Source organism: Hakea prostrata, chromosome 10 (genome assembly GCF_041222555.1).
Source record: "Hakea prostrata isolate BN-2017 chromosome 10, UWA_Hpros_2, whole genome shotgun sequence".
NCBI lineage: Eukaryota > Viridiplantae > Streptophyta > Magnoliopsida > Proteales > Proteaceae > Hakea > Hakea prostrata.
In genome coordinates this window covers 2,365,595-2,632,372 of record NC_142609.1, presented here as the reverse complement: position 1 = coordinate 2,632,372, position 266,778 = coordinate 2,365,595, and the positions used below count along the sequence as shown (strand labels likewise).

At 37.8% G+C, this 266,778-nt stretch overlaps 13 protein-coding genes, 2 long non-coding RNA genes and 4 pseudogenes across 27 annotated transcripts; 11 read left to right on the top strand and 8 right to left on the bottom strand.

The window, feature by feature from the left end:
* Window positions 1–8,359: 8,359 nt before the first annotated feature.
* Window positions 8,360–8,934, bottom strand: LOC149001452 (uncharacterized; annotated as a pseudogene).
* A 3,244-nt stretch (window positions 8,935–12,178) lies between these two features.
* Window positions 12,179–28,140, top strand: LOC149001451 (nuclear poly(A) polymerase 1-like). 2 transcript variants are annotated; one of them, XM_089136284.1, is made up of 13 exons: window positions 12,179–12,272; window positions 12,411–13,124; window positions 13,207–13,284; window positions 13,387–13,494; window positions 20,073–20,135; window positions 20,245–20,406; window positions 21,135–21,248; window positions 21,336–21,398; window positions 21,515–21,844; window positions 25,217–25,381; window positions 25,470–26,450; window positions 27,159–27,232; window positions 27,334–28,140. In XM_089136284.1, exons 2-13 carry the CDS (start codon window positions 13,008–13,010, stop codon window positions 27,377–27,379), a joined length of 2,301 nt encoding a protein of 766 aa, XP_088992410.1. In that variant the 5' UTR covers window positions 12,179–12,272; window positions 12,411–13,007; the 3' UTR covers window positions 27,380–28,140. The 2 variants fall into 2 exon arrangements, with proteins under 2 accessions (XP_088992410.1, XP_088992409.1); XM_089136283.1 differs by having other exon boundaries at window positions 12,179–12,320.
* Window positions 28,141–29,667: 1,527 nt separating this feature from the next.
* LOC149001450 (putative pentatricopeptide repeat-containing protein At3g11460, mitochondrial) lies at window positions 29,668–33,154 on the top strand. The gene is given in 4 exon segments (XM_089137823.1): window positions 29,668–32,334; window position 32,420; window positions 32,784–32,979; window positions 32,982–33,154. Coding segments are annotated over 4 exon segments (2,823 nt in total). The 5' UTR covers window positions 29,668–29,836; the 3' UTR covers window positions 33,110–33,154.
* Window positions 33,127–36,420, bottom strand: LOC149001449 (uncharacterized). Its single transcript, XM_089137822.1, has 3 exons — window positions 35,946–36,420; window positions 34,337–34,566; window positions 33,127–33,959 (listed from the first exon to the last, which is right to left on the bottom strand). The coding sequence occupies exons 1-3, from the start codon at window positions 36,265–36,267 to the stop codon at window positions 33,681–33,683; spliced, it is 831 nt and encodes a 276-aa protein (XP_088993948.1). The 5' UTR covers window positions 36,268–36,420; the 3' UTR covers window positions 33,127–33,680.
* Window positions 36,421–39,841: 3,421 nt separating this feature from the next.
* LOC149001448 (uncharacterized) lies at window positions 39,842–43,687 on the bottom strand (annotated as a pseudogene). Its single transcript, XR_016170255.1, has 3 exons — window positions 43,237–43,687; window positions 41,308–41,537; window positions 39,842–40,402 (listed from the first exon to the last, which is right to left on the bottom strand). The product of XR_016170255.1 is annotated as an uncharacterized LOC149001448 (transcript).
* A 2,937-nt stretch (window positions 43,688–46,624) lies between these two features.
* LOC149001447 (uncharacterized) lies at window positions 46,625–51,966 on the bottom strand. The gene is made up of 3 exons (XM_089138410.1): window positions 51,518–51,966; window positions 47,827–48,056; window positions 46,625–46,915 (listed from the first exon to the last, which is right to left on the bottom strand). Exons 1-3 carry the CDS (start codon window positions 51,879–51,881, stop codon window positions 46,637–46,639), a joined length of 873 nt encoding a protein of 290 aa, XP_088994536.1. The 5' UTR covers window positions 51,882–51,966; the 3' UTR covers window positions 46,625–46,636.
* A 6,365-nt stretch (window positions 51,967–58,331) lies between these two features.
* On the top strand, window positions 58,332–59,193 carry LOC149001446 (uncharacterized). Its single transcript, XM_089138468.1, has one exon. The coding sequence runs from the start codon at window positions 58,387–58,389 to the stop codon at window positions 58,909–58,911; it is 525 nt and encodes a 174-aa protein (XP_088994594.1). The 5' UTR covers window positions 58,332–58,386; the 3' UTR covers window positions 58,912–59,193.
* Window positions 59,194–73,274: 14,081 nt separating this feature from the next.
* LOC149001445 (Protein kinase superfamily protein) lies at window positions 73,275–78,866 on the top strand. 2 transcript variants are annotated; one of them, XM_089137781.1, is made up of 8 exons: window positions 73,275–73,569; window positions 74,399–74,880; window positions 75,545–75,710; window positions 75,802–75,852; window positions 75,972–76,154; window positions 76,285–76,381; window positions 76,557–77,305; window positions 77,415–78,866. In XM_089137781.1, exons 2-8 carry the CDS (start codon window positions 74,417–74,419, stop codon window positions 77,772–77,774), a joined length of 2,070 nt encoding a protein of 689 aa, XP_088993907.1. In that variant the 5' UTR covers window positions 73,275–73,569; window positions 74,399–74,416; the 3' UTR covers window positions 77,775–78,866. The 2 variants fall into 2 exon arrangements, with proteins under 2 accessions (XP_088993907.1, XP_088993906.1); XM_089137780.1 differs by having other exon boundaries at window positions 77,412–78,866.
* A 4,772-nt stretch (window positions 78,867–83,638) lies between these two features.
* LOC149001444 (protein EMSY-LIKE 3-like) lies at window positions 83,639–100,264 on the top strand (annotated as a pseudogene). The gene is made up of 10 exons (XR_016170136.1): window positions 83,639–84,031; window positions 91,448–91,653; window positions 91,752–91,861; window positions 91,955–92,204; window positions 92,294–92,515; window positions 92,596–92,664; window positions 98,943–99,187; window positions 99,267–99,335; window positions 99,414–99,477; window positions 100,047–100,264. The product of XR_016170136.1 is annotated as a protein EMSY-LIKE 3-like (transcript).
* A 9,473-nt stretch (window positions 100,265–109,737) lies between these two features.
* Window positions 109,738–114,251, bottom strand: LOC149001443 (uncharacterized). Its single transcript, XM_089138362.1, has 3 exons — window positions 113,780–114,251; window positions 112,848–113,586; window positions 109,738–111,290 (listed from the first exon to the last, which is right to left on the bottom strand). Exons 1-3 carry the CDS (start codon window positions 114,112–114,114, stop codon window positions 110,163–110,165), a joined length of 2,202 nt encoding a protein of 733 aa, XP_088994488.1. The 5' UTR covers window positions 114,115–114,251; the 3' UTR covers window positions 109,738–110,162.
* A 22,987-nt stretch (window positions 114,252–137,238) lies between these two features.
* FY (Transducin/WD40 repeat-like superfamily protein) lies at window positions 137,239–181,629 on the bottom strand. 2 transcript variants are annotated; one of them, XM_089136804.1, is made up of 19 exons: window positions 181,382–181,629; window positions 178,556–178,767; window positions 175,395–175,486; window positions 174,427–174,495; window positions 173,367–173,471; window positions 172,836–172,931; window positions 172,659–172,741; window positions 172,480–172,551; window positions 172,289–172,386; window positions 158,243–158,302; window positions 158,088–158,148; window positions 157,924–158,011; window positions 157,169–157,232; window positions 149,738–149,816; window positions 148,996–149,085; window positions 148,259–148,347; window positions 147,585–148,117; window positions 147,246–147,485; window positions 137,239–138,181 (listed from the first exon to the last, which is right to left on the bottom strand). In XM_089136804.1, the coding sequence occupies exons 2-19, from the start codon at window positions 178,716–178,718 to the stop codon at window positions 138,089–138,091; spliced, it is 2,175 nt and encodes a 724-aa protein (XP_088992930.1). In that variant the 5' UTR covers window positions 178,719–178,767; window positions 181,382–181,629; the 3' UTR covers window positions 137,239–138,088. The 2 variants fall into 2 exon arrangements, with proteins under 2 accessions (XP_088992930.1, XP_088992929.1); XM_089136803.1 differs by having other exon boundaries at window positions 137,240–138,181; window positions 181,372–181,629.
* A 4,400-nt stretch (window positions 181,630–186,029) lies between these two features.
* Window positions 186,030–189,880, top strand: LOC149001441 (Nse4, component of Smc5/6 DNA repair complex). The gene is made up of 8 exons (XM_089137228.1): window positions 186,030–186,405; window positions 186,654–186,787; window positions 186,935–187,015; window positions 187,374–187,623; window positions 187,723–187,813; window positions 188,436–188,649; window positions 188,740–188,831; window positions 188,929–189,880. Exons 2-8 carry the CDS (start codon window positions 186,664–186,666, stop codon window positions 189,181–189,183), a joined length of 1,107 nt encoding a protein of 368 aa, XP_088993354.1. The 5' UTR covers window positions 186,030–186,405; window positions 186,654–186,663; the 3' UTR covers window positions 189,184–189,880.
* A 656-nt stretch (window positions 189,881–190,536) lies between these two features.
* LOC149001440 (enoyl-[acyl-carrier-protein] reductase [NADH] 1, chloroplastic-like) lies at window positions 190,537–202,129 on the bottom strand. Its single transcript, XM_089136944.1, has 13 exons — window positions 201,916–202,129; window positions 201,339–201,652; window positions 195,716–195,825; window positions 195,555–195,610; window positions 195,373–195,457; window positions 195,231–195,278; window positions 193,399–193,473; window positions 193,208–193,319; window positions 193,057–193,108; window positions 192,908–192,959; window positions 192,767–192,824; window positions 191,279–191,377; window positions 190,537–191,203 (listed from the first exon to the last, which is right to left on the bottom strand). Exons 2-13 carry the CDS (start codon window positions 201,613–201,615, stop codon window positions 191,052–191,054), a joined length of 1,176 nt encoding a protein of 391 aa, XP_088993070.1. The 5' UTR covers window positions 201,616–201,652; window positions 201,916–202,129; the 3' UTR covers window positions 190,537–191,051.
* A 12,167-nt stretch (window positions 202,130–214,296) lies between these two features.
* On the top strand, window positions 214,297–217,848 carry LOC149001439 (protein NRT1/ PTR FAMILY 7.1-like). Its single transcript, XM_089137261.1, has 6 exons — window positions 214,297–214,374; window positions 214,542–214,592; window positions 215,248–215,401; window positions 215,503–215,720; window positions 215,814–216,361; window positions 216,570–217,848. Exons 2-6 carry the CDS (start codon window positions 214,554–214,556, stop codon window positions 217,432–217,434), a joined length of 1,824 nt encoding a protein of 607 aa, XP_088993387.1. The 5' UTR covers window positions 214,297–214,374; window positions 214,542–214,553; the 3' UTR covers window positions 217,435–217,848.
* A 2,563-nt stretch (window positions 217,849–220,411) lies between these two features.
* BSM (Mitochondrial transcription termination factor family protein) lies at window positions 220,412–228,133 on the top strand. Of its 4 annotated transcripts, none has more exons than XM_089137583.1 (6): window positions 220,412–223,287; window positions 225,640–225,773; window positions 225,883–225,949; window positions 226,910–226,961; window positions 227,094–227,155; window positions 227,231–228,133. In XM_089137583.1, exon 1 carries the CDS (start codon window positions 220,892–220,894, stop codon window positions 222,476–222,478), a length of 1,587 nt encoding a protein of 528 aa, XP_088993709.1. In that variant the 5' UTR covers window positions 220,412–220,891; the 3' UTR covers window positions 222,479–223,287; window positions 225,640–225,773; window positions 225,883–225,949; window positions 226,910–226,961; window positions 227,094–227,155; window positions 227,231–228,133. The 4 variants fall into 4 exon arrangements, with proteins under 4 accessions (XP_088993709.1, XP_088993708.1, XP_088993707.1 ...); XM_089137582.1 differs by having other exon boundaries at window positions 225,485–225,773; XM_089137581.1 differs by having other exon boundaries at window positions 220,412–225,773; window positions 227,231–227,294; window positions 227,493–228,133.
* Window positions 228,134–228,171: 38 nt separating this feature from the next.
* On the top strand, window positions 228,172–231,614 carry LOC149001437 (uncharacterized). Of its 3 annotated transcripts, none has more exons than XR_016170436.1 (4): window positions 228,172–229,034; window positions 229,122–229,216; window positions 230,269–230,285; window positions 230,388–231,614. It is a non-coding gene; the product is annotated as an uncharacterized LOC149001437 (long non-coding RNA). The 3 variants fall into 3 exon arrangements; XR_016170435.1 differs by having other exon boundaries at window positions 229,122–230,285; window positions 230,388–230,453; window positions 230,532–231,614; XR_016170434.1 differs by having other exon boundaries at window positions 229,122–230,285.
* A 588-nt stretch (window positions 231,615–232,202) lies between these two features.
* LOC149001436 (nudix hydrolase 18, mitochondrial-like) lies at window positions 232,203–233,525 on the bottom strand (annotated as a pseudogene). The gene is made up of 5 exons (XR_016170384.1): window positions 233,262–233,525; window positions 232,933–233,061; window positions 232,707–232,806; window positions 232,473–232,595; window positions 232,203–232,361 (listed from the first exon to the last, which is right to left on the bottom strand). The product of XR_016170384.1 is annotated as a nudix hydrolase 18, mitochondrial-like (transcript).
* A 2,902-nt stretch (window positions 233,526–236,427) lies between these two features.
* Window positions 236,428–246,139, top strand: LOC149001435 (KH domain-containing protein / zinc finger (CCCH type) family protein). Its single transcript, XM_089136899.1, has 3 exons — window positions 236,428–236,812; window positions 237,968–238,022; window positions 244,856–246,139. Exons 1-3 carry the CDS (start codon window positions 236,731–236,733, stop codon window positions 245,619–245,621), a joined length of 903 nt encoding a protein of 300 aa, XP_088993025.1. The 5' UTR covers window positions 236,428–236,730; the 3' UTR covers window positions 245,622–246,139.
* An 11,874-nt stretch (window positions 246,140–258,013) lies between these two features.
* LOC149001434 (uncharacterized) lies at window positions 258,014–260,787 on the top strand. Of its 2 annotated transcripts, XR_016170098.1 has the most exons (5): window positions 258,014–258,190; window positions 258,308–259,223; window positions 259,340–259,461; window positions 259,605–259,784; window positions 259,919–260,786. It is a non-coding gene; the product is annotated as an uncharacterized LOC149001434 (long non-coding RNA). The 2 variants fall into 2 exon arrangements; XR_016170097.1 differs by having other exon boundaries at window positions 258,015–258,190; window positions 259,605–260,787.
* Window positions 260,788–266,778: the final 5,991 nt, after the last annotated feature.

The following is a 266,778-nucleotide window of genomic DNA, read 5'->3' as shown; positions in this document are numbered from 1 at the left end:
CTAAAATTTATTTGTAGTACAACTCAAACTTGTATGATGCATAATGGTTAAATAATTAAAAGTAAATGCACCTTAGACTTGTTGCCTTAAAAGAAAATTATTATTTTTTTCCTGGATACTTTGGATAGAATATATCATATGTAGATATATAAATGTAAGAACTTTCTTGTTCTCGTCTTCTTGAGGACACATAACTGAGGGGACCAACTAGACATAGTACTTTTAATTTAAAAAATGAAGATAAAGTATTTATATGATTGATTTTGTCCATTCAAAATGACCTTTAGGGTGTTGAAAGAGTGTCGTAAGAGTGTCGAAAGAGCAACTATATGCTTCATGTGGTTAGATATAAATGCTTAGTTGTCCATTTTAATAATATTCATATATTTAATAATTTTTAATTAATTATTAACTTTGGATAATCCAAAATAGGAAGCCATGAAATAGCTTGCACTGAAGTCTTATTTCTAGAAACGAAACTCTAAGATTCATGTGATTCATGAGTTTGAACTTATCTTCATATATTTGATTTGCATTTTAGAGTGATAAGAATTTAGTCTGATAAAATATTTTCATTATGAATGAATTGAATTGGGGATGAGAACCATTTTGTTGTAATAAAGTAAATTTAAGACCCATATGTGAGGAAGGGAAAAAAATTATCATTTGTTGTGAAATAATTGCAATTATGTAATTATATTATTGTTTTTCATTTCTTATACATGCATATTATTGTTGAACAATGATAATTTGTGAAATATAATATTAAAAATTAACTCTAGAAATAATATTTCAATATTTCATATAAAATAGGTGATTTTCAACGTAACTCAAAAGCTAAGAATTCAATTAATTTGTCAATTGATACACAATGATATTTTAGCCAAAAAATATTAATTTTTATGAGGCTTTTTATAAAAATGTTAAAAACAACAAAAGAGAATCTAAGGGATTTTTCTTAGAAGGAAATAAAGACAATGAACTAAGAAATCATATACCACCATTGTACATTTATTATATGTTGTGTTAAATCATTTTCAGCTTTTTTAAATTAAAAATAAAAATAAAGAACTTTTTAGAAACCAATTTACCAACAAAAATTATTGTTAATAACCATTTGTGTTGTTGCATTGAATAGTTTTGACTTTTGAAAATAAGACAACTATAGGAGAAAAAAATTACAATATTGTTGTAACTATCATTTGATATACTACGATTTTTAGTATATTAATTATATCCATCCATAGTTAATTAAAGGAAGCGGATTGTTATTTGACCACAGTTTTATTTGCAACAACAATAATTAGTCTTATTGTAACTAAATAGAGTTTATCTATCAATAGTTTTAGAGGAAGTAGATAGTGTTGGTGGAAGACCGATCTTCCTCGTACTGGTTCAGGTTCACTTCAACAGGTTCTCCTGAAATCAAAAGGGAGGTGAGAGTGGGCCGCCTCTTGAGATGGGAAGTCACCTCCAATGATTAAGTCAGTCGTTGAAGAAGAAACTGTAAATCACTCCTAGAGAAATAAATACTCAAGGAGGATGCAAGAGAATAATAGAGATAATGTTCTTGGTAGATATGAAGGATAATAATGGCTGGAGAACCTGCTTTTACATGTATAACCGCCCTTCTTTTATGACGAACCTTCAACCCTGGTGGCCTCAAGATACGCTTCAGTTCTATGATGGAAAATGAACGGTCGAGATGGCTTCTGGATACGAATGACATTGTAGGTTGGTTGGCACAATCCTCAGGACAGCTGTTGGTTCCGCATGTGAATCAGGGAATCAACTTGAGTTTGACCCTGATGTGACATTGTTCCTCGGTAGAGGAGACAAAAGAGAGGTTCATAGTACTCGAGAAGCATCAGAGCGAATGAGAAGATTCCAAGAGGCCCTAGGCATTTAATGGGATTCAGGAAATTTATTGCTGAAATAAACGATGAGGGATAACATTTGGGAGAGGATACTCCAAATCTCCCATCCAGCGCTAATTCGGCTGAAAAGCAATCGTGCGTCAGTAGCTGTCATCGAGCTCGCCGCTCCCTGCCCTTTCTGCGGCCATCTGTTCTGAGAAGCACCATTGCCTGGACTTTGCCTGCAGATCTTGCTCACATCGGTTCTAGAGTCTTTGGTCTGACTCAGCAAGTTTGTTCCAGTTCAACAGTTTGTGCCGAGTTGTCCATAACAAATAGTTACTTGAAGACAGTTTTATCTACAACCATAATAGGTTTTATGCAACTCACAAAACGAGATTAACTATCCAATCATCTCTACTTAAGTGGAATTAATAAATGATTTCCTTTCTTCTTCTTCTTATTTTTATTTTATTTTAATTTATTTAATTGTTATTATTATTTTTATTTTTTTGAGTCACTTAAATGGGAAGATTGAAGTGGGGATTGTGATAAGGTCAGATGAGGATATTCCTCTTTTGGCAATATCTTCCCAATGCCATTTGTGGAGATCATTGAAGGTGAAACATTAGCTATATTGGGAGGAATCCAATGTGCTATATAGTTGGGCTTATCTGATGTGATGATAGAAGCTAACAATGGGGAGCTTGTGGCAATCCTTAATGGTGCGACAAAGCCTATTCCCTTGAGTATCCAAGCCATCGTCTTTGATATCAAGTTTCTATTCTCTAAGTTTACAACAAGTTCATTTTCTTTTGTTCCTAGAGAGGCCAATGTATGGCCGATACTCTAGCAAAGATGGCTTTGTCGATCCCGAGCTCGACAACGTGGCCTCATAGCACTTTTTGGTTGGACAACCCTTCTTGCGTCCCCACATGTCTTTCTCGGGTTGTTGAATTAAATAGTTTTTTACAAATAAAAAAATAAAAAAATAAAAAAAATAAAAAGAAGAAGAAGAAGAAGAAGAAGAAAAAAAGAAAAAGGAAAGAAAGAAGAAAGAAATGTCTTACTATCTCTATGTAGGAGGCTTCTATCGTCGTGCTAGAAGCACATCAATAATATTGAAACAAAATTTTTTCATGCGCCACTTAAGTGGCAAAAAATTACTTGCTGTCCACACTGGCCTTTTTCATAAATTACAAGTTACCCACTATTATATTTTGATCATTCAACCGTTAACTTTTCAAATTTTAAATGTTGTAATACAAAAATATCCTCACCCATTCAAATTACATCATTGCCCCTATAAGCCACTTCCCTCTCTTCTCTCGTGAATAATTGTCATTGCCTCCTCTGACTCCAGCTACCGGAATCCATCAACATCCACAGCTGCAAGTATTGAACATCGAATCAAACTTTAGATGGGCGATCATAGCAAACTGGAGTTGACCATCGAAATTAAACCAGCCAAGAGTTTTTAAGTAACGGGAAGGAGTGATGCAAACATGGTACGTGATATCATATTTTGGCATAAAAAAAGGTGAGACCCAAACTCGTAGAGGACCTTCTAGACCCTGCTACGTGCTCCGTAACCTTAAAAGCTAACATTATTAAACTAGAGAAGCCATTGTATAAATTAAACAAGTGACAGAAGCAGGTGAAAAGATTTTTCCTTCTAAGTTCAATCCTAATATATCGATGATGGCAAAGAGTTTTTTGGGAGACCCCTTCAGGCATTTCCTCTGGAGCCCTCCAATCTTTCGCTAGTGGTCTGGATCACTAGCCCTGATGGATTGGCTAGAAAATCCCAAATACTCACATCTACAAGATGAATGTTCCAAGTACCTTCCAATTTCTTCTAGTTCTCTTTAATTTATGCTAATTTACATTGTGGGTTTTTATGGGTTGTGTCTAATTTGATTGAATTTCGATGGTGTCTATTCAAGTAGGACTTGGGAAAGATGACATAAAGGTCCAGGTAAAAGATGAGAATGTAATGCAAATTAGAGAAGAGTGCACGAAAAAGGAGTCAGTTGGGAAAGGGATTCACATCCTCTGTAATTCCCTTCCCTACAATTCCTCCCTCATAGGATTGTGCCATGTGGCATTTAAGTAATCCAAAGGTTACCCAACAAACTAGAGTTTAAATAAAATTCAAATTTATGGGTGGGTTTAAATAAAATTCAAATTTATTTTAAATTAGATAACCGTTGGATTATTTGAATGCCACATGGCACAATCTTATGAGGGAATTACAGGGAATTGTAGGGAAGGGAATTACAGAGGATGTGAATCCGTTGGGAAAGATGTAGTTTGGCACATTGTTGATAAAGGGACTTCCAAGGGAGAATTCGCTCGAAAAATTGTGTTGTTGGAGGATGTGAAGGTTGACCAAATTAAAGCTTAGGTAGAAAATGGTGTTCTTACTATTGTCATTCCCAAAGATGCAACTCCAAAACCATCCAAAGTTCATCGTATTAACATTCCCAACAAGATTTGGAGATGAATTTTTGAAATAAAATGAAACCTTACTTATAATACTTCATAACAACATGAACTATAGGTCTAGATCTCTAGTGTGAAGAGAGCAATGGAGATGGGCTCTTCTACTAAGCTTCTTGAAGCTGATGGACTTGAAAGAAGAGTAGCCCAAATCACATAACGAGGAAGAAGAAGAGGACTTCTAGGTGTTCAATATTTGCAGTGATAGATGGTGACAGATTCCAGTAACTGACATTAGAGAAGGAAAACGATGTTTGCGAGGTTGAGGTGGAGATGTTGTGCACAATTACTCACGAGAGGAAAGAGAGACTATGGGAGGGAAGTAAATTATAGGGGCAATAATATAATTTGAATGGGTGAGGGTATTTTAATTTTTTCCACTTAAGTGGTAGTCAAAGATTTTGGCCCAACTTAAAAGAACAACATGAAAAAACCCTATTAAATTAAAAGTTTATTACTTTATCATTTACTCAAATTATTAAAATTTAAGTACATAAAATAATTAATCATAGACAACCCCACTCTCCTCTCATACGAGTATGCAATTTTTTTTTTTTTAGTTATCAAAATGAAAAGTAAAAGGAGAGTTTTTTCGTGATCCACGACAACAAATAACTCCCATCATCAATGATGATGACTGAATTATATATATATATTTGATTTATTTATGAATATATGGGTTTTGACCTCTATTGCATGGGGCACATCTTGATATAAATATGAAATGGTCAAATAGCATGGTTAGATTATATCATTTTACCTCCTAAAATATCAAAATGGACTTACTCATCTAGTATTTTAATACTATTTATTAATATTGATCAATCAACTATTAAAGAGTTCGAATTTTCTTGGAGTGAATGGTGAAACCTTATCATATATTTAAATGATTATGAAACTATTTCCCTAAAGGTGTTTAGAGATGCACATAAGCTAACTGAATGGACCTCAATTCTCAACCCAACCCCCACCCCGCCAACGACCAATTCCAGAAAATGTGCTATTGATTATCTCAACCTTTTGGCTCAATTGGCAAACCAATGCTCCATATATGAAATCAAGTGTTTGAATCTCCTTAAGGTCTGGGATGTAACCTTGTAGTATATTTAAAACTAGTCCTAAGGGAGCAATTGAAGCACACATAAATCGATCCAAAATAATAAAAGTCACGAGCTACCTCATTTTCTGTGTTTATTTTTTGGAGCAAGGTGAGAATATTATATTATATAATATATAATATATGGGAGAAGTTATGATCTAAAGAAGCGCTTTCCCTGCGCTTCTTCACAAATAAGTCTATGGAGATTCAAGAGGAGGCATGATACATCTAATCTTGACTTCTAATTACACGAAACCAATCTCACTAGCATATATGCACATTGGTTTGTTTCGCAAGTTTGATGGAAGAACAATAGCAAATAGTGTTTCAAGTATTAGCACTCTTTTGAAGGCATTAGATCACTCATTGTCTTTCTTCAACCAGATTTCCTTCAACAAAATTTATAGTCGTCAATGCTGTGTCATACTCTTTAGCTAGAAGAATGTTGTTATTAGCAAGCAAAACAATATGATTAATTAATTATAGATTTATGATCTATGTAATCAAGATTTTCAGTGTTTCATTGCTTATCTATTCAACAAAATTTTGGCTTAGCAAATAACAAGTATTGTCAACCTCTCATTTGTTTTTAAACCACAAATAATATAAAGATAGGTCAAGCTACATTGTCCATAAATAGTTTTGTATTTTAGTGGAAAACTAAAAAATCTTATACAGTCTATGTACTTGTATTCTATATTATTGTGTTAAATGATTTTGAGCTTTTTAAAAATCATTTAAAAAAAAATTTTAAATAACCATTTTATCAAAAAAAAAATAATAATAAAAAATATTTGTTGCATTAAATAGTTTTAACTTTTGAGGATAAGACAAGTATAAAAAAAATTATAATATTGTTGTAACTATTATTAGATATAATATATCTATCCATAGTTTTAGAGGAAATAGAGTGTTACTTGAACATAATTTTAACTGCAACAAGAATACCTTTTATCCTAACTAGATAAAATGGGATTAGGTATCCAATCATCTTTACTTAAGTGGAATTAAGAATGATTCTTTTCTTTTCTTTTTCTTTTTCCCATTATATATAGTTTTTTTTTTTTTTTTTTGGTCATCATGAGTAACCCAGTCATAGGGATTGGGGACCAGTAATATTTGGGGAGGCGAAGGAAAATGTGAAAGGATAGATGATTGAACCTAAGACTTCCTTAGTTTAATTATCTCTATATAGGAAGTTACAATCATAATATTAGAAGCACATCAATAATATTGAAGCAAGTGACTTACTACTTTACCATGTATTCAAATTATTAAATTTTCTTTACAAAAAAAAAAATATTAAATTTTAAGATAAAATAAATGAGTCTTTTTAGAATAACATCAAATAATTATTCATGGACACCCCCTCTCTCCTTTTCTCATATGAAAATGCAAGTGGTTTTTTGTTTTTTTTTTTTTTTTTTTTTGAGTGGAGAGGGTAAGAATATGAACATGCATTTGTCAACCTATGAGTAATATTAAAATAAAAAAATCAATTATCAAAATGAAGTTCTCCATGACCCATGACAACTAGTTACTCCATCATTGATGATGCCACGTATGACTGAATTATATATATATATTTTATTTTGAGTAAAGACATGGGTTTTGACTCTCATCTTGATATAAATATTGATTGGTTAAATTAGCTATATTATACCATTTTATCTCTCAAAATATCGATGTGAGCTTACTCTATTGAAAGGATGTTAATTTGCAACTCGACCTGTTAAAACCGAGTCGTTATAGCCAAATCGGCCCAAACTTAACCTTATGGGCTGTGTTTGTGCTAAAGGGGCAAAGGTCGAACCGTTTTGGGTTAATTCAAGCTAACCCATGTATAGTCTGTTAGCCCGAACAGAGTGGTCAAAATTAGCCTGTTAGTGAAGTGGTACCTCTTTAATTTAACTCTATATTTTAGACTTAAAAGTTACTTAACTTTTTTCCCCCTGTTTTCATCAATCTAATTTCTCCCTCAACAATGCAATTATTTCCATCAAAATAATTTATTCCATCAATCTAATTTCTTATTTCCTTCTTCCATTATCTCTTTCTTATATTCCCTATTTTAATTCAAAGGGAAAAGAAAAAAGAAAAGAAATATGAAAATCAATAAATCGATAGCCATGGAGCAACTTTTATTGTTGATTTATTAGCCCAAATAAAAACTGAATTGAAACCATTATTTTGCAAATGGGCTATGTTTGGGCTTCATGTTTTTCAATCTGAAACTACTAACCCAAACCAAAACTGCCCCAAACTGCATCTTTGACACTACTACTTTTCTGATGCATTTATTAATATTTATTAAATATTTAAGAGTTTGAATTTTTCTGTAAGCCAATGGTGAAACCTTACCATATATTTAAATGATTATAAAGCTACGTCCCTAGTGGTGTATTAGAGGTGTACATAGTATAGGCTAGAGGAAGCTCCATTCCCCACCTGCCCCACCCCTTCACCCCCCCCCAAAAAAAAAGAAGAAGAAAAGATCAAATGTCATCATCGACCACAGTTGATACTAACAACCAATTCCCAAATCGTGCTATGGATAACTTCCACCGCTTGGCTTAATTGACAAAGTCAAGAGTTTGAATCTCTTTAAAGTCAGGGGTGTAACCTCGTTGTATATTTAAAACTACTTATAAGGGTGTAACTGAGGTATGCGTAAATCAATGCAAAAGAAGAAAAAAACCCATAAGCTATCCTCTTTTTTGTATTTATTTTTAGGAGCAAGGTGATAATATTATATTATATAGTATATAATATACATGAGAAGTTACAATCTAAAGAAATCCCTTCCCTGTGCTTTTTCGCAAATAGGTCTATGAAGCATATATTGCTGACACAAGGCGATATTTCGACCTATCGCTGGGGGGCGACACGACACCCCCCAGCATCACCGACAGAACCATAAGTCGGCGAATTTCTTGGCGATATATCTCTGACATCGACTTTTTTGATTTTTTCTCTGCCCATGAACCAAGGAGCCAAGCTGGAGGAGATTCCCATTACCTTCAGTATTATTAGGGCTTTCTCCTATGCGAAAGGACTCTACAGGAGGAGGAAGAGGGTCTCTGCAGAAGGAGAAAGAAGTGAAAGAGGAGGAGCGACCATGAACCTCATAGGGGCCATCAAGAACAGTAGTCGGAGAGAGATTGTGGCTGCGTTGCTGAACAATTTGCTGTTAAAAGCAGAAGAATCCGCCATTTGCAGCCGTGGTGGGAGCTCCAAGCATCTGGCAGTAACTATGGCAGCAGCGTTGTGAAGGGGCTTGCCTGGTTCTTCTTCCCAGCAGAAAGGAACAGAAGCACGAGCTCAGAGTGGTGCAGTTAACATGCCTGTTGGTGCAGAAGGCTCAGATGACTGGTGGGGAATTCTTGAGAACAAAGAGAGCTTTGGTGGCGTTGTGGATCTTGTGTTTAACCTTTCTTCCTCCCTTGTTTCTGCTTCTGTTTGGGATTTGGTTCCCATGTTTCTTTACCACTACAACTACTACTCTTGAAGCTGTCTCTACTCTGCTCTGCTACTACTGGGATTTGGTTCTCATGTTTCGTCCGACATGTCAACTGAAGTCGCCATGTCGGTGGTGTCGCCGGCCACCGACATGGCGACATCAATTGACCTGTCGGACCTTGCTATGAAGATTCATAGGGAGGCATGATACTTCTAATCTCAACTCCTGATTGCACGGAATCTATCTCAGTAGCATGTTCGCACGTTCGTTGGTTTAGCAAACTTGATGGAAGAATAATAGCAAATAGGGTTTTAAGTAACCATCACTTTGTTTTGTTTTTTTTTTTTGGTAGGACCATCACTTTGTTATATGAAATGATTTTGATTTGTTAATTTTTCGCTATAAAATTTCTAAGCATGTATAGTCCATTCAAGGGAGGATGTAGAAGCACATCTCATGACTTTTTTTTTTTTTTTTTTAATCTTAGATGCTTAATGGAAGGTCACGGGAATATTCTTATGGCATTGCACCACCACCAACCATAAGATTAACAAAATTTTATTTTCCTATTTTGTTTAAAACTTTATAGATTTACACTTCTTTTACACATTTTTAATTAGAATCTTCTCTTTTATGACTGGAATATCCAAAAATAGTGGTAATACACATAGACGAACCTCGTGTTTTCCCTTTTTTTTAAATCCTTTCATCCGTTAAAAATATAAATAAATCACAGTATTATTAAGCTCTCTCAGCAAAATTTATCTGCAACCGGATATCCAAAAAGAGTGTTGAGCATCGTTAAAGACATTAAATCATTCATGTCTTTTTTCAGCCGGATTTCCCTCAACAAAATTCCCAGAGTTGTCAATGCCGTGGCATACTCTTTAGCTAGAATAACGCTGTTCTTAGCAAGCAGGACAATATAGCTGATTAGCTTCCACTTCCTATATCTATGATCTATGTAATCAAGACTTCCAGTGTTTGCTTTGCTTATATATTCAACAAAAATTTGGATTAGCCAAAAACAAGTATGCTCTCTTTTGTTTTTAAACCATAAATAATATAAAAAGAAGTCCTACCGTCCGTACATGGTTTTGTATCTTAGTGGAGATATATAGAGAAAGCAATATATTAAATATCTTGTAAGAGATGGTGTCGAATAATCTAAATATTGGATCAAGAATTTCAATTTTTGAGAAGTATCATGATTAGCCAACAAGGAGGGTTTCAATTTATTCAAATGAACGATTTGAAAACCTATTGATTCCAACAACCGACCGCATAATTGCTCATTCAAACCTTTCAATTCATAAATGTGGATTTCGGACCTATGAATGGAGTTATTCCCGAAACTCATAAGAAAAAGAGAAGTGACTTTGACAAATTTTCTTTGTTGATAACCTCAGACCAATCAATCGAATATTGATGAATACATAATCAATCGAAAACTACTTAAAAACAGTGTCAAATAATCTAAGTCTTGGGAAGGACGACAACGTGCAATTTCATTAAAATACATTCTAAGAATCTAACAATGAATACCAAATCCAACCTAAGGTTTTGGAACAAAACAAAATATGTAACTCACTTCTATTGTGTTATGTATCTCATTACTCTTTCTACAAAAAAAAAAAAAAAAAAACTCACTACTAATGGTTATGAGTTGACCTTCTCATATTTATTTGAGGAAGAGTTGACAAGAGAAATGGATGGAAACATGAAAGTACTCACATGTGCCAACACTTCTAGATAGAAAACTAGCTTGTATTAAATAGAAAAATAAATCTATCTGTTTAATGCTTAATGATGAATTTATCTATAAACAAGTCCTTCCACAAGTTTTGACTTTCACAAAAAAACACTTTGTTCTACCAAAAAAACAAAAGACAACCCACTTTTGTTTCATAAATTATTGACTTGGCTGTCATATTTAATATGAAAAATATTAATAATGATTCAAAGGGATTCATCTTTTTTAAAATACAAAATATGAAGAAAACAGTCCATTAATTCACGATTTATCTTTTTAGTCAAACAATACTTTAAACCTTGAATCTACCAAGTCTGAATTTTTTTTTTGTCCAATAGAAGATTTATATTGGATACTCCAAGGAGACGCCCTTGAAGCCAACAAAGTTATGGTCCAACATGAACAAAGATGGACAGTTCCACTAGACCCTAGATAAGTTAAAAGTTTTAGCCCCACGAGCTATATAGATATTACAATCTCTACTAACAAAGCTTCCATACCTAAGGCTAGAGGATAGTGTAGCTGGATTAGGTTGTGCTCCCCTCAAATTCTTCCACCAAATGTTTAGGAGGGGGTTTACTTTTAGTCAACTTTATTCGGCCAATGATGGTTGTATGTCCACGATATGGACATGGGTTCGCTCATGTCTAACATCAGTCTTAGTCTATATAGGCTCTGCGGCTACACAAATAGGCCTGGATTACGAATCCATTTGATTATGATTTCCTTTGCAGTTAGTCAGGTGAATTGGTGGGCTCATTCAAATGTAGGGATTTTTTCTTCTTTAAATTTTATAAAAACTACATTAAAAGAAGGGAAATTTTCAGTGCAACCCTTGAGTTACCCCCCTAAAAATAATGCCACGTAATTACCCAACTTAACAGGTAGAAGATTGTGCTCTCCTCAAACTTTTCCATCACATTTTTAAAGGTAAGACTAGCCTCTAGTCCACATTGTAGTGGGCTCCCTTTTTAGATGTGATGGGCAAAGGGTTGTGTTTCACTCACACCCCTGCACCACACATTTTGGAGGGAGACTCTAGGAGGGGATCCACTACAATATGGACTAAAAGTGAGCCCGTCTCTTAAATATGTTGTGGAGAGGTGTGGAGAGAGTACAATCCTCTACTTGATAAATTAGATACCTCTGACACTGATTTTAGGGGATAATTTTGGGGTGGCATTGAAAATTTTCATAAAGAAGAAATTCGATACATTTGAATGGGCCCATCAATTCAGCCGATAGCAAAGAAAATGAAAATCAAACTGATTCGTAGTATGGGCCTATTTGCGTAGCCGTAGAGCCTATATATACTGAGGCCCATATTAGATATGATTGAGCCCATGTCCAATGCATCCACAGTTGGGCCCATCACAGGTTGGACCCAACTAATGTTTATTCTAGGTCATCTGTAAGACTCGCGCTGGTGCAGGGATAGACAGCCTGGTAGCAATGTTCTATATAAAGAAAACACCACCGGCCACGAAGGGATTACACTCGCACTCGAGTTGCCGGTAATTGTGGTGGGAAGGTCGGGTTAGGTTCTCCAACAATGCTCGCCGATCGTAATATCTCACAGAATCGATCAAAGAAAGATTAAAGGTGAGAAAGAACTTTGGTTTCATCGCGATTTTCGAACTCAATTTCAGGGTACGATTGTTCAAGCCTTTAATCCTTTCTTCTTTGATTTACTCTCTTTTCGCGTTCTTAATTGTTTGAGTTTCTTTTTATGATTTCTAGGGTTTTCCGATTTTGCGCCTGAAGAAAATTCAAAGGCCGAAGAACAATCCCGCAAATCAACTGAAGGAGAAATACTGCATCTTTTGTGCTTGAGAGTTAAATATGAACTGCAAGATTGAAGATTTATAACATTGTTTTGGTCGCAGTTGCTCCATCTCTTCGACTAGGGTTAGGTTAGGGTTTAGTTTTTGAGATATGAAAGCGTCGATGGCGTTGTATTGCTTTCTATGATCATCATATCATCATATTAAAGGGAAAAGGAAGGGGCTTTTTTTTCAATTTTACCTTCTTAGTTTGCGTTATGTGTTATGGAATTGTAGTTGTAGCTGCGGGCTTGGCTCGAATTGAATGAATAATTTTCGGATAAATGTGAAAATAGGAACTCAACAGCTGTGTAATTGTGTTATTAACAGTTATTATTTTTAATTTTTTTATTTTTATCATTCTCTTACTCCCCCCTTCTCCTTACTTCTTAAAATCCATTGTTCTTGAAACTGGAAATAGAGGGGAAGATTGTAAGACGTTGATCATCAATCAATCCGCCCCATAATATAAACATATACTGATAACGCAAAAACCGTACCCAAAAAGGGTTTGATGGGGAGCCCGGGGTTAAGCAACCGGAGTAACGGGCAGCACCTTGGTGTTACAGAACCAATATCATTGGGCGGACCAACTGAATTCGATGTGATCAAGACCCGTGAGCTTGAAAAGGTTGGTATTGTGTGAAGGTCGTCGTCCTTAATTGTTGGAGCTAATTTTGTATAATTCATAGACTGAAAGTTTGAATTTTCAGTTCCTTGAGGATGCTGGTCTGTACGAGAGTCAGGAAGAGGCCATCTCTAGGGAGGAAGTACTTGGGCGATTGGACCAGGTGGGTTTGATTGTTGATGTGTTGATTCTTAATTGTCATGCTGATTATATGATCATGATCATACTGCCATTACATTACTTAATTGATTGCAAAATCTTACAGATTGTGAAGAAATGGATAAAAACAGTCAGCCGAGCTAAAGGTTTCAATGAACAGCTGGTCCAAGAAGCAAATGCCAAAATATTCACGTTTGGTTCATACCGTCTGGGGGTATGCATATTTTCTTTGCTTTAATTCTCACTACATCAGTCTTAGTTGCTTGTCTGGGGGAAGCAGGAATATTATTTTACAACCCTAAAAAGAAGTTCCTTGAGAAGAATTCTAGTGTTGTGTATGTACAATTTTATGTTAGAGGAGACTGGTCATGTGCAGTTTTTTGTGCGCCTGGTTTAAGGTGGCTACTGTTTCAGTTTGATGAGGTTTTATTCATTTTGGTAAACCTTCTTTCAGCAAATCAGTGTCTGAGAGTATATCCTATTGCCATTGATATGCTAGGCATGCTGTTTTTGCTCTTTGGTTTCCTGCATTAAGGATATTAACTATGTCAGTGTGGAACCATGACACTGTAGATTGAAAAGCTTCCCTTCAGTTAAGCAAGGGTGCTATGAGGACCTTCTCGAATCTCTCTTGTTAGTTAAAATCCTTTTGACATGTATATGAGTAATTCCTACTGGTTGGTTAACAAATTTTTTCAAGGATCTTCCCAATGTAGGCTGACTGTTACGATTTTTACTCCAGGGTCCAGGTGGCCACTTAAATATCTCATAGCTCTTATTTCTTAAAGTATTTATTTCGTTAGAGGGTATATGTTCATGCTAGTACTAGGGTGGTAAACCATAAAGCAAGAAGGTATGGTTGGGAAACCAAGTTGCTTTATGTGTCCTGTTGGGGCAAATTTCTGAAGTGAGCTTTTTTGAAGTTTAATGTTTGTAGTTTCATCGTGTTGCTAAGTTCACCTTTTGAAGTTTAGTGTTGTTCGTAGTTTCAGTGTATTGCTTATGTTGGGTCATTTCTATTTAATTTTTGAACAAGATTTGTTCATCAAAGTTGTAGCCTTTTGTGTTAGCTCCAATCTTCAACTTAAATCACCCAAAAAAGAGTTTTAAGTTGAGAGGTATCTTCATTTTGCTAACAGAGTGTGAATATGTCTTGTCAACCTCTTTATAGTTGAGTTGTGCTCATTCTCCTATCCTTTTCTTAAGTAGCCTATAATAGGTTACCTCAAGAAGTTTGTGAGAAAAGCAAGGGCGTAGAAAGACTAAGGTCTTTATAACAATCTGAGAACAAGGGAAGGGGAAGAAGCTATCTATAAGATGGCAGAAGTAAGGGAAAGGAAGATTAGATATCTCCACCCTAGCAGAGCCCCAAGCTGACCTATGGAATGCAATTTGCCACCCTGACACGCCCTCAGGTTGAAAATGCTGGCCCAGTTCCTGATGTAGCCCTAGATTAAGTTGCATCAACTAGGGCTAGTCTACAGGATCTCAATTCAAAAGGTAAGAGTTTTAGGGTGGTAGTTTGTTGGGGGTACACAGAACATAAGTAAGAGGTTGGATGGGGATGAAACTTGGAGAGAACCTGGGGAATGACATATGGGGAATTGGTCTTGATGCTAAAGTTTGGGACGGTTTTGATGTTTAGATTGGGGTAGATATTTGAATTTTGGGTTTTCTGAAGTTACAACCTTGGATTTTGAATGGTAATTTGATGTGTTCTATTGATTGGAGGAAGGGGATGATATGTGTAGGCTATGGGATGGACTTTCAATGGATTCTAACAGTTAATTTGTATTAGAGATAGGTTTTCATGGCTAAGGTTTAGGAAAAACGAAAATAGAAAAGAGAAATTAGGGTTTGTGGAATTTAGAGGACTATAAAGAATCTTGGGATGGGTGGTTTAACTTACTGCTGATTTGAAGAATGAGTGGCATGCTTGAAGAAGACCTCAGTCTTGTAGGAATTTCCAGCAATAAGATGGAGAATAAATTGCATACGAGAGAGAAAAAGAGGAAAAAAAGAGTTTTTTTTTTTTGGGGGGGGGGGGGGGGGGGGGAGTTTCTATGTCATTGTACCTCACCTACAGCAGTAAATAAAACTCAAAATTCAATTCATCAATCCATGGTTCAGTTGCGCAATTACGTCTATACTTGTAGCCACATCGGATGACTTGGTTTCAAACTCAAAAGTAGGATTCAAAATTAGAAACTAACTTATAGATAAATTCCTATGCGGGAAAGGCCTAACCCGATACTTAATCTAATGGGTTCCATAAACTTACTATGAAACTGACAGTAAAGGAAATAGACTGACAATAAGACTCAACCAGAGTAACAAAGTGTATTCCTTTTTTGTACTTTCTACCCATATTATAGGCCTGTAAACTTGGCCAATATAAATTAAACCCATAGAATCAAATGCGAAATACATATCTCATCCAATTCTATACTATAACTAAGGAAAGAAACCAAATTTGGTGATGGATCTACATCAGACTCTGTCCAGGCACAGGGTGGGTGGAGGACATTGGGGCTAAACTTATGCTCTAATTGGTATATGTTCAAAGGTCATTTACTGGCTTTCCCTTCTCTTTTTCCTTCCTCACATTTGGGTATACATCATCATTTTATGTTTCAATTTCTGATTTTGATGCTTACTTGGTTGATTGTTATATTTCAATGGGTTATGCCTACTTTCAATGTAATTGAAGTGGAATATTCAATGTTGTAGGAATATCATTTTTTTAAGGCTCCTCCTTGGTGTAATGATAAGGTTGCTGCATTGCGACTAAGTAGTCATGGGTTCGAGTCTAGAATAGTTTCTGCGGAAGCGAGGGTAAGGCTGTATACAGCATGACCCTCCGCACACCCTGTGGGAGCCTTGTACATTGGGAACTACTTATGTGGATGTTTCGAGCTTAAAGAGGTCATATTCCCAGATGAGAACTTCATGTAGGCTTTATTCAAGACTTATCTCATGCTTCGTCAGTAGATCCAAAAGGTAGCCTCTTCCTTCTAGGGTTCTAAAGAGAGGTGTAAGGAAAGGAAAACTGAAATATGACCTGAATCGTGGAGCTCTGATACAAAATTGGATTTTAGGAGATGATTTTGAGAAAGAGAGAAGGAAGAAGATGAGAGAAGAAGAATACTAAGATGAGGAAGAAGAAAGGAATTGTAGTCTTAACTCTCTCCCATATATTTGTTCTCCTAACTTGATGCCAAATTACATTTTTTCCCCATGCTAACATTAGGTAGGAAGGACAAGTTAAAGGGAAAAGAAATACATTACAGCAACTTTTAATGGCATGTTCCTTAAATACCTTTATCAGTTCTAATAGAATAGGACATCGGTAGAGCCCCTTTTTGTTTCTGCATTTGCTACCATGTGACAGTCAAAGATAGGAGGAACACATCGGTCTAAGAGAAGACAAGGTGAAGAACTAGAACTTATTTATGCATGACGAATGTGCCAACCGTGAGCCTATGGACTTTTTTTCTTTTAAATATTTTAGAGATAGAGAGTACAAGAGGGATGCTTGTGTATTGACATGATACCATATATGACAATATGCCATTGAAAATACTAGTCTGTGGCTTGGATGATTACACCTCTTCATGGCACCAATTTTCGAACATATATACAGAGAATTATGCCGAAGTAAAAGAACCTCTAAGGAGGATGAAAGTAAACAAGGCACAAGGTCCTAATGGAATCTTAATAGAAGTACAGAAGAGATTAGGAACCTATGGACTAGCTTGGTTGAGTGAGTTGTTTGATAAGATTATGAGCACAAGGAAAATGCCAAATTGGATGGAGGAGAAACATTGTGGTCCCAATTTATAATAACAAAGGAGGTATTCAGAATTGTAATAATTGAGGCATAAAACTGGTGAGTCATAATATGAAATTATGGGAGAGAGTAAGTGAAACCCATTTGAGACAAGAAATCACTGTTATGGAGAACCAATTTGGTTTTATGCTGGGATGATCTTGAAGCTATTCACCTTGTTAGGAGACTTATGAAAAGGTATAGAGAGTTAAGGAAGATCTTCAAATGGTTCTTATTGACCTAGAAAAAGCTTATGGTAGAGTCCCTAGAGCATTAAGTTTGCCAATACTAGAGAAAAGAATGTTGCAACTAGATATGTAGACATAGTTAGAGTTATATATGATGGCTCAGTGAAAAGTGTAAGAACAATGAGGGGAGGTGAGTTCCCGATTAAGTTGGGTTACATCAATGATAAGCTTTAAGCCCATATGTATTTGCACTCATAATGAATGATTGAACCAAAGACATTCAAGATGAGGTTCCTTGGTGGTGTATCCTTTTTGCTGATGGTATTGTTTTAGTAGATGAGATACAAGTAGGGACTAATACCAAGTTAGAATCGTGGAGAGCATCTTTGGAATTGGAAGTCTTTAAACTAAGTGATGTGAACTAGGATTTAGGGTTTAATTGATTGGAGCAAGCCCTAGGTGTAGGTCCTCCCTCAGATCCTCTTCAAGTGAATCAGCAGCAATCTAGGGTTTATAGTACCCTACAGTTGAGGGAATTTGGGTTGGCTAGGGGGTTCTGGGGTTGGGAATGGTGTAGGGTTAGGTACGGCTAGTTTTAGAGGCAAGGTTGTGAAATCCAAGTCTAATCTTTTGCAGTAATTTTAATAGCAGAACTAAATTCCAAGTCTAGGGTTTAGAAAATTAGGGTTTCTTTTATAGAGTTTCTAGGGAATGAACTACGGTTAGGGTTAGGTTCGAGTGTCAAGTAGGGCTTAGGGAAGATGATCTTAAAAGGAAATAGGTTTTGGATGAAGGGTTTGAAAGTTATGGTTAAAATTATGGTTAGGGCTTCTAGGGTTTTTGGAAATTTAGTGCAGCAAAGCAATTTAGGTTTAGACTAGCTTTTGGTTGGTTCAATTGGGCTGAAACTAAGAGGGAAGGTCACTAGGGTTGGGGGGATCAGGCTCCTAAAGTTTGGGATAGATCTAACGGTTAGATTGCCGTAGGTCTGAACTTGAATTTTAGGTCTTAGAAAAAGTCCGGAAATTCCTGAAAAATTTCAGAAAATGGAAAAGAGGGTGATATGGAATTAGGGTTATGTTTTAGGGTTTTTGGGAATGGGGGAAAGCTGCGGATGAGGGAGGAAGAAGATAGAGGTGGGGTTTGGCTGTACTTACTTTGAAAAGAAGAGGGGAACCTTGAAGAACATTAAACTGCAGAATTTTATGCGCAAACACAGCCGCAAGTTCCCTCCTAGGGAATCCATGACCCCAAATTGCTCCTTTAATTCCCAAATTTTATTCATCAAACATAATCTGAATTTTTACAAGCTAGAGAGGCTTATTTATGCCTTTAGAAGGAACTCACACTATGACTAAACTTTAGAAAATAAATCAAACTAGGATTCCTACTTTTGACTAAAGACTCATACTCATAAAAGGACTTTACACTAAAAGGATCCAAATTGAAAAATAAAAGTAGATATGGAATCCTTGTAGAAAGTAGACTGTAACTAGGGAAATCCTTACTACTTGGGAATCCCAACCTAACTAGGATTCTTCAATAACTTGACCGAAACAAAGTTAAATTAAAAAACAAATGTAGTTCTGGGATCATGCTAACATACTAGATCCAACTAAAGGAATCTTTCTCTAATTTGGACCCCTAACTAGTCTAGGACTCTTTCATAACTTAACAACCAAGGGCTCAATTAAAAAATAAAAGTAGATCTAAACTCCTACCAGGACTCTACATTAAACTAGGTCAGATTGGGTTTGACTAGGGGACCCAAAATGACCAAATTACCCTTATGTTGGGAAAAAAAATCTTTGGGTTGTTGATAGGGTTGACCTACCTAGTAACCTCCTTAGGCCTTCTTTGGGTGGTCCTGTATCCGATTCACATCGCTAAGTGCAATGAAGATGGCATATCTGGTTTATAGCTTTTGTTGTGATTTGGTAGATGATGAGGTGGTGAAACTTGAAGATTATGAGATTTCACAAAACGATTATTTTAGGTATTTTAGCTCAATTATGTCATAAATAAAAAAGTTGATATAGAGGATGATGTTTCACAGAGATTTAAAATAGGGTGGATGAAGTGGAGAGGTGCATCTAGGGTCTTGTGTAATCAACGTAGTCTCTTAAAGCTTAAAGGAAAATTCTTGGGACCATTGTACGACCAACTATGGTGTATGGTGTGTGGTGCAGAGTGTTGGGCTGTTAAAAAGCGTTAGTAGATAAACTTAGTGAAACATAAATGAGGATATTAAAATGGATGAATGGAAAAATAAGGACTAGGCAAGGAATGATCATATTAGAGCTTGTTTGGGAGTAGCTGCAATTATAAGCTAAGAGAAAATTGATTGTGGCATGGCCACAATCAATAGAGGCCTTTAATCCAACTCGAAGGAATTAGAAAAACTGGGGGCTGACCTAAGATAACCTTAGAAGTGGTGAGAAATGATATGTATAGCTTAGGTCTTGTATCTAGCATGACCTCAATTAGAGCTAATTGGAAGGCAAGGATCCATGTAACAGACCCCATTTAGTTGGAACAAGACTTGGTGGTGGTGGTGGTGGTGGTGTTTTTTTGTCTTTAATCAGCAACTCTTAACACTGTTTTTTTAATAAAATGTCTTCCTCCACATTCTTTATGCTTAAAAGGTAGATGTTGAAACTTCTTTCCTCAGTACTTGAGTAATAAGAGATGATCTCATTGTGGTTGTGCTTTTCTCTTTTGGAACTTATATTCTGTTATTTCTTATCATGGTGAACATTGTGTTATTGGATTTAGGTGCATGGCCCTGGTGCAGATATAGACACATTGTGTGTGGGTCCAAGACATGCATCAAGAGAAGTGAGATCAGCTCTTTACTTGACTTGATGTATTGACAATTTGGTTTCATGTACAATAGTTTTTCTTAAAAATTATTGGTGGGCTTATTTACTCCTTAATTGAACTGCAGGAGGATTTCTTCATTGAACTTCATAAAATGCTGGCTGAAATGCCTGAAGTTACAGAATTACACCCTGTCCCTGATGCTCATGTCCCTGTGATGAAATTTAAATTCGATGGGGTTTCTATAGATCTTCTTTATGCAAAGCTTTCACTTTGGGTCATCCCTGAGGTAACTTCCATGACAGAAACTTTTTGTAGCACTAAAACATTAAATCTGTAACACTCCCCTCCTTTGGGAAGGAAATAAGAAGAAGTTATGGGTAATGTGTTCAATTAGGCAATTTGCATCTTCATCGACGCCTGCTTTAATGGTTTTCAGATATTTAGTGCTTTTTCTATATTTATACAAATGAATCAACTCTTTTGGCTTATCAGAGGGTTGATTATTTGTGTAATTTGTTATCTGTCGCGTAATTGGGAGCTCCTAAAACTAAATGTTCTGTAGCCATTGGCATGGTTGTTGCAGGTCTAACCCTGTGATCTCAAAATTTTAGTTTGTGCCAAACCTTGACTTTCTTTGGTTATTCAGGGTTGTAATCCTTTTTGTATTTTCACTTGATTTTACTGGCCATGGCTCCCCTCTCCCCTGCATAGACTGAAAATGTGGGACTCATCATGCCTTCTAGTGATACTAAAAATAAATATAGTGAATTTGTTTTTGTTCTATGTTTTGAGTATGGCTGCTAGATTTTTCTAGTTGAGCTTGTTGGGTTGACCCTTCCTTGCATGTGTGGTACTATTTTGTTCTCTCACATGGAAATGTGGGTATATGCTGGTACTAATCGTTAGTTATTGTCGTCACCTTCTTTTTTCCCATGTCCAACCCAGATGAAAAATATTATTCTTGATCTGTGTTAATTTGGTGAATCTGTTCTCCAACACGTTCTTCTGTTGCAGGACTTGGATATTTCACAAGATATGGTACTGCAGAATGCAGATGAGCAGACGGTTCGTAGTCTGAATGGATGCAGAGTTACTGACCAAATTTTACGATTGGTGCCAAATATTCAGGTTTTCCTATTTATTTCTAAACTTTAATTTCGCATGTTTGAGCTGTTGATTTCAATTTGTTCTTATTTGCTGATGGACTCAATGCAGAATTTTCGTACGACTTTGAGATGCATGAGATTCTGGGCAAAAAGGCGGGGTGTTTATTCGAATGTAGGCAGTCTTTTAATGATAAATATAGGGTTATGATGTATTTTTACTGTTTGCAATTTCAGGTATGAGTTTTGTTTTATTTTAGCTTACGCTTTTCTATTTTTCTTTAATGTTAGGTGGCTGGATTTCTTGGTGGTATAAACTGGGCATTGCTGGCTGCTCGAATTTGCCAGCTATACCCAAATGCACTACCCAGTATGTTGGTATCACGGTTCTTCAGGGTTTATACCCAATGGCGATGGCCAAATCCAGTCATGCTATGTGCTATTGAAGAAGGACCTCTGGGGTTACCTATTTGGGATCCAAGAAGAAATCCTCGGGATAGACCTCATATGATGCCCATAATAACTCCTGCATACCCATGCATGAACTCTAGCTATAATGTTTCATCAAGCACATTGCGTGTGATGACAGAGGAGTTCCAGAGAGGAAACGAAATATGTGAGGTACAAACAGCAAATCTTCCAACTTTGTGGTATTAGTTTGTTCCATGAGTATTATGGCTGTCATTTAGTTTATGTTGACAGCTTTATGCTGATAAATTGAAGTAGAAGAGGGTTTGTTTGGCACACCCAAGGTGAATAGGGGTCAAAACCTTGTACCATTTTTTAGGGTGAATAAGTCCTTGTTATGTTTGGTCTATGTAGATTTAGAAATGTCTACTATAATAGAATGGTTGGGATATTCAGTAATCGATGTACCCTTAGGGTCAAAACCTTGTACCATTTTTTAGGGTGAATAAGACCTTGTTATGTTTGGTCTATGTAGATTTAGAAATGTCTACTATAATAGAATGGTTGGGATATTTAGTAATCGATGTACCCTCTATATAGAAAATAATGAGCAGATTATGCATCTGCATTCTGTTTGGGAATGGTTTGGTGGTCCATATACTGTTGTTCGCATCAAAGTGATCAGGGCTGCAAGGCATGGTATTGGAGAGGGTAAAAAACCAAAGCGGGACCAGCTAGATGATCAAGCTGTTGGATGCAAGGTTAACTATGGTCAGATTGGTTTTTTTTTTTTGGGTATTATATTTGTACTTTTTCCTATTTATTTGTCTAAGTTAGAATAGTTATTGTTCCCTTTTATTAGGGGATGGGGGTTGACAAGTTGGTGGAATTCTACTTTTTGGTGTATCAACATATGGTGCATCTTGAGTTCAACTCTCTTAGTTAGAAGAGTTATTGTTCCCATTTTTTTTTGGGGATGGGGGTTGACAAGTTGGTGGAAATCCACTTTTTGGTGTATCAAGATATGGTGCATGTGGAGTTTAACTCTTATGACTTTTGCTGTTACCAGAGCTCGTTATGCTACAAGCTTTTACTTGGTCCCGTAGTTGCTTCTTCCTAGGAAAACAAGAACGTAGTTACTCTTAACAATATAACTTGGACATAAGAACAAACTCACTATGGGATCTTGTCGTGTAGTGGGGCCGATTACGTGGGTCCTTGCCTTCCAATCAGATCTATTTGAGGCCATACTAGATAGAAGGCCTAGACCATGCATATCCTTTCTCACCACTTCTCGTAAATGTTATCTTAGATCTGCCCTTAGCTCTTCTAGTTCCGTTAATTCGGATTAAATCTCTTATCCTTATAGCGGCAATGGACTCCGTTGAACATGGTCGTGCCACCTCAATTGACTTTCTCTTAACTTATTATTATCGGAGCTATGCCTAGACCAACTCTAATATGATCATTCATTATCTTATCCTTCCTAGTTTCACCACTCATCCATCTTAACATCCTCATTTCGGCTACACTGAGTTTATCTGTATAGTTCTTTTTAACAACCAACACTCTACGCCATATATCATAGTTGGTCAATGGACCTATAGAATTTTCCTTGGAGCTTTAAAGGAATATGTCGATCACACAAGACCTTGGACATACCTGTCCGCTTCATCTTAACCTATTTTGGTTCTTTGGTAAACATCATCCTTTATGTTACCTTATTTAGTTATGACTGAACCAAGGTACCTAGAATAGTCACTTTGTGGAATCTTCTAGTCATCAAGTGTTACTACTTTATCATTGGTCCGGTCACGACCAAAGTTACATGGTAGATATTCCGTATTAGTTCTACTCTTTTAAAGCCTTTTGATTCCAAAGTTGCTCACCACGATTCTGACTTAGTAATTTGTTATTAGTCCCTACTTGTGTCTCATCTACCAAAACAATATCATCAGCAAAAAGCATACACCAAGGAACCTCATTTAGTAAAGTGAGAAATTTTAATAAAAAAAAGTAGATTTGTGAGGGATCATCAGACTCTAGTTGTTCGATTACAAGATGAGTCATTGCATTTGGTGTTCATGGAACTTCTTGGCACAATGTTCGTAAAATCATTTCTTAATTGGTAAATCATATTAGGTAATCCATGTTGAGCAAAATATATTTGGTGGACCTCATATTTGAAAATTTGACATTTTGTGTACCTTATATTAGCAAAATTCATTTGATGTACCTTATGTTAGCTTAGTTCTTCAAGCTGAAATTAGTCCCAAGGTTTGCCTATATTTACCTGTCACTGGACAACACCTTCACCTTTAGTTTCACTTCCACCAATACTTCCTGCAACTCACGAGTACCACCGCCAGCCCAGTTGGCTTCAGCAGCCTGTCTTTGCCCTGTAATCCCTCCCCACCTTCCTCTGTTTTTCATTCCAATCCCCTCTGACCCTGTTCCACTCCCTCTTGAAACTGAATAATGTTGTATTTTAACGTGAAGCAGCATGATCCACTGTAACAGAATGTATACAAAACAGAAGGAATGAACTATAAGAATGACAAAAATATACTAAAAACGAAATCCATTTAAAATTAGTACCAGCCAAATCAAGCTTTGATCTTCCCCAACATGATCTCAATGTTGAAAGGAGAGAAATTAAGAATCGAAACCCTGATGTGCAATTCGTAAAGACAGGGAATAGGATGCAAACCGGGAAGTGTTACCATTTAGAAGAGTTCTTTAATGCTGATATAGAGGATTCTGCATGGAAGAACAGTAGAGGCGTCCCATGCATGACTTTCTCTTTGTTCCTTTCTTTAGTCACCTCCATATCTCCAAATAATTCTATCCACAAACTCTCCACGAATAGTGCAGCCCTTTATCCAACCTTAATGTGAATATTAGCCATGCGGCTCCATGAGATCATTACCAATTGGAAGGCATAGACTCTTGAATGCAGAGAGAATTATCTATAGGTTTCTGAAGTGGGAGAAATCAGGAGGCCCAGATGGAATATGTGGGATCTGCTGTGTGGTCAGGCAAGTGAAACTTTAGCAAGGAAACTGACCTAGAACCAACTCCATTCAATCAAAGGCTATTACTCCGAGAGTTCTTAGAACTGCAGGTCACTCCAGTCCAGTTCCGCAAACAGGTGCCAAAAACTTCAGATTTGAGTTATCAGGGCTGAAGGACTCAGGCCCAGCTTTGTGGAGGACATCATTGTTGGGGTCCTGGTAAAGTCACCTGCCTCATTGTTGACCTGCTCACAATGCTATGACCACATGCACCCATATTTGTGTGTGTGTGTGTGTGAGGTGCTTTGATTATTTTGATGTGTCCCAAAACTGTCCTACATATCACTTAGTCTGCTTCGATTGCCTGGTACCTATCCATATTGATGGTATTAAATGAATAGCTATACGACAGCATGTGAAGTTAATATAAGAATGAACTTGATCAAGTATTCAAGTCATGCTGCAGTCTAGGTAATATGAATATCAGGATTGAGAACTTTCTTCATGCCGCAACCTGAATATTTCAAACATATGGTCATCCATGAACCTGACCTTGATTAAATTCCTGCAGGCAATGGAGCAAAACAAAGCTGACTGGAATACTCTCTTTGAGCCTTACCCATTTTTTGAAGTGTATAAGAATTACTTGCAGATTGATATCACTGCTGAAAATGATGATGACCTTAGGAAATGGAAAGGTTGGGTAGAATCTCGACTTCGCCAGCTTACATTGAAGGTAAAAAATTTGATTTGCTGTATTATTTCCTTGTATATATCTCATGCGTCTGTTTTGATTTTATATTTACTGTTCATGTACTCCTCAGATTGAGAGACATACATTTGGTATGCTTCAATGTCACCCACATCCAAATGATTTTTCAGACAAATCCAGACAATTCCACTGTAGTTACTTTATGGGCCTGCAACGGAAACAAGGTATGCCTGCAAATGAAGGAAAACAATTTGATATAAGGGCAACCGTTGAGGAATTCAAACACAATGTTAGCATGTATACATTGTGGAAACCAGGAATGGATATTCATGTATCTCATATTAGACGCAAGAACATTCCTCTTTTTGTGTTTCCTGGTGGAGTTCGGACATGCCGCCCTGCAAACATAGCTGGGGAGGCTAGGGTGGTTAGGAAACTAAAATCTGATTCTGCTGAAAAATCATGTGGAAGTGCACTAGGTGTTGTAGATGCAGCAGATGACAGGAAGAGAAAATTAGATGATGATAATAACCCAAGGAATGCAAAGTCTTTGTCTCCAATTCAAGCCAGTGGGAGAGACACTGAGATGTCTGGAAGTTGTAGCCTGCCTATTATTAGACCGTCTGCCTCCACCACTGGTACTTCATGCTCCATGACAGGAAGCAGTATGAATGTGGATGCTTTAGAGGGAGGAAAACAGGAACAACTTGAAGCTGATTCACGCTGCAACTCATCAAATGCAGAATGCGTCTCTCAGATGCCTTCTCATAATGGTGGGGAAGCAGACAGATCTGTAGGATGCAGCCCGCCTATTAGACCCCCTTCTTCTGCCGCTGATGGTTTATCATGCTCTAAAGAGGCAGAAAAGCTTGCCATTGAGAAGATTTCTGGTCCAGCAGTTGCCCGACAGGATTTTCCAGAAGAGCTTGATGAGCTTGAAGATGAGTTTAATTCAATGGATCGAGCAAAAACCTTTGGAGCCGGCGCAATAGGCAGCACCGATGATTCCTTGACAAGAAAGGAAGGAGTAGCAGTGAGTGGTATAGTGTCAACGAAGAGCCCCATCCAGAATGGTGGCTCAGAAGAGCTTGAGGTTTGTTTTGCTTACTTGTCTTCCCTTCCACCACACTCCAACCAACTCCCCCCCCCCCCCCCCCAACCCACAAACAAACAAACAAAAAAACAGAAAATAAACTTCTTATATGCATTGTCAATATATGTGCGGTGTTGAGATATGTTAGATGATAGAAAATTTACTGCCATGAACGATGGGAGTGAAAAACGCTAAAAAGGAGAAAAAGGGACCCAGATCTTTGTTTCTTTTCTTTTTAGTGATGATAGTTGCAATAAAAGTTTCTTTAACAAGCAGGAGAGGTCATTTATATATAATGAATAAATGAAAAATAAGGGTGAGGGGAAGATCTATAGCTTATATGTATTGGCATCTTCCATACCAAGCCAATAGGTGCATGGGAGGGAGACCTCGGGATTCATATATAGGGGGTGCCCACGTAGTGAGGTAGGAAAATGTCAAAGAATGTGAAGGAGAGCAACCGTAAGAAAGCATTACCTCTGGCAGTGTGTACATCATTTCCAAAAAATACAGTATGAAGTGAGACTTTGACTTGGCCATAGAATATGAGGTGTACTTGGCCATATAGTGAGACATTTGTAGTTGCTTGGTTGATGACACATGAAAGGTGGTTCTCTTTCACATGAAACATTTGGAAACAGTTCAAAATTTATTTCATTTGGCTTCAGCAGTAATTCTGATGAATCTTTGCCTTTATTTGTTTTGAAGCTTGCTGAGCTGGGTACTCCATTTGTTAACACGCTGCCTGCTGCTTCCGTGACGCAAAGGAAGCCTCTTATCAGGTACTTTTTAAATTTTTCTGCAACATGGATTAGTATAGATATCTCATTTTACATAAACTATCATCTATTTGGTTTGTTTATGTGTATGTATTTGTTTGCAGGTTGAGCTTGAGTTCTTTGGCAAAAGCTTCGGGCAATAGCTCCTGAACGCATATTTCAAGTTGAGAGAAGTTTGGGCCTATCAACTCGCATTGCGCCCATTTCTTACTTTTCTATCGTCTACAATAAACATGTAGAAGACTCTATCCGGCTTAGTTCAGTTGTGCTGCTTGTACTTCGTAGTGTTTGATATAACAATCAAAAGACAGTTGAAGCATGATGGATGACCAAGTGAATGCTCAAATCTGTTGTAATGAGGTGCTTCTTATGCATGAGTTTGTGATAGTTATTGAGTATTGTGTTTGCTGTGTAAATTTCCTAGCATTTCAATCGGATGTTGGAATGTATTCTTATTCCCAATTAGTTAACATTGGACCAAATGTGAACCAAGGTTTCTTTGAAAAAATGGAATCCGGTTGGTTGAATCATCCTGATCTAGATGCTAACCTTCTATTATTATTTCTGATTCTGGATTATTTCATTGCGTTTAGTTCCAGGGTTTTTGGGATTCAGGGGCTGATTCTAAGGTTTTAGGGATCAGATTGTGGGTTTTAGATTTGCCCATTTGGGGAGACCTGGTTCTAAAGTTTTCAGGATTGATTCGCGTTTGAATTGGACAGGAAGAAAATCAATGCTGATACCAATTGGACTTGCTGATCCTGGGTTTAAGAGCTTCAGTGTTATCAAATGGATGGTCAATTTCAGTTCTGTCATCCTAAAGGTGTAATTTTAGTTTGGAATGTTTTCCTCGCACCTATTACCTTGGGTTATGATGAGTGGCATTGGGGAGAATTTTCAGAATTTTGTTCTAAAGAGGGGAATAATAATAAGTTGCAGGTTTTCCTTCGCCTAGTTGAAGCTTTACTCTTTCCACTGAAGCTGTTGCAGTGACATTGTGCATTGTACACTTTAAAATAGAATTAACCAATTATGTGAGCCTAGCAAACATGCATGTACATACCTTGCGGGTAGGGGTGTAAACGGATCGGATTCGGATCGGATAGGGTAATCCGCTCCTATTTATCGGCGGTTCGGATAAATCCTACGGATTCGGCTTATCAGCCGGATTCGGTGATACGGTGTTATTTTCTTGAATTCAATGGCGAGATTACGGTTCGCCTTATCTCTTCTTTTTTGTGGTGGTTTCTATAGTTTACTTTGTGTTTTTTAATAAAAATTGAATACTCCTTTTCAGTAAAAATATATAAAATAAGAAAACATCCGCGGGGTTCCCTATTAGTATGGGGGGGGGGCTGCGGCCGGTGGGGGGGGGGGGGTGGGGGCGGGGGGTTGGGTTTTTTTTTTTCCCCCCCTCTTTGCGGGCCCCCCTTTTATTAATGTTTTTTGGTGGAGTTGAGGTTCATTCGGGCCAGCTTGTGCGCTCCTCGACTGCATTTTAGGGGAGATGCCTCGACGAAAATCAAACCCACAATCTCTTCACTAAGAAGCGTGAGTCTTATCGTTAAAGCAACTCTACATTGGTTGTGTGCACGCCTTATCGATCATATGTGTAAGAAAAAAAAATCATTCATTAAATATTTTTAGTATTAAATAAAATAAAAATACTTTTCATTAATTATATAGATTGGGCCTGAATCATGGGTTTGGCTCCTCTCAATAGATGATATTTCTAAATGAGTGCCCAATGAATAATCAGAGATTGTTTTGAGAATACGCCTTAAGGATCAATGGTTAACGATGGTGCTTGGGGGGGGTTTTCTAAAAAAGGGGAAAATGAGGTCCCCTTTTTTTGTAACCGTTGCGGAAAGGGGTAATGAGATTGATCGTGGGTTCACAAGAAGCTCAGCGAACTCTTGAAATAGCTGAAGCTAACTTAAGTTGAGCCGAAGGAAAAAAACAAACAATTGAGGCGAATTTAACTCTCAGACGGACTAGCTACTTGGTGCGTCCAAATAATTAAAAGAATTTACATGCAAATATTTTTGTCTTAGAGTGCTCATTGAATTCATTTTAGCATTTGGATTAAAAATTCTACACAGTTAAACCCTATAATTCATTAGGAGAGCCCCTCCAAGGAGAGGAGCTGGACCCTGGATCATGTCCTTGCCTGTACAAGAACATTTGAGACACTGAATCAATTATATGAGGAGATTGAAATATTTTGCCCACTGGGCAGAAGGGGTAAAGCTTCACACCACATCCAATAAAGTGCAGAGGGGATATAAGTATATAACTCCACATCCATCTCAGCCTGTGATTGGTTGTTAGAATATAATGGATTCCTTATGGTTGGATTCTAGAATGTCTCAGAATTATTATCTCATACGAGTTCTGCTTACCCCATCTTTGAAGATCACTCGGGTGGCCGAAAGACCGACACCTCATAGTATAATGTCAAGAGTTCATATCCGTTTGAAAACTTGAAATATTTAAATTATTTATAAAAACTATCCCAAATCAAACGGCTTCTACATACATCTTCAGTGAAGTGGCTATTTCAGCTTTGCGTTTCCCCGCTAAATTAAAACTATCTCTATTCTCTCAATGGAGTTATCTACGTTGGGTGTTCCTCAGAAGATTCTTATCTCACCTTCCTCCAGGACTCGAACCAAAGAACAGAAATCTTGGAATTCAATAATTGGAAACCATGCCAAGCTGAGAAACGACCGAGCAGTGCTCTCTTCGTATACCCAAATGGAAGCATCAGGGTTTCCGCTTGATGCTTCCGTTTTACCGCTCGTCCTCAAGTCCTGTACCCGGCTAAAAGATGTCGAAAAAGGAAGAAAGATCCATTCAGATATTCAAGCCATGGGTTTATCTGAAGATGTTCGAGTTCGAACTGCCCTTGTAGATTTTTACTGCAAATGTGGTTTTCTTGAAGAAGCTCTTCATCTGTTCGAAGAAGCGCCGAACAGAGACACAGTTCTTTGGAATGCTATGATTAGTGGGTATGTGGGAAATTCCCAGTACAAAGAGGCTGTTTTGCTGTTTGCAAGGATGCAGAGTGAGAATCTGAGACCCAGTTCGGTTACTTTAGTGAGTCTGCTGTTGGCTTGCGGAGAGCTTCTGGAGTTGAGATCAGGACAGGAGATACACTGTTATTGTTTGAGGAGAGGATTGTTTGATTCAGAATCTCATTTGGGTACTGCTTTGATCGGTTTTTACTCAAGATTTAATGTGAGGGTATCACGTCTTGTGTTTGATTTGATGATAGGTAGGAACACTGTAACATGGAATGCTATGATTTCCGGGTATGTAGACAAGGAAGATTCCTTTGAGGCACATAGACTTTTTAAATCAATGCTACAAGAGGAGATCAGTCTGGATTCCGTAACAATGTTGGTTATGGTCCAGTCCTGTGCGAGCAAAGGGTTCACTGAATTGGGGAAGCAAATCCACCAGCTTACCATTAAAAATGGGTTTTCTTCTGATACATTCATAATGAATGCTTTGATTGTTATGTATGTTAAGAATGGGAGCCTAGAATCTACACATAAGCTGTTTGAGAACATTCCCAATACCAAAAGAGATGTTGCTTTATGGAATGCTATGCTATCTGCCTTTAAAGAGTGTGGATCCATCGATGAAGCTTTCCGATTGTTTGCTAGAATGAGATCAGAAGGCATTCGAGAGAACACACCAACAATTGCAATTCTATTTTCAGCTTGTGCTGATTCAGATACTGGATTGGAGGAGGGAAAAATCCTGCATGCTTATGTAATCAAAAGTGGGATGGAGATGGATTCCTCTCTTGGAAATGCTATCATGGGAATGTACATTGACCTAGAATGTACACACTCTGCCCAAAAGGTTTTTAATCAATTGAATAGTAAGAATGTAGTGTCCTGGAACACCTTAATTCTGGGATTAGCTCAGAACAAAGTGACGGATCAGGCCTGGTATCAGTTCAGACAGATGAGAGAATCCTGTATCAGACCCAACTCTTTCACAATGGTTGCTGTTCTTGCTGCTTGCCGAGGTATGAGTTATTTGAACGTCGGCCGGTCTATCCATGGTTATATAATTAGACATGGATTTGAAGTTCACTCATCATTAAGCACTGCACTTGTTGGTATGTATATGAGCTGCGGGGATGAAGCGAAGGGTAGACAAATTTTTGACAGCTTCCCTAACAAAGATTTGATATCATGGAATGCCTTAATTTCCAGTTACATTCAGAACAACCAGCCCGACAAAGCTGTGCTACTTTTCCAGCAAATGATCTTGGAAGTGGAACCAGATCAAGTCACAATTGTAAATATCCTCACATCTTGTACTCGTTTGGCCAATCTACCTCAAGGCCAATCACTACATGCATACATCATAAGAAAGGGTTTTGAAAGGGATTTTGACCTCTCTTTGGGGAATGCTCTTGTGACACTGTATGCACGCTGTGGAATGATGCACAAAGCTGAAATGGTCTTTAGAAGCTTACCAAGAAGAGATATTGTCTCCTGGAATGCCATGATTGCAGGATATGGTGTCCATGGGAATGGAGAAGAAGCCCTCCTTGCTTTCTGTCGAATGCTAGAAGATGGTCTGAGACCCACAAATGTAACATTTGTTTATGTTTTATCTGCTTGCAGCCACTCAGGTTTGATAGAAGAGGGTTGGCAGTATTTCCATTCCATGGCCAAGGATTATGATATAACCCCAGATGTTGTTCACTATGGTTGCATGGTTGATCTGCTCGGACGAGGGGGTCACTTAGTGGAAGCCAAGAATTTCATTGATTCCATGCCCATTCAACCAGATGCATCTGTGTGGAGAGCACTGCTCAGTGCTTGTCGCATTTACTCAGACATTGAAATGGCCAAAACCATCTTTGAGAAGCTTGTAGAGTTAGAACCCATGAATGCTGGAAACTATGTATTGTTATCTAATATATACGCTGGAGCAGGTCTTTGGGTTGAGGTCAGGAAGTTGAGAACTCAGCTCAACGAAAAGGGTATAGCAAAGCCCCCAGGAAATAGTTGGATTGTTATCAGAAACCAATCACACTATTTTGCTGCTGGAGACAGATCACACCCACAATGCGATAAGTGATAAGGATTGGAACTATTCGACCACTTTGAGGGGGTCACCTCCAGAGAAACAGATAGGGAAGAAAGAAGACTGAGAACAAAGAGTAGTAAATTGTATATTTCCTCAAGGTTTCCCTTAACAACATTTATAGCCCAATTCCAGTACATCCTAATTGGTAATATTCCTCTCTGATATTCCTTACCGAACTCTTTTCCTAACAATGTAACCTCATCTAATGGATCATACAATTCATACTTTATCTAATGGTCCACACAAGTCACACATAATCTGCTAGGGCAACAGGCCTCCTCCGCTGCCTCTGTGGTCTTGCAATGTCACGCTTAGTTGCTGTTGGTATGACACCTTCATCGTTTGAATCCTGCGTGTTTGCAACAGATGCAGTGTGATCCGGTTCGGGCGGTTCAGGAGTGATCTGGGTGACGACCCCTTGGTTCGTATCAAGAAGATATATACAAAATTGAGTCATTTGGCGGATTCAATCTCTGAAATTGGTTATGTTCCTGACCAACGTTGGGTACTTCATGATTTAGAGGACCAGGAAAAAGAGATTAAACTCTTGAGCCACAGTGAGAAGCTAGCAGTTGCTTTTGGATTACTGAACAAAAATGCTGCACACACAATCTTAATCACCAAACACCTCAGATTTGCGGCGATTGCCATACATTCTGCAAGTTCATTTCTAAATTTGTTCAGAGGGAAATAATTATCTGGGACGCGAGTTGGTTCCCTCATTTCTCCGATGGTGTTTGCTCATGCAAGGACTATTGGTGAAGCCATGTTCATAGCAAATAGATGATTTTTCAGTTAAGGAGGGCCATGCAACTTGAGTACTCGCAGCATGAGGATACTCAATGCAATGATTGACAGACTTTGTCAAGAGCTTTGGATTGCTCCATCACTTGTTAACCTGGAGCATGAGGAAAATGAAGAGATATGTTTCAGTTCTTTTGAAAGCTTTGAACGCTTCTTTCTGGAACAGCCTTACTCCATTGAAGGTCTAATATTCAAATAAATTCGAATGAAGGACTAATGATCTCGACATGATCTAGACCAGAGGGTGCATCACATAATGTAAAACAGGGCAGTCGCTTGAATTATTGATTTGCTCAAGGCATGTCCAAATCTACAGTGTTATATTCCCTTTCCGGGTAGAATTTTGAATACAGAGTTCCCTCAGACAACCCAAAGTAACCCAAAAAAAAAAAAAAAAAAAAAAGGAAGAATGTATCTACAGACATCAGTATTACTCAAGAGTGACCCAAAACACAGTTAATGTGAAGGTTCACCACTTATTCTGTAATGCCACTTACACCTTTATAGATAATGTTAACAGAAATCAAGATCAAAGGGAAGAATAGAGGGGGAAGCCTGGGAGTGTGGAACCTGACTCAACTATGAACACATTGCCCGACACATATTCTGAAGAATCATGTATCAAGTACCGGACAAGTGATGTCAATGCTGGATCTGAAGTACCATGTTCCCTTAGAGGGATGATTCGCATTGCCACCTTTTTGAGCCAGTCTTTTTGCATAAGTTTCTCTGTTATCTCAGATTTGAACAATCCTGGCGATATGGAGTTTACTCTGATCTTATGCACCCCCAGCTCTAAGGCCATAACCTGTCATACCCAAAAGGAACAATTCATTTGAGTGCTGCATTGAAGGAATAAATATAATGGAAGACATCTGAAGCATTTTAATTTTAAACAATCAATATGTGACGAATATAAGATATCACTCAGGTGCCAGTGGATACTCAGAGTTTGCATGTGTCTGAAGAACAATCGGGTTTTGAAGCCATCTTTTGTTCTCTAAATGCCAATCTTTTCACAAATTTTCAGAATCAATATGGATTGATTGCCAAGAATGGGATTCCAAAAAGTGCAGTCATGTGCATTTGGAACAACAATCAGTAACCAAAGATTTCATTGAGATATTAAAAATACAATAGACACCCAAATATTACCTTTTGCTAATGGTTTAATAATAGTATTACCTTGGTCAAGGTGTTTAGACCAGACTTTGAAGTAGAATAGGCAGCAGCCCCAGGTAATACACCACGGTTAAGACCAGCAACAGATGAAATATTTGTAACCGATCCGTTCAGATTGGCATCACGCATACGTCTGCAGACACACTTAGTAACTAGCCAGGATCCTGTTAAGTTAGTCCTCATGGTACTGTCCCATTCCTCTTCAGGCAAATCTAGTGAGGAATGCACATTACCTAAAACACATAAAGCAATGAAATTAAAATCAAGTTGTTGCCTCACTTGAGGTAAGTAACTTGAGAGAGAAAAGAAGCCTCACAATCAGCAAATGCTATATGTTATCCACGAGAGATGATTTAAACGATAGAAATGGGACTATTAGGTTCATTCTGTAAAGAAAATTTTGACTTTTGGTCATTTTAAGTTGCTCATTACAACTTGCACAGCCATGCTTCTCTTTATAGGAAAAGAAATTTCCCTTCCCTATTTCCAAATAGGACTTATAAAACAAAACAGAAAATTATGCTACTTCATGATGAGGGAGCTGAGTATAAACTCCAAGGAACTACATTCGAAACTTGTGGTGGTACATTTGTAGATTTTCACTCTCCTGTCATATGCAGCCAACCACACTGTTCCACCCCCCCCCCCCCCCCCCCCCACCAAAAAAAAAAAAAAAAAAAAAAGAATACCAAGAGATAGAGGAAAGGAAAAGAGTTTCAATTTGTAGCCCAGTTGTTGAAATCCTCTCCTCCAAAAACAAAATCAGGAAGGCACACAGGGGACCAGAGCAATATTTACCTTCAGTCAGGCCAAGTTTTTGGTTAAGCATATTGAGTGCAGGGCAAGACCAATGGTTGCAGTGCACCAATCCAGTACCTAGCATCGTGATTCATCTGGGTTTGTGTTGAACAAAACCATGAAGTAAAGTTCAGGTTGAGGCAAATGTTGACAAACAAACATTGGCTAGGTATCATAACACCATTGAACCCTTTTAATATCTGCATATTGGAATGCATGCTGGCAGGTGAATCTTGTTAATACATCATAAGCAAGTGCAAGCCAACAGCTTGCGCGGAATAAATTTTCCCATTAACTTTATAGAGGGAGAAGTTTGTTAATACTGGAAAAAAGATATCTGAAGCCCAATTATTTGAACCATACTAGTTTGCTTCCCTGAATCATTTTTCACTTTTATACAGTAAATAATTTCCTTTGGAAAAACAGACAATGTCTCTTGTAGTCTGATTCATCATTTTATACCCATCACCATGCAAATTCAAATAAAATTCTAAGGTCAAAGGGAAGGGATTCAAGGAAACATTTTCACAGACTGGTTTAACTGACCATGAGAATAACAAGAATGGAGTTTCTTCATGCAACTGATGGAAGGATTTGAAACTGAAGACATCATATGCCAGAAGGTTTCCACACAAACAGAGTCCAGAGGGTATTTTTCCTACGCAGCATATACCTCTTTTGGGGAATATCCTCTGCTTAGAGATAAAGATACAGGAATTGATCAGGTTGCATAGGGGGCAAACCCTACACTCATTCCCAGCCTCACAGACAACACATTCTATCCACTGCGCAGATGAAGTGAGAAATTGATTACCTCTAACTCCAGCATTGTTAACCAAGGCATCAATCCGACCGAACGCGTCCCACGCTTTCTGAACAGACGCATCGATTTCAGGTCCCTTGGCGCTCACATCGAGCTCAACAGCAACCGCTATGTTAGGACTAGATTGATTGATTTGGTTACACAGAGCAACTAATCTGTCTCTCCTACGAGCAGCGGCGACGATGTTGCAACCAGCCTTAGCCAGATCCAAGCAGAAATCAAGACCAAGACCAGAAGAAGCCCCGGTCACCATTACTACTTTTCCGTCTAATCGATGCCATGGCTCTAGATGCTTCTGAGTTTCTTCCGCCATTTAAATTGGTTCTTTCTTTGTTCAACAGAAATTATAGTAGTAACTTCCAAGGATTTCCGGGGCATGAAGGTAGTGACTCTTCTCCTCTGGTTTCGGTGACAGAGAGAGATGACGCCAAGTAAGAACCAGAAAGAGTGGCAAGAAAAATGCACTTCAAACGGTTCCGTTTTAGTGGACCATAAGCTGATGGATCCTTTTTTTTTTTTTTTGGTAATTCTTCTTTGGAAGACGGGAGCAACACACTGGGCTAACCCGCGAGTCAAGGAACCAGGGATGGGTGGCCAACGCCCCCGGGGCGCGGGGCCGGGAACATGAAACTACAACCCAGGACACCCACGGATAGTCCGCAACCTCCTGCTCACGGCTGTTGGCATACCCCATTATGGAATTTAGGTTCCGCCGCCGCGAGTCACCTCCCGGCCAATATAAGCCTCCCAGCAGCCCCGCAACGTCAGGGGGGGCGCCAACTCCGATGGATCCTTAAGTGCAATAAATTAGGTGTGGGTCTCTCAAGCAATTAACACTCTTGATGGATCCTTAAATGCAATAAATTTGGTGTGGGTCTCAAGCAATTAACACTCTTGATGGATCCTTAAATGCAATAAATTAGGTGTGGGTCTCTCAAGCAATTAAACTCTTGGGCCCTTGGCCACCGATTTTTATTTGCAGCAACAAGATTCAACCACGTCATCAAACGGTCCAAATTAAAAATTCAAGAATATTATAAACTTTGGGTTAATGATCAAACCTCGTATATGAAGTTCCCCTAAGGAAGTAAATCGTGGTGCGCGCAAGCTGGCTCGGATGAACATCAGTTCCCAAAAAAAAAAAAAAAAACTCCCAATAAACTTTGGGTTAATAATCAAACCTTGTAAGACGTGAATCAAGCCTAAACCGTGTGTTGACTCAACCATATTTATATGGATATGTATTAATTAATATAAATAATTCTATATGACGTGGGTCGTGGGTCATAGGCCTTGATCCGGAAGACTTATTTTATCATGGGTTATATTCCGAAAAAGTATATTGCTGGGTGAAAACGTGGAGATGCCATTAGAGATGCACTTTCTTTTAGGGAGGTCAACTAGATAGGTATTTTCCTGAAAGGAGTTGAATTGAATAAGTACCCTCACAAAGAGAGGTGGCCTTATTCTTTCACCCACAGCCTTTGGGATTTTATATAAACCTATTTTGTCAATGTAAGGTTGGTAGAGTGGTAAGATACATAATTTTCAGTGGAAAGGTCATGGGTTCGAGGATGTAATTGAGGTGTATGCAAGCTGGCCTAGATGAATCTCAAAAAATAAAATAAAATAATAAAATAATAATAAATGCACTCACAGTAAATGTTCTTTTCTGTAAATGCTATCTCGTTGATGTTGTTCTCTCTTGCTAAGGACGATATCAACTTTAAGAAGTTCTACAGACTATAATTTTTTTCTTTCTTTTTTCCTTTATTCAATAAAAAACTCCATTTTCTCCAAAAATACAACTTTATAATTTACATTTTAGGATTTTAAATTTATAAATTTACAAACTCAAGTCCCTGATGATATTGCAATGGAGTTCACGTTGATAACTCGGAAAGGTTGTCCCTTCTAACCCCTCTGAAGAACTCACCAAGTTGGGACTCCAGTTCAGAGCCACAGAGGGTGTAAAGGAGTCGGCTGGAGAGGGTTAGCCTACAACCACCAATCCAGAGGAAGAAATTCTCAAAAGGGGTGCACAGCAGAAGAACGATGGTGCATGGTCTCTGGCCAGAAGGGTTCGCTTCTTGTTGTAATCTTGGAAGTGTTGGATGCTCTTCTCTACTACCATTTGAAGCTTTTCTGCTACTCAGTAAATCTGTGACCATGTTAAGGCAACATGTGAATTATGCTAAGTAAAAAGCAGAGATTAACGGCCTGTTTGGTTACATGAATCAGAGATTTGAAATCTTTGGATTGTGTGAATTCTTAGATTCATGAAATCTAGAGATTCATTCACCTTTTTACACTAAAAATGTAAATTTGTTGAAATCTCTGGATTCACAAATGGGAGATCTATACCTGTTTGGTTATGTGAATTCTTAGATTCATGAAATCTAGAGATCCATTCACCTTTTTACACTAAAAACGTAAATCTGTAGATTTATGAGTATGGGTTAGGCAAAAAAAAAAAAAAAAAAAGATTAATGAGTATGGGGTGAAGAGATTTCACCCTACTATAAAAGTCCTAAACATTTGAACCATAATTATATAGATATATTTTTAGGATGAATCTACAGATTTCATTCGAAAGACTCAGGCTAACCAAACAGTTAATTTTTGAATCGTGACTCCATAAATTTGAAATCTATAGAATTGAAATCTACAGACTCAAATAACCAAACAGGCCAGTAATGTAATAACTTTAAGTGAAAAACCCAGTTGTGGGACCCGTTCAGCCTAAATGTGAATTATACCAAATGACAATTTTACCCTTATAATATATCTTTTCTTATTCTTTTAAACCTGGGTCCTGAACATAATATTGAGTTGACCAAGATTGATTATGGTCGTTGATTTTGTCTAAGAAAAGGAATTTTGCTATCTAAATGACTAGAACGAGTTTTTTTGGGCCAAATCTAGAACGAGTTTGTTCATGCAAATGTAGGATTTCCATCTTTCCTGAAGACTGGATGGTAATTTATTTGAAAAAAAAAAGGATTTTACTTTGAAATTGAACACATATTAAAAATCCAACCTCAAGAGCTTTCACCACAAAATGAAAAAGAAAAAAAATTAAGTTAAGGGCCACACTATCTTTGACTTTATTGTTTGTTTTCCTCTTATTTATTTAGCATAATTATTTTTTGATAGAATATTTATTTAGAATGTCAAGCTCTGTAATTAAATTGCCTTGAAATCTTTGAAGTAATTACACAAGTGTGCACTCAAAGACCTGCTTCTACATATACTTCCCCTCTCTGTTTTTGTTTTCAAAATCGAATCCATCTTCTTTCATGGGTTTACAAGCTATTGTTGCTGTTAGTTTTAGTTCTTCTCTTGCTCTTTCTTGAAGAATCAGACATTCCCAATTTAGGATGCAACAAATTTGCCAAAAATTGATTTTCTCACCTTCCTATCAAGGGTAACAAGGATGCCCTTGAAGAAAGAGAATAAATAAACTTCAGTAGTTGTGAATAACCAAAACCCACTTTCAAGAACAAATCCCCTAGAAAACTAGGGTTCTAGACAGTGAAAATTTTAGGGAAAAATCAGATTTTTTGTTTTTCTTAGTTCTTAATCAGTAAACATGACTAGTTGCAATATGAAAATCACGAAAGATCAGTATAGTCGCTGACTTTTGATGGGAATTCTTAATCTCCTCATTCTCGACAGAACGCCCGAAACACAGAACAATGGAAAATAGATCATCTTTTTTTTCTTCTTTTGTTTGTAAAATGAAGAAGACGAATGACAATATTTATTAATCGGGATTTATTGCATTAAGTTTCTTTCCACTAAGGGCAACATAATAAAATTATAGAAAATTAAAGGTAAGTGGTTAAGGATTATACTGTAAAATCACAGGGCGTTAAGGGAAATTTAGAAATCAAGAATTTTCTAACCATGACTTAACTAACGGGAGTGTACCATTGTGCCATTTTTAAAGACATTTTGGGGTATCTGCCAATTTGATATATTCTTGAAGTTTGTAATTTTTGCTATTGATTTTAAGATGTACATGAATTTTTTTCAAATTTTAATTATCATCCAATGATACTTGTCTCATTAACTTCTTTATATTAGAGAATGTTGAAAACTCTTTATATAAAGATCTAAGTGTTAAGAGATCAAAAGAAATTCCAAATTTCATTGTGAGAGTGTTCCTACAGGGAAGAGAAAATGGGGGAACCAGGAAGTGTAGTTCCTGAGTCAACGATGAATACGTTGCCAGAAACATAGCCTGAAGAGTCATGGATCAGAAAACGAATTAGTGAAGTCAAAGCTGGATCAATGGTGCCAAGTTTTCTTAGAGGAAGAATCTTCATAGCCACATTGTTGAGCCATTCTTTCTGCATGAGTCCTGAAGTAATCTCCGACTTGAACAACCCAGGTGCTATTGAGTTCACTCTTATGTTGAGTGGCCCCAATTCTAGGGCCATTACCTGTAGAAACAAAACATTTCTTCCTTCACTCTACCAGATCTAGAAGACATTCAAATAAAGTTGAAAGACACTCAAAAGCATTTGAAGCCTTTATCTGTTCATACTAGAATTGCAAACCTTTCTTAAGAAACTTGAAAAAATGAAAATAAAATTTTTACTGATTTTAGTTTCAAAATAGGTATTTTTGGTTTCCTACATAAACGCAATGGGATATTTGAAGTTGGTCACCAAGGAAGCATAAGGTCTTGAATTTGACTCCTCATACACTTTAGGTTACTCGCAGCACTCTGGATCACCTCCGTCGGGGAGAGCACATACTACTCCTGTGATGCTTCCTCACCACACAAATAGGTCTTGGGACCACATCTGTCAAAATAGGTATTTTCGGTTTCCGGAGGATGTTCAAAATTGGTACGGGACGATCACCAAGGAAGCATAAGTCCTGAATTGACTCTCCATACACTTGAGGTCACTCCGAGCACTCTAGATCACCTCTCTGATGAGTACATATTGCTCCCGTGACAAGTATGTGTAGGACCCACATCTGAATACTAATAAAATAATTCAGAAGTAGAATCTTCAGTAGATCCCACATGAGACCCACCCCTAATGTGTGGTGGAGAGATGTCGGGGAGTAGTATGTGCTCCCCCCGACAGAGAGGTGATCCAGACTCCACTTCCAGGAAGATGTTTTGTGTTCTACACTACTTACTATAAAAGTTGAATTGTATTTAGAATAATCTCATTGATCAATCCTAGTATGATTCAATCGATATAAATCCAGGATCAAGATTGCCAAAAGCTTGAAACCAGTATTATGATGATCAACATTAAACTTCTTCTCTTTGGCTATCTATAGGAAATAATTTATGTTGAATGCATGATAAAATAGGATTGAGATGTACCTTGGTCATGGCATTTATACCAGCCTTTGAGGCAACATAGGCAATAGCCCCGGGTAGCTCCCCACGTTGGGTTCCAGCAATAGATGTGATGAATATAACTGAACCTTTCAAACCATTTTCATGGATGCGACAACAAACAGACTTTGTTACTAGCCAAGAACCTGTTAGGTTGGTTTTCACAGTAGTGTTCCATTCCTCTTCAGACAAACTTATAGGAGATTTCACTGTACCTATTACACGTATAAAATGGAAAATTGAATGTTAAGCACATCACAAAAACATTTACCTGGAAAGTAAAATATCATCTTTCTTGTAACATCTTTTGAAGTTTCATTTTACCATCAGAGAGGAAAAATGTTTGAGTTAAAATTTGATATATGGGAAGTAATTGGGTAGTCTACAAAATATGGACCATATGTGCCCAATCACATGGTAAGTATAAAATGTTGGGTTTGGGTGTCTTGTATTATGTGAGTCCATGTAATTATAGTTTTGGTTGTATTTGTAATTGAAAACAGGATTTGAATCAATTACTAGTACTGTTTTAAAATTGTAATTATATTGGGATTATGATTTTAAGTTTTTCCTATAAATAGTCTATTTGGAATAACCTAAAAAAACAAGAGAAGTAAATGATAACACTTTGTAGGTATAAGATAAGTGTGAGGTTTTCTGAAATAGTGAAACTTTTTTTTTGTGGATATAGGCAGAATTTTGCCGAGCCACGTTAAATCATTCTTGTGTATTTTGCTTGTGGTTATTCTCTGTTCGTGGTTGTGCATCTGTTATCCCTAACAATAAGATCATTAGCATCAACAACGTTTTGTCATACATTTGATAAATTTTAAATATTTTCAGTTAACTTTTGGATTTTTTTTTAACGTGACTAAGATGTCAATACTTCTATAATTTACTACTAAAAAATAAAAAAATAAGAAAATCTATAATTTATTTTTTTAATTTTTGTTTTATTATAGAAAATATTTATTATAAATTTTAAGGGGTGGCTTAGTTGGTAAAAAACTAGTAACTTCAAGTAAAGATCGTGGTCCGAATCTCCTTGGGGCAAAAGGTTTAGTCCTACCTATTATATAATACTCTATCCTCTATATATAAAATCACTTGTATTAATTATAAATATAATAAAATAAAATTTTTATACAGTCAAGCAGAGTGGATGAAAAGAAATTAAATTTGTTATAAAATTTGAATGACAAAGAATATCAAAGCCAATGCATAAAAAGATAAAGCGAAAGAAAGTTGACAACCATTACAAAGAGGGAGAGAAGAAAATCGACAAATAGGGAAAAAGAGACGAGGAAAGCTTCTACAATTTATTTGGTAATAATACAACTCCCATAATTAATAAACTATGACATTTGAACTTTACAAGGTGAGTGATAACTAAAGTAGAATGTCAAAACTTGGATTTCTTCCCTATTTAGGTCACAAGTAACATAAAACTTGAGTCAACGGTTCAAGGAGGCTCGTTGAAGTTTCAATATCAAATAGGTAGGTCCCATCTTCCCTTAAATATTATTTTAAAAAAAGTCTAAAACGTGTGTACTGTGTGGTAAATTTCACATTAGCTCCTTAATTGCTTCTATGGAAGTATGGCCTGAGAAAATCATGTAGAATAATATAGCACGTGTTAAAATCATCTCCCCCAAGCAAACCATAACTGATACCTTCTACAGGTATCGGATCCGATCCCGTAATGACTGACATAAAATCGGATCGGTTATCTCTCCGAACCGCCTCGACAAACGAGGCAGATCTAGCAGTAATCAACCGATTACGAGAAACAGTAGAACAGTTTAAGCTTCGAATTTCGAAGTTTTGAACCCCAAATTCGTACCAAATCAATCGGAAATTCTCAAGACAAACAGAGAGAAGAAGAAGAAGACAGAAGAAGAAGAAGTTCTGTACCTCTAACTCCGGCAGTGTTAACCAAGGCGTCGATACGGCCAAACAAATTCCAAGCAATCTGCACAGAAGCATCGATCACAGGTCCTGTAGCGCTCAGGTCGAGTTCCACTGCAACAGCTTGGTTTCCATTAAAGGAAGACGATGAAGATGAAGGATTGAAACTTGCGATTTTTAGTTAATTTCGTCACAGAGAGACGTTAATCGATCCTTTCTACGAGCAGCGGCGATGATTTTGCAACCTGTCATGGCGAGATTCAAGCAGAACTCTCTTCCTATCCCTGATGATGCTCCTGTTACCATCACTACTTTTCCATCTAATCCATTCCATGGCTCCAGAATTCTCTCTCTTCCTTCTCCCATTGCTTCCTTCTTCGATGCAAAACCCTATCAAGCGCAAGCCAGAGAGAAGATGGCACCAAGCAAAACGTTCTTGGTCGTTTCTTACAAATAAGACCAGTGAGGATCTTCTAACAACGAAACTTCAATAACTCCCACTGTTTTGGCCAAAAAAAAATAATAATCCCCCACCAAAGTTGGGATAATGATATTCTTTTTGATTATATAGGCCTTCTAAGGGTCCTGTTTGATTACATGAGCCTGAGAGATTTCAAATATCTAGAAATTTCAAATCTATGGAGTTATAATTTATAAAAGTATACTTTGGTTGTGGAATGAAATTTGTGGATTCATCCTAAAAAACTATTTGATCGACGTGATTTTTGTGAATGTGCAAATGTATAGCTTTTCTGAAATCTCTGGATTTCACCCCTTACCCATAAATCTACAGTTCACGTTTTTAGTGTAAAAATGTGAATCTCTAGATTTCATGAATCTAGAGATTTTTACAACCAAACGGGTATAATTCTCAGATTCATGAATCCAGAGATTTGAAATCTCTAGATTCATGTAACCAAACAGGCCCTAAAGAAATCTGAGCATGCATGAATCGTGTGAAAAAAGATTAATAAGTGTGAGAGAGTGATAGCTGGATTAGCTGGACTAGGAGTCCAGCTGTTTTCTATTTAGATTTGTTTATAAATAGGATGTACATATACTTTAAGAAATATCAATCAATATTAGTTTCTTTATTTTTTGGTCAACCATCAATATTAGTTTTTATGTGTTCACGTGGTATCAGTTAAGCTTTTTGGCTGATGCTACCTTGATCCTGGTATTTTGCTATTTAGGTTCTTTGACTTTTGGGTTCTGTTTGGCTTTTGCATGTTTCCAGCCTAGTTTTTTGGCTTTTTGTGAAAGCTAGCTTGCTTTCTTTCCACGTTTTTTTATTCTACTTTTTAGTTTTTTTGGTGTTTTTCCGCCTAGTTTCTTGATTTCTTGTGAAGTTATCTTGCTTTCTATCCATGTTTCTTCGATACTGCTTTTTGAAATTTTACGGTCTGCAGCTTTTGGTTTTTTGAGCTGTTCTTGCTCTGTGTTGATGGCGATGAGTTCGACTACACCTGCGCTGGTGGCCTTCAATGCAAATCCTTCTCTGTCGTTGAAACTGACTTCCACAAACTATCTTCTTTGGCGAGCTCAACTTTTGCCTTTCTTGCGAGGTCATAACCTATTAGGTTATGTTGAGTCGTTGACGGATCGATTTCTTGTCCACCCTCAACTGCTCCGTCTGGATCTGAAGGTTCTGAAGGAAATACTGGTTCTAGTGGTGGTTTCTCGGCTGATCTTTGGCATCGACAGGATCAATTGATCCTTGGATGGATCGTATCCTCTCTTTCTGAAACCGCCTTGCCTCATGTGGTTTCGGCTCAGACTTTGCGAGAAGCTTGGCAATCACTTGCTAAAGTGTTCTCCTCTGCATCCAGATCTCGTATCCTTCATTTAAAGAATCGTCTGTTTCGTCTTCAACGAGGATCTTCTACAATCAGTGAATTTCTTCTTGAAGTTCAAACTATTGCTGACACTCTTGCTGTAGTTGATAATCCAGTGGCGGATGAGGATCTTGTCTTGGCAACTCTACGAGGTCTCGGTGAGGAGTATGGTGATTTTTCGACTTCTATTGAACTACGAGCAGATTCAGTTGGTTTTGAAGATCTTGCAGGTCTTCTGTTAACGCATGAATTGAATCTTGCTTCTGTTAATTCTAATTCTGCTCATGTTCTTACTGCAAATCTTGCAACGCATGGAGGATCTCATCATTTCTCTCGCTCTGGATCTGGCTGTTCTGGTCGTGCTCCTTCTTGGAATCGCACCAATTCTGGTGGTGTCAGGGGTTATTCAAATCGCGGCCGATCTCGTGGCCGTAATTTTGGTTTTTCTACTGATAGAAATTATGGATCTCAGAATAACAGAGTTGTGTCTCATTCAGATGGTAGTTTTGGTAGAAAATTTTCTACTAATCGTAGAAATGAACATTCACAGTCTAATTGCTCTGTTGCTCGTTCCTTCATGGGTGAAACTCGTCTTCAGTGCCAGCTTTGTGAACATAAATCATCGAACTGTCCACAACGATTCAATCATGCCTTCGTTGGTAATTTTCTTTCTTCTTCTGCACTTGGAACGTTTGCTCTGTTCTCTGATAAGTGTCTTTGGATACTGGATAATCTGCAGATATTTCTAATTTGGCTATATGTGAGCCTTATCTGCAGATATTTCTTTATCTGTTCTCTAATTTGCCAAATTTTGATTTCCTCACCTTCCTATTAAGGGTAACAAGGATGCCCTTGAAGAAAGAGAATAAATAAACTTCAGTAGTTGTGAATAACCAAAACCCATTTTCAAGATCAAATCCCCTAGAAAACTAGGGTTCTAGACAGTGAAAATTTTAGGGAAAAATCAGATTTTTTGTTTTTCTTAGTTCTTAACCAGAAAATGACTAGTTGCAATATGAAAATCATGAAAGGCCAGTATAGTCGCTGACTTTTGATGGGAATTCTTATTCTCCTTATTCTCCACAGAACGCCTGAGACACAGAACAATGGAAAATAAATGATCTTTTTTTTCTTCTTTTGTTTGTAAAAGGAAGAAGGCAAATGACAATATTTATTAATCGGGATTTATTGCATTAAGTTTCTTTCCACTAAAGGCAACATAATAAAATTATATTGCCTTTAAAGGTAAGTGGTTAAGGGTCATACTGTAAAGTCACAAGGCGTTATGGGAAATTTAGAAATTAAGAATTTTCTAACCATGACTTAACTAACGGGAGTGTACCATTGTTCCATTTTAAGAGACATTTTGGGATATGTGCCAATTTGATATATTTGTGTAATTTTTGCCATTGATTTTAAGATGTACATGAAATTTTCTCAAATTTTAATTATCATGAAATTTGATACTTGTCTCATTAACTTCTTTATATTAGAGAATGTTGAAAACTCTTTATAAAAATCTAAGTATTAAGAGATCAAAAGAAATTCCAAATTCCAATGTGAGAGTGATACTACAGGGAAGAGAAAATGGGGAAACCGGGAAGTGTGTTTCCTGAGTCAACAATGAATACGTTACCAGAAACATAACCTGAGGAGTCATGGATCAGAAAACGAATTAGTGAAGTCAAAGCTGGATCAATGGTGCCAAATTTTCTTAGGGGAAGAGTCTTCAAAGCAACATTGTTGAGCCATTCTCTCTGCATAAGTCCTTCTGTAATCTCCGACTTGAACAACCCAGGTGCTATTGAGTTCACTCTTATGTTGAGTGGCCCCAATTCTATAGCCATGACCTGCAGAAACAAAACATTTCTTCCTTTCACTCTACCAAATTTAGAAGACATTCAAATAAAGTTGAAAGACACTCAAAGCATTTGAAGCCTTTATCTGTTCAGACTAGAATTGCAAACCTTTCTTAAGAAAGTTGATAAATTGATAATAAATTTTACTGAATTTAGTTTTCAAATTAGGTATTTGTGGTTTCCTACATAAACCCAAGGGGATATATTTAGGACGATCACCAATGAAGCATAAGATTTTTGAATTTGACTCCTCATACACTTTAGGTTACTCGCAGCACTCTAGATCACCTCCTATCAAGAAAGCACATACGGCTTCGGTGATGCTTCATCACCACATAATAGGTGTGGGGTCCACATTTGTCAAAATAGGTATTCTTAGTTTCCTATATAAACCCAATGGGATGTTTAGAATTGGTAAAGGACAATCACCAATGAAGCATATGTCCTAAAGTTGACTCCCCATACACTTGAGGTCACTCCCAGCACTCTAGATCACCTCTTCGACGAGTACATATTGCTCCCGTGCCGAGTATGTGCAGGACCCACATCTGAATACTAATAAAATAATTTAAATGTGAAATCTCCAGTAGATCCCACATGAGACTCACCCCTATTGTGTGGTGGAGAGATGTCCGGGGAGTAGTATGTGCTCCCCCGACAGAGAGGTGATCCAAACTCCACTCCCAAGAAGATGTTTTGTGTTCTTCACTACTTGCGATAAAAGTTGAATTGTACTTAGAATAATCTCATTCAATCCTAGTATGATTCAATCGATATAAATCTAGGATCAAGATTGCCAAAAGCTTGAAACCTGTATTATGATCAACATAAACTTCTTCTCTTTGGCTATCTATAGGAAATAATTTATGGTGAATGCATGATGAAATAGGATTGAGATGTACCTTGGTCATGGCATTTATACCAGCCTTTGAGGCAACATAGGCAATACCCCCGGGTAGCTCCCCACGTTGGGTTCCAGCAATAGATGTGATGAATATAACTGAACCTTTCAAACCATTTTCATGGATGTGACGACAGACAGACTTTGTTACTAGCCAAGAACCTGTTAGGTTGGTTTTCACCGTACTGTTCCATTCCTCTTCAGACAAACTTATAGGAGATTTCACTGTACCTATTACACATATAAAATGGAAAATTGAATGTTAAGCACATCACAAAAACATTTACCTGGAAACTAAAATATCATCATGTATATATTTTCTTGTATCATCTTTCGAAGTTTCATTTTACCATCAGAAAGAAAAAATGTTGTGAGTTAAAAGTTGATGTATGGGACGTAGTTGGGTAGTCTACAAAATTTGGACTATATGTGCCCAATCACATGTAGGTATAAGTGTTAGATTTGGGTGTTTGTACGTGGGCCAGAATATAGTTTAGTTGATTGTAATTGAAACAAATTTGGTCAATTACTGTATTGTGTAAAATTGTAATTATATTGGGATTATGATTTGGTTTCTCATAAATAGTCTGCGATACCTAAAAGCAATCAATGATAATCTGGGTTAAGATGTGTGGGTTTTCGTGCTTTTTTCTCTTTGTGGCGGCTCGCTCTTTAAATCTCTTTGTTTTGCTTGTGGTTCTCTTTGTGGCTCGTTCCGTCAATAAGATCATTAGCATCAACCGTGTTTTGTCCTACATTTGTTAAATTTTAAATATTTTCAGTTAACTTTTGGATTTTCTTTTTAATGTGACTAAGATACATGTCAATACTTCTATAATTTACTACTAACAAAATAAAAAAAAATAAGAAAATCTATAATTTACTTTTTTTTTATTTATTTTGTTATAGAAAATATTTATTATAAATTTCAAGGGGTGGCTCAATTGGTAAGAAACTAGCAACTCTAGGTAAAGATCATGGTCTGAGTCTCGTTGGACAAAAGGTTTAATTAGCCTACGTATTATGTAATAATACTCTATCCTCTATATATGGGTAATTTTCATCGGACCCCGAGGTTTGGTCGTCATTTTTAGTCCAAAACGAACTTTGCATCGCCTCCCCTCTGTAGAAAAAGTCAATTTAAGGACAAATTATCACTTTAATGACAAATTTACCCTTTTTTTTAATTTAAAAAAAACATAGGAAATAAAAATGAAAAAAATTTGTTAATATTCATTTGTGATTCTCGAAATCCGGTTCTTGCTTGGCGCCCCAGCAACCGTCTAGACATCACCTTTGTGTTTCTTCATTCAACTCATTTACTTTGAATCCCTAGCTTAGCTCTCTTGTTTCACGGGCTACTTTGGAAAACTCGGTAAGTAGAAACAAGATTCAAGGATTTGAAAAAGGGAAAAAACCCTAGTTTTGAAAGAAAAAAATTATCTACCATTGCGAAAGCTTGATGGAGAGTTAGATATGAGAAACCATGGCTAAAGTCGAAGATGTTGTGAAGCAATCATTGGGGATTTGGGAGAGCTGTGGATGTGCCATTAACCGTCATGGAACCAATAGGGGACTCGTGGCTATGGAAATATAGAACGAAACACTTCTCTTCGTCTTCGACCCGTTGTGGTTCTGACCTTCCCGGTTCATGGCGCGATGAGACAATCTAACGTCCGCGATAGAGTGTGAGATAAGACTAGAAGACAATCGAAACTTCCGACGATAGGTGTGATTCCTGGTCGAGGGTTAGCTTCGTGGCGACTTCGCGCGGGTTCAAGGGCTGATGTTTCGATCTTAAACAACTCTTTTGATTTCGAATGCTAACAATCGTATTTCTCCGGGTTCAGTTTGATTTGATTTGATTTTTTTCTTCATGTTTTGTTTAAATTAAAAAAAAAAAACGGAATAAGGGCATTTGTCATAGAGTGATAATTTGTCCTTAAATTGACTTTTTCTATAGTACAGAGGAGGCAGATGCAAAGTTTCAGTTTTTTTGGACTAAAAATGACATAGACCAAACCTGGTGGATGGAGGAATTACCCCTATATATTAATCACCTGTTTTTGCAAATTAATAAATAATTTTTATACTGTCGGGTGGAAGAATATAGAGCAATGTATAAAGTAAGCGGAAGAAAGTTGATAACCATTACAAGGAGGGAGAGAAGAAAATCGACAAATAGGGAAAAGAGACGAGGAAGAAAACTTCTACAATTTATTTGGTAATAAAACAACTCCCATAATTAATAAAATATGACATTTGAACTTTACAAGGTGAGTGATAACTAAAGTAGAATGTCAAAACCTGCCTCAGAAAACACTAAATTTAGGTAAGTCTTATCTTTAACTAATTCTGTTTTGTTCTTGTGGTTGGATTGTGAGGTGTCTCTAACATAATTTTATTAAATTTTAGAAGAAAAAATGTTTTTTATTCAAAAGAAGAAAAATGTTATTCGATAGTGTGATTGTTTTTTAATATGAAAACACCTAACTTTACTACCTATTTCTAAAGAAACAAAAATTTCATTCACATTGATGTCTTTACAGCGCTAAACATGCTCTCATTAGCCCTTATAGTGGTGCATGCATTAAGCAAACCAAGCAGAAATGTCTTTATCTTTTTTTTTTGTCGTTCTAGCAAAAACCAATGAACCATTATAATGGATACCAAAAAGAATCAGTGAGATTCATGCCGGATTACCATTATATAATATATATAATAGTAGACATCAATTCAACTCTTTGCCAAACCCCCCACCCCTTAAAAAACAAGAGAATTTCATGGACACTCTAAGATAATTAATAAAATATATGCACAACTGAAAACTATATCAAATTCAAAGTTATTCTTTTCTGTCAGAATCAATAGTCGATTAGAAACATTTTAGGGCATCATTGTAATTTTGACATAGTTTTGAAGTCCTTGTATTTCTTACCAATTATCTTGGGTTGTTCATGGAAAAAAAACCCGTCAAATATATAAAAGAAAATCTCAATCTCCACTTTGTCGTAAGTCTTACAGTTATGTTTACCAAAAAAAATTTCCACACTTACAAGACGGTCTTCAAAATCAGTTCAACTTCAGTGCCGCACAGCACTATGATGCCAACGATCGAGAAATCAGTTCAACTTCAGTGTTGCGCAGCACTATGCTACCATAGTAACACATGTTGTGCATTTAATGCACAACATTCAGGTCTTACTCCTTCAAAATATAAGAAAAACATCTGCTAACTCGGATTTCTTCCCTATTCAGGTCGAAAGTAACATAAAACTTGAGTCAACGGTTCGAGGAGTCTTGTTGAAGTCTCAATATTAAATAGGTAGGTCCAGCCACCATCTTCCCTTAAATATTATTGAAAAAAAAAAGTCTAAGAACGTGTGGACTGTGTAGTAATTTCACATTAGCTCCCTAATTGCATCTATGCAATTATGGCCTGACAAAATCATCCATAACTGATACCTTTTACAGGTATCGGATCCGATCCCGTAATGACCGATAAAAAATCGGGTCGGTTATCTCTCCGAACCGCCTCGACAAACTAGGCAGGTATAGCAGTAATCAACTGATTACGAGAAACAACAGAACAGTTTAAGCTTCGAATTTCGAAGTTTTGAACCCCAAATTCGTACCAAATCAATCGGAAATTCTCAAGAAAACAGAGAGAAGAAGAAGAAGAAGTTCTTTACCTCTAACTCCGGCAGTGTTAACCAATGCGTCGATACGGCCAAACAAATTCCAAGCAATCTGCACGGAAGCATCGATCAAAGGTCCTGCAGCGCTCAGGTCGAGCTCTACCGCAACGGCTTGGTTTCCATTAAAGGAAGACGATGAAGATGAAGATGAATCTGAAACTTGCGATTTTTGGTTAATTTCGTCGCAGAGAGATGTTAATCGATCTTTTCTACGAGCAGCGGCGATGATTTTGCAACCTGTCATGGCGAGATTCAAGCAGAACTCTCTTCCTATCCCTGATGATGCTCCTGTTACCATCACTACCTTTCCATCTAATCCATTCCATGGCTCCAGAATTCTCTCTCTTCCTTCTCCCATTGCTTCCTTCTTTGATTCAAAACCCTATCAAGCGCAAGCCAGAGAGCGAAGATGGCACCAAGCAAAACGTTCTTGGTCGTTTCTTATAAATAAGACCAGTGAGGCTCTCTGACAACGAAACTTCAATAAACCCCCACTGTTTTGGCAAAAAAATAAAAGACGAACAATTTGGAATTAATGATATTTTTTTGACCATTTAGGTCTTTTAAAGAAATCTCGCCAATCGAAACCGTTTTCATGGAAGCATGCATGACTCATGTGAGCAAAGCTTAGGTGGCGTTCCCCCCCCCCCCCCCCCCGAATCATGAGTCCAACAAAACCTCGTGTTTGGTTTAATATTATCGAATGAGCTGATTCCCAAATCACCCGGAATCCCTTTTAGCCTAATGATCCCACCCCTCTTGGGTGGTTTCCCCTCCCTCCCGTGGTTTTTGGGCTCCTCCTATTTTCGGTTTTGTCGGTTCTCTTTGTCCGGGTCTTCTTCGTCCGGCTCCTTTCCCCCTCTCCTTGCTCCTCCGTTTTGCTTCCTTCGTTTTCTTCTTCTTCCCTTTCTCCGTTGCCTCGTTTGTGGCTTTGTTCCTCCTCGTTGAGCTCTTGCTTCGGTTGCGTTCTTCTTCTTCTTCTCCTCTTCCGCTCTCCTTGTGCTCCTCGTTGGGTGTCGCGTTCGTGTCGAGCTTCTTCTTCCCCATCTCGGCGCTGTCTGCTCTTCTTCTTGTTCGGCGCGTCCTGCTTCCCTGCCCCGCGTCTCGTTTTGCCGCTCGTTGTCTTTTTCTTTGGCTTTCCTTTGTCCGTCGTGTTGGGCCTTCCGCGGATCTCTGTATCCCTTCGTATCCGGGTTTGTTTACTCTTTCTTTCGTTTCATCCTTTTCACATCTCCATCCGCTTCTGTCGTGGTCTTGCTTCTTCGTTTCTTGTTCTTTTTCTTCGATTCGTCTATTTCGGTTATCGTTTCGTGGTTGTTTTCTCTTATTTTCGTAGCGCTCTTGGTTGTTGTCTGTTTGTTTTTGTTTTTGTTTTTGGTTGTGGTTGTTGGTTCGGTCTTTTGTTTTGTGAGTTTGCTGTTCTTTTCTTTGTGTGTTTGGGTTTGGTTGGTCTCTTGCGTCGCCTGTTTTGGCTTGTTTTGTTGGGGGGGACGTGTCTTAAGATAGTTCTGCCCCCCTGGTGTGGTGGGGTTCGATCGGTTTGGTCGGATCTGTTTTGGGAGGCTGAGTGCATTGGGGGGCGGTTTCGATCGATTGACCTTAGATGGAGTTGCGGCTTTGGGAGGTGATTATCGTTCTAGCCGGGCTTTGGGGTCGTGGGGGGCTGGTGTGTGTGGAGGAGTGGGTGGGCTGTTTGTGCTGTTGCTGTCTGGTGGGATGGGGTCGTTTGGCTGCGGGTTTGGTGGAGTGGGTTGGGTGTGGAGTATCTGGCCTGTTGTGTGGCTCGGGGGTGGGGTTTTGTGAGAGGAGGGAGTGGCTGTGTTGTTCTCTGCTTTAACTCCCCGTTGGGGGCCCTCTGGTTTTGGTCTTGCTTTCTGGCGTTGTTGTTCCTGAGAGCGTGGTGTTTCATTCAGTTTGCTTGTGTGGTTTTCATTCCTTTCTTTTTGTGTGTGCGTGTTGTTCCGGCCTAGGTGTGTCTACATGCGGTGTTATGCTTGTGGTTTTCAATTCCTTTTGTCTTTCCTGGTGTGTGTGTGCTGTGTGCCGCTGTGTTTGTTCCGGGCGCGGTTGATTCATACATGCATTGTTCCGCTCTGGTTTGTGTGTGCTGTCTTCGTTCTGGGATCTGATTTGTTGCGTTTGGTTCCCTTTGAGCTTTCTCTTTATCCCTGTGTGGAGGTGGTGGTGTCTGTCCCGCTCTGTTGTGTTGGGAGGTGGGCCTTTATCTTTGTTTTCACACTGGCTGGCTTCCGATCGTTCCCTCTCTGTGTCTTTTGATCTTTGTCCCCTTTTTGCCTCATAACTCTGGTTTTGGTCTTTATCCATCGTTGTGATTTTCTCTTGTTGCGTTGGTTAGCATGCCGGGTGGTGGTTTTTTCAGCTCGTCCTGTGTGTGTGCTCCCCCCCCCCCCCGCCGCGCGTTGTTGTGGGTGTTTTTTCGTTGCTCTTGGCCCTTCCCGTTTTTGTTGCTGTTTTTCTTTTTTGCGGTCGCTTGTGTCATCTTGTTGGTTGTCTTTATTTGTGGTTGCGTTGTTTGCCTGGCCTCTTGCCTTCTGCCGTGGGTGTTGGTTGGTTTGAGTGCGTTCTCTTGCCTTTTGGGTGTGCTTGGTGCTTTCTCTGTCCGTGTTCTTCTGTTTGTTGTTGTTGTTGTTTGTTTTTGTGCGGCCTTTTTCTTTGGGTTTCGTTGTTCCTTCTTGCGTGGCGGTGGTTTTGGGGTTGGCCTTGTGTCTTGTGTGTTTTGGCGGTTGCTGTGGGTTCGTTGTTCGTTTTGCCCTTGGTTCGTCTCCCCTTGGTGGGGTCTGTTTGTGTTTGTTTGCTTGGTTTGATTGCTTGTTTCTCCTTGTTTCCTAGACTCTTGTGTGTCCCTTTTGTTCGCGGTGGCTGGTTCTTCCTGTGCTTGGGCCCCCTTTCCTTTTGCCTGTCTTGTGCGCTTGTTTTTCCCTTGGAGATTTCGGTTGCTCTTCCTGGTTTTTTTGTGTAGCTCTTGTTTTGGTTCTTTCCATTCTTGGGTCTGTGTGGTGGGTCCGTTCCACTCATTCACTCTTTTCGATTCGTTCTCTTTAATTGGTGTTTGTTTTGTCTGGGTATGCCTTTTGTGCTGCTTTCTACTATCTGTTTATGCTTCCTTTTTTATCCGTTTTCTCGTTGGGTTTCCGGTAGCCATCTTTCTTTCTTTGTTGTTGTGCTTGGTTGTTTTGCTTGTTTGTGGTTGCCGCCTTTTTGCCGGGTCTCCTTACTGTGCATCACTTTCACCACTTACTACCCATGGGTTCGCTTGGTGCTCGTTACTTGTTCGTTGGGTTGGACTTCTGGGTTCTATTTTTGTTTAATTCGATATTTAATCTTGACCGATTGTCTTAATTTTCTGGTTGTGTTTGTTTTGCATTATTGTTTGTTTTTGGTTAATCTTCCGTTCCTTTCTCGGGGTCCTGCTTTCGCGTTCCTTTCTCGGGTCCTGCTTTCGTGTTCCTTCTCGGGTCCTGCTTTCGCGTTCCTTTCGATCGGTCCCCGTTTTTTGTTGACTCTCCCTCTTCCCGCTCTGTTCCCTAGCTGATTCTGAACCCATTCACGTTGCGGACCAACGCCCCTTAATGAGTTCCACCAACGCATTCTTTGTCTTTTTCTTTTCAAATAAATATTTATTATATCTGAGTGCTCAGCTGGCAAAAAATCAACGCTCTTTGAATTAAGATCCCTGCCTTTCGTTAGGCATTTGTCTGATATCCAGCTGCTAGATGCCTTGGAATCAATCTAGTTTACAAGTAGTGCATGCAGTTGCTGGATTCCCAGACAAATACCCTACTCGGACGCACACTGAGGGTTTGGATCCTAACTCCTCATAGTTAAGAATTCGTATTTCCTGACGATAGGAGTAAAGTTCTGTATAGTTAAATTAAATATAAAAATTATCCCCATTTTCCTAGGTTAGTGCTGCTAACATGATAGTGCCTGGTGCCCAGGATTTCATTAATCTTAGTTGCTCAAAACATCATATGCACATATAACTAAATGATAAAAAATCAGTTTTTCTTTGAAATGAATCGAACCATGTTTTGAGTGGTTGGGATTTAATGAAATTTACATTGCGTGTATCCAACGTTGGACGCCACAAGTACCAACAGTGACTGGCTTAGCAAAATCCCTAAAATGTAGTCAGTATACATGCCTGCAATATGTAATAACCTCATTGATTTCATGAGCTACAAGCCTACACCTAAACAATTACATTTATAGATTAGTTGTAAGGGTTGGTTCATTTGATAAAGACTAACAACTCATACATTTGTTAAAAAAAAAAAAAAAACTAAAAAAAAAAAAAAAAAAATTTATTTTTTTTTTTTTTAAAAAAAAAAAATTTTTTTTTTTTTTTTTAATTTTTTTTTGGGAAAAACCCCCACCCCCGTTCTGGGCCCCCCCCCTTTTAAAATTTCTTGGCGGAGGAAACCAGGATCTTTCCTGTTAGTTTCGAGGTATATTCTAAGGAGTTTCAAGTTCAACACATGAATTTGAGGAAGAAGGCTCGAGGCCCAGCCCAATTTCATCAATTTACTGGGCCCACGTTGTCAAAATTGGACCTTCAAGCCCAACAAATCCGTCTTCATTTCAGAGCCCACACCTCCAAGTATGTGGCTGATTCAAGGGATTTTTATTTGCAGCAGCGGTTGCAGTCTGCGGCCGAGGATCAGGATTGCGCCATGTGTTTGAAAAATCATTCAACCATATCAAATCAATTAACGGGGGTATAATTATAAATATAACGTTTTGTTTTTACATTTAAGGATTTTATCTTTTTACAAATTTACAAAATAAAGTCCTGAGTTATCCGATCCCAAACACCTTTTCTTCAAGAATCAACGATTCACCCATACCCATTCGCTATCTCAGATTAAACCTCATTTTCTCTGAGAATCAACGGATTGAATACTCATTCCCTAGTGGAGCTCATGTTGTACTTTTTTACTTCAATCTCAAATTTCTACTTTAAGTAGAAGAGAATCGAAAGATGTATAGCCTTTGAAACAAAACCGAGTTACAGCTATTCAAGTAGTGATGGGGCTTCAGATGATTGTGTAGAGAAAACAAATTTAAGCTCACATTTAAGGGGTTCCGAAGTTTTATCTACTAGATCTCATCTCGAGGGTTTTCTCACGGTCGCCATTTAATTGGTGTTTTCTACCGGCAATCTGCATCGACCACGCTAGGTCTTGTATCTTTCATCCAAGTTTACCGAGGGTTTCCATTAGGAGTGTAAATAGACCGGATTTGGATCGGATAGTGGTAATACCAAATCCACATCTTACTATATTCCGACGGATTCAGATAATATTCTATTGATTTTCGGACTAATTCAGTCAGATTCAGATGATAATTAGATAGTCATTTTCTTAAGTAGATTCTGCAAAATGGGTATGAATACATATTGAATACAAGTTTTTGACTACCTGTTTACATTTTTATCATTTTATTTGTGAGGATTAGATTTGAAATTTAAGAATTTAACAATTTTGGTTGGTAATTATTTTAGTAGTAAATCTAAAAAAAATCACATATAATAGGTAAAAAATTTATAAAATAAGAAAAATAAATCTAAATAAGTAACTTAATCGGATAATCTTATCAGACGGATAACAATCGGTAAGAAAGGGGTATACCATATCGGTATCCTATTAGTGATCGGACGGATTCAAATACCCCTAAACGGATGCGGATGCGAATGCAAATTCGGAAGTGAATTTCAATTATCCATTTACACCCCTAGTTTCCATGGATCGGTGTGAGTTTCTTTGGGTTCCAATATCAATTCTTCCTCAGAGGAGCCTATGAGGGTATAAAAAAGTAAAATAAAAAATATACTAAATAAATAAAAAAAAATAAAAAATTTGTATTTACACTTAAATTTTCACGTTTTGATTTACAACCGTTGGATCTCTTATTGTGCACATGGCAATATCATAATCGTAAATTAACCAACCGAAATCCGTATTTCAAGTACTTGGGATCGGCATTAACCCGGTCAAAATTGGACTCGGATCAACCGTCGGAACTCATATAAATTGTAGCTTAAAATCCGGCTTATAAGTTTTCATCAATAAACTCGTTTGGTTGCATGAGCCGGAGATTTCAAATATCTAGAGATTTCAAATCTATGATTTCAAGTCTATGGAGTTATTTATAAATTGATGTTTGTGTGTGAAATTGTAGTTTTCTAAATTTTTGTCGCGTGTTTTGGTGATGTATGTTTTTGAAACTCGGATTTCACCCCTTACCCATAAATCTCTGATTCACGTTGGTAAATGTGAATTTCTAGATTTCATGAATCTGAGTTTTTACAACCACGTTTTTATGAATCCAGATTTGAAATCTCTAGATTCATGTAATCAAACAGGCCCTTGGTGATCTTCTTGTAAGAAATACGTTTTGTTGATTTTCTTCTATTTTTCTGACTGAAAAAAAAAAGGAAAGTGGTCAAAATCAGGGATTGAAAAGGAACCGGGGTGATCCATATGAGTTTCACAGAATCGGTCGGAATCAGGGTCAAGTGGATCCGATCCCAACTAGAATAGGGCGATTCACTGATCTTATTTCGATTATTTGAACAAAAAGGAGACATTGGGATTGTCATTTTAAGAAGAAAGCTTTCCAGAAGTCAAAAACCAATGAGGCCACAATAGTGATTGAGCCAAGAACCAAGGGTAATTTAGTAATCTGGCGCTTTCTTAGAGTCATATGAACAAGAAAAGACAACTTTAGCAGAACTGATATAATGTTCAAATGAAAAATAGTTGGCCCATCCCATCTGAAACCTCTCCAGTTTCTCTCCAATTTTCTTACTCAGAACCCACCATAGCCCAAATCAGAACTCCATGAAAATCAAAACTATAGTTCAGTTTCACTTCCTCAGATATGCTTGCAGATTTGCAAATGCAGTAACTAAAGCCAAGTCCAAGCTCAAGGAAATCCTGAAGGATTACAGACCTCATTACTACATTGAGAGCATCAGCAAGAGCATAATGAACAAGAAGTTCAAGAAGCAGAAGAAGCTGTTTGGTTCAATTAGAACACACTACAACTGGTGTTCTTCACATGTGAGACCCATGCCTATTTCAGAGCCTTCTACTGATGGGTTCAATGCTGGACATGACTACTATGATTCTTCATGGAACTCAACCTTCCCTGAATGTGAAGATGAAGTGGAATCTCAACTCTCAGGTTACCTCCATTGGCTTGAAGAGAAAAAACCAGACAGTTCAGCAGTTTCAGCTGATATAGAGGTGGAGGAGATAGATCGACTTGCTGCGAAGTTTATCGCGAATTGCCATGAGATGTTTAGGTTGGAGAAGCAAGAATCTTACAGGAGATACCATGAAATGATGGCTAGAAGTGTGTAAGTGTGTGAGAGCCATACTCTGTTTCTTCTTGTGTCCCATTGATGCATAGTTTCAGAAATTGGTTTGGTTGTGTTTGATAGGGTTGGGTTTTTCTTCTTTTCCTGTTACCTTTTCCTTTGATGGGTTTTGAAGAAACTGTAATTGTTCTGCAGAAATTACTCAGTTTCAGAGTGGACTGGATGAATTAGCTTCCGTACCCTTCTTCATTCTTCTTTTGTCTTCTGTGTTTCTTCAGATCTTAAGCCAAAGTGACTCTGAACATCATGGTTGCTTACAAATAAATTTTGGTTGTATGATGGTTTCCTTATTTTCTCCCACTAATCATTTTCCATGGCCTTACACATTAAGCTTTTAGACTCTCTCAGGATTTTGATTCTCTGCTGTCACTGCTGCTGACAAATGAGATCATGCCACATAAACAGCAACTAGAATACATCCAATGGTTATATTTTTTTTCGCATAATCTATATGAGCATAGGATCAAAATCCCCCCCCAATCTCTCTCTCTCATTGAACATGAGGTGGTTAGTTCAGTCACAAAATTTGTGATATGAAATTCAAATTCAAAAGTGAAAAAGGGGAAATCTTCAAATCAAGCAAGCTTGACAAGGCACATGAAACCTGCAAATAAAACAACAGTGTACAACAGATGAAGTCACAGATGCAATCAAGACATACATTCTCCAATTTCATGCATGGATAAGAGCAACTGCTCCTTCATGTCACCATGAGATGCATTTTAGGTCATTCAAATCACTCTACATCCACACCATATCATGTTACTGTTAGAGTGTGTGTAAGATAATTTTAGTCTTTTGCTATTAGGGTAGTATCTGTTCTTCTTCTACATAGTGAAAATCATCTCTACCATGAATTTAATCTTCGGATAAACCACATAAATCTTGTCTCTATATCTTTGAGCAACTTTACTAACAGAGACTCACTTAGAAATCCCACTCTTCACTTTTCCCCCAAAATTAGGTAACAATCTTTAATTAATATGAAAGTAAGATGTGTTAATCATCAAAGATTAGGCTAATTCCTTTGCAAGGAAGGCAGATCCAATGCAATCTGATCTGAAAATCTAGTTAATCTAGTTGTGGATGTTAGACCAGTCAATTATTCTTTATGGGGTGTTTTATATATAGACTGTAAAAAGGAGAGACACTAAAGAAACCTCTTTCATCTCTCCCAGAGTTTTTCTTGTTTTCTCCTTTATTCCCAACTTCTTTTGCTGCTTTTGTTGGAGATAAATGAAGCTTTATAAGAGAGCACTTGGGCTCCTTTGGTTTCTTTGATACCAATTTATGACTACTTTAATATAAAGTGAGTAAACAGAAGTTTCGTGGGATTTTATTCTTACCAAGATGAGTTAACTGCTTGGGCCCTTGCTGTGGCTTTAATTTAAAAGTTACATTTCAACAGAGATGTATATCTTTGGCATCTTAAGATTTGAGTTTGGATGGAACCTGTAAATTTACACAATACGAATATAGAGCTTTTATAAGTTAGAGAATCTTCTTTTCTTTTTTTTTTTTTTTGGGGGTTATGAACTTAGAGAATCATCTGCTTCTTTATATAGGTATTTAGACTATAACTGTAGCCAGAGGCACCCAAGGCTGTTTACAAGACAAGATTACAAAGAAACACAATGGAGAAGAGGAGAGAGTGTGAGAAAGGTTGGACAAGAGGGGAGTAAGGAGAGCAAGGTAGGGAGACTCGAGGGGGTTTCGAAGTCTTGAATGTTGATGTTCCAATTGAAGCGGTAGTTGGGGTGGGGGGGGGACGGGTTCCGAATTTGGAAGTCTCTGGAATCTAAGTCCGGATCATCTCCCTGACGGGAATGCTCCCCCGACCACTATTGACTACAAATTATAATGGGGCCCACAGGATTAGGGTAATGGAGTTTTTTTTTTAAAGGTTTTATTACTTTTTACCTGTAGGTCCCACATAGTTTGAGGTTGCAAAGCCGTTAGGAGAGCACTCAATCAAGGGAGATGATCCACGCTCTTGGAATCCATGGATCATCTATTTCTTTGGAGCTAATGGAACAATGGTTGATGACATCCTTGGTTCTTGCATGATTTTGAGTGGACAATGACTGCATGATGGAATCAATTTAATATATTTAACACTTAACACAAACGAGGAATGAGTGGGGTTTCCCACAAGCAATGATCCCACTTCAAATATGAGTAATTTGATTATTTGATGTAGAGGGTTATAAGGAATAAACATGACAACCTCAATGTTGCTTTAACGATGCAAAAATACATTTGAAAATGTCAATTTTTGAATTCAGATCCTCTATCTATCTGGAGAGGAAAATTTTCAATCCACATGATTAGATTATTGAGACATGTCCAATCTCAATGCTAGATCTTTTTTTTTTTTAAGTAAATTAACTAAAATCTTACTTTGGAATTAAACACGTGTCAAGAATCCAACTATGTGGATTAAAAAAAATTCTTCTCGATGTATGTAAATGATCCAGATTCAAAAATCAGTATTTCCACTTGTGCTCTGCATGAAAAGGGTGATTGTTGGGATTCCAAATGAAAGTAACGACCCCAGCACATTGTATCTGAATAACAATTTTGGGTGAACCAATCTCACATTCAAATTCAACCCTTTTTTGTTTTTTGGGTAGAATTCAAATTCAACTTTCCGTGCTTCTCTTTTAAAAGGTTCATTACTAACACTGGGGACGTTAGAAAGTTATTTGGGAATGGTTGGAACTTGGAAGATTGGAAGATCGGATTCTTTTGACAGTTGGAGGCCCCAATTAGGCCCAAATATCCAAAACCTGAAGTTGGGCCTAGTGACCCTCCTCTCTGTTTGTTTATATACATTTGACCCAAGTAGGGCTCACACAGAGAGGCCCACTTTGGGTAAAGAAAGACTGAATTTCGACCACATATATATAAATTAATAGAAAGACTGAACTTTTTTTTTAGTTTTTTTATGTATGGTCCTTTTAATGGACCACAAATTAATATTGGCTCCCCGTTGGTCCAACCAAATTAACACCGTTAGCTGCTATTAAGTATATTCAAAACCAGAATTCAATATTGGGGGAGACCAAAGAATGGATCACATATTGTGTGAGCCCTTATAAGACCCATTGGAGATCACACCTATGAATTATTTTATTATATTAAGAAATAGACCCATATATATTTGATAAAAATAAGTAAATTATTGATATATATATATATATATATATATATATATATATATATATATATATATATATATATATATATATATATATAATATATATGATATATATATTTTTTTAATTTCAACAAGATATAGGTAAATTAAAGCATCAATTAAAAAAATACAATAAAAAATTAGTTACAAACCATTTTTTTTAGAATAACAAAAAATATGAAAAAAAACAATAAATAAATTGATAAGAATAAATAGGAAAAAAGAAACTGAAGAGAATAAATATGAACAAAAGAGGAGAAATGAGATATGAGAGAATAAATAGGGATTGAGGAGTTAATTTCTAATTATAAATAACATTTTGAATATTTAATAAGAGTGGAGAAATGAGATATAAGAAAATAAATAGGGATTGAGGAGTTATTCTATATTTAGAAATGATATTTTGAATATTTAATAAGATTTTTTTCAAACATTTCCTTCAACCCACGAGATAGAAAAAAATATATATGAGAGAAAATAGAGAAAGGGGAGAATAAATAGGGATTAAAGAGTTAGTTTTTAACTGTAGATGACATTTATATTCATTATTTAGTTGGCCCTTAAAATTTGATTCAGCAACACATTGGAAGGGACCAGACTACGTGATATTTCGACAAGCAGATCAACAGAACTCACGAGATAAAACCAAAAAAAGCAAATCGAAGAACTCACGGGTCAAAGCATCCTTGGTATTTAATAACATCCTTCAAGGAAGAATTTCGTATAAAAAAAAAAAAACATCCTTCAAGGAAGAAACAAAACCATAAGGTAGTTCAACTATGTTTCATAGGCCAAAACAATCTAACAATGAAAAAAAAACTCTAACTTCGTCTTACCGTCCTTGGGGGAAGAACCTGGATTTGCAGAATTCAAAATTAGAAACAACTCAACCAAATCGAGATATAGAACAGCAATTTCGCTCACCATTTTCGCAGAAAACCCTTGTGCAGATGAAAACCCTGAAAACCTTACGCCTCCGCAGAGTATGGAGGAGGGTTCATGAGATATGTTTATGATTTATAGAATATGATGCGATAATCTAATCTAAACCGTCCGATGGATTAGACACTGGATCGGTGAAAATCCCATGAGGCTAAGACCGTCATTTGAAGCTGTAACCAGGTGAGGTGGAGTCCGGATCATCTCTCGGACCGCTATTAACTACAAATTACAAGGGGCCCACAGGATTAGAGTGATGAAATTTTTTAAAATATATTATTTTTTACTTTGTGGGCTCCACATAGTTTGTGGTTGTAAAGCTTTCAGGGAGAGCACAAAGTGCTCCTCATAAGGGGAGATGATCCATACTCACTCGGGGGACTCACTTTCCGCTAGGGGTGTGATCTGATCGGATCATCTCCCAATGGCTATTGACCACAAATTACAAGGAGACCACAGGATTAGAGTGATGGAATTTTTTAAAATGTATTATTTTTTTACTTGTGGACTCTACATAGTTTGTGGTTGTAAAGCTGTCGGAAGAGCACAAGTTGCTCCTCGTAAGTGGAGATGATCCATACTCACTCGGAGGACTCACTTTCCACTAGGGGTGTAACCTGGTCAGGTCAATCCACACCCAATCCTATCTTAGGGAACCTAAATCTTATCCAAGCTAGTTTAGAGATTTTTTTTTTTTCTTTTTTTGGGTAAGATAGTTAGAGACTTAGGCTGCGTTTGTTTGCAAATGTGGGGTGGGAAAAAAGGGGTGGGAAAAAAAACATTTGGGTCCCACATGTAGTGGGGTGAGGGAGAAGAAAAGGAAAGGAAAGGGTTTTGAGGAAAAGTGATGGGGTGGGTCCCACTTTTTACTTTTCCCAACTTTCCCACAAAATCCCACCAAATATATGGGGTTCTAAAATAGCATGGGTGGGAAAGTTGAACTGCCATATCAGCAGACAAGGTTCCTTGATTCAAGGAACCTTGTCTCCCACTTTCCCACCCCAAGCAACCAAACACTCTACCATTTTAGGATTTAAAGGAAAAGTAAGAAATTTACACATTTTTCAAGAATTTTCTCACCCCACCTTTATTCCAGCAAACAAACGCAGCCTTAGAGTTTGAGAACTCCAAAACCCAGACCTACGCGTAAGGGTTCTTCTAAGTTGAATCCACCCTGATGTACCCTGATAAGATCGGCCGATTGGGTTAGCTCTAATTTTTATTTTTAACTCTTAAGTAAAACAAAATATTTGACCCAAATTATCTTTAATTATTAAAACCCCAACATACCTTTTTTTTATTTTATCAAACCACTAAAAAAACACCTGATATCAAAATGCAATTTCAATACTGAATTATCAAAAGAGTATGTTGGGCTTTTAATAATTAAAGATAATTTTAACTATGGTGTTTTGATTTTTAACAATTATTTTAATTGATGGTTATTTAGTATTTAACTGCTAGGGTGATTACAATAATTTAGGGTTTAAACAAAAAAAATATTTTTAGCCAAGGGTAGTTTGGGATGTTAGAAAATATTTAACGGTAAAAGTTAAATTTAATCGATAAAGTTAACAGAGGGGGGTGTCTGATATATTTGCTAGGCAAGAGGGGAGGTAAGTGATATTATCCAAGTAAGAGGGAGTGTAAGTGTTATTTGTCCAGCTAAGAGGGGAGGTAAATGATATTTATCATTTTTTTATATTACTTTTTAAAAAAATTATCCGATTACGATATTTCATAGTTTATTAAGAAAATATATCTTACGAATTATCAAAATTCCTATCTCAAATCATAATCTATTATTATTTTAAAAAATATAGAATAAATAAAAAAATGATTAAATAATAAATAAAAGGAAATGAAATTGTTAAATTATTATTATAATTATTTATTTATTTTTGAGATAGAAGGAATGGAATAAAATTTGAGATTTTTTTTCAAGACAACTAATCTATCAAAAATAGTTTGAAATAACTTCTAATCATACTATCGTATTACTATATAAAAACAAAAAAAAAACTTGAAACAATTGTGGTATGTTTTTAGGTGGATCAAAATGCCCATTTGAATAGACATATACCCATTCACAAACAATATACCTTTCCCTTAATAAGAGCAAAGCACTTTTCTCAAACGACATACCCCCCTTTATAGACATATACCCGTTCACAAACAATATACCACTCCCTTAATAAGAACAAAGCACTTTTCTCAAACAACATACCCCTGAATAGACATATAACCGTTTACAAACAATATATCCCTCCCCTAAATAACATGCATCTATTCACAAATAACACACCCTTCCCCTAGTAAGAACAAAGCACTCCCTTGAGCGACATACCCCATGAATAGACATGTACCCATTCACAAACAACATACGCCTCACCTTATCAAAAATACCCCATTGAATAGACATGTATCCGTTCACAAACAACATATGTCTCCCCTAATCAAAATAAAGCACTCCCCCAAGCAACATATCTCCCCATGAATAGATATGTACCGGTTCACAAACAACACACCCCTCCCCATTTTTCCAAGCGACATACCCCTCACCATGGAACCATGCAATATTTTTTAGTAAAACCATTGTGATATTTTATATAAAAAGTATGTCATTTTCAAAATCCTACTGTTAGTTTCTTATAAAAAAAATTGCCAAAGTATTACTTGTTTTGTTAGATATTTGGCATTAAACACCATGGTAATTGAGTTAACATAGTTTTCATGGTTGAATTAAAATATATATTTTGCAAAAAGCTCACATTTCTAAACTAACTACAACCTCATTGAAACCGTTTGATAAATGAAACCCCCTCCCCCAAAAAAATTAACAAATAAAGAAAAATTCATTAATTGAGTCAAAATTATCTTAACGTAAATTAATTTTCTCATACTAAACAAGAATTTCTATCATAAAATGAAAATATAGTAGAATTGAAGATTATTTGAGCCGAACTATACATTACCATTAAAAATTAATATTCGATAATCTTTAACCTAATCAAATTATAAATAAAAAGCCCACGTGCAACTGCACATGCGTATTTTACTAGTTAAACATAAAAAGTGAAACTCAAATCAGAAATGAGATAAATCCATAAAACCTAAATTAAAAGAAATGAAAAATTATAAAGGGCAGTAACAATTTGTGAGGAAAAAGAAACAAAGACAAGAAAATTAATAGACAAAATATGACAATTGAATAAAAATAAGGGATACAATAGTCAAAGAAAACATAATGCCTTCCGCAAGGGTCAAACCCAATACCTCTCCACTGAGAAGTATAGATTTTTACCACTCAACCAACCCTGCATTGGCAACCTATGAGATTTTTACTAAGATTTGTTGTTTTTACGAACCGAATAACCCTACAATTGTAAGACTGGATTTTTCTCATTACTTACAATTTGACATAAATCGAGACAAGTTTAAAACATGAGGATATGAACCTCACAACATCTAAAAAGGACTACTCAACTTCCCCCAATGAGAAATGTTGTCAATTTAAACTTTGGGATTGAAAGGGTCATCATATCAACTAAAAACTTAGTTTTGATTTTCAAAATCTATTATGTTGTAAGATTTAAGATTTTCTTTGTGTTGATACGATTTCAACTTAAACCAAATCGGGTTGATTTGATTTCATTTTAAAATCATAAAATTTGTTAACGTTTGAATTACGTGTACACATATTATATATTTCACGGAATTTACACTTAATCTTACCAACTAGAATATTTTATGTATTACATCCCAACCCTCTTTTGACACTCATTTCCATGATATGTTAATAAATCGACATCCCTTTGTAATTTCCAAATTTTATTGAGATGCAAAAGCGCCAAACTCAAGATAGATGGGGTTAAGCACACCCAGACACTCATTTCCATGATATTTTAATAAATCGATATCCAATTATAATTTCCAACTTTTATTGGGATGCAAAAGTGCCCATTTCAAGTTAAATGGAGTTAGGCACACACAACCCTATAAGCTTGATGTTGTTTATAACATTTTTGTATTTGGTAAGAATGTAATGTTTTATTGGGATGTAAAAGTGCCCAATTCAAGTTAAATGGAGTTAAGCACACCCAAACCTATAAGCTTCATGTTGTTTATAAGATTTTTGTTTTTGGAAAGAATGTTGTTGCCGGGATTTTTTTGTTTCCATCATTATCAAACCAATCACAAGGATTGGAGCCATAAGCTCAGGAGATGAGAGGGAGGGGGAGGGGGGGGAGGGGGGGGGAAGGGCAATGTGTGAAGGGATGGAGGTTCAAACACAATATCTCATTGGACTTACAGTTACTACATAAAAAGCTACCATCACTGTGACCGGGGGTGTCAACAGTGCAATTTGTTGTGGTTTCGATTAGGGCTTAACAATTTCAGGTTGAAAAATACCAAGTCCAAACACTGTCTAGTTGCAAAATAATGGTTCTTGATTTGGTTTCTATTTTGTGGGGTTTGGGTTTGGGTTCGGGTTGGGGCAGTTTGAGACCATTGCCAACCCATTATCAAAGCAGGATGTTGTTATTCATTCTCAATAATAGATTTTGAGAAGAAAATAGAGAGCATTCGAAGCAAAAAGTATTTTTATGGCATTGTGTGCAAGTTAAACTTGAAATATATTAGACCTGAGCTCAAAATTGAACTTATGAATGTTTCATAAATGTAGATACTATTGAATAGAAAATTATATTTCCAAAATTATATCTCAACAGAAAGCTAAGGCCTTTAAAAAAAAAACAATGAATTTAGTAGAACTAGTCCATTAAAACTTCTCCAAAACTATATCTAATAGAATTAACGAGCTAACAGACCGGACACAGGTTGGCTTGAGTAAGCCCAAACCGTTCAGACTTTGCCCCTTATTCCAAACATGACCCATTAAGATTCGATTTGAGCCGGTTCAAACTATAATGTGTGGTTTGATTCAATTTGAACAGTTCGGATTGCAAATTGATACCCCTAGTTGTGCTAGAAACACATCCACAGTCATTTGAATAAACGATCCAAAAGTTTTCGACCCACACAAGATTGACAAAAGTGTAACAACAATATTTTCATGTTGATTTGGGTTCAGGTGGCCTTTTACCTCTAACAACAAGTCATCTATTGATTCTTCAATATCAATCGATTTAGACTTCAACTTAGTTTTACAAAAGCTTCACCTTCATCATGCATAAATCACCTAGGTTTGGATCAATAAATAGTGCATATTGCCCTATGATGAAGACTCGCTTCCATTATAGCTTCGGTAGTTTTCCTTAACCAAGTCATTGCCTATGAGTCGTCACGTCATTCTTCAAATAAAGTGAGGGAGAGAGAGGGAGGCATGCCCACCTTGGCTATAGGGTAGCTCTGCCTTGCTTATGTTGAATTGTGTTTTTGGTGATGATACTTGGATCCACATTGTTTGCAGGCACGAGGACATGAACTAAACCAAGGTTTACATACAAATTTTAAAATTTAAATCATTTTTCACACTTGCCATGCCATCTTTACTCAATTGAAAGATGACCAACACATCCATATAACCGTGTTGACGTCTTGAACCCATAATTCCTACTATGCCATTAACCAATTGTCTATTATTATCATGCAGACCCATAATAATTTTAATAATTAATTTGATGGACGCACCACTCAACAATTTATCTAAATGCTCGATATATATATATATATATATATATATATATATATATATATATTATATATATATATATATATATATATATATATATATACTAGCAAACTTACACACGTGCAAATGCACGTGACCATGTATGAAGGATTAAGAGAGTGAGATATTGAAAATTATTTTGTAAGATATCTTAATATGCAATAAAATAAAATAAAAGCAACCACAGTGGAAACGATAATTTTCTAAGGAAATGGCATGCATCATATTAAAGAAAAGCTCGTGCCTTCTATAATCTCTACACTTCATTTTAATTGAATATTGGGAATACCATTTTTAAATTCAATATCCTAGCTAAAAATGTAGGACATATTGTGACATGTTTTTTTCTATCTCTAAATAATTAACAAAGTGAATAAAAGTAAGAATAATCCACCACAACATAAATCACAAAACCTCGCTTGCATGTGGGCGACATGCATGAGCGTCATCTTATCCCCGTATCCATTCACCGTCCCAACTCTCATCATCGTCATCCTCGGAGAGTTGTGTTTAGCTGTTAACAATCCAAATGAACTTTAGTCAATCAGAATTTGTGAGAGAGTAACTCTTATTGTGTGTTGTGGGGCTTTACCAAGTAATTTCTTCGCTAGGAGACTCAGTGCTTTTTCTTCATTTGATCTCTCATTCAACAAGTATTACATCAAGCACCAATAGTTTCGTTAATAAAATAATGCTCCTTAAAACTACATGAAATGAACCTTGGATAGATGATAAATACCAGAATCATAAGCAAAATACTATATAAAGTTCTCCCTTTTTCCTCTTCCAATAAATAATCTTCATTTTTGGAAAGAATGCAAACAACCAAGATTTACATTAAATATTAGAGATCTCAAATGTACATAATAGATCAGCCCATATAAATTCGAGATGATTAGAAGAGGCTTTTGCAAATTAATTCATAAAATGCTATTGAAGCATCAACTTATTGGATACCTTCTTGATCCATTGAATAGCACTTTCATCCAGGCCTTTTGAGAACATTCTATTAAGCTTGAGAGGGAGATATATATATATTATATAATAAGGAAAAAAGAAGCCAAGAAACTGCATTTGATATAACCCAACAATGAACTCATGGTGGTCCTTTTTCATCCTTAGCACCACGTATGAATGATCCAAGAGAAGAGGGCTTAGACTCAATACCCCATGCAACTCGAAAATGGTTTTTACTTAGTAAAACCTGCTTTTTGAGTGTGTTTCGTATTCTAAGAAAATATCAATATAGCAAGGATGAATTTTACAAATCAAAATATTCGTTTTTTCCCCCATATTAGCTAATTTTCTCAAATAAATACATGCTACTTGTAATGATCTCAGACCAATATAACATATAAAAGTGTAAATTATGTATTTCTAAATGAATACGCTCTTTGAGTGTGTGTTCTGAAATTGACTTAGTGTTATATGACACAAATTAACTAATAGTCTTGCATTTTCTCCCAAGACAGGCTAACACATTTTCTCCTGCATTTGTACTTGTACATTCCTATGTATAATAAAAAATTGTGAGTCCTTGATCTTGAGAACAGAGAAAACAAAAGAAATATCCTTAGGTTTATTAGTGGACCAAGGGCGGGAGGGCAACCTGCAGTCCGCATCAAGATCCCCAATAGCGAATCCATCTTGCGCTTCTTCGGGCTAGTTGCTCCCAACTAAGAATCGGTGAAATCAAAATTAGATATTGATTATTCATAGATGATGGAAGAATTTTATTCTATAAAGAAAAATTAACCACACCTTAAGCTAATCATTGGATTGGAAGTGTTATAAAGGGTAAAAGCAAAAAACACCTGCAAGTGGCAACAAACTATAATTGCAGAGCCATAATAGAATGAAAATATCACTGCTGCAACATAATGTGGCAAAATAACCTGGCCAACACACATACCTTCCTATTAATCTTCTCTCTCCCATTTTCCGTAACACGAAGGCAGGGATCAATTGTTGGCCTTTTTACAGAAACTTGGAAAAAAGAAGAAGGTGCTTTTTTAGTTCCCCTGCATGGACTTGGTAGCATAGAACAAACAAGCAGCTGCATAATTTATTTCACATAATTGAAGCTGTCATTGACATGAAAAGAAAAGAAGATAATATTAACAGAAGCAACAACACTAATAAGTTCATACAAGGTATAGAAAGTACATAAATTGTTCATAAAAATGGCTCAACCACAAAAGAAAGTTCCATAATTTGAAGATTGTTCCTTTCTACTATAACACGAAAGAAAAAAAATAATGAAGACACCCAACAAAAGATGGGTTTCTGGAAAAGGTAAAAATAGCTATCAACTCGAAAATCTTGGGAATCATATAATAACAAGAGCTACTAACTCTAGCAACAACTCTACCCATATAACATAACCCAAGTTCACACTAAAAAATGAGAAGCGAAAAGAAAAACTTGAAAGTTTTTTATGTTCTAGATAGAACTATAACAAACCTCTAATCTATCTAGAAACTGCTTCTCGTTGGTCTTCAACATCACTGGAAGAGGAAAGAATACCCCTCTCTCCACACACAAACTGCGCCTAGGTTTTATCCTTTTCTCCAAACCATACGAGAAATAGTGCTGAAAATCCTTCAATTAATTCAAATCTCTTCCCATCTCAACCATTAAGTAATTAAATTTTGACTCGAAATTGCCTCTTCGGTTTATGACTCTTCGGAGATCAGAACCCTTCACATTGGCTTTTCTGAGGAGGAATGTGAAGACAGGGATGATATCTGAAACCTTGGAATTCAATATCTTTGGGCACATCACACAAATTCAACTAAACTCTACAGTAGTGAAACCCATTGAGCTCATGAAATCGACTGTGGATTTGATGTCGTCAAGAGACGAAGAAACGATTGGTGGATAGTCGTCGCAAGGGAGAAGAGGTCGATGCCCATGGACTCCAAGTAGAGAATTTTATCTCGGAACTAAGAGTTGGATTCGGTGTTGGATTGGATTTCGGGGATAAAGAAGGGAATTGGGAATTTAGAGAGAGTGCTGATTTAGAGAGAGATTCGAGAGAGTTGGAGGGGTGAGGGATCTAGAGAGCCAGCTTTGAGAGAGATTGAGAGCAGATTCAAAGAGAGTTCGAGAGGGAGAGGGATAGGCGTAGAGTTGAGAGAGATTGAAAGAGGTCACGGAGAATCGGAATTAAAATTAAGGATAAATTCATAATAATTCATGATACAATGTCCAAATTATCCTTGTAAAAATAACTAACGAAATAACAAATAGTCCAACATTATTGGTATTTAGGAAAATTCTAAGGACGCAAATGCGAAAGTTTGCAAAGGTAGGTCGTGTTTTTATTATGTAGTATGATATATATATATATATATATATATATATATATATATATATATATATATATATATATATTACGTGTGAATTCTTTTAGTAGATCATAAATTATTATTGGATCTTTTTAATATAATATATTACATGTGAATCCCAAACATGCCTAACACCATTAGGCATTAGTTGCCCTTAAAAATATCTAAATTTCAAATGTGAAGGGACCAAAGTGTCCCTCAAATTATTTAATACATTGTGTTAATATATGGTTTTAAAAAGAGATGATTGGTCACTAAGCCTTGATTATTTAAAAAATATATACATTAAAAAAAAGAAAAATATATAATAACATAATATACTATATTGTACTAAGAGACCACACATAAAAAATTAAAATTTTTTTTTAAAGAGCAAATTGCATTGGCACCCCAAAATGGAAGCCTTAAAGCATTGAAAATAAACAATGACTTAACTGCTTTTAATGATAAATATATTCAATAAAAATCCTCTTTTGGGGTCTCTGTACTTTTTAAATATAGAGTAAATTGCATTGGCACCCCAAAATGGAAGTCTAAAAGCATTGACCCCCCCCCCCACTTTATGTTTAAAATACAAATAGACCCTAAAATTGGATTTTCATTGAATGTATTTGTCCAATTTGTCAGTGAAAACTGTTCATACACTATTTAATATAGGAAATTGAAAGAAAATAAATAGTAATTTAACTATTTTCAATGGCAAATTTGACAAATACATTGAATGAAAATCCAATTTTAGGGTCTCTGTATTTTTTAAACATAAAGTGGGGTTTCAGTGCTTTAAAGCCTCCATTTTAGGGTGCTGGTGTAATTTGCTCTTAAATATAAAGTGGGTATCAATGCTTTAAAACCTCTATTTGGGGTGCCAGTGCAATTTGCTCTTTTTTATGATGCCATCTTATCGGGCTGGTTCTGGTTTATCCAACCCAACCGGACAAAAACCGGTCAAACCATATTATTCTTTTTGTGGGGCCAGATTATTGGTGGGTGCTAAGTGCTAACCCTTTGATTTTAGACCTAATAAATAAATAAAAAACAAAAAACAAATAAAAAAGGTAAAGACACGGTGATAGCGGGAACGACACGCATAGCCCATGTGAACTGTGAACCGTGATTGTAAAACCTGGCTTCTTGCTGCGTTCCTTGCTTTCTTACCTTTCCTCGCCACACTATAAATATTCGTGCTCGCCATTTCCTGGTTGCTGCTCCTGTTTAATCTTTCTTTCTCTCTCTGCTCTCTTGTGAAATCCCTCCCTTATCCTCGGCGTCTTCTTCCTTCTCCGCCACAAAGCTACGAATCTGAAACTGAATCAAGACCGGAAAAGATAAGCTTTTTGAATCATATAAAAATTTTCAGATCTTATCTTTGCACCTAGAATCTGTACTGCAATGGCGTCTCTTTAGCTTGTCGTTGGCTTATCTCGTACTTACGGATCTATCGGAATCGGAAGTTTATAGGTACTGATTGTATTTTATTTTCTCCTTTTCTTGGAAATCATTGTCATCAAAATTTTTCATCTAGGTTTCGGTCCTAGTAGTTCATTGATCATTCTTACTTTTCTTGTTTGGAAAGTGCTTTACAATTCATTGATCTTATAGATTGTGGAAATTTGCATCATCTGGTATGGATTTTTTTCCTAGCTTGATCGTGTAGATCACTGGGAATAATGATTACTTTTTCGCATCTGTTAATATTTTCTATTGCCAATTTTCCTGATACTTATGCTCTTAAACAAAGACTTAGATGCATTTTTGTCGTGCTCATTTCTGAACTTGAAAGGTTCGTTATGTATTATAGATCTGTGAGTGGATGATTAATTAATTTATTCTTGATGTGGAGCTTTGAAGAAACCTGATCCTATTGGGAGCTGGCTCTCGGTTCTTTAAATATAGGATCGGTTTTTAATTGCTTTCCAGTTTTGTAAAAATAGCATTTTCTTCCAATTTGCATGGATGAAGGAATTTTGTCACAAGATCCATGATTGTGGACAGAAGCAGATTCCGGTATGTCTTTGAGATTTAATATGTACATACATAATAGGATGCAATGATGTGTACATGGTGGTATTAAGCAACAATATTTATCTAAGAAAAAGCTAGTTAGAAATTCTGAAAGAAAGATATTTTTTGTCCATTCTGGATATTGTACATTGGAGAGCTTCGACACATTAAGCAACAGAGTTCTAATCTCTACATCATGCATTATAGAGCTTCTAATGTTCTTTTCAGCTTTTGTCTTGGTTGTGTTAAATAATGGGGGTATTTCATTGATTTGACCACAATGCAGGCTTTGTCTATTTTTATCATGTGGAGGTTTAAGCCATTTGCACACAAGGAGCAGAATGGATTAGAAGGACGTACAATTGATATTGCTAATGTAAAGGTTCAAGTCCGGAATGTTATTGCTGAAGGAGGATTCTCTTGTGTTTACCTTGCTCGAGATGTTCTTCATGCTTCCAAGCAGTATGCTTTGAAGCACATCATATGTAATGATGAGGAATCCTTGGAGCTGGTGAGGAAGGAGATCTCAGTGATGATATCACTGAAAGGTCATCCAAATGTTGTTTCTCTGCATGCTCATACAATATTGGATATGGGACGAACAAAAGAAGCTCTTCTTGTGATGGAATTTTGTGAGAAATCTTTGGTTAATGTGCTAGAGAATAGAGGAGCAGGGTACTTTGAGGAGAAGCAGATTCTTTCAATTTTCAGGGATGTGTGTAATGCTGTATTTGCAATGCACTGCCAGTCCCCACCTATTGCCCACAGGTAATGAAGCTCTTTCTCTCTCTTTCTCTCTCTGAAAAACAAATTAATAGAAAAAAGAAAAAAGTTGGTGCCAGGGCACAAGGGTCTTGCATTTAGTAATGTCTGAATAGTGTCTATGTCTCTAAAATTAACATTTGTAATTAGTAAATAACAGGGAAAGGCTGGGTATGCTAGTCGTGTATCTCTCCCATAAAGATACCATAAATATATAATATAATTTCCTCCCTGGCATCTGATGATTTGTCAAGTTTATCTTTGGTTTGGCAACGGTGAAGGTTTGTATGTTATTTATGATAAAGCATACCTGTTACATCTTATGTTTTCTGAGACCAAAGTGTTTTGGTCTGGCTGTCGGGGACTTTATAGGCCTAGCCTTAATTTGGACTTTCTCCAATGCATTGGTTCACCTAGATGCCGTGATGATTGTGGCTTCCATCCCTTGATGGAGGTATACTGGGAAGATTTCAAGATATGTCTAAATCCACTGTGTTTTGATCTTCTTGTGACTTTTTCGTTCATTTTAAATATGGTATTATGTCATTGAACTGAAAAGTTAGAAGGTTCACAAAAACAGTCAAATTGCTGGCTCTTCCTTTTTGTTACCTTGAGCTGCTTACGGAGTGTCTTGTATTAAAGTGGTGTTTCTCCTTGTTGCATTCTTCAGAGACTTGAAAGCTGAGAATCTCCTTTTGGGGTCTGATGGAATGTGGAAACTATGTGATTTTGGAAGCATTTCAACCAATCATAAGCGATTTGAAAGGCCAGAAGAAATGGGAATAGAAGAAGACAACATCAGGAAGCACACAACACCAGCCTATAGGGCTCCTGAGGTTGGAAGATTAATTATTCTGCTTTAATGACTTCATATGATCCATGTGATGAAAATGGTCACTTTTGTCTTGTCTTTTTGCTTAATCTCAGATGTGGGATTTGTTCCGTAGAGAAGTTATAAGTGAGAAGGTTGACATTTGGGTAAGTTGAATGGGCTGCTGTTCTGCTAACAATGTATCTGTTGGCAGTTAAACCTTCTTCAGCTCTTGTAAATGGACTTTTGACACATTGGAAGCTAAAGGTACTTGACCTTTTTGCAGGCACTTGGCTGCCTACTTTTCCGGATCTGCTACTTCAAATCTGCATTTGATGGAGAGTCAAAGCTGCAAGTTTTGAATGGAAACTACCGCATCCCGCAATCACCAAAATACACTTCATCCATTACGGACCTTATAAGAGACATGCTTCAAGAATCTCCAGATGCACGACCAGACATCACGCAGGCAAGGTCTTTGCTTGATTGGACATTCATCTCCATGAATCTAGGTTAGTTTTAGATTGTTGGTCTCTGGTAGTCTTAGATACTAAAGAAATTGCACTGCTTGCTGATACTGAGGTTCATCCTTGTGACAGGTTTGGTTTCGTGTTAATGAGCAATTACCTATAGAGCTTCAGAAGCCATTACCAGATGCAGCTCCAGATACACACCCACAAACTGGTCACAGTGATGGTGAGGAAATTTTCTTAAGATCAGCAGAGATATAAATGTGGAAATATTACTTAATATTTTCTTTTGGTAGCTATTGATGTTGGAATATAACTTTCAAGTTGTAATTACATTTTGCAGTAACTTTTTATTCTTATTATTTATTAAATGTAGTAATGATACTTCCTATAACTTTCAGCAAGCATGGGAAATGCTGGAAACAGAACTCCTCCAAGGCCTCATCGGAGCCCTCCATCTCCACCTTTATCCAGAGAGCAAGTACAGAATGTAGCACCACCATCTCTCACATCCAAAGCAGGTGGAGCTGGAGGACAATTGGGTGCCTTCTGGTCTACCCAACATGCTAACGACTCACCAACTGTGGAGGACAAGAGAAGGCCCATCTCTAATGAAGAGACATCTAAACAAAGCACATCTTTCCGACGAAGTCCAGAAAATCAGCGTCGTTCTGAGAACAATAGCCCTTTGAAAGAACAAAATGTCCGATCACGGGCCTCGAGGAATATGGATGAACATTCTGTCAAGAGGCTTGATGAAGGTCCTTCTAAAGACTTTGAAATTAGGTTCGATGATGCGGATCATGGTTCTGGGAGAACACGAAAATCGGAGTCGTCAAATGAAACATTCAACACCTTTGTAGCTGAATTTGATACTGGAAAGCTCAACTCTGCAAATAATAGCAAGAAATCAGAGAAAGAAGAAGAGTTAGAGGCTGAAGTGGATAAGTTGAAAGATCAGCTGAAGCAAGCCAATATTGAAAAGGCTGAAATAATGTCCAAATATGAAAAGCTAACTGCGATTTGTCGTTCTCAGCGGCAAGAGATCCAGGAATTAAAGCAAGCTGTGGCTGCTGGAACACCATCACCTGGCAGAGGTGCTCCAAAGAACCAAACTTCTCCTGGAAGTTCGCGGTCTTCCACTCCTCAGGTACTTTCTGTTAATTCATTCTATATATCTTTTACTTTGTTTTCTGGTTGAACCATTAGTTTTGTATGTCCTAAGAGTTGCTGTGATTTGTGAATTTTTGTCACAGCAGAGCGAGAAGGTTGAAGGTACTGTGTGGGAACTCCAGCAAGGGATGGCTGCCAATAGTTCGCCAAATGCAGACTCCAAGTCATGGCAACCCTTCGCTGAGTCCAAGCCTCCTCAGGCTTTGCAGAAGAAAAACAACCCCAGATCCGTTCGGACAGGAAATGGCAATGAGAAAAATCAGGCTTCTCCTACTGGTCCGAGCTCTCAGGCTTGGGGATTTGAAACTGAGAGTTTCAAAGCAGTCCCCACCAGTTCACAGATTTCCAGAACTGCTGGTTCAGGGAGTAGCTCCCAGCGTTTTGGTGACTCGAAGAGTGCAGCAAGTAAGAAGGCTGCCCAACCTGCTGGGTGGGCAGGTTTCTGATGATCAAAGTTTTGTGAAAATTTTCGGAGGTATATTATAACTACCTCCAACCTTCCATTTGGTTAGAAATGTTGCAAGATTGTTTTGTCTCCTCTTTTGCCTCTTCTGGTTTAATTTATAGCAGAAAGGAGGAAATATTATGATTACTTCGTCAGCCTTGTCTCTTGATCTGGATGCTCCTCTGTTCCAGATCCCAGAACGAGGGGAAAAAGGGAAGATTTAACATTCTGTGATGTCTTTGGTCTTGGGTACCAAATAGCAGGCAACTAGTGTACAGTTTCTCACTGTACCACTTGTTGGAGAAAATATAATTATGGTTTTTGTATATTGACACTGAATTCTTGCTTTTTCCGTTTGGATTTCTTTCTATGTGCTCGTTTGGTGTTAAATTTGCTGTTTGATAGCTTCCCCCCCAACCACACCCTTCTTGTTATCATTTCTGTTCCTGTGATGTTTTTCCCTGGTCTTTGGTCACTATAGTAGTATTAACAGGAGTTCTGCATCTAGGTATTTGTAAATCATACCTGTTTGATGGTGCCTGCTGCTTGCTTCTTTCATTTTCTCTGAATTTTGATTAAGTTATCTAGGTAATTTCATATAATTCAAAGAGTAGTTTTAAATTTTAAAAAATAATGATGTTTTAACTACTTTTAATAATAGAATGTATCCAATGAATGTCATGGGTGCCAAGCGATTTGCTCATTTTATTTGAAGTAAAATTTTGAATCACCAATTTAACAAATCCTCACCATAAGGAAATTTTTTTGCAAATCGCTCTACCTCATCTCATATTACAAGATTCCAATAGAAAATCTTTCTAAGGCACTAATTATCACTTCAAGTGCTAATTGTCATTCCACATATATTGTCAAAGGATATTGATTTATTTAATGCTTGTGCATTGGTTAAACTGGAGGTAGGAATTGTAAATAGACGGTCCTGATTCTGCCATGTGTCTAGAAAGAAATGGACAGCGTAAAATTAAATGATGAGGATTTAGTAAACAACTCTATTCAGTGCTGAAATTACCTTCCTAGCCAAGGAGTCTAATTTCCATTGGAATTATAAAAAAAAAAAAAAAAACATGTAAGGAAATTTTTATTTTTTTGGATAAACAACACTTTATTTATTGAACTAAAGAAAATACAGACACAACTGCATGAAAACACAATGTTTGAACCGAACAAAGAAGCGGAAAGTGACTAAACTGTCGTACATGCAATAGACATGGTCATCCAGACTAAGGGTTGGGTCATGCCCAAAAAGGATCACGCCCTTAAAACATAAGTTGTAGCAACTACAACACCAAATAAACATCAATTTCCACAAAGAGGGGCAAAATACACGCCACAAAGGGCGGAGCGAAGGGTCAAACTCATCTATGATGAGATGAGGGATACAAATGGCCATACCAAGGGTCCAACTCATCTATGATGAGGGATCTCCAATTCCAATTCCAATTCCCAAATAAAAAATTATGGTTTTAAGCATGCAATGTCAAATGAACATTCCCAAATTAAGAAGATCTTCCTTGATTTGCTATATCAAAAAACAAGAATAAAACATAAACAGGAAATTAACAAAAAAAAAATGCTAGCAGGATCTCATATTCATCACATCAAACATAAATTTCTAAAAATAAAAAAATAAATAAAAAAAATAAATAAAATAATAAAATAAAAAAAGAGAGAGAATTAAAACTTGAGCAAGAGAATGCTAATGTTTACCACCAAGAAGGAAGATTAGTTGAAGAGTCATAGACAGGAGAGAGCGTGATGGGAGTCAACTACAGACCCATCTTAGGCCAAGGGTAAACCCAAGGGTCTCATTTTATAATTTTAGTGTAAAATAAAAATTCATATTTACAACTAAATCGCCGTCATTTGATTTTACAACGTTTGATTTCTTTCTTAATACATGACATGGTTTGGACAGTTGGCTGTAGGCTGCAGCATCTACAGTAAATAAAATTCCACATGTTGAAGGTTTCACCAGCAAAATTAATACAAATCTATAGAAGGTGTTAGTCAATTAGTGGCCCAATTGCCTCAGCAAGTTGATGAAGATGATGAAGAGACGAAGAAAGACCAAGATGTAGATGAAGACAACAAAGAGAACCAATATCCCTTCTCGTATGTAGTCTTTTTTTTTTTTTTTTTGAGTAAACAGTACTTCATTCAAAGAACTAAAAAAAGTACAACCACAACTGCATGAGTACACAAGGTTCGGACAGAACCAAGGAGCGGCAAATGACCAAAATGTCGTACATGCAATAGACAGAGCCAGCCAGGGTAAGGGTTGGGTCAAACCCAAAATGGATTACGTCCACAAAACCCTTAGAACAAAGACACCAGAAAATCATCAACACCCACAAAGGGGGACTTACATACACCCACATAGGGGGACAAACATACACCCACAAAGGGGGACATATAAAATGCCTCAAGGGCGGACAAAAAACTCCTACAGTTGTGGCGATGGTAGCAACGAAAGTGAGGAGAAGGTTCGAACCTCCCATCCGGCTCTGCCGTATAGGCGTATCTGTCAAGCTCGACTCAGATAAGAACTTGTACCTAGAGTTGGAGTTGTTTTGCGTATGTACCAAAGAAACGCTGCAACCAAAGGAGCTGTTATGTGAAAAAAATAAAAAAAAAATAAAAAAATAAAAAAAGCAAAAGCAAAGTACTGCAACCAAAACAACAAAACAAACAAATAGGACTAAGGGGAAACCCTAGATCTGGTTATTGAAGCCAAGACGGGAAAGATAGAAACAACGAGCAAAAGAAAAAGAAAAAAAGAAAAGAAGGTGAGTAGTGGAGGTAGGGAACCAGAAAAATAAAATGAAACACCAGATTTGTGGAGACCGGATCTGGTGTGCGTCGGCAAGATCTGGTGGAGAGACAAAGATGAACGGGAGAGGAGAAGCAGGAGAGATGGAGTGGCGGGATGGGATAGCAGGGAGAGGCGGAAGGGAGGCGAGGCGGGATGGGAGAGAAAACACCGGAGAAGACATGAGAGCTAGAGAAGGCATGAGAAGAAACGGGAGAGAGAGAGAAACGAAAGGAGAGGAAGAGAGAAACCAGAGACGATGGGAAGAGGAAGCGATGGAGAAGAGGAGGCGGAGAGACTACAGAGGCGAGTCTCTCCGCCTCAAACTGAGATGAGGAGATGGTCGGTCAGAGCTGGAGGAGACGGGTTGCCATTTGTAGAGGAGGTGGTATTCTCATTAAGGTATAGGATAGTTGAAACTTCTCGTATGTAGTCCTACTTGCCAAAGTGTTCGTGATTCACTTCTGTCCCACTTGTTGCTACTTCTCTAATGTCAATGAGAGGAGACAGCCTCCATTTCACACCCTCATCACACTCCCTCTGGCTCGGATCTGCCATCTAATGATCAAGTTGAAGATGAATCCTTCTCTCTTGATGAGGAAGACTAAAGAAAAGCTAGATCACTAAGAAGAGTTGGTGTTAGTAGGGAAGGTCCTCGACGGGAGGCCCTTTTGGCATTAGGCGATGATGGAGGGCCTAGTCAAGGCTTGGTAGTACATATTTCTCGAGAAGACAATGTTTCTGCTGATTTGTTAGCTAGAGGGGCCCGTTGTTTGGGTATGTCTAAAGTTTGGTGGCTGCAACCACCAAGGGGGCTTGCTCATTTGTATATTGTTCCTGCTGGGAGGATATCCCCATATTTGTTTATTTGAATGAAGTTTTCTATGTTCGGCCAAAAAAAAAAAAAAATGATTGTAAAGGATTTGTTCTTTACACATCGCATCAAAAGAGAAATACTAGTGAAGTTTCTCTTTAGGCCAAGAAAAAAGTAGACATACACTGGAATAAACTCAACCACTACAAAAACTTTGTGTTGTGGTTGCTTGAAATAGACTCACGTATGCATGGGATAGAACTAAGGGTGTCAATTTGCAGCCCGAATCGTTAGAACCGAACTGCACTTGCTCGTTATAGCCTGAACCTTAATGGGCTGTGTTTGGATTGAGGGTGGCAAAGCCCACACCAACCCGAACCCAAATCGCAACCCGTTATATAGTTTAACATTAAATATTGTTTGAATCGTCATATTATCACTAAATAGTTGGTATAGAGTATCAGAAAAATTGAGCATGGTGCATCATTGCTATTATTGCTTTCTGTTATTTGTTGCGTTGGAGTGTATGCGGGAGAGAAGTGAAACTCCTCTTAGTAATTTTTCTTCCCTTCTTTCGCCATTTCTCAAATTTTAGAAAACCCAAAGAAGTAAGGCGAATCTCGATTGCGGTCTTGAAGAAAGGTTTTCTCGTCGTTTTTTCTTGTTCTTCGCCATGGAGCGAAGGTTGATTAATATAATTCTTTTGGGAGAAAATGGAGTCGGGAAGACGTGCTTAATGAATCGGTATCTTTGATTCGAAATGAAATGAGATTTGCAAGAACACGTTCTTTGAAAACGAATGCCAACGGTTGATTCATAGATAGGAGTTATCTTCAACTTCAAGGAAACCATAAAAAATGGCAGAAGCAGAAATTGCATCTTATCTAATGTTTTGATTATAGTAGCGCCTTAAGTTTTTTTCCTCCCATGGTGAGTGATGGTCTCCTCCAACGGTGAGTGTGTTAATTTCCTCCGATGGTGAGTGCGAATTTCTTTCTACAGAAGTGCTGAATCAACAGTGGAATATACTCATTCCTACATCCTCTTAATATACTCATCCCCTACATCCCAGTGGAATATAAAGTAGTGCTGAAACCGGATTAAAACATAAGCTTTTTTAGTATCAGAGCCTCATTCCTACATACTCTAGGTCTAAGCAAGGGCGTCTAACCATGGAAGTACCAAGAGCTACTAGAGGCAGGGGAAGAGGGCGAAATACTCCGATGAGACATCAGGAAGAAGGACCATCTGCATATAATGATTTCATCCTCTCAGATGAAGAGGAATTGGAAATAGATGAAGCAAGAGAGCAAAGAGCAGGTTTGAGGAAGGAGAACACTCTGGTGGGAATGATAATTGTAGGGAGAAATTATCGAAGACAGGCAGTATATGAAGCATTGCCTATGGCATGGAATACAGTGAAACCTGTTACAATCGTTCAATTGGATACTGACCTATACTCCTTTCAATTTGAGCATACTCAGGACATGTTAAATGTCATCGAAGAGTCGCCATGGTCTGTTGTGGGTAATCCTCTCATACTTGAACTCTGGAAAGAAGAGAAGAACTGAACATTCAACCAACTTGATTTATGGTGTCAATTTCATAATATACCAGTTGACATACTAGACACCGAATTGGGATTTCAAATTGCAGAAAAAGTAGGCTCACTTGGACAAGGGTTGCTCATCGATGTCATTCAATTTGGGATGAAGGTGAGATACTTTAGATGTCGAATCACCATCGACTACAAGAAGCCCCTCAAGCAGATAATATACCTCGACTATTTATCTTTATTCATTTTCTTGCATACCATAAATTATTAGATCAAACCGTTAGTCAACTCGAGTATAGACCGTTAGCCCAAACCATTAGTTAGCCCGAACCCAAACCGTACCAAATCCAAACCGGCCTGAAACCGTTAAGCCCAGCCCAAAACCGCCCCGTTGACATCCCTAGATAGAACCAATAATGTAAACATATCCCTACTAGGACACTTGTCCCTCAGCCATTGGTAAATATGTCGAGAATTGGCGTATCAAATAACTGCTTCCAAACAAAGTAAATTCCATATATACCCATAATAAATGGAAGTAGATTTGAACTTGGAAAAATGAAGAATTGTCAAAGCTCAGGTCACACGCGCACACGCAGGGCACACTATTATTTAAGCGAGGCGAGAGCGCGGACTTCAAAACCATTTTTAATCAATTAAAGAGTTAAAGTGCTATAATTTATATTTCATGTCCGAGCCGAGTTCTTGACTTGCATTCTCTCTCGCTGCCCTGACTGTCTCGCGTTATTTCTCCAGTTGCCTCTCGCTGTCTCAACTGATTACTCACTCTCACACAAATCTTTCTCGCGAATCAAATTTCCCTCCGAATTCTTGCTTCGGAGGTCATGGTTTAGGTTTATGTTGATTTTTATTTAAGGAATGCAGAGGGAGATCGATAAATAAACGGCCATGCTCGGAAGAAGCTTATGTTATTGAAGAGTTATTTCTCCTTTGCAACGCCTTCTCGACGTTCGCGGTGGATCCTAGAGGTTTTTCTGTTCAAGTGAAGACCTCGTTGGTGAAACCGGGCTATGGACTACGGACTTTCCGACAGCAGCGGTGAGTTGCTCCAAGATCGTATCTTTGATGCGTTTTAATGACATATCTCAGCAGCTTATGATGCGTTGCTCTTCATGTTCCGGACTTTTGATTTGGGAAAATTTTCTGAGCATTACTGTATTGGCGGTATTCTATTCTATTCTATTGCTCAAGTAATTGAATGTGGTTTGGTAGCTGGTTTGTGAACTTGGAGGATGGAATTAGGGTTTAGTGTTCGATGGCTTGCTTAGGGTTTTGAACTGAAATAAACATTTCGAGAAGCATTGGGTTTTAGCTTGGCATAATCTTCGGGACCTACCGTTGCCTAATTGAATTGAAAACCACCTATATAGGCATTAAAAAGGTGACTAGGGCTTTCCCTTGCGTCTTTTCCTTTCCTAAGGTTTCTGAAGATTACAAGGAATACGTCATATTGGTCCTGATGGGTTGCAATGTCGTTGCTTGCCGGTGCTAGATACGTGCTAATCTTAAATAAAACAGTGAGGTTTTGTTTAAACAAGCAAGTTCTATTTATATAGTTTTTAAGAGTCACTCTGGTTCGAGGTTAATGCCTTAGAGATGGGTAAACCGCTAGGATTGATTTTATTAATTGTTAAGCTGACTTCTTTTGCTGCTCCGCTTTGTATAAAACTTTCAGTGTAAACAAACAACGCCCATTCCAATGCCACCCAAAAGAAAAGAGGATATTTATTCATTCCTTTCTTCTTTCCTCCAGTTTTAATCTTGTATGGGATCATTAGATAACATGCATATGTTTTATCTGGCGAGGGTTAATTCTCTTAAAAATTAATGCAACTGATCAGCCAATAGTATCAACTGTATATATAAATATAAAAATAATAAGAAGTCCACCTATAACTCATGCCAAGTCCTCCGAATCTAATCACTTTAGCCTAAAAAAGAGTAAACTCATGAGCCCTGATGACTACTCTATTTTCTGGTTGAATTTGTCCCAAGGTCCATTGCATAATTCCTTTAGTTGTACATAATCTCCTATGAAATGGCATGCTTTCAAGGACTGTCCTTGGCTAACCCAAAATAGACTGCCCAGCCTCTAGGTCATAAGTTCAGTAAAATAGAAGGCACTAGTTCAGGCAGAGCCACCTGGATGCCCATGCAGCACAAGCAACTGTGCCTGAAACACAAACAAGTGGTGGTGGCAGGCTTAGTCATGGTTCTAGTGTGAGATCTCATGGGACAAGGGGGTGGACAAGCTGACGTTATAGCTATTTGCCACCTGTGGATGGCATGCGTGCGGAGAGCATGCTAATACCTAGGTTGCAGGTCAGACTCATTGATCTTGAAGTAGATTGACCAAGCTACTGGGGACTGCTAGCTTGCCTAAACTAGATGAGGACTTTCTAATTATCCAGTCCAGTACTTGCCAGTTAATGGCTAGAGAAACTATATCGTAAGGAACAAGAGGATAGAGAGAGAGGCGGGGGCTCACTAACACAGCCCATGCTGGCAACACTTGAATCAAAATTTTAGTTCAGGTCTAATTAATTTCAACATATTATAAGTTTGTTTAAAAGAATATAATTAATCACCTCATTAGCGGAATAACTAAGCAAGGAACCTACTCAAATGGGGAAATTGAAATATGACTCCTGTGTGTCTACTCTTATCTAGAACTTCAACAGGAAATATGATAAGACAATCCAAAACAAATTTCTAATATTCTATAATGTAGCCTTTGTTGATTAGAATCAACCAAGGACCAGTTCTTCTGAAATCTCAAAATAGAACCAGCAGAACATGGTTCTGGTTGACCGAAAAGGGTTGTTGGTAGAGGGTTTTAAAATGGTGGAATTGTAACTTTGATTGAATCCAGTTTTGGGTGTAGATTGTATGTGGTGGTTCAAATCTTAGATGGGTTCTAATGGTTAGATCGAGTAGAATTTATATTCAAAATTCGAGTTCATTGGGAATCCAAAAATAAAGAAAGGGGCTGGGTCTTGGGTTTTAGTAATTTGATGTAGTTGGAAATTGTGTCTAAGGCCGTACTAATGGAGTGTAGATAGGCTAAAATATGGGAGTGATCTAATAGCTAGATGTTGCTGGACTGATTTCTTGCTAAAAAACGCTTTGAGAATGTATTTCTGGGAATTCTGCAGAAAGGTTGAAGGTACAATGTTGATAAAGGTTTGATGGTTTAGTAATGGGGTTTCAAATAAATAGAACTTAAGGGGGGTAAGAAAGAAAAAAGGGGGGGGGGTTGGGGGGCTTACCGGGGAAGGTGACTTCCCTAGCATAGTTTGAGAACCCAAACTCAAGGTCTAACTTGCTATCCTGAGATCATGGCAAGTCTGTATATTTTGTTTTAGCCTACTTAAATAGCCATCTCGGGGGGGTTTTGATGGGGGAGGGTTGAAAATTGATATGTAGCCTAGTTGAAGCCTTTTGTACACATATTCATGAAAATAAGTCCGGTATAGAAACTTGACTTAGTGGGAGGCTAGGACTAACCCATATTTATGCCTATCATTTTTGTAAATGCTTTTGTATTTGTTGATTCCAGTAAAAATGCTTAAAAGAATAAAGTTATAAATAAGAAAAAGCAGTGCCTTATGACTAATCTAAGATTACTGAAATATGATATATGATGAATGATTTATCTGGTTATTTTGTGTCTGTGAAAGCTGTTGTACCCACTTTAAATGATAATTTTCTGTGGGCGTAAAAATAAATGACTATTTTACTAGATTCCTGTTTTAGCAATGGTTTAACATACTAAGGCTGAATTTTTATGTTTAAAAAGAACCTCATCATTTAAAAGCTGAATTGTACCTACTGTTGAAAATCCAATTTTTGGTCTTGAACTAGGGTTCTGACTGTTTATCCTTTCAAACTTTATTTTTAACTAGTAAGGTTATACATGGGAAATGCATGTATTGTTGTCTATTCAAATATGAGTTACCTATAATGAATTATGTAATTCAGTTTCCACTCCATTTTCCCAACCCCTTCCCCCCCCCCCCCATCACACTACTCGCATTCCTTGCTTTATGTACCACCCTCCTAACAAACTTCCACCACACTCTCACCAATCCTCCCCTGGCACATGGTGCCTTCTTTTGCATTCCCCTGTTTCAGCATGGTTGTGGATGCTGTCCAATTCCATCCTGCCATTTGTCACTTGCTGGTTGGACTGCCCCCGAAATTTGCTGAAGATGATCCGATGCTTCCTTTGCTATTCCTTCGTTTGTATACTCGAGTGATAAGGGGCTTATCACAAACAAACGAACAATTAAACTCTAGTATCTTCCTAACCCCTTAACCAACCCCTAAACCCTTTTAGGATTACCTTCTCCTACACCATCTCTACCTTTCCTCTAACCCTAACCTTATCCAACACCTTAAGAATCCTGATCCAACTAGGATACTTATTTTCGAAATCCTACCCTCTTCAGACTAATTCTGAAATCACAGAACAACAAAATCAGGTTTAGAACTAACCTAATTGAACCCTTGAACCACCCCGTACTTAACCCTGGAAACCCTGAGAACATACAAACCCTAACTTTTGAAAATTCTGCAATTACTGGCCTATTAAAACAGAGATTTTCCCTCAATTTCCAGACTAGACCTAACCTGGCTGAACCCTACAAACTCTTCCTAATTAACCCCAGACTACCCTAAACTGACTTGGGCTTCAAATTAGCCTATCTGCAGGGTGTTTGGTGTATAAACTGCTGCTGTCCACTGAGATTTCAGCCCAAACAGCAAGGGTTTAAACCCTAAATTACTGCTAGTTCTATTAGAGAGGATCCTGAAGACTAGCCCAAACCCTGAGTTACATCATGCAGGTTTCTAGAGTTTTGGGTTATCTCTTCTTCCCCAATCTTAAACCTGTATCCTAACCCTAAATTTCCCTCCATCGCCAATAAACCCCAAAACACCCTAGATCTTACCCAGGCCAATTCCACCTTCAGTTCTTGCCCTTACCATGATCAACTACCTTTACAGCCCCTCCAACATTAGATTGAAACCTTAGGCCCATCATCCCACTCTAAACCTTATTTCCTTTTCGAGAAATTGTAATGCTAATTTACTATTAACTTGATTTCAGCAAGTTTTAACTATCGAAACTTATACCTTCGTTGATGACTTTCCCAACACCCAATTGACATAACCAATCTCCCAACCCTGGCCCAACTTTGACGTAAAACCTAACTGTCCGTTCAGAAAAGATCCTGGTTAATTAGCTCCTAGTTGATCTCCTTCCAATCTAGGACTACATCAAGAAGTCAGGTTTGACCTCTGCCTTCTCTTTGATGTTGATAGGTTGAAGATGACTTCTTCCAACCCCCCCCCCCCAAAAAAAAAAAAAAAAAAAAAAGAAGAAGAAGAGAGAGAAAGATAACCAAAACAAGAAAAAAAAGTGTATGCTGCTTTCTTGTTTTATCCGCTGGAATTTCCATAATACCCCCGGCTTTTACTTTTACCCCACATTTCCCTTTAATACATTCTAATATCAAGTCTATTCCTCCATGTGATCCTTTGTTGAAGTGGTGTTCACATTCCTGTTATTGCCAGATTTACAGTTAACTGTTGGAATTAATTCTTATGCTCACCACCTCCTCTCTCTCTCTCTCTCTCTCTCTCTCTCTCTCCCCCCCCCCCCCCCAACACACACACACACAAAAATCCCAATACACACAGAGGAAATGAATTGCTTTACTTTAGGGTTGGTCTTGATTTGTAAACTATAGTTTCACAATTACTCAACATTTGAATTGGTAATGGGCTGATGGTGATTTAGTGAACACAAGCAGGTTTTTTCTTTTAAGCCCAAGGAATGAAATAGTTGCTGAAATGAAATCTACCTGATGATTGATGAGGACATCAGTGAGCAATTCCAAGTTTACTGGCGACGCCGACGTAGAGATCATCCCACGACAGCATCTATGTGGATGGATGATGAGTTCAGCGGTTATCGGATTGCTAGGATCTTATGGTTCAATGAGAAACACTGCTCATAGTCAGTTTGTCATGTTATTTTCCTTAGTCTTAGTGGGTTGGATAGTAGTTTGCTATTGAAATATTTTAATTTCATGTTTGAGTCTTTATGGGCTGGGCCTAGAATCTATTTTGGCCCAATTTTGAATTATTTTGGTTTGGGTTATATTTACTACTTAAGTTGGAGTTATTTTGGGAATTAAACATGTACGGTTGGGAGGGATCAATTTTTTTATTTAAAACTTGTATGAAATTCGTTTTTGGCAATGAATGAATGAATGCAAAAATTAAAAGATTCGTCTCTCTTGTGCGACTCTCTTTCTTGGCGTGGATTTTTAGTAAGTTCTTCTTCTCCTCTTCTACCTTTCCTCTCTTACGTGGATCAGTTTCCTCTCTTCTTCTTTTCTTTTCTCTGCATAATTGTTCTTTTCTCTCTTTCCTTTTTCCTTTCTATTGATTTTTTCTAACCCTCTTCTCTCAGTTTTCTTTTATTCTTTTTTCTTCCTTCTTCCTCTTTCCTTGCTGTCTGTCAGAATTGTCTTTCTTCTCTGTCGTACCTCCTTTTTTTTTTTTTTTTTTTTTTTTTTAATTTCTTCTTTTCTTTCTCTCCTTCTCTTTTATCACCTCTAGTACAACAATCTTGTTGTGGTTCTCCATTCTAACCCTACTCTCATTTCCTAGGATTCACCATTACTTCAAAATATATATTTTTTCTCTTATTTCTGTTCCTAGATGTTTTCTAACCCTTGTTTTGTAGCCAGGATCAGCAGGTAACATTATCTCTCCCTAAATATTTCTCATTTATTCTTTGGCAGTAGTTTATTTTAAAACAAAACTTCCGAAGACTCCCTTTACATTGTTAATTGCTGAATTCCTTGTTAGAAATCTGATATTGATTAGGACAGCTCTACTTTCTTTAAGTTTCTTAATCCCATTGCATTCAATTTAGTGTTATGGTGCTAAGATCCCCATCCCCTTGTTTCCCTATTGATTCTTGTTTAGTTGTGCTTATCAGTTAGGCCTTATTGTGTTTCTTTCTCTACTTTAGCTGTCTTATATGCATGATTAATCAGAATTCAAGTGCTGCAATTCATTTTCTTTACTATCTGTCAAAAATAGGTGTTTCATTCTAAGAGTCTAGTAGCCCACTTTGTAGGTCCCCTAGTTTCTAGGGTTTCTCCTACATCACTACAACTAAGGTGTGCTGGGGGTATGTGTTGATTTTCTTCTTATACCATCAAAGTGTGGGAGCAACAGCAGAAATAACAGTTGTCACCATTGCAGGCCCATGTGATGTTTGGTATAATAAATGAATATTTTCTGTGCAATAGCTGATTGGGTAACATTCCAAGTGCAGTTAGAGATTTGTTTTTACAATAGATAACAGAAAACCAAATTACTCTTGTTTTTATTGTGGGTTAATCTGTTTATGCTTGTTGTTACCCCATCATGAGAATGTATGAGGGACAGCTACCGTAGTACATCTTGCCAAAGAGATGGCTGTATTGGGGCTTTAGAAACATACGAACTTTAGCTGGACTGGTCTACTGCTTAGTAAATTAGCTGCTGCTCTCCTCGTTGCTTCTTTCATCGTAGGTTCTGAAAGAGTTGATGAAGTTTCACCCTCGACGGCAAGCCAACTCTGACGCCATTTATTTAGGGCACCTCATTTTGGTAATTGCAAGTCTTAAATGGGTTGTTCTACTGTTGATTACTTCCTATAAACCGTCTAAGACACTGTGATGGCCTTTTCAACTGCCTTTATTTTTATTATCGTTAAAAATATTTAAATATTTGGAACCCCTCCTCTCTTGAACCGTAGGTTCATGTTGGGTTCTGATGAAGCTTCTTTCCTAATTTTGTGCCTCACCGGCTCACCGCTCCTCCACCTTCTTTTAGGATTTTATTTTTAAATTCTCTTCCCATTGTAAACGAAGCTTCCCTTGCAGTTAGTTCAACTGCTTTCTCTTGAAAGGTCTACAGATTAGCTTAGTGCTTTGGTTATTAAGTTTAAAAGAAGTTGGTTTTTTTTTTTGGCTCTTTTTATTTTTCTTTTGGGGGGGGGGGGGGGTGAATGAGCCCAGAACTGAGTAATCCAGTGATTAAAATATCAAGTGACATAGATATTTCAATCCTTGTAATCAAGCTATTTGTTTGGCTTGCAGCTTTTGGATTTTCCAATTTTATTTGAGACTATGTGCTTCTTATATTTGTAGTTATTAGTAATTCTTGAATACAGACCTTTATCAGATAGTGCAAAGTGATTCTTCTGCTGGAAGTATCATAACTGGATTTACTTATTCCTGCCTTTCATTAACTAAAAATCCTTCCAGTAATCTAGTTAAATGTTCCTTATCCATTTCTTATTCTCAAATACCTGATTGGTTAGTTCTCTTTTGCCATAACTAATGGTCCCATGATCTTATTCAAGTTTTGTATATCAATTTATTGCAGGAACGGATGATGATCTTCCTCCATCACATCAAAACAGGGTTCACAGAGGAGGTCGTCTTGCAGGGAACGGGAGATCTACTGTTGTGGGTTCTGTTCCATATGCTAGAATACACAGTGACATGGAGACACAGATCCACCAACTTGAGCAAGAAGCATATTGTTCGGTCCTTCGAGCTTTTAAAGCTCAATCTGATGCCATTACTTGGGTGCGCATCCTCAGTTTGTTTGAATGCCATCAAAATCTAAATTTCCTGGTCTCTGCTGGTGAGGTGTAATTGTAATATTATGAGTTGCATTTTTTTAGGACAAGGAAGGTTTAATAACAGAACTTAGAAAAGAGTTGCGGGTATCAGATGATGAGCATAGAGTGCTTCTTGGCAGGGTTAATGGAGACGATATCATCAAGAGAATAAGGTCTGATAATCTAAAATGAGATAATTTTTTTCTTTGTTTGAGGTCCATTCTCTTATATTTTTGACTATTAGCTTTGTTGCATAATGCCATCAGAGAGTGGAGGGCAGGTGGACACCTAACTGGGTTGCTCAGCAATGCCCAACCTGTTCATGATCCAATGCCCAGTCCTACTGTCTCAGCATCACGCAAGAAGCCAAAGACATCACAGTCTATACCTTCTTTGACTTTGGGTGCTCCAACCCCTTCGTTGCATCCCCAAACAGGAGTTGGGTCAATGCAGCCATCGTCTTCTGCTGCAAAACGAGGAACTGTGTTAGGAGCTAGGGGCAAGAAAGCTAAACCGGTAAGTTAACTATTTTCATTGTATGTTCTCTATAATGACTGTTAATTAATATGTATTTCTATCATTTCATTGTTCCCTCCTTTTAACAGGGTCAGACAATGCCAGGTGTATCCTCGATGAAGTCCATGCAGTATGCCTCTACTGGTCCAACTGGAAGGGGCCAAGTTCCTAATCGTGGTGGTCCCCTTGTTGCAAATGAACCAAGCGAAACAGCAGCAGTTGATCCATTGGTTGGGCGGAGAGTGAAGACAAGATGGCCTGACGACAACAGCTTCTATGAAGCTGTTATAACTAATTATAACCCTGCTGATGTATGTTTTGCTATTGAATATACTTGCTTTCATGCTGTGGTAGTGCCTAACTGGTCTAATTATTTATGATTTATTGTCAGGGACTGCATGCTCTAGTCTACGATATGAACACACCAAATGAGACATGGGAATGGGTTAACCTTAAAGAGGTACTTTCATGGCTACATGGCAACTCCCCCCTCCCTGTTTCATGGATCCACCTGCATTGCACCTTTTTTATAAATATCCAAGATTTTAAAAGAGTGCTTTTGCAAATATAAGAAAATATATGAAGGTTATGTAAAAAAATATTTTATTTCGATTGTATAATGGATTAGGACTCTGCTTGTGCGGGACCTTTGGCACCGTGTTTGCCTTTTTTTCTTTTTCTTAAAAAAAAAAAAAAATAATGAATCAGTTCATCCACTTCACTTATCTGTTGAGATAGGTGAATACACCTCACGGACCTTCTGCTTCTTCTTAGATGCTGTTATGTTAGCGTAGTGACGTAGTCTATGTGATGTAGGGGAAACCTTAGAAACTAGGTATGCGTTTGGTAACGTTTCCGTTCTGAGAAACCAGTTCTTATGCATAACCGTTTTTTAATGTTTCTGTGCTAAAAGACCGTTCTTTACTTGAAAATAGGCGTTTGATAAATCCGTTCTGAAAATATTTTTAAAACACTAAATAGAATATGTTAGGTTTTTTTTTTTTTTTTTTTTTTTGTTGAAAAATAAGTTGGTGTGTTTGATAAACTTGTTCTAAGGCTTCAATTTGAACCAATTTCATCACTTCCGTTTCTATTCTTTGGTAAAAACATCTTTTTTATGTTATGCAAAAAGCGTTCTTTAGAACACTTTTCTGACTGGTTCGTTCTTAAAGAACAGAAGAACGAACCGTTTTATCAAACGCCTCTAACCCGTTCTTCCGTTCCCAAAGAACAGAAGAACGCCAGAAACGTTTTTTAAGAACATTATCAAATTTGCCCTAGGGGACCGACAAAGTGGGCTACAAGACTTTTAGAATGAGATACCGATCCTTGATAGGTAATAAAAGAAAAAGGAATTGCAACACCTGAATTCTGATTAAGCATGCTTATAAGATAGTTAAAGCAAAGAAAGAAACACAATAAATCCTAACTAATGAACACAACTAAACAAGAATCAATAGGGGATACAAGGGGATGTGGATATTGGCACCATAACTCTAAATTGAATGCAAGAATATCAAGAAATCCAAAGAAAATAGCATTGTCCTAGTCAAAATCAGGTTTCTAACAATGAATTCAGAAATTAACAATGCAAAGGAACCTGTAGAAGTTTTGTTTTAAAGAAACTACTCAAAGGAAGAAAGATAAATTAAAAAAAAAATTTCTTTCAAAGAAAGGTTTAATAAAGTTACCTGCTAGTCCTGGCAGCAAAACAGGGGTTAGAAAATATCTAAGAACAGAAATAATAGAAAGAAAATCTTTCTAGGCAATGGGGAAACCTAGGAATGGACAATAGGGTTAGAATGGAGAACCACAAGAAGATTGTTGTACTAGAGGTGATAATAGAGAATGAGAGAAAGAAAAGAAGAAATAGAAAAAGAAGGTACAACAAAGAATAAAGAAAATTCTGACAGTCAGAATAGCTGGGAAAGAAGAAGAAAGAGAAAAAAATGAAAATTGAGAGAAGAAGAATAGAAAGAATCAATTGAAAGAAAGAAAAAAAAGAGAGAAGTAAGCAAATATGCAGAAAAGAAGAAGAGAGAAAGCTGATCCACGCAAGAGAGAAAGTAGAAGAGAAGAACTTACCCAAGAAAGAGAAGAATCGACGCCAAGAAAGAGACTTGCGCAAGAGAGAGAAATCTTTTAATATTTTCATTCATTCATGCTTGCCAAAAACAAGTTCCATACAAGATTTAATTAAAATAATTGATCCCTCCCAACCCCTACATGCTTAATTCCGAAAATAACCCCAACTTAAGTAGAAAATATAACCCAAAGCCAAATTAATTCAAAATGGGCCAAAATACACTCTAGGCCTAGCCCACAAAGGCTCAAACATAATTTTTTTTAAAAAAAAAAAAAAAAAAAAAAAAAAAGCAAATTAATACCCAAACCACTGAGACTAAGGAAAATAACATGACAAATTGCCTATGAGCGGTGCTTCTCATCAAACCATAGGATCCTAGCAATCCGATAACTTCCAAAGTTGTCATTCATCCAAATAGATGCTGTCATGGGATGATCTCTACGTCGGCGTCGCTGGTAAACTCTAAACCGCCCATTGATGTCCTCATCAACTCTCCTTGACTTTGAAGAATTCACCTCCGGTGAATAAAGGCTCTGGTAGTACTTGAGCATGTCTGGGTCAAGTCGTTTTAGTGACATTGGCATGGATTTCTTCTCCATTTGGAATCGAAACCAAATGAGTGCAAGCCATGAATAGGGCTAGGTATGTTTGGCTTTCATCACTGAGAATTTATTGGGGTGAAGTGTAGTTGTATATGAGAATGGTTTAGAAGGTTGTGGAGATCATAGAGTAGGCTCTAATGAAGTAGTACCATGTGAGTGGGGTGTATATAATTTGGGCTTGATTTTGATGATTTGGGTCGGTACAAAGAGCATAATGGCCCTTGAATTCATAGTTCTCTTTTTTTTTTTTTTGGGGGGGGGGGGGGTGACCGGTGAGAGGAGGGAATCAAGGCAGCAGCAAACAAGGTGACAAGACACTTGGAAGTGTGGTGTTGCCAAGATGATGCTCTGACAACTATTCTTAAACCTGGTTTGGGCATAATATCATGATGTTCAGGAACTTACTCATTATTGAGGCTCTTGGCCTCAGATTTAGGCAAGGATTTGAGGCTGTACTGGTTCTAGGGTTCATGAAAAGTGATCTGGAGAAGCTGGGTGAGAGATTTGAAGAAATCACTTGAAACCTTTAAGTCTGAGTCGCAAAAGAGAGAGAAGTGAGGAAATTGAAGGTTTACTTGGAAGACCTGGAGACTTGGACTTCGTAGTTTAACAAAGTTAGTTGCAGAGTCTCCCATGATGGATGGGATGCTCACGGATGTTTTAGGGTTTTTGGGAAGTCATATTTTATGCTCAGATGGTGATTTTCCATTTATATACCCTTACTGAATTACATTTCACTTAATGCTTGCATTAACTCCTACTTTTGTTTTGGAAACAAAAAATCACATCAGATTTGTTATATTAAAGTTGCTTCAAAGAGTATAAATAGGAGTGAAGTGTTTTAACTTTTAAGTAGGACTTCTCATGTATAGTTAGGTCTTTTATTTTTAATTAAGTTCTTTTACCTCCTTTGCCTTCAAACGGCTCTTTTGCTCCTCCTTTGCCTTCAAACACCTTTTAAGCCACAATAGTTATTTATGGGCCCAAGCTCAAAGTACACAGGAAACATCGAGTCCCAAAGTGATAAAAGGCCTTTATAGGCCCAAGAGTAGGACTCCTGTGTCTTTCGAAAAAAGAATGTGAAGCATGAGCCATACCCAACAGTTCTGAACTTCTCATTTCTATATTTTTGTTTTGTTCATGGCTTGAGTGAGCCATGACTTAATCTAGTTGGTCAATGTATTTTGTTAACATGTATATGTAACAATTCTATCAAACAATGTATGCTAATGATTCTATGCTAGTAGGCAATGTTTGTACTTCTCGGAACCAATCATTTGTTAGTTATTTGAATGATAACTTTTTAGTGTTTGTTTTGGCAAACTGCTAGTTCCATTGTGCATATTATGCTTTAAACAGATAGTAGGCAAGAAATCAGATGAAATGAAGGTTGTATAAGGCCCAAATCCAAGTCGAAATTTCAAAAAAAAAAGTATCAGGTCTCAACCAAAGTTTTGGTCTAAACCTAGAGATTTCCGGGTTTTGGCCTGGTCGAAACTGGCCTCGAAATCACAATCTCGATCCTTGCCTGGGAATATCATATCCGAATGTGAGTTCCTATGTGGTTCAGTGATGCAGGAAGCCATCACCTTGTTACTGTTCATGCTACAGCAACATGAATGGTAATGCTATGAAATAGGCCCAAGCCCAGCTCACCAAGAAATAAAATAGGGGATGCTGTTTTGTGTGAGTTTTTATTGTTATTCTGGATTTTATTATTTATATGTTGGATAATTATGTGTGCGAAATTTTAATTTGGGTAGGATGCATAGGAATGATCTTAAGTTTAAATAGTTTAAAAAAGTCCTGGTTTATTGAAGAATTATGTTTCTTTTATGTTTTTAAATGCTGGTATTCAGATTCAGCTCAATGATATGTAATAGAATGAATTAAAGCTTGACCATTGTGAGTGTAAATGCCCCCCCCCCCTCCCCCTCTCCCCAAAAATAAATAAATAAAAACCCATAAAAATAAAAAATAAAGAAAAAAAGACACTCCCTCCTCCTCTTCTTCTTGTCTCTCTCTCTCTCTCTCTCTCTCCCCTTTGAATGCGTGAATTGATAAAATATGTTGTGAAGCACATTCCATTTGCTTCTGTAAATTCCATTTTTATTTGTTCCTGTTTCCATATTTGAATCCACAAAGGTGGATGGATTGCTTCTGGTTCTCTCTCCCTAACGTTTTTTAGTTGTTCCTTCTTTGCTTCGGTAGTGTCTCATTTTTAGCATCTTGTGAGTTTCACATTAATGTCACTTCTGCTTACTCTTCTCATTACTTTGGTGAGGATGGTTGTAGTCTTGAGAAAATAGATTTAGGTGCCTTTTTTCACATTTTCCATGTCTTATGTGTATGCATATTACTTGGTGATCCCAAACAACAGTTTAATTTGGATGGGAGAATTCACATTTTTCTGGTTTGCATCCTTTTCTTTGTGTGCTCAGTTGTACCATGATTTTTGCCCCTTGATTTTTCATCATCATTGCCTGGTCCAATGAGGGAGGGCTTGTCTATAGCAATAACATCTGGCTTCTGAGGGTATGTGATGTAACCAGGGGGTCACCCCTTTCCAGAGAAGCCTTTTCTTGCAGCCCCTCCATAAAGGCCAAACCTGGCCAGGGGCAAATTGATAATTTTGCCTTCCTTCTTTGGAGTCCTAGTGGGTCTTCTTAGATGCATCATAATTTCAGGAGTCCAAATCTATTATTACTTTGTTATTTGAGTCCTGTTTGCTTAGACAGAGTCCCAGTCCAAGTGGGAGAGACAAGTTGGAATCTTAATTCAAATTGGATCCCTTCTTAAGTTAGGAGTTTCTTTTAATTCTGCAGTTATTTATTTAGGAGTCCTTACAACATAATTCTTTCTTTAATTGGAGTATGAGTTCCATTCCAAAGTCTTTCTTTAATTTGTTACTCGTAAACAAATCAGTTGACTATTATTGAATAAAGAATTGATTGAAGGAATTGGTTGGAGTCCTGGGTTCCCAAGTAGGGAAGCCCACGGCTGCTGGAGTTTATTAATTTTCTGCAATTGACAGGCTTTCTCCCTCTCACTCGTTCTTCCTTGGGCACCCACCCCCGGCCCGCGGGGCCCTAGGAAGATCAAAACTCTTTTCCCCCTAAACCCTAAGCTCCATGTCATTTTTTTGTTTTCTGAAACTTCTCTGGTTTTGGACTTTTCCTAAGACAAAAAGATTCAGTCAGATGTACAGCAATCTAACCTTTAGTTCCGTCCTAAACTATACGAGCCTCATCCTCCCAACCCTAGTGACCTTCCTTCCCAATTTCAACCCAATTGCACCAACCAAATCCTAGTTTAAATCCTAATCCCTTAGCTGCCCTAAATTCCTAGTAACCCTAGGAACCTTAAACCTTCATAATTCTCAAACCATTCATCCAAACTCTGAGTCCTTTTAGAACCATCATCCCCTACTCCTCTATGCTCAACCTTAACCCTAACCCTAACCCTAATTCTGCCTTAGAAACCCTAGTAGTTATAAAACCCTAAATTCTCAAACCCTAGCTTTAAGAATTAAATTTGATATTCCTACATCTATTTGGTTTGAAGCTAAGGCATGATTGTTGAAACTAGCTGAGCTGCCCCATGGCAGTTATAGAATGTCTTCCAAGAGAATCTAAGCCTATGGACAACGGGTGGAACTTGCTGACTTGTTTAATGTTTTAGTCAGACTAAAGTCAGTCCAACTAAGTATATAGTTAACAAAACAGTTGCTGCTACGGCAGACCTGTATTGCAGTCTAATGTGAATTCATGTTTGTTGTTTAAAAAAGGGGATTCTTCCTGGATCCAAGACATTGAAACTCTGGATTTAGAGGCCAGTTGATGAATGTCATGTGCTTTGAGGAAGGTGAAGATATATTCTTAAAACACTCAGAGGTGCCTGCCTCAGTCATAGCATTTTGTTCTTGATTTTTCTTTTTTCTTTCTGTTCTCTGGGACCCAACTCTTTTAGCCACATTTCTTTAACAAACGATTTGGGTGAAGGTTGTCTTTTGAATGCTGACATTTGGAATTAAAAAAATGTCGATGACAGTTCTCACCAGAGGATATTCAATGGGAAGGGGAAGATCCAGGAATTTCCCGTCAAGTTGGCCGTGGTGGATCAGGTCGTGGGGTTAAGAGAAATGTTCGTGGTGGTGCTGTTCCAGGTGCAGGAAGAGGAAGAGGGGCTGCTTTGAAAGGCCAATCGAAGAAAGACTTCCCACCTTCACAGAATGGAACCGGAAGAAAGCTTCTGATGACATCGAAATACTCCACACGGACTCCCTAATTAAGGAGGTACGAATGAAAATAATGAACAAGTCATCTGTAAAAATGGTAGCAATAGTTTTACATTTCCTACTGGTGTTATTGACAGGTAGAGAAGGTATTCAATGCTAGCCATCCTGATCCTCATGAAATGGAGAAGGCAAAAAAATTGCTGAAAGTAAGGATAGCCATGGTTCTCATATTGTACTTTCCATAGGCATGCTATACAAGCTTCATGTGTTCTTTGATATGGCAGGAGCATGAACAATCACTTATTGATGCTATCGCAAGGCTAGCTGAGGCTTCAGATGGTGAAAGTGGTAATAAAAATATTTGAGATGCCCTGGCCTACTTTCTGTTGTACATTGCATAATTTTACTTTCTGAAGAGTGCTACACATTTTAGCTTTTTGTAATTCTTACGAAGTTGTGCATTGGATTCAATAGGGGAAGGAAAAAAGTTTCAATGCAAGTCTTCCATAAGATTACTTTTAGTAGTTTTTAGTTAAAAGAAGACAGCCCTGAACCCAAAATTTTTGTGTCGCAAGTTTTTATGCTCTGCATGGTACACTTTTAGGAGAATCAATATATTGGGGTACAAACGATTCAGAGATGACTCCCAGGCATAAAAGGAAAAAAAAAAAGAAAAGGTAACAAGCACCTAGTTTTTTCATATGGTATTAATCCTTGCTGATTGAAGAGCAAGAATCCTTGTAGCCAGCCCATTTAGTTGAGACAAGGCTTATTGTTTTTGTTGTCGTTTACATTTATTTTTAGGTTGGGTTATATTGGGTGAGACATCAGTCTTTGTTTACAGTCTTTGTTTACATGAAGTGTCATCTTGATGTGGATGTACTAACACAAACATTATCTTGTTGCCTTGAATACAGATGAGGGCGAGCGCCATCTATCGCACAGCCAGTCAATGGACCGAGACCGAGGGTGGAGAAACAGGCAATACGGCGGCAACCAGCGTCCTGCAGATGATGATGAAGCGGGTGGTAAAAGCAAACGTGATGGTTCAGACGGTGACGATGAAATGGCCATGGAAGGTAGAGCTGCATCTGACGATCGCCATGACAGGGATGACGGGGAAGATGACATCTGAACGTTGGAAGTATTGACGCCTTGGACCTCTCCATTGAAAATTCCATCCCTTGTAAAGAAAAATGCCTATGTTATTATGCTATATATGTGTTCTACCCATCGAATAACAGCTTTCAGTTGTGAAAAGGGTGGGATTAATCTCATAGTCTGATTTATCCAGTGGAAAATCCCGGTATAGCCCAGTTGGGAAGCCACCATGTAAAATTATTTTGCTTAGTGAATAGCCTTTGACCTTGTAACTAGCGTCTTGAAAAGATCTGCCTTTTTTCTGGTGTTGTAGGTTTGCTTAATTTGGCTTCCTGTCTCTTTAGCCAACAATGAAGCTCCTGCAAAGTCAAATCATAATTGAAAATGGAAGCAGCACTAACAGTAATGGTAGACTCTACTTCTGTTTGTTTCTTCAAGGTGGATTCTCAATGGGTTATCAATAACCTCCTTGCCAACCTAGTAGCGAAAATCAATGCCACCACCAAGGATATTCCTGTGAACCAGTTGCAGTATGTTAAAAAAAACCAAGCTTTCATACCTCAATTTCCTGCATCTGACCAAGAGCAAGTCAGAAAATTAGAGCATCTGTAACATACATGGTAGGGATTCAGTATTAAAAGTATCTCAATCATTGTTATTTATTATCAGACCTTGCATTACAGAGCATGAACCAGGAAAAATAATATTTGTTCAGGAAGGCTGAACAAGGAAGGAACTTCAGCCAATGACCTAATTAGCTTTTGTTCCCCAGAGCTCGCACCTGAACTTCTATTTCAAAGAAAGAAACATCCAGGCTTTCTTTTTCTTTTTCCGCTCATGGGTTTAGTTCCTACCTACCAACAGCCATGAATGTAGACGGCTAAATATGGAAATGTTAATTAAATCTCCAGATTGTCAACAAATATATATATATATATATATATTGAACCCTATAATAGGCAAATGTTCAAATTACCGTTGTTAATGACCACATCTTTCCTCCAAAATTCCCCAGCTTATGAACCATTTTCCCAGGGGATTTTCTTAACCTGCCAAAAGAAACAAAAAAGCAATAAGATACTAGGCTCATTCTCATGTGGCAAGATCATAGGATCATGGTTGCCTGAATAAATCCAACATTTTTGCTACTTTAATAGTGTCAATACTCTATAAATAAGAAAGATCCATAAAAAACTGTGTACAAGTCTTCATATGTTGCAGGGTTTTGTTTACCCGTTATGAGATTGCCTCAATATCTGAGGCTAAACTCAGTAATTTATTGATTTCTTCTTGTTGGGGTTTTTCAAAAATTTTGTGGGCTTCTGACACTTGAAGCTATGTTGTGATGCTTGAAAGAAATTATTATAAAACTTCCTGAGACAATCGGATACAGATCTCTACAAGACCTTGGCAAAAGTCATAGTAGCTCTAACACCATCTCAACAAAACAGGATTCACTCCACCAAACTCAAGAGTTCATCATAGAGGTAGATTAAACAGTTATACATGTCAATAAAAGAAAATCAACTTAGAATTCCACACAACAATTCAAAAATAAAAAAGTTATGAGAACATCACTAACATGCAAAACCCTCCATGAATTTCATGCCCACCTCACACAAACCCAGTTCATACTTAAACCACCCAAGGATCTACGATTCAAACAAGCAGTCTAATCAGAAGAATCTTGGGAACACATCCCTCTTTTTTTTTTTTTTTTGGTGAGAACACATCCCTCTCACTCCAACCAAAAAAAAAAAAGTGGTTTTAAAATAATACCTGCAAGAGAAAGAAATCACCAACAAAATCCCATCAGCGATCATGTTTTATAAAACCCATTTGTAGACGGTGATTCTATCACGGATTTCGAAAAGAACCCATTAGAGAAACCCTCCATGTCCATTCTCTTCTCCAAAACCACGAGTTTATGGAGTTCCTCTGCCTACCCAACAGCAATTTCCTTCAACCGCGTCTGAAAACCACCCAAGATCGATCAGGGATGAACGAGTACGAAATCAAATTATCCCTCTTGTTTCGAAGATTTGGGTGTGAAGCTTCACCGCATCAAATTTTGTTTTTTCCCCGAAAAAAACAACTCCTCGTCGACATTATTCTACCATTGCTTCAACCCGAGAGAAGATAGAACAGGGTCTGGTGGGTTAGGTGCTATTCTTGCGCGGACGCATCTGAGATGCTTTTTGGTTGAAAACACAAAATGTGAGATGGAAGAAAAAGAGAAAGTAATGAAAGACGGCAAGACTCTGGTCCTTCCTTCAACTTGCTGATTTGACTCGTTTTAGAACCTTTTAATTGTCTAGCTTTTGCAATCCTGGGATATATTGTGGGTCCACTCTTTTTTTAATCTGAACCGTTGAATAAGGTTGATCTTCTTCCTTTATTTAGCGTTCGATTCTAAATGTAAGCCTAATTGACAAATAGAGACATGATTGCCGTTTGATCATTTGTTTTTTTTGGGTGAAATTACTGTTTGATCAACTTACATAGCAGAGCACGCCGTTATGGTGAATAACACTGGTGGATGGTGTGTGCGCATCAAAGATGTGGTTGTCCTTTTCCTCTTGGGTTATTATCACCACTAAATTGAGTCCGGACCAGGTCCTTGTCACGCAGAATAATATGCTCTCCTGATTCTTTTGAACCACACAGTAAAGAACAAGTTCTATACAGATTCATTAAGATTTAGTTTTTCAATATTTACAGGTGGGACCCATAAGTACGTGTGGTATAGAAGCAAGGGAGCATGTTGTTCTCATCTAATAAGGGGTAATCCAAACTCCTACAAATAAAATTTATTTTGCAAGGCGACCACTTAAGTGGGTTTATAATTCCTAATTGCTTACTCAAGTGGATTAAATTGCACTGCATCTATTTTATTCTTTTTATAAAATTATAAGTTACACAAGGTTAATTTTTTTGTTAGTTTGAAACTAAAATGACCATTTTACCCATATTATGTTTGTAAATATAATTTTTGTTTCTTATATTTAAAGATTTTAAGTTTCTAAATTTACAAAAAAAAAGCCACTCCTATTCGATTCGATTTCAAAGGTTGAAAATTCTTCCACTTTGCCGTTGCAAAAAATTGTTATGCGCTTATGCCTACAACATTTACAATGCTAAAGTGATCTATTCACACTCGCCGTCGCAGGAACTGGCGTTGGCTTCATTCTCAGGAACTGGTTGGACATAGTATTCACTGGCATATGCCCTAGGAAGATTCTCATTGCTTTTCCTCTAGAACACTGGTTGTTGCTCTTGGTTAGTGAACTGCAATCTCTGAAGCTCCTAAATCTTGTTTTCGATCTCTGCAGAGGTCATTTATTCCCCTCCTCCAATATGTCGATCTTCTCTAGTCGAATCTGATAGAGAAGAAACATCGTTTGGGACTTGGGAGCCACCTCTGAACATGGCTGTTTGAAGGGTAGATTCGTGCATATTGGTAACAGCCGGCGTCGGAGGCACTGATCCTTTATTCAATCCGTTCTTCCAATAAATCTGAAATTGAAACCCTAGACACGAACACACTAAGACTCCATTTATTTATATCGTATCATTGTACAGATCCTGGCCTAAAAACATGCAAGGTCTTCAAAGTTGTGGAGGGTGATGTTAGTCTTGTTGTTGTAAAGTCTGGTTTGGCAATTAGCGCAAGTAGTGCTCCCCGAATTTTGCTGGAAATGGAAAATCATTTCTTCCTCTTCTTCTTCTTCTTTTTCTTTGCTCTCCTGCTTGGTTGCTTTAGTCAGCAGTTGAAGGGCTTTTTGGAGAGTGAATTGCAATAGAAATAGGGGAAGAAGCTAGTATGGTTTTTCAACTCTGGTTCGGTTTTCAGCAACTACAAGGGTTTTTTTTTTGTTTTTTTGTGAATATAGAAACTTAAAATCCTTAAATATAAAACACAAAAATTATATTTATTAGGGCAAAAGGGTTATTTTAGTTTCAAAGTAATAGAAAAAATTAATCGTGAATAACTTGCAATTTACAAAAAGTGTAAACTAGACGCCATTTAATTTAGCCTACTTAAATGGATAGTTAGGAATTATAGGCCCACTTAAGTGGGTTCTTGCAAAAAACTCAAAAAAAAAAAAAGAATAACAGAAGAAAGAAAGAGACGTAAGTCTAGATCCTCTCCATCAAGGGGTTTCATTAGTTCTGTCCACCCAATCGCCATCACAAAGTCTTTGTATTCATAAAATACCTGAACAGCCAGGATTGAAAAAATCCAGACTTGAGAGACATATGGTGCTAAAATACCTTTCTACCTATTTCTACCAAAAAAAAAAAAAAATCCTATCTAGTACCACTGATATGGTATCAGCTAAATATCTCACCTTAATTTGCCAAGGCTACCTAATGATTTTGTTTTAATTGTTTGCTTGATTTGATGCCAACCAATATTACAAATGCCATCCGTAAGAGTCGAATCAACGATCTCTTCACTAATAGGTGGTGGTTTATCCCAAAAAAGCTTTGCTTTACATCCTTTGACAAAACATACCCCCATTTTGTCAAAAGCCTCAGATTTGCTATTTCAAAAATCTAAATTGAATTCTTTTAGTTAATTTTTATTCTTTTAAGGCTTTTCTGTTTTGTTTTGTTTTTTGTTTTTTTTTTGTTTTTTGCTGAAAATTCTTTAAGGGTTGAAAGATGATAATTTTACAATCTTTTTTATCCAAATAATTGATTTTCAAATTTAATAAATTCATTCTAATATTTTTTTAGACCAATACTATTTAAAATCAAAATTAATTTAACAGTTTCTAAAATAAAATTTTCCTAGTGTCCCACTTCACCACTTTGGGAAGAAAATCTCTTCAAGGCATGTGATCTCCATCCTTATCAAGTATGGATCCTCGTTCTTAATGGGTCTCTCAGTCTCAGGGAGTGTCCAATGAATTATACGATTTAGCCACGTGTGACATTCTAATCTAAGGATATTGTTGCGGATAAAATATTTACTCAACCGGGTTCATCTTCGGTTCAGTCTTTGACCCCACAGTCGGATTCGGCCATCACAGTCGGGTTCGGGCATCATGGTAGCGTGATGAGGAAGGAACCTTAAGGTTCCAAGGGTAAGCATTATCCCGAGAAATTCGGGATACGTGATTGAGTTCTATACGGTTACAACTATACCTTGAGGAGTGGGCAATCACGTTAATCATGAAAACCGCTTCCACCTTCGAGAAAAGAGAAAAAACCCTACAATCGGACGACCACCAAGAAGGATCATGAGTTAATCCAACAGTCAAGGAAGGGAAGTAAATCCTATATAAACTAAAGCCTTTGGCCCAACAGAGGTAACTCAATCATTCCTCTTTCATTCTATCTCTCAATTAAGCTCTGCAACTCGCCAGAGCTTTGTGGTGTTCCAACTACTGACTTGGCCTTCGGAGGTTGCATCCCGACCTGGGTCGAGTCTAACTTTATTTTTCAGTCATTCATCAGTGATCTAAGGGCTGAGTAAATTTTAGATGCATCAAATATATATATCATTACTAAATTTTATAACTTACTGCGAGATTCCCTTCAAGGAGAAGAGTCAAATAGATCCCTACCCAAAATTGAGAATTCGCCACTTACATGAATGCGGACCCACCATTGTTTCAAAACACCACATTACCCAAGAAAATCCAACCGTCCAACTGAACGAGGGAAAGAAAAAAGAAAAAATAAGGAGCCTCATATTTTAATTTGAGGTAACCTAGGTCCAGTTTGGACTCCTTTTTATTTTGGGTTTTTATTTTTCTTTGGTAAACATGTTGGGCTCAGGTAGATCTGAGAAATCAACTGAAAAAAAAAGCCTTTTATATTCTACTTAGTAAAGTGACCAACCAGTTTTATAATATTTTACGAGGATCGAATCTTAATCTCTCCATTGGAAGGCGTTGGCCATTGTCAACTGAACCGAAAAGGAACTTATTATTTATTTTTCTTAAACGCCATAGTGAATGAATTCGGATCTTGTACTCTGTCCTCTAGGATATTGTACTCCCTTCAGAAGCCTTTACTATATATTTATCAGGGGTCTATCTCTAAATACCAACAAGATGGACTAGATGTGAACCCCTTTTTAAATCTGTAATGGAGGGGTGTAAGAGGAACACAATCTACTAGCCACAAGTGAAAGAAAAAGAAATATTAAAAAAATGGTGTGAACCCTGTGGTTACAGAAATTAAAGAAATTTTAACCAACAATCTAATCACTATATTAGTTAGGAATGCAATTGCACCCAAAAAAGAATAAAATTTTTTTTTTTTTTTAATCCGAAGAATAAAAAAAAAAGAAAAAAAAAAGTTAGGGCTTAAAATGCTTGCCCTAAGAATAGATCTGATGGATATGGAATATTATCTAACCCATAAATAGGGCAAATTGAGCATTTGACTTACCTTGGACTTATCAACCCTACCACCCTACAGGATATTGAAAAGGAGTCCGGATCCTCAACCCGTCGGGGGAGCATCCGACAGCTTTACCACCACAAATTCCAGGGGGCCCAGGGGTTGGGTGATGGGATTTTTTAAAATATTTTTTACCTATGGGGCCGACCGATTTTGTGGTGGTAAAACCGTCGGGTAGCACTTTATGCTCCCTTGATGGGGTGATGATCCGGATTCAATGAAAAGGGTAAAAGAAAACAAGGGTAATTTTCATATGGACCCCCTGAGGTTTGGTCAAGGTCATTTTTAGTCCAAAAAAAGTTTTCCTTTGTGTATGCCTCCCCTGTAGTTTTTAGAAATAACTAATCAAGGACAAATCATAATTTTCATGACCAAAATACCCTTATGATGCAATGATCAAGATTATACCATGTATGCCATTTTAATCTAACGGTTTATATTGAAAAGACAAATTATAATTATAATTTTGATCTTTTTATTTTATATGTTAGGGTTTTAAGATTTCAAATTTACAAAATTATGCCCAGATTGAACTCAATGAAAACCCATTTCCATTACTTACCATTAAAAAAAAAACAGAGTGTCTGAGTTCTATTGAGAAAATGTGCAGTGGTGCGATTATCTACGACCTCATCCCTCGCAACCGAGGTCGTTCCGCTTCCACTCTCTCAACTCCACAAATAGCTCCGATTTCCATTCTGGCAAAGCAACCTTCCCCTTCTTCGTACTCTGCTCTCTAACTCGCTCTTAGTTTTTTTTTCATATGTGTGATTTTTCACTTGGGACTTTCTTCGAACAGGTAGTGAGAGTGGCATTGATCAAAAGAATGGCAATAGGCAAAGAAAGAATAAGTCCAGGGGATTCGCCAACGTCCATGGAGAAAATGGGCTGCTGAAATTCGCGATCCTAAAAAGGAGTTAGGGTGTGGTCGGTACCTTCAACACGGGGAGAAGCTACTAGGGCTTATGATAGGAAACAAGGAAGATAAAGGGTAAGAAAGCCAAGGTGAATCTCCCAAATGAGGCGATTTGCGATGCCAAAAAATCTAGTGGGAATCCCCAATTTTCTACTATACTTCCTCTATTTCCAATCCAAACCCAATTGACCTTGTGGCTGCTCCACCTACACCCATTCCGGTTCCATTGCCACTGCTGAAGAAGGAGATAACTATATCTGAAACAGATGTTGAGGATTCAATAACGATAGCTGAGCAAGTTAAAATGAAGGCAAACGTCAATGAACTACAGAGGCTATCGGAAGAACTGATGCAATTCGAGACATATGAAATTCTACGAGATTTGTATCTCGAATGAAAACATAGTTGGCTCCTTTGACTTTGGAGCTTCAACGATGATGTTCCTCTTCTTTCAAGCAGAAAATGCCTGATTTCCCTTCTTCTTTTTTTTTTTTTATTGGGTTATGTTATGTGGTGGTGGTAGTGAGGGTGATTCTTATCATTTGTTATATATCGTAATGAAGGGCATAATTTTGTAAATTTAAAATTTTTAAGACCCTTAAATGTAAAATAAAAGGAATAAAATTATATGGTACAATCTTAACCATTGCACTATAAGGGTGTTTTGGTCATCAAAATTATGATATGTCCTTAATTAGTTATTTTTAGAAACCACAGGGGAGGCATATGCAAAGGGGAACTTTTTTCGGACTAAAAGTAACTTGGACCAAACCTTAGGGGGTCCAGATGAAAATTACCCAAGAAAAAATTAAAATGCTTCACTTAGAGTTTCAATGAATTTGGTCAAAGAAGTAAATGAGTCGCTTATACTTCCTAATACTTTTTAAGCAGTAAAAAATTAAGGAAAGGGGTAGTTATGTGAGACACAATTAGTAGCTGTTAGATAATTCATTGAAAAATAATTTATGGAGTTTCTTGTTTGAGAAGCAGAAAAATTGGTCAAAGATTTTTTGATAAAATCATCTTATTTCAAATGACTTTTGCAACATAAATTGAAATTTATGAAAAATAATTCTTTGAGAAAAACTTTCAACATGTATATGTTTCTTGAAGTAAAAATCATGTGCAAGTTGAGTTTAAGTGAAACAATTTTAGAAGGGATATTTATGGAATTTCACACTGTAAACATAACAATGACAATTTTATAAATTAAATTACAATTGCTAAATTTCTTTCAAAAAATTATGGTTATTGTTTCTACTTCTAAGAAAGACTCAAAACTATTTTATGCGTTTCTCAAAACTCAAATACTTGGTGAGTTATCAAACACATCCCTATTTATTTATTTATTTTTCGTCAATTATTAAGTTGAAATAGGAATACCACATCTGTAACAAATTAGAAAATGTTCAAGACTTATACTTACTTAAACGGACCTTTAAATTAATAATGGAATCTTTGGTAGAACAATATAGGTAGAAGTTTGCCATCACAAGCCAAATAAATAGTGCATAAGGATATCTAAGGAGAGGGGCAAGTTCACTACCCCTTGTGAAAGTGTACAAGGGTACTTGGTAATTAAGATCCTCCACTGCTTCCGTGCTCCCAAAATCCCTTCTCATAGTCCACCTAATACAAACCACCCTGGCTCATTTATGTCAAGTGAATTGTGAGAGAAACATTTTAGAAGCTCAAGATATTGGAGATAGAGTATGGGGTCCCATGGGCCAACCAATTATTGTGGTTTCAAAATCAGAACAGGCTTTCTCAGCCCTCATGAGTGAAGCATTGGCCATATGGTTTGGATTACTCTACACAGTGGCAGAGCCAGTAGAGCTAGTGTATCAGTCGAATCAGATTGCCAAGTGCTGATTAATCTGTTTACGGGACAGCTCATCAATACCACTTCATGATATTGGGGCCTATTGTAACTACTGATATTTTACATCTTAGTTCTGTTTTGGAAGAATGTTGATTATCTTACATTCTTAGGTTGGTCAATTAAGCTGCAGACCACCTAGCAAGGAGAGCTTGTTAGTTTTGAGTACCACTTAATGGCCTCTATCCACTCCTTGGATGTAGTAACTCTGTAGCCTCAACTCAATCGTCTCAATAAAGTGGGCTTTATCACCAAAGAAAAACAAAAAAAGAGGCAGCGGGAGAGAGAGAAAGATAATGATTATAAAGAAGAATCAGATGGAGGGCAGTCGATCACTAGGTATAAATTAACTATTGCAGGGGTCAGCATCAAACGGGTTGGAAAAAAAAACCCCAAAAGAGATGTATCACCCATTCCATAAGGCCATAACCATAAATTGACCAAAGGGGAAGTATCATGTAATTTGAGGAGGACCTGTGAAAATGATAAACCAAATTTACAAATCCCCAAAGGCACAATATAATTTACAGAAGAAGCCATTAGGCTTTGGATCGATCCATCCGGATTTCAATTCAGATGGTCTCAAAAGCTCCTAAAATTGGCCAAAGATTACTCAAGATTAGAAGACTTACAGATCCCAACATATGAATCAACTAAATCGGAACCGATTCCGATTTTCAAACGGCTTCTACCATCATCATCAACTCACCTTCACCTTCACCTCCGGGTTCGTTTCCTCGACTGTCTCGAAGCCACCACTTCTGTCTGTACGGTTTCTCTCGTCCGTTTCGTTGGAGCCGGTGGCGGCAGAGGTGGTGGCGCCGTCGCTCTCTTCGGTGGCCGTCCGACGCTCCTCTTTACAGGACTGTTCTGATTCGCCGATTGTTTCCCAGCTGAGCTTTGCCGGCCACCACCACCACCGTGATCCTTACGCCCGTCACCTTTAACCCCACAACCTCTCTTCTGCCCAACCTCCGTTTCTCTACTACCGCCACTCTTGTCATTCTCAGAACTCTTCACCGAGTTCTTCAAAGACTCCAGTAACGTCCCGTTAGAGTTCCGTTTCATCCGATTCAAGAAACTAGCTGCACTTCTTTTCTTGGCAACTGCCTCCACCGTGTCATTGTTCTTTCTCTCTGTCTTGGCTTCTTCGTCATGGTTCGTCCGTCTACCGGCCGAGCTGGAATTCGGACCGGGTGTGGTGGTGGTTTGGATTGAACCGGTATTCTTGTTGGTGTGGGTCGTCGTCGTCGTCTTAGAGCGGCTCTTGCTGCGTGCTCTCGAACTTCTGGCTCCCAAGGCTGACCTCTCTCGCGTCCTCTTCTTCGTCAGTTTCTCTTCTTCAGAAGACGAAACGGCTCCTCTTTTCCGATCCGAAACTTGTTTCTCGTCGTCGGCTTCTGATGCCGGTTTCGGCTCTGCCTTTTTATCTACAACAGCAGACGATGGCTTTGTCGAGATCGAACTGCGTTTTCGGCAGGCAACGACGATCGGAGCAGAAGACTTGGGTTTCGCAAGCTTCGGAGGAGGTTCCGGCTCCGATTCCGGTTTGGATTGAGCGGGCGGTGGAACAGTAGTTTCAGGAACAGCAGTTTCTTCTTCTTTGGGTCGACCCAGTTTCCGATTTCTATTAGCCAACTCTTTAGAAACTATCTTCCTAAGCTCAACAGCAGCGATCCATTCGGAAGAGTTCTTGTAGAAGAAGACAATAGCATTATTAAAGAGAAGAAGCAAATCCCTGAAGAATTTTCGGCTGCAGCCGTTATAACGACCTTCCTCTAACCTCGCCTGAACCAGTTCGAGATCTACATGATGCCTGATCAAGTTTCTATAAATGGAAGTTTCCTGCAAGATAGAACAGCATTTCATCAGTAAAGTGATGTTTCCACGTAGATTTGATGTTTCTGAACCCCCCTCACTCACTTTGTAGCTGAAAAAGAAGTAACAAAACGACTTTGCACTTTGCGTGCACTGCCCTCAAGAAAATTGAAATTCCCAATAGGTACACCGTAACCTCAAATGAGCGACTGTGCGAAGTCAGCCACTCGCCAACTTTAAAGTTGGCAGCCTTTAGCGAGTGCCAATACGCGCCTCTGCGTGCCGCACGACACTAATCACGATTCACGACTCACGAGTCACTAACCTACGCTTCCCAACAGTACTGGAACTTAGGAATTAATAAAACTGTCACATGGCCCAATAGCCGGCCCAGTAAAATATTGAACCTTAGTACTATCAAGACCAGGCCCATCGTTCTCAGGTCTCACGCCACGAAAAGAATATACTGGCAAGTGAGTCCCAGAAATGGATAATAGATTAGTTTATAAACAAGTAGTTGTTAAGGGTTAAGATAGTAATTTTATTTTGTCAACTTAAAAAGCAGAAACGGAATAAGAAAGTTTCCACGTGGAATGACGAATATATCCCACGACGGTCTTTTCCCACGTCCATCAACCACTACCATGGCCAGGAGGGCGGAACCGACTTTGCAGCATATGCTTGACCAAGAAGTCCAAGACTCACCAAATTTGCCCCTCCCACGTGCCACAGCCGTTAACACGTTTAGTAATCTTTTTCTCTTTTGATTACCCAAAAAAAAAAAAAAAAACTTTTTCTCTTTTAAATTTAGCTGGCTCCACGGTTCTAGCTACCTTAAGGCCATGTATGTAATAAGGTAACACAACAAGGGAACGTTGGAGAATGTTGGAGCCACTCATCGTTAACGTGGGACCCACTTACAGATGGCATTAATAAACTTATGCTGTTGAAGGAAAAAAAATTATTCAAAGAGGCTAAGTCAATAACCGGTTCATTGGCAACAGTCAGATTCTGCATGAACCGTACGGTCCTCATCTAAAAGAGCTGGGTCGGACTCCTCATCAAGGGAAACCTCAGAAAGCACGATCGTACGTGTGATGACGCAAAATTCCAATCCGAGGATTCAGAAAACATACATATGTGAGTCTCACGTAAATTCACCTTTACGAATCCGCTCATTTGAGGAAAATAAAGAAATGTTCAATCTTTTTCGAGTTTCCACCCGAAAAAGAAAAAAAATTAACCAAACACTATTGAGTGCTTTATTACGTCAGCAGAGCCCAGAAATGATCTCTAGTCCATAAGTGATCTCAACCGTTAATTTGGAATTAGCGAAGTTAATCTCTCTGAAATTCAGAGAAATCTTCAGACAAACACGAATGGACTCACCTACTCAACGGCGACGATATCCCATATCGGCGTCCAAAGTACGGTTGTGGATATCATAGATGATATTTTTCGCCTTTATCATAGATAAACCAAAGTTATTAATTATTTTAATGTTTTAATATTTTTGAAAATTCGGAGGAAAAGGAAAGAAAAATAAAATAAAACGAAAAAAAGAAAAGTTAATGTTACCAATACCTGACTCTCGAGCCGGCATTCGAATACGGAGCCGTATTTGTGAGACCGGATAATCGCGAGGAAGGACATCAACGGCTGTGATTTATCAGAGATCCTTTTGATGGCGGGAGAAATCTCATCGTTCTCTCGTTCCTCACCGCTGCTACTACCTGAAGATGCCTTCTTCCGACGATTCTTCCTCGATAAACTCGCCGAGCTTTGTACGTCACTACTCTCCTTGTGACCTTCCTCGCCAACACCTTTCGACTCAGCTACCGATTCCCCCAACTCGGGCGAGTCATTTTCTTTCGTCGCCATATTGTCTCCCCGCGACTTTCGGACCGGCTGAGCCATCGATTCTCTAGCTATTGTTTCCGAACTACCATGATAAGAACCCTCGGCGATAGGTTTAGAATCACCGGAAACCGGATCCGGTCCTCTCGGAACTGGTTCGACCGGCTCTGGTTTCTTCTCCCCTTCATCGACACCCTTCTCACGATTCTCAACCTTCGGATCAGTCGAATTAGACTCGTTGAACGACTGGTTTTCACGGTCGGATTCATCGCCGGCGACTGGTGCCTCCGCAGCGTTCTCCGACATGGATTTCTCCTGTTTTTCGTCTCCCCGGTTGTCCTTCTCTTCCACTCTGTTTCCGTCCAAATCAGTTTCCAGATCTGGTTTCTGGTCACCACCGTGTTCTTTCTCTCTTAAGCTCTGCTCACGCTCTTCCTTCAATCTCTTAACTTTCAATTGCAGAGACCTGGAAAAACCAGAAGGACAGCTTTAGATCTTCTAAAAAGAGCGAGATCCTAATCATACGCATTCAAACACAAAACATGGGAAATAAAAATGAAAATTTTCAAATTCAGATCTTTGAACCATACACAAGAGAAATACGATTCTGAGCACTCGAAATCAAAAGAGTTTGTTTAAGAATAACACGAGAGATTTACACGATCGAAACATCATGCCGTTGAACCTCGCGTCGAAGCTCTGCCACTCGAAGTTTTCTCAACTCTTCAAGCCATGGAATCACGTCGGAAGTTTCAGATTTGTCTTCTCCGACGACGACAGTCTTATCGTCTTTAGCCATGAACCGATGTTTAAGATCATGATACTTCTGTTTACAGTTCTGTGGCGTAAAAAGACGAAGAGAAGTGTTTCGGTTCTGTATTTCCATAGCCACAGAGTCCCAGCTATTGGTTCCATGACGGTTAACTGCGCATGCCAACAACAGCTCCTCCCAAGTCCCCCATGATTCCTTCACAACCTCTTCGGCTTTGGCCATGGTTTCTCATATCTGACGCTCCATCAACCTCTCTGCAATTCGTCGATAAAATTCTTTTTCAAACTAGGGTTTTTTCCCTTTTCATTTCTCTTCGGATTTCTCGTCGTTTTTCGTCACTTCTTTTTTCTCTCGCTCCCCTTCTCTCTCTTTCCCCTTCCCAGAGTGTCCCCTTCGTATATATATATGAAGAGCTCGATGTCGCGCACGCAACTCATTTGCAATTTCTCTGAACTGACTCAAATTACATGAATATCCCCGCAGTTTTAAACAATTCCTTTTCCTGTGTGTCCTTTCTACTCGGTAAGCTCACAGCTTGCAGTTAGAAAGTTAGAACACAAATCCTGATCTTCCTCGAAGTGTTCTACCGGAATTACCCAGAAAACAAAAGAAAAGTGTTCTATTGGGAAAAAAAATATTTTAATGGAAGTGCAGTCTCGCGTGCTACCATGATGTTTTGAGCGCGATGCCTTTGAGCTTCTAGAGCCAATCCAAGCTTTTGATTTGGAATATATATTATTTTCTTTTTTGATAGAATATATATTATCGGAGATGTTTGGTAACGAGATAGTTTACAGCCTTCTTTTTAACTTCTACAGTGAATGTGGCCAGCAAAGGCTGGATCGTCCGAGCCGACTCGTTTCATATAGGGATTTTTTTGTTTTGATCGAAATTAATGCGAAATTTCAGTAAGATCAACAGATTAGACTGATAGATTGAGATTCCAAAATCAAATATATACTCTTTCTCATTAAAAAAAAAAAAAATTCAAATATATAAGATGCTCAGCTCATGAGAGGTCCTCTGTGTGACACGATGGTGTAGTGATGTACTGAGAGGAGGTACATGAATGTCGAATCATCTAATACCAATATTCCATAAGACAAGAGAGTGTGTCAAACTCATAAATAGAAAATTAAAGGACACATGCAAGAATCTATACATTGACATTTTCTCCCCCGTTTCAAAGAATAAATTCATTGATAAGGAGAATCGAAAATCAAGTATTTATCTCATCACACGAAGATAAACACGTGGCATCCGAAAACTGCAATTCATTAATTCAAGTGGATTGGCATATTAAACATGTAGATTGTAACGCATTGATCTCATGAGAGGTTCTCAAGGATGTCTGGATATAATTTTGCATGAACTGGGGAGAAATAACAAATTACCCAATACTGACATTTATAGAGGAGAGAATGTCTGTCAAGCTCATAAGTGGGAAGTTAACGGAGATGTTCGTAGGAATTGCACATAATGATTGTCCATTTATGTTCCGAAAAAATGAATCACCGATCTAGCGAATCCAAGATCAAGAATTTGTCTCGTCACGTTATGATATACACATGGAATCTAGAAGAACAATTTAACTTGACAACTAAAAGTCATATAAATTTAAAATCATATATCATTAATTCAACTCTTACCAAAAAAGTAAAATTTTCATTAATTCAAGTGTATTAACATATTAAACTTGTAACTTTTCATCCAAATATTCAAAATTGTAACATGTCTCGATAGAAAAGTTTCGTAAGATTTTTGCACAAAAATGAGATAGATGATGAATCAGAAAGGATATTTATATTTTCTTTTCACTAATGGGTCAAAACTCAAAAATATAACATGTCCATTTGGGGGAGAGGTACCCTAGAATGTGGGTTAGATTTGCAGCCAAGGTTAGAAGTGGGCCCCCTTCCTCAGTATGTGATGAAAAAGACTGCAAGATAAAGTTATTCTCTACCCTCCAACATACATTAGTTTTTTTACTAAGTCGAGAATGATATAAATATAATAATCAATGAATTACAATATTAGTAGCGGAAGAACCGTCTACCTTGCATCTCTTCACAGACCAATCTATGAATGCTTGTAAGGCAAACTGTTCATATCCAACCGAATCTCCATAGGCACTGAGATCAAGCTCGCCAAAAGGTCAGCATATCGATTCGGCTCACCGACTTAATGAAGTGCGCAAAATTGAACTAATGAATCCTTCAACTCCCAAATATCCTCAACAACACCTATAACATATTATGAAATTTTGAGCTCACCATTCACAATCTGGACAGCATTGAGAGAGTCAAATCGAACCTCCACAACATAGAACCCACTTCGTATTGCTTCTACAAGCCCAGCTCGGGTGCCAAGTAACTCGCAAAAAAATAATAATAATAATAATACCTATCTAATTTTGTAAATCTCACAAATGGGTTCACAAAATTTAACGTGGCGTGCTGAAGAAAAATTACCATTTTACCCTCAATTAATAAAATGAGGGAAGAAATACTCTCTTCACTCATCTTCCTCGCTCCCCATGTTTCAGTTCTTACCCTCATCATCTTCCCCACACCCTTGATCGGCATTTCACTTCACTTCTTCAGTCCTTCCTCCAGCATATTAAAAACTCTCGTCCATTAATCAAAATCAGCACAAGAAAAGGGAATTCTTCATCAAAGAGGCCTTTTTGTTGATCATTTTCATGGCATGGTATTTGATGGAGTGGAAAAACCCACTTCCCTGTGATCCAAGAAATACTGTTTAGAAAACAATGAAAAGCTTGATGCAAATAAAAACGAATAGCTAACCGGCGAGTTACGAGGAGGCACAGAAATGGAAGCCGATATTCTCATGGTTCGCGGCCGGCTTTGATGCTTGTGGCCAGGGTTTAAAGTATCCCACGATACCCTACGATACCATACGAAATGTATCCATATTTGACCCAACCGATACGATACATCTCTCCACTAAATTACACTAAAATATATTAGTTAGAGCGATACAATACTCAATACAGGACAATACGTCTCTTAAAATCACATGACCGATACGATACTTTAAACCGTGCTTGTGGCCATGATGAAACCAAGAATTATAAATCTCCTAAAATTAAAAATATGTTTAATTTCCCTGTGTTAAAATGAGTAGTAAATTTTTCCTGATACAACAAATCTTGGGAATTTAATTTGCAGTAAAGGACAACCACTGTTGCAAATGGTTAGGATTTGGACACGTAGTCAAAAATTAAATCAAACAGCTGTAAAAAAAAGTGCGGGATATATACGTGAATACAAAAATAATGTAAATCTAAAAATTTTAAAAAATCAAGTCCATAAATCTACCCGACCCAATTCCCAAATTCCCAAATCTTATGTGCTCCTCTAAATTATGTTGTAGATCACAGAAAGAATGGTAGGCAGTCATGCAGCCAGTAAAACTTGAATAGTTTTGATTTTCCCAGATTTTTAGATGCTTTTATTTATTTATTAATTAATAATTATTATTATCATAATTCGTTAGATTTTGAGAATAGATTTAAAAGATTGATGTTGGTTGGTCCATCATTTGTGGTCCTTGAACCTGCATATGCAAGTATAGAAAGGGAGCCTTGATGAAAATACTTTATCTTTTCAAAATGTTCTGTTTTTTCTCGCAAATTGTAAGATAATAAGATCAACGATTCTCACAAATGTAAGGTTGTAAGATGTTAAAGACTCATACTTCTTAATGACGAGATTATGGATTCGAGTTTTGCGGACATCATATATAAAATCCTCATCCCCTATGTATAAAATTCTCCTGCTTCAAAAAATAATAATAATAATAAAAATAAGCTATTCTGATCTATTCATTTAATTTCCAATAAATACGTAACATGTTCAGATGCCGATCCAATCGTTATTATTGAAATATATTGGTTGTTTCTTGAATTAGATATTGTTATCTTAGCCTATCAAGAGTCAAAGACCTATCAAAGAAAGATGAGTTTGGTCACGTGGCATACGAAAACTGCAATTCATTAATTCAAGTGGATTTGCATATTAAACTTGTATATTGCCATTCCAAACTTAAAAATGTAATGCATTGATCTCATGAGAGGTTTATAAATGCGGAGTTAACGGATGTTCGAACAGAATGATTGTCCACTCCTGTGTCGAAAAATGAATTCACATAACAAGTATTTGTTGAAAATTGTAGTTCATTTATTCAGGTGGATTGGCATATTAAACTTGTAAATTGCCATTCCAAACTTAAAAATGTAATGCATTGATCTCATGAGAGGTTCTCAAGGATTTTTGGATGTAATTTTGCATGAACTGGGGAGAAATAACAAATTATCCAAGAGTGACATTTATAAAGAAGACATTAGAGAATGGCTATCAAGCTCATAAATGGGAAGTTAACGGATGTTCGCACATAATGATTGTCCACTTCGGTGTCGAAAAGTGAATTCACTGATCTAGAATTTGTCGAAAGCTGTTGTCTCATCACTTTATGATATACACATGGCAAGTAGAAGAACAATTTAACTTGACAGCTAAAAGTCATATAAATCTAAAATCATATTTCATTAATTCAACTCTTACCAAAAAAGTGAAAATTAAGTAATTCAATTGTATTAACATATTAAACTTGTAACTTTTCATCCAAAATATCAAAAATGTAACATGTGAGACTTTAGTTTTGCACAAGGAAGTGATACATTATGAATCCAAAATTTTATATATATATATATATATATATATATATATATGGATATAAGGTTCATTTGCGCCAGCTTGCGCGCACCACGACTACATCCTCAGGAGAATTTTTTTTATAATTAATATAAGCAGGGTTTCAATTAAAAAGGACATTTATATTTTCGTTTTAGTAGATCGATCAAAACTCAAAAATATAACACGTCAATTTTGGGGAGAGGTGCCCTAGAATGTTAGGGTTAGATTTGCTCAAATATGAGTTAGGTGGAAAACTAGCAAATAAAGGTAAAATCAGTTAGGTGAAAAACTTGCCAATAAAGGTAAAAGATATGTCAATCATAAATGAGTTCCTTTTTTAACCTTTGAAGGCAGAGGGTTTTTTTTTTTTTTTACAAAGACGTCCCTTTAAGGGCAGAAGATATGTAACTTACCTTAAAACCTATCAATGTTCTAGGAAAATTTACCTTATTGGACTTAAGAAGTGGGCTCCCTTCATTGACATGTGGTAAAAAAAAAACTGCAAGATATAGCTCTTCTCTGCCCTTCAAAGGTGAAAAATGTGAAGAGATCATGAGTTTTAGTCTTGCAAACGACATATGTAATATTTTCATACATAAAACCGCCTATTCTGAGCAAATTGTACTGACACCCCAAAATACAGGTTTTAAATCACTCACACCCCACTTTATGTTTAAAAAGCACAAAAACCTCAAAATTAAATTTTTATTGGATATATTTATCTAATTTGTCACTAAAAATCTTTCAGACATTATTTATTATAGGGATATTTTTTAAAATAATAAGTGATTTAACTGTTTTTAATGATAAATTTAATAAATATATTCAATAAAATTCAATTTTGGTTTCTATACTTTTTAAACATAAAGTGGAGTGTCACTGTTTTAAGACTTCCGGTTTGGGGTGCCAGTGTAATTTGCTTAAAAAAAAAAACTAATTCACCGTAAATGGAATGCCATAACATACATAATAAATTATGGACTTCACTTGGTGTGCAAGTTCGAGATTCAATTTCGACCAAAATTTTAGATTCTACGGTCCAAAATTTCGCTCTCGACGGTCATGCGCATTTACCAGGCAAAATTATCCATTATGTGGGCGTGCACTTCCTGTTTTCTTAAATCATTTCTCAAATTGTCTAAAAAAAAATCATTTCTCATATTTAAATTCGTGTAAATGATTAAGTCAAGAAAATGGGTTGTCGACTTGACGTCTGTCTGGGTTGACTATTGAAAATTCCAATAATGGATCGATTCGGACTTACTAATTCCGACCGAAAATGGAGTAGTTGTAACTTGTAACTTATAAGTGACACTTGAAGTTTGAAGGGTATTTTGGTCATTTTAAGTTATTTTTTTAATTATCAGTTAAGTATTGGAGATATTGTTGATATGCCAAATTTTAATGGAACTGGTATTTACCTAAAAATAAAATTAATTATTGAAGGTGGTGATTGTCTCGGACACATGGCTGCAATTGGCAAATCCATTCTTTTTTTTGGGTAGAAAAAAGGGGCGCCCTTCCATGTCCCCGCTAGGTAATATTCGGACTTTTGTTTAACCCTGTGAACTACAAGCGTAAGCACTGGTGCCGTCAATTGCCAAATGTGAAAAACAAAAAAACAGAGGGAATTCAAATATAGGACATAAGTGCTATCAAACCACTTGGGAATAGACCTATAAATGGATAGCTAAGATCTGCCTCCGAATTCGCATTTGTATTCGTTTAAGGATATCCGTATTCAGAATATGTCTTACCGAAAAATATCCGCATCCTTCCGCTAAGCAACCGGATTTGGATTCAGATAATTGCTTATCGGATTGGATATTATTCGGATAAAAGTTTATCCGAATAGAGTAAAGTATTTAACATTTTTTTCTTTAAAAATAGATGATAATCGGATTCAGATACTCGTAATCAGATTTGGAAACCGTATTCGGTAATTGGAAATTAGAAATTTATAATAAAAAATATAAAAAAATGACAATTACCAATCAATAATCGGATAGTTTATTGAATCGGATTATTATCGGATATCCGATAAAGTTTCAAATTTGAATTCGGATGCCTTCTCTAAGTTTTTGCCGGATTTGGATTCGGATACTATTGCATCCGAGCCGTTTGCAGGAGTATTTGGGAGTGAGCTTGAAACCACTAGACCACTATCTCCGATGATTAATTGGCAATCCATTTGAAGCAGAAAGTGATAAGTTATAGCACGGATTATTTTTCGGGCTTTCTCATTTGTTGCAAATTACAGAAAGAATGGTGGTGTGCAATCATGCAGTGGGGTAAAAACTTGAGCAATTTAGATATTGCCAAAAGAGTTCTGAATCCGCTCCCCCGACAGGTTCCCGATCACACAAAACAGTGGGGCCCACGGTGAAAAACACTTTTTGAAAAACAAAACAAAATAAAATAAATAAAATTTCTTCCGTGGGCCCCACTGATATGTGTGGTCGGAGAACCCCTCGGGAGCACTCTATGCTACCCCGACAGGATGAGGATCCGGATTCTTGCCAAAATTTGGATTTTTTTTTTTTTTTTCGGGTTACCAAATTTCGTTAGATTTTGAGATTCGATTTACAGTTTCATATTAATGTCGGTTGGTTCAAGATCTTGTTCTGCCCATATGTTTCGAATTTATAGTGATTGATGTTGGGTTCGGTAGACCATATGCTGTGGGGCCCATAGCTTTAAAAAAAAAAGACAAACAAATAATAAATTTTTGTGTGTGTTTGGGCGGAAGAGTAATTGGCGGCACAAGAAGAAAAACGATGAGGAGAATATAACTATGAAATGTCGCTGAAATGAGTTAAAATTTGAAAGAAATGGTTATAATACCTAATTTTTATATTTAATAGTCAGAGTTTTTATTCTATCATAATTCACAGGAGTCTTCTTATGATATTTTTCTATTTTCTCGTAGATTTACATTTTTTGATGATATGGATGTGACTTTGTGTTATTTTAATGCGACATAAAATGAGACTGATTGAATACTCATTATTGTTATTATTTGATGATTAATGAAAATTTGGATGGACTCTGATATCATTCATGTTGTTTTTCTTTGCAGGTTTTTCGCGATAAAAGATTCTTATGTAATTGTTGTGGTTTGGTTGTTGAATATTTGAGGGAAAATTACCTGATTAGCTGCTTTTAGGTTTATCCTTATAAAAATAGCCACTCAATGTTTCACTTTACAAAAGTAGTCAAAGCTGAGTTTGCATTTACAAAACTAGCTAAAATATTGATTTTTCACATTTTTTACCCCTAAAACTGATCACGAGCGTAAAAAACACTATTTTGTCTACAAGGGTAAAGTCATTATTTTTTTCATACCCTTTGGACATTTTCATCCCTATGCCAATATGGTCAATTTAAGGGTAAAAATGTCAAAAGATGAGAAAAAGCACTATTTTTTGTCAGTTTTGTAAATGAAAACTCAATTTTAATTAGTTTTATAAAGTGAAACATTGAGTGGCTATTTTTGTGAGGGAAAACCTAAAAAAAATTAATCACGTAATTTTTTCCAATATTTGATCCATTATTATTGTTTTTTACACTGATATATTTATGGCTCCCAACAATTGATAGTGATTTTGAAGCTTCAAGCTTTAGCTGCAAAAGTATGCCTAAAATGCTTGAAGGAAAAAAAGAAAAAGAAAAAAAAAGAAAAAAAGAAAAAAATGGGGGGGGGGGGGGGGGGGGCGGGGGGGGGGGGGGGGGGGGGGTTTTTTTTTTTATTTTTTTTTTTTTTTAGAAAGGGGAGGGGGGGGTTTTTGTAATTTATGGGGGGGGGGGGGGCCCCGGGGTTTTGGTGATTGACTGAAGGTGAAATTATTTGGTGTTGTAACGGAAACTAAAGGGCATTTTGGTCTTGTTAGAAATTAATTTTTCGTTTTCTCATTTACAATAATGAAAAAGTGTTTTTGATATGGCATGACCGTGCGCTCAATTCGAGGTTGAGACAGGGACCAGGGAAGTTACCGTGCCTTAAGCTTGAACGACATTTTGGTATTTTTCAACATAAAATAGTGGCCGCGATTGGCGTTAGATTTATTTCCTACAGCATTTTGGATGCTTTTCCCTTCTTGTAGCTTATTTATAATCATTTTTATTTTTTTTTTTTTTTGTGGGGGGGGGGGGGTTTTTTATTTTTTTTTTTTTGGGGTGTTTTTTTTTTTTTTTTTAAAATCCGATTTGAAGGTTCAGATAAATGTTGATTGGTTCGATCTTTTCGATCCATCGATCGAACATTATCTATCAAATCCGACTTGTTAGCTAGTCCTACGGATTCTAATCTAGCCTTTATATTCCAATCTAATGGAAGACTTAGTTAAAACCGGTGAAGTGCGCAACATGGGATCGTAAAGGTTACTGTGCAATGCGTGCGCGGACAGGTTTGGTACAGTATCAAATTTTTAGGGCACACATTGCTGCGTCTTCCTCCCTAGCCTTAATTCTTCTCGGCAGCCTCTGCTGCTGCTGCTTCGTCCCTAGCCTTCTTCTCAGCAGCAGCAGCAGCAGCAGCAGCAACCTCTTCTGCTTTCTTCTTAGCTTTCTTCTCAGCTATCTTCTTAGCAGTAGCGGGGTGTCTAAAATAGCACTTATTGCAAAGTCGAAGCTGCATGTAGAATTGAATAAGTTGGAAAAAAACGATCGATGCATGGATGGATGGATGGATGGATGGAATTATTACTACTCCTAGCTACCCAGTTCGTTCCCAGGCAATCCTGAATGAAAGAATTAATCAAAGAAATGATGTGTTAATTGTTTTGGGATTATGAACTCACCTGGAATCGGGTTTCTTCATAAACATTACGAAAGTGCTGCTTGTCCTCCTTCTTGAAGGTAACCTTACACACTGGGCAGGTCCCTCCTCCTCCTCCTCCTCCTCCTCCTCCTCGTCGTACTGAGGCGAATCGTCTCACCGGCTGCTTCGAGGAGGAAGAGAGGAAAAGTTGGGTTGAGTAATCAGGAGAGTAAGTACTGTAGCCTCCACCATCATCACGCTGCCCTGACTTTCCAAAGCTACTGAGGAAATCCTTTGTCTGCTGCTTCTCCACTGAAATCTAAAAATAAGCTTCAAAGACGAATGAGATTACAAGCAGTAGCATGCATCAACGGACCAATACTATATATAGAAGGAAGGAGAGAGAAATGTGCTTCTTAGGCTCACACTTTCTCATTCCCGTTGCACCCATCAGGCCATCACCACAACTACTTCAACTACAATGCCAAGTCATTAATAACTTACTTAAACATTTGATACATTCACTGAACAGAAAATGCAAGAAGAAATTAAGAAATTACTCAAGGAATTCAACATCGAACTTACTAGTTATAGCTAGAAAGGTTAGATTTTATTAACTCATACCTGGGAAGTAGAAGAGAGGACAAGTTGAGTTGAGGAATCAGTAGGGGAAGGATCAACTGAGCCTCCACCATCATCACGCTGCCCTGACTTTCCAAAATTACTGAGGAAATCCTTTGTCTGCTTCTCCATTGAAATCCAAAAATAAGCTTCAAAGACAATGAGATTACAAGCAGTAGCATCAACGGACCAATACCATATATAGAAAGAAACAAAGAAACAAAGAAAGAAAAATTTTATTCTTAACCTCTTAGGCTCACACTTTCTCATTGCTGGGAGCAAACAATGATAGCGATCTCCTGCATAAGGTTAATTAAACAATGATTTATCTTCATTTCTAACTATGAGATTTGCGTATAGATTCTACCTGCTTTCTATTTTCATTACAACAAAAACCCCTTATATTTACAGATAATTAGCTATGGTTTTTTAAATCAAACCTACTAGTCTCTTCTAACTACAGTTTTCCATGTGTAATAATATAAAACAATTATTACTACAATATGTAGCATCTACAGTAACAATATGAACAACTTTTTACTACAGTATTCAAAACCATAGTAATATATTATCTCTAACAGCAACAATATAACTACAATTACATGTTGTATGTAGTAATTTAAAATATTTTTAACTACAATATTCAAAACCATAGTAATAAAAAAACACTGTAACTACAGAAACAAAACTACAACTAAAAATTATAGTAATATATAAAACTTATAACTATGGAATTAAGAATGTAATAATATCAAACTTTTTAGCTTCTAAAACAGAACTACATATTGGAATTGTAGTAATATAGTTTACATAATAGCTGCAATATTTAAAATTATAGTAACAATTTCTTTTTGGCTACGAAATAGAATTGCAGTTAAAAATTGTAGTAAACACATTCCCTCTAACTATAGAAACATAATTACAATTATGTATTGTAATAATTTAAAATATTTTAGATTATACTATTTAAACCACAACAATAAAAAAATAAAAAAAAAAACACTATAACTATAGAAACAACACTAAAGTTAGGAATTGTAGTAATATGAGAAATTTATTATTGTGGTAATTAACAGTGTAATGACATCGAGTTTTTTAACAACTATAATAAAATTGCAAGCCCAAGGGGGGAACCCAAGCCTGACCCAACCTTTTTGTAATAGACCTGTAAATGGATAGCCGAAATTTGCCTCCGAATTCGCATTTGTATTTGTTTCCATATCTAAAATTTTTCTTACCAAAAAATAAGCAACCGGATTTGGATTCGGATAATTGCTTATCGGATTAGATAAAATTCAAATAAAAACTTATCCAGATAGAGTAAAGTATTCAACATTTTTCCCCTAAAAATAGATGATAATTGGATTCGAAAACACAGACAATTGAAAATCAAAAATTATTTAATTAAAATAAAGTATTAAACATTTTTCTCCAAACAAAAGAAAATACACTCACAGAAAGAGAGGGAAAAACCAAAACATAGAAAACACAAGTGCACAAAAGAGACGAAAAAAACAAAACATAGTAAAGTAGGTCCAAATTCTTGTTATGAATGTCAGGTTGGTCAACAATAGCATCGTTGACTGTTTTAGAGAGTTTCACGCAAGCAAGGACAACTCATATTTCAATTCCCATAATCATCAATCATGGAAAATTGGTTTTGGTTTCCTCACCTCAGGTCAGATGCGAGGGAGTTAGGAATGTCCCTTCATGTTAATAATCTATTTTAAACTTCCTATCATTGTTAACTGCCGCCGCACGAAGCGCTCCGTTGCGATTTCAGTTTGTTTACAGCTCAGTTTCTACCTCCGCCAAAAGAAAAAGGGGATCCTTCATTTTAAAGACAGCAAATTAAGGGTAAGAGGAAATGACCATAGTGTCCTTAACTAAAATTAACATCATGGTCATAATATCTCTAACTAAATTTAACTAACATTCCAAGTGTGCTGCTCAAACTAACACCATTCTAAAGAGGAAATGACCATAATGCCCTCAACTAAAATTAAAAAGAAATATATCAACAACCCCCCCCCCCCCCCAAAAAAAAAAAAAAAAAATAAAATGGTTTAATTAAAAAAAAAAAAAAAAAAAGTAGATTATGAGGCTTTTGTGGAGGAAGAAGAGAGATTGAAGGATCTTTTGGATGAAGAACTTGCTAGAGAAGAGATCCTTAGGCATAAAAAATCTAGGACTGACTGGATCAAAGGGAGGGATAAAAATTATGAATTTTTTCATGCCACCACAATTCATAGAAGAAAAAAGAATAGAATCATTAAACTCAAAAACTCGGATGGGTCTTGGACTACTAGTGAGAATCAACTTTGTCGGGTTATGAAGAACCCACCGAATAGAACAATCAGCAAATAAGAGAAAAGAAGAACACAATAATAACAACTAAGAAAAGAAACACAATAATATTGGCAGAAAACTCCACTATAATATAAATATCGGAGTATTTGGATGTTGAGGATTCTTTTAGCCTCTTCCTCTCCCTATTCCCCATCGGTCGATGTGGGACTATATTACACAATCTCCCACTTGGAGATTAGTTGGCCAATCAATCTCCACACTAGTCTCTATCTTGCCCCACCATTCTCTATGTCTCTATCGCCTCGGATCTGCCCATCTTGTCGTTGTTGCTTTTGTCTGCATCTCTGGTTCTCTTTCGTGTGTTTTCTCATATCCACCCTTCCGTCTTCCACCCTTCCGAACAATGATATTGTACTTCTATGTGTTTTGTCCCGGATGGTGTTCCTTGCATGTGCAGCACTCCCGTCCTCAGAGAATCTTCTCTGTTTGTGCCCGTTCTTCCATGAATCTTCTTATCCGTTGCTTCTTTACGCTTGTGTAGCTGCCATATCTCTTCTTTTTGCGTTTCCGTCTTGTTTGATCCCTCCGCCTCCTTCCGCTTGTACACTGCCGTGTGGATTTCCTTTTATCGATCCCCGCAAAATCGAATCACATATCCTCCGCGTTCGATCCTCCATAACATGGCGATCCAGGTTCCTTTAATGTATCTTAGGATCCTCTTCACTATAATCCAATGCTCTTGTCCTGGATTCGCCATATGCCGACTAATCACTCCCCCGCTGTGCAATGTCCGGTCTTGTACATATCTGCGAACATCGCTTCCCCTCGCTGTGCATCGTCTGAGACATCTCCATCCTCTCTGCTTCTTGCTAGGACACATACTTGGGATCTTGATTACGGAGGAGTGTTGCTTCGTCTTGCATATTGAGCGGCAGCTTTCCTTGTAACTCTTCCGAGTAGCCAAATCTTCCGTTATTTCGTCTCGGTGTTTGCATCCCTAGAATCTTGTTTGGGGTCCCGTCCTTCATTTCAAATTCCCTAGCCAACGAGCCTTTAATTCTACGATCCGATCTTTGTTGGGGCCCGACACCAACATATCATCGACATACAACGGGAAAATGATGAAATCATCATCACCAAACCTCTTGTAATACGCACAAGGGTCCAAGCAAGTCTGTTGTATCCAAGGCTCAATATGAAGGAATCAAATCTCTTATACCAACATCTTGGCGCCGTTTTAAGCCGTATAGAGATTTGTTCAACTCCGCAAACCAAGTTCCCTTTTCCGGTTCTTCAAAACCTTCCGGTTGGAGCATATAGATTTCTTCTTCAAGATCTCCATGAAGAAATGCGCTTTTACATCTAACCGCTCAAGATGTAGATCAAACGTAACACAAAGTGCCGAACTATCCGGACGGTAGTAAGTCGAACCACTGGAGAAAAGATTTCGTGAAATCAACACCTTCTTCGAGCATATCCTTTGATCACCATTCTTGCACGATACCGCTCTACTTGATCATCATCGCTTCGTTTGATCTTGTAAACCCATTTGTTACCAATGGGCTTCATTCCGTGCGGTAAAGGTACAAGCTCCCACGTCTTATTCTTATGAAGAGCTTCTAGTTCTTCCCGCATAGCTCGCCATCCAAAGTGACGCTTCCGAGCTATCAATCGCTTCTCCGAATGTTGATGGCTCACCATCTTCTCGTTAGAAGACGGGATGCAATGTTGCTCTCCATAATATAATCGACTCGCCGGTTGGTGTATGTCTTTCACGAGGTGACCGTCGAACTTCTACGTTGTAGACTCAACTGTACTTGTTCCTCATTTTCCGATTCTCGCTCCGAAGAATTTTCTACCCCGAAGAATTTTCTGGATTGGACTTCTCTTCCTCCCGAACTGTTGTACTCTCCGGAATTTCTATTGAAATGCTACTCACATCTTCCATTTGCGGCTTATCTTCTCGCAAAAATGACATCTCTCGCTGATGACGACTTTGTGGGCGGTGGGATCCCACTCGATACCCCTTGACTCCATCGGCATTTCCCAAGAATCTGCATTTTCCGGATTTTGGATCCAACTTCGAAATTTCTTGGGGATGATACATCACGTACACAGGACTCCCAAATGTGTGCGGCGTGAATAATCAACTCGCTTGCCAGCCACATATTCATCGGTGTCTTCAGATCAATCGATCTTGTTGGTGATCGATTAATCACATAGCGAGGGGGTGCCCACAAAGGACTTAGCCATGCTTGCGTTCTTAACATGGCTCTTGTTCTTTCGGTAGAGTTCTATTCATCCGCTCCGCTACTCCATTCCGTTGAGGAGTGTAAGCCACCGTGAGTTGTCTCTTGATGCCTTCTTGATTACAAAACTCAAAGAAGTCATCCCCCGTATATTCACCGCCATTGTCCGTCCCGAGGCACTTGATTTTCTTCTCGCTTCTCGTTCAACTTGCGCTTTGAATGTTTTGAAAACAAAACACATCCGACTTCTTCTTGATAGGAAACACCCAACATCTTCTCGGAATAATCATCAATGAAAGATACATAGTACCTTGCTCCTCCCGGAGATGTAACCGGTGCTTGCCATACATCGAGTGAACTAATTCCGAATACTTTTACTCCCGGAATCGGATGCATTGAACTTCAATCTATGCTGCTTGCTTGTAACACGGTGCTCACAAAAGGGTAATGAAACCTTTGTGAGACCCGGAGTAATTTCGTTCGAGAACCTTCAACCCTTGCTCCGACATGTGGGCCAATTTTCGATGCCACACTTTTGTCATCTCTTCCGCATACCGGTTGATGCAACCGTGCTCGCCTCCGCCTGTTTCTCCCATTACTTCGTACAAATTTGCGGCCCCTTTCAGCTTTCATTACAACTAGCGCTCCTTTGACAATCCTCATCATTCCATTTTGGATGCGTGTCTTGCACCCAATTTCGTCTAATTGTCCCAAAGGCAATAGATTCTTCTTTGCCCTTCACATGCCGCACATTTTGAATAGTGCGTACCATACCATCGTACATCTTCAACTTGATGGTGCCAACTCCAACAATCTCCAAGGCATGATCATTTCCCATGTACACAGCCACTCGGAGATGGTTCATAAGTTTGAAACCAATCTCTCCAGAGGTCATGTGCCATGTTGCTCCCGAATCCAAGATCCAAGCATCACTATGTTCCAATCTATCCTTGGCGCCATTGCCGATTCGCGTAAAGAATCTCTCCTTCGCAACGCACCCTTGAGATGTTTCTACCTCATCTACAATTTGCGAGGTGATCCCAAACCTCCTTGCGTTTTCTTCTCTTCTATGCCCCATAAAATATCATCCGATAATGCTATATGCAAATCGAAGAGCTATCGCATCTATTCCGTTCCACTTTTCGTTGTCTGTGAACTCCGCCGTCCCGAACATTGATGGCTTCCGCGGTATTTTTTATCAATAATGCCTTCATCTTCATTTTCCATAATGAGAATTTCGTGGCGTCAAACTTGCCGATGTCAATTTTTGCTGCCATTGCTTTTATCCATCTTGTTGGCTGCGGTAACTCCCACTATTTCCGTGAAACTTGTCTTCTCGGGTATCTCCACCGGTTATGGTTGAACCAAAATGCACCGGAAAATTTCCGGGAAAGACTGGAGGGACCAAGCGGTCCGCTAAAACCGGACTCCTTAGACAAAATTTTCCTGACATGCACTTAATCACCCAATACACCTTTCTAGGATACCCGAAAAGAAACCACGTGAAATTGTGACTTCTGCGACTCTCCGTAGGATGAAAAACAATATCTTACTTATTTTTCGATGTGAAGGATCCACCTAAGTGGCAATCACGAGCATACTATAAGTAGATACTCACACCCTAAACCAAACAAACAAACCCCCCAAGGAATTTTCCTTTCGATGTGGGCTCGGACTATGCGCCCGGCATACTTGAAAAACCTCGCTCGATACCCGTCGGGTTATGAAGAACCCACCGAATAGAACAATCAGCAAATAAGAGAAAAGAAGAACACAATAATAACAACTAAGAGAAAAGAAAGACACAATAATATATGGGCAAGAGAGAAAACTCCACTATAAATATAGAAATATCCAAGAGAGAAGATATTTGGGATGATTAAAGAAGGAAGAGGCATTCTTTTATAGCCTCTTCCTCTCCACATATTCCCACATCAGTCGATGTGGGACTAATATTACAACAAACTTGAGGACTTACTGTTAGAGCATTTCAAGGGTTTGGTTTCTTCTGAAGGCATCTCCCAATTAGCTCTTTCTCAAGCTTTGGAGGGGGTTCAACCTAGTGTTGATGATGAGTTGAATGATTTGTTATGCAAAGTACCAAATGAGGAGGAAATTCATTCTTTTTTAAAAGATATGGGACCTCTAAAGTCTCCTGGGCCGGATAGCTTCCCACCCCTGTTCTATCAAAAATTCTGGGATATTACTAAGGAAGAGATATGCAGTTATGTGAAGGAGTTTTTTATGTCTGGTATTATGCCGAAAGAACTGAACATGACTTTTGTGTGCCTAATTCCCAAATACTCTAACCCGAAGACTCCTGACCAATTCAGCCCAATCAGCTTATGTGGGGTAGTGGTCAAACTTATATCAAAGATCTTTGCAGACAAGCTGAAAGACTCTCTCACAAGTATTATATCTCTCTCTCAGTCGGCCTTTGTTCCAGATAGGCTTATTTCTGATAACATCTTTATGGCTCATGAGATTTTCCATTATGTGAAACATCGGAAAAAAGGGAAAAAGAAATTTCTAGCCATGAAATTGGATATGCGGAAAGTGCATGATAGTCTTGAATGGCCCTTCATCAGAGCTTCCCTCCTCAAATTGGGCTTCTCATTGCGTTGGGTGAATATGGTAATGGAGTGCACCACATCAGTCTCTTATACTCTCTTGGTCAATGGGGTGGAGAAGGGATCTTTTTGCCCATCTCGTTGTATTCGGCTAGGTGATCCTCTTTCTCCCTTTATTTTTATCCTTGGATCCCAGGTTCTTAGTTCTATTATTAATGTAGCGGAAAATCAGGGTTTGATCAAGGGTATCAGTGTTAAAAACAGGGCTCACTGGATATCTCACCTCCTTTTTACTGACGATTGCTTAATGTTTTCTGAAGTAAACTTTCAGCAGATAGGTTATCTGAAATATTGCATGGACCTGTACTGTCAAGCAAGTGGTCAAGCAATCAATGAGCGTAAATCATCATTCACCTTCAGCCCTAATACTCCTATTCGCTTCCGAAGATGGTTTGCAAGAGTCCTCAAAATTAAATATGGTGAAGGTCCAGCAAAATACCTGGGTTTGCCATCGGACTTTGGTGTTAAGAAGTCTGCTATCTTCAAAGATGTAGGGGAGAGAATTAGCAAGAGAACTCATGGGTGGAAGGCCAGACTACTATCTCAGGCTGGGCGTGAAATTCTTATTAAATCTGTTGTTTCTGCTTTTCCATCTTATGCAAGTTCGCATTTCCTTCTTCCGATGGACCTTCACAATGATATACGGAGATCAATTTCTAATTTCTAATGGGGACAGATAGGAGATGAAAAGAAATTACATTGGATGTCTTGGACCAAACTCTGCAGTTCTAAGGCTAAGGGTGACCTTGGCTTGCAGGATCCCATTTTACACAATTGGGCTTTGCTATCTAAGGTGGTGTGGTGACTGTGAGTTCATCCTGAATCCACTTGGGCCAAATTCATGAAATCGGTTTACTTTCCCCATTGTGGCTTCCTGGAGGCACAAAACAACTCTTGTTCTTCGTGGGCGTGGAAAAGTATCATTAAGGGCATGGATGTTCTGCAGATGGGTCTTTTTACTCTGATTGGCAATGGAGTTAACACTCACATTTGGGACTCGAAGTGGATACCAGGCCTACCTAATTTCAAAATTTATTCTACCAAACCTAAGTGGATGCCCGATTCAATGGGTCTCCGATCTTACTGAGCCCATGTCAAGATCTTGGAACAGGAACTTATTACATCATTTGTTTACTGATCAAGAAGTGGAAAAAATTCTAAAGATTCAACTAAGTCATTTTCCTTCTGAAGACTCAGTTAGATGGGGTGGAGCGTCCAGTGGCGTTTTATTGGTTAAGAGTGCATATCACCTATTGTATAATCAGAGGGATGCTCAAGCTCTATTATCTCCTTCATCTTCACATCGACATAGCTGGGAAGAAGTTGCTCCTAAATCATGGGAATTGATATGGAAAGCTAAATGTTATCCAATATCCCAATCTTTTCTATGGAAAGCATTGAATCAAGCGATTGCTACAGGGGATAACCTACTGAGAAGACAAATCAAAATTGATCCTACCTGCAAAAGATGTGGCATAGTTGTGGAATCAAGCAATCATTTGTTGTTTGATTGTGATTTTTCTCGTGCGATCTGGTTTGGTATGGGGCTGTCTGGAATCGTTGAATCTCAAAATCAAAAATCTTTGATCAAGATCATCAACAATTGGGGCGATCTACACTTTCCAGACTCGAAATCAAGTAAGGAGATATTCAGCTTGTTTGCCTTCACTAGCTGGTCCACCTAGAAAGCAAGAAACGACCTATGTTTTAATGGGAAGAAATGGAACCCTAAACGAATTGTAGACAGATCATGGAAGATTTTCCACGAATTTTGGAATGCAACAAAGCCCTCGAATGGTCTCATTGATGATGCGATTAGGGTTTGGACTCCTCCAGATGGTAGCTTGGTCAAGATGAACTCTGATTTTTCCTTCTCTGTTGAAGATGACCTTGCTGGTGTTGGATTTATCCCGAGAAATTCCGAAGGGGCTTGCCTTTTTGCGGCTTCAATTCCATTAGTGGCTTCGTCTATCATCGCAGGAGAGGCGATGGCTCTTAGGGAAGCAATTTTATGGGCTAAGAATGAAGGACTAAAGAACGTTTTGTTTGAGAGTGACTCAGAAAGCCGGATTCACTACTTTGAAGATCCCTTCCTTCCAATTGAGCCAGATGCTCATCATGTGGTTGAGGATATTCGCCATCTTCTCTCCCTTGAACCGTCTTGATCGGTTCATGCTATTTCTGGATGGGCTAACTCTGTAGCCGATAATCTAGCTAGGAAGGCCTAGTCCGTGGCTAGTAGGACTGTTTGGTCTAATTCCGCTCCTTGGCTTCTTGAAGCATGTACTCAGGATGTCTTGGCTTTTTCTGGTCATTTTGCTAATCGAAATGCAGTTTACCAAAAAAAAAAAACCTGCAATTGAACACCCACATACTAGTCTCAAAAAAGCATACGGGCAGGTGAAGGGGGACCCTTTCACTCATCTTTATATTGGATTTTCCGGATCAAGGTCGACGACCCATCATAGACATTCAATATTAATTAATTAATATTATATATGTCCCAAACTCTTGTATCCACCGAATGACTGAAACAAGACACCCCTTAGGAGCGCTAATTACTTATATACCTGTATTTATTATTATCTCCATCCGATGCAAGGTTAGATTATATATGGTAATTTAAATTACCCCATATACACTGTATAACCGGAAAATGGAAGTACTTAGGATCAAAATCTTTCCATCCAAAAGAGTCTCCATCCTCCAAATACAAGAATTTTAAAAATACCAAAACCTTGAGAGAGAGTGTTTTGACGATTTTTGAACTTCCAAAAAATCCAACATTATGCTTTCCAAGTCTCCCATCCAGACCCCAGCACTAAATGGAGATATATGAATTACCAAAAAAAAAATGGAGATATATGAGAACATTAGAGAGCGATGTTGTTATTGAAAGATCTTCTGGAAATTCTGATTGATCCATTAGGTTAAACAACGATGTATCTCTATTTCAAGACTATTCTGCTTTTTATGTTGTTATTTGCTTAGGACTTTTTGGTATCTATTCTCATTCTTAATTTTTTATATTTTTCATTCTTTTAAGTTTTAATGTGTTTGATATCTATTTTAAATATTATTTTTATTTAAAAGAATAGAAAAATCTTCAAAATCCATAATAACTTTTGTCTATTATGATTATGGATGAGAAATTCATTCACCTCATTCATGCACAAATCTAACTAAATTTTCAAATGGATGGTGAGGTTATAATTGTAAATGCAAATTCCTTTTTTAAAACTTGGTTTTTCTCCATTTCCTCACCCACTCACAAGTCTAAGAAACATCTCAATATCAAAACCGAGCTTTTTTTGCAACTACAAGCAGCAGTTGAATTAGACCAGATTTTCTATCCAACTGCGATTAAAATCTCCAAAATCTTGGAATGCATCGAAGTAATTTTTTCAACCTATCTCAATTTCTTGACTTGATTTGTTCTATGCGGTGGTTCGAGTAGAACAGGCAACAAAGCCAGTTGATTGCTGGTGATGAACACCAGAGCAAACAAAATAAAAACTACCAACGGGGTTGGTCTAAGTGGTAAGCAGCTTGGTTCGCTTAAGCAAGATTCCAGTATTGAATCCTTGTGGATGCAAAAAATCCCCGCTGGGAGATTCACCCACCACAGCCAAATGTGCAACTCGAGTCGAACTACCGGTTTATAAACCGGGGTTGGCAAACCAAAAAAAAATAAATAATAATAAAAGCTCGACAATGATGGCTTATGATCTGAAGATGTTTTTTTATCCTCAAATGCTCATTCAAAACCAAATCAACATAACACTCCACTTGGAAACTAGGGCAAAGTCTTGTAGTCGAAGAATTTGCAGAATATAGAGAACACATCATCTGGAAGAAGACGCACATCGAGAAGAAGATGGAGAAAACCCCTTCATGAGAAATCCAACAGTTCTGTTAAAACAAAGCAGTTATGGCCTAAATTCTGTTTTTGTTTGATACAACTTGCAAGGGTACTTTGGTGACTAAATTCGTAGTTGAAACAGAGAAGTTATGGATGGCATAAATTTGAAGGACATTTTGGTCTTTCAAAGCTATTCTCATTTTTCTATGTGAAATAGTGAAGATCTGCTGATTTTGTAAATTTTATCGATAGTGGTAATTGTCACAGACACATGGCTACGAACAAGGTTCAATCCAAAGTTGAAACAGAGAAATTATGAGTCCTATAGAATTTGAAGGGCATTTTAGTCTTTCTAAATTATTTTTGTTTTCCTGAAATAGCTTTCCAGCGGAGATTTTGTTTTCCACAGACACATGGCCATGATTGGCACTTGATTTGAATTCGCAACGGAGACATTAGGGCCCTAAAATTTGCACGTGCATTCTGGATTCGTAAAATGGGGAAATTGTCATGGACCTTGCCTTCAATTCGAGGTTGCGATAGAGAAGTGTTTTTTTTTGGTGAACCACAATTCATTCAACAGAAGCAACAGGAGTAATATCCAAGATACAAAACCTGGAAATTTGAGGTTGAGACAGAGAAGTTACTGTGCCTCAAGTTTGAACGACATTCTGGTCTTTTTGAGTTATATTTTGAGTTTGTTTTTCAACATAAAATAGTGGAGACCATCACAGACACATGGCCGCAATTGGCAATCAATTCGGAGCTCAAACGGAGAAGTTATGAGATATTCTTTCTCTAGCTTTCCTATACGTTGCAGATCACAGAAGGAAAGAAAGAGTGGTTTAGATTTATTCCCTACACTTTGGATGCCTTTTCTTGTAGCTTTATAATAATGCGGTTTACACTGTAGCAGGTGGTTTGTAAAGATTCTGATCTAGGGTATCGTATTTCGTTAGATTATAAGATTCGATTTGAAGGTTGAGATAAATGTTGATTGGTTCACCATTTTTGGTCCTTGATTCTGCGTTTCGCCAGTATAGAGAGAGCCCTGATGAGATTCTTTTTAAGATGTTGTTACGAGGTCCTCCTAATCAAGAAATACAAGATCTTATCGATAGACATTTTCTATCAAATCTGAGGTAAGATTGACAATTCGGATTGATCCGTATAACTTCCAAAAAATACGCGACTTGTTAGGCAGTCCTACGGAGCCATTTATTCCAATCTAATGGAAGACTCAGGTAAAACCGGTGAAGTGCGCAACATGGGATCATAAAGGTTACTGTGCAATGCGCGTACGGGTTTTATTGTTGTTGATGGCTACTCTAGTAGAAGTGTCGATCAAAAGTGCCATCTCTGACGAAGTGATCTGGTGCGAGGTGGGGGTGGCCGCTGGGAAAGTTGAGGAAGGTGGTTTCCGGCAGTGGTCGACGTTTTCCGGCAAGCTCTAGGAAAAGGGATGGGTGAAAAGGTTGGGCATGAAATGACGTAATAAAGAGGGGGCATTATGGTCATATTACTACACTAATGGGCAAAATAGTCATTTGAATATTAAATTTTGAATTTAGTTAATATAATCTAGGCCATTCTCTAATCGCCAATAAGTTAGTAACCAGTAATTTTAGAATTGGGTCACATTGAGTAACCAATAGTAATATTTGGCATTTGGGAATCTAGAGATTTGAAATTTATGGATTTTCTAATGGGAGATTTATAACCGTTTGGTTGTATGAATCCTTGGATTCATGAAATCTAAGGATTCATATGTAAATTTATGGGTATGAGGTGAAATCCACCCTTACTATAAAAGTACTAAACATTTGAACCATGACTCTATAGATGTTTTTTAGGATGAATTTACAGATTTTATTCCAAATATTCAGTCTAATCAAACAGTTAATTTTATGAGCCAGACTCATAAATTTAAAATTCTAGATTTTTTAAATTTCTAGACTCAGATAGCCAAACAGACCCTTACCCAAATTAGGTTTGTCATAAATTAGATCCATTGGGAATCGTTTTTGGATTCTTCTCGTGGTTTCTGTCTTACTAATGCTGAATCAGTTTGGTCTTAGTTGCAAGTGGGTGAACGCATCGGGGTTGCTCCACCCCTTGGTTCGAGAACTGATTTTTTTTTTTTTTTTTTGCCTTTTTCATTCTAAATCTGTTCTGCATTTGTGCATTCAATTTGCAAATATCACAGGCAGGGCAGCTCTATCCTTACATGGGCTTTCAATGTTAATCATAACTTGCTATTATATTTAGAAAATGAGGAATCTGGTTATGTTCTCAAAACTCAGGCCCAGTCCTTCAAACCTACTGAAATCTCTTCTAAGCTCATCTTGTTACCCGAACCTTGTCCATTTCCTCCTCCAGGAGTGTAGTTGGTAGATACAGATTTCCAGCAGCAACCAGACGTTTTGGTTACAGATCTTTATCAGGAACATCAGATGGCATGGGTGTTAAGTCTGTATGTCCAATTGGTAGTTTCAGATTATCCATATTGAGACAGTGGGCCTAACATGGACTCCCACCCCTATTACGCGGTGGAGAAATGTGAGCAGAGCACATACCCCAACCCTGACGGGTAGAGGATCTAGACTCATTCGAATCACACAATTCTGCAATTCGAATCTGACTTTGAACCTCAGTACCAGGTCTCCAGCATCCCCCTTTTTGTCTAAACCTGTTCGTTTCATATGCTCTCCAATCTCAGAATTCCCAACTACAGAAAGAGCATTGGGTAGAGAAAAACAATAACAGCATTGAATATAGACAAGATGCTCTACAAGGAATCTCCATAAATTAGTTCAGAAATGGGAAGAAATACAACAAAACTTTGACATTTCTAATCCTAAGCCATGTGTACTACAACAATCCTGACATCCAAACGAACCAAAGATAAGTGAACAAATAACAACCTTTTTCTTTTTTCTTTCCCTTTGTGAAGGCTTGAAAGAAATTGAAGCCTTCTTTATCTTTCTTCTCTCAGATTGTAAATTTTGATGATGCGGGTTCCGGATGAACTAGAACAGATATACAGTCTATTGGGGTGTTGGACCATGTGGAGGTGGAGGAAGATTAGAGGGAAGACCAACATTTGGTCCTAGCAATCCCAAGCCAGTTGAACTACCAGACTGCAAGAAAAGCAAGATGCCAAAACACTGTTAGACTAATCAAATCATATAAGGAAACAGCAAAAGAATATAATAGCACAAATTTTGTCCAAGTAGGCCGGCCTTGGTAAACGATGGACCTTCCTAATCTTCAAAAGTGAATATCTTAAGAACTGCACTAAAGAACATATAGCTTAGAAGGCTGATACTCAGACAAGTACGCCAACTACATTTGTTCCTCAAGCACATTTCATGTTAAATTAAATTTAGAAGGATTTTGGACTTCTTACTTATACGAGTTCTCCATGATCTCGCTTTTGATATCTGTGCCTTTTGGGTCTGCGCTCTGGGTGTACCTTTTGCTCGCCTTTGTTCCGCCTGGGCTGTCCGGCCGGTGGCTGCTCGTCGCCTTGTTGTCGGTCGTTTCTCCAGGCGCTTTCCAGTGTGTGTCCATTCATATTCAGCAGTTGCCTCGCCTATCTTTATACCAATCTTTGCTCCGTCTGGACTCGTGTCTCCTGAGCTAGAATCTTCCAGGAGTGCAGCATGCTCATATCCAGCGAACAAATGCCTCCCTTTTTTTTTTTTTTTTGGTACAACATGCCTCACTGTGTCTTATCCAATCATTTGGACTAATGTAAGGAGGTTCTTTTAAATGAATACCCATAATCTTGACAGTACAATCTATGATGATTACAACATTTGCAAGGCCACGTAGAGGGGGCTGGAGGGGAGCATTCTACTCGTTGTTGCAAGCACCTTAGCACTGGCAACCTGATCTAGATTCGCACCAGGTGATGGCGCCTCTGAGTCCCCAAATAAACCAATAATGCTCTGATTTGAGAAGCTTGAATTCCATGATTTGACATTCTCTGTCAGAGAAAAAAAATCCTCTCTCTCTCCAAATATGCATCTCTCATTGGCAGCTAACCTTATTAGGAAACTAAATCCTGGTAACTCTTTACCATTTGTTCAAACTATTTTGTGGTTGTCAAATCTGTAGGATCCCCAAGATCCATTGCATTTATTCAGCATATAACACCTCTTCTCTAACTGCCTATAGTTTAGATGGGTCTTCACTGAGTTTCCTGCACATCCCCTAGTGGTTCCATCCTTCTGCCTAGAATTTAGATGGGTCTTACACTGGTTTCCTAGCACTCCCCTATTGGAAATTCCATCCTTAACGATCTAATAGATATTCCATTCTAAAAGTCAACTCAGACTTATCTAGACATGTGGTCAGCCCTGGTCCTTTTCTCCATCGTGTTTCAATCCATGTTTTCTAGTCCTATTCATCCATTCCTTTCATCGCTTTTTTAGTTGTCATTTTTGGCACTGCTATTTTGGCTCCTTTAATTGGAACTAAATCTGGGCTGGAGCATTGGCCCCTGTGGCCTTCCCACCTTCCTTTTCACACTATCTGTATGAGCTCCTGTTCGCTCTAATTTGTTCATTCATTGCCTCCTTGAGTTCTACCAATCCATCACATCCTCATTCGCTCCCGGTTGTCTATTCTGGGTCATCATCCGTCTCAGCCCATCTTGCCAACTCAGGGTTGGCTTGACATCTCAGCGAGATCTCGCTGAGTTGGTGGTATATTTTCCCCATCTCGAGGCTCGAATTCAAAAGGTATTAGGAGTCATTTGGGGCTTGCTGTCCAGCCTATTTCAGCCCTCTGAACACACTGTTGATCTCATATTTATGAGATAGTGTGTTGACTTCCACTTGGCCCGTGGCTCTGCTGGTGCCTTGCCTCTGGCTGGTTCCGTACATGGATGTTCAAAGTTAACAACAAGTCTACTACATTACACATGCTCATAACTCAAATTAAGAAGTCCAAATGGTAATCCAATCATCAGAGGTACAACTACTTAAACCCTATGTGCTACGCAGTACACACATCATGTCATCATCACGTCTTGCACATTCATTCATCTTGCTAATTGGAAGGGAAAAAAGAAAGAAAGAGGAGATATGGTGCAAGATCTTGAGAGTTCTCCAACCATAGTTTATATGTTGTTTTTTTACCACTCACATTCAGCTCCATACTCTAACCATAATACTCTTTTCCACAAACCTAGTGTATAATTTCCTGTTCCTCAAAAAACTTTGAACTCCCAATGTCCTCTCCATCCTGAAAATTCCATAATGCAAAAAATCTTTAATATACTCGTCTACATTATGTGTCATCAGCAAGTCTCTGAGAATCTCCTCCTTTCAAAAATTATTTTCAACTATAAGATCTCCACAATTCTACCTTAATTATCTCTTGAATCCTCCCACCTCCATGGCTCCACCCAATCCTCCCTACCCACCCCCCCCCCCCAAAAAAAAAAAAATAAGGAAGAGGCAAAACCTGGCAGTCATGGTCATTAAATTCATTTTCTAATATTGCCTTCAGTTACCCCCTTCTTCAGACACAAATATAATGATCAGAAAGCTTTCTGAGCATTTTCTTCCTCACCTGACATGTGTCTTCTGTCTTGAGCTGATTTAGAACTCAAGAGAAAGAGGGAGGCAGAGTGCACATAGACTATGACATTTTTTTTTGGTGGGTGGGTTTTTGTTGGGGGGGGGGGGGGGGAGACTAAGAAGGCTTCCCATTTCTTAGAGGGAGGCAGAGTGCACATAACAGCTTTTCTGTGTATGTGATCCTATTCTAATATACTGTTGCAAAGGGTGATTAAAAATCTATGGGGACAGCAGCTTTCAGGAGAAGATGGTCACATGATGAGCAAATCGATACATAGCTGAATCAGATGGCAAGGACAAAGGTGCCACTTTCACACAAGACAGTGTACCAAGAGGCTCATAATTTTTTACATGACTACATATGATGGCGAACAAAGGGGTCTAGGTAACGTTTCATATGTGCTTCACATGAATATGCATTCTGGATTCCCAGTAAGTTCAACTGTGTTATAGAACTCAATATTAAACACTAATAAAAATAAGCAATGATTTAAAATAAATGAAAGGGATGTAGGATAAGAAAAAAGATAAGATGACTATCATAAGTGAATGAATCACTTAAATATCTCTTCTCAGTTCTCACTCATTTGGAACCACAGCTCTATTTCTTTGTATCTTGTTTTATTACTTCCCCCCAATCCACCCAGCCAAAACCTTGTATATATGTATTCCTTCCAATATGATATATTAACGTGTTCTTAGAAAAATTTACACCTCTATATCTTTGTATCTTGTTTCATTTCTCCCTTCACAACACCCAGGCAAAACCTCACATATAGGTATTCCTGTTATCACAAAAGTTCAAAATATGTTTCAAAAGAACTAAGGAGAAAAAATATGAAATGAATATAAACCATTGAAAAATCAAGAGAAAATCCGACATGCAACAAACCAGAGCCAATTGACTGGCCTCACAGAAAGAGAGAGCGAGAGAGAGAGAGGAGTGAAGAAAAAGGCATGCTAGCTGATTGTGGAAAAGCAGCCTACAATAGGACTCAATTGTTTTCATAAAACGAAGTTTTGCTTAACTAAAAAGATAGGCTGTTAGGAGTTTATGATAGCATTCCTAACACCCTAACTTATTACAAATAACAACTAAGGACATCAAAGACAAGATCATGCATTCAAACCTTAGAAATGACAATTGATTACAGTACATTTGAATGCAAAAAGATTACTCTCCGACTGGACTTTAAAGAGAAGCTACTAAATGTGTCTTCAGTCTTCTCGACCTCTGAGAAATCATATTCCTTTGTACATTGTTCCGTTAATTCCCCTCCCCCCACCCACCTCAGCCAAAACCTTCTAATACTTTATACTCCATCAAATGTCACGTGTTATGAAGCCACACAGTTGAGATGAGCCACCATACTTGTTAGCGCTGGTTAGGAGGCTTCAACATTATTCAGCAGTCAGTTCACCAATTCACAATCCATGTGGCTGAAAATAATGGCCACTATCGAAAGGATAAGACGACGGGGGTGAAGAGGAAAAGGTTTTTGTTGTATATAACATAAATTTAGGATAGGCTGTTAGGAGTTCATGATAATATTCCTACCGCCCTAACTTATTACAAACTACAACTAAGGACATAAAAGACAGGATCATGCATCGAGACCTTAGAAATGAAAATCGATTACAGTACATTTGAATACAAAAAGATTACTCCCCGACTGGACTTTTAAAGAAGCTACTTAATGTGTCTTCAGTCTTCTAAACCTCTAGGAAACCATATTCCATTGTATATTGTTTCATTACTTCCCCTCCCCTTCCCCCCCCCCCCCCCCCTTAGCCAAAACCTTCTAATACTTTATACTCCATCAAATGCTCACGTGTTATGAAGCCACACGGTTGAGATGAGCCACCATACTTGTTAGTGCTGGTTAGGAGGCTTCAACATTATTCAGCAGACAGCTCACCAACTCAGAATCCATGTGGCTAAAAATAATGGCTGTTATGGAAAGGGATAAGAAGACAGGGGTGAAGAGGAAAAACTTTTTGTAATATATAACATAAATTTAGTATAGGCAGTTATGAGTTTATAATAGTATTCCTAACACCCAAACTTAATACAAATTACAACTAAGGACATAAAAGACAGGATCATGTATTCAAACCTTAGAAATGACATTCGATTACAGTACATTTGAATGTAAAAAGATTACTCTCCGATGGGACTTCAGGCGAAGCTACTTAATGTGTCTTCAGTCTTCTAAACCTCTAGGAAACCATATTCCATTGTATATTGTTTCATTACTTCTCCTCCCCCCCCCCCCCCCCCCCCCACCACCAAAAAAAAAAAAAGAGAGCCCTTAGCCATATAACCTTTTAATACTCTTCATATTTCATCAAATGCTCATGTGTTATGAAGCCACATGATTGAGATGAGCCACCATACTTGGTAGCGCTGGTTAGGAGGCTTCAACATTATTCAGCGGTCAGTTCACCAGTTCACAATCCATGCGGCTGAAAATAATGACCGTTATGGAAAGAGATAAGAAGATGGGGGTGAAGAGGAAAAGATTTTTTTAATATATAACATAAATTTAGTAGCTGATTCTCTATTAACTAAAGTAACAAAAAAAAATTACAACTTGAATTTCCATCTCTAACTTCATAAGTTAGAGATGAAATTCATAAGAGGAAATTATTAATAAATTTCCAGTAATAAGATGCAGAAAAGAAAGAAAGACAGAAAGGTAGCATTTCTGTTAAATCACGAAAAATAAGCATAGCGTCTGACATAATTATGAAAGGTCAAGAATGATTTCGCTTAATTTGTTAATTAAATGAAATGTTCTTCATTTTAATTTTTTAGCTGTGTATAGAAATGTTGGTAAAGTTCTGTGTAGTTGGTCCACTGATGGAAGCCTCCATGCACTACCTAGAATAAAATAACCATTTGGCAAATCCTCCTGCTGCATTGGAAGGAAATGGTCTATATCTGCCACTACCTAGAATTTAATAATAATACTCAATCATTTACTCTAACACCCCCCCCCCCCAAACCCAAAAAAAGAGAGCACCCCCGCCCACAAGAAAAATAAGGCATTGGGATCTTTGCTTGGTATTAGGCCATCCAAATGTTCTCGAAATGTAAAGAATCTTCAAAGCTTTAAACTGCTGCAGAGCCAACTCTAATTGAATCCAAATTTGACAGGTAATTACAGTATCAAAGGACCCACTTGGTAACAAAATTCAGGTCCTCCATGATCCAACACACGGATGATACCAGATTTGATCACCTAATATCCTGGTCAGATGGACCACTAAACCAGCTCCCAAAATTCTTCTATCGATTAAAATTTCCTAAACAAAGCAGCACAAATTTGTTAGGGCTTCAAACTTAAAAGGTATAGTTTATTACATAAGCAATTTTGACTTAATAATGATGTGCCCTTTCTTAGCACAGGCTCATAGCTAGTTCCATTAATTGAAATATTATTAACTGGTTTACAAAGGATGAACCCGGCTCACAGTTTTAAACAATGCCACGTACAAAGGACAGACCAACGCAGTTGAAACCAATCAACTATAATTCCCCAACTCTCCTAGTTCAGAAGAAACCAAACATTTATTCTGTCACTTTATTGTATCGTAGTTAAAATACTTATGCTTGTTGTATCAAACATGAAGAAACAAAGAATAAGATGCCTAGATGGGAAATTCATTGTCTGCTTTTTGGAAAAAAATGAATCATCCAGTATATTTCCAAAAAACAACCATGAAAGGAATCTCGCTTAATATCATTCACAAGTTTTCAGAGATAGAGTATGAGATGAGCATTCACTCAAGGTTGAGAAAGTAAACAGGGTACGAAGATAACATCAACACCTAACTTAGGATTTTCTAGTGTAGCAGCATCCTACAGCCCAATTGAGTAGTTTGAATATGCTATACAAAGAATTGTGTCTGTTCTATTGATCAAAGATATTGCATAAGTGGAAATTTGGTTACTTCCATTACTGTTATTTGAGGAAGCTTTTGAAGAGTCAAAACTACTATATTTTGTGACATCATGGTTTCTTTGTTATTAAAGCTCATTGGGTTGCCTATTGGGACCAGAATTTTGTGATTCTGAGTCATTTTGGGAAAGTTACAATCATCTTACTGAGGATGTTGATCTGACCATGGTTCTAAGTATCACCAAGATCTTGGAAAACTCTCCAAACAAAAAGATATCTAAAGTTGACATTTTTACTGAAATTTTATGAGATTTTGGCGAAGGGCCAAAATCTCACCGAAACAGAAATCAGCTTATAAGCAGGCAACAACTTGACGCATTCTTTGAAATTCCAAAGAGCAGTTGACAGTTCCATGGTTCTAGATAAGGGAAAAAATAGCTTGGATCCTCTTTCTCTCTTTTTTTTTTTTTTTTTTTTTTTTTTGGGGGGGGGGGGGATATAATTACTTAACACTACTGGCAGTTGCCACACCACTACAAAGAGATCAATTTATGCTTACTGTGGAAGATTTGGGTACATTCAACTTTTAGGATAAAGTGACAAATACTCGTTCTATAGGGGTAAACTTATCTCAAGCAAGGTCCAAGTCTACTGCCAATTATGTCTCATAACACTCAAACAATGTGTAGAATAATCAATATCACATTTAAGGGTTCAAAGTTCACTGCCAACAAAGGGTGCAAATCAAAACACAAGTTGGGCGTTTTCTTCTTTTAACAATTAGAAGATTTAAATATGTTAATTAAGGCTAAAAAAAAGCTTCATTACAGTGTGATAGCCACCAATGGCCATTTTCCCACAAGGGATCTCGAGATCTTGAGAATCATTGGTCAAGATACCAAGTTGAGATGAGGTTTTTAACCGAAATTTGCTTCCAAGTCCAGATTCTTATACGTTTAGGGGTATCGCATTCCGTCTGATTACTAATAGGATGCGGATATGTTAATACCCCTTTCCAACCAATTAATTATCTGATTAAGTTACTTTGTTCGATTCTTCTTCTTACTTCTATAAATTCTTAGCAATTCATTTTCTTACTTCTATAAATTCTTAGCGATTCATTTTCTTACTTCTATAAATTCTTAGCGATTCATTTTCTTCCTTCAATAAATTCTTAGCTTAAGATATGCGAATAATTTTCTAGATTTTCTATTAAAATAGATACAAAAGAACATCAATAGTGAAATAATGTATGAAAATCAAAGACTAAGTTGAGTAGAAGAAAAGCAAGTTGCTAAAATTCTTAAATTTCAAACCTAATCCCCACCAATAAAATGGTAAAGATGTTAACGGACAATCAGAAACTTGTATCTGCATACATACTCATTTAGGAGAATCTTTATCAAAAAACTATCCGAATACCATCTAAATCTGACTAAATCCATCCGAAAACTGAAAGGATATTATCCGAATCTGTTCAAAAATAATAGGATGTGGATATGGTAGTGCTACAATCCGATCCGTTTACACCCCTAGTTTTGACTATAGAGTAAACAAAATTGAGCCTTGGAATGTTGGCATTAGTACTGGTTGTCGACCACAAAAGAAATTGAGCCATGGAATGCTGGCATTAATACTGGCCCATGAAATATAGAAAAACTTTCCTTCCAAACACATGCATTCTCATCCCTATTGCTGGTTTGGATTTCTTAGCTTCCTGTCTATCTTCTATTGTTTTCTTTCAGCAGTAGTTCTGTCGTTCTCCTGCTCCCTATCCATCAAAAGTGTCTTGCTTAGGCTCTATTTTGGGGTTTTCTATTTCAAATTCCCTTGGCCTCAGTTTAAGTCCTTTGACCCTTGGTTACATCATCCTCACAAGTCACTTAATATTTCTCCTACACTCTTAAACTTTGTATACAAAATACATTTTCAGATCTACTGGCATTGAATGGCTTGAAGAAACTATGCAAGTTACCAGTTTGACAAATCATAGGGCTATAAATCAGAATGCCGTGAAACCACGCCAACCAAATTATTGGTCATTATAGAATTTTAACACCATATATCAGGGCAAATGCATCCCTCCACTCAGCATAAAAAACCATAAAAAAGAGCCAGGTTCAATAAGTACATTCACCTTCCTGCCCCTTTCTCTTGTTCAGCATTTTCACTCCCACTCTTAAGAAAAGTCTCAACAATAAATATCGTCTCACTATTTTCATACTTGAACCAGATAATTACCATGAGGGGGAAAATCTAGACCTCAAATAACAATTCCGTATTCGAACATGCTGATAATTACATACGACTAAGATCTCAAACCCAAAGAATGAAAGAGGCCAAAATCCAGAATAAGTTCTGTAAACTTGCCAATCCATATTCATGTAAACAAACCCAAAAACCATTTATAAGGTACTAGAACATATAAATAAAGCACAAAACTCAAAAAAGCTTTTATACAGTGTATCTAGGTTTATCCTTGTCTGATTGTGTGCTCAGTATTAGATATCTTTAAAATGGGAAAAAGACAAGATTAGTTCAGCACACATCCATATTGTCCATGGATTTTTTGGGGTATCAAATAAAACTCTAGCTCACAATTTCTGCTTAGAGAAGCATCATATCTCTTCACTTGTTTTTATGGAAACACTAATCCTTTGCCAAGAAATTTAGAACCAGCGGGGCCGGAAGTATATACCATTTCTTACCTGATAAGCATTAAGTCCCGGAACCACAGGCAACTGTCCAGTTTGATTCCGGTTGAATGTACCTCCCATTGGATACATTTGTGCCCCACCGGCATTGGGTGGGCCTTGAATATTTGTCATCCCATTTGCAAAACCGCCAATTGGAGGTGGAAAACTATTCGAAGGAATGGAACCAGAGTGCATTGGATTCAGACCCATCATGTGACCCTGTGGCAATGGAGGAGCCATCTGATTAGAACCCTGCATATCCAAGACCAACCATACAAAATGTAGATGAGTGGCCATTCATTTTCTTCCCTCAAAAACTTTTAGCTTCCAGCAATAGGCATAAAAAATTACCATTGGACCAGCCATTGACATTGGAACTGATGTCCCCATTGATGAGGGTAAGGGCATAGATCCAGGTATTGAAGAACCCATGCCAAGGGGTGGCTGACCTGAGGGTGGGCGAGCTAAATGAGGATGGGGAAGCAAAGGCATATGTACTGGAGGCTGCATCTGTGATAAATTTAGTGGGGGTGGCGGCAATGAGCCCACTTGTTGTGGTAGTGATTGGTGATGCATTTGTGGTTGAATCTGTTGAGGAATTTGTTGATATGCTTGTTGACTGGAGGCTAAGAGGGATGGGTGAGGACCAGGTGGGAGAGGAGGAGCCCCAGCAGTCAAAGAAACTGGAAAAGGCTGTTTCTGATCTCCTTGATCAGTTGTATCAAGAGATGGAATGGATAATGGCATTGCAATCCCAACACCAGGAATAGTCCCTTCATTTCGAGGCAGTCCAGCAGCAAAAGGTCCTGGAGTACTCGGGCCTTCAGGTACTGCAAAATTACCAACTGCTCGACCAGCAAAAGCAGGGTTCTGATCACCATAACCTGGGAAGGATATAAAAAAATGATAAATATACACATCAGTTTTTTTTTCCAGACTCAGTCCTCGATGCAAGATGAATAGAAAATGACAAATTGAGCGAAAGATTTAGAAGGGGTGGTGTAATAATGCCAGGAAGGAGCAACCTTGGCTATATCCCATGTTAAATTTGTCACGGGGGGGATCCCCTGGTCTGTTTCTACACCAAAATCTGGTTGTGTGATCATTGCTACCACTGCACAGAAATTAACTAAAGTTACACACAGGCAGAAAAGACAAGCTAAAACTTTTAACTCAGTTGACAATGTTGCCCAAGGACTTCCACCTACTGGCACATCAGTTTAAGGAATGAGTAGTGTTAAGAAATTTAAAGAGGGGGATAGGTGCTTTTTTTCTCCTGTGGTTTGGATTTTTCTCTCTTTTTTTTTCTGGGGGAAGGGTTTGGTTTGGGGAGCAGGTGGGGAAAGTTGGTCAGACCCACACATTTTACTTTTGCTTCTACAAAGTTTTCGTCTGATGGATTCTGTCATGAGGTCATCATGACTGAGCACCGATTGGAAGTCCTTTTCCATAAGTATCAGACAGCATTATTGCCTTTTTATATATTTCTATTAATCAGGATTGATAATTATTTATTACTTATGGCTTGATTTTTGGGCATTCAACACAATTTGAATTCATTATTGACCATTTCCTCTGATGGGTTGGCACCCCAAACAGACATCCTAGCTCCACCACTGCAACCAAATGTCTGAATTAACTGGAACATTTTTTCTTTTAAAGTTTGAAAAGTAAGCACAAAGATATCTTAATCACTATGCCAATGAAAAAGTTAAAAAGGACAACCATATAGTATCAGGAGGACTCAAAGGATCAAGGGTACCTGCAAAGGATATAGCCGATGGGATGCCAAGCAAGGTCCCAGACACTATTTTCATGTGCACCAGATATTTCGACCTGGGGAGTTTCATGCCTGTGAATCCAATCATGTGTTAGAACTCACAAGATCCAAGGCAAAATCCAATTGTCAATCAGACGTGTTAAAAAGAAATATAAAAACAGGATTGATGCAACACAAATCCAGAAGTATTAATACATGATTGAAGACTAATTTATATATCCAGGTTAAATCTGGAGTAGAATGTGGCAGACACCTTCAGAGAGTAATCAATTTTAAGTGCTCTACGCACTGGGTAATTAAAAATGGAGATCAAAAGAGGCAGTATGTTAAAAAGTACACCATCATTATCAAGGCATTCAGGCTCGTTGACTGCATAGGTGGCACCTTGCCACTGTGATAATAATGATGCATGTTACCTCTGAAACTCAAGCAATAACTGTTTGAAGGAAATGCAGAAGTGCTGCAAAAAGACAGATCAGGAAGCCTTTATGGACAACATAGGATTCATTCTCCATGTCATGTCATAGAGAGCTGCACTAGGGTTAGGGAATGGACAACACAAATGGCTACCCCAGATGTTGGGACATCTGAATTGCCTTGCCATCTAACCCAGCATATCTCAAAGCCTCCAGTTTCAGATATCAATGCATCTTCACAAACGAAAAACTAAGATAGCTAGAAATATTTGTACCCCCAACCAAGGATATCGAGAATTCGAGATTACCCTACAAGCCAATGAAAGATGGATCCATCATAACTCCCACTCACAAAATATTCTTCATGAAACGGATGCCAAGCCAAAGCTAGCAAAACACAGAAAGACAAAAGAGACAAAATAGTCAGGTACACATCTCAAGACCACGTAGAAATTATTAGCAAGGACAATAATAGTGCAGCTATTTTTTCAAATACTGATGTCATGCAATTATTCTTCAGAAATTGTAGAGTAATTTATGACTGCCACCAGATTCAAAGAAGAACAAATTAGTTCTTCAAATTTTAGTTTAATAATGCAAATTATAAGCTGAAAAGGGAACACATTGCCACAGAGACAGGATTATCATGCCCACGATAAGATGATATTCTATAAATTTATCTTCTATCAATGACTGAAGTTTCAGCAGAAATTTTACAAACTTTAACATTGACAATATTATAACGAAACCACTTCAATTTAAATGTAGGAAAAAAGAAGCCTGTTTGAGAGTGTGTTCCTCAGCCCAGACAAGAGCAGGCGAAATAACAGCTCAACACCCCCACAAGCCCCAACAAAAAAAGAAGTAAAAATAAATAAAGGTGGAAACCCCATGTTGCTCCAATTTTCCGTGAACGTAACACACAGGAAAATTGCTGGAAACTTCACAGACGCCCACCCACTTTCCACAAAGGATGCTGTACTACTGAGCATGGTGTGACTTCACAACATCAGCCAATTAGGTCCATTTGGAGGACCCTAGCGCACCGACACCTCTCTCTTCAAATGAACTCCAATGTCTCCATCAGTAATTTAAAGGGGATGGGATGGTGTGAACACAAATAACCCCCTAGCCGAACTTCTAAATGGGGCCCGCAGGAAGGCTCCAAGAAGCCACCCTAAGCTGGTCGAACCCCTTTTGAGGGGTATTTTGGGCATTTTATCCCTGAAATTGTTTTTAGAATTTCTAGAATTCTCGTTGATTGACTTGATTCCAGTTTGCTAATTTGAGTTAGGTTTGGTTTTGTTTGGAGAATTTTACTTTAGTTAAAGTTGTTTCGAATGAGTCCCAAGTTAATTGTGACCTTATCTTATCTGTTAGGAGTTGCTTAATTAATAAGAGTCCAGTCCCAGATGTAATCAAAACCTTATTTGTTAAGGAAGTTCCAAAGTTGAGTCAGAGTTTCTTTTAAGGCTATATATAGCCTCTACATGCAATGTTATTTTCAAATTTGATTATTAATAAAGTTGATTGAGTTGAGGTGTAATAACCTCTTGATTTCTAACCCAGAATCCGTATTGCAAGTCCGAGTACCCAAAGTTATAGAAGGAAGAAGCCATGGGTATCCAGATTGAAGCCCATGGATCTGGATTTGGTTGGTGAAGAACCTACCTTACTGGGAACCGGAAGAAGATCCCATCGGAACCCAGATGGACTAGGCAGATGGATTTCCAGCATGAGACAGGTCGAGTTGGAAGAAGTCCGTGAACAAGGTAAGAGCCCCCCACATGTGGGCTTAAGTTGATTTGGTGTTAGGAATCAATTAGGAGAGCAAAGCACCTAAGTACTGAATAGTACTAGGGCGGTTGCTTAAGGCGGTTGATTGGCTAACCAACCGCCCCAAGCACCCCGCGCATTGAGAATTTAAACCTTGTTTTGCCCCTGGCACCCTATAAATAGTCATTCACGACCTAATTTCGCATTATTATATTCGTGGAGTTTGTTGTGGACTGAGTAAAGGTTGTGTACACGTGTTTGGTGGTGAAGAACCCTCAATTTGCGAAGGAAGTTTGGATTTTGTTTTGACTTTCAAATCTTTTAAAGGTTAGTTAACCACTCTTTTATTTTACTTGAATTATATATACTTAGAGAGTAGTTTCTCCCTCTCAAATTCTGCAGTGGTGAGTTGGAGTGATTAGATCCTTTTCCATCGATGATCTCGATTGGATCATCTATTTTCATATTTGAATCAAGGGCTGATCTTGTCAAAGAAGATGATGTGGTTTCAAATCATTCTTCTTCTATGATCCAATGTGTGGTGACCTCTCTGGAGTTATAAGAACGAAATTCAGACTTGAATCAATCCAAAATCAGATTGAGGATAGGTGATCAAAAGTCTAAATTTCAGACTTGGATAACTGCCAGAAAAGTTGGAGGTTGTTTAAGGAGGTCAATTGGACCAACCGCTTCAAGTAACCAGCTCAAGCAACCGGCCTACTTCCAAAGGTTGTTTTGATGTTGTTTTTGCTCTGATTGGATCTCAGACCTTAATGAAACTTCTTAATCCTAATCTAGGTGATCTTTAAGGTCAGTTGGAGTCGTTATTTGAGAGATTTATAACATTTTTCCATATATTTCCACTAAGACAAGTAAGGTTGCAATTACATGTATGATTGGATTTATGATATGATGATTTGACTTCTTTTCTAAGCATGATCATACTTTTACTAGTTATTGTGGTTTTTGTTGTATATGTTTTGATATGAGTATATTGTCATGCATTATGATTTGAGCATTGTATTATTTTGTTTATGTGAATGATGTGTTGTGTGAGTGATTATGACTGAGGATTATCCATGCTGGGTACTCCTAGCTTGGGTTGTAGTATGGAACACTATCCTCTAATGCCCCTAGCACCTTCATAGTTGTCCTACATACCTAAGAGGTCTAGAGTTCATGGTTAGTTACCCCCACATGCACTACCCTTTCGGTAGGGGTATTGAAGCCGAATGCTCCGTGATGACAATGACATGACTTTGTTTCATCCAACAACAGTTGCCAGTCTGTGAGGAGATTCAGTAGTCCACTGTTGATCATGCAATGATAGGGTTGCATACGTTAGTGTTGGACTCATGGGCGTCCAAAAGACAGCTTGGGTATCGTGAAGAGACATGAGAGCATCCGCCCCAACAAAATGTGGATGACCATAAGATTAGGGAATGGAGTCCAACAAAGGTAATCAATCCATGAGGATTCTCATTCCTAGGTGGAGAAGGATACTAAACCGAGTTGGTTGGTGCCATATGGAAGGTATCTGGACCACATATAGTATGTTACCAAAAGACTTTGCATTGGGCTAGAATCCCAACATGTGCCAATATTCATGCCAATGGTCATGGTGAGAGAGTGTTGACCTAAACCGCAGCCATGGTTAATTGACGAGGACCGTACCCCTTGCCCGGGATCCCAACAGAGGTAACCAATCCGTGAAGGATCAAAGTGACGAGACTCACCCAGAGGAGGGATGGTGTTATATTTTAAAGCATGTCTGCTTGAATAGAGACTTGCATAGTTAGCTATTTAGGTGCAACCATATTTCATCATATCATTGTTTCATATTGATTGTCATGTGATTGTGATATTAAAGCATGTATGGGATTGTTGCCTTACTGAGTTCTTTAGAACTCATTCTTGTAGATTATGTCTGTTTTCTTCAAATGACTTTATTTTCTTCAAATGACTATAAAGTAACAGGAGAAGTTCCATGAGTGGGAGAACGCCTCCAAAGAGGTACTAGAGGCGTCGATGGTATTTGGTGCTGCACAACACGAAGCTTCCTGCGAGTTCATGGAGTGCTCTTATGGCACTTATTGACGAGAAAAGAGCCCAGGTTGTCCGCCATCTGGACAAATCTATAAAAGAGGGTCTTATGACTCCATGGATCGAGAAATACGAGATAGAGTACCCTTTAAAGGAGAAAGAATAACAAGACATAACTTTAATGTATCCTTTAGCTTCTGTTAATTCATACATTTGATACATTCCTTTGATGTATCCCTTGATTTCATTCCACTACTATTTCATTGGATTTTTTGTACCTTTTATCCTTTTTACTTGATTATTGGATTCGTTCTTGCTCATTGATTTTGGTGTTATGTGTATTTATTATTATTGATAATGTGAACCTGATCTTGTGACTATGGAATCACACCCACGGGTTGTCGGAAGCTCTGATACCGGCGGGTGGGGTGTGACAAAGGTGGTATCAGACTATCAGAGCCAGTTCACATGAATCAATAATAACTAATATGTGTAATGCCTAAGCAATCCTAGTCATAGATCCAGAGTGGCCCACAATACTAGAAGTAAATAATAGTTAAAACCATACACTAACAAGTGGAACAAAAAAGTAAAATGAACCTCAAATCCGCATAAGCTACAATAAATTAAGTGGAATCATACACACGGGTTGTCAGGCGGGTCCGATACCGGCAGGTGGGTTGTGACATGAGGACCAAGGTCTCCTTGTTGGATAGGCCTTGGTTGAGTGTTTTGTTCAACTTCCTTCTTCATCTTCTTCAATCCAACAGAGCACAAGTAGTAATCATCAAAGCTTTCAAGCATCCAAACTTAGCAGCCAAGTACAGAATCATCCCTCACCAATCCCTGCCTTCCCCCCCCCTGTCTGCAGCCCCTTCCCAACCCTTTCCTTGATTGCTCAGCCCTAGAATCCCCTTCCCCTTTGCTGTTGAACCTTAACAGCAGCATACCCCAACCCCCACGTCCTCCCCAAGCCCTTTCCCTAAGCCCCACGACTCCCCTAGCCCTTCCCTCATAACCACAGCCTCCCCTTTCTCCCACCCTCTTCCCTGCGATACAGCAACCCACTCCAGTAGGACACCCTTATTCCCAGCCCCTTTCACCTCCATTAGGAAAAATGGCGAGAAACCCTAGACTCAAGTCCTACCATTTCCCTAACTTTAGAAAATCTGCACTTCATCTTCAACCTTGGGAAGTTGCAGAGTTCTGATTTATTGAGCTCTATTCATTCAGTTCCTACTCTAATAGATAGAGGACTATAGGGAACAAGTCTGCAAGTACAGAACCAAAAGAGTGAGGCTCCTTCGATCCTAGCCGAAACCCTAGTTTGTCCTTTGAGTTCAAAATTCAAATCCAGAATTCTGATTACAATAGGATTCAGATCTCGATTTCAGTTTCAGCAGGCTCTAAATCACCTTGGAAACCCTACAACCTTTTCCCCCTTTGCTGGAATTTCTTCAGCAAACCCTAAGTCTAAGGAAATTACTAACATATCCCTAACCCTAGACCTGGCTTACATTAGGGGACTTCTACATATGGGTACAAGTAATTGTAAATAAGTGAAAGTCTATTTGGAATGTAGAACTGTAAATAAGTGAACTTTGCTTAGGTGAATGGCATTATTATATATAGCTGAAAAACTCAATTAGGGGATGGCAATTATAAATACTGGATTAAAAAACCCAAGGGAGAATGTAATGCATAGGGATGGGGGTAAAATTGGAAACAAGATGGGGAAAAAATAGGGATAGGAAAACGGTAAAAAGGATGGGCATTTCTAGACTAAAAGTTAACACAAGAGGACGCTAAAAAAATAGAGAAGTAAAATGAGATAAGATTTATAATGGGATGAAAAAGGAGTTCGACTTCGAGTTAGGGTGAGAGGGCAGAAGTCTCCCAGGCAGTAATGGAAATTGTGACTTTACCAACTACCAACACTAGATGAAACTCGATTTCTGCCAGGTATAACCACTGTTCTTGAACTCTGTCCTTCTTCCCTGCTACTCTCCCTTTAATTTCACTGGTTCTAGTTCTGTCTCTCGGTCTATGGTTTCTCCTTTTTTGTTTCTTTAATAAAAGTGTCGCTGGGACACAGGGCAGGGTTTTTTTGGGGTTCAATCTCTGTTTAACAGAACAGAGATGACTTCAACGATGTGGTGAATTGTAGTGGTAATTTGAGGACCCTTAGGAGAAATTTGGAAGGGCGAGGCACATAGTTATCAAAGCCTCACCAAGGCGCCTATGGGAACGAAGGTGATAGTCTGTCTTTTGTACATGCAAAAAATTCATGCTTTAGTCTCTAGGCAATGCCTTGCACATCATATTGACGCCTTATGGGCTGAGCGGTTGCTTTTTTGACATTTTGTACTTATATTTCATTTTTTTGGGGATCTATTTAAATGATCAAATTTATTCCATAACACCACATATTATTAATTGTATACTTTGTCACAAAGTAACAAGAAGCATGGGATCAAAGAAAGACTTAAAGGGTAAAAGAGTAAAAATAAAAACCCAATCATAAAAGAGACCAAACTGATTAGGACTTATAGAAATCAGATTAGAAGAGGGGGGAAAACTCCATTCCATACACATCATCAAAATCATTACTAGTTTGACATCACAGAGGTAAGTATAATAACTACTTTCAGTTTCATATTTATATAAATCATAATTACATCTTATTATGTTGTGTTGCTGTTGTATTATGATGAGATGAGCTTATGTTCTCGTTGTTGTTGTTGTTTCTTTTTACTTTTTTTTTTTTTATGATCATGTTGCCTTAGTATGACTTAAATATTTGTTTAGCATATAAGTGGAATTATATAAGTTTTAGTATGCTAGTTGTGCAACATAAAATAGTTATTCTAAAAAAAAAATGTCCACCGAAACACTTTGTCACCAAGGTGCATGCGTGCGTGTGTGTGCATGTGCGCATGCATGGTGAGGGATGGGGAGGCTGTCACTGGTTTGCAATACAAAAAGAAGGATGGGGAAGAGGAAAACTGATGGAGCAGAAAATAATCTTTTCACCTCCGATACCAGATGATGCAGACCTTAGGAATAGGCTGCTACGGTGGACTGTGATAGAAAAAGAAGTAGAAGAATAGGAAAAAGAAGAAAGGGAAAAGTAGAGAGAGATGGAAGAAACATTACAATATGATTCTCACGTAACACTCAATTTCTCTCTCAATTCATTCTAATCACGGCTGGGTGTTACAAGCATGTCTTTACAGGAAAGAAAACAGGGATTCATGTTTAAATATGAAACTCAAAAACAAAGTTCAAACCTAAGTCTAACTCAGTCATACAGAGGAAAACTAAAACAATTAAAAGAGTAAAAATAAATACTAAATTACTAATTCCAACCCTTGTCACAAGAAAAGTGACAAGGGTTATATGCTAAGAAATACAAAGGGTATTCATAAAAGTTCACAAATTTATAGGGTGCACCTAATGCACAAGGATAGGAAACGATATGCATAGCTTAAACCTTGTATCTAGTATGACCTCAAATAGAGCGGATTGAAAGGTAAGAATCCATGTAGCCGACCCCATTTAGTTGGGGCAAGGATTCTTATTGTGGTTGTTGTTGTTGTACCCAGTGCACAAGGATCCAGCCACTGCAGGGTCCGGGAAGAGTAATAATGTACACAGCCTTAAACCCACCTTGCACAAAGAGGTTGTTTTCACACTCAAACCAATGATCATTTGGTCACAGTATACAATCATATTTTGGCCTACAAAAGTATCCACTCCCTCAACCTCCAGTTATGATCTACTGGTTAAATCCCTCAAACACCCCCCCCCCCCCCCCCCCCCCCCCAAAAAAAAAAAAAAAAAAAGACACCAGGAAAGACGTAAAAAAATGAAAAACGGCTACAAAGATGAGTTTTTAAAAAAAGTAGAATCACACTAACCAGTTATATCCTTGCGATGCCCACGGAAAGATTCAAGTTCCTTCATAGCTCTTAGGTCATAAAGCTGAAAAATTAACCAGGAAAAAGTTAACCATTCTCAAAGAAAATACAATTTCAGATAGCCATACAAAAAGATATGCAGCAGTATGCTGAATAATGCATAAAAATAGTTTTTACATTTCAAACTACTGCTTGAAAAATACAAATTGATATGTGGCACAATAAAGTGGCAAAGAAATTCATTACAAAACCTAGGGGATGCATATAAGGATGACATCATCTATTTAATAGGGACAAAACCAATGCAAGATGCTCCCACCATTGCAGGCTCTGGGATGCATATAAGTAAGGATGACATCATCAATTTAAAAGGGGCACAACCAATGCAAGATGTTCCCACAGCTGCATGATCTGGGATGGTCAGAGTCTAGTAATCTACACACTCTTTCTAATACCTCCCATATTACCATGTTTGAAATCTGTAACCAATTAGCAGTTGGCCCATGGCAAGAATTATAAGTAAAATCTGAATCTTCTGGAAAAAAATAACAGAGGAAAATCATATACTGGAAAAACATTATCAAGCAAGCCTTTAGGAGTTAAAAGGATGCCTTGGTAAATCACAACTCACAAAACCTTATTCTGTATCAGGTTGTACACTTGAACTAGCAGATATGCAAGTATGAGTAAACAATGAAGAATGCCTTGTTTTTGTTAAAAAACAGAATCACTTCAAATAAAGAGAAGTCAGCCACCTTGATAATTTGATCCTTTGAAGCAGTAAGGAGCCAGTTACCGTTCTGATTCCATTTGACGCAAAGAACAGTATTTTTGTGACCATGACTGCAAGAGACACATGGCTAAGCAAAAGTATGACTTAATAAAATAAACTACATACCACATTAAAAGATCCACTTACAATGAACACAATTCTCTCCCCGTTTTTGCATCCCAAAGTTTCACGAGGTTGTCTTTGCCACCTAACAATGCAAACACCAACCAAAAAAGAGTACGACTTAAAACTAGAAGAGAATACACACCAACTAATCAAATCATATTGGTATGGATACACACCTGAAGCTAGTAGTGACTTTGTTGGGTGCCAATCGACACTCTTAACATCCCAACCATGGCCTGTTTTAGTCCAAAGCACCATTCCAGGAATTTTAGGTTATTTCACAGAATTCACCCACACATGCAAAAACTTAAAACAATCTTAGTCTACTATGTAAGAAGAAAGGATTATAGATGGGGGAAAAGGTGTGGAATCCTAGCACATCTTCATATCCAATAAATAAGGACAACATGTAGTCAACAGAGATGCAAGCACACTGGCGGTGACCAGTGCACCAAGAAGGATTATGTGACACATGCCCATACGAAGTGGATTTCCAATTGACAGCAAAATATGAGAAGCAAGGAACAGAGATAAGCAGGATGAATCACATCATGATAATATAAGCAAAGTCAACAACTAGTGTAGCGATAAATATAAGCAACAAAATATCAACTTTTATAATTGCAACAATGGGCAAGGCCTATGCACAATATAGAGGACTTTAATGTACATTGACAAACCAAACTAATAAATCACCATACACTCGAATATGGATATTAAACCATTACACTAGAACATTACAAATACGATACTGGAAAAAAAGCATACTAAACTCCCTAAGCTTCAGTTTCTCCACACAGAATGCTCATTTGCACCTAGAAACCACAATACCAAAAAACCAAGAAGAAGGTGCCTAAAACAATTGCCTCAACACAGTTCCCTGTGAGAACTGTGCTCGATGTAAATAGCTAAACCCCAAGACATCTGATATAAGCAAAGAAGATATAGGCAATTGGTCACAGGCACTGTAAAGTATAAAGCACTGCAGGTCAAAGTCCAAGAAGCTAATTGAATAATCATCCCTTGGCTAGTCAACATGTACTAGTGATAAGTTCACCAACTTGAGAGAATATTCTTTGAAAAATACATAACAAACAACTCATAGTACTAAATGGATCAACAAGTCATTGCACATACACTTGATGGCTGAACAGAACAGTAATCAAGATAAAATTTTGTACACAGAGCAGTTGGTGGGGGCTCTCTATACATATCCTTATTGTCTTAAAGTTATCTGCGTTCTGCAGTGGCATTCTGCTCAATGCCATAGTTGTCAAGTCACCAGCTAGGTGCCCATGCTCTATTAGAGGGGCCCTAGTAACCAGGCCTCACCCAGGCATCATCTTTAACTCTTTTGGCCCGCCTTGGGAGCTAGTTTAGTGTTTATTTGTTTTCACTTTTACTACGCTCACAATAATTTAATTGGCAATTCTAACTTTTTTTATTTTCTTGTGTACAGGATTAGCGAACAAATTACCTCATGGATTAGAGACTACAAAAGATGAAAACAAAAGAAACATAATAAAGGAGAAGGAAAGAGACAACCATCAAGTGGAAAATCCTTGATTTAGGGTTGTTAGGGCTTGAGGATTGCACCAATAGGATTTAGATATGGCTTAGAGGTTAGATTTTAATGGCATTCAGGTTTGAGGTTTGAAACTTGCCGTTGTTTAGATTTCTGGCTGAGCATCCAGTCTAGGGCTAGGGGAAAAGCTAGGTTTCTAGCGTCTAACATGATTTAGGGTTATTGAGGATTAGGTATAGGGTTCGGCCAGCATGGTTAGGATTACGATTTTAGAGACTCAAATCTGAATTCTGTTATTAAAATTTAGATTCAAATTCAGGATTCTAGAGTTTGATAAATTAGGGTTTTCTCAACTATAGGGTTTCTAAAGGGATGGTTAGGTCTAGGGTTATAGTTGAAGGTCAAAAGGTCAAGGAGGGTTTAGGGAGGATGATCCTCATAGGGTTTGAGGTTTGGATGAGTGGTTTGAAAGTAGGGCTAGGTTTCTAGGGTTTTGAATGAAGAAGATGAAACTAGATTCTACTAGGGTTTGGGATAAAAAATAAAATTTTAAAATTGGGGGGGGGGGGGTGTTGTAACTTAGGGTCGAAGGCAGGGAAGGGAAAGAGGAATTGGGTTCCTAAAGGGGGTAGAGTTAGAGTGAGGGGGATAGGTTTTGGAATTCTGGTTTTTAGAGATCTTGGAATTGTTGGGATAAGGCTTCTTGTTGTTGTTGTAGAGATCTGGGAATCCTAATGCTGTCACAAGGAGAAAAATGAGAAGAAGGACCAGAAGAAAGGGGCTGGGGAGTGAAGTGAACAAGGCATAGGGTTGGAAGCAAGGTTGTCAAGGTGGCAAGGCGACCAAAGCGATTGGGGCTCCGCCTAGGCGATTAGGCGACAAACCGGCGCCTAGGAGGCAATAAGGCGACCAAAGTGGTTGGGTCAAAAATTTTCAATACAATTAATTTCTATAAAAAGCTAACAAACATTCAATAGTCACATTCATCCAAAAAGAAAGCATTCAAGAATCATAATTATGAAAAATTATCCAAAAAAAAAAACACAAACATAAGTTCATCTTGGTAGCAGCATGTCCCTGACTTCCCCGTCGTCGTTGCCTCCTCCCTCACCCCTTGCTACCTCCATTTCCTCACCCACCTCCCTTGACCACCCTTCTCCTCCTCCTTCTAAACCCTGGAACTCCCTCTTCACTAAACCCAACCCCACTGCTGACAACTTAACCTTACTTTCTTCCCCCCGGACCCCAGTCTCCGCCAACCCTATCCCTTTAGCACACTGCCCCTCCTCCTTGATGGCCCCTGGAATTAACCGTTGGAAATCCGCCATTCTCGGCCAATTCCTTTGCCCTGTTCCCCCCTAGCATCCTGAACCTTGCCAAACAATGGAAAGCGCTAGGTCTCATGGAGACTTAATGTGAAATCCCACCTAATCCTAACCTTGTTGCTGTGCCAAATGCATACCTACCATATACATTGTTCAATTTATTCTCTGTCATATGAGTTGCCTAATTTTGTTTAGTAGAAGTTTACCTCGAAGCTAATCTTTTCTCCCTTCTATTTCTTCTTGTGCCTTCTATTTTCCCTTTGATGAGAGGGTGATCTTAAGTCATTCCCATGATTGATTCTTCTATACCTGCTGTTTTGTAAAGTGGACCTCCATACACTATATAGCCTTGTAAATTCTCAACATGATGATTTCAAAGAGAAATCAAGTGTGATCTTCATGATTTGTTACTCCTTCTAATTGTTTCAAGACTTCAAGCTTTGCATCTCCTATTCTTCAATCAAAGGTTAGTAATCTCCCTTATGTTGTATTGATCTACTCTTACTATGTTTTATTCTTTGTGATTGAGACTATGAAGAAGATGTTGCATCCTTGCAACCATCTCTTCTACAATCTCCTTTCATTCTTAAGGTTTTATGATCTTCATATTGATCTTTGCCGTGATCCTTGTGAAGTCTTCATGAAGCCATGATCATACTCTCGATTTGATTTCAAAGCATGTTAGATTTATTCCTTGTTTTCTTACAAAAGACTTATTGTTATTTGTTTCCGTATATTTTGGGAGAAGAAAGTCAAGGTAAAAGCGATGTATCTCCATCTCTTTCGAAAGCCTAGTACTCTCCCAATTTCGAGGATGAAATTATTTTAAGGGGGGGGGAGAATGTGAAATCCAGCCCAAACCTAGCCCGGGGCACCCTATTTGTTTTGGGTGAAGAAAGACTTGTTTGATGTTAGACCCTGAAGTTGGACCTTGATTTTAGTGTTATTACCTTGAGAGCCTTAGGAAATCATGTCCGATCTTTCCCTTAGTGTAGATCCATGTCCCGAAATGATAGAAGTTGTCCTTGTGGGCCCTCTTTATGGAAGACATGGTGTTTGACCCGAAGTGGGGGAAATAGAGACTTGTGGACCCTTTTGATTAATGATTTGATGTCGGAGCCCAAGCCCTTGGACATTGTCAATGATGCCCCTCACTTGAGAGCATTGTCAGTGTTAGTTTTGAATCTGCAGCCTGAAGAAGGTGAGCTTAGTTGGTGGACCTAATGAACTCCCGTGCTCGATCCAAAGGTATTTCCCGAAACTAGACTTCTTGATTGACTTGTAGGAGAAAACCCCGCTCAATTTGACCCCGTATAGCCTTCCGAATCCCTGTCCAAAGTTGTTGAACTATGTCTGACAAATCCTGCCTGCACATCGAAGAAGATTGAATTATTTGAAGTACCTAATGAACTCCAATGCTTAATCCGAAGGTATTTCTGGAAACTAGACTTCTTGATTGACTTGTAGGATAAAACCCCGCTCAATTTGACCTTGTATAGCCTTTCTAATCCACTCCTGAAGTTGTTGTCATGCCTTGGTCGACTGCCAGTCAACCAAGCCAATCGAGCAAATGATATTCGAAAATTCACAAAATCACTTACCATTTTGACCCTACCTTTTTGGAACTTGTGAATGAAGGTCTACCCCAATCATTGGCACTCCAGAGAACGAAAAGTGACATTCTCTTGGGCTTTCCTTGGTGTTTGTGAAGATCCTTGACTCCAATCATTAGTTTTACACCTCAATCATCAACTCAAGGAATGATTCCTCTTATTCTTCTTCTAATCTATTCATTATTCTATCAATTTATGATCATAAGACCATGGTTGAAGTGCTGCAACCTTGCAAACACTTAACCATGAGTTTCCCCCTTTCAATTCCATCATTATCACCCCACTCTTGCTATGTTATGCTCCCATTAGGATTGCTTACATTTCATTGCTTTGATTCCTTTCATTTTAACCTATTCTTGATTCAAAACTGATTTGTAGATGCATGTTAGGTCTAGATTATTATGAATTCATGATTCTAATTTAATTCTTAACATTCACTTGATTGATTCCCATCATTCTTTACAATTTCAATCAATTCCAATTCGATTCTTGATATTTATCATATAGAACATAGGGCTTCGATTTGGGTATTTATAATTGGACCGTTGGATCGTCATGAAATTTAGTGTGTAGTGTCCTCATATTGTTATAATCATGCCCTCCAAATTTCATGTCGATCGGAGCACCGGAAGATCGGTTTCGGGCCAAATCTTCAATTCTGCCCATCGTTAACAAGTCTTGGTCGACTACCTTGGTCGACTGACAGTCAACCAAGAGATGTTAACATCCTTGTACTTGGCCGAATTGCTTCGTTTGACCTTCGATTCGATTGTTTTCTTCTCTGATGTTACTTGTGTGTTGTCTAGGGTACAAACACTGACTTTTGGGCTATTCTAAGTGATCTTTGGGATTAGTTTTCGACTCGATTAAGGTAAGGATGGTTATCTCCATAAACACATAGGCTATGAACTTATGTCTTGGTGTTTATACTTAGTGAACATAGTCTCTTAATTGCTTCTGAATATTATAGGACTACTATACATGTTTTAGAACTGTAGTAATGCGATTTCATACTCTCTTGTTATAATGAGTTATCATTCTTGTACTTGTACATATGATGGATCAGTTTGATGTTATGATTTAACTTTTATCATGATGATGTATCAAATGTATGAGATATGATGGACTTGGGTATGTGATTGCCTAGGTATAACTTGGGATTGGGGAGTGTCCTATTGACGCTTCTGTCCTTGGGCATCGGAGGGAATAGTATGGGATGTTCTCCGAAGGTGCCCATCGACACTTTCCCGAGTTATTGGATGACATACATAGGATTGTCTAGTTGTTTGCTAGGATGTCCCTGTCGTATCAAACCCGAATCGGAAGGGCATTGAGACCGAACGACCCGTGGTAGGGTATGGTTTGATGGACGCTCAAAACCGGTAACCAACCCAGGAGAAGACATAAACCATATTGCGGATACCCGAAAGGGGCCATTTATTCGTAGGGTTGCAAATGGATAGACTTGGGCTCACGGGCGCTCAAGACCGGTAACCATCCCGTGAGAGGACGTGAGAGCTTTCCGTTTACCATTCGTGGATGACCAATAGGGTTGATGAGTCCGTAGTCCGAGTTGGTCGGTGCCATAGGATACACTGACTCTAGTGTGAAGGATACGGAACCGAGTTGGTCGGTGCCATAGGGAAAGTATCTAGATCTGACATGATACGACTGAGTAGATGACTTGCATTGGGCTAGGCTACGCCGTGCGCCAGTACTTATACCAATGGTGATGTGAGAGAGTGGTGACTTAATCCCCAACCATGGTTTTGATGAGGACTTTACCCAATTACCCCGGCAGACCCAAGATATCTTGTATGATTGAGGGGGAGTGACAGACTACCTAAAGAAGTATGGTGCTATGGCTTAAAGCATGTCTACCTTAGAGACCAGCATTCGTAGAGTTAGGACCATTCTTGCATCATGTGTTTCATATCATATTGCATCATGTTATGGCTTGTATCATATGGCTTATGTTTTATGGAATGACTACCTTGTTGAGTTCTTTTGAACTCACTCCTTTTTGCAACATATTTTGTTAGACTTTTCTGCAGGTACTACTACTGTTGACTGTGACAGTCAACACTCTGAAGACCAAGTTGGTGACTCGTACCACACTGGTGGCGATGATCACGTTGATAAAGATTAGCAGTCCGAGATTGATATTTGTCAGGAGCAAATGCGGCCTAGCTTAGTTTCTTATAATTTTGTTATTTAGGAAACATTGTATAAGTTAAAAGAAACTGTAATCTAGTTGTTTACCTTTCCTTTCCCTTCTTTTAAGAACTGGTTGTAACTTGCACCTTATCTCGATCTACCTTCCGTTGTTATTGTAGAATGGATTTCCGCCTAATTTCACATTTTGATTAATTATTTTATTAGTATCTTTCCGCACTCTAGTGCTCTTTGTGATTCTTCTGAGATTCTTCCTTGACTTTTATTATTAAGTTATTTGAAATTTTTTATTTGTTCTTGCTTTTGATTAAATTATTGTGCTAAATGGATATGATCGTTCCTAAACTTGATCTTTTGGGCTGTGGATCACTCCACCAGGTAATCCAGATAGGGTACCCTTAGGGTGGATGTGACACTTACCTTCTCAATTATGGCATCTTCCTGTTCAACTTTTCCTCTCTGGATTGTCAAGCTCACGCCCTGGAAGGTTCCCCCTGGTTCGTCGGTAAGTCCCAAATCTTTATCAAGCCTTGGTCTCCCTCATCTCCACTCCGTAGGGTCAACTTCAGCACTCTCCCCCATGGATCAACCTCCTTGGTCTCCCCACTTGAATTCCGGAACTACGATTGCCTAAGCCGCATTGATTCTACAATTGGTAAATCTCTGCACATTGACTCAAAAACTCTCAAAATGGAAAAGCTTTATTACGCTAGGATTTGTGTGGAATTCTGTGCTGACAAGCCTCTTCTGCTGTCCCTCTCCATTGTTAACGACAATGGTCTGAAGTATGATCAGATGATCGTCTACGACTGGGTTCCCCTGCGTTGTGACCTCTGTTCATCTTTTGGTCATGAAGCTAGTACTTGTTCCACAACCTCATATGCTCTCATTCATGCCAGCAATGCCAACTCTTCGGCTGCTCCTGAAGACTATATGCCCTTTAAAGTTCGGCCAACTGATGCTCTACCCCCTAAAGAGATGACCTCTATAGCTTGTATCACTCCTCAACGAACCATCGATGCCCTTAAAAGGATCACTGCTCCGATGGATCTTAAAGCCTCTGCAACTGATACTCATATTGAAACCCTTGTTCCACCGGTTGCTAATACCTACCAGAGAAGAAGAAGACGTACCAACAAGTCTCCTCTGGCGACTAGCTCGAGTCCCCAAGAAATGCATAATCGTACCGACTCCGCCTGTCACTCCACTGCAACAATCGAAGTTCCTATCACTATTCGAATTGTCGCCTCATCCACTGTTGCCGATGGATTGCTAGCTACTGACCGATCGTCGATGGTGCCATCGCCTGCAAAAGCTTCTCCTTTCCATGCTAACCTCGAAGTTGCTAGCCCTGCTCCTCTGCTACCTTCCCCTACTCCATCTCTCTTGGATAATGACGGTCTTGCGAACCCTCGTCACCTTTATCCCCTTCATCTTTTACCAATTATGATCTTCCCATTTTACCCTCACCTAACACCGCCCTCTTGGGGACCCATTGCTCCCCTAATAACCCAACCCCTTATTCCCTTCATGGACCGAAACCCATTTCTTGTCCACACCTCCCTCCTGGCCCCTGATGGGCCTATTCTTCCTTCAAGACTTGGGCCCATCCTTATTCCGCTCACTTGCCCCTCTAACCCCACTACCAACATTAACCCTATTGCCTTTGAGCCTCTGAACCTTCCGGCAGCCAAGCCCAAAACCTTCGAACCATCTCCACCAACCAATTTAGTTTGCTCCCCCATCTCCCCCTCTAGCCCACGCTAACTCTACTATTATCCCTCTCAACTCCTTTAACCCCACGAAATAGGCAACAATCCACCTATCCACCCAGACCCAAGTCCCTCTTCTACTCCCTCAAAACACCAATTAATCCCTAAACCGATGCCTCCCTCCTCTAGTTCGTCTGTTGACCCTGACCTATTCGAAACTCCTTCCCCTCTGAATTCCCCCTTGTGTAAGACCTCCCCCTTCAATTTTACAAATTTGAATGCCACCAATCCTTCTTCCTGCCCCTATCCCCAATAGGGGTAATGCTGCCCCCCTGGTCAAAATGTCTGACTTCTTTATTTGGAATGTCAGGGGACTCAACTCCCATGCAAAACATGTTGATGTTAAAAACACCACTAAAGATTCTAAAGTCTCACTTTGTGCCCTTCTTGAAACCCATTTCCAAGTTGACAATGCCCACCGGATTGCCCATTCCATTGCCCCTACTTGGTATTTTCTCTCAAATTCCCTTGACTCCCCAAATGGTCGTATTTGGATTCTCTAAGACTCCACTAGATTCCAAATCACGCTCTTGAGGTCCTCTCCCCAACTCATGCATCTCAGCATCTCCACCACCCACTCTCCTCCCTTCTCTCTCACCATTATTTACGGTTTCAATCGTGCCTCTAATCGCACCCACTGTGGGAGAATATCCATTCTATCTCCTCTACCATTTTCGATCTCCCTTGGGGAATTGGTGGGGACTTCAACATCATCCGGTATTCTCATGAGCGTGTTGGAGGCTCCCCCATGACCTTCCCACGATTGATGACTTCAACTCCTGCATCGATGAATCTTGTATTTTTGATCTTCGTTGGTCTGGCCACCCCTTCACTTGGAATCGACAAGTAGGATCTGCCAGAATTGTTTCTAAACTTGATCGATTCCTTTCGAATGATTCCTAGCTTTCATCCTTCCCCGCTTCCCATGCCTCCTCTCACTCCGCCTTTCCAATCACTCCCCATGTCTTGTCCATCTTCTCCCCCTGCCTCTTTTGGTCCTAAGCCATTCAAATTCTTTGACATGTGATCTTTGAACCCTTCATTCCCACAGTCAAATAGGCCTAGTCAAAACTTGTCCCTTGTCACTCCCTCCCTCTCATCGCCTTTGCTCGCAAACTCCGCAATACAAATGCTCTCTGCTCTTAGAACTCCTCTTCTTTCAGCAATGTCTCTTCTAGTGTCTCCTCCTGTTGCTTAGACCTTCAGCGGGTCCAGTCCCTCCTCCAAAGTGATCCCTCCAACCCCTCCATAGCTGAAAATGAAAAAGCTCTCTCCTATAATCTCTCTTCTCTTTTCTCTCTTGAAGAAAGTTTTCTCCGCCAGAAAGCTAAAATCAAATGGCTCAAGCTTGGGGACTCTACCTCCACTTATTTTCATCGCTCCTTAAAGCTCGCCACAATTTCAACTCCATCCCGTTCCTTCTTACCAGTAATGGTACTTGGATTTTCGACCCTCCTAGTATCAAGGTTGAGGTCGTCTCTTTATATCAAGTCTCCTCTCTCCCCATCCCTACCTCCACGCTCTCCCCTCCCTTCTAGCCTCCTCAACAAATTCATTGATCCCTCCTCCATCTCCTCTCTCTGCACCATCAATTCCCCTTATGAGATTCTCTTTGCTATCTGTTCCCATAAACCCAATCGGGCTCCAAGTCTTAATGGTTTTAGTATTGGTTTCTTCCTCGCTGCTTGGGATTTCATCGAGGACGATCTAGTTCGTGCCATCCGTAGCTTCTTCTTCAACCTATCTAAACTTTCTTCCATCAACCAAACTTTCCTTTGTCTCATCCCCAAAAAGCAAGGTGCCTCTTCCCTTTCTGACTTCCGCCCTCTCTCTCTTTGTAACCTCCTTTACAAATTCATCTCCAAAGTTCTAGCGTATAGACTTAAAAGGTTTTGCCTTCTCTTGTGAGCTCAAATCAATCTGCTTTTATCTCCGGCCGTAGTATAGCGAATAACATCCTCTTATGTTCAGAGTTTGTCGCTGGTTTTAACAGATCTGCTCATTCCCTGGCCGCCCTTCTCAAGGTTGACCTCCACAAAACCTTTGGCTTTATTTGTTGGGACTTTATCAGTGATGTCCTCTCCTCTATGGGTTTCCCTCCTCCCTTCGTCCATTGGATTGAGATCAGTATCTCCACCCTCCGCTTTTCCATTATCATTAATGGCTCCCTTGCTGGATTTTTCCCTTCTCGTGTTGCCATCTGCCAAGGATGCCCCCCTCTCCCCTTACCTTTTCTACTAGGCCTTAGAGGCTCTCTCCCGCATCCTCCAATCTAAAACTGACCATCTTCCCCTATCCCCAAATGCATAATCCCTTAATCTTACCCACCTCACTTTCGCAAATGACCTTATGATATTCTCCAAAGCTAATCATTTGTCCATTTCCTCTCCTCTCGGCCTTTCTCTCTTTGACTCCCTCTCTGGCCTTAGGGTCAATCTTGACAAATCTACCCTCTTTCTTTCGGTGTCTCTAATCAGCTGCGTGCCTCCCTCTTCCAACTCACGGGCTTCAAGCTCGGCTCTTTCCCTATTGTCTACCTTGGCCTCCCGCTTATTCCTGGCAGACTCACTCACCACCATTGTCGCCCCATGCTCGACCCCATCCGTAAGAAGCTTCAACTTTGGAAAGGTAAGCTTCTTTCTTTTGACGGTAGAGTGGTGCTCATTCGCTCCGTTCTCCAATCTTCCTACTTCTATTGGTGTGGAATCTTCTTCATTCCCAAATCTACCATCCATGCCATGAAATCCTCCTTTGTGCTTTCCTTTGGAAAGGGCGGGAAGCCTCGCACTTCATCCATCCTGCTAGTTGGTCGACCAACTGCCGTCCAATCTCCGAAGGTGGCCTAGGAATTCGTCGGATCCTTGATGTCAATGTGGCCTGTCTCCTCAAACTTATCTGGAAAGTTGCTTCAAAGCATGATTCCATTTGGGTTAATTGGGTCTACTCCTATCTCCACCCGTTTAACTCCTTTTGGACCGTCCCATTGCCCTCCAACCATTCATGTGTTTGGAGAAAGCTCCTCTTGTTGAGACCACGTGCTCTCTCTACGATTTCTACCTCTATCTCCACTGGCTCTTCCACCTACTTTTGAGAAACTTTTCAAGCTCCTCCATTTGTGATCGGATTGGTAAACTAGTCCTCTGTGCCACTATCCATCATCTATGGTGGGAGCGCAATCTTCAAAGATGGACTCCTAAATCCCGCTCTACAGACATGATTTGGAGTGCCATCTACTTTGATGTTTCAGCTAGGCTCTTAGCCATCCCCTATCCCCCGATTGATGATACCCCAAGGAACAGGCTTATTGGTGTCTCCTGGGGCCTCAGTTCTTCTTTCCGGTCTTCCTCTTGAAGGTCGTTTTCTCTTGTTCCTTCCTTGTTTAATTAAATTATTTATTCATCCAAAAAAAAAAGTTCATCTCATCAAGCATCACAACAATGACAATGTACTAACAAGGCCAACATGATAAATTAATAGATCTTATTATTCCAATTTCCAAGTCATTGTCCATTTAATGATTCATTGATTTTTTATGTTGAGTATGGCTCATGCTTCACATTCTGTTGCATATAGAGGTCCTAGGTCACTTTGGGCCTCGGAGTTCCTTTGCAATTTAGGTCTCAATTCCAAAAGGACTAAGCTATTAAATTTAGAGCAAATTGCACTGGCACCCCAAAATGGAGGCTTTAAAGCACTGACACCCCACTTTTTGTTTGAAAAACACATAGGTCATATTTTGTTAAAATGGTTAGTTATATTATTGCAAAGACTATTATACCCTTCCAAGAAAATCTTATTCTCATTTACCAAAAAAAAAAAAAAAAAAGACATTCTTCTGCCTACGAAGGTTATTTGATGCAAACATTGTTGTTGGATTTTTTATTTTATTTTTTCCTCAAATTTTGGTAAGGGCATTTTTGGAATTAAAGAAAAATAAAAAGTGGATTAATTGTTTTACTAACAGAATGGACTTATGTGTTTAATGAATTGGGGTGTATGTGTTTTTCAAACAAAAAGTGGGGTGTCAATGCTTTAAAGCCTCCATTTTGGGGTGCCAATGCAATTTGCTCTAAAATTTATACATGGCTTTTGTAGAATAAATTTTGACTTAGAAAAAAAAAGTAAAGAAAAAAATATTATAAACAGAAAGTCAAAAAAGCAGTTGTTTTAGCATCTAGGCGGCAATAAGGTGCACAAGGCGACAAAGCAGTAGCGCTTAAGCGAAAAAGTGACAAAAAAACAGCATGTCAATAAAGCTGTTCAAAACAAGGTGGTTGAAAAACCGTCTTGCCGCCTAGGCGGACACTTTGACAACACTGGTTGGAAAGGGTGGGGGACGGGTGCCGTAGGGATTGGGGAAGGGGGAGGGGCCTGGGAAAGGGAGGGGGCTGGGATTTGCAGAATCTAGGGTCAGGAGGTGAAGAATAGGCATCGGATGGAACGAGGGTAGGGGCAAGGCAGCAGGGGTAGGGTTTAATTATTTGCTGTAGGTGATGATGAGGGCTTTGAAGAACTTGAATTCGGCAGAAAATTAATAAGCTCAAACACAATAGCAGGCTTTCCCTCCTAGGGAAAACCCATGAATTCCTCTCTTCAATATCCTTCAATCCAAACTTCATCAATCTGCCTGTTTACCCATGAATGCCTCTTAGTTATAGCCTTTACATGAAGGATTTCCTAATAGGACCCAACAAACAGGGAGTTCTATTTGAAATAGAAGTTACCTCACACTTAGACTCAACTAGGACTCTAACTAAAGAAAGAATTATGTTGTAAGGACTCCTAAATAAATAATATTTGCAGAATTAAAGGAAACTCCTAACTTAAGATGGAATCTAATTTGAAATAGTGACTCCAACTTGACACTCGTACTTGAACTAGTACTCTTTCATAACTTGACAAACAAGGACTCGTATAACAAAGTAAAAATAGGTTTGGACTCCTGAAATTATGCTGCACCTAATTAGACTCACTAGGATTCCCAAAAGGAAGGTAAAATGACCAATTTGCCCCTGACCAGGTTCACCTTCCTGGAGGGGCCCAAGAAAAGGCTCCTTTGTCTTTATTTAGTTTTGGTTTTCTTTTCTTTTCTTTTCTTTTCTTCTTTTTTTTTCTTTTTTTTTTTTTTTTTTTTTTTGGGGGGGGGGGGGGTGGGAGTGGGGTCTCTCCATCTGGTTATATCAGCTGGTCCTCTTAAAAAATCTTGGAAGTAGTGGCTATCACTAAATTGGGGGCATCACAGGATGCCCATCATAGTTTGGTCTTTGGCATGGTGCTTATGTGATCCTAGGTATTGGAAGGACCGGAAAATCAAGGCAACTGAAACAAGTAAAAGTGCTGACTAGGCACCAAATGTAGCCTGGAAACCCTCAAAAAACTGTGGTGTGGTCTTCATTCTGCCCTTTCAAGTTATCCATGGCAATCTAAAAGTCTTCCCTTTCTAGCTGGAACTTATTATTCTGCTTCATATTATTCATTCTTCTTTCCAGTTTCATGTGTGAGGATGACTTCTAGTTAAACACTATCAGTATCATTTTTGCTCCCTGCCAAATCACAATAACCATTTGTCATAGGAGGGCATCACTTCTACATTTACAATAGCAACAACATACAAATTGGATAAGATGGCATTCATCATTCCCATGGCAAGAGCCTCATAACAAAACATATTAAAATTTATTTGTCAATTGAGAACAGGACATATGAGTGTGTCATTAAAAGACGTAGATTTGCTGAAACTCTTGATTCCAAAATTGCACACAAACTTAAAGCACCAAAACCACTCCAAAACTTAATGACCGAGTCACATTACCAGAGAGAGAACGCTCCTCTTGGCATCGGGCAAAGTCCCAAACTTTAACAGTAGTGTCATCAGAACATGAACAGAATTTTAAGTCAGTCCTACAAAAGCTGTTCCACAAAATATGTGTTAAAAAACTCAACCATGAGAGATGCAAGTCTGTAGGGAAGAATGCATCCATCAAGGATAACAGAAACCTGTACCTCAGGTCACGAACTGATTCTCTATGAGCAGATTTATTAGCCTTCACATTATTCATGTTAGTTTGCCAATACCTAAAATAAGTATCCCGCACATAACATATTCCAGAATAAGAGACACAAATTACCATGAAAACAGTAACATATAGATATGCTAGCAAAAATAAAAGTGGTAATCATACTTTATTGAGCCCCCATCATCACCACTGACCATCCAGTTCTCATTGTGACTCCATATCATTGACCTAATTGCCTGATCATGAGCCTGCACAAAAAATTGACATCCAAGCAATATCCTGTTTAGTCCTTTACATAAGTGGTCAACAAAAACTACAAAATTATAACTCCATAGTCCATACCTGAAGGATCATTTCAAAATTGAATGACTGGCCATTCCAAAGTGTAAATTCCCCGCTTTGTGAGCCAGTGATTAGACGTCTCCCTGAAGGAGTCCACTTTAATAGAAGAAAATACAGGTTGTCACAAATTCAAACAGTAACACCTTGGGAATAAATAATAAAGCAAACTAAAATTAAGAAATAAAAATAAACAATTATATCCTTGGACTGTTCCATTACTCTGTTATCCCACAGAGAAACAAGAGAAAGAAACATCAACCATTGTCATACACAATGCAGGGAGATTGAACATTTGGCTTTACACTGGTGACTGGACACGGGAAGACAACTAAGATCAACCCAAAAAACACAAAAGACAGGGAAATTTCCTGATTAAGCCTTAGATAATATTCAAATCAACATTTCAAGATGAATAGGTAATCATACTTCATAACATCAACTGACACAGGCCTGCACTTGGATAGATGAGCAAATGAAAAACACATCCTGCTCATAACTCACAATATAAGAGGAAACTCCAAATTTACTTACCAAGACTTGATTGATTGGGCATTTATTTTTATTTGTGGATGCATGGACAAATTTTGCAGCAAAGCTTGTAGATGGATTATCTGCATATGCAACAGTTGGTAACATCTGCACAGCAACAAACAAAAAAGACGTTTAGGAGTCAAGAACAGGTACAAACTCCACAAAAACTTCCTTCAACAGTAGCTGTTTCAGATAAGGGGGTATATCACATAGACCCAACCTGAATGAGAAGGTGGCTTCTCAAATCTCAATGTACTAACCTAAATAAACAAAAAAGGATATGGACACAATATTTTAAAAGAAGTTTAAATAAGATCTAGATTGATTGCCAAACGATAATCAGGTGAAGGATGGCCTTGGTGCAATAAATAGTGAGGTCCCCTTACTCTGACCAAGTGTTCAGCAGTTCGACTCTGGAAACCGCATCTCTGCAAAAGCAGGAGTAAGGGTGTGTACATTCTGAACCCACAGTGGCAAGAGAGTCATGCCATGGCTATGGCCCTTCTTTTTCATTTTTTTTTTTAACCATATTCGAATAAGATAACTGAAAAGACTTGTGATAGTACAGGTTGAGCATGAATTCTTGAAAGGACTTAAAAATTCTCAGGGTCTGAAGACCAATCCACATATGGATCTGGTTCGAATGAGTTAGAGGGATTTGAGAACAGCCAACCAAAACCTCCCTGATCAATAAACCAACAAAATGAACTGAAACTCCAAGTCAGGATTCAGGGAAACAGACATGCTAAGCCAAGAAGCATAGTACCCCCCCCTCCCCACCCCCAAAGAAAAGGGTAGAGGGACCTAGAACAACAACATGAAGCCAAGTCAAGGAAGCAGACTTACAAAGTCAACAAACATACAGTAAAAAGGCTTCTTTTTTCCAAGAGGTGGGGAGGATCCATGAAAGTAAATGGCTAGCACACCAGACAATAGGTTAAAATACCAAGATGCAATGCAATGTTCTCAATATGATTATAGTAGATTAATTTTTTATTTATTTTTTGAACGGCCAGTACTAATGAGAAAAGTTCACACTTCATATAGGATATTAACTAACATCGATTGCTGCCGCTGGTGTAGGTTGCAATGCAGTCCTGTCCCTTGCATCCCGCTGCCACATCCGAGTCTGCAAAAGATAAAAAGCATTTATAGCCTTTTGCCATATCTATAATCAACATCATCCCCAAAGAGGAAAATCAAGGACACTGCTAGTTATGAAGCTATGACATTGTAGCTATAAACTTGAAAGCAGGTCATCCCATATGCTACAAATCATTGACACATGGAGCTGAGAGCTGGACAAAAGCAACCAGACAGAAAGAGGAAGGAGGGGGGCAGGTCGAGACTCATAGCTATCTCCCATTCCCCCTTTTGGACCCTCACTTTCCACAAATCCTAACTCATGCAAATACCACCTGCATAGTAGAATACAACCATCAGAGTCCTTCCATAACCTGTCCAGAGCATTCCCAAACCACCCGCATCACTTGATCCACACTGCTGCCCAATTTCACCACCAAAAATCTCCCGAGTTTCTAATTTCACTCCTAAGTTTTTATTTTCATTGTCTTGCAATTACTTCGTGTCCAGCCATCAAAACCCTTCCCTATCCTGAACATATAAATTCAAGCTCTAAAATTATCCTTGAGAAAACCCTTTCAGCTTCTTGATATTTCAAGCCAAGGAAACTGTCCTTTGTATACATGAGACCACCTTCACAGTTCTTCATTAATCAAGCTTGCCTGGTTATTTCACCAACTGTACCTCTTCGGTAGCTTGGACTTCTCAATCTCTTAGTAGCAATATAAGTCAGTACAGCCAAAAGCACATTATGCGATGGTTCTCATATCCAACATGCAAAATATAAAAATGGAAAACCAACTATTAAATTTATCAATGAAAAAGAACAGCATCGGTATTTGTCACTTGATGCTAGAATAATCAGCAGATGATCATAATGAAGCATAATATTAACGAAACATATGTTGCCAATCTTACTAATGTCTACATGCTATAATTATTTACCTGCATATATCGTACAACAGTGCTGGTATAATCAACAGCTCTTCGCTGAACAAGTTTTCTAATTCTTTTGGCAGCAAAACTGTCCCCATGAGCTGCAAAAGTACATAAAATTGTAAATAACTATTAATAATTAAATAATAACTACAGGCACTGACACCTTTCCAACAAGCACTTAGTACAAGAGAACATTATCCTGAGCAAATCTGCAAGAATATATCAAGGCAGAAACTAAGGTTATTTGGAAATTCACCCAAGCAAGGCAAATTAAGAAAAGATTGCCTTGTACAATCCTGCAGTGTTTAAGAACACATAACTAGACCATCATCTGAGTTTAAAATATTATCCAAATAAATCAAATGCTTAAAATTTGGTCATCCACCCAGGATTTAACCCTGATCAAAACCCAAATGTTTTGCAAAACAACCAAAACCCTGCATGTCGCGGTGCATGGTCATGATAGGGAATTTTCAGTGGTCAAATGGCCATACCTTAGCCTTTCAGGAAAACCCTAATTAAGATTCACTATAAACACAATGGAACATTTAGATCATAAAATACAAAACTCAAATGGTCTTTACTTTCGTGAACTAGGCTGGTAGTGTAAAACTTACGCTGCTGCATACTTTCTTAAATATAGCCTATTCTAAACAAAGAGTATTGCTGCCGCGCACAAAACTAAATGAAAACAAACAAAGTATGCATTAGAAATGTAGAAAAGCTATTTAATATGACATGTGACACAATGTCAAAGTGTTACAACTTACAAGTGCGTGGTCATAGAAAAAATTTCGAGGGTAAACTCAAGTTTCAACTAGGTGAAAATGGGAAACCTAGGTGGGAAATTGGAAATTTCGAAGAAACTTAGGACTTTTTTGTGCAAGTTTCGACATGAAGTTTCAATAGGTTTTAGGGAGTATTTTAGGGTGGGACTCTGCATTTAAGCTAATTAGAGTATAAAGAACACATTGGCTGTATTTTGCTAAAATATCAATGTAGATATGTCATTTAATGTACATAACATCAATGCAGAATTGTCCACGAAGTACACTATAAACTTAACTACTTAAGTACATAACATCCAATATATAATTTTTAACTTCAAAACGTTTAATACAAAGTAACTGACAATAAAAGGAAAGTACAACTCAGTGCCAAGAGGAGTGCCTCGGTGGATCCATCCTGTGATCTGAGTAGTACTATGATTGTAACTTTTCTCCTCCAACCAACGAGACATCCCAAGACATTTGATGCCTATGGTTGTCAAGGTAATCAACAATTGTAACTTTATAAATCTGGTCATCAACATGCTTAGATAACCAGTTTGAGGGAATACGCAATTTGGATAGGAAAGTCCTGATGGAAGGGGTATTTGGGGAAACATGAAAGAAAAAAAAATTGAAAATATGGAAAAGCTACGAAACTTGCATGAAAAAGTCCCAAGTTTCCACGAAATTTTGGATTTTTTTTTTCTCATGAACTAGCTAGTCTAGCTTGGTTGAACCAGGTTTCGACAAGTTTCAACGATTTTGATCAAAACTTGGGATTTTTTTCCGGTACCCTAGTTTTTCGTTTTGAGGTTCCCAAAATGGAAAATTTCGGCGGAAATTTCGTAAGTTTCGATGGAATTTTGTTCTATGTACGTGGTTACATGAGTCAAGCAAAAATGACAAACAAGATTGAACCACCCCTGAAATTTTCCCCCCATACTGTGACGGTAAAAGTGTAGCACATAGAGTTCCAACTTCCAAGAAGGCTCTAACCCTTTAAAAGGAAAAAAGGTATACTTGTAAATTTGAATCATAAACAAATCCTGCTCAAATGTGCCAAATATGTGTCATAATAATCCCCTGCACTTCCAAGAAATGTCAATGACCTGGCCAAAATTATAAAACCTGGGGATTTTGAATTGTTTCCCTCTAACAGGCAAAACCTCCTTTGAAACTCATGAAAAGGATTGAAATTTCAGTGGTAACAATGTATTTCTAATTGACTTTTTGGTGCCGAAAAGTCAACCTTGCATTCCTATTCAATCACGCCCCAGTTCCATTTCAACCATTCTTGAAACTGAGATACAATGCAAAATATCAGTAGTTTTGACCCAGATTTCGAAATAAGAGTAAATCAAACATACTACCGCCTCTATGCCAATGTGTTTTGATTTCCTAATAGAGAAAGACCGCTTTCGTCACAAGAGTTAAGTTCTTTTACAGTTCAAGAGATGGGGTGTTCTTCTTCCCCTTTCTCTTTTGCGCAAAGTCCGTGGGGTCAGAAAACGAGTTTCTGGCAAGGCACCTAGTCTATGCATGAGAATATGAGACTTTACAAAGAGGATATCCTAGAACAAAACGAACTCACTCAAGATCAACAAAATACTTCCAAAACAAGTGCTTTGCGAGGTGGTCAAGGAAGTACTTGTGTAAATCAAAATCATTATAAAGCAAATAGGGAAGATAGTCAAGAAAATTGATTTGGAAAAAATTTAGAAAACTTGTACAGTGGCGAATGGGATCCTAGGAACCCAAAATGTACCATGTGGGATTGTATTGGTGTAAAGTGGGTATCAGCTTTCCCATCAACAGCTTACTTCACCATTGCCCTCCTATTCAGCTTTTAAGCCCTTAAATCTAAATCTAGCCTTATTCCCACGGTCTAAAACTGATACTACAGCAGGGTTGCAAGCTTCACAGCATACAATTCATTTTATCCAAGCCTGGTCGAATCCATCTTGGGTACTGTTTACTTACTTGAAACCCTAATTCTCTAAGAAATCACCTAAAAGACAGCTGCTTCACTGAGAGAGGGTCCTGGAGTAAGCCCAATTCTAGTGCATAATCCTGTACATCAGATATGAGTAGTTGTGTTTAAATGTCCGAAGTCCCAGTCATTAGAATATAATAAGAGTAATAACAGCCACACAAACTGAACGCCTAGTTCACTACCTAGTTGCAAACAATTCAATGTCTAACCTTAAGGTTCAGATCATCACACATGACGAGAATTAATATCAGATTTGATGAACTCACATAAACAACTTGAATAAGACTTGATTTTGGTATCAACCAAACAGCAAACAAATAAGAACAAAATTTTGCAACAGTAGACTAAGATTATCAACGTCATCAAATCCAAACAGTCATAACAAGGAGAACAAAAATCCTTACAGTCATAGGGCATGGAAGTCGAAGAGTATTGATAATCAGATGACATATTTGTTGAAGAAGCTGAGGGCTGTCGCATTGGGGGAAGTGGCCTGTGAAAATCACCGCCCTGTTGTGGCTGTGGTTGCGGCGGTGGCTGTTGTGGCTGCTGGTCCCCGTACATCATCTTACCTTGCACAGGAAAAACCTAAAAGTACCGAATCCCCTCCAATAATCTGAAAATGAAGAATATAATGAATAGGAATAGAGGAATAAATCATAGTGACAAACCCTGACGAGAATAATGGAGATCTCTGTAGGTGAAGATCATGGACGTGTTTGGTTCCACAATTCTATAGAATTGGATTCCCAATCATGCATATGTAGAATCAGATCTGTGGGATCACACAAGTAATAAAAAATTGTTTGGTTCTTAAATATGCCTGGAAAATTGTTTAGTTACTTTGGTTATGTAAACTCCATTCCTATCCAAATTATGATATTAGATGACTAAATTGATTAACTAAGTTTATTTGAACATTAGAAATAAAGATCTTTTGTTACTCTCTCTTTCTCACACATAAACAGAAACACTCCTGCATCGAAGTCCATCTTATACTTGCTACAATGAAATACTATGCTGGTTCTAAAATTTTTCTAGTACTTCACTTTCTTTTTTTTTCTTTTTTCTTTTTTCATTGTTTAGCTCATTCTTATGCTAATTATAACAAGACCGTGTAAAGGAGAACCAAATAGAGGTTGACAAATATAGTTTAGTAACTATATCTTGTTCCCAAAGCCATTAATGTTGTGAAATTCAGGGAAGAAATTTTCAGATAAACAATATTCCTAATCCAACTAAGGGAGGTCCTCTATCATCCAAGCATGTTTATAAGGATTTGGTCCAGATGTCAACGATAGAGACTCCCTTTCCCTGCAACACTTTATTCATGAACAAAAACTTCATCTCCATGTGTCATTGACCAAGAATCCACTAGCAGGGTTATTGAATTTTTTTAGTGTAATAAATCTATTAAATGAATATTTGTTGCACGGAATTTTGTCAATCTTCCATTGAGATTATTGTCAAATACAAAGGAAATATCAGTAATTAAGATGTAGCTTATAGATGAATTTTGTTAATATGCTGAAAATGTGATAGCATACCCAAAGATCTGACATAGCATGCAAACTCTAACAAGAGAAAAGAGAATAGTTCAAACAAGTTAACATATTTCTCCATCCACAGCCATTTTTCAAAGACCATCCCCACAAACTTCAAATACACATATTCTGGTCCACATAAACGAAAAATAAATAAATAAATAAAATCAGTCTCCAAACACAAGGTCTGGAAATGTTAGCGAGATTTGCCTCAGATACAAGTCAGATGCAGTTTGGTTGAGTCTTGGCCAAGCTGCAATCTTTTGAAACAGAAGGGTTATAAATTTAGTTAGAGAGTTTAAGCAGGTCAGACATAACTAACAGAAAGCTATGATTTTCTCATCACAACCCTTTTCTTACAGGATGGTGTGTAATTGAGGAATCACCATTCCTAAGTAACCTTCCCAGAAATCCTCATTGGCTGTGGTCAAAAACAAACTGAAGTGAACAGGTCTCAAAGCAGTTTGAATCAGTAATGGCACCGGAGTTAATACATCACAACACCCCCCCCCCCATACACACATTTGCATAATGATATAACAAAAGCCAAAATATTTAGATGCAGTGCAGTATTAGTTGAAAAGGAAGATATCAAATTGAAAGCCTATCAATGGTTGAAAAGGAAAATATCAAATAACAAATCTATCATTGATCAATCTTGCATAATAAGTTCCCAAGAACATACCTTTTTTGGTGTGGTAATGGGGGTGATTAGACTAAGGAGAGGGTTTGGGTGTTGATGGCTGCAGGAATGCACACAATGCATATGGGAACATTTGCAGATGTCAACACACAAATCCAACATTTCAAGGATTGATTGATACTCCTCTTCAATAAAGTATAGAAAATACCAATAAAATGGGTTAAGCAGTGAAATTTATCAGGAAAATGGGTTAAGCAGACCTATTCACTGTAATTTTTTAATCCTCTTCATTTGGAATCTATTAATTCACATTATAATAGTCTTTTGTAAGGAAATAAGTTCTCATTATCAAAGTCAACTTTGCCGAGTCCAATATTATTCATTTTGGATCATATTAAAAACAGGAACAACCTGGCTGAGCCATAATTTATTAATCAATTTCAATTTGTTCCTACATTGAGAGATAAAGAGAATGCATGAGGATGAGGATCATAAACACCAAATACAAGTGGGTATATTACTGAGTAAGCGGTAAGAAGCAAAGCTGGACTGGAGTCAATCCTACTGATGGAGCTGATAACCCATCAAATATGTCCGGCCTTGTAGGACAAACCGATAGTAATTTGAACCAGACGAGTAAACTAGAGAAGTTCTACAGCCAGGGGCTGGCAAGAAATCAGTAGAGGTGCTAGAAGGCTAGTATTAAATCCATCCTTAACTTCTAAGGACTCAAAATAGAAGCTAAACAGATCGAAAACAGACAGCAGCCCACACAGAGCCATAGTGAACAGGTAGCTCACCAACCCCACAATATATCTCAATCATTTATAGATTAACCAAACAAACACTGATCGAAACCAGGTAGAAGCACGATAATTGAACTAAAGAAACCCTACACGAAATAAAGTTGAGATAAAAATAATATGACATTTTCACAACAGATCGAACACAAAAAGTAATCTTTTTCAATAAATATCGAAGCATACAATACCAGCTTCAAGAGAAATGAGAGAAATAGATGAATGGGTCGAACCTTGCCGGACCTGAGAGAGTGAAGTCTGACAGGCTGAGAAGAAGAAGAACCTCCAAAAGTACAAGTCTAAAGTTTAGAGACGACGCAGAAGCGGACGATGAAGAAGAAAATCGCCTTCATTAATCGCAGGGTTGATTCCATTATTTTTCATAATCGAACGCGTCCATGGAAAGAGAAGAAGATTACAATGAACTATGAATGCGAGCAAATCACTGCAGATTTCAGGGAAAACGCGAGCGGGAACGAAAGGCATCTGTGATGAAGTTAGTAATCAGTAAGTTAATGTTTTCGGAAAGACCAAATTACCCTTTGAAGCAAAATCCTAATATCTCACGGCCGTTTGCTAATTGTCACGTGACCGGCGTTAATCGTGAACGGTCAAGATTAAAAGTGAATATTTTTAAGTGGAATGTTTCTGAGAATTATATTTACTGGGCATTGTTGTTTTCTAAATTCACAAGACAAAGCCCTGGTGAAACCTGGTGAAATGACAAAAAATAAGAATGTTTATGATAATTGCCCAGAGGGACAAAACATAAGAGTTGAAAAATTACTATATACCCCTATGTATGGTGCAAAGTATTATGTTGTTAAGAAATATCATATAGATGAACTTAATGTAGCCGATATGAGGATATTAAGATAGATTAGTAATTTCTACCCTGGCCCCTCTCAAAAAAAATATATAGATGAGTAATAAAACTATAAAAGATAAAGTAAATAATGATCATATTAGAGTAATATTTGTAAAATTTCCTAAAATTCTAATCCGATAATCCATCATTTTAGGTCCACGAACCTGAAGTGCAAATAGGATGCAACTTTTGATCATCTGAGTTGAGACCGAAAATTTGGGAATCAAACCTATGGATTTTGATGAACCAGAAAAATATCTAACCACCTTATTTGATTTTAAAATGAGAGATAAGGTCACTCCATAGGCATCAATGAGATTTTGGCATGCGTGAAAACCAATGTTATAATACTTCAATGCCAATGTAATGCATACAGTTTATTCATAAATATTTAGAGGAACCCACCCTCCGAAGTCTGTCAAAATCAGCTTTCGTATGTGAAAGATATGGGGCGGGTGATCAGTTTGACCGACTGCCCCTCTGCCCAAAAAAGGGCGTTTCGGGTTTTCAAACTTAAAACCCCGTTCTTCTTTTTTTCCTAACCTCATAAACGAATTGTTTATGTTGCTTGAAGACTGAGAGTTTGAGAGAGGATAAGAGCTTGGAATTTGGTGAGATTCTTGCACGTTTAGCGATACCGAAGCGCGAATCACAATGATAAATTGAGGTAATATTACTCTAAAAACCCTATTTACAACTATTATTTCATGGTATTTATGGTGGATGTTTACAATAATAATGAGGGTGGTGAAAGTTTATATTAATTAAATGTTTATTCTTATTCTCCATTATGTTTCCTGTCTCATTAAACGATGAATTATGTTATATTTTCCATTTGAAACCAATTCATCATATTTGAGATGCCAACAGGCGGGTCTCTCATAACCAAATTGGGCCCTTTTTATTCGGAACTAATTCGGATGATTAGGAAGTGTTTTGGGAACAATACCACTATTCCATTGAAGTCCTAAACCCCCTCCCCATTCATTTGATTTATAAATGAGTTTGAACTAGGGCTTTTTTGTCACATTCAAGGGTGCAATTGATCGGCCCTAGTGAACTTAACTTGCCACCCCCTATCCGGAATCGTAAGTTGGGTTTGTTTGATGCCTAATTTGATTTATGATTAAAACTTAAGTTATTATTTATGTTTTATAGGGTTATTGTGGATTGTTTGCACTCTTAATTTCGTGGATTTCTTTGATATTTTAGATCATTATTGTCATTGACAGATGAGGAATACATTTTCATGTATTGTGCATTTGACTTAATTGTATTTTTTATGATTGCAAATGCTGTATATGTGAATTTATAAATTGTTGTGAGATTTTGCAAGGACATAAGGTAATGTGATATAATATGCTTACATCATCATTTAATTTATTCAATTGATGTTTGAGAATGTTAAACGTGATCAAGTTGGGTGGCATGGTACTAACTATATGTGTATATGTATGCACTAACTAGTTGTGGGTTCACCCATTACCCCTAATGCCCATTATCCACTAAGATTCACTAGGTGCGTGGTCAATATGTGTCTAGATGCATTGGCTAATAAAATCTGACGAATGCTACTACCCATCCGGCATGGGTATTAAAGTCGAGTGACCCATGATTGGCAGTGGCTTGGTCCTGTTGTCATCTAACAGGATGTCTGATTTTCGTAAGGAGGCACAAGCCCACTGTCGTCGTGCAATTTAGAAGGTTGCATATACATAGTATTGGGCTTATACGTGGTACTTTCAACGCGATGCGTGATTTTTGTGGAAAAACGATGAGGGCTTTCGCCCATGTATATGTTGACAACCATAGAGTTACGGGATGTTAGTCTAGTACGATGTATGAATTTCATGGGGAATGACATCTTTGTGTGAAAATGATACGCGGACCAACATGGCAGTAGGCACGAGGGAAGGTATCCGGATCACATGTAGCACGAGACATTGATTACATTGCATTAGATATTTATGCTAGACTTTTTCTTAACACATGCCAATACTCGTTGCTAATGGTGCGGTGAGAGAGCGGTGACAATAATCCCGACCATAATATGACGTGACTAAACCATTTTACCGTAGGATCCAAATAGAGGTAACAATTCCGTGAGGGATTAGAGTGACGAGACATTTCCAGAGGATACTAGTGTTGTAATTTGTGTTTATTGTAGAGGCTTGTCTATCATAATTTATAAATATATTCGAATATCAATTCATTATCTCATCATATATTTATATATTGTTTATCGATGTTTGTGATGATTGCACGGTATATGATTATGTTGATTTCACTGAGTTTTTTAAAACTCACTTCCTCTCTATATATTATTCTTTAGATTATATTGTAGGATATGAAAACTCATTTTACCTGGAGAGTTCATAATCAGCAAAGTCCTATGATAAATTGGTGAGAGAGGACACAGAGATACATGGAGAGTCGTGCCATTGTTTAGATTACTCCCATGGAGTCAACCTTTACGAGGATATAAAGATTTATTATGCGAAAGTAGTTGCCTTCATTGTGATTAGTTACATTGTTTATTTATTTGTTAGGTGGAGACACTATTTGTACTCTTAACATAAACGAAAGTATCCTATGTAGGGGTGTCAGTCAAATGCTGTTGACCCAAATCGACCCAAACCCCTTGAACCCAGCCCGATCTCAGCCCAATTTCGAGCTTGGGTTACAAAATAATCAGCATTGATAGGGTTTGGGTTGGGTTTAGCCTTCGGGCTAACCCGGCCAAACCCAACTCGACCCTATGTTAGTTTAATATAATTAATGTTATATTTAAATTTTAAAATGGTTTGGACAAATTAAGTAACCCTTTTATTTTGGTAAGTATCAATTTGAGTATTTTTTTTTCTTTCTATAAGTAACAATCTCTATATCCCACTAATTCTAAATATCTAAATATATTTCCATAAATAGTTTTACATAAATCTCATATTCCATAAATATAATTCCACAAATCTCACATTTCCAAATGTAAATATATTTTCCAAATCTCACATCCCCCAATCTAAATATATTTACATAAATAATGCCTAAAAATATATTTTTCTCTATAAATAAAATAAAAGTTTATTTGTAAATATGTATAATATAGTGGATGCTAAACTTTTTTCTCATTGTTATCTTTTCCCCAATTACTAACGTTTTTTTTTTTCATAGGAGGAATCAATGTTAGATACTAACACAATTAGATTGGTAGTAATCCCATAGTTTTATTAAACTAACCATTAAGAAAAGAGAGAGGTATGGGTCAAGGTAAATTAGGGCCAACCAGATTCTATCAATTTTAATTAAGGCGGCCGAGTTGAGTCAAGCCCTGTCAGGGTTAGGTTAGTATTGGAGATTTTTAAACTCTGGAAGAGGTGGGTAGGGCTCAGGTTTCAGTTTCAGTATTTAGGACAGGGTTAGGGTTCAAGACTAGCCAAACCCAACCTGGCCTTTTGACATCCTAGGTTGATATCTTAGAGATACTTAACTCACAGTTCACTCCCAAGTGGTTTGATAAACCTCATGTCCCAAGTTTGAATCCCCTCTGCTCATCTGTTTATTGTATTGGATAGTTGTGTGCTCTTTGGCTTGGGCATGAGCGCTACCGGCTTTTGTGGACTATATTAGGCCTCCGGTGGTGCTCCGCTGACGGGGCCAGTGCTTGCGCTAGCAGTGCATGGGGCTAATGCTTGTATAGGTCGTACTCGATAAAAAGTCCATAGGTCGCACTCGATAAAAAGTCCGAATCTGCGTAGCAGGCGGCGCTAGGTTGCCGCTATTGCATCCTCTATTTTTCATTTAAAAAAAAAAAAAAAAGAATTGATTGAAAAAAGGAATCCATGTACCCCACCACGGTTTGCTTTTGAATCGTACAAAAACAAAAAAAAACCCTCAATTGTGGGTTGCGACAAGGCTTGTTGTGGTCGCATTCGTTTATCTGCTATGACCCATAATTTAGTTTTAGCAAAAAAGGGAAAAAAATATAATTGATTGCGTTAAGGCGTCACAAATTATTAATAGAAAATTCCGTTGCTTACAAAACGAAATATCAAGTTGAATTTTGGCCTAAAGCAGATCTTCTGCTCCTGCGACGAAAATATTATTTTTGGTTTCTATTTCCAGGGTTACCACCGCGCGTTCTTTCTCAATTTGAGTTCCCGCGATTTTTTCGAACTATTTTAAATCCTCTCTTCTCATTTCAAAACATCTTTCACCCGTCACTAAACACTCTGCCGTGCTCTTCCTTCTTCGTTCATCATCTCTTCTTTTGCAGCGAGATCGTAGAACTCGGAAGAATTTCAGTGAAAGAAGAATTAAGAGTCCTCTGCTCGTCTCTTTCCCCTAGAAAAATCCTTTTTTTCTAGGTATTCAATCGGAAACTCGTTATTGGTCGACTCAGGTAAAGCCCCAACTATCTTTTCTTTATTTATTTTTGGTTGGGTTTTTCTTTATCTACAGTCTTTCCTTTTGTTTCTGGTGTGTGGGCTTTAAAGATTAGGTAAACATCATGTTCATCGAATGCTAATTTTTATTTCGGGGGCAAAAATCGGCTAAGGCTCCAATGACCCAGGGTTTAGCTTTCTTTCTCAAATGAATTTCTAAATTTCTTGTCTGAAAACTTCATTTTTTTTCTTCCTGTTTTTTAAGAATCAAAGAAATGTCAAGGGTCAGGAAAGGCAAAGAGGTGAATAGAAGTACAACAGAAGGCGTCCAGGAGCAGGATGATTCTGAAAGAAGAGCCCTTCGGTCCCAAATTCTGGCTGTGAGGAACCGCATTCATGGTGCGTGCAGTTCTGTTTTAGATTTTCTTTTCAAATTTCCTTACTTTATTTTTTTGCCGAGGGTTGTCCAACAATTGATCTGTTTGATTCTTTCTACTTGTTGGTTGTGATGTTTGATTGTTAAATGGATTTTTTGATGTCTTCCAGGTGAAAAAGAAGAACTTTCTCGAGCAAAAACATCTGACTTCAAAGAGATACTTGGTACACTGGATAGCTTTGGAAACAGAGGTACTTAAAAAAACTTCAGGGTATAAAGTCAAGATAACTAAAATAGATTGTTATAAGGAGTTTGCTTTGCTTCCGTTATACTTTTTTTGTGATCATATTTTCCAAGGGTGAGGTTTTATTTTATTTTCATATAAGACTTGGCTTCCTTAGGACTAAGGTTGATGGGCTCCTGTTAGTATTATTTAGTATTGAGGGTTGGAGATACTGGTTTTGCCATGGTATGAGGGCATTTTAACCCCTTGAGAAAGAAAATTACAGTTACCGTTGCAGTATATTGTTATGCTTGTTACAGCATATACTCTTTTGTTTGTGTACTAAATTGTACTTGTTTGCTTTGTTGTTCTCATCTGGGTTTTAGTTCAGAAGCCCAGAGAACAGGTTGCAGATGTAGAGGCCCTACTGGAAATTGTCAACACTGTGGTAGTGTCTGTTAATGCAGAAGGAAATGAGGGAGTAACTCCATCGGATTTTGTAACTTGTCTTCTCAGAGAGTTTGGGCGAGGTGGAGGGGGAGCTAATCATGATAATTATCGGAATTCAATGGCTTGGAGTGATATTGGCAAGACTGTTGGTCATATTTTTGGGAGGACCCCTGGATGCTGCACGATGTAAGCAACAATTTAACAATTGTTTTAGAATAGATAATTTGCTTGATTTCATCTAGGCATTTTTTGGGGTGATATTTTCCTTGTATTTTATTTTGTAAGGCTTGGGCCTATGGCTACAGAATTAAAGCAGCGAAAGGTTCCAGTTTCACGTAAGCGTGTGAGGCCAACTGAGCATGCTCGTCCTGAACAGGTGAGTTTCTTTGGTTTCCCAGCTTTGATGTGTGTTTATTGCATTCTGGCAGTAAAATCTACTAGACTGTTGATGGAAGTTGACTTAATAGTATTGCTGTTCTAGGAAAGAAGTACATTTTTCTTGAAATTCACAGTATATCCTGTTAAATAGTTTATGGAAGTATTTTTCTAGCCACTTGCTAAACCTCCTTACTTGGTTGTTGTTTGGAAATATTACACCAGGCCTGTCTTTGTAGATAGACTAAAGCACTGCACCTCATATTGGGTTGAACTTCCTGTAGTTGAAAGTTTCTGAAACAGAGGCTGCTAAATGTGGGGTACAACATGGTGGTACAGGGTTCTCAATAGTTAACCCTGCAGCTCTCTTATTGCTCCAGATTAAATTAGCTTCTGAAACTCTTCCCCTTCCTCCGAATCATTAGGCTAACTGTTTGAACTTTTATACTTGCGCCAAATAAACTGATTACACTAACTCATTTATATCTTCCAAATAATGTTATAGTTTCTCCTCCCCTGGGTTGTATTACTCTTTTTTTCTTTTTTTTTTTTCGGTGGGATGAATGGGCTATGTTACTTTATGTGTTCATTTATACTTTTCCTTTTTGAATGTCCATTTCCAGCTTGCTAACACTGCTGAAGAAAAAACTGACACTGATAAGAATGTCATAGCTATCTTCAATATTCTGAGGACGAAGAAGGTGGTCAAGCTTGAAAATCTGGTCTTGAACAGAAACTCTTTTGCACAGACAGTCGAGAACATATTTGCTCTATCGTTTCTTGTTAAGGATGGACGGGCTGAGATCAAAGTGGACAAAGATGGATGCCATTTAGTTTGTAAGATCCATCATGAGTAATAAGAATTTGTTTCTGACTCTTTTACTTGATCCTGTCTTGTTGCTTATTGTCTATTTTGTCCATTATCAGTTCCAAAGAATTCTCCTAGAGCTGAGCTAATAGCCTCTAAGGATGTTTCTTATAGCCACTTCATCTTCAAATTTGACTTTAATGATTGGAAGGTAAGGAGCAGTTGTAATTTGAAACGAAACACAGGTTAATTCTTAATGGTGATTGACAAGTTGTCTTGATAAAATTTTCCCATGTTCTAATTTGCAGTTGATGAAGGAGATGGTGGAAGTTGGGGAGGAATTGATGCCAGATAGAAGTCCATTGAGTGCATCTGGTGATTCTGAGGAGTATGCAGAACAAGGATATCAAGCAACAGCACCTAGTACTCCGATCAGGAAGCTTTCTAGGAACCGTGGCCTAGTCATTCAAGAGCAGTCTGTTGCAGAAGACACTCCAGAGAGGGAAGATGCTGCTGCAGAAGCTATTGCCATCCGAAAGGGAAAGAGAAAGATGTTTGTGTAGGGATGTATAGAATACTTTTAGAGCCTTTATTGAACTTGATTTTCTGTAGCATGATATGTATTTGTTTTAAACTTTAAATCTAGCTCTGTACATAGATGAATAGGCCTTAAGTAATTTTGGAGTTAAAGCCTTTTGTCTTTTCTACTTGCAGGTTCAATGAAGTTTCCATCTGCCTACATGCCCTTTATTTATTTTGTTTTGCAGGTACTTGGTGCTCAGTTGAGTCTCTAAATGCAACAACTGTAATATTCTGGGTATAGCATGTGATAACGAACTTTGATATGGGATTGATATTCAAAATTTGGTTTTGATTGTTATCCGAATCGGTATAGACTGAATTTTCTTGGAATTGGTCATTTTGGTGGACTCAACCACACCCAGGAATCTAAGAATTAGGGTTAATTGGAATCAGCATTGGGCAGTCTTATTAAATCGTTGTTGGTCAGTTAGGGTTATAATTGGGTACTAGATTGAGCTTTAAACTGGGAATCTGGCTCACAAAGTCATTTTGATTGGCAGATTTGTCTTCATAGCTTGCTACCTTTTCTTTTCTGGGTTAAGTGTTGCTGTTCCAATCAAAGACAGAATGTGCCTTTGAGTCGAAAAGGTTCAGACTAGTAGACTCGGATATGGAGTCAAAGAGTGAACTGTAGAGACCACCTGGAATGAATGCAATGCAGAGCTCAGGTGTACAAAGGGGTTCTCATCTTCTTTTTCCTCTGGCTACTAAATCGTATAGACAGTCTCTTGCTTTACTGCCCGCCCATGATTTCATGAATCTTCAGATCTATACAAAGGGGTTCTCATCTTCTTTTTCCTCTGGCTCTAAACGACAGTCTCTTGCTTTACTGCCCGCCCATGATTTCATGAATCTTCAGATCTATACTTAATTCTTAACTTCCAGAAGCATTTTATTGCTCACTAGGCTGTTTTGCCATAGCATTATAAAGTGCCTCCAGCTCAGTTGAGTGGTTCAGCAGTTGTAGTGAAACCATGATGATGAGGCTCCTAGCTAAAGGTAGCTTGTCTTGCCCAGGAGGCGGGAACTGTTGAGAACTAAGTGGCGAATGGGTGCTTTATGTGTGGAAATCTGCCGAACAGTTCGGGCCAAATCCTGAAGAAAGCTAAAAAGCGCTGTTTGATGAATCTGTGTAGTTGGTCAGGTAAAGGCTGACCAAGCCAATGATGCTTTGCTGGTCTTCTCGGAGATTGGCCACACTGGGACTGAGACACGGCCTGAAGTCCGACGGAGGGCAGCTGTGGGGAATCTTAAATTATGTTCACCAGGGATGAACCTAATTTATTGATCATAGCAGTTCGTCGCTGTTGTACTCTATTTTACTCCATTCTACCCTCATAAGGGAGAACTGCAACTCCAATGTTTGACAACACTCCAAAGTGAGCCACCTTCTTGGATGAGTTTGCTTACAAATAAAATGAAATCTCAAAGAGTTTCAGTGGAAAAATTAAAAAGGGTAAAACCCATTTAAACTGGTGTAGGTAACGCTGGATCAGGTGTTTCTATCATGCATTCACACGGACTAGGTAGCATTTAATTGTCATTTTCACGCTTCACCTACTGATCTGCTGTAATTTTAGGTATTGCTCTGCACTGTGGACATGGATTTCAAAACTCAGTACTATAATTAGCTGAATCAGAGCCTAGACTCGGTGCTGATTCTTGCTATGAAATCTCTCAAAAATAATTTTTTCCCTGGTAAGAAGAAACAACCAGGAATTTCTCATCTCAGAATGGGAGATACCCACCAAGGAGTTCATCCTCAGATGATATACAATTTGAATAACTATAGTCTGCATTCTACACTAGATCCTAAGGCTCTAAATCCATCTAACCATCTCTCTCTAATTCAATTTTCTTTTGGAATGTTAAGTACTCCAAAAATTGGACTGTCAATCCCTACTCCCATTGCGTTCAAACCATTATCGACGTACACAACTGCACCGGTGATGGCTGAAGACAGTGGTGACACAAGGAAAGCAGCGGCGTTGCCAACTTCATCTGTCAAAATTTAATGTAAGAAAATATAAGAGCAAGAGAAAAGAAGAATCATTTGAGATGCAATTAAATTCTTACCTGCAGAGAGTTCCTTCTGTATGGGGGCATTGGCATATGAATATTCAATCATCTTGTCAATGAAACCAATGGCTTTTGCAGCACGGCTTCCAAGTGGACCTAAAGATTGTGACATAACAAGGCAGATTAAATAGTTAGTGTTTTCAGAAAATAGATCATAAAACCTACAGGACTTTCAGACCCAAAGAACACAACTACAAAAACATTATCCTTATTGTAATCATGGATTACCATACAATTACCACAAGAGTGTAAAGTTCCATAAATACAAGCTTGTAACAATTTTATGTGAAGCCGATGTACCGAGAAAAACATGCTTGTTGAAATTCCATCCGTTTTGATTTGTATTTAGTGTAAGTTTTCTGACACATGGGCATTATGGGTGAAATTGGTACCAAAAGCAACATAATAAAACTCAACCTTGCCCCAACTTAATGGGGGAGCAGTTACCTAGATCCAGACAAAACAACATAAGGAAAACTGAGCCTATGATAGATAAGAGATAAAAAGTAAGAGACTCTATCTTGGCGAACCAATTGAAAAATGAGTTCTGTACCCAAGTAGTTCATATCTGCAGGTACTTTAATGCAAAAGCTTTATTTAATCTACTATGTAGTGTTAACGTTACCCAGAAAACATTTTCAATTCCTATTTTTATCAGAAATATTTTCTGTTTTCATTTGCTCACATAAAAAAAGAAAAAAAAGAAAAAAAGAAAAAAAAGGACAGTACACTTTACATTTTGTCCATGAAATCAACTACGTAAATATATTCATGCATTGGGCTTTGAAAGCTGCATCAACTCCTAAGTATTGACATCGAACATCAATAGGGTCATCCTACAAATAAAAGCACCAACACTCCCGCTCTTTACCCAGTGATGATACAACAATCAGAGGTTTGCCAATTCGAAACCCAGACCTTCAAATGTCTACAAACTAAAAATGCCATTCCTTTTCACCCGTTTTATTCTCTCTCCTACATGTAGCATCCTCTCTCTTGATCCATACAACTTCAACAGAAAGAAAGATCAGGAAGGGAGTTTGGGAATAATTTTTTGAAGTCCCAAACTCCATCCTCCTTGTTCAGTCATGCGCTTACTATCCATTTTGTGATCCGTAATGGGATCTGAGATTACATACCCTATTTTACCGAGTGCTGCCATTATAGGAAGAACCATCATTTGAAGCATAAAATCAACAGTAGATGCTTGGAAAAAAAAAAAACTAACAGGAATATTTAATCATCCAATAGAGTGATTGTTTGATACGGCTGATTGGTAGTAAAGAGGGTATGATAACTGGTCAAAAGGAGAAAACAGTTCATAGTCAAAGTTGTATTATTTATAAGCTTAAAAACCCAGAGCACCCTGAATATGTACAAATGCTCTGGCAAGGATGGTAATATCTTTTTTGGGGGGGGGGGCGCTAACAGATGGATTCCTTAGTGTCAAACAGTAAAGGATATAGCAAATATGGGAGTGCTCACCAGCAGATATAGTATTCACTCGAATTTTTTGTTTTCTTCCAGCTTCAAAAGCAAGCACCTACATAAAATTAAAGATCTCAGTGGCACTATATATTGACCATAAATTAACACAACCATTATGATCTGCTAGAAAAAACTTACTTTAGTGTCACTCTCCAGAGCAGCTTTTGCTGAACTCATGCCTCCACCATATCTGTACAAATTTGGCTTATATTAAAATATTTTCCACTATGGAGACTCATTCAACATGAAAACACATCAAGATGAACAAATAAAGGATCATTTCATACCCAGGAATGATCCTTTCAGAGGCAATATAAGTGAGAGAAATTGATGCACCACCTGAATGTATTAAAAAGAAGAAGAATATATTATCAAACAGACAACAAATAAAATAAAAGAAGATGGGAGGGATTGGACTATCTGAGTAAGAATGCATGCCTGGATTCATTATTGGAAGGAAATGCTTAAGCAAAGAAACAAAAGAGTAACTAGATGCAGAGACTGCAGCAAGATATCCTTTCCTGGATGTCTCCAATAGAGGTTTACTGACCTGCAAATAAGATGTTTAACGGCAAGGTACAAAAACAGACTGCAATATAAGTATTGCACCAGAATTGTGAAGACTGTACCTCTGGGCCATTGGCAAGTGAGTGGACAAGGATGTCGATGCTCCCAAAATCCTGCTTCACTGATTCAACAACTTCCTGTGAAATGTGTACAACCAGTATGAGATTAATATATTCCAGTTCAGCTTGTTGGCAAGCCAAAGGACCTCATTAGACAGAGACGACAAACTATTTAACAGAGAGGAAATATGACTAATCAGCTACCTACGCGATAAGATACCATGATGACAAATATATGGGTGACTGAAGGCAAAGCATAGCAATTATTTCATTGTAACAAGCCCCCCCACCCCGGTGCGCATTTTTGAGGTAACCCAAATTCGTGCTGTTTGGTTTGACAAATAATGTGCTTAATGAGCAGAGCCAAAAGAGAATGATGATGAGTTGCACGAAACTGCAGTGTATCATGCTTGCCACCCCAAGAATTTTCTCTTTTAAAAAGTTATTTGTCAAATGCACGTTATGGTGCTACCAGTCACCCATGTAATTTGACACATTCAAATAGTTAACATCTTTTTTGTACTGTACACGTGTACTGTTTTTCTATCTAAATCTTTGAATCATGATTTAATACACACATAAATAAACTGTTCAGCTCATTCAGACTGTAGAGCTGATTCATAATAAAGACTGAAATATCTGCATCAAAAGCTTTCCAGGTTGCCAGCAGTCAACACCATTGACATACTTGAAGCAGTTCAAAGGAGAAGAGTATACAGTTGTCCACTTACATGTGGCATGGTTCATGTTATTACCGTTAATAATCTTTTTTGGGACACATATAAGACAAGTTGATGCAGATACTCTACCTTAGGCAGACCCAAACCCAACTGGATTTCCAGATAGAGATGAACCTTGTCCTGGTTGAGTCATGGTCTAGTAATATTCTAGAAATTTATGCTACTTGGGGAAATAATGCCTTTGTTTATTTTATTCTATTTATTTTAGAATCAGATGTGTAGGATATTTGGTTTCTAATTGTTTTCAATTTCCTTGTTTGAGTTAGTGTGCTAATCAGAGAGTCAGTCTTAGTTTAGGAGTCTTCTAAAATCTATATATATGATTTAATCCCCATCCTTAAAAGCCAAATTGGAAATATGATTTGAGTTAATGGCTTGGGAACCTGTGTGGCTATGTGCAGGTGTGCACTCAACTTTCCTTACCCCTCCCCCCTTCCCCTTTTTCTTCTCTTACACTGCTTCTATTTCCCCTGGGTCCCTAGTTTTTTAGTCATCCTCCTTCTCCCCACAGGCCCTGCCCATTAAAAGCTCTGTGGGAGATATTGAAGCTGCCAAGGTCTTTTGAGTTTCTAAATCTAAAGTTACTATTTTCATTATCTCTGTAACATGGTTCCTGTACCACTTGATTGTAAATTTTAAGCTGCTTCTATTTCTCTGTAATGCTACTCAATCAATAGATTAGCTAAGTAGGAGTTTCACTTTCCAAGTGCTTCTAAACAGCTGGATAACATGGTTCCTGTACCACTTGATGGTGAATTTTAAGTCTGATGTAAATGAATTGAAAGACACAAAATTTTCTATCATTATTTTCTGTTTACCAAACTTCCCTTCTTCTGATTCCGATTGTTCCCCATAAATCCCCATTGGATTAACCTAAAATGATCATCTTTTGATTATGATTCAGCCCCACCAATGTTTTGTTGAAGTTACTAACACTGCCCTATTCTCTCCCCATTTTCTGTTGTGTTTGGTAACTGGAATTCTGGTTTTCTGTCAGGTTTGATAGTATTGACCACTTGATCCATTTCTGCCAAATAAATCATTACGAATATTTGCCATATCAAATTTTACTCTTCATCAAGGAAAATGAAGTACCTGAACAGTCCATTTTGATGATCCTGCATAACGCTTGTTTGCTTTTACCTGCATGAAAAATGCACAATACCATCTTAAACAACTAAAATTGCTTCTCTTAAACATTAACCACTGAAACTATGCTATGGCTCTAAATATTTACATCTTCAGGGACATCTTCGAGGCTATCATATACTGCATCCAGTGGGTACACTTTTGTAATTTCCATCAGAGAACCATCTGGCAATCTGAAACATCAAATTTTCAGTTAAGAGGAAAAAATTATGCAGTATCAGGCTATTAAAGTGTGAATCCTGAATGAGAATGCAAAGTATAGGATCTTACTTGCGTGATCCATCAAACTTTCCACGTCTTAGACTGGTTTCAAAAATGTTTAATGCCTGCACCAGGATAAGACTTATATCAGGAATTCAACATTCTCGTAATCCTTCAGTATCTCTCCAAATGCACGAGGAAAACTATGGGGGATAAGCCATTTTACATACAGGTACCCATGTACCAACAAGGATTTCAGCACCAGCTGCAGCCAGAGATTTTGCTATGGCCCAACCATATCCATTGTCATCAGCTATCCCAGCAATAAATGCTCTTTTACCTAAAGATAATATTCAAAACTTTAGTTTATATTTATTAAATGATGACCAAAGTGATGGACCATTCTGAACTAGAAATAACAATAATTTGCACTGCCAACTGTAGATGATGAAGCATCTGGCCTGGTCTCTATGTACATGCATGCGAAAACAATTTATCAATCATTGATATTTTGTAAGTCACAAGATAAATACAATATATAAGTTTGACAGAAATATTAATCACCATGATATGCAGAAATGGATGGAGCGTCAATTATCATGAAGTTAATCACCTAAAAATTTTCATTTGCAAGGCAAAACCAGTTTAAAAAGGAAAAGAGAAAGCACTGCTCACAGAAGAAAGATATTCTGAGTTCAAAAGCTAGAGTTCTCCATAGACTATAATGAAAAGTGAGAGATATGATTCATATGGATGTCAGCGGAATGGTCTGATTGCATATGATGATAGAACTTGTCTCTCTCCCCTCATGAGATGAGGCTTGTAAAGGTCCATTAGTAATGTAACTATGATTTTCTATCCAAATTTTGTGCCTAATATATTTTACGTAATTCATATAACTCCCCATGGATCTGATAATCTTGAAAGAAAAGCAGAGACCAAAACAAAAAAGACATTCCCATCTCACTAGTCACTGCTTCTTTAAGATGGAGGCTTAAGCTAATACACTATTTCTAACCCTCTTTAATTTTGAGTAACTTCAAGATGGGGCATTTTCAAAGGCTTGAGCCAATAGACTATTTCTAACCCACTTTAATTCTGAGTAACTTCAAGAATGGGTTTTTTCAATCATTACTCCATTGTGAATTTACCCAACCCAGACCAAATCGACCTACAGCGAGTGAGCCACCTTTACCTGGTTTGGTCAGTCACTAGTGGATATTAAACCCAGATTCTTGTTAAAATGCGCCATAAGGTTCAACCAATCTTTGGCAAGAATATGCAGCATGATGGGAAGATTCTGCAGATAATATGCAAAAAAGAGCCACTTATAAAATGAATATACGTTTTAGTACAACTCTCGCATAATATATTTTCCTCAGCAAAGAAGATATGGCGTTGCATGGTGAAAGACCAAATTTCCACCACATCCAGTGGTTAAATAGTAGGGAATATGGCAGTCGATGTTGTCATGGTTGTGAACACAGCCAGATCACCCTCACATAGGTCATGCTGTGATGACAGGGAGACTTATACTGTGGTGAAAAGTACAGTGGAGTGGTAGATGGCACTGAAAAGCCAGCTCAGGTCCTCATATATCCTTGAGAGTTGGGACCTCCATGCCACCCGAGGGAAATCCTGACCTGCATAGGGATCCCTGGGTTCCCCTTGGGTGTGTGTAAGTCCTAAGCCACACTCAAACAGCATGAGATGGCAACACAGTCAGGACAGTTATGGTGGCAGTGGCACATCATATAGTACAGTATAGTGATAGCGAAGCTGTACACCAGAAGTAAAGTTGAAATGTGGCATATGTCAGTACAAGCAGACTTCTAGAGATGTGTGGCAGCACATGATGGTGTTTGGTGCTCATGTACATGTTTTTACAATGCATGGGACTGAAACATGGATTTTGCCAGCTAGTCAGATTTGTATATGTACATCTGTGTGTGGTTGCCAGAAATCTGGTAGAACTATTGTGCATCTAAGTGTGCGTGCCTGTTGTGACTCTCATGGCATTAATCTTAGGAATACCAAGGGTGTATTGCAACATAGACCCTATTTCACTCCCTCCTTGCCAACTTTAGGATATCAATAAGCTCAATTTGGTCAAGATCAAAGGATAGAATCATAATAATCATAAAGACCATTGCCTAACAATTTGTGTTAACAATTACATAATATTAGCACAACAACACAGTCTTGTCCCGACTAAATTGGTCACTGCATGGATCCTTGCCTTCTAATCAATTTTATTTAATGTCCTTCCTCGTACAAAATAATGGTCTTGAAGTTTGCAATTGCTAGAAGCAAGTCCTGGCGGCAGCTGTGAGGTCAGTTCTGGGAATGCCTCTTAGTTGTTAGATTAGGTTTATTTCAAGTTTAACTTCTTGTAATTCTGCCATTACTTAAGTAGGGGCAGTTTTTTTTTTTTAAATGTATTTCAAATCTATTATAAATCAGAACCTGCGATTAGAGGAGTTACTCACAATCACAGGCTTTCCTGCTTGCGACAGGCAGCTCTCACTTCTTCTTTATCAATTTTCTCTCTGTCCTTTAGGCTGATTACAGGTACTGAAATCCTAACATGGTATCAGAGCATGCATAATCAGCTTAGGGACTCCCTCTACTCTCTTGCCAGTGAACAATTTCTCAGTTTTTTTCCCCCTCTGTATGTACCTGATGCATTGCCACCTTCTGCAGCTATGCCTGTGAATCAGAGAATTTCCTGATCTAGTGCAAGTTTTTCCTTTCTTTTACTTCTGAAGATCAATATCTGCATTCAAGGTTTTCTGGGATGTTTCTCTTGATTGAGTACGGATTTAATTCAACATACAGTACACTGCCAGCTATTTCTTTATGGTAAACACACTGATTTTTTCCTGCTACTGTTGCAGTTCTCTGAGGTATTATCTGCCCTTGTTTTGCTGAGTTTTCATGTTTAGAATAATTCTGCTGGTGCCATATTGCTTAACTGTTGCTTCCATTGTGTGTTTCAGGTGATACAGTGATGAGCCAAAACAGTGTGAGGGCCGTGAAACCAAGATCAAGTAGATGATCAACATAGTAACTAGGGTTCACAAACTTTCAGCCAAGGCTGTTAGGGTTTGTAGGGGTTCTCTGATGGGAGTACCAGGTCTGGTTTCGGGTTTACGTCTAGGGTTTAAGAAACCTGAACAATATTGTCGTCAATTATAGATTTCAGACTCGGATTAGGGTTTGGTGGTTTTAGGTTTTTTTTTTTTTTTTTTTTGGGGGGGGGGGGTGTGGGGGGGGCAGAGAGACGGGGCTGGAGTTGGGAATCGAGTGGTGATGGGAGTGGAGGTTGTAGATCTAGAAGAAAGGGGAATTCTGAGGGAGGGTTTGAGAGATATGAAAATTAGGTTTTGGGGAAGCAGAGCGATGGCTGAATGGGATAGGATGGAAAAACTGCAGTGCACGATGGCGGGAGGTGAATGGAATAATATGAAGTGTTACTCATCAAGTCTAGAAGGCCTGGGATGGAGGATGAAAGAGTGGAGGCAGACTAGGAGCTTTGTCGAAGGAGAATTCCTTTAATCTGAAAATCTTGAAGCTTTACTCGACACCTAAACTTGCCGCAACAAACTAAAATGACACCTAAACTTGTTTCGTCACAATCATAGGCTGTTTATTTATAACATTTACTAATGACTCCAAATAGAATTTAAATAGGACTTTTACTTCAAATCGAACTACTACTTTAATTATGACTTCTACTTCCAATCTTAAAAGACTCCTTACTCAACCTAGACTAACTCAAATAATAATTTTGAAACAGAATATAAGTCCTAACAAGCTCCTAATTACAACTAGGCTAGCTGGGCTTTAGTAGGACTGCCAAAATTACCAAAATACCTCTGCTATTGAATTATGCTTCTAATGCTGCTAGGCAGTCACCTAGATTGCTGGACAGCAAATTTAGTACTTCTTTTGGGCCTTGGCACTCCTCTTGGGTTAGGTTTGGTGACCTACATCATACAGTTCCTTGGAAAATTTTCTTTTTCACATGATATTGCTGTCCTACTTATCTGAATTGTTGACTGCACCCCAGTTTTTCACTACCACTTCGTTTACCAGAATGGACTTCAAATGTGTTGCACTTTTGGTAGATGGGATATTATATTAAGGATCATTAGTTCTGACCTTGTTTGAGGCTCCATTTCTGACCTTTGGTTGAGCAAAATTATGACTACCTACTATTGGCCCTTATGAAGAGCACTTGTGCAAACATTGGAGCTATATATTTTACTTTCTTTTATAGAGATTCCTCCCTAGTATTGGCATTATTTGGATAGTTCCTTTGATATTATTGTTGCTGCTATACTTATGGATATGGTTCATCTTCACCACTACCTATTATTCTTGTTGTTGGATGGTTTGTTCAACATGAAATTTTTTTTGCGAAAGTTGCTGTTGGTTGTCTCTTGGGTGAAGTTCTTTCGGTGTCCATCAACGTTCTATTGCTACTTATGCTCAAGATTGATGAAGTCTTTTCTTGATATATGTTTTTGTTATTCTTGTAAGTCCTAGCGGCAACTGCGAGGGTAATTTTGGAATGCCTCTTAGCTTTTAGATTAGGTATATTTCAAGTTTAACTTCTAGTAATTCTGCCATCACTCAGGTAGGGGCAGACTGGGTTTTATATGCATTTCGAAGCTATTATAAACCTACACCTATGCTTTGTCAATTGCAGGCTTTACTACTTCCTAGCATCAGGCTGCTCTCACTTCTTCATTCTTTTTCTTCTTTATCGATTTTTTTTCAGTCCCTAGGCTGATTACAGGTACTGAAATCCTAACAATGGGTTTAAAAGAAAAGGGAAGGGGGGGGGGGGAGATCATAGAAAGCTATACTACTCAAAAGACCAGAGAAAACAGTGCAGAACTAATCTTGAACCAAGGAAGAATCAGTAGGAGATCAACAGAATCACAATAGGCACAAATCAGTGTTGATTATATACATTTTAACTCTCTTGTTTTCTTTTACATATGAAAGAAGAAATATAATGGACATGACAATATAATGGACATGACACCAAATGCCCACGGGATGATGGGAATGGAATCAACATGAAAACCCACTGTTGACTCCCCATATCAGGGTTGTCTCTGATCAACACAATGACAAGTTCCGATATCACCGCGGAACACTCAAAGGCATAAGCCAATAAATCATGTGTTCTATTCCCCCTATCAGTCGTTACAGCAGATGCTTAAATAACAAGAACAAAAACAAAGAAATAGAAACTCACAAACTTGCTATTACAAGATATAGAAAACCAATCTAATCAAATAAAATCTTATTAACTCAATCAAAGAGATATTTTACAAAAAAGAATCTCCTAGACATTATCCTCTCCATACAAATGACAAGGGCCACCTCTTCTTTCAATTTCTAGATTTGCATGCATTTTATGGTTATATGAGTCTGATTTCTAACTTTTAACTTTGGGGCTAAGTAGCGGCAAATTTTAAATTGCCTTTTTTCCTTCTTCATTAGAGGCAAAATATTTGTCTTAATGACTAAGGATTAGATATACTGAAACTTATCAAAGAACAACAAACCTACCAAGTTTTAGAAAACTCTCCTATTATTGCTGCAATTTTTCTTCCTAATGCTTTTAATGGCATGGAGACAATTGAAGGTACTGCAAAGTAGAGGTTTTTCTTCTTCTCATTTCCCTAGGGGGTTCTACACGTATTCTTCCTTTTCATTTTTGCTCCATATTAACAACGGCTTTCAGGCAATGATGATGAGAACATAATAAGAACACAATGTCCAGACACCAACATAGAACAAATACTACTTTACACGGGATACAAAATATCATACCTCGAAGATCAATAGGCAAGCCTGGAAGAGGCTTCTGCTCATTTCCTTCAGACATTGCCTTTGTGACGAGCTTGTTCAATCTCACAGGACTGGATGTGAAGTTCCGGAAGAACGGTTGCGCAGAGGAGATACGAGATAAGCTCGAAAGCTTAGACCGTGAGGTGCCTCTAGCATCTGATACAACAAATGCAGTGGTACCCATGAAGATTCTGGGAGAAGCAGAGACACATGACCTTGCTGCTGCCATTTGAAGTCCAGAAGCCGAAGTTGCCGCCATCTCCAATAAACGAATTCCAGCAGACACTAAAGCAAATCTGTATAAATATAACATAATCAGAAGAAGCACCTGCAAGTTATAAAAATGAAAAACGGATAACTCTCATTTTCTCGAGCAACAATGTGGTTGATCTGACCCGCTTGTGGAGATCTACTTCCAATTTCAGTTAACAATTAAACTGGACAACGAAAATAATATACAAAATGCAGATCTTCAAAGCACATTTCTAAGAACAGAATCACAACACATTGAAGTATGTTATTTCTTTCAAAATCTATGGTGACTCTTCTCGAAGCTCACCTCTGTCGGAACGAAATGGCTGCGATCGATAGTTGGCCTGTGAAAGCTCGACTAGCGTGGATAAGAAAAATACTCAGCTGCTCACGCTTTTTTCGAGTCTTCTCCAAAAGCTTCGAAAGCGTTTTTGGAGAAAACAAAGAACCTTTCTATATATAAATTCCGATGGAATCGAGGGGCTCCGACGGCTTTGAAACCGTACAGCAAGTTTCGGAAATGTCGAGGGTTCCATTCCCTTGATTTAAATTAGAGAAATTTCAGAGTTACCCTCTAAAATTAATTTTCACTCCCTGATTTAGTCCAATATATCAGTCAGAACCCCATTTGTAACATTGGTAGTCAGCTTTTATTTATCTATTTTTTATATTATCCCAACATTCTAGGGGAAGATGAAAAAAATGAGAGAATTAAAAAAAAAAAAAAACGGCAGAATAAAAGTTACATAGAATGTCAATGCAGGGTTGGTAGAGTGGTTAGATCCATACTTCTCATTGGAGAGGTCATGGGTTTGACCATTGCGGACGACAAGTATCCCCCGAGGATGTAATCAATGCGCATACAAGCTAGCCCGGATGAACCTCAGAGATACCACAAAAAAAAAAAAAAAAAAAGGGGGGAGCAAACATGGTACAAGATATCGCCGAATATTGGTCGAAATTCGATAATTTTTGGTGATTTTTTTCCCGACCAAAAGACAATATATTCAAAAGTCACTAGATGATTTTCCTGTAACCGACAAATTCAAGTTAAAATCCACCTTGGTCTCACGAAATTGAGATCCAGTCGCCAATATCTTTGTCAGAATCACTGAATCCACTGTTGCTTGCTCCTCTTCTTCTCCTTCTCTGGATCTTCTATCTCTTTAGCGGCTATGGAAACCTCTTCTCCTCCTCTTCCTTGTTCTTCTTCCTTGGTCGTGGGTTATTAGAGAACCGATTCCAATTCTAGCAAAACCTAAAGGAAGCTCAAAATAAGAGTTTCTTCTTCTTTCTTCTTCTCCAATGGTGGTGGGTTATTATCGATGTCAAAAGACTCGAAACTTCACCTGAAAAGTCATCGAATTTCACTAGTTCTCCTAAGTTTGGCAGGGTGCGAATTGGTGAAATTTGCAAAAATGTCACACTTTGGTTGCAAACAATAGAAGAAGATTAATTGAGCATAAGATTTCTTTTATTTGAGGGCATTCTTATCGTTTTTAAAAGTTTAACTTATTTACATCAACACTCAACTGTTAAAATATAATTGTGTATGACAATGTTTCTTGAACTTTCGGAGTTTTTAGACTTTCTCTCTTAGTATGTTGCTGAAGAGAGGCAAGGCCGCTGGTTCTTCAAAACCCAAATTTGTAATTCTATAGCTTGTATCATTTTTTTTTTCTAATATAAAATCTCCCTTTCTCCCCCCCCAACAAAATAACTGATATTATTTATGGTTAAAAAAAGTGTGATTTCCTAAGAACAAGAGATGTCATTTGATATATTTGTCTTTCATAAGGGCCTTGACTAATAAATTGTATAATTCAAAGGGTAGCTTCAATTTAACAGGTAACTCAAGGTTAATACTGAATATTTCCATTTAAAGCCATCGGCCGTCAGATGCTTTATTAGATTTCTTAAAAACAAAAACAAAACTCGAAAAATAAATGGGGGAGCTCTGTGAAAATTACTGGTCTACCAAAATAAAATTTCAAATAAATTTACAAATTCCTACTTAGTATTGTATAATAAGCGATTTTACACGTTTTGATCTATTATTGGTTCATAGTATTAGTCATACGTTCTATAAAAACATCAATTATATGGAAAGGATAAAATGAAATAAAGCCTCGAAATCTGTTTTATAAAAATATTTAAATAAATCAGTTTAATACTATCAATATCAAATTTGATACCCCTACATGGCTCACTAACGGGAGGGAGGTAGGGGTGGATATAGCGCCATTGGCCGAATGAAGATGGCAAGTTGGCGAAACAAGACAGTCTTCGCCAACATTGAAGGAACGGAAAGCATCAACATTCTACATGCTGAACTAAAGGTGATTGAAGCGGGCATGCATAAAGCATCTTCTCTTGTCTACCCAAGGTTCAGAAATTGTAACAAAAGTGATAAAAGATATCTATTGATCTCCATGATACATGTTGGACGTGATTTAGGAGATTTGTGATATAGCGGCAAAATTTGATTAATGCACTTTCAAACACAGTTCGAAAAATTAATTTTTGTGCAGATGTTTTGGCTGGCTGATCACAATCCACCTAAGAACTCCATCTTCATCTCCTCTATCTCCCCATGGTTCTCTCCAATATGTTTAAGAGTGATGCCAACAAGGAAATACATTATACATTTGTCGTTGATTAACTAATAAAGCTACCTTTCTCCCCAATTTTTTTTTGATACCCTATGGATTTTTGTTTGATCTTACCTCATAGTGTGCATGAAACCATGGCCTAAAGAACTATGACTTCACACTAAAAATGTGTTCAGACCCCGCCCAAAAGAAGAAAAAAAAAATAACACGCACGCACACACTAAAAGTGTGACCAGAGGAAAATGTTTTATGTATGACCCATCAAAATATTATGGGTGATCTACCTAATCCTATAATATGGATTATAGATACAGTTAATTTACCAGAAATAAAGTGGTATTTTTTAATTAGATTCATGTAATTAAGGCCGAGTCGATTTTAAAAGTTTGTATTTTACATTTTAGCTCCCCGGTATTCATTTTTTAACAATGTTAAATTTGCTTGTTAGTTACTAGCGATAACATGATTTGCATATTTTAGAGTTTTTTATGTGTGGGTTTTCCTAGTAGAACATAAACTAATATTAGGTCTCTTTAGTGCAATAAATTATACTTAAGTCCCATAACAACCAATACTGTTTAAGAGGTGTTAAATTCGTCTGTAAAATTATCAAAATACGCCCTCCACCCACATTCAGCCCCAAACCCCCCCACCCCCCCACCCTCGGATATCATCTCATCTCATCACATCATTCCAATTCTGAATTGCAGAATTTTTTAGTTACAATTTTGACTGGTAGAGAGAGAAAGCGTTTTCTAGTGAACAACCAAACCAACCATGCACCATGGGCACGGATGCCATTGAGATTTCCATGTTGTTAGCACGCTAACCCAACCAAACCATTTCTTTACTACTTAAAATGACTTTAAGACTCCATTTCTTCCTCCATTTCTTTGAGATTTGCAGTTGTTAGTGTCTTAAGTCTTGCATTTCCTGGATTCGGGATTTAAGAGGAGATTAACAAGAGAAATAAAGCGAGTATGCTAGTCTGGGAGGCAGCGCTGCAGCTTGAGGAGAGGTGTGCTGATTGGGGTTACTCAAATAAGCCTTTTGTTTCACTTGATGATATTGCTTGGAATCTTGCATTTACTTTTGCAACTATTGTGATGCTTTGTTGTATGTATGCTTGGTCCGAGTATAGAAGGAGGAATATGAGAAGGATTCGAGGTGCTTGAAGATGGAAGAGGACTTCTGGTTCTAATTTGAATGATAGCTATAGGGATGATGTCAATGCCGGAGGGAGGGGGACTGGGTGTGGGGGAAGGGATCATTTTAGTCATTTTATAAACAAACTTAACACATCTTAAACGGTGTTAGTTGCCATGGGACCCAAACATAGTTTATCGCATGAAAGGGACCCAACATTTGTTTATGTTCTATTAAGAGGACATGTCCAATTCATCAGAAAAACAACAATAGAGCCACACAATGAGAGAGAGGGACAACATAATACATATATCTTCCACTTTTTTGGGCATTTTATTAAAACTTGCTTCTGAAAGTAGAAATAACATCCATAGGTGTTTGAATCTCTTGTATTGCTCCTACAACTCTAATTCCAAATCTGACTCCAACTCTAATTGTCCTCCTCCTCTTGACACAGATGGAAGAGCTCTACCAGAGTAATGAGAGGATTTTAGCAGGTTTCTATGTTTAGAGTTCTAAATCCCATAAGGATCAAGTTCATGGTCAATCCATAATAATACAATACCGCATAGCATAATCCAAGAGCAAGAAGGGAAATAAAGTATAAAATATCAAAGTATCATTTTAAAGTTATCCTCAAATCATTACTCAAAGTCATAATAATAGTTTAAAGAAGAAAAATTGTTTAACAACGGAAGTCTAAATGACTCGAACAGAATTAAGAGTACAAGTAATGCCCCTGCCTAACAAATAAATGAATTACGTAAGTGATTGCAACTAAGACAATTGCTTTCTTATAAGGTATCTCCATGGCTTCAAAAGATCTAGACTCCATAGGCATAGTCCGAGCAAGTACATGACTCTATGTATACCTCTGTGTCCTCGCTCTTTAGTCCCTCGTATATATGTGTATATATATGAGTGTTGAGTTCCAAAGAACTCAGTGAGGTTAACATAATCATACATCGCGCACGGTTACACACATTCATATACAATATAATTACAATGAGATAATAATTGGAGATGCAAGTATGTTCTTAGACTCTAACAAATGTAGTCTTTAATGCAGACATGCATTAAGTTGCAACACTAGCCTCCTTTGGGTAATCTCGTCACTCTCCCTCACGACACTCAAGTCTTCTTTTGGGTTCTCCGCGGTAATTGGGATTAAATCACATCATATCATGGCTAGGGATTAGATCACCATTCTTTCACCAACACCATTTGGTATGAGAACTAGCATGTGCCAAGGATAAGTCTAATCCAAATGCAAGGTCAACTATGTCTCATCCTATATGTGATTTGGATACCGTCCCTCATGCCGGTGTCCTTTTGGTCCATTTATCCTTCTCACCTAGGAATGCTATTTCCAATGGCATTCAAGCCTCTTTTGGATTATCATTCCTTAATCTAATGGTCATCCACATATATTGAGGTAGATGCCTCTCATGTTTCCTCACGACACTCAAGCCTGTCTTTTGACTCCTTATGAACCCAACCTTAGTATATGCAACCCGACCACTAAATGGTAACAGTGAGCCTATTAGATGCTCATAGGACCCAACAATTGCCATCATGGGTCACTCGGCTTCACTACCCTTGACTAAAGGGTAGTAGCATTCAATTGTGTTTACTAGCTAAACACGTCTAGACACTTACTAACCATGCACCGAGTGAATCAATGTGAATGCATAGACACTAGGGATAATGGGTGAACCTAGCTACAACCCTCTTATTGGCTATATACACACACACACACACACACACGGTATATCCACACATCACATTCTCAAACATAAATTGAATGTATTTGAATAATAGCACAAGTATAAAACATCAATTTACCTTGTATTTGTGCAAAGTCCTACAACAGTTCATAGGAATATAAATATAACATTTGCAGTCATAAGAAATAGAATCAAATAAAATATACAATACATAACAACAAGCCCCTAGAAACATAAAGACTAAGTTAGGTTTTGATTGGGAATCAAACCGGACATCAAACAACCAAAACTTTGCACACCCATATAGGGGTGGCAAGTCAAGCTTGCCAGGGCCGGTTGACCGCCCTTGGTTGATCCCCTCTAGAGGCTGTAACCAAAATGTCCCATTTCGAGCTCATTTCGAAAACTAATCGTTTGGAGGTTTTTGGGACTTCAATGAGACAATAGTATTGTCCAAAAAATACCTTCCAATCATCAAAATTAGTCCCAAATAAAAAAGGCCCTAATTAATTCTCAGAGAGTCGCCTACGAGCATCTCAAAGGGGATGAATCGGTTTCAAAATGAAAATATAACATGATTCATCAGTTAATGGGATTGGGAAACATGCATGGAAATAATAATAAGCATTCATTACAACTCAACTTTTACAATTGCCATCATTATTGCAAGCATCCATTATAAATACTATGAACAGTAGTTGGAATGAAGGGTTTCTAGGTTTATTTACCTTCACAAACGATTATCCTTGCAAACTGTGCTTTGGCACCTCCTCACATGCAAGAATCTCCCCAAATTCCAAGCTCTTCCTCCTCTCCTCCTCTCCCACGCTCTTAGCTTTCCACTAGCATAAACAATTTGTTTATGAGGTGAGAAAACAATAAAATAGTGATTTATTGACTCAAATTACCAAAAATGCCCTTTTCTGGGTAAGGGACGGTCAATCAAATTGAGCACCCAATCCAATCAATCGGCTCTCTATCTTCCTCATACGAAAGTCGATTTCGACGGGCTTCGGAGGGTAGAAACCTCTAAATATTTTTGGATCAATCGTATACTTTACCTTGGTATTGGAGTCCTCTAGCATAAGTTTTCGTACATTGCCAAAATCTCATTTTTATGTTTTTTGGATTGACTTTCTCTCTTCTCTTGAAATCAAATAGGGTAACTGGGTTTTCTTCTAGTTCATCCAAGTCCATAGGTTCAACTTCCGAACTTTCGATCTTAACTCGGATGGTCCAAAGTTGTCTTCTACTAAAATTTTGAGTACTAGAACTTGTGAGTTTACGTTTTATGGCTACTTTTTTTGTGTGTCGAATCAATAAAAACTATTTTTTATTGGGTTATCAAGCTGATGCTATCTTCAGATGTGGGACCTCTGTGCTATGATGAATGGTTCAAATCTGTCCCTAGCTCGTATCTAAGTAGTAATTAATTCCAAAATCAATACTAAGCATTGAAATCCCATACCCTAAGATATACCATTGAAAAGAAAAGGCAAGCCACTAGGGAGGTGTCCCATGATCAAGAGCAGCTCTTCTTTAGGGAGGTACCAACTGGTGGAAACCCATTTAAAAAGCTTCAAGCTAAGAATGACAAGACGGACACACTGTAGCCACCTTCAAAGCCCAGCCCACAGGTTGGTGCTTCTCATCATTACTTAACCAAACTAGAGTGAATATATATTAATATCTATTCTCTGAATTTGCTAAACCAGAAGCACTCTCCATCACCACTTTAATATACTGTAGATAGGCCTACCATTTCATAAGTCATGTAGGCGATCACATTTATCTTTTCTATGCTAGCAAAGTCCAACACAATGGATAGGTGGATCTGCAGTTCACTTTGGATCACTTTTCTTGAGGTCAAGATCCTCCACTCATCTAGAAACAATTGTGGCAATTTCATATCCTCAACTTGTGATTGATGTCAAGTTTATTTTCCAGCAATTAAATGGGACTAAACGCCATTGTTGAGAATGGAATAGGGATGTCAAACTTTTAATAAAAGTGTATCAGTTCGAATCTAGAGTACATGAGCTCCTCAACAACTGAATCAGTAATTTAAATTTCAGCTTAGAGTTATTGATTTGGTTGTTAAGTAGTCAATACGGGATTGGTAGAGTAGTATTATGTAAAGTTCAAGGTTAGTCAATGGGCCAACTCGATCTATCCCTACACAATTCTATGTTAATTAGTTCATCTATAATTAAATATGAGTTGATGTTAATAAGTATTTAACCAAGTATCTTACTAACAATGCTAAAGAGGTTGTGGGTTTGACCATTGCAGATGGCTAGGAACGGAGTTAGGATTGAAAGTTTGGGGCTGAATATTTATGGGCCAATGATGGACCCACGGTGGGTCCCACAATTATAATAAATTATAAAAAATATATTAAAATAAAATAAGGGCTAAAATTGTGGGAGAAATATTTTGAAAAATCTTAAAATTTAAATTGCTATTAGTAGGAATCGAAACTTTATGAGATAGTTTAAGGATTCAAAAATAAAATTAAATGATTACAATTAGATAGGATAAAATTGATGGCTGAAATCCTAAACGAGATTTAAATTTCCATTAATAGGAAATGAAATTTTAAGAGAAAAATTTAGGATTAAAAAAAAAAATCAATGATTATGATTAGATATGATAAAATCAATGGCTGAATTCTAAAGAGATTTAAATTGCTATTAGTAAAATAAAAAATTTAGGAAAAAGAAAGAACAACGGAAAAAAAAAATTATACTTTATGAAAAGAATATTAGAAAAATCGTGAATGTGTGAGAGAGATGAATAATTTGAGAAAGAGAGAGTGAATACCTGATAACTGTGGAGAAGATTTAGGAAAATTCCAATGTTTGCTAACTACTCAACTATTTTGTGAGACGTGTGAGAAAAAGAAAGAGATAAAAAATAGAAATAAAATAGGAGATTCATGTGAGAATAAATAGGAATGAAAATATATAGGGAGAAATTCATGCATCATGAGTTAGTTTTAATTAGAATTTAACGTTTTATTCCTTAAAACTAAGGATTTAATGAAAACCATGATTAAGAATGACATTTCTACCCATTATCTTTATTTTAATTTTTTATTTTAAATTTTTGGAGGCAGCCAAATAGTGGTATTTCACATGTAAAATGAGAGAAATAACAAAAAAAAAAATATAGCTATAATTTAAATTTTCAAAAAAATCCGAGGGGGCCATTGTCCCCTCCGGCCCCAACATGACTTTGCCATTGCAAACGGCATATGTAATATCTCCATCTCCTATATATAAAAGCACATATTCCCAAAAAACACTAGGATCAACTCATTTGACATAAAAGAGTTTAAACATCATCGGAGCCATTAACTCATGTTTATTGTTTTGTTTTTAGCTAGTTAATTTGGAACAGACTAAGGTAACCAAGGCTTACACGGCCTATCCAACCTTATCAAAGTAAATCAGGGCATGTCAGGCTTAAAAGAACGCTAGCAAAGTGGGTCTTAGATTTAATCATTTAAGACTTAGATCGCTAAGGTAAAATTGGGTTAGACTGACTTGTCTCATTCCACTCCCATTGATGTCCCTAGAACCGATCGAGATTCCCTTTCAAGAACCTTCATTGACTCATTTTACTAGACTAGTGCCTTTGACGTGATGGTGCCTAACGTTGAATGGACGTCACGTGGACTCGATTAAATCTTTGGATGGATGTCACGTGGAGATTTTATATATAAAATTATTAGCGGGCGACCCAAGACACTAGAAGTGAGCCCCCATGTGTCGTAGATCTTAGCCCAAGAGCATGTGTAGATTATAATCAACTCAAGTAAAATAAATCTGTTTCCCTAATTCAAATTAAACTAACATTTTGTAAGGTTGAAATTTACAGAATTCTGGTAACGTCTATATAATGTTCGGCACTACAAGCACCACCACACCAAACGCAACAGCTCAACAAGATACTCATTAATTTGATGAATATGGACAAACTCTTACTGCAATTAATGGCATCTAAGCCGTTGACACCCCTATCACCACAAAGCATAAAGACAAGAATGAAAGAGACCAGTGAGATATGCCCATGATCAAGTTTGGAAATGGTAAGAGTGGAAGACAGCTTATCTCCAACGATAAGGACACCATATATTCATCACTGATAGTGATAAGTTGCCAGAATAGTGTAATATGGACAACTCCTTATTGTTCTCTTCACTCAGTCTTCAGAACTATAAACACGTTTGACTTGAAAGTTGAAACTCTACTGCAGGTGCCTTTTTATGCTAACCTGTTTTCCCATTTGTCACACTCGGACGCTCAAGCAGACACAAAAACGTCCATGCTCGCATGCACACACACAAAACTTAAAGCTGTAGCAGTAGAAGGATTTTGATTAGAGACGTTAAATCCGTTTCGTGCTGGACCTGGTCTAATACCGGTCCGGTCCTGGTTCGAGTATTCATTGACGGGTTCGAGTATGTGCCCGGTCATCTCAATTTTTTTATACTTTTGTTAAAAAAAAATGTGCCATGTAGTAGAGGCGGAAATACGCGCAATCAAAGAAGAGGTAAAGATAGCATTGGATATGGGAGCATGGCCACTTCAAATAGAATTAGACTTGCTGAAGGCTATAAGGTTACTGGACCCAGAAGTTAACGAGCAAGGATCGATGGGAAGATTAGTTACTGAAATTCAAAGCTTATATGCTTCTCGAGGTCATGTTAGATTTGGTCATGTGAGGCGTCAAAATAACAAAGATGCTGATTGGTTGTCTAAGAGGCGGTTGATTGGAAGAGATGATCTTGTTTTTTTCAATGATTCTCCGCAAGAAATGACAGACATCCTTAGAGAGGATTTTCTCAAGAGTAGTGTGCTTTAGTTTAATTTGGTTTTGTTTTTTGGGTCTTTGATCCCGTTTTGTAATCAAAAATAAAAAATAAAAAAAATGTTCCCGGTCATTGAAAAAAATGTGCCCGGTCATCTCTCGTCAGTTTGAATATGATAGATCAGCAACATTCGTACAATGCCACGCATTAAACCACTAGAAACAAGCGTGGGAGTGATCAGGAAGTGCACTAGACACATGCACGTGAACCTAACCATATTTGCCAATGGAGGGTTAATAGGACGGTAGAGAATTTCATCTCTCCGTGGAGAAGCATATGTTCAAACCCGGAGAAGCATATGTTCAAACCCTCCTGACGGCTTATATATGTAATATCCACCCCCCAAATATAGAAAACTCATTTTCAAAAAAGAACTTAACAATGTTTGAGCGGTTGGAATTCAATAGAATCCACGTAGTGTCCATCTAACAAGTACCACAAGTGCCACCATTTCAGCGGCATCGAGTTGGCCCGAAAGCTCAATCCGAACCAATTCCGATCATGTTAGGGCTTATTATTTTGTAACCCAAACCTACTTTTCTGGTTGAAAAGTCAAGCTAAAATTGAACCGGGGTCAAGGTGAATTTGGGATGGACCGAATCAACAGGGTTTTATTCACATCCCTGCCCACTTTAACCCCTATTTCCTTCATATATAGTAGGCTTGGTTCAGGCCAAATCAAATCCGGTTGATCCAGATTCCAGATTTATTAGCAACAAGAGAAAAACCACTCGATTAGATTTTAAAATTTTCATTAAAAGGAGAGAGTCAAACACCTGGCTGCCCAGGTGTCTTTTTAATGCTTAGTCTGCTTAGTCCATTTTTCACACGTGCCTCAAACACATTACACTTGTCAAGAGTCATATTTCATGTACATAAGAGAACCCATCTATCTGTCAAAGAGATCCTATGAAAACGGAGATTCCAAAGTGTTCTAATTGATCACAACTGTAGCCTTAAGAAAAGGCAACAAACCCCAATGACACGGAGATTTCAGAGACTGAACTGCCACTGTTTATAAGTCTCTCACCAGCAGCAGTCATTCACCTCACTCATCTCTGTTTTCTCTCTCTCTCTGCATTGGAAGACTGGTGGTTAACCAAATCAAAGCTTCCTTCATTGGTGATTGCATGCATTGTAGAGGAAGAAAAGACACTCTTGAGAAAACCAAACCCAGTTTTAACCCTAAATGACAAAGAGTTCCACTGGTTCCTTTAGGTTTCCGACGATCTCTTGGCCATATCTGATAGCTGATATCCAAGCTTCATTAGTTTCCGGCATCGACTGGGAATATATCACCTTATCAGTGACAAAATCACGTAAAAAGTGTATGTGATTTCATATTTAGCTACCGACCCATCAATGATTATTAGTTTTGTGTTTAATTTTTTTGCTTACTTTAGTTGTTAATGGATTTTTAGCCTGTTTTCTTGGAGCAGTAGTATTTTTTTTTTAAATTTTGTTCTGATAATTGAGTTTGACTGATCATTTATGAAGTGAACTATTGTTAATGCGTCTCATCCTTAATTCAATGTCAAATCAAAAGGGACCCAGCTCAGAGTTTTGTTCATCTCTGCTGCCATTGAATCTCCCCTCCTTCCTGACTGTATAATCTGTAAAAGCAAATTTGGTCTTCTCTTCATTTAATATATGCTATCCAGAAGGGCTCAATTCCCTATGACCTTGGTTTAGGGGAATCTTGCACACCACACTAATGGTTTGAGAATGGTTTAATCCATATTTGAGAACCGTATAATCAATGTAAGAGAGAAAAAAACAAAAGAAAAAGGTCAATGTGACGATGATAGCTCATTAGGGTAAGAAAATAAACTGCTAGTTTAGCTTAGAGAGTTGATGAGATGGTCCTAGTGGTTGAGTCAGTAAATCACATCTTAGATTATCAAATGCTTAATGTTTAGGTTGATTCATATGCTCACTGTATGTGACTGCTCCTCATGGATTGTGGCGTAGCTAGTAGACATTAGATAAAGACAAGAGAAGGTTCAAAAGGAAGAAAGTTGCAAAAGAATTTGGGAGGAAAAAGGAAAAGAGATGAGAAACAGATCTTGAACTTTTCAAGGTATGGTGAAGCAATTAACCCTCCTCATTGAGGAGGGAATCCATAGAAGAAGAGACTCAGTTCTTGGCAGAGATTATTCCAACAATCCAAATCACCAGTTGCCCTCCTTTCTCATCCACTAATATTTCCTTCATTTCTTTTGAAACAAACAAATATTAATATCTGAAAATGATACACATTGTCTCCCACTTTCCTCTCTATATATTCTCATCCCTTCCTCACTTCTCCAAGTAACTCTCTTGATAATCACCAACTACTTCTCTCTCCATTCTTCAGTTTCCCTTAGCTCTCCTTCTCTTTTTGCGGGGATACTTCAGCTTTTTCGGTAATGTTTTCCTGTAGTTCTTTTTTGAGTTTTAATGTGATGGGTGGCTCTGGAGCTCATAAAATTTCTTTTGAATTGGTTTTTTTGTTCTTTTTCATTTCTGACTTCAAACCTGGAACCATTTCATCACCAGATGCTAACCCAACATCTCCTGTTGTCCTGTGCAGAAGAAGAAATCAATGGCTGCTTCAGAGTGTAAGAATGATATTCATCTCAAGGTTTGAACTTAACAAAAACTACCCATCATTTATATCGTAACTCTATTCATCATCTATATAATCCAATAATGAAAAAGAGGGGATATGCTGCACATACCATCTGGCATTCTAAATGGCAGTGGGTGGGTGGGACATGTGTTGAGGGCTGAGCAACCATGCATTGTGTCTAGACCAAGTAAATATATGTTTCCACTTGAATTGGGAATCAAAGTCCTGTCTATAGTTTGGCTTGAAGAGGTACTCCAAAGTAGTTCCTAGTCGACCTCTGGGAGGGTTTGGAAGTGTTGAGAGAGTTGCTCTACGCATGCATCTTAAGTACCAAGTGCGCCAAGGTTATCAAGGCGATAAGAGGCAACATAATCTCGTTTGTCTCGCCTCTTCTCGCAGGCCGGTGGGTGGCGCATCCCTACCCAAAAAGGGGTCAGAATACCTAGGCGACGCTTAGGGTGATGCCTTTGTCAACTTTGTTAGGTGCCAACATCTGGCATACTTCTTTTCATTTAAAGGTGGAGAGAGAGGTATATATATAGTAAGAAGGGTAAAAATGTATGCGCAGAGGATCCATTTTCAAAAGCATCAATCTGGTCAATTTGATATATCAAGACTTGGTGCCATCATCGTTTTTTAATAATATAATAACGTTGAAAATGTACAGGTGATTGAGGAAGAATGCATTGGACAAACAGAAGAGGTGAACAGAGACTCATTTGAGAGTGATCAAAGTGGATGTACTATTAATAAAACGACTGTGCAAAATAAACATCAGGAAGACGAAAAAGGAGGCTGGAAGTTAGCATTTCTCTTGCTGGGTAACAATAATCAAAGGCCACCATAGACAGTAGTAGCTTTCGCTTTTAATTGGTTGTATGTTTTGATCATTAGTGACCGTCTTTTAACTTCCATGTTTCAGTGAATCAAGGTCTAGCAACTCTTGCCTTTTTCGGCGTGGGGGTGAACTTGGTCTTGTTTCTAACAAGGGTTCTTGGGCAAGATAACGCAGACGCAGCAAACAATGTTAGCAAGTGGACTGGCACTGTGTACATGTTCTCTTTGGTAGGCGCATTTCTAAGCGACTCGTACTGGGGCAGATACTTGACCTGTGGGATCTTCCAGATCATATATGTGGTGGTAATAACTTTAAACGATGTCAATATCTCATCACATATACTGTGAGAGTTCTAGATATCTATTGTTGCTAATCAAATTTTGATTGTTCTATAGGGTTTGGTGTTGTTATCACTTGCTTCTGGGTTATTTCTTCTCAAACCAGATGGGTGTGGAGATGGAGTTGTTCCTTGTACATCTAAATCTTCAGTTGGTGTCCCAATCTTTTATGTGTCAATTTACCTAATTGCTCTAGGATATGGTGGACATCAACCTACTGTAGCCACTTTTGGAGCTGACCAGCTTGTGGGAGAGGATGCAAAGGCAACATTCTTCTGCTATTTCTATTTTGCACTGAATGTTGGTTCTTTATTCTCCAACTCTATACTAGTCTATTTTGAGGATAATGGCAAATGGACAATAGGATTCTTTGCATCCACAGCATCAGCAGTTTTAGGCCTTATCATCTATGGGTTAGGGACACCCAGATATAAGTATTTTAAGCCATGTGGCAATCCAGTGCCACGTGTTGCTCAGGTATTCATGGCGGCCTTTAAGAAAAGGACTGTGATTCTCCCCATAGAAGAAGAAAAGCTCTATGAGTTGGAAGGTTCAGAATCAGCCATTAAAGGGAGTAGGAAGATTCTGCACAGTAATGAGTTTCGGTAAGTGGTTGCAAAGATATCCAGTTAATATAATCTGATTCAACCTCAGGGTGGTTTGGGCATTTTTTGTTTTTAATCCAATATGAACTTGGCCAGGTTCAATTCCTGAAATATCCTTCATCCTTTATTTAGTTCATTTTGTCTACATGCCTCAAGGGTTCTGAGCTAATACACTGATTGTTGTGTTCTCCTTGATTGTGATCACCAGGTTCTTAGATAAGGCAGCAACTGTGACAGAAAAAGAGTTAAGTACTGGAGAGAAAAATCCATGGAGGCTTTGCACAGTAACTCAAGTAGAAGAGGCAAAATGTGTATTAAAGATGCTACCCATCTGGGTATGCACCATCATCTACTCAGTTGTTTTCACCCAGATGGCCTCTCTCTTTGTTGAGCAAGGAGCAGTTATGGACACTAAGACTACTGGTAACTTCCGCTTACCAGCTGCAAGTATGTCTGTTTTTGATATTTGTAGTGTCCTCATCTTCACTTGCATCTATCGCCAAATCCTCGTACCTATCACCAGCAAATTAACGGGAAATCCGAAGGGACTCACTGAGCTTCAACGAATGGGAGTAGGTCTCATCATTGGAATGCTATCAATGGTGGCTGCTGGAATCACTGAGATGGAAAGACTTAGAAGGGTAAGCCCTGGACAAGAGTGCAGCTCCTTGAGCATACTTTGGCAAATACCACAGTACGTGCTCGTGGGAGCATCTGAAGTGTTTATGTATGTGGGTCAGTTAGAATTCTTCAATGGTCAGGCTCCAGATGGTATTAAAAGCTTCGGAAGTTCCTTATGCATGGCTTCAATCTCTTTTGGAAACTATACTAGCAGCATACTTGTTAATATGGTTATGGTCATTACAACCAAGAACAAGAAGCCTGGTTGGATCCCTGGTGACCTCAACTATGGTCATATGGATCGCTTCTACTATCTCATTGCTGCGTTAACTGCCATTGATTTTTTCCTTTACTTATTCTGTGCAAGATGGTATAAGTGTACCAACCTTCAAGACGAAACTCAAGATATTGAGATGGAAACCCAAAGCAGTGATGTGCTTAGAAAGGTCTAAATGACCTCGGTATTGTTCCCAACTGGTTAGATTAGTTCAAATCAGATCACTGTGGATGGAATTCCACTCTTGAAAGTTTATGTGAAGGGGTGCCCATGATCTGTTGGCCTTTCTTCGCAGAGCCACAAACGAACTGCCTGTATGTGTGCACCAACTGGGGCATAGGCATGGAGATTAGTAGCGATATTGTAAAGAGAGAGCAAGTGGAGGAGCTTGTGAGGGAGTTGATGGAAGGGTAAAAGTGTGAGAACTCTAGATTGAAGGCATTGGAGTGGAGAAGAAAAGCTCAAGAAGCTGCCAAACCTGGTGGGTCTGTGGGTCATCTTACATCAACTTTTATCAACGATTGATTCCAGAAATTCTTCAATACTGAAATGACTTTGATAAATCGCGCTTGTTTTAGAAATGGATGATTTCAGCACCAACTTTGATTTGAATAATAATAAACTTGATTTTTCCTTTTGGATTTTAGGTATATATATATATATAGTAATTGAAGTATTACATAATCCGCGGCTCTACATCTGGCCCTAAGGGGTACCAACTTTGATTTGATTAATCAATATTTTTAGTCATTTTAGTTTCTATTTTCTTAAGCTTCTTTTGTGGCACTTTTCAAGAATATCTATGAATACCCTCCTAAGAGAGACTTCGTGTTTCTAAGGAGTTAAGGGTCAGTTTTCCATAAGGGGAAATCAATGTGTTCTTCGTAATTTTAAACCCCACACTAGAGGATGAATCGTACATGGGACTATAGATTTTTACTTTTTATTATGGACCCCACTCCTTTATTGTGGGGTTCAAATCTGTTATCTGTTAAGAAAACACATTGTTATCTAATGATGTAGAGGTGATCCATATTCATTTTTTGAGCTTGGTTTAAACCTTCTTTTGGTTGTTCATGTCTAATCTAACTCCAGCATTTTCTTACTCCTAAGCAAGGAAAATGTAGAGATATTTTATTTCTAATGAAATACTTTCCAATGAGACACTCATCGGGTAACATTTCCATTCTGAGAGACCAATTAATTCTTATGTGAAATCATTTTTTAATGTTTCTGTGTTGAAAGACTATTCTTTACTTAAAAATGGATGTTTGATAAATCTGTTCTAAAAATATTTTCAAATCTCTATTAAAATAAGTTGGTGTTTGATAAACTCGTTCCAAGGTTTCAAATTGAACAAATTTTATCACTTTCGTTTATGTTTTTTTGGTAAAAACATCTTTTTGATATTCTTCAAAGGGCGTTCTTTGGAACATTTTATGACCGGATAATCGATTTTCATTGTCACTGAGATTAGGTGTCACTGAGATTAGGGTATGGTGGCTTAGTGCACGGTTTCAAAATACCTGCATTTTTTTTTTTGTCGAAAAAATCTACATCATCTTTTTTTTTTTTTTTTTTTTTTCAAAATATTTGTATCAGTTATCTTCAATTTCAACAAATTTTTATTTTTTAAATTTATCTTTGCAATCAAGTTGTGAGACCTATAAATATAAGGGCCTGTGTGGTTACATGAGTCTGAAGATTTCAAATATCTAAAGATTTCAAATCTATGGAGCCATAATTTATAAAATTAACTATTTATTTATTTTTTATTATTATTATTTTTGGTATTGGTGCTTTTTTAATACTGTAAATGAAATGCCACCGGATGGGTGCGAACCCAAGACCTCCCTAAAACAAAATGAATCAGCTATGGTGGGGAGCAATCTCCAAAGCTGAAAGATGGATTTGGAATAAGATGCCTCTCTCCGTCATTGTCTTCATTGCACCACCAGAACTCAAACCCTAATCAAGATGGAAATCTTGAATTTGATCGATCATGGAAGAAACAATTTGGTTTTCCAAACTATAATCTACTAATATGCTTGCGTCTCTAAAGAAGATCCTTGAAAGGTTAGGGTCTGAAATTCCCATATCAAAGAAAAAAAAATTCCATTTTGATCAAGATCTTCTTAGGATATATTGAGAGTATTGTTGGATCCTTTTTGATCAAATCGAAGATATAGGGTTTGAGTAATCCATAGCTATTGAGGATGGCGAGAACTTCGCCTACTTTTGTTGTGGATTTGATATTAATCCTTTGGGAGGCTTTAAAAGCAAATTCTTATGTTAATCCCATCTGATTTGATGAATTGTAAAATACTTACAAAACCCGTTATTTCAAGGCAATTAGGTTGTTAAAACAAACAAAGAATACTTGAATAATAAAAAGTAGGGAGGGAAAGAGAGAAATGACCTGAAATTAGGGGTAATAGCGTTGGGAACTCCGAAGAGGATGACTTTCTTACTAGCAATGAGAGAGTGAACCTAGACCTTCTATTGCTGATCAAATTCATCAAAGAAGGCCAGGGTTCCATTGGGGATAATGTCACCAACAACTATGGGTGCCATTCTTTATAGGCAATGGTTTGAAGTTAAGGTCGAAACTCGATGCAGAAGCAAATCTCCTCTACTTCAATAGGCGGTGTTTGCTAGCAGGAAAAGGGGTGGTGGTCGCCAGCAGTGATGAGATTTTCGACAAAGTTTTGGAAGAAGATGGCCCTTCACCCACCTAAGGGTTGGTAACCTGGTAGGTGCACAATGAGTGAGAGAGGTATTTTGATCATTCACATGGGTGAGGGGTATTTATGTTTTAACACAAGAAAGTTTAACAGTTTTTTTTTTTTGATGAAAATGTTAAATTAATGAAAATTTAACAGTAAATATTAGAAAACAAGAGTTTGGTCCAAGTTAAGGGGAAAAAAATGAAAAAAACTAAAGAAAATAAAGATTTTTATAAAGCTGAGAAGGGTTTGGGAATTAGCACATGTTTCCAATTCAACGTGGAATAGTCCGAATAGAGAGAGAAAACAATGACCATAAGATTCCGCCGATTCAGTCTGAGCGGATCGGTTCCGATTCATGCAGTAGTGCGGGTTAGGAACGGATGGAAATAGGGATCGATTTCAGCCGATTCTCGAAACCCTGGAATACATCTTATCCTGCGTGCCTGCAAGTGTTTTCGGTTACGGTTCTTCTCTCAGCATCTTCGAGGTTACTGAAGCTCAGCATCGTCGAGGTTACTGAAGAGAGATTGAAGAGAGATTGAAGAGAGATTTTATTTTAAAGCGCTTTGACATGGTTTTTGGTCAGCTCTTAACCTCCTCACTGTGAGTAGGAGCTTCAGGGACTGGAAGGTGAAAGCTTTTTGTCTCCTTTTCTTCCTCCGGCAACGGTTTATTGGGTTCTTCGCTTGGGACTTTTACCGTCCATGATATCTTTGTGCAAGATAATTGGACACTGCGACTGAAATCAATCCAGGTGTGCGCAATTTATCCGTATCCCTCTGTCAGTTGCTTGTGTTGTCTCTGAGCGAGTATTTCGTTTCAAGCATCGATTTTGATTTCCTTTTTAGTCGTTGTTCTGCTTGTGATACTCAGATTTTGTGGATACATGAAACACTAGCAAGCATGAAAGTTCTCGGTCATACAGGCATGATAAAACCAAGTTTGTTATTCGCACAGCCAGAGTTATCGACTCTGTGCTTCGCATTGCCCAGGTTGAGTGCTCCTTTGGCACGTCGAATCCCTAGTTTAATCGAGAGAAATCATGGGTCAATAACTAAAGTACAGTATTACATTGCCCAAAGAACATTTGCTTCTAGTTCGGTTGATTCATCTTTGACTAACCCATCAACCACTAATTTGGGTAGGAGAGGAGGAGGAGGAGGAGGAGGAGGAAGAGGCTCCTCTTTGTACAGTAGACCTAGTTTATTAGAAATGAAGAACGACAGGATTGCTAATAGAGAACGGGCATATGAATTCTTGAGGGGACTTGGAATTGTTCCAGACGAGCTTGATGGGCTGGAGCTCCCTGTCACAGTTGAGGTTATGAGGGAGCGTATTGACTTCCTTCACAATTTGGGGCTGACAATCGAAGATATAAACAATTATCCTCTTGTTATTGGTTGTAGTGTGAAGAAGAACATGGTTCCTGTGCTTGATTACCTTGGGAAGTTGGGTGTAAGAAAATCTACCTTCACCCATTTCTTACGGAGATACCCCCAAGTCCTCCATTCTAGTGTTGTGGTTGACCTTGCACCAGTTGTCAAGTATCTTCAAGGGATGGACATTAAGCCAAATGATATACCACGGGTTCTTGAGACGTATCCAGAAGTTTTAGGGTTCAAGCTTGATGGTACCATGAGCACATCTGTGGCATATCTGGTTGGAATTGGGGTGTCAAGAAGAGAGATTGGTCGGCTTCTAACAAGATACCCAGAGATAATGGGAATGAGAGTTGGTAGAGTGATCAAGCCTTTTGTGGATTACCTCGAAAGCCTGGGAATTCCAAGACTAGCTTTAGCAAGGCTGATTGAGAAGAGACCTCACATTCTTGGATTTGCATTAGACGATCAAGTGAAACCAAATGTGGGTGCACTATTAGAATTTGGTGTGAAGAAAACATCTCTTCCTTCCATGATAGCACAATATCCTGAGCTTATAGGAATTGACCTAAAAGCGAAGTTTCTCTCTCAGCAGAGTTTGCTCCACTCTAGCATTGGTGTTGATCCTGATGATTTCTGCAGAATCATTGAAAGGATGCCTCAGGTTGTGAGCCTTGTCCAATCTTCCATAGTGAGCCATGTGGGTTTCCTTAAGAATTGTGGTTTCTCTTTCCCACAAATGAGAATTATGGTTGTGAGGTGTCCCCAATTGCTTGCCTTGAATATTGATATTATGAAGCTTAGCTTTGATTACTTCCAGGAAGAGATGTGTAGGAACTTGGATGATCTGGTAGACTTCCCTGCTTTCTTTACATATGGTCTGGAGTCAACAATAAAGCCTAGACATCAGATGATTGCCAAGAGGGGTTTGAAGTGTTCACTTGCATGGCTTCTTAACTGCGCAGATGAGAAGTTTGAGGAACGGATGAACTATGACTCTTTTGACATAGAGGAGATGGAAACGGAGAGACAGTTTGATATGAATTCACTTTTGGAGCCAAGGGAAGATGATTCATCCTCTGAATATGAAGATGACAGCGATGATGAGTAGATATAAGCCGCTGCTGATATGAAGCTTGAGGCAAATGCTTGTTGTGGAGAATATGGATCTTTTATGAATGAAGATGCTGGAAATGTTAGGTCCCATTATTTTTCTTTATTCATTTGATTATATGGTTAAATTTTAGATCAACTTCCACATTGGGTTATGTTTCAAGTTCAATTTGAACTTATTCCATACATCTCATTGCACAGTGTTGGATATCATATCAGTGATTTTAGCATGATAATTTTCTTTTCCATGCATCAGATTTAGCATTAAATGCGCAGCACTGAGCTGCGAACTGCTCAGATTGAGCCACGTCGACTGATAGAATATGAGCCATTGATTTAAAACATGTGAACTTAAACACAGTTTTAAGTTAAGTAAAACTTGAACTGAACGGTTCAAGGAGGGGAAAACCAAACCCTTGCCAGACCGACTCGATGGACCGAACTGGTTACTTTTCAAAACAAGCAAAATCGAGGGAAACTGAAATGTAAGGGCTTTTCTTCGTTCTTCTTCACTCCATCCTGCGAAACCGATTCCGAGAGAGAGAGTGCCTGTGAACAAGATTCTGAGAAAGGGAAGAAGCAGTGAACAAGAAAAATCAAGGCTTCACTCCATCTTGCAAACGAGATTCTGAGAGAGTAAGAAGCAGTGGTTAGGGTTCTTCTTTATTGTTCTTCTTCTTCATTCTGCGAAGCTTTGTCCTGCAACCAAACGAGAGAGAAATTTGCGAATGGTGAGTGTTTGGTTCTCAAATCTGTGAACGAAAGAGAGAGAGCTGCGTGAAAGAGAAGAGAAGAATCTTTGCAAAGGTAAAGACGAACACAAAGGTCATTTTGTTGTTTAGTTCTGTTTGTTCATCTTTGCTTAATTATTTTTTTGCCTTGTTTCATTTCCAACATAAACCTCTTCTTGTTAGTTTGCTTTATTTCCTCGTTTTAGGAGGGAGGCAGTGGTTGCTTGTTACACTTTTGGGTTTCTTCATGTACATTGAATATATCAAATATGAAATGGAAAACAATACGTAGTTACTGAAAGATAAACCCAGTAATTCTTTTTAACTAAGCATAGTTCATTGGCCTTAAGAGAACTCCATCAAGCCAGCTCTGTTTTTAATCCTTGGTAAACGATTTTTCATTTGTTTGTCTTGCAGTCAAACGAACCATTCAGAAGTTGGTATTTTTTCTAAGCATAACAAAATTAGTGGAATGGGAAAATTTTCCTTTGTGCAGACTGAATTTGTTGTGCATTTCAGAACAACTTATGAAACCAAATTAATCCTCCTGGACCCGGTGATTGATTTCTTTTGTTAAAAAAAAAATAATTGATTGGTCTGGTAGAATGATCCAATACATTGGTATGAATACATTCATTTATGCAATATCAGCCCCTTCATTGGTTGTGGCTTATACATGTATGGTTGGTAGTTCAATAAACTGTTTCTCATGTCAGAAATTTGCATTGAACTAGCATGTTCCGCAGCGTTAACTTTGGGCCTGTGTAATATGTGTTTAAATAGTATATTTACTTTGAAGGTTTGATATGCATCCTTAATTGAAAATCTGCTTCCTGTTTGCAATTTTGAATGGCATTATATGAGCTCTTCAGCACAAATGTGGGCTAGCACTCACAATGAAACTCTACTTGGGAAGATGTCTCCCACTGAGTTGTTCTAACGATTTGGGTCCATATTTCTATTTTTTTATGGGAAAAAAAAGAAGAAGAAGAAAGCTTAGGGCAACCTGCACTTCGGTTCCTTGGTAAGCCATAAAATTGAACAAGTTGTCTCATTCATTAATCTTACCCCAAATTTCAGAATTCCTATTTTGTATAGTAATCCTAAACTTATTTTACTCTGAATTTCTATTTTAGTGGACTTATGTTTGAAGTTTCTTTACCGATTTCTATTATTTTTTGCATTTCCTAGTTTAAGCTTAAATGCATGCGCATCTGAAGTTGGTTATGCAGCTTATAAATATGCATTTGAAATGAACTCTCTTTATTTAATTCAAAAAGATGTTTTTTTACCAAGTCGTTTAAGTGTTAAATGTATATTAGGGCCCCATTGAAACTGTAGTTGTTTGAGCCTCCCTGATACTACTACTTATTCTTAAAAGAGGAAGAGAAGGACTCAGTGTCTTCCTCTCACCTTCCTTAGTGCTGCAGAGGATCTATGGGCATACAAACTATTATTGACATTTAGATGTTGTAGGTTATATAAGTATATCGTTGAACCCCATAGAAGTGTAATTCTTGGCATCCAACTCTGTCTTATAAATGCCATTCTCAAGAATAGGTCCCATAGCTTATCAATTTTTAGTAACTACCAAGAGGTAATCCACAATATTTGGAGTAACTTATCGATAGCTTATCAATTTAGGGTAACTACCAAGAGGTCATATTCCATCAAGTTTTTTTTTCTTTTTTTCATTGTGTTGTGTGTGCTATTTGTTGATGGAAGAATGAAATTTTATTAGATACACCAAATTATAATAAAATGTTAGAATTTTGGACATGTTTTCCTCACATTTTATTGTGTTTATAGTTGTATCTCAGTGGTTGGTTGGTTGGTTGTCTTGAGCCTTGAATTGGCATGATATTTATGTTGGAAGAAGAAGCCTATAATTTTAATACGTATATGGGCATAATATTGGGTTTGGTATAAGAAGAGCCATAAAAGCACAGAAGATCCAAATGTCATCGTGCAAAGGACTTATGTTTGTAGTAAACAAGGAAAGCGGAAGGAATCAGATAAAGTGAGAACAATATATTGTGCATAGAGTAGAACTGGATGTGGTGCAAAGATGAGCATATTGTTACAAGAAGATGGACAATATGAATGTAAAGACTTTGTTGAAGAACACAACCATCCTCTTCACACATTAAATACCGTACATTTAATACGGTCTCAATGTGCAATATCTACCAACCAAGCTACTGAGATAGATTTAACTGAGAGAACTGGATTGGGAACCAAATTAACATTTGATTTATTGGGTTTCCAAGCAGGAGGGAATGCAAACCTTGGCTTCACCAAGAAAAATCTACAGAATTATCTCCATACCAAATGGCAATGTGATCTAGCTTTTGGTGAGGCTGGGAGTTTGATACTCTATTTAGAGAGGCAATGGGAGTTAAACTCTACTTTTGTGTACTCTTTACAGATGGACAATGAGGAAAAGATACAAATATATTTTGGATATATGTGTTGTTGGATTATACAACAAGTAGGTACCTCACAAGGTTCAACAGTGTCTAGCATAGGCGGTAGCTGTATCCGTCTCAAGGTTCTACTCAGGTAAAGGTTTATATACTCTCTTTGTTATATGGTTTCCTAATTTACATACCGCCCAACTTCCCTTGTGAAGCTTATTTATCTAACTCTTTTAGACTTGTATGCTATTTAGGAGCCTGAGTTATATCCACAGTGTTCCTGGAGTTTGCCACAGGGACTTGAAGCCTCAAAATCCTCTGGTATGTTCTTTCCAACAAAGCTATATTCCATTGTTTTATATTACATATTTTCTTTTTGTCATTTTTATGCTTCAACTTTGTACCCTTTACATTTTTATTCCTGTTATAGTGCATGGTGTTGGCCTTAGGTGCTTAATTTGCACTTCAATTTTCAAATATGTTATGCAACTTCAAAGATATCAAGGAACAAATACTTGACCAAAGATGGAGCAGTACGAAGTACTAGAACAGATTGGAAAAGGGGCTTTTGGTTCTATCTTCCAACAATGCTATATTCAATTTCTTATTTTTAAGTTTTCAAGGATTGTATTAGATTGTCATGTTCTTGGGGCTGTTTAGTTCAATTATTTAATTTATACATATATGTTCAATGTGAAATATGGGTGAATTTTTATAGGGACTAATTGTTGGAGTCTTGGAGAAAAGTTTGATTGCTTTTATGAACTGGCCAAGAACAACCACTTGAATTCTTAGCTACAGTCATCAAAAAACACTAATCCTGTAATAGTTTTTTTTTTTTTTTGGGGGGGGGGGGGGTGGGGATTTCATAGATGTTTTTTGCAGCTGAGCCCTGTTGTGTTGTGCAATATTGCTTGCCAAAGGCTGTAGAGTGGCAACCTTTATGAACAGGGAATTCGATCTCATTTTATCTGTCATTTTTCTTTGTACTTATGTGTTATATATAACTCCAACATACCTTCTTTATTCTTTTTTCCCTTCTGGAAATGGGTGCATGCATCAACTGGGTAAAAAACACATGGTAGATTTGTATATTTTTTTTCCTTTTCCAATCAGCTCTCCTCATCCTCAATATACATGTACATTTGTAGTTTTTTCTTTTCTTTTCCAATCAGCTCTCCTCATCCTTATTTTTCTTAGTGTATATTGAAGAATTAACTATTATGCAAGTGATGTTGCTTTAATAATTTCTTATTTCTTTCCCAATTTTTATGTGTGCAGATAAAAATATGTAAATTGGCTAATAAAGTATGGTGTCTGGTGGCATGATAAAGTATGTAAATTGTCTTCCAAGTGGATGTAATTGTTTATGCTTTGTGTTAAAATATCTACACATAATTGGCTAATGAAGTTGAAAGTCATTCAGCTAGGCCATTCTGAAGTAGTTTGAATCTTGTACTTCCAGGGAACTGTTAATTTCTTTCTGCAGAGAACTGGTCAGAAACCTCAGCGGATAATATTCTATAGGTATTTTTCTCTCCAATATTCTTGTTTGGTTGAACCTAGGGTACACCTTGGCTACTGAGATATTCTATTATGCAGAGATGGTGTGAGTGAAGGTCAATTCTATCAAGTCTTGTTGTATGAGCTGGATGCAATCCGGAAAGTAAGTTGCTTTTATGAAACTGGAAATGTTTCAAAATTAGTGATAACTGGAGAATCCAATAACTTCCTTGTGTAGTTGGAGGTTTCCTGAGAGTTCAGCTTGATTTTTCTTTCCTTGTAGTTTGTAGGATTTTTTTTGAGTTAGATTCCAGTGATAATTACCATATGGCTCATACAATAATGAATATTTCCTTTCAAGCATGTGCTTCCTTGGAGCCAAATTATCAGCCTCCTACACGCCATTCCAGGTTGTTTGCTAACAACCATCAAGATCGAAATGCTGTTGAAAGGAGTGGTAACATTTTACCTGGTAAGTCGATTGTTCCAGACCCCTCTGCGTTTCATATTCGTCTAATATTATGAATTATTTCTGACATTATTTTCTTCATGATCTAATATCTCCTTCAATTGTTTTAGAGCCTGTTTGGTTGTGTGAGTCCAGGGATTTCAAATCCTTCGTAAGCTCTCTCTTTTTAGTATGGAAGTCTACTTTTTAGCATTTTATATAGGCTTTAATAGGGTGCTTCATTAGACACGAATTTGATTATTGAAATTCCTTCGTAAGCTGCTATTGCCTTCTTCTCCAGTTTGAGTTCCTTGTCTAGTGCTTCAACTCTGGGCTGATTGCCTCCTTGGTGTTTAAAGTCCACGTTGTTGTTAGTGTTTGCACATACCCTTGCATAATAAATCCTACCTAGGATCCAAGTTCACCATTAGAATCCTTCCAAAATTCAACCCCCTATATATCATTCCCCAAACTTTACATCATTCCCCAAACTTGGTTTCTTCTTTTATTAATCATGGGATTTGAAATAAACCCTAGTTGAGTCATATTCTCCCTCTCCCCCCGCCCCCCCCCCCCATTTTGCTGACTTGGTCTCAAGGATTCCTCTGACCAACACCCTGGATCGATGGTTGTTTAAGCCTTCAAGGAATGACATTTTCTCTACGAAGAAGGCTGATAAATCCCTCACCCAAACCTTTCAGCTAGATAGGGCTATCTAGAAATGGGGGTGTAGTTTTTGGAAGCTTAAAATTCTTCCTTGCCATAAGATCCATTTGTGGTGTATAATCCATGGTGGTTTAGTTGTGGCTGCTCTACTTGCGAGATGGAACTGAGAATCTCCCTTGTTTGTGTTTTCAGTCAACATGATGAGGAGTCCCTGACTCACCTTTTGTTAACCTGTGAGGTGTCGGAGAATTTGGGCCCTTGGCCCTTTAGGATTGATGATTGATAGGTTGGATACAATCTTTCCTTTCCTTTCTTTCTCCCTCACCCCACTACACATGGGACCCATATTTTTTTTCCCCACCCCTTTTTTTCCACCCCACCTTTGGAAAGGTTTATAAATATTCTTATCCTTTTTAAGTCTTGGATTAAAACATTTTACGTGATTGAATCATCCCTTGGGCACTAATTGGAGATTTTCCCAAGAGAGAATCTCATCCGAAAAGGAACACGAGACATTTGGATGGCCCTAAAGAATCTTCGCTGGCCAAGGCTCCATGGAGTCCATATCTCTGCTCGTCTTGAAGAAATGTGGTCAGTCTTCACGGTAAGAGTGAACAGAAGAACGTTGAGAGACCATCATGGAGTCGTCTGCGCTTACTCCGCTTTCTCAGATCACTTGTTTCTCGCCAACACCTGATAGAAGTAGAAGCTTCGCTTTTCCTTCTCGGCCGTGGAAGCAAAGGACTGCTTGAACCACTCGCCTTCATTGTCATAAGATGTTCGTTCCTGGTAGTATTTTGGAGTGTTTCTGTCATCAGTTATGATGTTCCTGGAATTGGGATCCTCGTATTAAATCGATTTGATTCGTTTTTGCAGGATTTGGAGTAGCATCACCTGAAGCCCAAGCTGCGACAAACCTTCATAATTTCTTTACTTACATAGCTGTTAAGATCGTTGCGGCACAGCTTCAGGTTCGTTTCTAAAACAAACCTTCCCAAAAAAAAAAAATACTTTGACTGGGTCATGTTTTCTAGTTACTACAACTTCGTCTGCTCAAAATTATTTTCCATTTCTGAGTTATAACCCTGAGGCGTATGAGGAATTAATGGAATTCTTAGAAAGAAACCCATTAAATGATGGCAACAAGTTCTGTGCAAATTTGATGCAAGTGTCTTCAAGACATTAAAGTTTGGGTATGTCAAACCCTCAAATAGTCTCTTCTGCAATTCTTGCGTTGTTTTTCCTGATCCTGTTCTCTTTGAACGGATTTGGGTAGGTCAGGGGTACAATCACTTTTCGATTCTTCGTAAATAATACTTTGATTTTCTTTAGAACTAAACATTTTAGACATACTCTCTGCCAAAAGCTCCTGAACCGATGGAACATTGTTAATATGAGCTTTCTAACCTATAAATTGCTTGGTCTGGCATGGTGGCCCCTTTTTGTTGGGTAATTTTACACAAATTTAGTTTCCATAATGGTCATGGTGCTTTGATATCATCTTGAATTGTTGGGTAGAGAAGTTCAATATAAAGTCAGAACCCCGGAGCTAGTTGATGTAGATTTTCCCTACAATTTTCAAGATTTCCCAGTGATTTCACTTAATCTATCTACACTCTGGGCAAGAACTCGTGCCAGGAACTTTTCCAATATCAGGCTTATCAGCTTTATTTGGTTTCACTATTTTGGGTCGTATTTGCTCCTAATTTAGTAGGTAGCTCACCTATATGACAAGTTTACTGACAGTTTTTAGGATTATTTGTGCAAAGACAGTTGAAATGGAATCTTTTATATTTGTTGAACCATATCACAGTATCTTCATTTCCTTTGTTGAAGTAGAGTTATTAGCTTGGGTTTCATACACTGTTCCCATAGAGCCCAGAAACCATCTCTTTCTTAATGTTATTAGGTCTCTGTTTTTTCTTATAAAGAGTTTTTGACTTACATGTATATCTGGTTTTTGCTTTGTGATTAATACCATGGGAAATTCCATGTATGGCACACTTTGACATCCATGTGGCAGCTTTAAGGATTTTAGAGGTCAGTACCATATATTCAAAGAGCTGGTTCTTTTGTTCCTTCTAAGTAAAATCATACTCATGGCAATAACCCAGACCTGCATTCTGTCATATCTTAATCCAGGTTCGATCTGCTTACTGCAAAAATGATTTTGAGTGGGACAACAATATTAGGCAGCTAGCTTATAAGGTTAGCAATTCTTCCTTTATCAAGAACTTCTTTATTATAATTTTCTCTCATTCTCCTTTGTTTTGACTTATTTCACAGATGGTAAACGATTCCAACACAAAACTCATGAGGGATTATGTTTTAGAAAACAGTCATGAGGTTGAGTAAGTGACCTGTTGTTGGCCTATCTCCATCTTGCTACCTCTACGTAATGGATATTTTCTTGATATATGATGAGAATCAAACCAAACATATAAAGCATAGCATTGCTATGGATGTAAAGCTCTCGCGAGTGGACACTCTGGCTCCGCTGGTGACTTCAATCTGAGAAAGGCATACTTTCAGCTTTGCCATAAAAATAAGAGAGAGAAGATTGACCTTTTTTGTTCACTTGTTGCTGAATCAAGAGACACCAAGATATGGCATTTGAATGCTCGACAAAACCGAAATCTGATGATGCTTGAAGTTCAAGGACTGTCCTAATGTAATTATTTATTCTCATCTGCTCTGTTTGGTTTCCATCCAAGATTTTTTTTTATGTTGTAGATTTTAGTCTTAAAGGTGCTTGAAACCACTTTGTGTACACTAACTTCTATTTCATCCTCTTGATTTGTTGGAACGACCATCACCTGGATTAGTAAAGAGAGTCATATGGAGGCCCCAAGGCTGTAACTTGAAGAATCAATCTGACCAGGAGTCTCATGAGTCCTCTTGACATATTCAGGGATGTTTCTGGTACATCTCTGGCTGGAACAGGCCCTTAAGAGATGATGATGCGGTTTGAAGTGAAGTTGCACAATCAAGAGGCCAACTTCATTCAAGATCAAAGAGGACTTAGAGTTTCTTGGGATTCACCTGCCAGTGGAGGACCTTAAACTCTCAATGTGGGTGACAAAAGCCATATTAGGTAACTTGCCATTGCACAGCCCCCAGAGTCTTGGAAGGCTGGAATAGCATAGCGTGGTTAACCATGGTGTAGTAAGCTGCCTTATCTATAGAATAGGGGAACGGTTAATAGCAAGAACATCAGAGTGTCTCCAAATATTCTTGAGGCCTAGTAGACCAAGTGTTACTAATGATCTGCAACTATGGGTCCCATGTGTAGTGGGGTGAGGGAGAAAGAAAGGAAAGGTCTGACTGGAAAGAATTTGGGCCCAACCTCTCCTAACTATTGCCCATTTATTCCGGAATAATCTTTTGGGGGACAATTCTCATCGCCAAATCCTTCTATTATTGTCGGCTGGTCCATTCGTGTGTTTCGATTCTTCCGAACAGAGGGTTTGTGCTTTGCCATTGTATTAATTCCACTTCCTCCCGGTGCCTTTATGATCTCGGCTCATGATTCAATTGCCATGTATTTGGCCCTTTTGTTAACCTTATTTAAAGTTTCAGATTTCTTCTGATACCAAACACGTTTCAAACTTTTAAGGGTAATTTTCATTTGGACCCCTTGAGGTTTAGTCCATGTCATTTTTAGTCCAAATAAATAGACACTTTGCATACGGTCTCCCCGAGGTATTCAAAAAGATCAACAAAGGACAATTTGTAACTTTTATGACCAAAATACCCTCTACTGTAAGATTTACATATTTTCTTCACGATTAAATACAAATGTGAAAATCAAAAGAGTAGGGCATCGGCTCATGTACGGTCAATGCAATCAAAGAGTAATTTTTCTCTGCTACTTGCAGACGCCGACTAAGAAACAAATGGCTTCGGCCATAGGCAAAAACTATAGAGCTTCCTTCTCCCTCTTCTCTAGTTCGTTATCTAGCTTAGAGCACAAGGTCCTACTTCATCGCCTAAAGAATTTGATAATCTGATTATGTCTTCTTCCTCTGGTAGTTGCATCAAGCGTCGTACCAGTTTATCTAGTGCTTCCTTCATCCACCAATGTTGACACACTTCTCTAGCCTCAGTCACAGTCATCTGTAACACGAGAAAGATTTAAAATCAAAATCAGAACCAGACAAGTTCGATTTAAACGGAATTCATTCTTCTTTACTGATGGAAGATGCATATCTGAGTCATTAAACTTACCCATTTCCTTTGGCGTAGGTTCTTCTTAGGTCAAAGGTCAAGTTGCTCTTTAACGAGCAAAGGGAACATGACACCTTCATAGATTGTGTTATACCTCTTGCTCCTGAAAGACCACTCACCAATCTTACTCTGCAAAATAAAAACCAAAAGTACAAGAAAGTCAGATATAGATAGCCCCATGTAACTCAAATACTTGTAATGAATCAAGGCAACTTTTCAAAGGAATGAAATTACATTGAACTGAACTTTCCCTATCACACTGGCCTCCTCCAACGTCTCTCGCAAGGCTGCTTCTTCGATTGACTCATCTGTTTCCCAACCTCGCTGGCTGCTTCTTCGATTGACTCATCTGTTTCCCAACCTCGCTGATGAATTAAGAGAAGAAAATGATATCATGAGTGACATTAGCCCAGAACTTCAATTTTAGACTTTGGGTTATCTTTTTGGGGGGTTTAGTAACTTTGGGAACAACATGCCCTGACCCTTCTGTGAAGTAATTACAAGGATCTCCAATTCGCCTTCATCCCCAATGGTATTAGTACTCTCACATGGAGGATGTTCTCCGCTCTTGTATCTGTAAGGAATGCATCTGCAGAAATTGAAAATCCCCATCAACATTAGATTCCAAGGTCGAAATTTTTAGTATTTTAGGCAGAGAAATTACAGGAAAATTTGGAAGGGGCAAAACCCATTTCAGAATTTCACCCTTTCAACAGCCCCATGAAGTTTTCCCCTCAAATGTAAGCAAATAAGAACCCAAAAGAGTAAAGAGTAATAAAGAATCCATACCCAACGACAAGGCGACGGCCATCCCTATAGCGTTGCAAGTGTCTTCCCGTGCAAGAAACCAAAGAAACCATGTTTCAAGATTTGCAAAGAGACTACTGGGAATGTAAAGCGGAATGGTTTAGCAGGAAAGAGAAATTGGGAAGAGAAAGAAACCCTTGAATTTTTTGTACGATGAACCCTTGATTAGCGGTTAGCTATCACTGAATGTTCGGTGATTGTTGCCGGAGTTGAAGAAGAAAAAAGGCGGCAGCCACGTTGGACCGATGATGGAGACGATGAAGGAGATGAGAGCAAATTAGGGATCCAGTAAACACCCCACTCTTTAGATTTTTACCGTTGGATTTAATTGTAGAAAAAATATACAAATCTTACCGTAGAATAGATTTACAAGTATTTTGGTCATAAAAATCACAAATTGTCCTTAATTGATCTTATTGAATACTTCAGGGGAGGCAGATGCAAAATGTTCATTTACTTGGACTAAAAATGATATAAATCAAACCTCAGGGGGTCCAGATGAAAATTACCCAACTTTTAAATATGAACTTGAGCCGGCTAAATTTTTTGCTTTATTTTCTTAACGAAAGAAGAATGTTTCTGTTTTAGTCGGCCTCTTATCAAAACCTATAGATCTGCTTTACGTTTACAAGAGTTCTACATGAAGTAGAGTTGGTTGGAGATACTCTAGGATTCAAAAATTTCAAAGTAGGATAAGATGATGAGGTTTTTCAAAATTCAAAAAGAACTTAGACTAACCTAGAACCATGATCTCTATTGAATTTCTACCTTTGCTATTACCCTTATCAATCTTGGTCGAACCCTCATGATCGAACCAAGATCATGCAAACACAATTATGAAAGTTTTACAAACAAATTTAATATATAAGATGCTAATTGATAAAAAATTTGGTAACATGTATAATTGTAGCATATATTAGGTGATTTTCAATTTCCAACTGTGAATTACATTTGATATTTCTTAATATTGTAGTTTTTATTTTAAGTTTTATTTAATCACACATTTCTTTTATTCGGCAATTTCTTTTTAGAGAGTAAAAATCAAAATTTCCTTTATTCATTGGGTTTTTTTTTAGAAAATAAAAGTTAATTTTTTTTCCATAATTAATTAAGAGTAGTATTATAACTTGACAAAAAAGTAAATAAGTAAAGAGAAAATTGAAGGGTTATTTTTTGAATTTTGAAAAAAAAATATATAGATTCCACATCATCATTAAAATAAGAGAGCTTAAGGTAAAGGTAAGGGCATTAATAATTGTAGACAAAGTTAAAGGTTAGATTAACAGTTTTAAAAAGTACACAGGATAAAATAGTAATAAAATCAAAGTACAAGGTGTTGGAAATATATTACCACAGGAGCAATCGTATAAGACAAATAAAGCATAATCATAAATATAAAACTTATCTTGTTTCAACGCGGAATGATCTCGTTGTGGGGGGGGTGACGTCGTGGTATTTACGCCCCGATTGTGCCCGGTCAATAATGCATTTTCACCTCCAAGATCACACCCTCCATCTCAACGGCGCTCCGTATTGATGGCTAGGTCCGTAGCTCATTCCCAATTTGTTTTCTATGACCGTTTAAAGTAAACCAATTATTTTTCAAAACATACATGCAATACACTCCTCCCACCTTTATTGGAGGCAGAGCCCACGGGTTGTCTCCAGGTTATTCTCTTCCCTTAAGGCTGTTTGTTGCAGCACCTATTGGCCTTTGTGTCTTTTGAAAGCCCAATTTTTAGAAATTTGTTTGATTTTCGGATAAACTATGAATTACAACACAAGGGAGCAACATGCCAACAGTAATTATCTCTAAGGCTGCGTTAGTTTGCTGTAATAAAAGTGGGATGGGAAAATTCTTAAAAAAATATGTAGATTTCTTACTTTTTCTTTACATTCCAAAATTGTAAATTGTTTGGTTGCTTGGGGTTGGAAAGTGAAAAAGAAGTTTTCTTGAATAAAGGAAACTTGTCCTGTGATGTGGTAGTCCAACTTTTTTACCCAAGACATTTTAAAACTCCATAAATTTGGTGAGATTTTGTGAAAAAATTTGAAAAAGTAAGAAGTGAGACCCACCACTATCACTTTTCCACAATATTCTATCATTTCATTTTTTCTCCCTCACCCCACTACACATGGGGCGCACATTTTTTTCCAAACCATTTTTTTCCACCCTACCTTTACAACAGCATAATAGTTAAGTTTCTTGAGGATCAAGGTAAAATTTTCCCAACTTTGGAATAAGGGTGGGGTGAGAAAAAATTAGTTTATAACTTATTTGGTTTAATAAGGTGAATAACTTGACTACTGTAGCATATTAATTTTTTTACCCTCTATATTTTTAAAATCCTACAAAATAGGAATGATTTCGTAAATAAATATTAAAATTAATAAATTACACCACATTTAATATTTTTTCATATAATCTTTTTATTTTTTTACTTTCTTCTTTGCAAGCCCCACCATTACATATTAACCCACATATCTATTTCTTCCATATTTTTGATGAGATTTTGTGAAAAAGTAAAAAGTGGGACCCACCACTATCATTTTTCCACAAATTTTTTTCATTTCATTTTTTTCTCCATCACCCCACTATAACATGTTTTTTTTTATCTTTTTTTTCCACCCCACCTTTGCAAACAAACGCAACTTAATAGTTAAGTTTATTGGGAATCACGGTAAAATTTTCCTTACTTTGAAATAAGGGTGGGGTGATAAAAAATTTGTTTATAATTTGTTTGGTTTAATATGGTGAAAACTTGTCCACTAATAAAGTAGCATGTTAATTTTTTCACCTTATATTTTTTAAAAATCATACAAAATAGGAAAGATTTCGTAAAAAAAAAAGAAAAATAATAAATTAGACCACATTTAATATTTTTTCATAAAATCTTTTCATTTTTTTTACTTTCTTTCTTTGCAAGCCCCACCGTTACCTATTAACCCACATATCTATTTCTTCCATATTTTTTCCCCACCTTTCCTTGCAAACAAACGGTGCGTAAGAGAAGTAAAAATAAATAGGGGACAAGCACGGGTGGTACCGTGTACATTAAGCAAGGGTAATATTGTAAATAGTGACAAGTAAAGCCATGCGATTAGGTCATCGTCGCACCACGTGTAAGTGTGGGTTACGAAATAGGATTATGAAACCCACCGCCGCAGTGACTAGCGAGTGGAGTAGGTTGCAAAATTGCAGTCACCAGTCCTTGCGCGCGGGATCCAAACTCAAACATCAAATCCAATTTAAACCCTAAAATTGAAATCCTTTTTCTTCGACTATTATTTCTTTCTTTTATTCTATCCGGTTCCTCTTCTTTCGAGTTTGAGCGTCTCTTCGTGAACTCTAGGGTTCTTACTGTCTAGGGTTTATCTTTCTTCTTTTCTGCTACTGATTCGAGCTCTTTCGCATTCTTTTTCTTTGGATCTCTGTCTGTATTGATATACAATGGACTACGGGAATGCTCGTAAGAGGGGGAGGCCGGAGTTTGCTTTGAATGGCAATGGAGGACCTAAAAGATCCAAGCCAGGTTTGTGTTCCTTTCGTCTTCTGTTGCTTGTTTTTTTCTTACTTTACTTGCTTGGGTTTAAAGTTTATCGCGTTATCTGTCTGCGGATCCGATCTTGGTTGAGGTAATATTTGCTTTTCAAGAAGCTACCGTAGTTTGGTCCGAAAGCCTCTTCACTTATGGAGAGTGCTTTATTTGTCATGGCGAAGTTATTGTGGTGTTTAAGAATGTCATTGGGTGATGTCTCCTCCTCACTAATCATGTCTTGAGTTGGTTTAGATTTATTGGTGAGTGAGACCGAAGCATACGCGTAGTCAGGGTTTTTAGGTTATTGTGATTCTAGCTGTAATCTCCTTCCTCTTTCGTCATCTTTCATCCCCACATCTCTTAACGCGGATCTTGTTTTCTCTTTTGCATCGCCAATATTTTTTTGTTTTGTTTATTTTTGTACCTGTTGCAGATGTCAAGTATTCAACATAATGTTATTCGGTCTCCCGTTCAGTTTGTTATTTCGATATTTACTCACTGTTTGTATGTTCATCACTCTAGCTAGTAAAAGATGCTTCTTGTTGTTATTAAGACTTGTCTTCTTGTTTGAAGTACATCCTAAACCCTTGAAGGCTTAACGCACTGGTCATTCCGAAAACCATGCATTGATCGGACTATCTCACTTTGGATAAACCTTCGGGCCTGAATTTTGAAAATTATACTTCTGTATTTTGCATACAAGAAAGTGGGAAAAGAATGAACAAGGAAATCCTTGAACCATGCATTGATCGAACCGTCACACTTTGGATAAGTGCCCAACCTTGCCTGAATTTCAAAAATTATATTTCTATATTTTGCATCCAAGAAAATAAAAAGTGGAGAAAAATGAACCAGGAAATCCTAAACTTTCCAGGTGACATGTCAAATGGGTAGAACATGTACCATTGCCTTTTTTATGTCCGTACCATGATTTTCAGGATCCTCTGTTCTCTGCCAATTTCATTACATATATATTATTCAATGGATATTACATCTAGTGTTAAATTGGTTAAAATATAGTCTTTGAATGATAGAATTGAATAGCTGGTAACTTGTGCATTTCCTTTAAATTTAATACATTGCTGAAGTTGGCAGATTAAAATTCACTGAAAATTTAACTGAGAAAAAGTAATTAATGTTCTGGAACAGAAATGGAGTCAACTGGTATAGGAAGCAAATCAAAGCCATGCACCAAGTTTTTCAGGTTGTAATCCTAACTTGTCTAAAAAATATCTCAACCGCAATTTTATCTATTTTAAATGCTTATTATATACTTGTAGTAATAATTCTGTTTGACCTTTCTCACAAGCCATAACACTCATCTCAAGTCTAATGAATTTGGCATCTAAGGATTTTACACAGGTTAATATTCATGTACTCTAATTGGGTAAGAAGGTGATTGAGCTTGGATAACTCATTGCTCAACACTAGCAATTATTGGGTATAATCACAAGAGACTGTCTGTAGCACAAGATGAACTCAGACAGATGGAAGGATTTCAATGTATCGCTAATATTTTATCACATATGGATTAAATAGTTACTACATGAATTTGGCTATTTGTGTTGCAGATATAGTAGATTGCTATGTCTTTTTTTTTGGTTGAATTGATCCTCTCTGCATAGGAACCCCCTTTGGTTTTCATAAGAATGGCAATAAGTGCAAACACTTGGATTCTTTTTCCATATTTTTATAAAGGTGATGCTCGTTCAATGTAGTATTTGGTTTTATTTTTGAAGCTCCATTCTATATGGATTTGGTAGAGGCAGTGAGTTCCATAGTTGTCAAGGCATCTGAGGTGCCTAGGGTTCAGTAAACAAATCCAGGGAAGTCCAAATCTTGTTTCTTTTCAAGCTTTGGTGCCTTTCTTCTGAAAGTCCAAAATTCTAGAAGTCCTAATTTTTCTTGGGGGTAAATAATTTCACTTCGTTGATTGATCAAGGCTTGGCAGGCAACAGTGGGACCATGTGCTGGTTGTCCAAAACTTTTGGAATTTCAAGTTTCTTTTATATTTGTCTGCTGTGATGGGATTGGAAAAATTCTTTAGGCTGAGCCGCTGAGGATGACATGGCATTGCTATGTAATAGGATCTGAAGTAAACTTCTACTTTGCTTCTCCTTTCAGTTTAACGATTCAAAAATTTTTAATCTTGATATGCATTCCCTACAAGTTGTAGGCCAAAAATTCAAGGTTTTGGTCACCATGATTTCCAATTCTCATTTTCAATGTAATGGATCAAATCTTTATACCAAATTATTGAAATGCTTAAATATTTCTGTGGAGGGTCAAATCGAGCCAATATCCAAAATTCTTACCCCTGATCTTGAGTGGTGGTAGTTTTTCACATGGTGTAATTCATTTATGTTGGTACATACTACGAGTTGAAGCTGATAAACATATTCAATACATCTGAGCACCAATTTGCCATTGGCACAGAAAATGCACTTTGTGGTGAATTTTTGTGATTAATAATCAATTTGAATAGGGACAATTTTCTCGAGATGAAAATGAAAAAATAGGATCTTCCACTCCCTCTCCACGTGTTGTAAGTTGTATAATATATCTGATACTCATTTTTAGTGCCTTAGTTAAGTATTATCTTCAATAGTGGACCTGCCCTTCATGATCACAGTTGAAATACTTCTTAGTGTTTACACAGTAGATGTTAAATGATGGGATTTTCTTGCTGACCCTTGGGAGATGTCAGATTCATCTTCCTTACTCTCACCCAACTATCCATGTGTGATACGCACTCTGTTGTAAGTATGGTTAATGGAGTAACTTAAAAATCATCCATTCAACTGTAATTTTCTGTAACTTTTTTAGCAACTCTCATATCTACTATCTTCTTCTGTCTCCTTTCATCTCAAGTGCCTCTCTCTCTCTCCATCTCTTTTCTTTGGTCCTTTGTAATCCTGCTTCTCTCCCTTTCTTTGATGACTCGATAAGCAACTCTTATGTTCTTCTCATCTTTTGTCATGCGTTCAAGAGCCATGCTCTACATGCATGTAGGCTGGGAGGTTTGTGCCATTGTAACCGATTGTTAGTTTATGTTGTAGGCTGTAGTATTTTATTTACGGTGGTGTTACCCATGCAAATGTTGTTAGCTTAGAGGGAATTTGATTGAGATGACCATGGAAAGAACATGGTGTTTCTTTATTTTGAGGAGGCACCTCCAAAGAGCTGATTTTTCATAATTCCTCTCTCTATCGGTTATTACGTGAGATAGGGAAGCATTATTCTATGTAAGGCTTGGTATCTGAGCGGGAACATGGATGAAAAGGTGTAGAAGCTCTGAGGTGATGTGGAATCTCTCACAATAGAGCTGCGTGTCATCATGAGCAACTTAAATGAGGTGCTTGAGAGTCCTGTATCACCAACAATTCTTATGTAATTGGGAAGTTGGCAGTTTGGTTCCTTCCATTGCTTTACCTCCAAATTAGTCAAGCTTGATTTCTTGTGCTTTAATGGTAATGAGGACATCACAAGTTAGATTTGTTTGGTGGAAGTGGAACAGTTCTGTATCTCCACCAAACCATTGAGGAGGAATGGGTGGTGCTCCCGCCAGTTCACATGTAGTGTATGCACAAGTATGATAGATGAGTTGCCCACACTTCTATGATGAATTACATATGAGGTATTGCACATCACGAATACGCGAGTGAGGTCTGTTTGAAGTTGTCAAACACAGTACAAGAAGTTCCTTTAGAGGTTGGGCTCCCATCACTGCATCCAAGTCAGCTGCTTCATTACAAGCCCTAAGTGTAGCGTGAGGCAGGATTAATGGCTGGCATCCAACATCTATACTTGCTTGGACTTGGGATTAGTGGTGCCATCTCTCTTTCCTGTTGACGAGATTAATTGTTGCTGAATTGCAAAATAGGGTTGAAGGGGTTGGGTTTTAACTGCAACTATTTGTGCGTGGACATTTCTACTTGAGGTTATTTGTGATTGGTGCATATTAGTAAGAAGGCAATGACATCATGTATTAGAGCCTTGGGAGGAAAGCCTGTTACTTGTTCAAAAGCCATGCTTTTCATGCATCTAGACTGCTAGGGTCGCATGTTATGTGATAATTATTTGTTGTTGTAGGATGATAGTAGCTATTGTATATGTTATTAGTGGCTGGTAGTGATAGAAGTTTATCTAACTAATTGTCAAGTCAGATGCTAAGCTGTGCTTGTATGTAGTGGAGTCAGCTATGGTGCTGGTATCTTCTAAAAGTTGTACAGTAGGTACTGAATGACCTTGGGAGGTTCTGGTATTTTCTTTATCTGAAAAGGCATGACTTCCTCAATATAAGGGTGTCAATGTGTACGCTTGACTATAATTCAATATCATTTTGGTGCCAAGTTATTTATTTTAAACTGTATTAATAACTTTGCTATGGTATTAGTATGTATTTGTACTGGGTTTTCATTGTGGTTTCAGTGAGGACCTAATGCTGAAATTACACCGTAGTGCATCAAATAGTAATGAATATATTTGGTACGGTTAGGTTTCGTATGAGATACCATGAAAAAGGAGGTCTTACCTTGTGCGCAAGGCTTTTGTCTTTTTGTGGGGTTGAGAGATGGTCAAAGTGGCTGTTTTTCAGGAGTTGAATCTCAAGTGCTACTTGACCAATGTGCCAAGGATGAACCTTCAGTATGGTATTGGATGGGGTATGTTTTGGTGTACTATATTGAATACTGCATAGTTTACCAATTGACATCCATACCTGCCTATAGCCTATTATTTTTTTCCTAGCTCTCCCCTTCTTTCCTTTATCACTTGACAAGATAAAAAAGCACAGTGTAGAGGATGATGTTCGTCTTTTCTCTTTCCTTCCATTTCAATAGTCACACACTCCTTCAAGAGTCTTGTGATTTAATCTGGCCGCTATCCTCTTCCTTAAGGTTAGCCATTCCATATGTTGGCTAGAGCTTAGCATCTTCTATTTCATGAGGTTGTTCTTTTCCTCTTCAGGGGTTTTTTGCAGTGAACCATTTCATTGTCATAAAATAGTCTTCTGAACTTTTGGAGAGAAGGATGGTTTCATTTTTCGAATGTCATCTAAGATATCCTCACTTTGAAGTTGTGCTTCAAGGGTTTCTTATTTTTTGGGGTAGATTCAAAGGGATTTAAGAGTTCAGTTTCCTATTAGATTTGAGTTTTCAGCTAGATCTCCCTAGTCTGTTGTTTTAATGGTTCTTAATTTAAGCTTCATGAAGATTCCAGTGACATCTATTTATGGACAAAATTTAATATTTGATGCTTTGTAGTCGAAGGTTTTATGCCTTTGTTGTTTGAAGTTCTTGTAAGAATGGCTGGGTGTTGAAGTAAGATTTAATTTTATGTTGAAGTTTAATAACAAAAGAGAAGATTCAGGAGTTAGATGGTTGGTGCCATACCAGCAGACGTAGTATTTAATTATGATCATTGAGTTTTGTAAGTTCACATTCAGTTAACCAACCAAAGTAGTTATGATGAACTTACAAATGTTTAGTGAATAACATTAATTGTTTTTTCTGCTGATGTGACACCTTAAAATTCCACCTCTTTATTTGGTGAGGGCTTTAAGCTAGTGTTCAGGGGAAAACCACCTAATGTGGCGGGCCAGTCCCAGCTTCACAATAATCCTTCCCCACCTATCCCTCCAGTCAAACAGGGCCTAAGAATTGCATTGAAATGGATTGTAAATTATTGATGCCCAAAGCTGAGTGTGGGTGTTGGGATATACAACAGCTGCTATTCGTCTTGATGTTTTCATATATGTGTTGCAGTTGTGTAGAAAAAGGCTCAGATGTTCATAAGTATAGAAAATTGAGGTTGCTGATCAGTCTAGTGTGAAAATGCAGCATGGCTTGGTGTTGAGAAATAATCTTGTCTTTTTAAAACTATTTCTGCATGTGCATTAATTTTTAATTAGGATTTCACTATTTTAATTCCGTGGGAATGGATTTCATCATTGTGACTATTATGGTAAACCGTTGGCACTAAAATGCTGAAGAAATTTGAAGTCGTTGAGAAGCTATACTCTTTGTGGAAGCTTTGTCTTTTCCAACCCCGTGGGTCGGTTATCTTTGTACGACAACACCTTGAGACCTATAGGTATCAGAAAACATCTTTTACATTTATCTATTTGCATTATACCCTTGTTAGAAGTTATTGGGACTTTCTGCTTAATTTGGTAGTGGAACTTTGCAAGCTATGGTTTGAAATCTATGAAAGAGAATTTCTTTCATATGTATCTTTTAAATTGAATAGAATGCATTATGGCTAGTTTCATTAGTCTTTCTTTCTCAAGGTGGATATCTGGGGATTAATTTTAGAATCCCTATAGAGGAGAATTGGTGCCTGCTCCTTAGTTTATCTATATTTGTTTGTCAGACAGATGTTTATGATTACTGAAGGGTCAATGACCCAATACATGTAGTTTGGGGGTTGATATGTGAATCTGTGAAACTTATGCAGTGATACCATGCAAATCCAGTTTCTGTTATTTATGATTTTACATTTCCTTCAATCCTCATTTGGGAGAAGGGGTAAGTGATTTGTGTTTAGTGGGCAACAAGTCAGGGAGGTAACCCCTTTCTTTTTTTCCCTCCTTGGAAGAAAGATAGATTGCAATAGTGATGTGATTAGATATTTTATTTGTGTGAAGACTGAGAACTATTGGTGCTATGTTGCTGCATAAAAATGTATGGAGCAAATAACAGAATGGAAGCCAACTGTTAAAGAGTTGTGCTATCAGTGTTCTTCCATGTTCACTAGGTGGTGTTGGGTGAGTGGTGAGCTGTTTGGTTGAAACAGGTGATATTAAAAAATGACAACCCAAATGGAATGAGATTGCACTTTTCAATAGCCGAAGCAAACTAAGTCCTATGGTTCAATTTATTCATTTTAAAACAGCCAGTTTCGGATGTAAATTGAAGCTTGGTGTTTGGCTAGGAGAATATCTAAAAGCATAAAGCTGAGCCATTATGTGTTGTAGTCTGATGTATTCTACAGTGACTAATGCCGGATGCTTTTGCTTCAATACTAAGATGGATATGATGGAGAGGTATGTCGGGTTGAGTTTGTCAATAAATCAGTTTGTGGTATCTGCTTGACTCCATCTTCTGTTCTTTCCCTCATGATATGTGATGTACTGGTCTGAAAATTTATGCAAACCACAGTTGTTGGAGAAGCTTTAGAAGAAGCTTTGGATTTGACCCCTAATTCTGAGAATAGGTTGTCTGGCTCTGGATTTCATGGACCTTAGTTTCTAGGTTGTATGCATTGGATAATGCTGATCTTTCAAAGATTTCATGGTTAAGGAGTCGCAGTGGTAGAGGAAGACGAAGAAGTGAGTTGAGCGTAGGTTGTTTTTCTTTCAAGGGCATTGTTGTAAGTCTACTTGCTTACAGCAGCACTAACTGTGATTTCCTAATGGCCGGGGTGTCATTGATTTAGTTTCGCCCTATAGGGGGCTTGATAGATAAATGGGATAACTCAGGGTATTAATTTTAGGGTGTACCTCAGGGGCCGGGGCTGAAAATTGCATGTATTATTGTGTCTCTTATTCATCTTGTTAATGAATATAGATGTGGTTTCATTGAACCAAGTGTATTTGGAACATTTGCACGGCCCCCAGTCAATGTGGTATCTTAGGCATCTGAAGTGAAGCATTTAAAAAATATAAAATTTGTGCTCTTTTTTCCCCTACATAAAATAGCTAGTTGTAAAACAAAAATTTTTGTTGTCAGTGATTTTATCACATGTTTTGAGTCATGAAACAGTGGATACAGCCCACATGTTGTTTAACTTAGGTGATTTTGCCTTCTCTGTGTTGAGGGTTGTTTTATATGTTCTCAAACAAGTGCTGTTTTATGTGTTCTGAATCAACTTTATTTCACCTGCTGTTTTCCATAGATTCTCCGTTTTGTATATCTGCTTAACCTGAGGTTGTAAAGTTTAGTTTAATTTTGTGCTTGCACATTATTTTGAAAAAATTGATCGCTCTTATTTGGCTTTCACAATGGTCTCTGAAATTGGATCATGGCTTGGATGCAGTACTGCGGGATGTCCGTTTGGTGAAGGCTGTCACTTCCTTCACTACGTTCCAGGTGGGATCAATGCTGTTGCTCACATGACCAACTTGGGTGGCAACCCAACTCTACCTCCTACCTCTAGAAACCCAATGGGGCCACTGCCCATCTCTGATGGTAATCCACCAACTGCAAAGTCTCGTATGTGTAACAAGTTCAACACTGCAGAAGGTTGCAAGTTTGGGGACAGGTGTCATTTTGCCCATGGTGAGAGGGAGCTTGGAAGGCCAGCTGCACATTCACATGAAGACTCTCGAATGATGGGAGGACCTATGGGAGGTCGAATGGGGGGCCGGATGGAGCCACCCCCGCCTGGTCTTGGTGCCGCAGCAAGCTTTGGTGCATCTGCTACTGCCAAGATCAGTGTCGATGCATCCCTTGCAGGAGCAATAATTGGAAAGGGTGGTGTGAACTCAAAGCAGATATGTCGCCTCACTGGTGCCAAGCTCTCTATTAGGGAGCATGAATCAGATCCTAACTTGAGAAACATTGAGCTTGAGGGGACCTTTGATCAGATCAAGCAAGCCAGTGCTATGGTAAGGGAGTTGATTGTGAACATCGGTTCGACTGGAGGTGGTCCCATGAAACCTACCGGAGGTGCGACACTAACTCTAGGGGCAAACAATTTCAAAACAAAAATGTGTGAGAATTTTGCAAAGGGATCGTGCACATTTGGTGATCGTTGTCACTTTGCTCATGGAGCAAATGAACTCCGAAAGCCTGCAGTGTGAGTGCTATCTTTAGTCGATGTTCTATTTCCCTACAATGACATCTGCAGATCTATCTTGTAGTTCTCATAGGCTGATTTTTGCATTGGAGGGTTAGTGGGAGTGGTGAGAGGTTTTGAGCAATGAAAATTTTAACAGTGATGACGGTAAAGTAGTTTTCTAGGTGTACTTTCTTTTCAGAGAATCTAATTTGATAATTATTCTAGTGTCCTGTAATGTCTCCTGCTCCTAGAAACTGGGGGGTTTTATGTGTTTGTGTTGAAACAGTCCGGTTTTTTGGCATAGTCTTTAGCTCACGTCGCACAAAAAAACTTACTCCTTTTAAAAGATGGAGAAACAGTGAAGTACTTGGCTTTTTAATACTAATAAATCGTAACCTTTTATTTTGCTTACCCAAGAAAAAAACACCTTTTATTTTGAAACCCTTAAAATTCGTAAGTGTTCTTGTTTTATTATTATTAATATTATTATTTTTATTTGTTGGTTACAGAAATATTTTTTTTGAGCTAATTATTATTGTCTTCTTGTATTTTAATTTAATTATATTTAATTTCTTTTACTTTTTTAAGTTATGAAATCAACTTTGTGTTTTGCCTATAATTATTGTTGCCTTCTTTTGCTGTTAGGCTCTGTTGAGATTTTATATTATTTATTTATATTTTATATTAAATTACATTACTGTAGTAGACCTTCCTCTCCAGCCTCCACCACTGCCGCCTCTTTCTCTCCGTCTATCATGTCTTCTGCGTGTACACACCTACCTATTCAAGCCGTAGTTAATGGCGATGGCTGCCCCACTTTAGTGTGACTTGCATGCTGCGAATATTTTTTTCCAATAGCCTAGCTAGTCTTTTGGGATTGTGATTTTGCCTATTTTCACTTTGTGGGTTCGGGATCTTTGTAACTTGGACTTCACGGGTTTTATTCCTCCATAAATTTATTAATTGCCAAAAAAAAAACTCTTTGCCAACAAGGCTGCCTATCCTTTTTGGTCAAATCGATTAAGGAAAGACAGTGAAAGATCTACGGAAGTGTGACAAGGAAATACGATGGCTATAAGTAAGGGTGTCGATCAATATGGTACCAATTGTGAATACCAAAAATTAGAATTATAACATATCGAATTTATAAGGTATGATATGGTTTCAATATTTACAAAAATGACATAAATAGCTTAAATATATTTATTATGAGCACAACCTTTGTTGAATGGCAAAGTTAGCTTTCTTTTAGGAATTTATCTAGTCCATTTCCATTGTAGATGTGCGGATATGTATCTCAAAATTACATTAAATGGTTGAAATTCATTTATAAGTTATATTAAAATATTGTGATTAAATTAAAAAAATGACATGATTTGTAAATGGATTTCAACATTTTGATGTGATGTTGGGACACACGTCACACATCTACAAGTCCATTTCCTGTGAAATGTGGATTTTGCTCTTCTCGGTTCTTCAAACAACTGTTCTTCTAACAAACTGGTGCAATTGGTCTTAGGTTTGATTCTATTTTATGTTGAAGTGTCCATTCTCTTCAAAACGAACTTGGTCTAGATTTTTAATTTGAAATGGTACGACGATGGGGTTTTAAACAGCTTGTTGATACTTAATTGACATCCTTTTAAGAGCGGGTCTCATACAAGCATGAATTGAGCTGTTACAGGACGGAAACCTCAGCTAGCGGAGCTCGCTTCATCATGGTCAGTCGTTATTGATGCAATTAAGCATCACCAGCAGCTTCGTGGGTATTGAAGCTTCGAACTATTTGGTTTATACTTTCCAGATGAATTCTCTAGGGATGGTAAGTGCTTCTAATAAAATTAAACATGTACAGGATACCATAATTAGATAAGATTCAATGACTTGCAGAGAATTTGGTAAAGGCTTCCAATTGTGGAAAGCTTTCAATGGTCACATCCGAGAAGGTCTTTAACAGCGTTGATAATGATGAGTCGTGGATTAATGGGGAAAAGCAAAAACCTTTAATTAAAACCCAAGTTGACGACGTTCAAGCTGCTTCCATCCAACCAAATAGATCAAAAAGAATGCAATACCCCAAAACTACTATTACTTCATAATCTTCTTCTATTTTGGAGATTGATGAATAACAAGAACAAACAGCTATAAGTTTGATCTATCTTTATAGGGATTATTGAATTTTGTTGATCCGCGCTTTTCCCTACTAATTTTGTGGTTTTACAAGCTCAGACTAGACTACCATGTTTGGATAAGCAAAATCCTAGAAAGGGGATATAGGTTTTGACTCTTAATGGTTTGAAGATGAAGAAACTAAAATCTATCGTTTCTGGGTATGAGTTTTTGAGGGTTGATCTCAAGAAGTTTCAATCCAATGATTATGGGTTTCTCAGGATGAAGAACTGAAAAGGAAGCTAGCAGGTCGATCTGGGTATGTTAAATCGAATAAGTGTGACAGTAAGAGAAGTAAAATTGGAGTATTCAGAAGCTGAATTGGGAAGGAATCCATTGTGAAAACTAAAACTGATCGAGCCAATTCAGACTATGGGAAATCTAATTACAATTCAAACAAGAGAAACCAGAGTGATGATGCATCACCTATTGCCCAGTTCTCTTAACTTTTGGAATATTTGAACACCCACCAACAAGTATGACGTCGGTTATGTCTTTCAGTTGTACCTCTGCATCAGATAAGCATTCTAGTACAAGCTCCTCACATTTCTTGAACAACTCTCTGTTAACCTCCTCAAATTCGCCCCCCCCCCCCCCCCCCCCCCCCCCCCCTTTTTTTTGTTGGGCCGAAACGGGCCCCAGCCCCCCCCAAGGGCCCCCCCAGGGGGGGGGGGGGGGGGGGCCCCCCCCCCCGGCACCCCCCCCCCGAGGGGAGGGAGCCCCCCTTTCGTTATGTTTATAAAAGAACACCATTCCAGGTGAGTAATCTCAAAACAAACACATTTCTTTGATTGATTCATTCATCACATTGCCTAAGGAAAATCGTAGGACTAGTAATAATTGCATCGTTTTTTGGAATTTCTACAGCGTCGACTTTGCAATACGTGCTATTTTCAAGAGCCTGCTGTTCGTCAGAAGAGGGCTGAGATGAAAACTAAGAAGAAAGCAGAGGCTGCTGAGAAGAAGGCTAGGGAGGAAGCAATGGCCGCTGAGAAGAAGGCTAGGGAGGAAGCAGAGGCCGCTGAGAAGGTTAGGGAGGAAGCAATGTGTGCCCTCAAATTATGATAATATTCTGCTTACCATCTCAACTTGTCAGTGCTCTATCATCATTTATTAGAGTCAGTTTGTGAATCTGCCATTAGTCTTAAGATCGAGTGGTGTTTGAGTTTCAGTTTGTAATTCTATTTCTGTTATAAATATGTCTGTGGTACTATAAAATATACATCTCTCTACATAATACTAATATAAATCTACGTTTTCAAGGTTGATGTTTCAAGTCTACGAGAATAAAGGGTTTGTTGTAAGAAGCATATAAATTTATATTTCTGACATTGGTGATATCTGCTGTGATATGTCTTCCTTCACCTTTGCTCTCATAAGGACTATGTGTTCTCTCTAATGACTATTTGTTGCTCAACAATAAGATCATGTGTTTGTCAACACTAAGAAGGTGCTTGTCAGCAAAGAAAATTAAGGAACATGCCTACTCATAAAGTAAATTCTAGAACCTCACTTTGCCTCCTCATAAAGTAAATTTTAGAGCCTCACTTTTCAACCCCGCTCTTCATAAACTATTAAGGTTTAGGTTTGATTAGGGAAGTTTTAAAAGTTGTATTTGAGTTTGAGTTTTTCTTTTATTATTCTAATTTAGTTTGTTAAAAATATGAAGTGTGGTACTATAAAAGATACAGACCTATTCTGTGGCTCAGCATATTTTCCAATTGTTCTCTTTCTTTTCCCTCAATCTCTTTCTTTCTTTTTTCATTTTTATTTTTATTTTTATGATTTAGTACTAACCAGACCTTGAAGTTGTTTACATAACTTAAAAGAAGAATTTAAATTTAAATTTCTACATTCAATGATATGTGTTGAATATTGGTTGGTAGAAGAGGGGGCAGCAGTATGGAGAGGTGATATAATCCATATTGAAGGAATTAGAAGAGCTAGGGGTAGACCTAAGATAACCTTAGGAGAAGTGGTGAGAAAGGATATGTATAGCTTAGGCCTTGTATCTAGCATGGCTTCGAACAGAACTGATTGGAGGACAATAATCTATGTAGCCGACCCCATTTAGTTGGGACAAGGCTTATTGTTGTTGTTGTAGAATGGGGGGCAGCAATTGGCCAACCTTTGATGTTCGATCTTTTTTTTTTTTGGTCAAACACTGAAATTTGTATTAATTGAAAGCAACAAACCAGGGGACTTAGACAATAACAAAGAAATATCAATGATAAACAAAGGTGGAACATTCCACCAAGGCCGAACCAAAGAGAACCTAGATGCTCCTTTAGCAAGAAAGTCTGCAAACAAATTACCATCCCTAGTAATGCAATGAAAAAAACATGCTGAAAATAGGAGGACAACCTCTTAATCTCAGAAACTAAGCTAAGACTCCTCCAATCTAATGAAGATAAAAGCATTTACACTGCTAACCTATGCATGTGATATGAAGGAATAAAGAAAAGGACTTGATTCAACATTCCAAGTTTCCCGGGCCTCTTGGCTCCTGACCTTCCCCAAAGAACGTTGAATATTCATAATTTATTACTGTATCACATGAAATGAAGTGAAATTCTCCCACAACACAACCATTATTAGTATTATTATTATTCAAGGGAAGGTGGTGGCTGAATGGCCGTGTAAATTGCTTGGCTGAACAGTTCTAGAAATCCTACCATTAAATTTAGTGGGATTAAATTTAAATCGTCCATCATAAATGGTTCTGATTTAATTCAATACATTTAATGGTAGGGTTTATTTATACAACCGTTCAACCATATTTTGCCAAAAAGTAATTATCTATTTGTTGTCCCCTCCACTTTGGCTCATTGGAATTGCTAACTTAATTAGTATACTCCATGAAATGTAGGGAAAGTGGGAAACATATCATGATCAGCCACCAAATTTGACGATTTAGATTTGAGATTTCCTATACCCTGATCAAGTGGTTATATAAATAATTTTTTCTATTCTTTTATTTTCTTTACTAAAGAATCTTCAATGATGATAATAAATAGGGTTTTTTGTAAAAAAAAAATTCATGAGAATGACATCTTTGATAACAAAATAATGCATGATAAATAACTATCAAGGTCAACATTCTAATTCCTCCAACATTACTATATATATTATAGTAATTAATATATATAAATTACTTCTAGAGCCGGTCCCGATTAGTGTGATTGAACCAACTGTGGGTTGACCCGGTTGGCTATTTTTTTTAACTTGTCACGAGCCCCCCGGACCAAATAATCGGGAATAAGAGACTGACCGTTTAGTATGCCTTTCTTCATCACAAACCAGGGGTGTAGCAGATGGAAGTTTAAATGATCCCATTTCATTTTTACTTTTCCAATTTGTGAATTCTTCAGTGCTTGAAAATCCCAGTGAACTCTAAGCAATCTTTTACCTCCAAGTCTCCCAGAGCTAGCTTCAACTTGCTTAAGTCTTTAACATGTAAGTCCCTTATGTCTCCTGCTCATCCCGCTTTTCTCTTCTTTCTTCCATTCTTTGCTTCCCTTGGGTTTGTAGTCTTTACTGATTTTCTGGGTTTTGACCCTTTCTAAGCCTTTCCTTTAGGAATTTTCTGATTTTTCCTTTGACAATGGGTAGTGGTAGGAATTCTGAGGATGACTCCATCGACCAGATGGTCGAGGGAGACAACTTTGCTAACCAATCCAACCCCTCACCTTCCATTGAACTTTCTAGGGATAGGAATATTAGGATTACCGACCGTTGGTTTGATCCTTCAGCCCGGTCCTCCTGTAGGGAACAACCAGGGAATCTAATGGAGGTTGAAGCTGCTACTTCACCCCTGCTTCCTAAAAACATAAGGCTCCTTCAAAAGCCGCTGGTGGTAGCTCCCGACCGTCCAAAAGGCATTCCCAAGGTCCAAGCTACTTTGTTTCTCACATTCTTTATGCTGAACTTGACGATATTTCATATAATTTTTCCATGCCATATCGTACGTCTTTCGGGTTCCTAACCTTGAGGAGAGTAGGGATGTCAACAATGTGGTTTGGGACAGTTTCAAGCTAGGCTTAACAGTTTTGGGCTCAAAAACACTCAGCCCAAACATGGCCTGTTAGCAAAATAACAGTTTCGGTTAGTGCAGTTTGGGTTCGGGCTAACTAACGGTTTGGGCTAATGATTTATGGTATGTGAGAAAAAGAATAAAAAAAATAGTTGAACATTATGCAACAAGAGCCAAAATTGTATGGAAAACAAAATTGCTATTGATCAATTTTCATTAAAAAATGAAAAGTCATTCCATGTTGTAGAAATCCCACCCACCTTGTATAAATCGAGAACTCAAATAGTAAGTAGTAACATATAAAACTGCAAGCCATTCCTTAGGCTCCATCGGGGAGTCCTGAAACAAATCTTCAAACCAAAAACCCTTTTAAATTTTAACTTGTGCTATGATTCTTTGTCTTGAAATTGGGTTCTTGTTTTGTAAGAATGCTATTTTTTTCTCCTTCCATGAAATCCGTCTCTTTTTTGGGTTGGTATTTAGTTGATATGCAAAAGAAATACCCCTGGCTAAATATAATCATACTTAACCAACATTCTCATACTTGATAAATATTTACTTAATTTAAACAAACTTTGTACATTCATACTTAATTATTCTTATTGTCTCTTACAAGTAGTAGAATGACTATTTGATCTTTAAATTCTTGCTTAATTTTTCTGATATTCTATACCAACTACCTAGTGGTAATATGATGATTCAAATAATATTTAATGTAAAACTATAAAACGAGTTGTAAAATAGGTTATAACGGGTAGCAGTTTGGGTTGGTGCGGGCTCTGCAATCCTCAACCCAAACATAGCCCATTAAGGTTCAGTTTTAACGGTTCGGGCTGCAAATTGATACTTCTAGATGAGAGAGTTAATTCTAACCCTCCTGAGGAGTTTTCCATTTACATCGATACCCTAAAAAGTGGGGTTCAATTCCCTTTCTTTTCTATTTTATTTGTCGAAATCCTCAATCACTAGGACCCGTGTCCTGGGATGCTTCTCCCAAACAACTGGAGTCATATCGTCGGCTTCATTGGTCTCTGTTTTGAGTTAGGCCTCACCCCTTCTTTACATCTATTTTCTCAATTTTATTAGCTCAGCAAATCCAACCCTCCTAATTGGGTTTTCTTCTCCAAACATCCCAAAATTGAATTGGGATGGTCAGGCAGTATCCTTGTTGACGGTACTTGCCCTTCTAACCATAAAGGGTGACATCGTCGGTTTATGTTTTGCTGAGCGCCTCCCCAGGATTTAAACTTCCCGATCACTTGGAACTGTTAAGATTTCGACACTTAGTTGAATCGTCCTCTTCCTTATCTCCCGACTTGGACAGCGCCATTCGAACTATAAAGTCTATTTGGGCACATTAGGAGATCCATGGGTTCGCCATGAAATATGAAGCAATGTTTCAATGGTGGGGTTTAGCCCCCAGTGAACTCCCAATCCTTTGTTACATTTTGCTTTTGATGTTGATCTTGCATTTCTCGTTGTTTTTCTTTTTGTAGTGCCTCCAAAGTACAATCCTAAAGTTGTGAAAGCTTTAGACTGTTGAAGATAGGGCAGCAAGGACAAAGAGGAAGGAGCTAGAGACACCTCAGTCGACCCTAAAAAGCTCTAGCCTACGCCCCCAAGGGCTTGCTAAAGGTCCACTAAGATCCAGCAGGGAAGGGGAAGGCCCCAATTGATGTGGCAGAGTCAACTCATGACGACGTCATCCTGACGAAGAGGAGGCATGACACTCTTGATGATGCTATTTCAAAAAAGGCTCGGTTTAGCGGGAGGAGCTGTTCATTCCTCCTTGGAAGCTTAAGGATCACGACTGTGTTACCAGGGATCCGAACCTGGCGTTAAAGTGGCGACCAATGCTTGAATGCCCGCTGATCGCAAGATCCTGGATAGAACTCATTCACTCTTCGGACAAATAAGTTTTTATTTTTTTCTAAGTCTTTTAAGTTTATTCTCTTGACCTCTAATCCCTATTTGACAGTGTTCTCCCAACACCTCCCGGGGAAGAAAAAAAAAAATTATATGAGAATAAAGGAAACTTGTTAAGGAGTAGTCCACGTGTCAGTAGTGGTCCTAATTTCCTATAGATATATCTTGTATGTAACCCAAGTTCAATTAATGAAATCAGTATTGTAAAGGATTGGTTGTAAGAAGAATAGCTTCTAGACGAATTTGGGCAGATTCATGATATCTACTGAATGGCACTAGATATCTGCCACGTGGTGCGTTGGCATTTCGAGAGAGTGAGAGAGTGAGAGAGTGAGAGAGTGAGAGATGAAAGAAGTCCAACCTCTGGAAAAATGCCAACGTGTGCCCTCTTCCCCTTTGAATTCTAAATATAGCAAGAAAGATCAGTTACTGTTATAGAATGGGTTGGTGTCTCGATATAGTATCTGAACAGGGTTCCTTCTTCATCATTGAGGAGAGGGTTTTCATTCAATTAAATCTCCAGAGGTAGATTTTTATTTTATTATTACTTTTAGTTTGTTGAAACCGCGTTAATGTCGTGAGTTGACTTGTTTGGTAGATTTGAATCTTCTCGATGCTTATGAGCATTAAATAGTAATGATTTAGATTCAATGAAGTTAATTAGTCCTCCATTTTCCTTTGCATTACTGCACTGTGTTTTGTAATATAACCAACGCTGTATAGAAGCTGCTGCTATGTTAAATGTTTAAGTACTGTGTATCATTGGCTGCAAATAGGGAGAAGGGGAGAGAGCAGTGATGATGAGCCAAGAAGAAGATAAGAAGAACATCAATGTCAAGGTCAAGGTCAAGATCAAGGGACAGCTTTGATCATTTTTCTCTTTGCTTTTTGCGCTTTTCAACTGGGTTCATCTTTGCTGTTATTTTTTATTCCTTGTTTCTGAACCTTTACATTCTTTAAGGTTCTAGAAACTGATTTACTTTGCAATTTCAGTTTTACGTTTTCTCGGTTTAACAACAGGCATTTGTGGAGTCAACAAGGTTTGTAGCCGTTCCATTTGTTCATAATTATAGTTTGTCTTGAGTTTCCCATCTTGATGAGATGGTAAAATCCAACCTGCTATTGAGATTTCAAATTTAGGATTGTGAATCGTAGATTTAAGTTTTGAATCATTTTGAGTTTAGGGTTTTACTTGCATAGTTACTTGCGAGAGAAGAGAGACGATGAATAGGAAGCACGTCCAATAACATAATTTAAATAGATGAGAGTATTTTTGTTTTAAAATATTTAAAAATAAAAAAAATCAAATGGTCTAAAAAAATTCAAATGGTAACTTGTAAACTTCCGAAAATGCCTGCGTGGGCAATCAGGTGACATGAGCCCAGTTATGGGCTTTGACTCTGCTGCCAAATTGTGTTGTTTAAAGTCTTACTCTGCCGTCTTGTGCCAAGGGTAACTTGGATAAACTTAAGCGATACCAGCGGTTCTCGCTGAATATCGCCGAATTTTCTCGATTGTCGATTCCCAAATAAAAAACCCTCTTACTTTTATCACAAGCAATTTGAATTTCCTCTTTAAAAATTTTAAAATATTCTCTTACAGTCTTACTCAATGAACGAGTCACATCACATAAGTCACACGTTACACTTCATTATTACACACCTGCAAATAAGATTTAAAAATTAATAAAATAAGATGAAATATCTTGCAAAACGTCTCAATCAATGCTCATGTTTAGTTTAATATTTATTTTATCATTTTACTTTTAGAATCCATGGTCATCCATAAACCACGTATGTTGCTCATTGTGAAAAACGAAAAACATAAAAACTTATTTGAAGTTTAGAATTCAGACTTGAGAGATGACACCTTGCGTGATGGATCAAAAGAAAAAGGCAAAATGCATTTTGTTGCAGGATGAAGTTCGGTGTTTTGGGACGAGCTCCGGCGAAGTTTTACTTGCGAGTAAGACAATAACAAGGAGCACGGATTTCACCGGATTTTGGGACGAGCTCCGGAGAAGTTTTTCTTTCTCTTTCTTTCTCTTTCTTTCTTCTTCTCTTTCAACGGCCATTTTCTTGTGATTCGTCGGAAAATCAACGATTTTCCGGCGATACTTTTTGCTGAATCGCCAGAAAATCGTCGATTTTCCGGCGATATTAAACAAATCTCGTTTCGCCCCCAGGTTTCGGTTCGCCGGGGCGAAATCATTTCCCTATAATGTCCATGCTTGTGACTGATTCGCATTCTCTGTAATTCGTTTCTTTAAAATATTAAAATTTTGTTTTAAAATAAAATAAAATTATAATATAATATATTATTTAGATAAGATTCAAAACATTAAAACTCTATTTCTCTAGTTTTGTTTTAAAACTCTTGTTTAATTCTTATTATATAGAACTCTTATGATGTATAAATTCTAATCAAAGGGTTTTGGCAATTCGACATATATATTAGGGAATTTAATTTACCATATGTGTTTAGTCCTAAATCGGATGGAGCTAACGATTATATGGTTTATATATACATATATAGCTCCTAAGTATGTGTATGCCGGTAGAGAGCTAAGTGTGGATCACGCGCATGCGCCGAACTAGACCGAGTCGGGCGTGGTTGCGGTTGTGGTTCGTAGAGCCTTAGTCTAACTAGGCCATGGGTCATTATAATATTATTTAGGGTAATTTTCATTAGAACCCCCTGAGGTTTGGTCTATGTCATTTTTAGTCCAAAAAAATTAAGACTGTGCATCTACCTCCCCTGTACTATGAAAAAAGTCAATTTGGCAAAGTATCACTTTTATGACAAATTTGCCCTTTATTTTTTTTAATTTGAATTTTTACATAATTTAAAAACTTGAGGATTCAGATCGAAGAATAATTTAAAAACTTGAGGATTCAGATCGAAGAATAATTTAAAAACTTGAGGATCCAGATCGAAGAATAATTTAAAAACTTGAGGATCCGAAATTCCCTCTTTTTTTAATTTCTTCAATAGTAGTCGTGAGATTCAATCGCATTTTCAATGGAAATTCCAAGCTTCAAATGCATCTTCTCGTATGGACTCAACAGCATATTCCCTATTTGAGTTCTAACTAGCAAATTTGGAAGCAAACTAATTAGAAAAGGAAAGCCAAAAAGAACTTACTATTTCTTACCGTTTGAAGATTTTCTAACACTCTTTTGTAATCAATGGACAATTATTTGAGCATTATGGCTTCTAGGATTTACATGTTGTGTTGGCTAATACTTTATGCCCTTGTCGATTAGTTGTTCTTTGTTGAGCGACTCAAAGCTTCTTGGGCAATTTGCTATAGAACCTTTTGCTTTTTCACCATCGATGGAGAGGAGAGAATCAAAGATGTAGAATAGGGAAACCATGAATTTTTCTAACCAATCACGATTGCAAACGTCGGCCTCTACATTGTGGGCGCTACACGAGGGGAAAGATCAAGAATTTTTAGGGTTTATAATTTGTGTACTTTCCCTTGCAAACGTTATCCCGATCAAGAATTTTTAGGGTTTATAATTTGTGTACTTTCCCTTGCAAACGTCGGCCGCTACCCAGAGGGAAAGATCAAGATTTTTTAAGGTTTACAGTGTGTACTTTCCCCGTAATAAACATTAGCGATGGTAGAACCGAGAGAAATAAACATGGAGATTATGTATGTAAAAAATTTTAATTAAAAAAAGGGTAAATTGGTCATAAAATGATAATCTGTCCTTAAATTGACTTTTTCTATGGTACAGGGGAGGCAGATGCAAAGTCTCAGTTATTTTGGACTAAAAATGACATAGAGCAAACCTCGGGGGTCCAGGATGAAAATTACCCTATTATTTAAAATGTCTATGATGGGACTTGGAACTCGAAAATCCAAAAATATAGGGAGGTGACTGATCAAATTAGAGTTTAATAATCTAACGGTCAATGGAGAGGTTGTGGGTTCGACCCGTGCGAGAATGTCATTTCAATTACAGTATAAAAAAAACACCAGTACCCAAAAAGAAAAGAAAAGAAAAGAAAAAAAGAAGAGATTAGATCCACTAATTGCCATTTGGTGTAGAGATTGCTTGAAAATGAAGCAAGCCCATTTGGTGTTAAGATTTGTTGAAGGTTGGGTTTGTTTGAAGGTTAAGCAAGCCCATTTGGCGTAAAAGCCCATTTGGTGTAGAGATTTCTAGAAGGTCGGGTTTGCGTGAAGGTTAAGCAAGCCCATTTGGTGTAGAAATTTCTAGAGATTTCTGGAAGGTCGGGTTTGCGTGAAGCTTAAGCAAGCCTATTTGCGTTGAAATGTCTATAAAGAGCCTTTCTGTAGTACTTATTCCTGTATTCGCAAAATTCATTTTCGAATCTCTAACTAGATTTCAATGGCGAATCACACACAGGATCTGTTTGACGGAACACAGGGAAACGACGTTGATTTGTCTCTCAACCTTAGTCTCGCCGTTGATCGCAACAGAGCAGCGGTATGAATTAATTTAATTTTCCTTTCTTGTTTGAGTTCTTTGAATAACTTCATTCTTGTTGTTTCGATTATTAATGGTGGGTAATTAATTCTTACTTGTGTGTGTTAACACTAACAGCGAATGCGCACAGTGGATCACATCACTGGACGGGAATTTGGTGGAAACGACGTTGATTTGTCTCTGAACCTTAGTCTCGCCGTTGATCGCAACATAGCACCGGTTTGAATTAATTTATCCTTTCCTTTCTTGTATGGAGAACGAATGCCCCGAGAACGAGAACGAGAAAGTTCTTGCCGAACGTGCGGAGTTACCTCCGACGCTCAGCACTCTTGTATGATTTTTGGGCTCGGCCTCTAGAGCTTCTTCACATCATCAGAGTAGTTGGACGGCTTCTTGAAACCTGGGTTTCTTCAATGTGATATTGTGATTCGAGTAGATGTGAATCCGATGCTTACTATTGTAAAAAAAAAATTAAAAAAATAAAAAAATTTAGAGCGGTAAATGATCGGGATCCGAACTTCTGTTCTTCTGTTGATCGGGGGGCTGCCTGCCTTGTCGGAAAGCTTCTGAAAGGGTTTTCAATTGCCTCAGGGAGCATGTGGGATTAATGGAGCCTGTATTCCAATCTTTCCCAGGGGAAGATTCTCCATGCCTTTCCTCGGGAGAATCTCACTAGGTATAGTGTAACAGAGAAATCTGTGTTCATTAACTCCCTTCTTCTGAAGGTTCTCTAAGTTAGAATTCCCAGCTGGGTATCTCAAATAGAATAGAGAGCTCTTCATGAAGAAAACCAGATCCACAAGCAGCAAAGAAAGAAACCGGATCCAAAAGTCTGCTCTTCATGCATGGAACTTGGTGTATGGTTAGGAAGATGCAGACAGATCAGTAAACCCAAAAGAAAGAGAAGCTCTTGAGCTAAACAGAATACTACTCCGTCAGAGACACATGATTTCAGTAACTTTAGAAAGCAGCGTAATGATGGTGGAGCTACGTTGATTACTCGAATCAACTTTTCTGTTCTTTCATTTCCTTGGTATGAATTTTGCTCTGTTTAGCAAAAAAATAAAGGGTATGAATTTTGCTCTTTCATTTCCTGGGTATGAATTTAAATTTAACCCTTATAGCTAGTGTGTTTGATGCTATTTTTAGATTTCAATGGAGAAAGAGAGACAAGATTTCATCAGCAACTCTAGAAAGCAGCGTGATGGTGGTGGAGGCTACGGTTACCTACTGATTACTCAACTCAGCTTTTCCGCTGTTTCACTTTCCAGGTACGAATATAAATATAACCCTCTTAGCTACTGAGCTAGTATGTTCGATGTTGAATTCCTTTGAATAATTTCTTAAGTAGTTCTTGTTTCTGGGTTTGGATGTATCAAAGTAACTTAATTTCTTGGCTTTGTTGATGAAACAGGTACCAATGTCAGCTGTTGCTTCCTTTGCTGAAATTGTCAATCAAGAAATAACTCCACCACAGCCGGTGAGACGATTGACCCGAGTAGTAGGAGGAGGGACCTGCCCAGTGTGTAAGCGTACCTTCAAGAAGGAAGACAAGCAGCACTTTCGTTATGTTTATAAAGGAACCCCAGGGGAGGTAAACAGTCCCAAAACAAAACACAAAACACGAAACACATTTCTTTGATGATTAGTTCATTCATCATTTCCTACCTTATAGGAAATATATGGTAGGACTATAAATGTTCCATCGTTTTTTGGAACCTTCTTCAGCGTCGAGTTTGCAACATGTGCTTTTATAGACACAAGGGTGCTAAGAAGAAGGCTAGGAAGGAAGTAGAGGCTGCTGAGAAGGCTAGACAGGATGCAATGGGTGCCCACAATCTGGGATAATATTCTGCTTACCATCTCAACTCGTGTTCTATGGTCATTTATGAGAGTCAACCCTTAGCTAGTTGTGATCAAGGCTCAAGGCTTAAGGCTTAAGGTTATCGATACAAATCGAGTATCGTTTTGGCTAATTTTTGTTTGAGGGGGAGAAGAGTATTGTGATGTTCTGTTCGGTTCGGTTCGGTTTGGTTCTGTTTGGTTTGATTTGGTTTGGTTCGGTTTGGTTCGGTTTGGTTCTGTTCGGTTCGGTTTGGTTCGGTTCAATGTAGGACCCATGCTTCCGTCCATTCCCGCTCCCAAGTACATGTATCAATCAATTCAGTCTTGAATATTTAATTTGGTTTGGTTTTGATTCGATTTTTAAGTATCACTAGTACAATATAAATTCATTCTAAGAATTAAATTGGTTCTAGAATTAGATTTGAATTCAAACTAATTTGGTATCGGTTCAATTAGGGGTTCGGATCCGGTTCATACCAATTTGTGCTTACAATATTGTTTGGTAAACCGGTTCTTGTTAGGATCAAACCGGTTCTAAATCTTTTAGTTTAGAAGTTATTTTGATCATAAAAATTGCTAAGAGAGGTATGATCCGTTAAAACTTACCAGAAAATCCTTCCTTAGAGGTTCCTAGGACTTACAGGGGTCCGGATGATAAAATGGACCTTCTTTTGGATTCCAGCTGCAAAATACCCAAGACGAAATGGGAACTCGGGACTTGGCAAAAGAGTGTGAGGCCATTCTTAAAAGGCCCAATTTTGGCCCAAAAAGTTTGGGCTTCTGATTGGGCCACCTAAAGGGATGAGTTCGGTTGGTTTGATTTTTAAGCATAGTAACTTATTTATTTATTTATTTTGGTAGAAGGCAAAGTAATTTAGCAGCAAGACTAAGGGCCTTTTTGGTATTAACTCTCACTCTCATTTTCATGTTCTGGTATTTTTCATTTTTTTTTTAATGTGTGTAGCTATTTTAAAATCCTATTTTTGTTTAAAAGAATTTTTAAAAAACTCCAAAATCCATGATAGAAATTTTTTTTTTCCGTCTTTGATTATGGGTCCAAAACTCATTCCCTCATTTTCAAACAAGTCACTTAAAATTCAGATACAAACCAATGATATAGTAGTGTATAAATATATACAACAACAATAAGCTTTGTCTCAACTAAATGCGGTCGGCTACTTGGATTCTTGCCCTCCAATCAGTTCTGTTCGAGGCCATGCTAGATACAAGGCTTAAGCTATAGATATCATTTATCACCACTTCTCCTAAGGTTATCTTAGGTCTACCCGTAGTTTTTCTAGTTCCTTCAATATGGATTATATCACTTCTCCGTACAGGAGCATTTATAGGTCTCCGTTGAACGTGGCCGTGCCATCTCAAACGACTTTCTCTAAGCTTATCACTTATGGGAACAACTCCCAGCCCAACTCTAATATGATCGTTTCTTATTTTATCCATCTTAGTTTTGCCACTCATCAATCTTAGCATCCTCATTTCTGCTACACCGAGTTTATCTATATGATTCTTTTTAATAGCCCAACACTCTACACCGTACATCATAGTTGGTCGAACAACGGTCCTATAAAATTTTCCTTTAAGCTTTAATGGAATACGCCGATCACATAAGACCCTGGACGCACCTCTCCACTTCATCCACCCTATTTTAATTCTTTGGGAAACCTCATCTTCCAAATCACCTCTTTACTTATGATTGAACCTAGGTACCTAAAACAATCACTCTGAGGAATCTCTTTATCGTCAAGTATCACTACCTCATCATCTGACTGATCATAACTAAAGTTACAAACTAAATATTCTATTTTCGATCTACTAAGTTTAAAGCCTTTTGATTCCAAAGCTAATCTCCATGATTCTAATTTGGTATTAATCCCCACTTGGGTCTCATCAATCAACACTATATCATCCGCAAAAAGCATACACCAGGGGACCTCATCTTGAATGTCTTTGGTTAATTCATCCATTATCAGTACAAATAAATATGGGCTTAAAGTTGACCCTTGATGTAGCCCAACTGTTATCGGGAATTCATTACTTTATCTCCCTACTGTTCTAACACTAGTCACCGAACCATCATACATATCCTTAACTATATCTATATATTTACTTGTAACACTTCTTTTCTCTAGTATATAAATATATATATACTAGTAAAATTATGCCCATGCAAATGCACGTCACTGCATTATATGCTAAACAGATAGTGTTATTATTTATTCATAAATGATTTTGGTTGAAATAGTACATTAAAAAAAAAACAACCAAAATTGACATTGAAAGGAAAAGAAAAAAAAATCTTATTAACTGTGACTTCTGCGGCTTTTGATGTCTATGAAGTATTTTCAAGCCCAGCAACCATCTTTAAGAATCCTTGGAAGACAACAAAGAGATGGATTCAAACACCAACAATAACTCAAAATTGTTTTTTACGCCACAAGTCTTCAATACCAACACCACTCCACCTCATTTCAAGCACACTAGTGCTACGATGGAGATGAAAAGACCAACAAACCACACAGTTCTAAGATTTGAAAGCTGAAAATTAGGAAGATAAAATTCAACTAAAATGTCATTAGTTTCTTTAGAATAACATGAAGTAAATTGGAGGTCTAAACATACTTAAAATGACAAAAGCCACTTGGGTATTTTGCCCAGATGTTTGTAGAACCAAAATATCAAGAGTAAATTGCACTAGCACCCCAATATGGAGGCCTAAAGCACTGACACCCACTTTATGTTTTGAGACCCTAAAGTTGGATTTTTGTTGGATATATATGTCAAATTTATCATTGAAAACAGTTAAATCGCTGTTTATTTTCAAAAATATCCCTATAATAAACAGTGTCTGAAAGGTTTTCAGTGAAAAATTGGACAAATATATCCAATGAAAATTTAATTTTGGGGTCTCAATGCTTTTTAAACAAAAAGTGGGGTGTCAGTGCATTAAGGCTTCCATTTTGGGGTGCCAGTGCAATTTACTAAAATATCAAAGTAAACATCATAAAATTAAAATTTTCCAACTTCTCTAGGGGAATTTTCAGAGTCACATGGATCATATAAAGTGTGGTTGTCAAATGAAAAAATAATACAATGGCCACATTAAGAAGGAGAGTTCTAAGGCGTATAATTGTTGGGTAGAGGTATATGTTCTTTTCACACCTCTTCATCATACATTAAGGATGAGATATATATCTTTATTTTTTTTTGTGTCAAGTATGAAATCTATCTCTAAGTGTTGACAAAATAAAGTAAAAGTGGAACATCTAGTAATTATAAACTCTTTTTCTAATTTGTGGTGAAAAGGTATGAGGGGAGCATTATAATTTTACCCTCATAGATTGTGGATTTGAACTCAAGGGTTATACTCTCCTTGCACACCTTTATCATATATTAAGGAGAGAGTTATTTTTGTGCACTGAGCATTGACAAAATATATCTTTTTTGACACTGTGATATATCGCTGACTTTTTCTACCTTTGATGTACTTTTTTCACTTTCATCCACCCTGCATTTAGGAAAAAGATATACTTTTAATCTATTTTGTTAACACCCTTTGTTGTTTTCAAAATGCAGGATTGTCAAGATACAATGAGCGTTCACATAACCCATGGAGCTTGTAGAAGAGCATGACATCTCTAGGACTTAAGGCAGCATGAACCTATCTAAACAAAGAAAATGAGAAAGATAATTCCTAATTCAGGCGTGCTCAATACAATTCTCATTCTCTATTTTGCATACTTAAGAGAAATGAATGCGAGAATATAAAAAATTTAGAATAAATTATGGAATGAAAAATAAGTTTGGTAAGTTAAAATAAAAAATTGATAATGACAGCCGAAATTAGATCATTAAGGTTTGAGAATGAAAAAATAATAATAAAATAAAATAAAATAAAATAAAATATGGAATAATAATAGGTTTTTGTAAAAAAATAAAATGTATGTTTACTACTATATCTTCAACTTGCATTTGTGTTTTAAGTGACTTATGCAAAAATGGATAGGATGACCTTTTGACCTAGCATCTAAAATAGACAAAAAAATCTATTATGAATTTTGGAAATTTTCTATTCTTTTAAATAAAAATAGGATTTAAAATAAATAATAAACGCATCAAAAAATAAAAATGTCAAAAATTGAGGATGTGAATTGAAAGGCCTTAATAGAACCAAAGTCTGGATTTGGACTTCAAAGCTGGATGGGGAAGAGTATTCAAGGATAAGAAACTGGACCAAGATCTGGAAGGCTTGGGCCCAATAGAACACAAGGAATAAATTACTCTTTGAGGGAGTGAGCTGTGCAACAATGGAGAATTTTTTGAACAGGCCCATAATCAAGAAACTGTTTCAGCAAACAGCAAAGCCTGTGGTACGGCCTGTTCAACAAATGGGCATGGGCATAAGCTTTTGCTATCACCTCGATTTCATCTATTAGTCTTGAATACAGGGGCGGAACCAAGATTCAATATTTGGGGGGAGGGGGGACAAGAATAAAAGTCCAGATAACCTTTTCATTAGGAAAGCACTAATGTTTTTTTGCCACACATATTGTGTGGGCCTTTATAAGACCCATTGGTGGTCACCTCTCAATTATTTTATTATATTAAAGAATATGTCACATATTTTGTGGCCCCCACATATATTTGAAAAAAAGGTAATATTCTTGACAACGATTTTTTTTTTGTGACAAAATATAGGGAAATTAAACATGGTTTCAACCTTAAAAAATTATATGCAAACTAAAGTTTTCTTTGGTAGGAGATGCAAACTAATTTTTTTTTTTTAAGGTAAGAAATGCAAACCTAGTTACCTTATTAATTATTGATATTTTATTTATAATATAAAATAATAAAAAAATTGCAGAAGAAATCAAATAAAAATTAACAAAAAAAAAAAAAAGAGAAAAAGAGAAATGATAAATAAATAAAGAAAAAAAAAATTTCAAAATTTTCCTTAACCCACATCTCGTAGAAAGAGAAAAGAATAACTAGAAAGAAAAGAGAAGAAGAGAAATGAGAGAATAAATAAGAATTCAGAATATAACCAAAAAAAAAAAAATTGAGAAAAAGCTTGAATAATATTTTGAATACCTAATAAGATTTTTTTTTAAATTATAAAAAGAAAAAGAATAAATAGGAAGAAAAAAATGAAAGAGATGAGAGAATAATAAAGATTGAGAAGTTAGTTTTTAATTAGGAATGATATTTATATTATAATTTTATTTTAAATAATTGTTTTCAATATTGGGGGCTAAATAGTGACATTTTACATGTGGGAGGAGAAAAATTAAAAAAATTAGTATAAATTTTTTTTAAAAAAAATTTGGAGGGCCCCGCCTCTGCCTGAATAGTGAATACTTTCCACTTGCACGCAAGTAAGAATCCAATGAAAAGATGGCTTTCATGGAATCTGACTCAACCTGTAGTGCTAGCTAACCTTTTTTCAGTATTAGCTTTGCTCAGAAAAGGCCTTCTAGAAGCACTCTCGTATTTTTTAAAGAAAATTTAGATCTCAAGCAGTGAAGGGCATTAATTCTCTATGAATGTATATTTATAGGGATTTTTATTTGCGGTAGTCGTTGCTGCTAGCAGCTAGCAGCTGCGATCGTGCCACGTGTGCAGATGCAAATCTAACAATTATAAATTAAAGGGTAGGAATATAAGTGTAAATATAAATTTTTTTATTTTACAAAATTTGAACTAATTTTTTAAAATCTAATGGTTAAGAGGATAAATTCGATTTTGGGCTTTTCGATTCTCTCACTTTCTTCTTCCTCTCTTCCCTTTCCCGTTCGTGTTCTTCCTCGAATCCATCATCAGCTTGCAGATCTTCGAATTCCGACATCGCATCATGATGAAAGATAGACCCTTACCGGACGGCGACAACAATCTCGAAATCCTAGCCAATGACGTCAAGACCTACATGAAGAATGTTAATCTGTTATTCTAACAGATTGAATGGTAAACTAGAAGCTGACACCAAAGATTTGAGGTGGAATATGTTTCCCACGCCGTTCTCCTTTGTTGGCAGTACTTTCGAAGGTGATCCCATGGAGTAACAAGCTTCATCTCAATCATAGTAGGTGAACACAAGGAATTGTATTTATAAATTTTAAAAAAATTAGTTTAGATTTTGTAAAATAAAAAAAATTATATTTACACTTATATCCCTACTTTTTAATTCATAACCGTTAGATTTGCCCATCTGGGCACAGATGATGTCGAAACGAATTTCCAACAATCGCCGAAAAATCGGCGATTTCCGGCGAATTAGCGAAATATAGCGAAAAATACCACCGATGTCACTCGTTTTCATTCAAATCCTCAAGTCAAACTGAAACACTTGCCATATTGCAGAAAAACTGTGATGGAGAGAAAAGGAGTGAGTGATTAAGCAAACGGCTTGAAGAAGAAAGAAAAAATGAAGACTCTTTTCGTATAGCGAGATGGTGGCCGTCATCATCCAGATGGCTTCAAGCCTTAAATAGTATTACGTGTTCATGTTCTTCGACGCCAAACCCTAACCAGAGACCACGATGCTTGAGGAGCTCTTATCTAAAACCTCCGTCGCGACCCCGCATATGTGAGAAGAAATGAGAGAGAAATGAACCTGAAAGGCTGAAAGCTGAAACTCTACAAAGTTCGAATGGATAGTTAAAACTTAAAAAAAAAAAAAAAAAGAAGCAGGCATCACGTTGAAGTTTCCTGACCACACACGTGGTTGTGTC

Excerpts from the sequence above, each read along its gene's own strand:
- LOC149001451 (XM_089136284.1), top strand. The coding sequence starts at position 13,008 with ATGGGGAGCCCGGGGTTAAGCAACCGGAGTAACGGGCAGCACCTTGGT. Across the intron at positions 21,845-25,216 it reads GAGGAAACGAAATATGTGAG|GCAATGGAGCAAAACAAAGC; the intron begins GTACAAACAGCA and ends AAATTCCTGCAG. Across the intron at positions 27,233-27,333 it reads CAAAGGAAGCCTCTTATCAG|GTTGAGCTTGAGTTCTTTGG; the intron begins GTACTTTTTAAA and ends ATTTGTTTGCAG.
- LOC149001449 (XM_089137822.1), bottom strand. The coding sequence starts at position 36,267 with ATGGCGGAAGAAACTCAGAAGCATCTAGAGCCATGGCATCGATTAGAC. Across the intron at positions 34,567-35,945 it reads TAACAATGCTGGAGTTAGAG|GTAATGTGCATTCCTCACTA; the intron begins GTAATCAATTTC and ends TATGTGTTTTAG. Across the intron at positions 33,960-34,336 it reads GTCTAAACACCTTGACCAAG|GTTATGGCCTTAGAGCTGGG; the intron begins GTAATACTATTA and ends TGGGTATGACAG.
- LOC149001447 (XM_089138410.1), bottom strand. The coding sequence starts at position 51,881 with ATGGGAGAAGGAAGAGAGAGAATTCTGGAGCCATGGAATGGATTAGAT. Across the intron at positions 48,057-51,517 it reads TAACACTGCCGGAGTTAGAG|GTACAGTGAAATCTCCTATA; the intron begins GTAAAGAACTTC and ends TATGTGTAATAG. Across the intron at positions 46,916-47,826 it reads GTATAAATGCCATGACCAAG|GTCATGGCTATAGAATTGGG; the intron begins GTACATCTCAAT and ends TTGTTTCTGCAG.
- LOC149001446 (XM_089138468.1), top strand. The coding sequence starts at position 58,387 with ATGAAAATCAAAACTATAGTTCAGTTTCACTTCCTCAGATATGCTTGC.
- LOC149001445 (XM_089137780.1), top strand. The coding sequence starts at position 74,417 with ATGTGGAGGTTTAAGCCATTTGCACACAAGGAGCAGAATGGATTAGAA. Across the intron at positions 74,881-75,544 it reads TCCCCACCTATTGCCCACAG|AGACTTGAAAGCTGAGAATC; the intron begins GTAATGAAGCTC and ends TGCATTCTTCAG. Across the intron at positions 77,306-77,411 it reads CGCGGTCTTCCACTCCTCAG|CAGAGCGAGAAGGTTGAAGG; the intron begins GTACTTTCTGTT and ends TTTTTGTCACAG.
- LOC149001443 (XM_089138362.1), bottom strand. The coding sequence starts at position 114,114 with ATGGCCAAAGCCGAAGAGGTTGTGAAGGAATCATGGGGGACTTGGGAG. Across the intron at positions 113,587-113,779 it reads CGGCATGATGTTTCGATCGT|GTCTCTGCAATTGAAAGTTA; the intron begins GTAAATCTCTCG and ends TGGTTTTTCCAG. Across the intron at positions 111,291-112,847 it reads AATGCCGGCTCGAGAGTCAG|GAAACTTCCATTTATAGAAA; the intron begins GTATTGGTAACA and ends TCTATCTTGCAG.
- FY (XM_089136804.1), bottom strand. The coding sequence starts at position 178,718 with ATGATGTACGGGGACCAGCAGCCACAACAGCCACCGCCGCAACCACAG. Across the intron at positions 172,552-172,658 it reads GATGATGGGGGCTCAATAAA|GTATTGGCAAACTAACATGA; the intron begins GTATGATTACCA and ends TACTTATTTTAG. Across the intron at positions 157,233-157,923 it reads CAAAGGATCAAATTATCAAG|CTTTATGACCTAAGAGCTAT; the intron begins GTGGCTGACTTC and ends TTAATTTTTCAG.
- LOC149001441 (XM_089137228.1), top strand. The coding sequence starts at position 186,664 with ATGTCAAGGGTCAGGAAAGGCAAAGAGGTGAATAGAAGTACAACAGAA. Across the intron at positions 187,016-187,373 it reads GGATAGCTTTGGAAACAGAG|TTCAGAAGCCCAGAGAACAG; the intron begins GTACTTAAAAAA and ends TCTGGGTTTTAG. Across the intron at positions 187,814-188,435 it reads AGCATGCTCGTCCTGAACAG|CTTGCTAACACTGCTGAAGA; the intron begins GTGAGTTTCTTT and ends GTCCATTTCCAG.
- LOC149001440 (XM_089136944.1), bottom strand. The coding sequence starts at position 201,615 with ATGGCGGCAACTTCGGCTTCTGGACTTCAAATGGCAGCAGCAAGGTCA. Across the intron at positions 195,279-195,372 it reads TCGAAGATGTCCCTGAAGAT|GTAAAAGCAAACAAGCGTTA; the intron begins GTAAATATTTAG and ends TTTTTCATGCAG. Across the intron at positions 192,825-192,907 it reads CTCTGGAGAGTGACACTAAA|GTGCTTGCTTTTGAAGCTGG; the intron begins GTAAGTTTTTTC and ends AATTTTATGTAG.
- LOC149001439 (XM_089137261.1), top strand. The coding sequence starts at position 214,554 with ATGGCTGCTTCAGAGTGTAAGAATGATATTCATCTCAAG. Across the intron at positions 215,402-215,502 it reads GTTAGCATTTCTCTTGCTGG|TGAATCAAGGTCTAGCAACT; the intron begins GTAACAATAATC and ends TCCATGTTTCAG. Across the intron at positions 216,362-216,569 it reads CTGCACAGTAATGAGTTTCG|GTTCTTAGATAAGGCAGCAA; the intron begins GTAAGTGGTTGC and ends TGTGATCACCAG.
- BSM (XM_089137583.1), top strand. The coding sequence starts at position 220,892 with ATGAAAGTTCTCGGTCATACAGGCATGATAAAACCAAGTTTGTTATTC.
- LOC149001435 (XM_089136899.1), top strand. The coding sequence starts at position 236,731 with ATGGACTACGGGAATGCTCGTAAGAGGGGGAGGCCGGAGTTTGCTTTG. Across the intron at positions 236,813-237,967 it reads ACCTAAAAGATCCAAGCCAG|AAATGGAGTCAACTGGTATA; the intron begins GTTTGTGTTCCT and ends GTTCTGGAACAG. Across the intron at positions 238,023-244,855 it reads CCATGCACCAAGTTTTTCAG|TACTGCGGGATGTCCGTTTG; the intron begins GTTGTAATCCTA and ends GCTTGGATGCAG.